Source organism: Lepidochelys kempii, chromosome 6 (genome assembly GCF_965140285.1).
Source record: "Lepidochelys kempii isolate rLepKem1 chromosome 6, rLepKem1.hap1, whole genome shotgun sequence".
Taxonomy (NCBI): Eukaryota; Metazoa; Chordata; order Testudines; family Cheloniidae; genus Lepidochelys; species Lepidochelys kempii.
In genome coordinates, this window is record NC_136385.1 from 16,011,586 (window position 1) to 16,250,748 (window position 239,163).

The window sequence follows — 239,163 nt, forward strand, 5'->3', positions numbered from 1 at the left end:
CTTGATGAGAACTGGGATATGGAGCTTTACGCCTCTAGGTAGTTTGGTCTGAATCTGAGCCCAGGTCAGCACAAAGAGCTAAAGTCAGTGGACTGGGAAATAGGATGTAGGGCATGCCACAGTCTGAGCGACTGTCTGACTCAGGAATTCGATATGGAGCCTTTCACCTCTAGGTTCTCGCTCACCCAGTTCAATAGCAAAAGTGTTTGTTGCCTGACAGTGCTTGGGTGAAATATGTTGGTGATCTCCATCCATCTCCTAGAGGGACAGTTGAGGGTAGGGAAGGATGGGGTGTGATTACTTGTTTGGGAGTGAGTGGGTAGAGGGATGGTGGGTGAGTGTGACATGACTACCTTCAATGTGTCTGAGGGCAAATTGTAAGTTGTGCTTTGGAATGACAGGTCTAAGGTATTGGTGGGCTATGGAGGCCACTGTTGAAGGGCAAGAAGGAAGCAGATGTCACGGAGGGTAAGGTCACCATGACTTAGACCTGAGGGGGAGAGAAAAAAAGGAGATCCTGGATGGCCCCCAACCTGGAGTCTGATTCCCTGGCCCTGGAACAGATGATAGGTTCAAGTCCAAACGGCCTGAATGGGTGGGGTGGCCTCACTTCTTAACCCTGAACTGCAGTCATCCTGTTCCTGGCAGGAGAATATCCACGGGAGTTGGATCTATGCCATACTCCAGGAGCAGCTGCTCTACCTGAAATAACCATAAGAATCCTATCAGAATTGACAACAATGTTTACTTGCCATTTAGCACTGCCAAGCTCCTGACAAGCAAACACATCATCAACCACGTTCCCCAACCCACTAATCAGGGCCTAATAATCATAAACCCTCCGCAAACCCGTGTGGTGGAATTTCTGGCTTGAAATAAAGATCCTTTTAAGAAGCATCACAACCAAGGTGACTGGCCATCTGACAAGTTCAGGAACAGAAGAGGGAGCTGTTTGCTTCTCATTGTGCCTCAGTCCAATCTGGCCACAAGCTGGGAAACCAGCTGGCTCAGGAGCATTAGGATTAGCATACAGAGCCTTCCACTTCTAGGCCTCTAGGTCTACTCTGAGCCCAAATCAAGGGGTGGATGTTTGGTGTCCCTATGTCTGATAAGTGGGGAGAGGGGGTGGGTCTCAGTCCCAGACCCTGGTGGGACAAGTGCCCACATTTCCAGACAAATTAATCATAAGGGGCACTAATTGGGCCTCTTTATCTCAGTAGATAAGCCAGAGATCAAATGGGTCATAGAAACCAATCCCCCTTCACTTCCCCCACCTTTCGAGGTCATCCTTCCTGTAAGGGCTGAAGCGGATTGAGGGACCTGGCGGTACCAGAGTTTTCTGTCCGGGACCTTTCCCCAGTGCTGAATTCACTGTGAGAGTTCTATCCCTGATGCCCCTTCCCTTCATCTCCCTGTCTGGGTGAAGCTGTGTGTGCCATATCGCCTCCCGCTGGTGGCCCTGTTAAGGCTGAAGGTCTAGAAATCATGGAGATTCTATTCCAGTGATTCAATGCCCTGATCTAAATATTTGATGAATATGCATGAGCTCACCTACAGAAACAGCAGAAAATGTCTCCATTACAAGAATTTAAACCTGACAAAGCTCCAGTGTGGAACAAGTTTTAGGAATACAAGAATTGCCACGCTCCTGGCTGGCTCTGGTTTGGTGCCCTGGTAGCTCTGAGAGCTTCTAGAGCCTCTGCCTCTGTTTGTTCCTTCTCCTGGTCTGCATGGAGGGCTGTGTGGTCTTCAGGAAACACTCTGGCCCAAGGGGCTTGAAAGAGCCCCTCTTCACTCAGTCACTGAGTTCCACCTGTCTCTGCTTCACAGGGCGTGGGCTTCTGCAGCGCTCTTCTCCCGGACTTCCTGTGTCTGGGAAGCTGAATGCTCTGAAATGTACAATTCCCAATGTCCATCCACAACGTAATAACAACAACATTTAACAAAACAACATTTATATATCTCGGTCCTCCAAACACTAACAACTGAACTACTAATGAACCTTCCTAATAACGTTCAGTTAATCTCTCAGGTGACCTGTGCTGGTCTCCCTGCCAAACTGTTGTCAGAAGGCAGTGAGTCCACTTTGTTCCAGAGATGGCATGTTTTGGGGCTTTGTTGTCTTGACCTGTTACCTGACTGAGACCGTCTTGAGCCAAACATCTGATCCAGTGACCCTCCTCCCTCTATTCTGAAAGTTGGAGAGGTGTCACCTATCCCTCATCAGTATGAGTCCATCGGGGTGACAGCCTTCTAGAACTGCAGGGCAGTCTTAAGTTACATGACCAGATAATACTTAGTCCTGCCATGAGTGCAGGGGACTGGACTAGATGACCTCTCGAGGTCCCTTCCAGTCCTGTGATTGCCTGATTCTATGACACCACCACTGTTAGTAACCATTGATTTCCATCAGAGATGTGGGGTGCATTATGTTCTCCACAGAGTGGAAGCCCCCGGGATCCCAAATCATCTGACTTTTTCTATTTAGCTTTCTCTTTCTCTTTTTATTCTTCCGCAAATCCCCAGTTCCTGGGACAGCAGCATCTATCATCACAGGCATTCTAGGTCTCATTATTCTGTTAAACTACATGTCTGCAGGTGACACCACGTTTCATTGGTACCATCCCGTAGCTGAACTGTGCTAAGCATGGGACAGTGTGACTCCAAAGCCCTTTTCAGTAGCCGCTTTATTATTTTAACACCATTTTCCACCAACACAAGCCATCTGCTCTTTTTGCTGAAATCTGACTTTGAAGCCTTTCTGCATCAGGTCTCTTATTGAGGTGTTTTGGATTCTCTACCATGCCCACAGTGTCAGAATGTTACTCTTCTGCTAGTTGGAGTGGGCAGCAAGAAGGGCCGGATTCAATATCTAGAGGCTCCTTTTCAACAACAGAACACAGAACCAGCTCCAGCCCCCATGCAGTAACCTGGGAAAATAACACGCCACCCCCGGATGCCTCTAAGAGGCAATACTTCCCCTCCCGCAAGGACAGAGTCTGAGTGTAGAGAGATTTTTTAATAAAAGAAACATAGCTTTGATTTGGGAAAACAGCACAAGCAGGATTCATAAACATAAAAGCATGAACAGAACACTCACCCTGGAATACGCTGGGCAGTGTCTTTTGCTTCAGGTTCTTCAATCCAACACCAACATTCCTGTAATGAGCCCCCCTTCATACTCCACTCACAGTTGTTGTCCTTGGTCAGTGAAGACCCAGCATGCATAGGTGTGTTAGGGAAAAAGGGTTCCCCTCCCGTCTAGGGTTAGGAGGGTAGCCTTCCCTGGACTTCTGTATTAGCCAAACAAAACACAGAGTCTTGGCTCTTTGATAAAGTGAGGCACTTTATTGCTAGCAAATACGACAGCTGAAGGGCTCACCAATTCCTTTTCAGAGGAAAATGGTGAAGCCCCGAACAAAGAACAGGGATGAGCTTTTATAGCTTGGTTCAACATACATTGTGATATCTCTTCCAGTTCGAACCGGTTAACCCAGTCTGTTTGAAGTTCTGGGGTAGGTACGAGCATGGAGGCTTATCTGTATAAGGAATTCTCTCCCCAAAAGCAGGGAGTGCAGGTTACACACAGTTCACATTCTTTCTATCCATAAACAAAGTAGAAAGGACAGATAAGCATAGAAAAAAGACAGCAGCGTAGTTTTACATGATTATAGGGTCGTTTTCTGGGTTTTTTTCCCTATCAGTTCCCCCCTTTGAGCCTGAAGATAATTATCTTACATGTCTCATTATTCATTGTTTAACATGTTCATATGTTTCTCATCTTGGTTAACACCACCCTTCTTTACATATAGTATCTTTGCTGGGCTCATGGTTTTGGTACATACCCGGTGGAAGAGGGCACAACAACTGGACGCACAGCAGAACAGCAGACCCACAATCATAAGGAATCCCACTCCATACACAAACAAGGCTTTTAGCCATCCAAAGTTAGGCAACCAGCTGGTGAGCCAGCCCCACAAGTCAAAGCCCACACTGGGAGAAATAGAGGCCTGCTTATGAAAGAAGGCTGACACGTTTGCAATTATGTTAGTATCTGTGACTATGCGTCCGCTTTGATTTACATAAAGGCAGCATGTGGCATTGAGAAATGTGCACACCCCTCCCTGTGCACTTAAAAGCTGATCCAGGGCCAACCTGTTTTGCATACTGTAGCGAGCTAGTGAGCTTATTTCTTCTTGCAAAGCTTGGATTGCATCTCGAGTGGCGTTAGTAAATATTTCCATTTCGGCTGACATATTTTTTAGCGCGTATTCAAGTTGGCCCACCCCCACCCACGGAAAAAGAATACGGAAGGCGCGCATGCCTGTACTGCCTTCCTCGACAATAGGATTATAACTGGTATCTCGATGGGTTCGTCGGGTTGTGTCTCTGATTTCTATTAAGTCTCTACGATGCATCCCTCCTGGCCAGGCAAAGGCCACCGTGCATCTTCCCAACCACTTTGGGGGCAAGGTCTTTCCTGCCCAAGTACCACATACCCACCATAAGTGATGATCTCCTAATACTATGCTATAGTTGCCTTTATTGCCCCCTGAGTTCTGAGATACTTCCTGCAATCGTCCCACCAGGGATGCAGCATCATCAGGATTGGGTCCTATTCCCCCCCATTTCCATAATGTAAGGCCGGCAAATTGAGTCGCATTTTCTCTGAGAATGTACCCCACATAGCCTCCAGCACGGGCATAGTTGGCTACCTCAGTACCATTGGGATACAGCAAAAGAGTAGTACTTGCATTGTTTCCCAAAATTAGAATTTTCTCACAGTGGGTTTTCGGGTATTTTCCCAGAGTAGTTTTGCCTCGGGTGCGTAGCGACCTTTTTTCTACGCACAAGGGGGCCTTAACGAGCAAGTCTGGGCGATGGTTCGGGATCCAGGTCCTAAAATCTATGGGTCCCCTTCCCCTTTTTCCCTTTTGGCCGTACCACGCCAAACCATTTTGCCAAGAATTGAGGAGCGCTGGAACCGGCAAAATGGGGAACCCTTGCAGTGAATGGGAAGAGAAGTGGGAACACACCCAACAGTCACTAACATTCCATGCGTTGGTTAAATTTTGGGCTAATTGTAGAAACGTATTTTTATCCCAACCCCCCAGGGCAGAGGTCCAGGTTAACGCCCATAGCCATACATACATTATAAACACTACCAGCTACTAACAACTCTAAAAAAAAATAAGATTAATACAATATTTGTAACAGTATACTAATACTCCAGAGTTCTGTAACTGCTTCTGATTCCGCTGATTGGCCGGTACCCAGTTCATGTAGAAGCGGCGGTCGTGATGGGAGTCGTTGGGGATGTTGGAGCAGGAACCTTTTTACAGTGGCTGCAGTGCACCCATCTATTGATGCCCTCGACCTTCACTGCAGTTGGAGTAGTCAGAAGGACTTGGGCCGGGGCCGACCACCTTGGTTCCAGGCAATGCTTCCTTCGATGGATTTTAACACAGACAAAGTCTCCTGGAAAAAGAGAGTGCGCACAAGTATCAAGCGGTAAAGGTTGGGCATCTTTTACTCTGGCCCATGCATCACTCAAGGCATCTTGCAACATGCAACAATAACCCGCCAACTTATCTTGCCCAGCCATTAATGAAGTTTTTGCTGGGGCAAACCCGTCTACACTGGTTAGAGGAATCGGCAAGGGTCAGCCAAATAGAATTTCGAACGGTGTCAACGAATGCTTCCTATGGGGTGTATTACGAAGATTGGTTAACACTATGGGTAACACTTCAGGCCACTTTAATCCAGTCTGCTCGCATAGCTTTGCCAATTGGGTTTTTATCAGCCCATTCACCCTTTCTACTTTTCCTGAACTTTGTGGATGATAGGGGGTATGCAAGGCTTGTTTTATGCCGAGGGCCTTTGCTAAGTGTTGAATAATTTGGGAAGTGAAATGGGGGCCTTGATCACTTTCCAAACGAGTCATTATCCCAAAGCGGGGCACTATCTCCTTGAGGAGACACTTCGCTATGGATACTGCATCTGCCCTTCGAGTGGGGAAAGCCTCAACCCACCCTGAAAAAAGATCAACCAGGACAAGCAAGTGTTTTAGTCCTGTCACTGGTGGTAAGTCCATGAAGTCCATCTGGACCACAGCAAATGGGTACTCAGGCAGTTTGCAATGTCCCATAGCTTGTGGTTTGACTGCTCCTTGGTGATTGTACCGTTGACACAATTCACACTGTGCAGTGACGGTCTTCGCAGCTGCATGGACCCCCGGAGCAAAAAACAACTTCTCCATTTGAGCCACTAATCCCCCCTTTCCCAGGTGCGAGGCCAGGTGGAGTGCCTGGGAAACCTGAGGGAGGAGTTGTCTTGGGAGAACCGGACGACCGTCCGGGCTGACGTAGAGGTTGTCCTCATTTAGGTGGCATCCAATGGATTTCCAACGGCTAACTTCGGCCGGGGGCGTCGTCTGCTGGGCAGAGAGCAAAACGGCTGGCGTCACTGGTTGCAGTAGCAGGGGTGCCAAAAAAGGAAAAGGGGCTGGAGCCCCACAGAGGGCAGCATGACGGGCCGCCGAATCGGCTGCAGCATTTCCCTTGGAAACCTCGTCCGAGGCGCGGGAGTGGCCCTTACAGTGTGTAACCGAAACAGCTGCAGGAAGTTGAATAGCCTCTAACAAGGCAGAAATCAAGGCAACATGGGAGATCTGAGAGCCACTGGAGGTAAGGAACCCACGATGCTTCCAAAGTTGTCCAGTAGAGTGGCATACCGAAAACGCATATTTGGAGTCAGTATAGATGGCCACAGTTTTGTTTTCAGCTAATTGACAGGCCCTAACAAGCGCCACGAGTTCTGCTGCTTGCGCTGACTTTTGTGTAGGTAAGGCATGCGCTTCAAGCGTTGCCATCAGGGTAACAATTGCATAGCCAACTCGTAAGGCCCCAAACTCGTCCCGACAGGCGGAACCATCACAAAATAATTGGAGGTCAGGATTCTGCAATGGAATATCAGAGAGGTCAGGACGAGGCGTGGAGATCAAATCCACCACGTGGAGGCAATTATGAGGTTCCCCATCCTCAGGCAGAGGCAAAAGGGTTGCAGGATTCAGGACTTCGCAGCGGCGTAGGGTAACAGCCTGATTGGCGAGCAAGGCCAATTCGTACCTGGTCAGTCTGGCTGCTGTGAGGTGCTGCGTGGATCCACGATTAAGAAGTGCTGCAACAGCATGAGGCACTTGAACTAGAAGAGGGTGGCCCAAGGTAAGCCCCGAAGCTTTCTCGACCAACACAGCGGCAGCCGCAACAGCGCGGAGACAGGGCGGAAGACCCTGAGCCACTGGGTCAAGAAGGACCGAAAAATAAGCCACCGGTCGCTGGCCAGGCCCAAAGGGCTGAGTTAGCACACCAGACGCCGTGCCAGATTGTTCATGGCAAAATAAGGTGAAAGGCTTTGCGTAATCCGGTCTGCCCAGGGCTGGTGCAGAAGTTAATGCTTGTTTGAGGGCGGTAAGGGCGTTGTTGTGTAGAGTCGTCCATGGTAAGGGTTCGGGAATGGAATCCAGCAGCAAATCGGTGAGGGGGTGCACTAACTCCGCATAAGCCAGAATCCAGGCTCTACAATAGCCACTTGCTCCCAGTAACTGGCGGAGTTGCTTTTTAGTGGTAGGCCTTGGCATACTCAGAACGCTTTCAATCCTGTCCTGAGTAAGTGCAGTAGAAGCATATGAAATACGATGCCCCAAATATTCCACCTCGGGTTGGGCAAACTGTAGCTTGGAGAGTGCCACCTTGTGACCTTTTTCGGCCAATGCAAAAAGAAGGATTCGAGTGTCCTGTACACAGGCAGCCTTGGCTGTAGAGCACAATAACAGATCATCAACGTATTGAATCAAAGTAGAACCCATAGTCAACGAAATAGAGTCCAGATCTCGCTTTAAATACTGGCTGAAGATGGTAGGGCTCTCCCTGTAGCCCTGAGGGAGGCGGGTCCATACGTATTGACATCCGTCAAAGGTAAAGGCAAATAGGAACTGTGAGTCTGGGTGCACAGGAATGCTGAAAAATGCTGAAGACAGATCAATCACAGTAAAATAAGTAGCCCCTGGGGGAATAGCAGTTAAAATAGTTGCTGGATTGGGAACAACCGGAGCTCTCGGGATCACAATAGCATTAATCAGTCGGAGGTCATGCACGAAACGGTAAACCGGTTTGCCATCGGGGCCAGGCTTGGGTTTCTTAACAGGAAGAATAGGTGTATTGCAAGGGCTGGTAGCCTCCTTAATGATTCCTTGAGTTAAAAGCTGTTGTAGGACTGGCCGAATGCTCTCTATGGCCTCTTTAGGCAATGAATATTGCATTTTTCGGGGCAGAGGGATATCTGTACGGTAATTGATATACACCGGTTCTGCTGACTTTAAAAGTCCAGTTTCAGTGGACGCCGAGGCCCACAATGCTTCAGGAATATCAGATAACTCAGCAGGGACAAAGGGGGCGGTGGGTGTAGTGGCTAACAATGCCATTACCGTAGCTTCAGGGACCGAAGTAGGGACTGAGAGATATAGCCCCTCCGGGCTGCAAGTTATAGTTGCTCGTAGTTTACATAACAGATCTCTACCTAATAAATTTGCAGGACAGGAAGTTGCAATTAAAAAGCTATGATCCTCTGATAACGGGCCAAGCTGGACCGTTTGCTCCGCAGTTAGAGGAAGGGCGCACACGGTGCCACCAACGCCTATAGCTTTTACGGTTGCAGAAGTGGTAGGAAGGGTGGGGTCCTGTAGAGTACTTCTATCTGCCCTGGTGTCAATTAACATTGAATAAGTTTTTCCTCCCACCACAACTGGAAGCTCTGGGTGGTTTGCATCCAACTGCACTGTCCAAGAAGCGGAGGGGGTTCCTGGCGAGGGGGACGAAGCATTGTGGGCGGCTAGCTTTCAATCAGTACTTCCTTTTTCTCCCCCCCTTTCCTGTACCCTCTGGTAGGCTTGCATAAGAGGGTCAGCTGGCTGGAGGGGGTAATTTGGGCACTGGGCAGCCCAGTGTCCTTTTTGTCGGCACCGCCGGCACTCATCTGGCCCTGCCCTCCCGGGCCGTGGCTGGAAGTTCTGACCTTGTGGTCCCCATCCCTGGGTAGAGCTGCCTCCTCTTCCGCCTCGTCCCCGAAAGCCTCCCCTCCTGCGGCTTGCATCCCGTCCCCGAGAGCTGTCTTGGAAACCTTGCAACTGCAGATTAAGGAGCTTTTCGGACCTCCTAGTGTCTAATTCCTTCCTATTCCTCCAGGCATGGGCTGCTAACCCCACCACCTCCTCCAGCGTTTTGTTTTCATAAGCTGGTTGACTACACACATACTTCCGAGCGAATGGTAATAAATTTTTTACATACTGGCCGATCACTTGTGTTTTCGCTACAGGGGAGGTTGGATCTAAGCCGCCGTAGTTTTTCAAAACCTTACAAAGGCGGTGGAAGAATTCCCCTGGGTGCTCATCGTGCTTTTGAACACATGCATCTACCTTTCCCCAATCATACACAGGCTTAGACATATTCTCTAATGCTTCTAAGATTCGCTTTCTCATTTTATCCCACTCTTGAACGGTCTCTGGAACATCCCAATCCATTTCAGGTTTCTCTTGCGGATAAGCCGCCCTGCCTTGCACCGTCTCTCTAGCTTTCTTATACACCGTTTCCTTCTGACCCTCGCTTAGCACTTGATTTAAAATCATTTCCACATCGTCATAATTACAATTATACATTGTGAAAATACCCTTTAACTTTTTAATAAATTCTTCCGGACACTGTCGAAATGAGGGAAAAGTAGATGACCAATTCATTAGATCCGTGCTGGTAAAAGGGACATACACCATCTGTGTCCCCCCCCTACCGCTCGGCAGTTGTCGCATAGGCATTTGGACTGCACTAGCTATTGCAGCTCCAAGAACTTTTGCCTTAGGGGTGCCTAGAGAACCATGAGACCGGGTCTTTGCAGGGGTTGCATCACTGGGGTGTCGCGGATCAGGACGTGTCAACCCCCTGGTAGAGGTGCCAGCCTCCGGATCGCCCCCCCCCCGCTCTGCGTTAATTGTGGGGGTATCGGTAGCTAGTGGGAGAGTGGGACCGCTCCTTTCCCCGGTTGGGGGCGTGGGTGCATCAGGGTCAGGCTGCGGTACCCCACCCCATAGCCAGCTACATTCTTCCAATGGTATAGGATCCCCCGCTTCTTTCAATGGGAGTTGGGGATAAATAGACTTTGACGTTTTTAGCTTCTGGTCAGCATGACTAGATTCTGGATTGTATGGTGGCGGCCGCATGGCTTTAAGTTTTTCTACCTCAGCACGTAAACTAGTAGTTACACTGGCACTTTTGCGCCGTTCGGCCTCCCTTATCCATACATCAGAATACTTAAGTTGCCGCGGTTGTAAATCATACAATACTTTTCGTAATTGAACAATGTTATGTAACTCAAATGTTCCTTCCCCCGGCCAGCGATTTCCTGGTTCCGGGTCGTCTTGCGTCATTCCCACCCAGGGACCTTGACACAAAAATATAAACTTATACAAAGCTTTGTTGCCATCCGATTGTAAGGCCTTGATATCCCTATCATAATGTTTTAACATATAGCCCAGAGGCGTAGAAGGATCAACAGTTCTACTGGACCCCCCCCCATCTTTTCCCAAAGACGGGACCCCCGGCTGTTGTCTAGACAATCACAAAGGAAAAATTCAGAACTCACCAAGTTCCCACCGGCCGGTGTTCACCAATAGGTCCGGACCCTAGTGCCTTCGGGATGCCTTATTTCGCCGAAGCGGCGGGTGGAAGCGAGACGGGAAGCCTTCAGGGTTAAAGCAACCCGGGTGCCGGCAAGAAGGATTCAGAGTCCCGACCGTCCACCGGTCCGGAGAAGAGGCGATCCCGGACGAGCCCCCAAATTGTTAGGGAAAAAGGGTTCCCCTCCCATCTAGGGTTAGGAGGGTAGCCTTCCCTGGACTTCTGTATTAGCCAAACAAAACACAGAGTCTTGGCTCTTTGATAAAGTGAGGCACTTTATTGCTAGCAAATACGACAGCTGAAGGGCTCACCAATTCCTTTTCAGAGAAAAATGGTGAAGCCCCAAACAAAGAACAGGGATGAGCTTTTATAGCTTGGTTCAACATACATTGTGATATCTCTTCCAGTTCGAACCGGTTAACCCAGTCTGTTTGAAGTTCTGGGGTAGGTACGAGCATGGAGGCTTATCTGTATAAGGAATTCTCTCCCCAAAAGCAGGGAGTGCAGGTTACACACAGTTCACATTCTTTCTATCCATAAACAAAGTAGAAAGGACAGATAAGCATAGAAAAAAGACAGCAGCGTAGCTTTACATGATTATAGGGTCGTTTTCTGGGTTTTTTTCCCTATCAGGTGCATCTGCGTGCATCTTTTACTCCCCGCATTGTGGTGGGGGGAGTAAAAGCCGCCTTCCTTGCTATGCTGCCTGGGCACTTGCTCCACACACCAGCCACCCTCACCGGCTGCCTGCTTGCCACTCCTCTGGCCACCTGCTCACACTCCGGTGGCCACCCTCACCAGCCGCCTGCTTGCCGCTCTGCCATCCACCGCCTCAAATTTACAAGTTCAGCTCTTCATCCTCAAACCAGTCACAAATTATTGCAGGCTGCAAGGAATTCTGCAATGGGAATGACACAATTGGTTATATCAGCCAACTTTCTGTAGAATAGGCTAAATTATAGAAAGCACAGGGAACTGCAGATCAGGATTGAGGGACATCAGAAGAGCTGTGTATGTGTCAGGCCTGAGGGCTGGAACAGCAGGCTGGCCTGTGGCACAGGAGTGAGGCTAGGGTTTCCATATGTCCGTATTTTCCCGGACATGTCCAGCTTTTTGGTTCTTAAATTGACATCCGGGAGGAATTTTTAAATATCTAAAAACATCCGGGACTTTGCCATTATTATTTTTCCCCAAAGAAGAGTTGATCATTCGAAAAAGAAAGTGAATGTTGATCACTCAGGAGAGTGCCTGCTTTTTCCCCCAGCTCCCAGTGCTTGCACTGTGAAACAGCTGATTCGCCCGGCTGGGAAGGAAGGGGAAGGAGGGGGAAAGCGGCGCGCTCAGGGGAGGAGGCGGGGCCGGGGCAGAGATTTGGGGAAGGGGTCCAATGGGGCAGGGAGGGGGCGGAGTTGGGGAGGGGACTTTGGGGAAGGGGTTGGAATGGGGGCAGAGAAGGGGTGGGGAAAGGGAGGAGTTGGGGCTGGGCTAGGGGCAAGGGACAAGAGCAAATACCTCCTCCCCCGTGTGGAGTCTCCTCTTTTTTGAATGTTCAGATATGGTAACCCTAAGAGAGGCGCTTTGGCAGCACTCTGTGTGTGTTTCATACCCCAGGGCTATAATAACCGGTCAAGATTGAGAGGCATTGGCAGAGCTGCGTGGAGCCCCAAGACTGGAAGAGCAGTGGGTGCTATAGGGCAGGATTAATCCTTACTGCTTCAGGGTGCTACGAGGTGCCTGTATTGTCTCTCTGGTGTCAGACGTCTCAAAGCAAACCTCTCTTCTCTAAATCTAAGATCTATTTTGCCTTGTTGTTGAAAAATGTGGAGCGGGGAATGGAAAATAGCTGCCCATTTGCAAGACTAACACCAGATGCCAGGACCTCATGGTGGGGCATCAGGGGATAAGCTGATTTTCAAGACCAGTTCCGCTCAGATAAACTTGTATGAACTGGTAAGATTTCATACACAATGTGGCAAAGTTAGGCCTGCCCAGTTCTAGGCCCCTTTGTTAGGGTTGTCGCTGGCCTAAGGCGACTTTACTCCTAGTCACGTGGAAACCTCATCCTTCCCCTGGTGTTTGCTTGTCCCCACAGGGTTAGGAGCGGACAGTGCTAAATGGAAAGTTAAATGCTGTTGTCTAATCTCATGGGATTCTCATTGTGATTTCAGGCAGAGCAGCTGCTTCTGGCACATGGGCACATGACCTGGTGCCCAAGTCCGTGGATGGTCTCCTACCAGGAATAGGATGGCTGCAGTATCAGGGCTAAGTAGCGAGGCCTCCCCACACGTCCCAGCCATGGAGATTTGAACCCATGATCTGCTCCTGGTGCAGATAATCACTCGCCAGTTTGGGGGCCAACCAGGATCTCCTTTTCTCTCCCGCTAAATCCTATGTCATGATGAACTTACACTCTACCCAAGGACATCTCTTCCCTCTTCTCCTCCACTGGTGGGCTCCATAGCCCATCAATGCCTTAGTCCTGTCATTCCCAACCACAACTTACCATTTGCCCAAGACCTATTGAGGTCATGTCACATTCATCTACCCACACCTAAACCAAGTCTTCACACCTAATCCTTCCCTACCCTGACATATGCCACTAGGAAACAGTGGAGAATACCAGCATATTTCACCTACATATTTCACCCAAGAGCTGACAGGTGACAAAGCCTTTCCCTGCAGAACTGGGTGAGCTAGAACCAGCCCCCTAGAAGTAACTGGCTCTCAAGCCCACTCCCCTGAGTCAGCCAGTCGCTCAAATTCATGCTGCCCATCCTATTTCCAGCCCACTAACTGCAGCTCCCTGTGCTGACCTGGGCTCCGAAACCTACCAATGACCTAGAGGTGTAAAGCTCCAAATCTGGTCTGTGCTCATCTTGTTTACCTATTTGGTTGGTAGATTATTCTCAAGCTCCCCCAGGAAAGGGGGTGAAGGGGCTTGGGGGGATATTTTGGGGAAACAGGAAATCCAAGAGGTCCTTTTCCTGAATCTTTGTCTAACTCACTTCGTGGTGGCATTTAAATGCTATAGATAGTTAACCGCTCCCAGGCACTCTTGGACTGTAAATGGCCCGTCCCATGACGCTTCCATCTTATGGGCCTGGAGTGCCTTCAAGACCATGACCTGGTCCCCTACTTTGAAGGAACACTCTCTGGCATATTTATCAAACCAGGCTTTTTGCTCTTCCTGAGCATCTTTCAGGTTTTCTCTAGCTAGGGCTAAAGAGTCTCGGAGGGTGTTTTGTAGGTTGTTTACAAAGTCCAGAATGCTAGTTCCTGGAGAAGGTGTAAACCTCTCCCATTGCTGCTTCACCCACAGTAATGGCCCCTTAACCTCACGGCCATACACAAGTTCAAACGGTGAAAACCCTAAAGTGGGATGTGGTACAGCTCTGTAGGCAAAAAGCAACTGCTGCAACACTAGGTCCCAATCATTGGAGTGCTCATTTATGAATTTACATATCATGGCCCCCAAAGTTCCATTAAACTTCTCCACCAGGCCATTTGTTTGATGATGACAAGGGGTGGCAACCAAGTAGTTCACCCCATGAGCTACCCACAGGCTTTTCATGGTCCCTGCCAGAAAATTAGTTCCCGAATCTGTAAGGATGTCGGAGGGCCAACCTACCCTGGCAAAAATGTCTGCTAATGCCTGGCACACACTTTTAGCCCCGGTGTTGCTTAGAGCTACTGCTTCCGGCCATTGGGTGGCAAAATCCATGAAAGTCAGTATGTACTGCTTTCCTGTGGGTGTCCTTTTCGGAAACGGACCCAGAATATCCACAGTTACTCGCTGAAATGGAGCCTCAATTATGGGAAGTGGCTGTAGAGGGGCTTTGCCCTGGTTTTGCGGTTTTCCCACTCTTTGGCACACCTCACAAGATCGGACATAAGTAGAAACGTCCTTGTCCATTCCCTCCCAGTAGAAGGACTTCCCCAAATGGTCTTTGGTCCTGTTCACCCCAGCATGGACACTAGGATGATCAAGAGCTTTACCCGGTACTTAGTTGGAACTACCAACTGTCTCTGAGGATGCCTGTGTTCCTGGTGCCCACCAGAAAGAGTTTCCTTGTATAAAAGTCCTCTTTCTACCACAAACCGGAATCGATTAGAAGAGCTGAGAAGCAGTGGGTTGCTCCGTGCCGCCGTCCAAACTCTCTGGAGGCCTTCATCTGCTTCCTGCTCAGCCTGGAACTGTTCCCTTGATGCTGGAGACATCAGTTCCTCACTGGATTGTGGACCTGGGCTTGGTCCCTTTGGAAGCGATGCAGGTGATGGGGCTGTTTCCGTTGATTGTGAACCGTTCTCCGCTGGTGCACTATGGGGTATTTCAGGCTCTGGCTGAGCCTCTTGTGCAGGGGCATCTGCTGCTGCTGCCAGTGCAGGCTCGGTGGTGCCCTCTGGTGTTGGAGCTGTGGATGGGGTTGCAAGCGCTGGATTCAGTGCTGGCTGCTCCACCCATTCCGGTTCTGGGACTGGTTCTGGTTGGGTCTCTGGGACTGGATCCACTACGGCTGTTGCAGTCGTTGGCAGGGGATCCAGTTCTACCACCTCAGCTTGCGTCTCTGGTAACACCGATGGGGCCCTTGTAGAAGGCTCAGGAACAGAGCTAGGTGTGAAGGCTTGCTTAGCCTGGCTGCGGGTGACCATTCCCACCCTCTTGGCTAGCTTCACACGGTTGGCCAAGTCTTCCCCCAGCAGCATGGGAATGGGATAATCATCATAGACTGCAAAAGTCCACATTCCTTACCAGCCCTTGTACTGGACAGGCAACTTGGCTGTAGGAAGTTTAAAGAGTTGGACATGAAGGGTTGAATCATCACTTGGGCCTCTGGGTAGATGAATTTGGGGTCCACTAAGGATTGGTGGATAGCTGACACCTGTGCTCCAGTGTCCCTCCACTCGATAACCTTCTTCCCGCCCATACTCACAGTTTCCCTTCACTCTGAGGGTATCTGGGAGGCATCTGGGCTGGGGGACCTTTGGTGTGATTCCGGTGTAATGTACTTTCTATTTTCTCAGGAATACCCTCTAAGAACTGCTCCATTTGCATTAGGAAAGTGTTAAGGAAAAGTTAGCACATGTGACTCCATTTTGGTTTGGGGCCCACCATTGTTTAAATGCCAGCACATCATACACCAGGAGGAGTAATCCTTAGATACTGAATCCCTGTGAAAATCCTCCTCCTTGTCTCCAGCCTGCCTTGACTCCCAGTATCTGGTTTTTGTCAGTCTCTAACTCCCTGTCTCTTGGCCTTGATGTGAGGCCTCCCATCCTGATAATAAAAGTTACTGATGCATGGCTTTAGGACCATGCTGTGTAATTAACATACTGGTATAGCACGAGGAATGCACCAAGCAGGGATAGGTGGTAGATAAGACAAGGGTTTGTTTATTGGCTAAGGTTTCCGATGCACGAGGGCAACATGCTTTGCTAAAAAGTATATAACCTTTGTATAATCTGCATTCAGGGTCCCCTCCTGGCTAGCAGGGGGGCACCACGCTCGAGCGTAATAAACTTAGTGTCTTTTGGGAACTCTGCAGTTGTGGACTTTGTTTCTGTGCCTCAGCCTAGATTCGAACTGTGCGTGACCTATCAGGTATAATTCGCAGCATTTGTGTGCGTGTCCTATCAGGTGTAATTCGTAGCACTTATGTGCGTGTCCTACCAGGTGTAATTCGTAGCACTTGTGTGCGTGTCCTACCAGGTGTAATTCGTAGCACTTGTGTGCGTGTCCTATCAGGTGTAATTTGTAGCACTTGTGTGCGTGTCCTACCAGGTGTAATTCGTAGCACTTGTGTGCGTGTCCTACCAGGTGTAATTCGTAACAGTTTTGGCGACCACGAAGGGACTCTAGGCTCGCCCCAACAAGTGAGACTACACTCCTCCTCTCGGACAGCTCCAGCCGGCACAGGGTGAGTTCACCTTTGAGAACTCCGAGGAGGGGGATTGTGAGCCGTCGCTTAGGCGATAAGGTGGCACATTTTGTGTTCTTTTGGTAGCCCATTGTAGGTTCTGGGCAGAGTGTAAGTAAGGGGACCCCTTTGGCTGAAATTCTCAAGAATTGGGAGAATATTTCTGGCACCCATGGGTTAGGCAGAAAAAAGCTGTTATTTTATGTAAGGTTGAGTGGCCAGCACTAACAACTGAAACATCTGTTGAATGGCCACCGGATGGGTCCTTTGCTGGGAATACATTAACAGTGCTTAAAAGGAGGCTGGAGGACAAAGCTCCAGCCCAGATGGATTATTGGTATGTATGGGACAACTGGGCTTATGTGCATGCAAAAGGACATCCTCTTTCCTCCTCCTTTTCTTATTCATCTCAGGGGTCTCCAGCCCTATTCTGTGCTATGCCTGCTTCTGCCCCTCCTCCGGCTTACCCTCGGCTTTCTGACTTATGCCTGTCACCTCCTTGCTTGCCAATTAGCCGTGCTTTCTGTCCAGGTGACAAGCCTCATGTGGGGAGGACTCGGGTAGCCCTTGTAAGTAAAAATATTTTTAAAAAGAGACCAGGAGGGCTGGGGGCTAGTTAAGAAGCCCACCCTCCTTGTTAATTTGGTAGTGAAACAAAGCTGGTGCTCATGGAAGGGACAGTTCAAAGAAAAAAAACAGGATCGGGCCCAAGCGGGCAGGCAACAGATAGAGAGATTGGAAAACAGGTTGAAAACTTAAAGGTCATAGTGAAAAAAGAAGAGTAAATAATTACAGGAATGAAAAACGTAAATCCCGGAATAATACTTAAAATGGTAAAATCTAAGTAATTGGGTGTCGTTTTGAAAAATAAGCAAGTAATTTAAAAAAAAGTAAAAAGTTAACTCTTTAGTTGCTGGAAAGAATTAAGCAGTTAAACTTTGTAAAATACTGAAAAGAAAAAAAAAATGCTTGGTTTCTTTGCTGCCATTTTAAAAAAAAATGGGCCCTTTTCCAAAGAAATGCAATTATACAGTGCTACTTAATTAATATCGTATTAGGTTCCAAGAGGCTACAATAGGTGGTGTCTTCCTTTTCAGGTCGCTGTGTGTTTGACAGCAGGAGTTAAAAGTAAAAGGCAATCAAAAGTCTGGTAAAGTTTATTGTGCCCTTTTTAAAGTAAGAATCTTTAACCTGTGGATCCAAAAGCAAGCCGGAAAGCATTTATTTTTTATGTAAATTACCTAACTAATAAGGTAGAGGCCACTGAAACCTGGGCTGCCTATAAAACAAATACAAAAAAAATATGGGTAATTCCTCTGTTTTGCCTGCAATTAACAAGGGTATTTGTATAAAAAGAAAATATTTTAAGCAATGACTGACTGCCCAAAAGGAGTAGATCTGTGTTTTATTTTTGTCTTTCAGAAACTCAGAGAAAACTGATGCCAGCTAAAAAGCAATTCAACATCTCATGAATTTACTGGCACAATAGAAATTCTGTTCTGTGTTCTATGTCCTGTCTTGTGGTGTTTGTCTTGTGGCCAGAATTGCTGTGTTTAATTTTTCATAGGACAGTTTAGTTTAAAACTAAATAGAAAAGTTAAATCAAAATGCAGATACTTGTTTTATTCAACTTGCAATACAAAGTGTTTGGATAATATCAAAAAATGTGATATACTAAAGTTTAATACATTTGCTTAAGTAAAAAAAAAAAAATTAATTGGCCAGATCTTTTAATTAAAAAAATTGTTGTTAAAATTTGCACACCAACAGTCTTTGGAAGCAAGGACATCAAAGGTTAACCCACTCCCCATATTATACATAAGATCCTTCTGGCTACCTCACATTTCTAGCCAAAGGGCTGGGGAGGGAAAAAAGCTATTGGACACCAGAAGTTGTACCAAGTGGACTCCTCAAAAGTGGGTGTGCTTGTCCTGGCTTGTTGTTCCAAAGCTCTGTAATAAAGTCATTTTCCTAGAAGGGTATATGTGGCATACATTATACAATAAGACTAAAGTGCTGTATAATGGGCAATGTACATGTGTTCCTTTTTAAACAAAAATGTATAAGTAAAAAGTAAAAGTTTCCTTTGCAGGTTAATAAAAGCCAAGAAGGAAAAAAAAAAATAAAACGAAGGACAAGCTAATTCAACACTGTAGCTGGCAGGCTTGGCAGGCTCGGTCCAAAGATAAGACACTGGCCTGCCCAAGGACACTACTCACAGCTAGGATTTGGCTAACAGCCAAGAAAGAGGGGGGCTTAAATGTGCCCAAACAGCTGTGAGATCTGCAACACACTGCCAGACATTAATGAAATGTGTTAGGTCTCTGTATTTACAGGTAAAAGAAGTCCTGCTTCAAGAATCCTGAGCAAACCTGCCATTTGTTAAAACCAGGTGACTGGGTCTACATAAAGGTCCCTCGACAAAATACTACTCTGGCCCCATGCTGAAAAGGCCCTTATTAAGTCCTGCTAACTACCAACACCACTGTGAAGTGCCAAGGACTGACTGCCTAGACCCATGCTTCTTACTGCAAAAAGACCCCTCCACCTCGAGGTGACTTCACTTCGACTACTGATCAGTCTGTCCCTCCTTCTGGGTTTTTTTTTTCCTTCCCTCCTTTTAAACAGCAAAAAAAAAAAAAAAAAAACAAGGTGAAGTGCTAGTAACCTCTCCCTTGTCCACTGACAAAGCTAACCTGCATTCAGTATTTGCTAAAGAAACCAAAGCACTACAGGGTGACGTGCTAGTAACCTCTCCCCTGTATAATGCAAAACCATGCCTGTTCCAAGAGAGAAGGAATGCCTGCTCTGCTAAAACCACCAAAATCCAAAGATTCCTAACTGCAAAAGACACTGAAAATTGGCCCTGATGGCAAAGACGGAGCATTGCACATTGGCAGGGAGAAAGTTGCGGAATGTATTCTTGGAAATGTGAAGTAAAGTGGTGGGGTGGGTTTATTCCAGAGGCTGGAACTGTGCTTGTAGGCAAGTATAAATACCAAAAACGCCTTACAGCAACGAACATTACTCCCACTATCTGCCACCACTCCTTTGCAGGTAAAGGTTCCTGGATCCATCATAGCTACGTTAAGTTGGCACTGGGAACCCCACCTGACCCTGACAAGCCATTGGATGAGCCACTTCACGAATGAACACCACGACCAACCCATGGACTAAGCTTTCCAGCTACTGGGACCTTCACAGCCCACCAGGACTTTTTGTGTTCCTGTTTATTGGACTTACATTGGGGGTAGTGTTTTTTGTATAGTACAGGGGAGGATGTCGACATTGGTATGGTTTGCCTGGGAGGGGTTCTCTCCCTATTCCCAAGTCCAGTACAAGGATGGGAGGGCAATAGCTTCTTGAATTTAACCCGTGCTATCAAACAGGGTGTAAATCGAACGCAGTGTTGGATTTGTATTCGTACCCCCACATATTTAGGTCAGGGCGTCCCATTGGTAGGAGTACCTATCCCCCTTAATCGAACACTCCAAGCTAAGCTATGGGCAAACACTATATTTAACTGGAATGTTACAATCCAAATATGGTTTATTGATATGGTGGCCCAGGGTAATTATGCTTTATGTGTGTCACGATGTAAGGGCATAGAAAATACAGTTTTTGTAGGGAATTTTGTAGGGTGCAAGGACACCACTCAAATCAGCTCTGGTGCGGGAGGCCCCTCTACCTACTCCAGAACCCCGTGGCCAGTCCCCGAGGGGTCTGGCTGGTATTGGTTATGCAATCACACAGCCTATAAGGTTCTCCCAGCAGGATGGTGTGGTCCATGTACCTTAGGGGCTATAGTACCCGCCGTGACAGTACACCAGAACCTGACCCGGGGAGAGATCTGCAATCTAGTATGGAGGGACCAACGAAGTATTCCTTTAAACCCCCTTTCTTATCGGCCCAAAGGCTTTCGCTCCTTTGTGCGTTGGTTTCTGCCATGGTAGGGAGTAAGCGAGCTAGAAAAAGCTATAGTTAACATTTCAGCTGCTTTGGAACTAATGGCAAATGCTACTGCAGATGCTCTCTCTGCCCTTCAAATTGAAGTCACCCAGCTATCCCAAACAACATTGCAAAACCACCTAGCCCTGGATTATCTCCTTGCAAATCAGGGCGGGGTTTGTGCTCTGGTCAATTCAAGCTGTTGTGTATTTGTAAATCAGCACCATAGGATGAAAACTGACATCCACATCCTCAAGCAACAGGCAGCCCTATTCCACCACCTCAGCCTCGACACTACCAAAGCCGGATTCCAGGAGGTCTGGGACTGGCTCACCTCATGACTACCGGATGTGGAGACTTGGGGACGGCGTATTTTGTATTTACTTTTTTTGACTGTTATTGTTTTTGTGTTATTTTTTGTATGCCTACAATGCTGCAGTATGTGCTGTCGGCAGTTGCTAACCCTGCAGCGCGGTTACTCAGCCCTGATATAGCTTACTGACGTACAAAAAAAAAAGGGAGGACTGTTAAGGAAAAGTTAGCACATGTGACTCCATTTTGGTTTGGGGCCCACCATTGTTTAAATGCCAGCACATCATACACCAGGAGGAGTAATCCTTAGATATTGAATCCCTGTGAAAATCCTCCTCCTTGTCTCCAGCCTGCCTTGACTCCCAGTATCTGGTTTTTGTCAGTCTCTAACTCCCTGTCTCTTGGCCTTGATGTGAGGCCTCCCATCCTGATAATAAAAGTTACTGATGCATGGCTTTAGGACCATGCTGTGTAATTAACATACTGGTATAGCACGAGGAATGCACCAAGCAGGGATAGGTGGTAGATAAGACAAGGGTTTGTTTATTGGCTAAGGTTTCCGATGCACGAGGGCAACATGCTTTGCTAAAAAGTATATAACCTTTGTATAATCTGCATTCAGGGTCCCCTCCTGGCTAGCAGGGGGGCACCACGCTCGAGCGTAATAAACTTAGTGTCTTTTGGGAACTCTGCAGTTGTGGACTTTGTTTCTGTGCCTCAGCCTAGATTCGAACTGTGCGTGACCTATCAGGTATAATTCGCAGCACTGGTGTGCGTGTCCTATCAGGTATAATTCGCAGCATTTGTGTGCGTGTCCTATCAGGTGTAATTCGTAGCACTTGTGTGCGTGTCCTACCAGGTGTAATTCGTAGCACTTGTGTGCATGTCCTACCAGGTGTAATTCGTAACAAAAGACAGATCTTCCAGCGATTTAACGCTTGCTCCTGATATCCAGGCATCCCACTGTGGTATGCGTGTTGGGAAAATGCCACGTCTGGTTTCCACCTGAGGGCTCTGAACCACCAACGGGCCTGCTTGGGTGTTAGCCCCATTCTAATTCTGGCCTTTTTAAAAAAAAGTTTGTAGCTTATCCCCTGATGCCCCACCGTGAGGTCCTGGCAATTACCAACCAAATAGGTAAACAAGATGAGCACAGACCAGATTTGGAGCTTTACACCTCTAGGTCATTGGTAGGTTTCGGAGCCCAGATCAGCACAGGGAGCTGCAGTTAGTGGGCTGGAAATAGGATGGGCAGCATGAATTTGAGCGACTGGCTGACTCAGGGGAGTGGGCTTGAGAGCCAGTTACTTCTAGGGGGCTGGTTCTAGCTCACCCAGTTCTGCAGGGAAAGGCTTTGTCACCTGTCAGCTCTTGGGTGAAATATGTAGGTGAAATATGCTGGTATTCTCCACTGTTTCCTAGTGGCATATGTCAGGGTTATTTTTAAATAACAACAAGGCAAAATAGATCTCAGATTTAGAGAAGAGAGGTTTGCTTTGAGACGTCTGACACCAGAGAGACAATACAGGCACCTCGTAGCACCCTGAAGCAGTAAGGATTAATCCTGCCCTATAGCACCCACTGCTCTTCCAGTCTTGGGGCTCCACGCAGCTCTGCCAATGCCTCTCAATCTTGACCGGTTATTATAGCCCTGGGGTATGAAACACACACAGAGTGCTGCCAAAGCGCCTCTCTTAGGGTTACCATATCTGAACATTCAAAAAAGAGGAGACTCCACACGGGGGAGGAGGTATTTGCTCTTGTCCTCCGCCCCTGGCCCCGCCCCAACTCCTCCCTTTCCCCGCCCCTTCTCTGCCCCCATTCCAACCCCTTCCCCAAAGTCCCCTCCCCAACTCCGCCCCCTCCCTGCCCAATTGGACCCCTTCTCCAAATCTCTGCCCCGGCCCCGCCTCCTCCCCTGAGCGCGCTGCGTTCCCCCTCCTTCCCCTTCCTTCCCAGCCAGGCGAATCAGCTGTTTCACAGTGCAAGCACTGGGAGCTGGGGGAAAAAGCAGGCACTCTCCTGAGTGATCAACATTCACTTTCTTTTTTGAATGATCAACTCTTCTTTGGGGAAAAATAATAATGGCAAAATCCCGGACGTTTTTAGATATTTAAAAATTCCTCCCGGACAGCGATTTAAGAACCAAAAAGCTGGACAAGTCCGGGAAAATACGGACATATGGAAACCCTAGCCTCACTCCTGTGCCACAGGCCAGCCTGCTGTTCCAGCCCTCAGGCCTGACACATACACAGCTCTTCTGATGTCCCTCAATCCTGATCTGCAGTTCCCTGTGCTTTCTATAATGTAGCCTATTCTACATAAAGTTGGCTGATATAACCAATTGTGTCATTCCCATTGCAGAATTCCTTGCAGCCTGCAATAATTTGTGACTGGTTTGAGGATGAAGAGCTGAACTTGTAAATTTGAGGCGGTGGATGGCAGAGCGGCGAGCAGGCAGCTGGTGAGGATGGCCACTGGAGTGTGAGCAGGTGGCCAGAGGAGTGGCAAGCAGGCAGCCGGTGAGGGTGGCTGGTGTGTGGAGCAAGTGCCAGTGCCAGCATAGCAAGGAAAGCGGCTTTTACTCCCCCACCACAATGAGGCGAGTAAAAGATGCACGCAGATGCACCTATGAATGCTGGGTCTTCACTGACCAAGGACAACAACTGTGAGTGGAATATGAAGGGGAGCACATTACAGGAACATTGGTGTTGGATTGAAGAACCTGAAGCAAAAGACACTGCCCAGCGTATTCCAGGGTGAGTGTTCTGTTCATGCTTTTATGTTTATGAATCCCACTTGTGCTGTTTTCCCAAATTAAAGCTACTTTACTTTTATTAAAAAATCTCTCTACACTCAGACTCTGTCCTTGTGGAAGGGGAAGTATTGCCTCTTAGAGGCATCCGGGGGTGGCGTGTTATTTTCCCAGGTTACTGCATGGGGGCTGGAGCTGGTTCTGTGTTCTGTTGTTGAAAAGGAGCCTCTAGATATTGAATCCGGCCCTTCTTGCTGCCCACTCCAACTAGCAGAAGGGTAACATTCTGACACTGTGGCATGGTAGAGAATCCAAAACACCTCAGTAAGAGACCTGAGGCAGAAAGACTTCAAAGTCAGATTTCAGCAAAAAGAGCAGATGGCTTGTGTTGGTGGAAAATGGTGTTAAAATAATAAAGCTGCTCCTGAAAAGGGCTTTGGAGTCACACTGTCCCATGCTTAGCACAGTTCAGCTACGGGATGGTACCAATGAAATGTGGTGTCACCTGCAGACATGCTGTTTAACAGAATAATGAGACCTAGAATGCCTGTGATGATAGATGCTGCTGTCCCAGGAACTGGGGATTTGCCGAAGAATAAAAAGAGAAAGAGAAAGCTAAACAGAAAAAGTCAGATGATTTGGGATCCCGGGGGCTTCCACCATGTGGAGAACATAATGCACCCCACATCTCTGATGGAAATCAATGGTTACTAACAGTGGTGGTGTCATAGAATCAGGCAATCACAGGACTGGAAGGGCACCAAACCAGAGCCAGCCAGGAGCATGGCAATTCTTGTATTCCTAAAACTTGTTCCACACTGGAGCTTTGTCAGGTTTAAATTCTTGTAGTGGAGACATTTTCTGCTGTTTCTGTAGGTGAGCTCATGCATATTCATCAAATATTTAGATCAGGGCATTGAATCACTGGAATAGAATCTCCATGATTTCTAGACCTTCAGCCTTAACAGGGCCACCAGCGGGAGGCGATATGGTACACACAGCTTCACCCAGACAGGGAGATGAAGGGAAGGGGCATCAGGGATAGAACTCTCACAGTGAATTCAGCACTGGGGAAAGGTCCCGGACACAAAACTCTGGTACCCCCAGGTCCCTCAATCCGCTTCAGCCCTTACAGGAAGGGTGACCTCGAAAGGTGGGGGAAATGAAGGGGGATTGGTTTCTATGACCCATTTGATCTCTGGCTTATCTACTGAGATAAAGAGACCCAATTAGTGCCCCTTATGATTAATTTGTCTGGAAATGTGGGCACCTGTCCCACCAGGGTCTGGGACTGAGACCCACCCCCTCTCCCCACTTATCAGACATAGGGACACCAAAGAGGCCATACACATAAGATAAACACATAAGGGAGGCAGGACTAACTGTTAAGGCTAAGAAGTGTCAAATAGGCCTAAATAGAGTGACTTACCTTGGACACCAGGTGGGTCAAGGAACTATCAACGCCCCACAGGCCAAAGTGAATGCTATCCAAAAGTGGCCTGTCCCAAAGTCAAAGAAACAGGTCCAATCCTTCTTAGGCTTGGCTGGATATTACAGGCGATTTGTACAGCACTACAGCCAAATCGCCACCCCACTGACAGCCTAACCAAAAAGAAACAGACAAATGCAGTTCAGAGGACTGAAGAGTGTCAGAAGGCCTTTAACCAGCTTAAAGCAACACTCATGTCTGACCCTGTGCTAAGTGCCCCAGATTTTGACAGACGTTTCCGAGTAACCACAGATGCTTCCAAGCGTGGTGTGGGAGCAGTTTTAATGCAGGAAGGACTGGATCAAGAATTCCATCTTGTCATGTTTCTCAGCAAAAATCTGCCTGAGAGGGAAAGCCACTGGTCAATCAGCAAAAAGGAATGTTATGCCATTGTGTATGCTCTGGAAAAGCTTCGCCCATACGTTTGGGGACGGCGTTTCCACCTGCAAACCAACCTGCAAACCAATCAAGTGGCTTCATACCGCCAAGGGAAATAACAAAAAAATTCTTCGGTGGAGTTTAGCTCGCCAAGATTTTGATTTTGAAATACAACACATTTCAGGAGCTTCTAACAAAGTGGCTGATGCACTCTCCCGTGAAAGTTTCCCAGAATCAACTGGTTAAAATTCATCCTTGAAAAATGGAAATTATTGTTAGTTTTTATATAATCAGTAGTATATTTAGAGGTGCATGTGTCTTAATAATTCTGTTTTCTTCTAGAGCTCCAGGAAGAAATCACAGCCAGTGTGGAGCAGGCTGTCCAGCACTGTCTATGATTTGGGGGGCGTCATAAATATAAATGGAAAGATAACAACCTTTATGTATGCAGTAATATAAAATCCCTCTTGGCCAGAGGTACAGAATCCTTTTACCTGTAAGGGGTTAATCAGTTCAATTAACCTAGTTGGCACCTGACCAGAAGGATCAATGGGGAAAGAAGATACTATCAAATCGGGGGGTGGGGAGGAGGCTTTGTTTTTGTGCTCTGTGTGTGTTCTCTCCGGAGACAAAGAGAGAGACCAAGCAAGTAATCCAGCTCCTACTGAATGATACATCTAAATTACAGGCATAGTAAGTAACCGCAAGGAAATGCATTAGAGTATCTTTTGTTTTCGCTTGTGAATTTTCCCTGTGCTTAGAGGGAGGTTTATCCCTGTTTTTTGTCACTTTAAAGTTTTGCCTAGAGGGGAATCCTCTGTGTTTTGAATCTGATTACCCTGTAAAATTACCTTCCATCCTGATTTTACAGAGGTGCTTCTTTTACTTTTTTTCTTTATAATAAAGTTCTGGTTTTTTTAAGAATCTGATTGGGTTTAGTGTCCTAAAAACCCAGGGATTTGGTCTGTGCTCACCTGTACCAATTGGTGAGGATATTATTCTCAAACCTACCCAGGAAAGGGGGTGAAGGGGCTTGGGGGGACATTTTGGGGAAACAGGAACTGCAAGTGGTCCTTTTCCTGAATCTTTGTCTAACTCACTTGGTGGTGGCAGCAATATTGTCCAAGGACAAGGAAGAATTTGTGCCTTGGGGAATTTTTTAACCTAAACTGGTAGAAATAAGCTCAGGGGGTCTTTCATGCGAATCCCAACATCTGTACCCCAGAGTTCAGAGTGGGGAGGGAAACCTGACAGGGTGTTTGGACAAAATTTCTTGTTAAATACAGGTGCCACTTATTCCCTAAGTAGTACCCAAAATAAAAACCTGTTTGGCCCTCCAGCTGGAATTAAGACCTTACAGGGGTTCAATAAGGCAAAAAGTACTGTTCCTTTTTGAAAAACATTTTGTATCAGTTCAACAAATTAATTAATAAATACATACATGCATAAAAGGCAATTTGGCTTTAAAAATCTAAAAAAGGGATTTTAAAAATTAACGTCTTTACAAAATTTAAAATGTTAATTAATTTTGCTATCAGTGTTCTATGAAAAATGCCTCCCAGCACATCCTAAAAGCCAGGAAAAATTTGGCAAGCTACTGAATAATGATCCTTAAGGCATCTAAAGAGCTAAAGTGGCCAATGTGAACTCCAAAAATTCTAGCAATTGCAAAAAAACCCGCCAGGAGATGCAGGCCAAAAATAAAATAAAATAGAATGTGGTAAAATTGAGACAAAGATCCTAGTTACAGATCCCGATCCCCCACGCCAGAAGCAGCACAGCTATCAAAAAAGGCAGAAGCCAGCCTAAAAAAACCCCCAGTTGATGGGCTTTTAAGCCAAGGGGTTTTAGTGGAACAGTCACATCCCAATAATGTTGCCCTCTGGCCAGTCCATAAAAGTGATAGCAAGACCTGAAGGCTGGTAGTTGATTTTTGCCCCCTTACTGAGGTGACACCCCGATGGCCCCCATAGTGGCTTTTTTCTGCACCAGTGTGTGCTCACGGCCCCCCCGCCTCTGGCCCCACCCCCACCCCAAAGTCCCCGCCCTAACTCCGCTCCACCCTGCCCCTATTGGACCCCTCCCCAAATCCCCACCCCGGCCCCACCTGCTCCGCCAAGCACGCCGCATTCCCGCTCCTCTCCCCTCCCTCCCAGGCTTGCCGTGCGAAACAGCTGTTTCGCGGTGCAAGCGCTGGGAATGAGTGGGGAGAACGATGACGTGGCGGTGCGCTCAGGGGCGGAGGTGGAGCGGAGCGGAGGCGGAGGTGAGCTGGGGTAGGGGGGTGGGGTGGGGAGCTGCCGGTGGGTGCAGCGCACCCACCATTTTTTCCCCATGGGTGCTCCAGCCCCGGAGCACACACGGAGTCGGCACCTATGGGTAATAGCTTCCAGCGTCGGAGGGGACTAGTGGCTTCCAGTTTTGAATTTGGCCGATGCTTCCTTTCCTATCCCTTTACATCGGGACAGCTATTACAAATTTGCTTTTACCTTTCCAGGGAAGCAGTTGTGTTTTGCCAGGGTCCCCATGGGCTGGAACAATGTCGTTCTTATTTGTCATGCCCATGTTGTTAAAATGTAAAATAAAATGCCTTAAAAAAACAGTATATTTTCTTATGTAAATATCCTAAGTTCCACTCAAACAAAAAAAAATTATTAAATAGGATATTACAAAAAATTCAGGAAACTGGGTTTATCAAAAAAAAAAAAAAATGAAAAAAGCCCAGTTGGGTTCCCAACAAGTAAATTATCTTGAAGTGACTTTGGGACAGGAAGGGTGCTCCCCTAATAAACAAAAAGTAGAGCTGATTCTTAAATTACCAGCTCCCACCGATGTCACCGCTCTTAAATCCTTTTTGGGAATGGTTAATTTTTCCCAAAATGTTATTAAGGGATTTTCAAAAAAGGCAGCCCCGCTGCATAAATTGTTAATGACGGGGGTGAAATGAAACAGGGGCCCTTTGCAGCAGGAAGCCATGATCCAGTTAATGCAGGCCTTAGTTCAGGCTCCAGTTTTAGCATAGTCCCCGGTGGGACAGCCGTTTGTGCTACAACTGGCAAACAAAAGTAGTTTGGGTGGTACCCATGGCATTAAAAACAGAAATAATTTCCCTAGCCCAGAGAGGGGGCATTTGAGAGTAAAAAAAATCTTTAGCTAAATTGCAAGCACTTGGCTGGTGCCAAATATAAGCAGTAATATAAAATAGTTTGTAAATAACTGTCTGTCCTGTACAGCCAATAATGTTAATTCTAATATAATCAAAAAGCCTCCAAAACAGCAGAGAATAGAGGGGCCTTGGGCTCATTTACTATTTAATTACATTGGCCCTTTAGCAACAAAAGCCAGGGTAGTCAGTGTTGTTGGGTAACTGTTAATCCACTTATAAAATGGAGTAAACCAATCCTCACCCATAACAACACAGCCCAAACAACAGCCCGTGTGCTGATTGAGCCGGTAATAACCAGGTGGGGTATGCCAAAAAAAAAACTGATTTGGACCAAGGACCTCATTTCATCAAGAATATTACTAAAAGGCCTTGTCAAGCAAGTCAAATCAAGCAAAAATTGCATCTAGCAGGACACCTCCAAGTTCAGGCCAGTTAGAATGGGCTAACCGCACTCTTAAAACAGCTTTTTAAAAAATAGTAAACCAGCAGGGAAAGGATTGGGATCAGCCACTACCATTTATTCTTATGGTCATAATGGACTCTGTGGTCTCTCATGGAGTTATCCCATTCAAGGCAACAACTGGCAAAGACATGTGCCTTTCAGAACAATGGTGGGTAGGTGGGGCACCGCTAATAAATTGCAACCCCGGGTCCTTACAGACCAGTGGATGCAACAGCTGCTAAAAATTGTTGCTAGTACTCATAGGCAGGTAGCTGTGGCCCTAAAAGCCAATGTTCAAAAAATGAATAAAAGATGGGTCCAATCCTAAACCGCATCAAAGAGAAACAATTCACTCAAATGCTCTTATATTCCTTTATTCTACTGGGGGTAAAATTATGGGATAGAGGGTGAGTGTGGGGTGATGTCACTTGATCGATAAGCGGTGGTGGGGCTCTAGAGAAACAGAGACTCTCCGGGGTCAGTGTTCCATGGCAGTGCCCCAGGGATAGTGCTGTGTTCATGCCATAGAGGCCAGGGCCACCTGGTTGTTGGCCCTGTCGAAGACAACGTAGTACTGGCGGATGAAGACGTCTCCGAGGATCCAGAGCCCTCCAACGTCGATGCTTTCAAAGCCGGACATACAAGAGCCTGACTCCTGCACCAGGGGAAAAGGGGACATGGTAATTATTGGGCTGGAACTTCAGTGAGTTACCATCCTGTAGGGCCTGCTGGTGCTTGTTACCATCTTGGGCTGGGATCTCAGAGCTCTCAAACCAAGTAGCATTAGACTGGGTAGGGCTTCCATAGGAGACCTCTGTGGGCTGCAGGGAGTGACACTGGTAAGTTGGGCCCCAATTTTTGATGCTTCTTAGATGCCTAACTCCCAGTGAGCTACCTTTGTGGATCTGGGCCTCAGAACAGCCCCAGTGCCTAAGCCAAGGCCTAAGGGATGCAGCCTGTCAACTGGGAAGAAAAGCAAGGTCCTGACAACTTCTGTTCATGACACATCCCTTGGGGAGGCAAAGCACGCTCTTTCCAGGCTCCTGGCCAGATTCCAAAGGGAGCGATTTCATTCTGCCACCAGAAATCATGCTGTGATTATAAGTGGATTTGGGCTTCCCCACTGCCTGTCCCACCTACCAGCTGGTGTTGCTGTGTGCTGTTAAAGCAGCTTGCTTGTTCCTTTACAGTGGGGAGCAAACTCTTATCATGGGGAAGGAACATCCTTCCTGATGCCCAGATGCCCATGCCCTGGAGAACAAGGCAGCGATCTCTCTTGATCTAGCCTCCCAGCTGGGGTAGCTGCTCATTTAATTCTCTCCTAGCCCTGTAAGGCCCCTGCCCTGGTGATCTCCTATGGTGGCCAGCTCCACAGGCTGCCTCGCTTCTCTTGCGGTGTGTCACTTTCACTGTGGGCCTGCCTTCATCTTGACCATCCCTCCCCCTTGATCCATTTGTGGGAAGAGTTCTCTGCCGCCCCACTCTCATACTGGGGACAGACTCTGAGCTGCATCTCAGTGACGCTCCTGCAGGCTCACGCTGGCTGTGCAGGGGCATTTTGCCAGCATGCTCAGTGCAATGGCCTAAGGCACAAGCCCTGGCTAAGAGGCCCCGAGGCGGCTTTCTCAGCAGGACACTCACATCAGTGATGTAGGCACTGGCGGGCAGAGGGAACTCGATGCCGTTGATGGTGAAGACGATGTTGGGCAGGCTGCTCATGGCACTGCAGCTGATCTGCAGGGAGGGAGGCAACACACGGAAGAAAGGTTAGACACGTCTCGGGCACTAGGTTCTCCAATGAGAGAGATGGAGCATCACATCCGTGTGTAGCAGACACCTCTAGAAGCATCTCTCCCTCTCCCTGCCCTTACCGTGCCATCGCTGGCGCCGATGTAGGAGTTGATGTTGGAGATGCCAGAAGAGGGCCCAGCCAGCAGAGAAGTACCAGTGTCAATGATAGCCTGGCAGCCACCAGAGCAAGCGATGATCTCTCCGTTCATGGTGACGCTGCAAGAGAGAGAGTCGGGGGGAACTTGTTGTTTGTTCCCACAAACACTTCCGATCTCATTCCCACTCAGCCCACGAGCCAGCAGTGAGAGGCCTGTAGGGTGATTCTTGCTGAATGCCAAAAAGTTTCCCCTGATGTTTCAGCCTCAATCTCTCCTTCCTTGGCTATTGCCCATCGCTCCTTGTCCTACAACCTTCTGGGACTGTGACCGATCTAGCCTGAGGGTCACAAACTGATGTCAAGGGTTTGCGACCACCCTGCCCTTTACTTTATTGCTAAACAGGGGAGAGAGGGGTCCTGGCACAGGGGACGCGGGGGTGGTGGTGCTGCCCTAACCCTGCCCCCCTACGAGTGGCAGACACAGGTCATCTCTGGGTCCTGTTATGGGCGAGGTGGAGATCCACTCATCTAACTGCCTTACTGGTGAGCCCCTTTCCTATAACTCCAAGTACAGTGTGATCCCAACTCCCTTGTCTTGTCTCTCATCTTGTCTGGACTCTAAGTTGAGCTTCTCCCGGCTCCCACATGCATCTCCTTTTTTCAAGGTAACATTGAAGGGGAAGGGCCAAGAGGTGGGCGATACCTGTCCATGGTGATTTCCCAGTAACTCTCAGAGGAGAGAGGGATCCAGTTGAGGCTCCCAGAGTAGTAAGAGGAGTCGATGCCGCCGAACATCACAAAGCTCCCAGTCTGGTCATTGCTGGAGAAGGGAGAGAGGAGAGTCAAGGAGAATGTATGAATGGTTGGCTAATGAGACAATAGCAATCGCTCCATCTGTTAGAGAAGGACGACAGCTGGGGAGTGCTGGGGTAGACTCAGAGCTGGGAATATCAGCATCTAGTAGCCAAGATAGGACAGGCTGGTTGGATGAGAGGAGCACCTCACCCCCTGCTTTGACATCACTTTGGGCTTTCTCTTCCTAGATCTCAAAAGCTAAGCACATTTGGGCCTGGCCACATGTGGACGGGAGACCACCAAGGAAAGGCCCAGGTGTGTGAGGCAGTTGTGTCAGTGACTCAGTAGGGGCTGCTCTTCCCTCAGAGTCAGGACTGAGAAGATGGTTCAGCCTGGTGCTAGAAGGTTTTGAGCCAGGAAATCATCTGGGTGAGGTATTAGGGGAAACTCTTCTCCCAGGAGTCAGTTTAATACCAATGCCCTAGTGTTCACTTCTGCTCCCAAAAACTTAAATCACTAGCATAGGACAGTTGCCATGTTCCACCGCAGAGGTGGCTGCTTTGGGGGAATTCTTATGCAAATGTTGCAGGGATCACTCATTGAGAGAGGCGCTATAGGAACGTGAATCTCACTGCAGCAGATGGGCTGTTTCCAGCCCTGACTTACGAGCTCAGGTAGACGGAGAAGAGGTCCTGAGACACCAAACCCTCGTTCATCATGTTGTCAAAGACGGGGGTGGCTCCAGAAGAGGAGATGCTGGGGAAGGCCAGACCCAGGATCCCATCAAAGGGGGCGTAGTAAAAGAAGGAGCCGGGCTCAGTTTCACTCAGACCAAAGATCTGGTTGGTGTCCACAATGCCTCCAACCTTGGGAGAGGGATGGGGACAATCAGACACACCCTACACCCTGGAGAAGCTGCCAAGTCTACCACAGGGTCCTGGTGGCCTGGGGAGTTCTCAGAGGCTGGCGTGCCCTGCACTGTGGTCTCTCCCCCATATGAGAATATTCTGTGATTAGTCTCATTGCCTCTTCTCTTCCCTTTTTCTATCCCCCCTCTCCCAGTTCATACCCATACTCTGCTTTAGCTTCCCAGATGCGTCCTGTCCTTCTAACGCCAAATCCTTCACCATGTCTTTTCCATGGGTTTTGATCCTTTCTTGTGATTTACCTGGACGGTGTCATAGCCCAGGATTCCAGTCATGCTGCCGGTGCCATACTGGATGGAGAGGCTCTGGCTGGTGGCCTGGTAGGTGGAGGAGTCTGAAGGGTTGAATTTTTTGTGGTTTGCTGCAAGTACAGATGAGTCAGATGGTCACAGGCTGACACTTGTAACTCTCCCCATGCATTGTACGGAGAGCTTGGGTGACTAGCGAGGCTCTGAATTCTTTGGTGAGGTCAGGATGCCTAAGAGTCACACATTGCAGGACTCAACATTGCCACACTCAAGTGCCTAGCTTCTTGTCTTACTAGGACCCATTCCACCTCTGACACTGTGTAGTATGTGGAAGGAAAATGGAGGGAGACCTGCTGCACTCTGTCTTCCCGGGTGAATAAAAATCAATGATAAAAAAAAAATCTGATTTTTTTAAGATGTCAGTATATTTTTTTTTAAAATAACCTATTTTCAATTAACTTTGAAATTATGACAACATACGGTAAGGTCTAAACTAAAATCTTACTAAATGTTACTAAAATCTACTAAAATAATTTAAATTAATTACAAAGGTTACTGTTAAGTAGTGCATGTTTTCTGGCTTCAAAGAAAGTCAACAGAACTGGAAGATTGGACTGACTCAGCACCTGGAACCAGAGTTTCCTTAGTTTCAAGCTAAACAAGCTTTTGACAGCAGTAGCCTCTTCTGTAGGTGCAGAGAGCATACTTTCTTCAGGTCAGTTTATTAACTAGTTCAGTTCACAGACTAGTTTATTCCAACTTAAGAAACCAATTGGGAATTGAAAAAATGGGAACACTTGTTTTCCTCTTCCAATCTCTGAATAAAAGCTAGGTGCGAGAGGATGAGCTCTACAAGTTCTAAAATCTTGAAGGACGTGTGGGTCAGAAACAATCAGTTCAATTCACTGACTACAAATAACACTTCCTTTGTTTCATAAAACTGTTATTTTTAAATGCAAAACATGTTTTGATAAATTTTTCTTTCTTGTATATACAGCCCATTGAAAGGAGTTCTAACTAATTTTTTTAAAAGCTGGATTTTGAATTTTAAAGTGAATTTTCCAATTTCCATCCAAATTGAGTCTGATAGAAACCAAAAATTAATCATAATGTAGTAAATAAGAAACACCTTCTTCACCATTTTCTAAAATAACGAAAAAATGAACAAAGTAAGAATTTGAATAAATGTGTATAAAGCTATGTTAATTGCTTAAATAAATGTGTATTGACATGTATATCCCCCTGATTTGCTAAAGGAAGTACGAAATATAATGTAAATATCTAGTTGCAAGTCAACCTGAGTATAGTGGTTACAAACCAGTGAGAATCAACTGCCTTTCGAAAAATAATTAAAATCAATTATTTCAATTAAGGTTCCTCCTTGCTAATGTAAATCTCTATGATTTCAGTCAACCACCCCAGCTGGAATGTCAAGGCAAGAGAGGTTGCAGGTGACTTACTGCAGGCTGCACTGGAGCAGTACACAGAGGGCACCCACAGGTTGGAGGAACCGGTGTCGAAAATGACAGTGAAATCCTGAGCAGGCGTACCAATTGAGATGGTTCCATAATACTCCATCTGCCAAAGCAGGACAAAAAACAATGGACAAAGAGGAAACCCTTCCCATCCAAGGACTAGATCATCACCAGGAGTAAACCGGCATAGTTCCACCAGCTGAGGGTCTGGGCTACAGTGTCCTTGCTAAAGGCTCAACCTGAGCTGGTGTTTCTCTGCCATCACTTTGCCCAGCATGGCTCCTAGCACCTCCTGGTCTCCAATAGCCACAGGTGATCAAACGCACATAATTATTTAGCCTCAGACCCCTGAATCTCAGTGTGTGGAAGAGCATGATTGGAAGAGGACAGCCAGCAAACCCTGGGAGTGCTCTTCCCAATGTTCTTCTGAATGCCATCCAATGACAATTGGGGGCTGGGTGGCCCAGCTCAGGTTCGTGGCTGCAGCAAGATGGGAGCTTGCTTGGAAGCACATGGGTGGGGGAGTGGGTTGGGGCACTTTTGGGAGGAGAGATCAGCTGTTGGCAGAGAAGTGGGAAGCTTTGATGAGGAGAGGGAGGCTACAAGACCGGCTCTCCTGCTATACTCACGTCCATGTAGTTTGTTAGGGGCTCACTGGCAAACTTGTTGGCCAGGCTGGGGAAATACTTGGAGGCTGGGTTGTAAGGGTGTTTCTTCAGGAAATCCTCCAGCAAGCCATGTTCCTTAAGGTTCTGCCTCAGGGATTTCCCCTTCTTCAGGGAGACCCTAATCAACAAGGGTAGGGAGAGAGACCGATCAATAGGAAATAAACAATAGACAAGCCTTGTGTTCAGCACCGACAGTGCAATCCAGTTTTACATTGCACTGAGACCCCTTAGTATACCTAGGATTATCAAAGGAGTGCAAAGGAGTTGAGTGCCCAGGGCACTGAAAGTCAGAGGGAGTTGGGCACAAATTTTCTGTAGGATTCTTGGAAAATCCCAGCCGATATGTATAGAAGAGAGATGGCTTAACATTCTGGGAGCTGTACTAATACATAGAAAGAGACAGTCCCTGTCCTGTAGAGGTTACTGTTGAAATAGACAAAATGGACAAAGGAACTATTATCTGCCACCTTGACTCCGTCAACCATTCCGTTCTGCTTGAAATCACTTTCTTCCTTGGCTTCCATGTCTCTCCTCTCATGGTTCTCCTCCTACATCTGTAATCACTCCTTTGATGCCTTCAGAGGATCTGCCCTCCAACTTTCTGTGGGAGTTCCACAGGGCTCTGTCCTTGGTCCCCTTCTATTCGCCTTCTACCCCTTATCTCTGTGTAATCTCATCCGCAAACACAAATTCCACTACAACCTCTATACCGATGACTCACAGATCTGCCTCCCTCCTCCAGGCCTGTCTCCTTCTGTCCAAATTCAAATCTCGACCTTCTAGGCCTGGCTTGATGGGACTAATTGAACATGAGGGAGGCCTCATTTTTTAGGAGGCAGGATTAGTAAGGTACTGTGAATAGATCAGCAGGCTGAACACAGAATGTCTATGGCTAACCAGGACAGGTAAGTGCATGGTAAGCCAAGAGACAGAATGGCTGAACTAGCCAAGATAAGGCAGGGAACATCAAAGGAATCATTTACAAAGGACAGGGTAACAGTGGACGAGATAAGATGGGAACATAAAGATGAATAAGTCACACATGGCGTGGGTAGAGCACGCTGTACAGGGATCGGTTCCTACAAAAAAAGCCAATCCCAAAACATGTGAAACAACTTTTGTCTAGCTCCTCACATCCAGGCTATGTCTAAATCTTGCCAAATCTTCTTGCATAAGCTCTCTGAGACGCAGCCTTTCCTATCCCTTCACGCAGCCATAGCTCTCGTTCCAGCTCTCCTCCTTTCATGTCTCAATTGCTGCAACTTCTTCTCCCTGGCCTTGACAAATGCCATTTTGCCACATTCATGTCCATTCAGAACGTTGCTGCAAATATAATCTTCCTAGCAAGTCACTTTGAACATGACACTCCTCTCTTTGGGTCCCTCCACTGGCTCCCCCTGGTCTATGATATCAGACATAAGCTGCTTGTCTTCACTTCCAAGGTCCTTCGCACTCAGTCCCACCCTGCCTCTTATCCCTCACTGGCTATCAAGCTATTGATGCCCATCTCCCATTGGCCCATGATGCCAGCCTCTACTGCCAACTTGATAAATTTTCAATCACGCACCTTCGTGCTTTCTCCCACCTGCCCCCTATGGTTGGGAGGTCCTCCCTATAAACATCTGCAAAGCTACCACACTGTCCTCCTTCAAATCCCTCCTTAGAAACTCTCCCTTGTCGTCGTGCCTATAAAAAAACCTTAACAACAGTTTGGCTGCTGGTGTGCAGAGATCACTGTCCATCAAGCTGACTGATTGTTTAGTTGTGCTCCCCTCTCAGTCTGTCTGCATGTCTCTGTTGTCTCTTATGTCTTATTGAGGTCGTTATCTACTTAGGGAAGGGACAGCCTTCCAGTGCCTAGTGCCATGGAGTTCTGGTCCATGACTTGTGGGTCCTACATGCTGTGATAATACAAATAATAAACACTAATATTATCACAGAGAACTGATCCCCAGAGAGAGACTCCATCACTTGCCCTTGGTCACACAGGGAGTCTGTGGTAGAGCCAGGCATTAACCCAGATCTCGCAAGTGCCACTCCAGTGCCTGAACCACAAGACCTGCCTTCCTCATTCCCCTGCTACAACACAAAGCTAAGGGGATGTTCCCAGCTGCTGCCTATATACGAAGGGAGAGTAGAGAAGAGAATGAGAGAGGTGCAGACATTCCCCTTGATAATCACACAGGGTTATGTAGAAAGCCGAGTTCAGCAGCCCAAAGTGGTGTATTCCCCCAGTACTCACTTTGTCACCCGGCACTGAGAGAGCGCCACCAAACTCAGGAGCAGAAGCCACTTCATGATGTTTTCTGACACACAAGCCAGTGGTGATGAGTGGTGAATGTAGAGAAACGCCTGGGTGCTGCTTCTTATAAACACACAGCCCAGAGCTTTTCTTATCGAATGAATAACCCTGATAAGAAATGTAAACCTTCCCGATAAGATCTTCCAAAATGTCCTTAAACGAAATTTTGGAGAACACTCAAAGTCCATAGATTTCCACCTTCACTTGGCTGTGACCTGAAAATGGGGCATTGTCTAGAGGGAAGGTGTGAGAGTTCAGGGACGTCTAAGCTTTGAAAAGCAATGCCTTGGGGTTGCTTTAAAGAATGGGACAGGAGGCATTGGAATGGGGTACGGAGACATTCACTGCTTGGTTCTTCATTCCAATCTAGCCCCATGCTGGGAGAGAGGGTAACTCAATGGGATTGGAGCCTTCCACATTTTTGGCACCACTTGCAATACAGCCATAGAATCACAGAAGTGTATGACAGGAAAGGGACTCAATAGGTCATCTAGTCCAGTCCCCTGCACCCAAGGCAGCCATGCAGTGGGGAATTGGTTTCTTTTTGGGAACCAGGATATGGAGCTTTACACCTCTGGGTCATTGGTAAGGATACAATTCTGTCACAGAGTTCACAGAATCTTCTTCCAGTGCGGGGCTGGAGCAGCTGTCAGCCCCAGGCCATCAGAGCAGTAGCCTCAGGCCTGAAGCAGCGAATGGGGTTGGCTCAGCTCCCTTGGGGCTGGAGCAGCTGCGGTCAGACCCTGACACAGGAGCAGCAGCAGGGCTGGACGAGCTGCTGGAGGTCAGCCCCTGGCAGCTCTCTCACTGTTAGACACTCCCCCACCCCCCGTTCCTACCCTCCCCGCCCCCAGCAGGGCTCAGATTCGTACCAGTGACTGTTTGTCTACACTGGCAAGTGAAAGACAAAACTTCTGGCATTCGTTTGAGGGCTTTCTCTCCCCCACCCCCCCCTTCCCTGGTTCTTGTCATGCAGACGGAAAGCGGAAGACCAGAAGTTTGAAGTGCAGGCGATGCGATGTTTATTGGGGTTAGTTCCAAGCAAACAAATTCCGAAGCCCTTCACACAAGTCAGGCTTATCACTCTATGCCGATAGAGTTTTCCCCTTCCCCTCCCCCAATTACAGTTCTCTACCCCAGTGGAACCCCTTCTTCTTCTAACCCCTAGCTCCGCACACCAATGGAGCTCCCTCTTCCCGGTGTTCTGCTTCTACCTCTGATGCTGCAGAGCATTTACTCTGTGTCCCCCTTCCCAGCTCTGACACTGCAGAGCATTGCCTGTGTCCCTGTTCCTCATTCCCCTATTCCCAGTCCCCTATTACCATGATCATTCCCCTTCCCACTCCCATTCCCCATTCCTACTCCCCCTCCTTCTTCTTAGCAGGCCCAAATATACCTGCAGTGCACACCCCTAGTCACACTCCTTATAACTTACGGTCATGTTCTGCTCGGGAGGCTTGTGAGCCTGGGTCTTCATCCCACTCCTTTTGTACTCCATGGAGGGGTAAGCAGTGAGGTTGTGCTCCAGTCAGGGGCAGTCATTTCTCTGGTCTTTTAGCATTTTACCGCCCCACACAATCCTCCCTTGCCCCTAAAAGCCCCATCTGGTTGTGGGAAATGCAACACACAGCATCTTTGTCCTTTGTTCTTCACACATATTTGTAAGGATGTAAGAGTATAGAACATCAAATCCAAAATTCTATCTCGAGCTAACAGGCTTATAAGCTAACAATATTCAGAGGTGTTAAAAAAACACACACCCACGAAAGACAAAAGATTTGCTGACGACAAGTGCCGGTGTGAACAGTGCTTTGTCTGCAGGAGCGCTTTGTCTGCAGGAGCACTCTCCTGCCAACAACGCTAACGCCGCTTGTGGGGGTGGAAGTTTTTTGTTGGCAGGAGACCTCTCTCCTGCCGACAAATAGTGGCTACACTGTGCACCTTTTAATGGCACGGCTGTAGCAGCACAGCCATGTCACTAAAAGCTGCGCAGTGTAGACATAGCCTAAGGTTAAGATTCTCTCACGGGTATTTTTAGTAAAAGCCAGGGACAGATCGTGGGCTTCTGTGAATTTTTGTTTATTGCCCCATAGAGGCCCCTGTTGATGGGCAAGAAGCAGATGTCCAGTCCTCCTTGGGAACAGGGTAAGGTCACCATGACTTAGACCTTATGGGGAGAGAAAAGGAGAAAATCCTGGATGGCCCCAAACCTGGAGACCGATTCCCTGGCTCAGGAGCAAATTATGGGTTCAAGTTCCAATGGCTTGGATGTGGGGGAGGTCTCACTTCTTAGCCCTGGTACTTCAGCCATCCTGTTCCTCTCAGGAGACTATCCACTGAACTTGGGTACCAGGCCATGCACCAGGAGCATCCGTTCTGCCTGAAAAAGAATGAGAATCCCAACAGATTTCACAACTTTTACTTTCCATTTAGCACTAGCAGATTCCTGACAAGCAAACACCTCATGAGCCACATTCCCCCACCCACTAACTAGGGCTTAATAATCATAAACATGTATGGTGGAGTTCCTGGCTTGAAATAAAGACCCTTTTAAGAAGCATCACAACCAAGGGGACTGACCGTCTGACAAGTTCAAGAATGGAAGATGGAGCCATTTGCTTCTCATTGTGCCTCAGTCCAATCTGGCCACAAACTGGGGAACAACTGGCTCAGGAGCATTAGGATTAGCATACAGAGCCTTCCACTTCTAGGACCCTAAGTACAGTCTGAGCCCAAATCAAGGGATGGATGTTTGGTGGCCCTGTGTCAGATGAGTGGGGAGGGGATGGGTCTCAGTCTCAGACCGTGGTGGGACAGGTGTCCACATTGCCAGATAAATTAATCATAAGGGGCACCAATTGGGCCCCTTTATCTCAGTATATAAGCCAGAGATCAAATGGGTCATAGAAACCAGTCCTCTCTTTTCTCCCACCTTTTGAGGTAACCCTTCCAGGTCAGAGCTGGAACAATTATTGAACTTGGGGATAGAGGTCTTCTCTGTCATAGGACCTTCAATTCACAATAAGAGATCTATACCTGATCCCCCTTCCCTTCAGCTTCCTGTTGGGGTGAAGCTGTGTGTGCCATATCACCTCCCGCTGGTGGCCCTGTTAAGGCTGAAGGTCTAGAAATCATGGAGATTCTATTCCAGTGATTCAATGCCCTGATCTAAATATTTGATGAATATGCACAAGCTCACCTACAGAAATAGCAGAAAATGTCTCCATTACAAGAATTTAAACCTGACAAAGCTCCAGAGTGGAAAAAGTTTGAGGAACACAAGAATTGCCATGCTACCTGGTTTGATGCCCAGGTAGCTCTGAGAGCTTCTAGAGCCTCTGCCTCTGTTTGTTCTTTCTCCTGGTCTGGGTGGAGGGCTGTGTGGTCTTCAGGAAACACTCTGGCCCAAGGGGCTTGAAAGAGCCCCTCTTCACTCAGTCACTGAGTTCCACCTGTCTCTGCTTCTGCAGCACTCCTTCCCCAGACTTCCTGTGCCTGGGAAGCTGAATGCTCTGAAAGGTCAATTCCCAATATCCAGCCACAACATAATAACAACAACACTTCACAAACAACATTTATATAACTCGCTCCTCCAAACACTTATAACCGTCCTACTGATAAACCTTGCTATCTCAGGAAAGTGAGAATAGTCTAGAATGAAGACAGAGATTTTTCCAGCCAATATAATAAATCTCTGCCTACTCTGCTCCAGGGGGCCAATTATTCCTGTGCCACCAACACTGGCCCTTTTCCTAGACTTGGCCTGAACTTTTGGCACATACGACAAGCCCTGATGGCTTCCTCAATGTTGCTGTTCATTTGAGCCCAGTGTAAAACTTTTCCAGCGCTTCTCTTAGATTTCTCAATTCCTAAATCACCTTCATTTCTCCTTCATTACACATTTTACTGTACCATCTTATGAAGCACCATCCTGATTCCTTTAAACATAGTCCCATCTGGTACTGACAGCTCCCTCTGAACTCAAAAATAGGGACTGGGAATATGCTCTCCATACCACTCTGTATTACTTGCCACAGGGTCTCACCCTGAGAAGTTGCTCCGGCAATCACAGTCAACATTTTGACTGGAAAGCTGTTGGGGGTTTTTTTAATGGTCCTTGCAAACTCTTGCAACATGATGGAATCCATTGCATTTCTTGCATCTTTTTCCCACATGCCGGGCATTATCTTGGAGCTGTACACACTGTGGCAACCAGCACAAGCCATGTGCTCTTTTTTCAGAACTCTGACTTGGAAGTCTCCATCCCTTTCTGCCTCAGGTCTCTTTTCTTGCAGGATTTTGGATTCTCTACCATGTCCACAGTATCAGAGCACTGCCCACCCTCCAAAATCTTCCGTCTCGACTGGGTGACTTCAATTGCTTGACAAATTCTGACATATTTGTCATGGGTTAATTATGGCTCTTCCAGTAGTCTCTGAGATATATGTTCCCGATCCCAGTCCCAATCTGGTCTCTTATCAGAGACTCAGTTTTAGCCTCCCCAAACTTACAAGTTCAGCTCTTCATCCTCAAATCAGTCACAAATTCTTGCAGGCTGCAAGGAATTCTGCAAAGGGAATTGCACAATTGGTTGTGATCAGCCAACTTTCTATAGAAGAGACTATATTATAAACTCACACAGGGAGCTGCAGGTCAGGACTGAGGGGCATCAGAAGAGCTGTAGATGTGTCAGACTAAGGGCTGGAATAGCAGGGCAGCCTGTCTCTCAGGAGGCGCTTTAGCAGTGCTGTGTGTGTGTTTCATCCCCAGGCCTATTATAACCAGGTCTAATTTGAGAGGCATTCGCAGAGCTGTGTGGAGACCCAAGACTGGAAAAGAAGGGCATGCTATAGGACAGGATTAATCCATACTGTTTCAGCGTGCAACGAGGTGCCTGTATTGTCTCTCTGGTGTCAGACGTCTCAAAGAAAACCTCTCTTCTCTAAATCTGAGATCTATTTCACTTCTTTGTTGAAAAATCTGGAGCAGGGAATGGAAAATATCTGCCCATTTGCGAGACTAACACCAGAGGCCAGGACCTCACTGTGGGGCAACAGGGGACATCGGATAAGCTGATTTTCAGGACCAGTTCTGCTCAGATAAACTTGTTTGAACTGATAAGTTTTTATACACAGAGTAGCAAGGTCAGACCTGCCCAGTTCTAGGCCCCTTTGTTAGGGTTGTCACTGGCCTAAGGTGACTTTACTCCTAGTCACATGAAAACCTCATCCCTCCCCTGGTGTTTGCTTTTCCCACAGGGTTAGGAGTGGATAGTGGTAAATGGAAAGTTAAATGCTGTTGTCTAATCTCATGGGATTCTCATTGTGATTTCAAGCACAGCAGCTGCTCCTAGCACGTGGGCACATGGCCTGGTGCCCAAGTCCGTGGATGGCCTCCTGCCAGGAATAGGATGGCTGCAGTGTCAGGGCTAAGCAGCGAGGCCTCCCCACACATCCCAGCCATGGGGACTTGAACCCATGATCTGCTCCCAGTGCAGGTAATCACACTCCAGTTTGGGGGCCATCCAGGATCTCCTTTTCTCTCCCCCTAAACCCTATGTAATGGTGAACTTACCCTCTACCCAACCAGGGCTGGACATCTCTTCCCTCTTCTCCTCCACTGGTGGGCTCCATAGCCCATCAATGCCTTAGTCCTGTCATTGCCAACCACAACTTACCATTTGCCCTCAGACTTGTTGAGGGCAGTCACATCACATTCATAGAATCATAGAATCATCGAAGATTAGGGTTGGAAGAGACCGCAGGAGGTGATCTAGTCCAACCCCCTACTCAAAGCAGGACCAACCCCAACTAAATCATACCAGCCAAGGCTTTGTCAAGCCAGGTCTTAAAAATCTCTATGGATGGAGATTCCGCCACCTCCCTAACGCAGTACTCAAGATGTGGCCTCACCCGTACTGAATAGAGGGGAATAGCACTTTCCTCGATATACTGGCAATGCTCCTACTAATGCAGCCCAATATGCCATTAGCTTTCTTGGCAACAAGGGCACACTGTTGACTTATATCCAACTTCTCATCCACTGTAATCCCCAGGTCCTTTTCTGCAGAACTGCCGGCTAGCCAGTCAGTCCCCAGCCTGTAGCAGTGCATGGGATTCTTCCGTCCTAAGTGCAGGACTCTGCACTTGTCCTTGTTGAACCTCATCAGATTTCTTTTGGCCCAATCCTCCAATTTGTCTAGGTCACTCTGGACCCTATTCCTACGCTCCAGCGTATCTACCTCTCCCCACAGTTTCGTGTAATCTTCAAACTTGCTGAGGGTGCAATCCATCCCATCATCCAAATAATTAATGAAGATGTTGAACAAAACTGACCCCAGGGGCACTCCACTTGATACCAGCTGCCAACTAGATTCAACCATTCATCTACCCATAGCCAAACCAAGTCCTCACACCTGATCCTTTCCTTCCCTGACATGTGTCACTAGGAAATTCACAAAGACCATCAGCATATTTCATCCACAGGGTTGACAAAGATTTTTTCTACTGAACTGAGTGAGCTGGACCAGTGCCATAGAGGTGAACGGCTCCATATCCTCTGAGTCAACCAGTTACTCAGACCGTAGCATGCCATGCATCCTATTTCCCTGTACACTAACTTCAGCTCCTTGCGCTGACCTGGGCTCAGATTCATACCAATGAGCTAGAGGAGTAAAGCTTCATATCTCAGTTCCCATAGAGACACCAGTTCCCACTACATGGCTGTTTTACAACTGGGGCCCAAACTGGAACCAGTGACCTGGAGGTGAATACCTCTATATCCCATTCCAATTCTTCTGTGCCTCCTGTTTGCTCTTTAAAACAACCCAGCATCATTTCTTTTCAAAGCTTAGCTGGGAAACCTCCCCTAACTCTCACCCCTTCCCTCTAGAAGATGCCCCCATTTTCAGGTGACTGCCAAGTGAAGGTGGAGATCTGTGAACTTGGAGTGTTCTCCAGACCTTTCTTTCAAGGACATCTTGGACAATCTTACGAGGAAGGTTTGCATTTCTTATCAGGGTTACTAATGGGATAGGAAAGGCTCTGCACTATGTGCATATAAGGAGCAGCATCCCGGCGTTGCGCTGCATTTAGCACTCACACTTTCCTTTCCCCACCAGTTTGGGTGTACAGGGACATCATGAAGTGGCTTCTGCTCCTCAGTCTGGTGGTGCTTTCTCAGTGCCAGGTGACAAAGTGAGTGCAGGGGGGAACAAGAAACATTGGGATTCTGAGCTCAGCTTTCTACAGAGCAATGTTCCCTTAGCAGCAGAGGCAGCTCCTACATCTCTCTCCTCAGTACTTCATTCTTTAATAGGCAGCAGGTGGGAACTACCCCTTGGCTGTATGGCATAGCAGAGGTATGAGGAAGGATGGGCTTATGGTTACAATACTGGAACAGGATTTGGAAAATCTAGGTTCATTTCCAGCTCTACCACAGACTCCCTGTGTGACCTAGTGACTGAGTCTCTCTGGGCCTCAGTTCTCTGGATAAAAATGAACATATGTCCTTTGTCCATCTTGTCTATTTCATTAGTAAGATCTACAGGACAGGGGGACTCTCTTATACAATGTATTAGTACAGCTCCCAGCATACTAGGCCCTCTCAGTGCTAGTTACACATGGGCCAGGAGTTTCCAAGCGTCCTACGGGAATTATATGCCCAACTCACACTGACTTTTAGTGCACTGGTCACCCAACTCACCTATACCCTGTGCTAATCCCAGCTATAAAAAGGGGTCTCCGTGCAATGTAAGAGCCGGACTGCATGGTATTCCCTGAACACAAGGTTTGTCTATTGTTTATTTCTTATTGAGCAGTCTCTCTCCCCACCCTTGTTGATTAGGGTCTCCCTGAAGAAGGGGAAATCCCTGAGGCAGAACCTTAAGGAACATGGCTTGCTGGAGAATTTCCTGAAGAAACACCCTTGCAACCTGGCCTCCAACTATTTCCCCAGCCTGGCCAACGAGGATGCCAGCGAGCCCCAAACAAACTACATGGACATGAGTATGGCAGGAGAGCAGGTCTTGAAGCCTCCCTCTCCTCATCAAAGCTTCCCATTCCTCTGCCAACAGCTGATCTCTCTCTCTTCCAAAAAGTGCCCCAACCCACTCCCCCCCCATGTGCTTCCAACCAAGCACTTCCCTTGCTGCTGCCAAGAACCTTCCCCAGCCCCCATGCTGGGCCATCCAGCCCCCAGCTGTGATTGGATGGCATTAAGAAGAGCACTGGGAATAGAACTCCCAGATCTGCTGGCTCTCTGTTTCCAATACACTGAGATTGATGGAAACTGGGGATAAACAACTCTGTGCATCAGATGCCAGCAGGTCCTAGGAGCCATGCTGGGCAAAGTGATGGCTGAGAAACAGCAGCTCAGGCTGAGCCTTTAGCAAGGCCACCGTAGCCCAGATCCTCAACTGTTATAAATCAGCTGGTGGAACTATGCCGGTTTACACCAGCTGAGGATCTAGCCCTTGCATGGCAATGGTTTCCTCTCTTTAGAATGATAGAATATCAAGGTTGGAAGGGACCTCAGGAGGTCATCTAGTCCAACCCCCTGCTCAAAGTAGGACCAATCCCCAATTTATGCCCCAGACCCCTAAATGGCCCCCTCAAGGATTGAACTCACAACCCTGGGTTTAGCACGCCAATGCTCAAACCACTGAGCTATCCCTCCGCAAAGTAGGCTGTTTGTTACCATGTCAGCTGATTGATGAGCTGCCAGCCCCAACCCAAGCACTAGCCTTTAACCTATCAGTCACCCATCCAGCTACAGACCAAGCCTTGCATTGCTTAGCTGCATGAAATCAGAGGCAATCACCTCCTGCACAGATACATCGTTCTTTGCCTTGCTTTGGCAGATCGAGTACTTTGGAACCATTTCCATCAGCATCCCAGCCCAGGATTTCTCTGTCCTCTTCGACACCGGCTCCTCCAACCTCTGGGTGCCCTCTGTGTACTGCTCCAGCCCAGCCTGAAGTAAGTTACCTGCAACACCTCTTGCCTTGACACGCCATCTGGGTGGTTTGATTGAAATCAGAGAGATTTAAATCAGCAATGAGGAAACCTTGACTGAAATCACGGATTTTAATCTTGCTTTGCATTTGTACTTTTTAGTTATTTTCCTGCAGGAAGTTGTTTTTTGTTGGTAACCATTAAAACACCTTGATTTGCAACTAATTATAGCTTTTACCCTAAAATTGATACTTCCCTCTTTCTAATCAGGAAGAGAAATAAATCTGTATATATTGAGTGTAACCACTTATAGACCTTAACATACATTTATTTGTACATTTTTTAATTATGAGAAAATGGTGAAGGATGCATTTTTCATTTTGCTAGCTGACTAATCTTGTTACTTGAAGTACGTGTTCACCTTTACATGGTAATTGGAATTTGATTGAAAATGAAAAAAAAAGCTTTTAAAAATTATTAGTAAAATAAAACGACCTTAAATGTGCTGGATAGCTAAGAAAAAAGTTTATTAAAACAATCTGCATTTAAAATTAACAGTGTATTAAACAAAGGAAGTGTTGTCAATAAGGCCATTGTGGAGAAACTAAATGAATTCTTTGCATCAGTCTTCACAGCTGAGGATGTGAGGGTGATTCCCAGACCTGAGCCACTCTTTTTAGGTGACAGATCTGAGGAACTGTCCCAGATTGAGGTATCATTAGAGGAGGTTTTAGAACAAATTGATAAATTAAACAGCAATAAGTCACCAGGACCAGATGGTATTCACCCAAGACTTCTGAAGGAGCTCAAATGTGAAATGCAGAACTAATAACTGTAGTCTATAACCTATCATTTAAATCAGCTTCTGTACCAGAGGACTGGAGGATAGCTAATGTGACACCAATTTTTAAAAAGGGCTCCAGAGGTGATCCTGACAATTACAGGCCTATAAGCCTGACTTCAGTACTGGGCAAACTGGTTGAAATGATAATAAAGAACAATATTGTCAGACATAGATGTACATAATTAACTGAGGAAGAGTCAACATGGTATTAGTAAAGGGAAACCATGCCTCACCAATCTACTAGAATTCTTTGAGGGGGTCAACAAGCATGTGGACCAAGGGGATCCAGTGGATATAGTGCACTTAGATTTTCAGAAAGCCTTTGACAAGGTTCCTCAGCAAAGGCTCTTACGCAAAGGAAGCTGCCACGGGATAAAAGGGAAGGTACTCTCATGAATTGGTAACTGGTTAAAAGATAGGAAACAAAGGGTAGGTATAAATGGTCAGTTTTCAGAATGGAGAGAGGTAAAAAGTGGTGTCCCCCAGGGGTCTGTTCTGGGACCAGTCCTATTCAACATATTCAAAAATGATCTGGAAAAAGGGGTGAACAGTGAGGTGGCAAAATTTGCAGATGATACAAAACTACTAAAGATAGTTAAGACCCAGGCAGACTGTGAAAGGATCTCTTAAAACTGGGTGACTGGGCAACAAAATGGCAGATGAAATTTAATGTTGATAAATGCAAAGTAATGGCACATTGGAAAGCATGATGCCAACTATACATATAAAATGATGGGATCTAAATTAGCTGTTACCACTCAAGAAAGAGATCTTGGAGTCATTGTGGATAGTTCTCTGAAAACATCCACTCAATGTGCAGTGGCAGTCAAAAAAGTGACCAGAATGCTGGGAATAATTAAGAAAGGGATAGATAATAGGACAGAAAATATCATGTTGCCGCTATATAAATCCATGGTACGCCCACATCTTGAATACTGTGTGCAGATGTGGTTGCCCCATCTCAAAAAAGATATATTGGAATTGCAAAAGGTTCAGAAAAGGGCAACAAAAATGATCAGGGGTATGGAACAGCTTCCGTATGAGGAGAGATTAATAAGACTGGGACTTTTCAGCTTGGAAAAGAGACAGCTATAGGGAGATATGATTGAGGTCTATAAAATCATGACTGGTGTAGAGAAAGGAGATAAGAGAGTGTTGTTTACTACTTCTCATAACACAAGAACTAGGGGTCACCAAATGGAATTAATAGGCAGCAGGTTTAAAACAAATAAAAGGAAGTATTTCTTCACACAATGTACAGTGAACCTGTGGAACTCCTTGCCAGAGGATGTTGTGAAGACCAAGACCATAACAGGGTTCAAAAAAGAACTAGATAAATTCATGGAGGATAGGTCCATCAATAGCTATAAGCCAGGATGGGCAGGAATGATGTCTCTAGCCTCTGTTGGCCAGAAGCTGAGAATGAGTGACAGAGGATGGATCATTTAAATTACCTGTTCTGTTCATTCCCTCTGGGGAACCTGGCACTGGCCACTGTCGGAATACAGGATACTGGGCTAGATGGACACTTGGTCTGACCCAGTAGGGCCATTCTTATGTTCTTATGTGTAGTCAGTGAATTGAACTGATTGTTTCTGGTCACCATGTCCTTCCAAGATTTTGGATTTCATCCTCTCACACTTACTTTTTAGTGGGAAAGGAAAACAAGCTATCTTGCTTTTACAACTCCCAGTCAATTTCTTAAGTTAAAATGAACTAGTCAGTGAACTGAACTAGCTGTATGAACTGACATGAAGAAAATATTCTCTCTGCACCTGCGGAAGAGGCTACTGCTGTGAAAAGCCGGTTTAGCACTTCAACCAAGTCTAGTTCCAGCTGCTGAGCCAGTGTAATCCACCAGTTCAGTGGTCTATCTTTAAAACTTCAGCAACAAATATGCACTACTTAATAGTAATTTTTATTTAATTTAACTGATTTTAATAGATTTTAGTAAGTTTAGGCTTGCACATATGTTGTCATAATTTAAACTTTAATTTTAAAGTATTATTTTTAAAAGAAAAATGTATTTACATTGTTTAAAATCAAATTTTTTTAAATTAAAAAAATCATCAGTTTCCAGCTACCGTGGAAGCCAGATATGAATAGGTTTCCTTCCATTGTCTGTGGATTGTCCAATTGTACAGTGTCAGAGGAGGGAATGGTTTCTAGGAAGCTCAGGAGCTAGATTCACAACGGGACCTAGGCATTGCAATGCTGAGCACTGCAGTGCATAAGCACCCTCCCCCCACCAAAGAATTCACAGCCTCACTAGTCTCCCATACAACACATGGGGAGAGTTACAAGAGTCAGTCTGTGACCATTTGACTCTTCTGTACTTGCAGAAGACCACAATCGCTTCAACCCATCAGACTCCTCCACCTATGAGGCCACCAGCTAGGACGTCTCCATCCAGTATGGAACCGGAATCCTGGGCTACGACACCATCCAGGTAAATCACAAGAAAGGATCAAAGCCCCTAGAGCAGAGAAGGGAAATGATTAGGAATTCGAAGGACAGGATGCATCTGCAAAGCTAAAGCAGGAACTCCACTGGCTGTGAACTGGGAGACAGGAATAGAGAAAGGGAAGAGAAAGAGACAACAAAGCCAATCATGGGGGAGAGAGCACAATTCACGGCATGGTAGCCTCTGAGAACTTGCACGCTGTAAAGACTCTCTGGCAGACTTGGCAGCTTCTCCCAGGGTGTAGGGTGTGTCTGATTGTCCCCATCCCTCTTCTAAGGTTGGAGGCATTGTGGACACCAATCAGATCTTTGGCCTGAGCGAGACCAAGCCCAGCTCCTTCCTCTACTACTTCCCCTTTGATGGGATCCTGGGTCTGGCCTTCCCCAGCAGCTCCTCCTCTGGAGCCACCCCCGTCTTTGACAACATGATGAACAAGGGTTTGGTGTCCCAGTACCTCTTCTCCGTCTACCTGAGCTCGTAAATCAGGGCTGGAAACAGCCCATCTGCTGCAGTGAGATTCAGCACCTCTCACATTCAGTGAGCCCTGCAATGTTTGCATCAGAATTCCCAAAACACAGCAATCTCGGGTGGAACAAGGCAGCCATTCCATGCTGATGATGTACATTTTGGGAGCAGAAGTGAACACTAGTGCCTCTAACGATTATATTAAAGCATCAGGGCCCTCTCTACACCCACTGACTCCTGGGGGGGAAGTGCCCCACGTCACCCACATGACTCCCTGGCTCATCACCTTCTAGCACCAGACTGCTCAGTACTGACTCAGAGGGAACAGCAGCACCTGCCACCACTGCCTCAAACACCTGGGCCTTTCCTTGGAGGTCTCTCATCCAATCTTAGGGCAGGCCCAGCCCTGCTTAGCTTTTGAGACCTGGCAAGAGACAGTTATCAAAGTAGGGGTAGAGGTGCCCCGCCCAGACAGCTGTCATGTCCTTTCTCTGCTACTAAACACTGATGTGCCCAGCTCTGACTGTATCCCAGCACTGCCCAGCTGTGGCTTTCTCTAATAGGGAAGGGTTCAAAAAGGAACTCGATAAGTTCATGGAGGATAGGTCCATCAATGGCTATTAGCCAGGATGGGCAGGGATGGTGTCCCTAGCCTCTGTTTGCCAGAAACTGGGAATGGCAACAGTGGATGGATGACTTGTTGATTCAGTTCTGTTCATTCCCCCTGGGGAACCTGGCATTGGCTACTGTCGGAAGACAGGATACTGGGCTAGATGGACCTTTGTAATGACCCAGTATGGCCATTATTATGTTCAGACAGAGCGTTTGCTATTGACTTGCCAGCCAGCCATTCATGCATCTGCTTTGACTCTCCCCTCTCCCTTCTCTAGGGACGACCAGAACGGGAGGTTTGTGATGTTCGGCGGCATCGACTCATCTTACTACTCTGGGAACCTTAACTAGATCCCTCTCTCTGCTGAGACTTACTGGCAAACCACCATGGACAGGTATCTCCTACCCCTTGGTCCTTCCCCTTCATCGGCCACCTTGAGGAGACAGGCAAAAGGAGATGCATGCGGGAGCCTGGGGAAGCTAAATCACAGAGTCTAGACAAGACAAGAGACAAGGGAGTCAGAATCACGCCTTCCTTGGAGCTATAGGAAAGGGGCTCACCAGTGAGAAGGTTAGATCAGTGGTTCTCCACCTCGTCCACACCAGGAACCCTCATCTGGCCCGCTCTGCTTAGCAATAAAGTACAGGGCAGGGTGGGCACAACCCCTTGACCTCTGTTTGTGACCCCCAGGCTAGATCGGTCACAGTCCCAGAAGGTTGTAGGACGATGAGCGATGGGCAATAGCCAAGGAGGTTGAGGCTGAAACATCAGGGGAAAGTTCTTGGCAGTTGGAGCAAGGGAGGTGGGTGGGCGGGGTGAGAGGCAGCTCCACCCTGCAGGCCTCTCGCTGCTGGCTCATGGGCTGAGTGGGAATGAAATTGGGAGTGTTACTGGGAACGTTCCCCCGACTCTCTCTCTCGCAGCGTCACCATGAACGGAGAGACCATCGCTTGCTCTGGTGGCTGCCGGGCTGTCATTGACACTGGCACTTCTCTGCTGGCTGGGCCCCCTTCTGGCATCTCCAACATCAACTCCTACATCGGCGCCAGCGATGGCACGGTAAGGGCAGGGAGAGGGAGAGATGCTTCTAGAGGTGTCTGCTACACACGGATGTGATGCTCCATCTCTCTCATTGGAGAACTTAGTGCCCGAGACGTGTCTAACCTTTCCTCCGTGTGTTGCCTCCCTCCCTGCAGATCAGCTGCAGTGCCATGAGCAGCCTGCCCAACATCGTCTTCACCATCAATGGCATCGAGTTCCCTCTGCCCGTCAGTGCCTACATCACTGATGTGAGTGTCCTGCTGAGAAAGCCGCCTCGGGGCCTCTTAGCCAGGGCTTGTGCCTGAGGCCATTGCACTGAGCATGCTGGCAATTGCCCCCTACACAGCCGGCATGGGCCTGCAGGAGCATCACTGAGATGCAGCTCAGAGTCTGTCCCCAATATGAGAGTGGGGCAGCAGAGAGCTCTTCCCACAAACGGATCCAGGGGGAGGGATGGTCAAGATCAAGGCAGGCCCACTGTGAAAGTGACACACCGCAAGAGCAGCGAGGCAGCCTGTAGAGCTGGCCACCGTAGGAGATCACCAGGGCCGGGGCCTAATGGGGCTAGGAGAGAATTAAATGAGCAGCTACCCAAGCTGGGAGGCTAGATCAAGAGAGATCACTGCCTCGTGCTCCAGGGTATGGGCATCAGGAAGAAGTTTTCCTTCCCCATGATAAAGGTTTGCTTCCCTCTGGGGAGGAACAGCTAAACTGCTTTAACAGCACACAGCAACACCAGCTGGTAGGTGGGACAAGCAGTGGGGAAGCCCAAATCCACTTATAATCACAGCAGGATTTCTGGTGGCAGAATGTAATCGCTCCCTTTGGAATCTGGCCAGGAGTCTGGAGAGAGCGCGCTTTGCCTCCTCAAGGGATGAAAAGAAGTGATCAGGGCCTTTCTTTTCTTCCCACTTCACAGGCTGCACCCCTTAGCCTCAGGCTGAAGCACTGGGACTGTACTGAGGCCCAGATCCACAAAGGTACCTCAATGGGAGTTATGCCCCTAAATACCTGTGAGCATCCAGGCCTCACTCACCAACCCCACTGCTTGCATCCCCAAGCTGTCCCTGACCCAGGCTAACGCTGCTTAGCTTGGGAGCAGGGGTGAGATCCCATCCCAAGATGGTGCAGGTGCAGGCATGTGCACTCCCTGCAGGATAATAACTCAAGGGGTCATTGAAGTTCCAGCCCAATAACCCATGTCCCATTTTACCCTGGTGCAGAACTCAGGCTCTTGATCTCCCAGTTTTGACGGCATTGACCTCCCCACCACCTCTGGAGAGCTCTGGATCCTCCGAGATGTCTTCATCCGCCAGTACTACGTTGTCTTCGACAGGGCCAACAACTAGGTGGGCCTGGCCCCCGTGGCATGAACACAGCGCCATCCCTGGGACACTGCCATGGAACCCTGACCCCGGAGAGTATCTGTTTCTCCAGAGCCCCAACAATGCGAGTCAGTCTAGTGACCCTTATTGCTGTTGGGACCTTAATGGACACACACTATTCCCCACCCCAAACTCACCCTCTCGTCTCTAATCATACCAACAGTAGAATAAAGGACTATAAGAGCACTGTAGTGAATTGTTTCTCTCTGATAGGCGGGTAGACCAACATTCCACTGATGAGGAGGCAGGAAGGGAACATTCTCATACCTTCTGCTATGGCCCCAATCTCAATCTGCAGCCTCCTGATATGCCAGCCCTGAGCTCCCTCCACATGCAGCTCTCCCAATGTCCCCTTACCCTGGCCTTCAGCTCCCACACTGCAATTCCATTCTTGTCCCACCCCACTATGCTAATGCCCCTCACTCCTGACCTGTTTGTTTTGTTACTTCCAACAGTATCTCATGAGATGGGCTTGGGGGCTGTCCATAAATTACATAACACAGCCATTTGGGGGTAAGGGCTGTGACAGGTACCACTGGAACTGGGGACCACTGCATCCTTTGACTCACCAGCCTGGCTTCCCTCTCACATTATGCTGTGACAAGCTGCAGACCCACTCCCAGTCCTACACTTCCACCAGCATTCACACAGGCGGGGACACACCCAGCTGCAGTTACATGCAGGCTTTCTGACCCGCCACTACATGAACCAACAGCTAGCATTTGCTGTGGGGCCAGGAGATGACCCAGTCCTTAGGCCAGCACAGAGGAAAGCCAGGGCCAGCATGAGGGCTGGGTCTATGAGGGGGCGGGATCACATTCCGAGGTGTTGTTAGAGATGGGGCCAGACCTAGGAGACAGCAGGGACAGATTTCACTTCACTGGAGAAACTCAGGAATAGCCAGACTGGATCAGAGGTGAGGTCCATTTGCCCAGTGTCCTGTCTTCTGGCACCAGCTGCTTGGAAGGAAACCCCAGAATGAAGAATTAGGGAATAACTACCCATGGTCTAAACCAGGGGCAGTCAGAGTCCCATTTCCCAGCCACCAAGCAAGGGGCAAGGAGAGGCTCAAGCAAGGCACCCAAGGAAGGGCCGCAGCCCAGGGATCTCACAAACCACAACGATCAATGTAACTCGCCTGGTCCAAGGACCTTCACCCAGCTCTGCACAGAGGAGTTTTCTAAGCACATGGCTTGGCAGAGAAGCCAGTTTGGGAAGGTGCAACATGGTTTAGACCAGAACTGGTTCCACTCACTAACAGGAAGAGACCTTGGGAAAAGACCATTGTGCATCTTTCTGGGCAAGTCTGTTTAGCCCCTTTGGAAAGAGTCATAGTCTCTGTGTTGTCCCCAGACATGTAAACTCAAGGAAATTGGCCAGTACTCAGATACAACAAACAAGGCTGGAGGGAGAGAGCGGGGGTTAAGGCTGAGTCCTTATGACAGTGACACAGAGGAAGGGGAAGGGTCTGGTTCCCAGCTGTTCTAACAGGGCAGGGCTCACAGGGAATAGTAACATTAGGTTCAAACGCCGACGGCCTGTTTTGGTTTATGGGGCCTTCTATGCTTAGAGGAGTAAATACAAACTGCAGCGTAAGAAAGACAATCCTCTGGCTTCTCCGACTCTGGCCTATGGCGAAGGCATTGGATTGAGACCTAGGTTCAATCCCAGTCTGTGCTACAGACCTTGGGCAAGTCACTTTCCCTCTTTGTGCCTCAGTTCCCCACCTGTACAATGGGGATAATGATCCTCTCTTTGTCTGTTCAGCTTGGAAGCTCTCCAGTGCAGGGGCTGTCTAGCACCTAGCAAAATGGGATCTTGACTATGGCCTCTGGCACTACTCCCATCCATGCAGAGCATTCCCCACTAGATGGCAGGAAGCAGCCAAATCTCCCTCCCAGACCGGGGAAGCCAGCATACCAGCCACAGCCCGCCACCCACACCAAGAGAAGGGGTAAATCAGGAAGCTGCCAGAGCTACCTGGACACCTAACAAGAGCCAGCCAGGAGCATGGCACTTCCTAAAGTTTGTTCCATGCTGTAGCCTTGTCAGGTTGCAGGTTTGATAATCATAATATTTGCTGCTGTTTCTGTAGATGAGCTCATGCATATTCATCAAATATTTAGATCAGGGCACTGAGTCACTGGAATAGAAGCTCCATGATTTCTAGACCTTCAGCCTGAACAGGGCCACCTGTGGGAGGCGATATGGTACACACAGCATCACCCAGACAGGGAGCTGAAGGGAAGGGGCATCAGGGATAGATTCCTTATTCTGAATTGAAGGTCCCAGGACAGAGAAGACCTCTATCCCCAGGTCCAATAATCTGTTCCAGCCCTGACCTGGAAGGGTTACCTCAAAAGCTGGGAGAAAAGAGAGGATTGGATCTCTGGTTTGTCTAATGAGATAAAGGGGCGCAATTATGATTAATTTGTCTGGCAATGTGGGCCCCTGTCCCACCAGGGTCTGGGCGTGAGACCTCTCCCCTCCCCACTCATCTGACATGGGGTCATCAAACATCCATCCCTTCACTTGGGCCCAGACTGTACCCAGGAGACTAGAGCTGGAAGCCTATGCTAATCCCAATAAAAAGCCCTGGTTGGTGGCCCAAGGAACGTGGCGTACAAGGCCATGGCAGCAAAAGCAGGAGGTTATCATGTCATTCTCTCACTGCTGGGGCCCTGCATTCAAATCCCATGCTATGCCACAAACCACACTGAGCTGGGGTTGGGTCATCACAGAGCTGCCATCCTCCACTTATACCACTAGTAGAATTCTTTGTAGAGTGCAACACTACTGGTTATGATCAGCTACCTTTGGTCAGAAGAGGTTACGGAATGGAACTGGAAGGGGAGCTGCAGGTCAGGAGTGAGGAGCAAATGTATGTGTGTCAGGCCCGAGGGCTGGAATAGCAGGGGGGCCTGTGAGTCAAGCTGAAGGGGCATCAGCAGAGCTGCTTGGAGACCCAAGACAGGAATAGCAGGGGGTTCTGTGGGGCAGGAGTCCCTGTGTATCCTGTGTGCTTGCCTTCTGGGTGGGACTCTTCATGCCAGCAGACTTGCTGGAGGCAGGCAGAGTGACTACGCTGGATAGGCTGGAATCACCCTGAAATTGGGCGTGGTGGCCACTAGGCGTGTGCATTAGCTGTTTGAAGGTACTTGGGAGATTTCCATTGTGGGCATGCAGCCTGGCCACCCAGAATCCCTCTCTGAGAGTGGAACCAATGGAAACGCAAGGGGAGGAGTTCAGCCACAGGAAGAATGGGAGCCAGACTGGAGGACTCAGTGGTGGAGCGGCACAAGCACTAGAAGGGTACACTGTCAGGATGGCGTTGCAGGAATTAAACCCATCCCACTCCCCCAAGCGGAGAAGAGGCAGAGGAGAAGGGCTGCAGGCTGTGCACATGGCAGAGGCTCACAGGGAGCTTGAAGAGACTGTGGGACACTAGCGTTTGTTTCCCAGGCTCTAAGGAGACAGCCAGTGGTGTAGTGGAGCTGGAATATGCTGGAACACCATTTCCGTACTATCCACCCTCCACAGCACACCCCTTTGACCCTCCTCACCCCTCAGCCCCTAGGTTAGGACTGCATTCAGCCCCCTGCATGTGAGGGCAGGAGCAGAGAGCAGCATGGGGGCAGGGGTAGAGAGCCAGGCCAGTGGGGATCTCTGGCATTCCAGTACCTTCCAGCTCCAGGACTACACTGCTGTCCATGGCCCGCCCTACAAAGGGTCCGGACACCATTCCACAGAGACTGAGCAGGGTAAACCCTCCCCCACAAGAGCCATTCGGGAGCCTACATATGTGTGTGCCCATAATTATATTGCAGTAGCGTGCTGTGGTAGTAACAAAGAGTAAAACTTGGGGGGAATCCCCTGAAAGGGTTGGCTTTAACAGTTGCTCTTGACAATAGTCACGGTTGTTCAAGACTTAAGTAAACATATGCATTCACAGAGAAAGAGAGAGAGATTTAGGCCACGTCTACACTTAAAACAGTACAGTGGCACAGCTACAGTGCTGCAGCTACATCACCTGTAGCGCTTTGGGGGAGACACTACCTACGGCCGACGGGAGGGGTTCTCCTGTCACTGTCATAAATCCACCTCCCCGACAGGCAGTAGCTAGGTCGACAGGAGAATTCTTCTGCCCACCTAGCACTGTCTAAATAGAACTTAGGTCGGCTTAACTACATTGCTCAGGGGTGTGGATTTAGCTGGGTCGATCTAATTTTCTAGTGTAGATCAGTGCTTAGTAAGCATTTGCTTTTAGAGACTGTCCCACTGTCCCAGCAGAGATTTAATTCTATGTAAAATAAAGCTCAATCCAAGTCTTGAGAAGACTAAACTCTGAACATTAAGCCGGGGTACAGAAATATGGGAAAGTCCCACCAGACCTTATATGAGCATGTTCTCTTCCCAAAACCAGCTACACCTCAATTGTCTCTGTGGCATCAGAGATCTCAAACCAAACCTCCCTTCTTAAAATTGGATTTCCATTTTGCCACTTTGTTGAAAGATCTGGAGTGGGGCATAAGAACGTAAGAGCTGCCGTACTAGGTCCGACCAATGGTCCATCGAACCCAGGGGGTCTCAAACACGCGGCCTACAGAGTTATTTCCTGGGGCCCGCCCTAGGCACTGACTCCACCAGCAGCCAAGCTGTTTGGCAGCACTTAGGACTTTCCAGGAGGGAGTGGGGAGGAGCAGGGACGTGGCATGCTCAGGGGAGGAGGCAGAGAAGAGGCAGGCCCCGGCCCCACCTCAGCAGAAGAGGAGAATAGCCACACCATGCCTGCAAGTCAGTCTCAGTTCTCTGCGAAGGGCAAAGGTACAATCCCTGGCTGTGGCTCCACCTCTGTGGCCACACAGCATGTCCCCTTGAGCCACCAAGGTCACCTGAAACCAGGCTGGCTGGAAAGCTCTGTGCGGTGCACGAGTGTTTACTCCACAGTACCCCAGCCAGCAAAGCTCTGTCTTTCATAACACTTTCATAATTGCTTCCCCAAAGGGACAGTGGGTGCCAGGCAGTTGGTGAGATAAATATTGAGGGACTGTGATCACTTTGGGGAGGCTGAGAGCTGTGGTTTAAGCACCAGGCCTGAGTTTTTAAAAAAAAAAAAAAAAAAATTGGTGGAATCTATGGACTTTATGAAACACTAGTTTGGGGAAGAGGGGAAGGCTATCGCTCAGGAAACTCTTTCTCGAGTGACCACAGATTTGGCTTACTATGTCTTCTCCAAGTCACAGTAAATTTCAAGACAATCTGAGTAAGTATGCGAATGTTCGAACTCTTGGAATAGTCAGCCTAGAAACAGAAATGTCATCTTAACCTAAACCATGCACTGTAAATACCCATTTGGGGGAAGGCAAAGTGCCCGGAATGGCAGCCTCTGGCATAATGCAGACTTGTAAGGTCCCTGGGGTAGGGCTGGTCAGCTTTTCCCAGGTGCAGCATGTACAGATATGTTTGTGGAAGAATATCATTTAGAGACGCTCCATCATAAGGGACAGTATTATGAATATAGAAATTTAAAGATGTACCCTGGAAGATGGGGTGGAGAACACTGTGTCGCTATGTACAGCAGTTCACGACAGAAGTTCCCTAGTTTGTTTTATTAAGTTTTATTCCTTTCTCATTCACTGCTTTGATGTTTAATGAACCCCAAGATCGTTACATGGTGTCAGAAGTACTGAGTGAGAAGGAGATAGCAGTCATTTCAAAGTCAATTCCTGTGTTTAAAACTGAAAGCAGAGGCAAGGGGAGTATGTGGAGGAGCAAACAGAGAACAAAGGCTTTTGTATGTATTTGGTGAGCACCATAGTAGCTTGACCAGCTTAAAGAGGAGGGGGAAAGCCAAAAATGGATGTATTGCAACCTCCATCCAGTCTGCAACTGTCAGGCAATGTTGCAGAGAACTGAGAAAAAAATTCAGATAGAGATTTGAATTGTATTTAGTAGCGATGGGGCAGAGGAGAAAATGATAAAGTGAATTTATCAATGTTTTTGCATGTTGTTGTGGAGGAAGCATTGGATATTTATAACAACTTTAAGTTTGAAGAAGGTGAAAGCATGAAGTTAAGTAAAATACAGTAACTCCTCACTTAAAGTCATCCCTTGTTTCATTGTTAGGTTGCTGATCAGTTAGGGAACATGCTCATTTAAAGTTGTGCAATGCTCCCTTCTAACATCGTTTGGCAGCTGCCTGCTTTGTCCACTGCTTGCAGGAAGAGCAGCCTGTTGCAGCTAGCTGGTGAGGGCTTGGAACCAGGGTGGACCGGCAGCCCCCCATCAGCTCCCCACTCCTCTAAGTTCCCTGTGCACCAGCTGCCCAGCAGGCTACCAATTGCCTGCAGTTCAGCTGTCCCTCCCCCCACTGCCATGTGGTGCTCCTGCCCTCTGCCTTGGAGCTGCTCCCCGAGACTCCTGCTTGCTGTGCGGGGCAGGGGCAGGGGAGGAAAAAGGGAGCTAATGTCAGGGTGTCCCCCTCCCCCCTGCTCCTGCAGCCCTCTTACCCCATCTTCCATAGAGCAGGGGAACACATGACAGGGCTCAGAACGGAAGGAGCTTGCAAGCTGATCTAATTAACAAGGCAGTGTACGTAAGAGTAGGGTCAGCTACTTAACGGGGCAATGCACATCTCTCTCTCACACACAGGGTGTGTGTCTCTGTCTCTGTCTGCGATGCTATCTCCCCTCCCTCCATTCCTGCTGCCTTGTAGAGTGTAAGAGTTAACCCTTGAGGGCTCAGCCAATTGCTAGTTCATCATTTAGCAGTAAGGCATTCCCTGGGAAATATCCCACCCTCTGACTCCTCCACCTCAACCAAGCTTCACAATCTTCATTGCTGTGTACCAGTATTAAATTGTTTGTTTAAAACTTATACTGTGTGTGTATATACATAGATAATATAGTCTTTTGTCTGGTGAAAATAATTTCCCTGGAACCTAACCCTCTCATTTACGTTAATTCTTATGGGGAAATTGGATTCGCTTAACATCGTTTCTCTTAAAGTCGCATTTTTCAGGAACATAACTGCAGGGTTAAGGGAGGAGCAACTGTACTGACTAAATTTGAGGAACACTGCATGCCAAAAAGGAATGAGACCTTTGAGAGACACAATTTTTTTACATGCCTGCAAAAAATCAATTATACCATAGAGCAATATGTCACATAATTAAGGAAACTCAGTAAAACCTGCAACTTTGGTGAGTTGACTGGTCAGAGATAGAATCATTTGTGGCATTAAAGACAAGGTGTTAAGAGAGAGACTGCTCTGTGAAGGAGACTTAACTTTAAAACAAGCTCTCCAGATATGCAGGGCAGCAGAAACTGTGAAAACACAAGCCAGAGAGCTGAATCCACCAGAGGGAGCTATCTGTGTGCTAAGTACAAAAGCATATAGCCAGAATAAGTCAAATCAAAGAGTGGAACCACTCACTATGAAAACCAGTGCAAGGGGGAAGGCTGAGTACAGACAGTCATGGGGAAGGTGTGGATCACAGCATGGCCCCAAACACTGTGTTGTCTTTGGGAAACTGTCATAAATGTGGGGGAAATAATGATTTTGCAAAATGCAGCAGATCTCAAATGCAGAAAAGTCAAGAACAATGAGGAGTACAGTGGCACCTTAAAGACTAACAGATTTATTTGGGCATAAGCTTTCGTGGGTAAAACACCACTTCTTGAGATGCAAGACTAACATAGTTAGTGCACACAGACTAACACAGCTACCCCTCTGATACTAGAAAACTCAAGCACATTCAGTTGAAGACTACCTGGTTGGGGAGTTTTTCATAGATGTACTGGAATCTAGAAAGCCTGATGAGAGGGACTGGATACTACTTGTGACAGTGAATGAAACAATTCTTCCACTGAAACTGGACACAGGAGCTCAGGTTAATATTCTGTCAGAACAAGATTATGAGAGACTGAAAATAAGACCAAACTGGGACCAACAAAAATAAGAGTAACTGGTTATTCTGGAACAAACATACCAGTGAAGGGGAGGTGCGTTGCTAGCATCAACCATAAAAACACTGTGTGCAGGCTCCTGTTCACTGAAGTGCCAAAGAAGGTGACACCAATTTTAGGCCTGGCTGCGAGTGAAAAACTCAATCTGGTAAACCGGGTGTTCTCACTAAATGATCATACTGAACCTGGCTATGAGGCACTGTTTTGGGAATATCATGATCGGTTTCAAAGGTTGAGTTGCTTGCTGGGTGAACATATAATCCGGATAAACAAGCAGGTCATAGAATCATAGAATATCAGGGTTGGAAGGGACCTTAGGAAGGGGTTTGAGCAGATTATGGAGCAAAGACATGAGGTATCTGAAGAGAAAAGCTCAGACTTGCAGATGGAAGCAGGACTAGGGAATTCTGAGGGGAGACTGGGTGAGGAAAGTGGTCAGTGGAAGCATGTGACTAAAAGAACTAGGCAGAGGAAAAGACGGGCTAGTGAAGGAGAAATAGAGCTTCAGAATAGGTTTGCAGAGTTGGAAAATGAAGAAGGGGCTCAGCAGGTAGTCACTGAAGGTGACAGGGCAAGGAAGAAGAGAAGAGCGGTTAGTCCTATAGGAAAAGGGGAAGAGTTAATGGAGATTACACCAAATATGAGCCCCAGGAGGATACAGGATGGGTTAAAAAGGATTACAAGGGAGAATGGGAATGGAAAGAACTTGCAGCCAGAGGGAACAGGGGATAGACTGGAGAATAGCACCGTCACTAGGAAAAGGCAGGTCTATGTGATTGGGGACTCTTTACTGAGAAGAATAGATAGGCCTGTAACCAGAGCTGATCCAGAAAATAGGAGGGTGTGCTGTCTTCCAGGTGCTAAGATACGGGATGTAGACCTGAGGTTGAAAAGGATTCTAAAGGGAGCGGGAAAGAATCCCCTAATTATCCTTCATGTGGGAACAAATGATACGGCTAGATTCTCGCTGGAAAGTATTAAGGGAGACTATGCTAGGCTGGGGAGGACGCTTAAGGAAATTGAGGCTCAGGTGATCTTTAGTGGGATTCTGCCTGTTCCTAGAGAAGGGCAACAAAGGTGTGACAAGATTATGACTATCAATAGATGGCTTAGGCAGTGGTGCTATAAGGAGGGCTTTGGGATGTATGGCCATTGGGAGGCATTCATGGATAGAGGACAGTTCTCTCGGGATGGACTTCATCTGAGTAGGGAAGGAAATAGACTTCTAGGATGGAGGCTGGCACAACTGATTAAGAGAGCTTTAAACTAGGAATTTGGGGGAGATGGTTGGGAGATGTCCAGGTAATCTCCACGCCAGAATTTAGCATAGAGTGGAAAGAAAATGAAGTAAGAGTGGATACAGCTGTAGGTAGGAGGAAGGGCAGTGTAGATACAAGTTTAATAGGTTATACTGGTAGTAAAATAACCGTGCCTAATAGGGTACAGAATGTGAGTGAGGCCAAACAGCAAAAATTAAGATGTTTGTACACTAATGCAAGGAGCCTAGGTAACAAAATGGAGGAACTAGAGTTACTGGTGCAGGAAGTGAAACCAGATATTATAGGTATAACAGAGACCTGGTGGAATAGTAGTCATGACTGGGCTACAGGTATTGAAGGGTCTGTGCTGTTTAGGAAAGACCGAAATAAAGGTAAAGGTGGTGGAGTAGCATTGTATATCAATGATGAGATAGAATGTAAAGAAATAAGAAGCGATGAAATGGATATGACTGAGTCTGTCTGGGCAACAATTAAATTGGGGAAGAAAACTATTAGAGCCTCCCCTGGGATAGTGCTTGGGGTGTGCTATAGACCGCCGGGATCTAATTTGGATATGGATAGAGCCCTTTTTAATGTTTTTAATAAAGTAAATACTAATGGAAACTGTGTGATCATGGGAGACTTTAACTTCCCAGATATAGACTGGAGGACGAGTGCTAGTAATAATAATAGGGCTCAGATTTTCCTAGATGCGATAGCTGATGGATTCCTTCAGCAAGTAGTTGCTGAACCGACTAGAGGGGATGCCATTTTAGATTTGGTCTTGGTGAGTAATGAGGACCTCATAGAGGAAATGGTTATAGGGGATAATCTTGGCTCAAGTGATCATGAGCTAATTCAGTTCAAACTGAATGGAAGGATTAACAAAAATAAATCTGCAACTAGGGTTTTTGATTTCAAAAGGGCTGACTTTCAAAAATTAAGGAAATTAGTTAGGGAAGTGGATTGGACTGAAGAATTTATGGGTTTAAAGGTAGAGGAGGCCTGGGATTATTTTAAATTAAAGCTGCAGAAGCTATCGGAAGCCTGCATCCCAAGAAAGGGGAAAAAATTCATAGGCAGGAGTTGTAGACCAAGCTGGATGAGCAAGCATCTTAGAGAGGTAATTAAGAAAAAGCAGAAAGCATATAGGGAGTGGAAGAAGGGAGGGATCAGTAAGGAAAGCTACCTTATTGAGGTCAGAATATGTAGGGATAAAGTGAGACAGGCTAAAAGTCAAGTAGAGTTGGACCTTGCAAAGGGAATTAAAACCAATAGTAAAAGGTTCTATAGTCATATAAATAGGAAGAAAACAAAGAAAGAAGAAGTGGGACCGCTAAAAACTGAGGATGGAGTGGAGGTCAAGGATAATCTAGGCATGGCCCAATATCTAAACAAATACTTTGCCTCAGTCTTTAATAAGACTAAAGAGGATCTTAGGGATAATGGTAGCATGATAAATGGGAATGAGGATATGGAGGTAGACATCACCATATCTGAGGTAGAAGCGAAACTCAAACAGCTTAATGGGACTAAATCGGGGGGCCCAGATAATCTTCATCCAAGAATATTAAAAGAATTGGCACAAGAAATTGCAAGCCCATTAGCAAGAATTTTTAATGAATCTGTAAACTCAGGGGTTGTACCGTATGATTGGAGAATTGCTAACATAGTTCCTATTTTTAAGAAAGGGAAAAAAAGTGATCCAAGTAATTATAGGCCTGTTAGTTTGACATCTGTAGTATGCAAGGTCTTGGAAAAAATTTTGAAGGAGAAGGTAGTTAAGGACATTGAAGTCAATGGTAAATGGGACAAAATACAACATGGTTTTACAAAAGGTAGATCGTGCCAAACCAACCTGATCTCCTTCTTTGAGAGAGTAACAGATTTTTTAGATAAAGGAAACGCAGTGGATCTAATTTACTTAGATTTTAGTAAGGCGTTTGATACTGTGCCACATGGGGAATTATTAGTTAAATTGGATAAGATGGGCATCAATAGGAAAATTGAAAGGTGGATAGGGAATTGGTTAAAGGGGAGACTACAACGGGTCCTACTGAAAGGTGAACTGTCAAGTTGGAGGGAGGTTACCAGTGGAGTTCCTCAAGGATCAGTTTTGGGACCAATCTTATTTAATCTTTTTATTACTGACCTGGGCACAAAAAGTGGGAGTGTGCTAATAAAGTTTGCAGATGATACAAAGCTGGGAGGTATTGCTAATTTAGAGAAGGACAGGGATACCCTACAGGAGGATCTGGATGACCTTGTAAACTGGAGTAATAGGAATAGGATGAAATTTAATAGTGAGAAGTGTAAGGTCATGCATTTAGGGATTAATAACAAGAATTTTAGTTATAAGCTAGGGACGCATCAACTAGAAGTAACAGAGGAGGAAAAGGACCTTGGAGTATTGGTTGATCATAGGATGACTATGAGCTGCCAATGTGATATGGCTGTGAAAAAAGCTAATGTCGTCTTGGGATGCATCAGGAGAGGTATTTCCAGTAGGGATAAGGAGGTTTTAGTACCGTTATATAAGGCACTGGTGAGACCTCACCTGGAATACTGTGTGCAGTTCTGGTCTCCCATGTTTAAGAAGGATGAATTCAAACTGGAACAGGTACAGAGAAGGGCTACTAGGATGATCCGAGGAATGGAAAACTTGTCTTATGAAAGGAGACTCAGGGAGCTTGGCTTGTTTAGCCTAACTAAAAGAAGGTTGAGGGGAGATATGATTGCTCTCTATAAATATATCAGAGGGATAAATACCAGAGAGGGAGAGGAATTATTTAAACTCAGTACCAATGTGGACACAAGAACAAATGGATATAAACTGGCCACTAGGAAATTTAGATTAGAAATTAGACGAAGGTTTCTAACCATCAGAGGAGTGAAGTTTTGGAATAGCCTTCCGAGGGAAGTAGTGGGGGCAAAAGATCTATCTTGCTTTAAGATTAAACTCGATAAGTTTATGGAGGAGATGGAAGATGGGATAACATGGTTTTGGTAATTAAATATTCATGGTAAATAGGCCCAATGGCCTGTGATGGGTTTTTAGATGGGGTAAGATCCAAGTTACCGGGAAAGAATTTTCTGTAGTATCTGGCTGATGAATCTTGCCCATATGCTCAGGGTTTAGCTGATCGCCATATTTGGGGTCAGGAAGGAATTTTCCTCCAGGGCAGATTGGAAGGCCCTGGAGGTTTTTCGCCTTCCTCTGTAGCATGGGGCACGGGTCACTTGCTGGAGGATTCTCTGCTCCTTGAGGTCTTCAAACTACAATTTGAGGACTTCAATAGCACAGATATAGGTGTGAGGTCTTTTTTAGGAGTGGTGGGTGAAATTCTGTGGCCTGCATTGTGCAGGAGGTCAGACTAGATGATCATAATGGTCCCTTCTGACCTAAATATCTATGAATCTATGAATCTAGTCCAACCCCCTGCTCAAAGCAGGACCAATCCCCAATTAAATCATCCCAGCCAGGGCTTTGTCAAGCCTGACCTTAAAAACTTCTAAGGAAGGAGATTCTACCACCTCCCTAGGTAATGCATTCCAGTGTTTCACCACCCTCCTAGTGAAGAAGTTTTTCCTAATATCCAACCTAAACCTCCCCCACTGCAATTTGAGACTATTACTCCTTGTCCTGTCCTCTTCTACCACTGAGAGTAGTCTAGAACCATCCTCTCTGGAACCACCTCTCAGGTAGTTGAAAGCAGCTATCAAATCCCCTCTCATTCTTCTCTTCTGCAGACTAAACAATCCCAGTTCCCTCAGCCTCTCCACATAAGTCATGTGTTCCAGACCCCTAATCATTTTTGTTGCCCTTCACAGGACTCTCTCCAATTTATCCACATCCTTCTTGTAGTGCGGGGCCCAAAACTGGACACAGTACTCCAGATGAGGCCTCACCAATGTTGAATAGAGGGGAACGATCACGTCCCTCGATCTGCTCGCTATGCCCCTACTTATACATCCCAAAATGCCATTGGCCTTCTTGGCAACAAGGGCACACTGCTGACTCATATCCAGCTTCTCGTCCACTGTCACCCCTAGGTCCTTTTCCGCAGAACTGCTGCCTAGCCATTCGGTCCCTAGTCTGTAGCTGTGCATTGGGTTCTTCCGTCCTAAGTGCAGGACCCTGCACTTATCCTTATTGAACCTCATCAGATTTCTTTTGGCCCAATTTGTCTAGGTCCCTCTGTATCCTATCCCTGCCCTCCAACGTATGAACCACTCCTCCCAGTTTAGTATCATCTGCAAATTTGCTGAGAGTGCAATCCACACCATCCTCCAGATCATTTATGAAGATATTGAACAAAACCGGCCCCAGGACCGACCCCTGGGGCACTCCACTTGACACCGGCTGCCAACTAGACATGGAGCCATTGATCACTACCGTTGAGACCGACAATCTAGCCAACTTTCTACCCACCTTATAGTGCATTCATCCAGCCCGTACTTCTTTAACTTGCTGACAAGAATACTGTGGGAGACCGTGTCAAAAGCTTTGCTAAAGTCAAGAAACAATACATCCACTGCTTTCCCTTCATCCACAGAACCAGTAATCTCATCATAGAAGGCGATTAAATTAGTCAGGCATGACCTTCCCTTGGTGAATCCATGCTGACTGTTCCTGATCACTTTCCTCTCATGTAAGTGCTTCAGGATTGATTCCTTGAGGACCTGCTCCATGATTTTTCCAGGAACTGAGGTGAGGCTGACTGGCCTGTAGTTCCCAGGGTCCTCCTTCTTCCCTTTTTTAAAGATTGGCACTACATTAGCCTTTTTCCAGTCATCTGGGACTTCCCCCGTTCGCCATGAGTTTTCAAAGATAATGGCCAATGGCTCTGCAATCACAGCCTCCAATTCCTTTAGCACTCTCGGATGCAACTTGTCCGGCCCCATGGATTTGTGCACGTCCAGCTTTTCTAAATAGTCCCTAACCACCTCTTTCTCCACAGAGGGCTGGCCATCTACTCCCCATGTTGTAATGCCCAGCGCAGCAGTCTGGGAGCTGTCCTTGTTAGTGAAGACAGAGGCAAAAAAAGCATTGAGCACATTAGCTTTTTCCACATCCTCTGTCACTAGGTTGCCTCCCTCATTCAGTAAGGGGCCCACACTTTCCTTGGCTTTCTTCTTGTTGTCAACATACCTGAAGAAACCCTTCTTGTTACTCTTGACATCTCTTGCTAGCTGCAGCTCCAGGTGCGATTTGGCCCTCCCGAATTCATTCCTACATGCCCGAGCAATATTTTTATACTCTTCCCTGGTCGTATGTCCAACCTTCCACTTCTTGTGAGCTTCTTTTTTATGTTTAAGATCCGCTAGGATTTCACCGTTAAGCCAAGCTGGTCGCCTGCCATATTTACTATTCTTTTGACTCATCAGGATGGTTTGTCCCTATAACCTCAACAGGGATTCCTTGAAATTGAGGAATTGAGGAATTGAGGTCCCTCCAGTTATCCATCCATTTCATAAACAAACTAGAGAAATACAACCTAGATGGAGCTACTATAAAGTGTGTCAAAACTGGTTGGAAAACAATTCCCAGAGAGTAGTTATCCATGGTTCACAGTCATGCTGGAAGGGTATAACAAGTGGGGATCAGTTCTGGGTCTGGTTCTGTTCAATATCTTCATTGATGAGTTAGATAATGGCATCATAGAGAGTACACTTATAAAGTTTGCAGATGATACCAAGCTGGGAGGGGTTGCAAGTGCTTTGGAGGATAGGATTAAAATTCAAAATGATCTGGACAAACTGGAGAAATGGACTGAAGGAAATAGGATGAAATTCAATAAGGACAAATGCAAAGTATTCCATTTAGGAAGGAAGAATCAGTTGCACACATACAAAATGGGAAATGACTGCCCAGGAACAAGTACTGCGGAAAGGGATCTGGAGGTCATCGTCGACCACAAGCTAAACATGAGTCAACAGTGTAACACTGTTGCAAAAAAAGTGAACGCCATTCTGGGATGTATAAGTATGAGAAGTAATTCTTCTGCTCTACTCGGTGCTGATTCAGCCTCAACTGGAGTATTGTGTCCAGTTCTGGGCACCACATTTCAGGAAAGATGTGGACAAATTGGAGAAAGTCCAGAGAAGAGCAACAGAAATGATTAAAGGTCTAGAAAACATGATCTATGAGGGAAGATTGAAAAAATTGGGTTTGTTTAGTCTGGAAAAGAGAAAACCAAGAGGGAACATGGTAACAGTTTTCAACTACAGAAAAGGTTCTTAGAAGGAGGAGGGAGAAGAATTGTTCTTCTTAATCTCTGAGGATTGGACAAGAAGCAATGGGCTTAAATTGCAGCAAGGGAGGCTTATGTTGGACATGAGGAAAAACTTCCTAACTGTCAGGATGGTTAAGCACTGGAATAAATTGCCGAGGGAGGTTGTGGAATCTCCATCATTGGAGATTTTTAAGAGCAGGTAGGCAAACATCAATTTTATAAATTCACTACATATATAGGATGAAAGATAAGATACGTTACCTTGACCTTCATTTCCATAATGTGCAATGTGATTTGCTAGAAATGGATCGAATTCTGCGACAACCTCAAGGGCTATCATGTAAGTGCCGTGGTGATCCAAATTTTTCAACCTTACCTCTAAATGCAAGTCCTCTGCTTGAAAGTTTCTTTACCATTGCTACAATCCTCTTCAACACATTTCTCCAATAAATAATGTCTTCTTTCATTTGAAATATTAAATTCGTTTCAATTCTTCCGGATATCTCGCCTCTCCTCACCACTGTCAGTGCACACGTTTTATGTTCAGTTGAATTTTCATGTTCACATAGTCGAGCTGATATGTTTTTCCAGTCATGGTATCCATTTGTCACCAGACTAGAGATCCCTCTGAATAATCGACATGGGGCCCAAAACACGGCTCCTTTGCTCTCCGAATATACAAGATATTGCCGTGGCTTTACTTCACCGTTTAAAAGATGTCGTTCAAACACATTTTTTGTTAGAACATGCATTTTATCAGTATATTGTCTTTTTGAGTTAGTACAATCACTATCAATATTGTGTTTAATACCATGTGTTGATAAATACTCAATTGTAGCATCATTCAATATCCATTGGGCCGGGTCGTCACTTATGGTAGATACTTCAATGTCAGATTGAATTTCTGATTGACATGATTCACAAGTCTCTGCAGTATTGTCAAAGATATCCAGATCAACATGATTCCTGGTAGTCTCTGATATGCTAGTATTTGGAGCATTTTCTTCAACACTAACCACAGCCGGAATTTCTTCCTTAGTTTCAATATGTACTTTAATCATACCAATATTTTCACTTTTTACTTCACTACTATTTTCAAGTATTTTTTCTGTCTCACTGTCGGCACTAACTGATACAATAAAGGAATCCATTTTGCGCATTTTTGCTATCATTTCATTTTCCCTTTCTTTCTTTTGTATAGAATTTTTTTTGAACTGAGAACCGCTTAATTTCTTCCTTCCGGTCATATTGTTAATGCTTAGGATTGTCGTGAGCATGTTCTTTACTAAAGGGCGTCGCACCGTCGTGGGTGGTTTCAATGCGCGCTGTGATTGATAGAATCGCGGCGCGCGGCGCTGATGTCACGATTACAAAAATGCTGCTATTAAAAATTTGCCGGCCCTGCAAATTTGCCGCCCTAGGCCTAGGCCTTGTCGGCCTAGGTGATACTATGCCGCTGACAGGGAGGAATGTGTTTTAAGGGTTACAGAACTGACTTTTGTTGGGGACATTATTTCCAACAAAGGTGTACAACCTGATTAGATATAGATTTCAGCCTCTGAAATGATGCCACGTCTGCAGTCAAAGAAAGATGTCCAACGGTTCCTGGGAATGGTTAATTATTTTGGAAAATTCATCCGTAATCTATCTACCAAAGCAGCGGCTTAGAGAACACTCCTAGAGAACAAAATCGAATGGTGTTGGGGTGCAGAACAGGAGGCATCATGGGAAGGTTTAAAACAACAACTGATAAAAGAGACAGTGTTGACGTTCTATGCACCAGAAAGGCCTATTTAAATCTCAGCAGAAGCTTCACAGTCTGGGGTAGGTGCAGTGATTTTACGGAAGCATGAGGATTGTTGGCAACCAATGGCATATGCATCCAAATCACTGTCTGAGGCAGAAACCAGATATGCACAGATTGAGGAGGAGCTTTTAGGAATATTGTTGGCCTGTGACAGGCTCAATCAGTATATTTCTGGCCAGACAGTGGAAGTTGAAATGGACCACAAGCCCCTGATAGCGTTATTTAACAAACCGTTAAATGACTGTACCTTAAGGCTTCAAAGAATGATGATAAAGCTGTAAAAGCATGATGTGGTTGTGACCTACACACCCGGTAAATTCATATTCACTGCAGATGCACTTTCCAGAATGGTGACTCCCACTACAAAACCAGAGCATAGGCGCCGACTTCCCCTCTTTCCCATGGGTGCTCGGCCCCCCCACCCCGCCCCCTGAAAGACCTGAGACTTGCTAACCTGCCTGGAGACAGGCTATTGAGGAAAGTGAATGGTAAAGATTCACTCCAGAGTGATGTGCCGGTAACCTCTCCTCTCTAGATTGTTGACACACTGGGTTTATGGGAACACGCTAGATGGGTTGAGAATTTAATGTGTGTATTATTAGATAGTTGTTAGCTGTTTATATATTCGTATACAAGAACTACTAGGTTTTTGTTGTTGTTTTTTAAGGGGGAAGATGTAGAGATATGTTTGTGGAAGATTGTCATTTAGAGAGGCTCCCCCATAAGGGACAGTATTATAAACACAGGAATTTAGAGATGTGCCCTGGTAACTGGGGTGGAGAACACTGTGTCGCTGTGTACAGCAGTTCACCACAGAAGCTCCCTAGTTTGTTTTATCAAAGATTTTATACTTTCTCATTCACTGGTTTGTTGTTTAATGAACCCCAATATTATTACATAGGATGCATCTGATTCTCCCCATCCCTCCCCCTAGGTCAGAGGCATTGTGGACACCAACCAGATCTTTAGTCTGAGCAAGACCGAACCCAGCTACTTAAGCTACTTTGCCTCCTACGATGGGATCCTGGGTCTGGCCTTCTCCAGCATCTCCTCCTCTGGAGCCAAACCTGTCTTTGACAACATGATGAATGAGGATTTGGTGTCCCAGGACCTCTTCTCTCTCTACCTGAGCTCATAAGTCAGGGCTGGAAGCAGCCCATCTGTCTACAGCAAGATTCACATTCCTATACCGCCTCTCACAGAGCGATCCCTGCGATGTTTGCATCAGAATTCCCAAACACAGCCACCTCTGGGGTGGAACGTGGCAGCCATTCTGTGCTTGTGCCATATGTTTTGGGGAGCAGAAGTGAATGATGATATCTCTAATAACAACTGCAGGGGAAATTAACATTAGGAAGAATCTAGTTACGAGCTATGACTGGAAAATGGGTGTGTCCCCCCCAAGAAAATTTCTATTTTCCAGCAAAAAATCAAAAACGGAAATAATTCAGTTTGGAAATATTGCCCTTGTGCTTGGTGGGAGTTTGAATGGGGGTGTCTCCTGCTCCCAGTCTCCTGTATAGGCTGGAGTCCCTGGTCAGACTACACTGCTCATGGTGCCCCACTGTCCGACCTCATGGTGGAGGAAGGGTGTTGCGTGATGTGAAATGCACCAGTCTGACTCTCTCCTCCATTGAAGTGTTTGTTATTCTCTCTTTAGCCAATAATTCATGCATCTTCCCTGACTCTCCTCTCTCCCTTCTCGTGATGTTCAGTGGCATCAACTCATCTTACTACTCTGGGAGCCTGAACTGGATCCCTCTCTCCTACTGGGAAATCACCATGGACAGGTATCGCCCACCCCTTGGCCATTCCACTTGGGGGCTATTGGAAGACAGGTCAAATGTTAATGAATTGTACATCGGAGCCAGGGGAAGCTCAGCTTTCAGAGTCTAGACAAAATGAGAGACAAGGGAGCCACAAAAACACCTTCCGTGGAGCCATAGGAATGGGACTCCCCTGCTAGGTTAGGTCAGGTCAGTGATTCTCAACTTTGTTCATACCAGCACCCCCTCCCATCTGTCCCGCTCTGCTTCGCAGTATGGGAAGGGCAGGGTAGCTGGGACCGTCAGTCCCAGAAGGCTGTAGCATAAGGAGTGATGGGCAGTAGCCACGGAAGAAAAAGTCTAGGATGAGACATCAGAGCAAAGTTCTTGGTAGTCATAGCAAAGGGGCAGTGGGGCAGCTCCACCCCGCAGGTTTGTCCCTGGCTGCTTGTGGGCCGAGTGGGGATGAGATCGGGAGTGTTCCTGAGGACATTCCCCTGACTCTCTCTCTCTTCCAGCATCACCATGAATGGCCACCTGATCTCTTGTGCTAATGGCTGGCAGGCTATTGTCGACATCGGCACCTCTGTGCTGGCGGGGGCCCTCACGGCCATCTCCAAAATCCTGCACTGCGTTGGTGCCCGCGGGGACTCCAGCAACCTGGTCAGGTCAGGGAGGAGGGATGGGTGTTTCTAGGGGCATCTGCTACACACGCGTGTGGCCGAACCCCTGATTCCACTGCCACTGCCCACAGGCTGCACCCAGCCAGCATAGGGATCAGCTGGGTCACTCTGCAGATTCCCTGGTGCTTCCACCCACTGGTAACCCACAGGAACACAGGGGAGATCACCGTCCCCAGCATGTGGCCAGGCCAAATATAGAATCCGGGACCGTCTGAGCTGACAGCACTGGTCCTTTGGTTCAATCTGCAGAGCCTCAGGCTTTCAGAGCCAGAGGTTCAATCCCTGGAGAGGACCCAGTCAGGCAGTGACCCAGCTCTTTCAGACCCCATTGCTAATCACATGCAGCTTCCCTTTGCCCACCTCCCTTGTTGGAGAGTTGAGTGCTGAAGCCATGACTAACCTGGCTCCTGGATGTTGTCTTTCTCCCTACAGATCAGCTGCAGCGCCAAGCACACCCTGCCCGACATCATCTTCACTATCAATGGCATCAGGTTCCCTCTGCTCACCACCACCAATTAAGTATCTGCGTCGGGGCCTCTCAGCAAGGGCTTGTGCCTGAGGCTGCACGACCATCACTGAAATGCAGCACAGAGTCTGGCCTTAGCATCGGGGGAGGGCAAAGAGCTCTTCCCCAGAGGACTGCACAGGCAGCCTGTAGAGCTGGCTGCCCCAGGAAATCACCATGCCAGGGGGCTTACTGGGGTAGGAGAGGGGTTAAATGAGCAGCTACCCCAGCTCGGAGGCTAGCTCAAGAGAGTTCACTGCCTCGCGCTCCAGGGCTTGGGCAAGTGGGATTCAAGAATGAGTCGTCTTCCCCCCCGGACAGAACTTTTCCCCTCTCTGGTGTGGAACTGGTGAGCTCTTTCAGAAGGCGAGGAAAGGCAGAGAAGAAGCCCCAGTCCAATCATAATCACAGGGGGGTTAGGGGAGCAGAATATAATTGCTCCCATTAGAATTTGCCTAGGCCAGTGGGGAGAGCACCTTCTGTCTTACCAAGGGATTTCGAAGGAGGAGAAGTGGTTGGTGTGGAGCTGGGAACTATATCTCCAAGTGGTTTAGTTTCCTAGACAGAACGGCTGACGGAGGAGCACTGCTGATTCCCTCATGCTCTGTTAGGCAGAGACAGTTGGAATGGGGTCGCTCAACAAAGAGGATCTCCCTTAAGCACCTGGAGCCCAGAGTGATTCCTGAATGCCCTGTGGTACCAGGATTAAATAGCAATTCAAGAAAATACCTTGAGTGGAGAAATGGAGCAGCTCAAAATTCCACCAGAGCTGAAGATGGCTGGAAATACGGAAGACAAGTGGAAGAGATTTAAACAGAGCCTTGCATTGAGTCTGCAAGCAATGGGTGCCAGTGAAAAGGGAGGCAATCAGATGTAGCCTTATTTCTGACCAGAGCAGGTTCTGGTGCACGTGTCTCTAAAATTTCAGTTAAGTCAGACTAACTATGAAACTGTTTTACAAAAATGTAAGGAGTACTGCACTCTGCATAAAACTGAAACTTATGAGACTTTAACCTGAGGTTCCAAAAGGAAAGTGAAACTAGAGTAGAATTTGTGCCTGATCCAGGGCTGGCAAGCCAATTTTGCAGGGTTTTTTAGGGGGCAGAGCGGGGACTAACCAAGTCCCTGAGAAGAGACCACACTGTGACTGGAATGCGGAACAGAGCGAGGAGACCCAGAATCAACCCTTCACGAAGCGCTCCAAGTCCAAGCACTCATGGAGAATGGACAGCTCTGACGCTGCAGGCATGATTGAGAATCCAAAATGCTGTAGGAAACCCGAAGAAGAGCTCTGTGTAGCTCGAAAGTTTCTCTCTTTCCCCAGCAGAAGCTGGTCCAATAAAAGATATTATCTCCCCCACCCTGTCTCTCTAATAGGAAACCTAAGGCAGAAACAACAAGGAGTCTGGTGGCACCTTAAAGACTAACAGATTTATTTAGACATAAGCTTTCATGGGTAAAAAACCACTTCTTCAATTTTTGTGGATGCAGACTAACATGGCTACTCCCAGATACTAAAGCAGAAAGGCACACGAGCTCAGGCAGAATTAGGGAAGAACAGCACCAGCAGAAGTTCAGGCAATGCCTGGCATATCAGAAGAGACACAAGAACCGCCATTAATTCCATCGCTTTGCAAGAGTTTTCCAGCACCGGCAGAGTGCGCGCAGCCTGGACAAAGAGGACGACGACAGTACCACGAGCTCAGCTGTATGTTTCATAGGAGCAATGGCTACCAGTGCAGCAAAAGATGACCTGGCTGTCACAGATGGAAAGCAAATGGGAGGTTTATTAATGTTACGTTGGACACTGGTGCACAAGCCGATGAGTTGCCACAAATAGTGTTATCGACACTAAAAGAAAAGCCACAGGTAAACTCAGGGCTTATAGCCGTGAGCTTATCCCCAACAAGGAGTATGTGAACGAGACATATGGGTAAACTGGGAAAGCTACAATGTGGAATCGTACCAGGGAAAAGCACACCCATTACTGGGTTAAGTGTGTCAAGCCCCTGGTCTCATCAAGAGGGTGCAAAGGGTTTGAGGACATCTTCCAGGGGATGGAGAAGCTTTCAGCAGAGTACAGAATAGAGCTGAAAGAGCCCAACCACCCCACAATTCATACGCCAAGGAAAGCTCCCCTCACACTAAGGCAGAGGCTGAGAGAGGAGCTGGACAGACTCATTGATCTGGGAATCACAGAGCAGGGAGAGGAACTAACAGAGTGGGTATAATCATTGGTCGTTGTAGAAAACACAGACAGAACCCTTCGCTTATGCATAACCTCAAAAGAATTAAATCTATTTAAAAAGTGGACGTTTTTCACTACCACAGGGAAAGATATTTTGGGGGAGATGGCGGGTGCCAAGTGTTTCTCTACGCGAGATGTGTCACAGCAGGATTCTGGTTGGTGCCCTGAGAAGGACAGAGTACATGTTTGATCTCCCATCCCCTGTGGGAGACACCATTTCCACAGATGGACACCTGGCTTGTGTTCAGCACCCGCGGTGCTTCACTGGAAAATACAACATGCTGTTGATGGTACAGAGGGTGCCATGGTTTACGCAGGCGATGTTCTGATCTGGAGAAAACCAGCAGAACCAGAGGCTCCAAGCAGCTGGGAAAGAGCCAGAGCTGCTGAGCTAAAGCTAAAATAGAATCATAGAATATCAGCGTTGGAAGGGACCTCAGGAGGTCATCTAGTCCAACCCCCTGCTCAAAGCAGGACCAATCCCCAAAACAAGCACCAAAGTTCTGTGTAATGGAAACAATGTCACTGGGCAAGAAGTTAGTCTATCAAGGGACACAGGTGGATCACGGTGAGGGTGAGACCATCACCAACATGCCTGCCCCAACGTACAAGGAAGGGTACAATGATTCCTTGGAACAGTGAACTGTCTATGGAAATTTGTGCCCAAGCTAACAGCTCAAACAAGCCAGCTTAGAGCATTACTGTGCAAAGACATGCAATGCACCTGGGGTGCAAATCTTCATAGAGAGTTTGAGACAATGAAGGGGTTAAAAAGGCCCCAGTCCTGTGAAACTCTGACAGTAAGCTCAAAACTCAGTTGTCCATGGACATCTCTGAAGAAGATATTGGCACAGTCGTCCTACAGCAGGATCATAGAATATCAGGGTTGGAAGGGACCTCAGGAGGTCATCTAGTCCAACCCCCTGCTCAAAGCAGGACCAATCCCCAACTAAATCATCCCAGCCAGGGCTTTGTCAAGCCTGACCTTAAAAACTTCTAAGGAAGGAGATTCTACCACCTCCCTAGGTAACGCATTCCAGTGTTTCACCACCCTCCTAGTGAAAAAGTTTTTCCTAATATCCAACCTAAACCTCCCCCACTGCAACTTGAGACCATTACTCCTTGTCCTGTCATCTTCTACCACTGAGAATAATCTAGAACCATCCTCTTTGGAACCACCTCTCAGGTAGTTGAAAGCAGCTATCAAATCCCCCCTCATTCTTCTCTTCTGCAGACTAAACAATCCCAGTTCCCTCAGCCTCTCCGCATAAATCATGAGTCATAAGTCAGACCCCTAATCATTTTTGTTGCCCTTCGCTGGACTCTCTCCAATTTTTCCACATCCTTCTTGTAGTGTGGGGCCCAAAACTGGACACAGTACTCCAGATGAGGCCTCACCAATGTCGAATAGAGGGGAATGATCAAAATCTCGATCTGCTCGCTATGCCCCTACTTATACATCCCAAAATGCCATTGGCCTTCTTGGCAACAAGGGCACACTGTTGACTCATATCCAGCTTCTCATCCACTGTCACCCCTAGGTCCTGCTCTGCAGAACTGCTGCCTAGCCATTCGGTCCCTAGTCTGTAGCGGTGCATTGGATTCTTCCATCCTAAGTGCAGGAGGAGATTTTGGATTTTTGTCCACTGGTGTAAAGAGTTTCATGTCTTTATTTATGGAGGCCAGTGTTCCCTGAAACGGACGAGAAACCACTTATTGCCATTGCCAAAAGGGGCCTGGGAACCATCCCACCACCTCCATGAATACAAAGATTACTTTTTCAGCTGCAAAGATAGGATTTGCAAATCCAATACGAACCTTGGGGAGATTTGGCAGTCTCAAACATGCTCCCTACAGCATTTGACAAGACAGCCATGGAGCAAAGTCCAGAGCTGTTCTACATGTCAGTTTGATTAAAAAGCCAGTCCAGCCGCAGACAAAATGTGGGTTGTGATTGCCAGAGTTACTGCTTAGGATGACATGCTGCAGAAAGTGCTTAAGGCTATTAGCACCAAGTGACCGTGACCATGCGTTCCCAGCCCCTCTCACCAGTTCAGGGGGAAGCTCTCAGTCCTAGATGGGATTTTGTTTAAAGGCACCAGGACGGTGATCTCTGAGCTACTGCAGAAACACATGTAAAAAAGGAGACATGAAGGTCATTTCATGATTGAAAAATCTAAGCGAAGGGTCAGAGACATTTTACACTGGCCTCAAACGAACAGCAACATTGAGGAACTGTCAAAGCTTGTTGTATATGCCAAAAATACAGGCGTAGTCAAGCAAAATCCTATGTTAGGGGCAGAGGAAAAATTTTCCCCCTGGAGTAGAAATTCATCTACATTGGCTGGAAAAAAAAGACTATGTATTTGTCCTAAACTACTAGTCTCACTTCCCTCAGGCAGCCACACTAAAAGGTACTACAGCTAAACAGTTGATTGCGCATCTCTATTTTCACGAGTCATAACTCTGAGCCACACCTGCCATTGTGATGTCTGACAACGGGCGTCAGTTGAGCAGGCATGAGTTTCAGCAGTTTGCGGTGAAGTTTGGGTTTACACATGTGGAGAATATGGAAATGTCTGTAATATTTATAGGAAAAATATGCATGACTCAGTTTCCCCTACTTACTTTTTATTGCTAGGCACTGGGCCTGGAGGAGTTAATTTCTTCTTGGAAACAGGGGGAATAAGAGATGGCTGCTGGTCACAGAAGCCTGCCCAGGTTGGCATGAATGAACTCTCAGGAACTGACCGCATAGCAATGGAGTGCCCTGCGGAGATCATGGAAGACCAACAACTGGACACTGACTGGCAGCCAAGAGAAGCGGAACATGTGACCACAGTGGAACTGCACCTGGAGGCGGGGGCAGACTGCTAAGCAGGCTGCTCCGAGTTCGCAGAGATTACATCCACGAGGCTATGGAAGAGGGGGCAGGTGATTCCACCAACACAGATTTAGAGTTAAATTGTGCTGTCCTAGGCTAATCTATGAACTCCTCAGCCCTGGATTCCAGGTGACTAATGAATGCTGGATTGTTTTGAAAAGGCAGCGCAGCAAATCTCTAATGGTCACATTGCTCCCAAAGGGGTAAAATCTCACTCATTTGGACTCACCGGAGAACCCTGCTGAGAATCACACCAAATCGTGGACATGATGCAGCACGCATCTGTAATAGAAATCAATGGCCATCAACACTTGCATGAGAGGAAAGTGATCAGGAACAGCCAGCATGGATTCACCAAGGGAAGGTCATGCCTGACTAATCTAATCGCCTTTTATGATGAGATTACTGGTTCTGTGGATGAAGGGAAAGCAGTGGATGTATTGTTTCTTGACTTTAGCAAAGCTTTTGACACGGTCTCCCATAGTATTCTTGTCAGCAAGTTAAGGAAGTATGGGCTGGATGAATGCACTATAAGGTGGGTAGAAAGCTGGCTAGATTGTCGGGCTCAACGGGTAGTGATCAATGGCTCCATGTCTAGTTGGCAGCCGGTATCAAGTGGAGTGCCCCAAGGGTCGGTCCTGGGGCCGGTTTTATTCAATATCTTCATAAATGATCTGGAGGATGGTGTGGATTGCACTCTCAGCAAATTTGCGGATGATACTAAACTGGGAGGAGTGGTAGATACGCTGGAGGGGAGGGATAGGATACAGAAGGACCTAGACCAATTGGAAGATTGGGCCAAAAGGAATCTGATGAGGTTCAATAAGGATAAGTGCAGGGTCCTGCACTTAGGACGGAAGAACCCAATGCACAGCTACAGACTAGGGACCGAATGGCTAGGCAGCAGTTCTGCGGAAAAGGACCTAGGGGTGACAGTGGACGAGAAGCTGGATATGAGTCAGCAGTGTGCCCTTGTTGCCAAGAAGGCCAATGGCATTTTGGGATGTATAAGTAGGGGCATAGCGAGCAGATCGAGGGACGTGATCGTTCCCCTCTATTCGACATTGGTGAGGCCTCATCTGGAGTACTGTGTCCAGTTTTGGGCCCCACACTTCAAGAAGGATGTGGATAAATTGGAGAGAGTCCAGCGAAGGGCAACAAAAATGATTAGGGGACTGGAACACATGACTTATGAGGAGAGGCTGAGGGAGCTGGGATTGTTTAGCCTGCAGAAGAGAAGAATGAGGGGGGATTTGATAGCTGCTTTCAACTACCTGAAAGGGGGTTCCAAAGAGGATGGCTCTAGACTGTTCTCAATGGTAGCAGATGACAGAACGAGGAGTAATGGTCTCAAGTTGCAGTGGGGGAGGTTTAGATTGGATATTAGGAAAAACTTTTTCACTAAGAGGGTGGTGAAACACTGGAATGCGTTACCTAGGGAGGTGGTAGAATCTCCTTCCTTAGAGGTTTTTAAGGTCAGGCTTGACAAAGCCCTGGCTGGGATGATTTAACTGGGAATTGGTCCTGCTTTGAGCAGGGGGTTGGACTAGATGACCTTCTGGGGTCCCTTCCAACCCTGATATTCTATGATTCTATGATTCTATGATTCTATGAACAGCGGTGAGGTCACGTGAGGCTGCCCTGAGGTTGTATGAGGCGGTCACCCAAGACGGACACATACTGAGGAGGAAGAACAGAGGAGGAACATCCAGAAGGGAGGGAGGAGGAGCGCTGGGTTGGCCGCTTGGCCTGAGACAGTCTCAGTTAGGCAACAAATACAGCAGGTGGAGACAAGCGAGCCCCAGGACGTACCACCATGGAGCAAATGGACTGACTGCCTCCTGACAGCAGTAGCACTGATGCATCCAGGGAGATCGGCAGGGTCCTAGCTAGAAAGAAGGGCACCTCGGAAATCAGTTGAGCGTTACTAGTGGTTGGTTATAAGTATATGGAATGGAGAATCCCGTGGGTGCTGTTTAAGTGGTGTTGTGATTGAGTACTGGCTGGGAAAGGAGGAGGTTAGCAACCCGGACAGGAAGTCTAGGGGAGGGGCTGCAGAGGTCCATGTGCTGTTCTGCAGAAGCAGTTAGAACTGAGCACCGGGCAATTCCTTCAAGCACCTTGGGCCCAGAGTGATCACTGTATATCCCATCTGAAGGGCAGCTACCCCTAGCAGCTGGCTGAGGCATTGGGTCGGTACTGACACCTAAACTCGACTCACTGCCTGTCTCCGATCCATGCCTGCCCCAGCCTCATGCAGCTTAGTTTGGGAGCTCCGAGATTCCAGCCCAACATACAGGGAGTCAGTGGAGTTCCAGCCCAACAACCCCTGTCCCATTTTTCCTGGTGCAGAACTCAGGCTCTTGCTCTCCCGGCTTTGAAGGCATTGACGTCCCCACCTCCTCCGGAGAGCTCTGGATCCTCGGAGACGTCTTCATCCACCAGTACTACGTTGTCTTTGACAGGGCCTATAAATCATTGTTGCAAGCAGGGTCCTATGGTTGTACCACGTCTTGTACAGAAGAGGTCAAGTGGGGTATCTATGGAAAGGTTGTAGTTTGCTGCTCATGATTATGCTGTCTGTATGTGTGGATCATTTTTGTATTTGAAGTTATGAATATTGGCTATGTACCTGTATCTCTGACAGGTTTCAGAGTAGCAGCCGTGTTAGTCTGTATCCGCAAAAAGAAAAGGAGGACTTGTGGCACCTTAGAGAATAACAAATTTATTTGAGCATAAGCATCTAATGAAGTGAGCTGTAGCTCACGAAAGCTTATGCTCAAATAAATTTATTAGTCTCTAAGGTGCCACAAGTCCTCCTTTTCCTTTTGTATCTCAATGTGTTTGATTCTAAGTAGCCTCAGTGAAGCATTTTGTCAGCTTCTTGAGAAAGAACTATTCTCAGTAAGTGCCCAATGAAGAAACACTTAACTGACAATGGACTTAGGGAGATGCCAAGCCACATCTGAGCTTTCCTGGGAATGTTCAAACTAACATGTAAACAATGGCGTCGGCCTGCAAAAAGCTGAATCATTCATAGACATGGGACTTGCCCAGATGGCTACAAACATTTTGTTGATGTGACTTTGCACAGAAGGACAAAGGGGTTTCCACTCACAAGAGAGAGAGAATATAAAAGACCCTGGAAGCCTCTCCATTTTCTCTTCAACTGTCTTAAGAGATGGCCTCTCCACCCCCAAGAGATGCCTCAAAGAAACTGGAATAAAGGACAGTAACTACGGGGGTATGAGTGATTGCTAGACCCAGACTAGGAAGGAGTCCAGTCTGTGAAAGAAGCATATTGGAACATCTCTGAGAGTGAGATTTTATCTGTAATCAGGGGATGAAAGGACAAGATAAAGGATAGGAAGGACAATTTAAGAAAACAAGCACTGGTCAAACAATAATTGATTACAGCATGATGATGCAAAACTCATTGGTCCCAATGAAGAAAAATCACTATATGAACAGGGTGCCTTGCCATGAAACTTTGGGTTCGTCCTGCCAAGACTTCCCCAGATACTTCCGCAGAGCATCGTGTCGTGACCGACAGAACCCGGCTCCTCCCTACCCGTGATCAACCTAGCTGGCCTCTAGATTGATCTGGACTGGTAACTATAACATCGATTGGCAGGACAGTGTGTGTGTGGTGTGATTGAATGCATATGCTAATTATTGTATTTCCAATAAATGCAGCATATTGCCTTTTCCACTGAAAAAGATCCCGTGTGCTTCTTATAAGCAGAACACTTGGGACACGTGACCCACGTAATTCACTGGTGTTCTGCAGAACTTGCACTTATCAATGGAAAGCTTCAGTCCATAGGCCTCCAACCTGTGAATTACTTTAAGAAGTCTTTCTTCGTGCTCCTCTAAGGTTCTTCCAAATACAATCAGATCATCCAAATAAACCAAGACTTGCAGTAAGTTCATGTCTCCCACAGCTTTCTCCGTAAGATGTTGAAATGTGGCAGGTGCCCCAGAAATCGCTTGAGGCATGCGTTCAAACTGATAAAACCCTAAAGGCTGTCTTCTCCTTATCTTAGGTTGACAGGGTTGGTGCTTCAGGAGATGGAGTTGCAGCTGGCCCTGTTGGCATATGCCGACGATGTGCTTCTCGTGGTCCAGATGTGACACTCTGTACCTCAGGGGGACACCCTACACCCCATGTCCATCTTTATAAAATGTTTGTGTGGTAGCCAATGCAAAGTTTGTCATGTTGGGTGTCTTCAGAAGACTCATGATGCACTGAGCATGTTTGTTTGTTTATTCTACCTGAAGCAGTGTGTTTGGTTTGCGGTGTGTCAAAGGCTCCCCTTGGGATAACAAGCCTGACACATATCAATTTGTTTGTTAAATTGACAAACTTATATGAGCTTGCAGTGTCGAGCAGGTATAACTGGACACTGCAAGACAGAGGTTCCAAGGGTTGTGTCTGGGACTGGAGATATTGGCTAGTGTCATTCGCTTGCAAGTAGCTGGGAGCAGCTGACATGCCAGAGGCTGTGCGTGAACAGCCCAGGAGTGGGGGTTCTCACAGCAGATCTGGGTAAGGCTGGCTCCCAGAGGCAAGGTTTGGAGTGGCCTAGAAGATCACTGGTCTGGATAACACCAGAGGGGAACATCACAGTGGTGCAGCAAGCAAGGGCGTGTGTATGGCTTGTTACTCCAAGTGAAGATCACACTTTAAGCACTGATATTTGTGATTCTAGGTGAGTCTTAAGTGCAGTGGCTAAGAAAAGCCAGGAGGAGGTCTCAGTTTTGTCATTTTCTGTTTGCTTATTTCAGGAAAGGGAAGTAGGAAAATGAATGAAAGCAGTGAAGCCATTGCGAAGTTGGAGCTTTTTAGGCTTCAGTCTACAGAAAAGGAGAGAGAGCACCAGCGATGACTGCGACTGAAAGACCTGGAGCTAAAAGAAAAAGAAAAAGAGGCAGCCAGGGAGGAGGCTGCGCACAGAAGGGCCATGGAAGAAAAAGAGAGAGAGAGAGAAGAAAGAGAGAGAGAGCGAAAACACCAGCTGGACCTGCTAGAAAAGCAGAACCAGAACCCCCCCTGACCCCAACGAGTCCCATCACTCCAAAAATTCACAAATGGGAGCACTTATGTCCAGCATACAGTGAGGACAATGATGTTGCTGAATATCTGGCTGCCTTTGAAAGGCTGTGTGTAATACATGAAATCCCTGATGATAAGAGAGTTCCTAACCTGCTTGCAAAATTAACAGGTAAAGCTTGAAATGTATTCAATGGAATGCCAATTGAAGATGCTTTAGACTATTGTAAATTTAAAAATACTGTTTTGGAAAGTTTTCAGATTACCCCTGAAAAGATTAGAGTTAAATTTAGAAATCTTAAGAGGGATATTGGTATGAGTAATGGGGAATATGTAAACAAAATGAAAGATTTGTTGGGAAAATGGGTGAGGGGTGAGAAGGTGGCAAGTTTTGAGGGAATGTTGGATCTTGTTGCTCAAGAGCATTTCCTAGGCATAGGTAAGGCTGAGCTGAAGCAGTGTCTATGGGACACAGATGTAAAGTCTGCGGATGAGATGGCTTTTTTAGCTGATGCCTTCAAACAGAATCAGGCGTCTATTGAGGGCAGGCCACAGAAAGAGGGGTTTAAAACTATCGGGAAGGGAGGATCCCACTTTGCCCCTGGGAAGAGAGAAGGGGGTTGGGACCGAAACATTCTCTTACCCAAAAACATTCCTCTCCTGGTAACTCCTACCCCAAATCTCCCAGCAAAACAGAGGATCCCAGAAGATGCTACAACTGTAATTCCATGGAGCACCTGAGGTACAGGTGCCCCAAGCTGAGAGAAACCAAGCTCCCACCAGCCCATGTTAGTGCAGTTGTCCTCAGTACAGAGGCCCCAGAGGGAAACCAGGCAGGAACACTCACAACTTACCAAGCAAGTTTTGTGGGGACTGGCCTCAGTGAACCAGATATGGAGCACATTAAAGCTGTCAAAATTAATGGCAGGGAATACTTGGGGTGAAAGGATACAGGGGCCCAGATCTCTCTGATTAAGCAGAGTGTGGTCCCAAAGGCTAGTATATTACCTGGCCAAATGGCAGAAATTGTGGGGGTGAGTGAAACCTGGTTCCCCGTACAAGTAGCGAAAATCCATGTGATGTGGGAAGGTTTGGAAAGCGATCTGGTTGTGGGGGTGATGGAAGGCATCCCAGCTGACATGTTAGTGGGTAATGATTTCTTCCACAAGGCTATGACCATTCGTGTGGTGACCCGTAGCAGGAAGGAATATTGTATTGAGTCCCTGGAGGGAGGCGTTGAAGCCCCAGAAACTGCTGAGGGGAAAGTCTCCTTGATTGCCCTGCGGCAGAAAGCAGCATTCAGCTCTCAGATAGGGGAGGGGCTGGGACGTGCTCTCCCATGCCCAAGGAGGACATCATGCCTCCCTCAGGGCCAAGGGTGGGGGAAATGTTCCCTGTGACTGAGGACGCTGTCCCAGTTGCTAGCTGCCAGGATTTTGCAGCTGAGCAAAAGATTGATCCCACTCTAGAAAGCATCAGGAAGTATGTTCTCGAGGGAATCCCAGGGAGGGAGAATGGGGAGACTTTTTTGAAGAGGGGGGGAAGTTATCTAGAGAGGCTCCTGTGGGGAAAAACAAAAGCCCTGGGCAGCCCTTTAAACAGGTGGTTGTACCCAGCCAATGCCATGTGGACTTACTGCAGATGGCGCATGATGGTCCCTTGGCGGGTCACTTAAGGATACAAAGAATCTATGACAGGCTGAAGAAGAATTTCTACTGGCCAGGAATACGAAATGACGTAAAAGATTGCAGAACTTGTGTATTATATCAGGCAAAGAAAAGGCCTGTAGGACCCTAGAAAGTTCTTCTACGTCCCTTGCCTGTGATACAGGAGGCATTCCTAAGGGTAGCGATGGACATCATGGGTCCTATGCAGCATCCCACCCAGAGAGGGAACAGGTATATCTTAGTAGTAGTGGATTTTGCCACCAGGTACCCTGAGGCAGTTGCTCTGACTAATATTGAAGCTGAGACTGTGGCAAGGACCCTTCTCACTATATTCAGCAGAGTGGGTCTCCCTAAAGAGATTTTATCTGATCGAGGGTCAAATTTCATGTCACAAATTTTCTACAAACTATGGAAGTTGTGTGGAACAAAACAACTTAAAACTGCCCCATATCACCCACAGGCCAATGGTTCAGTGGAAAGTTTCAATGGGACTCTAAAATCCATGCTAGGGATGTACACTAAGAAGAGGGGCCAAAACTGGGATGAGTTATTACCATTTCTGTTGTGTGTATACAGGGAGGTACCCCAGGAATCCACAGGGTTTTCCCCATTTTATCTTTTGTATGGAAGAAAAATGAGGGGACCCCTCAGTCTCATTAAAGATTCCTGGGAGGGAAACACTGAGGTAAAAGAAGAACCAGTGACTGAATATGTTCAGAGGTTTAGAAAAGAGTTAAAAGACATGATGGAAATAGTTCAAACCAATCTTCAAGAGCGTCAATCCAGGCAAAAGGCGTGGTATGATAAAAAATACTTGTAAGCATACTTTTGTAATAGGGGATTTGGAAATGGTATTAAGCCCTGCAAAAAAGTATAAAGTGCAAAACTCTTAGGAGGGGCCCTTCGAGGGAATATAAGTGGCAAATGAGGACACGTATCAAGTTAAAAAGCCCCTTGATGATGCTGTCCCACAGCTTGTGCATGTGAACAGGCTGAAAGTCTATCACGACAGAGAGGCCATAGTAAACGTGATCTGTTGTATGGAAGGGGAAACTGTGGCACATCCATTCATTGATTTGATGGCTGAATGCCAAGAGGGTTCAACTATGGGAAGCCTTGAGATCTGCAACGACTTGACACCAACTGAAAGGGGGGAGGTGTTATCAGTGCTGCAAGGATACAGTGAGGTGTTTTCCAAGAAGCCAGGAAAAACACACATGCTAACCCACAAAATCCTTACAGTAGGGTCACAACTGCCACCTTCCAGGCCTTAGAGGCCCACTGGCAAGGTACAAGAACAAAATTCGTACAGAGATACACAATATGTTGGACCTGGGAGTGATTAAAGAGTCTGACAGCTCTTGGGCATCCCCTGTAGTCTTGGTCCCTAAAAAGGACAATTCTGTAAGCTTTTGTGCTGACTATAGAAAGCTTAATGCTGTTACAGTACCAGATGCATACCCTTTCCCTAGGATTGATGACATGCTGGATATACTGAGCAAAGCCAAATAGCTCAGCACCTTTGATCTAAGATGGGGTTTCTGACAAATCTCTCTGGTGAGGATGCCCAGAAAAAATCTGCTTTTATCACTGACGTTGGCCTCTATGAATTCACAGTGTTACCTTTTGGTTTGGTCAATGCTGGTGCGACCTTCTAGAGGCTGTTCAACAAAGTGTTAAATGGTTTACAAAATTTTGCAAGGGCATACATAGATGACATAACGGTGTTCAGTGACTCATGGGACAATCATAAACAACACCTGGGAATTGTGCTGTCCAAACTCAAGGAGGCTGGTCTAACTGTAAAGCCCTCTAAGTGCAAAATAGGAGCAGCCAGAGTCCCTTATTTGGGACATTGGGTAAGGGGGGAGGACAGATAACCCCTGATCTCCTTAAAGTGGAAGCCATTGTAAATTGGCCTGTGCCCCAAACTAAAAGACAGGTCCAATCATTCATTGGTCTGGCAAACTACTACAGAAGGTTTGCGTGTGAGTTCAGCAACATTGTATCCCCAATCACAAACTTGTGTAAAAAGCACTAACCCAATAAGGTGGTTTGGTCAGAGGCATGCCAAAAGGGTTTTGATAAGATAAAGACAATCTTCTCTGGAAAACCTGTACTACCCAGTCCTGACTTTGAAAAAACTTTGAGCTCTGTACAGATGCCTCTGACATTGGTGTGGGTGCTGTACTGATGCAGCCAGAGGAAGGTAACAAAAAGCCTTAAGTGCCTTCTTGAGTAAAAAGCTGTCACCAACGGAAAAAAATTTCTCTGTCATTGAAAAGGAATGTTATCCTATGGTGTGGGCAGTTAAACAGTTGAGGCCCTATCTCTTTAATAGAAACTTAGAATACTGACAGACCAGTCACCTTTGGTATGACTAAACAGAACCAAAGTTCACAAACTCCAAACTTCTGTGCTGGAGCCTGAGCCTGCAGGAGTCTGACATGGAAATTATACACGTAAAGGGAAGGGAAAACCTGGTAGCAGACGCCCTGTCCAGGAAAGAGGACCCCGGGTGCACTGCCTTTGAGATAGTCAGTGACTAACCCTCTTGCAGTAAACTAAGAGGAGAGGTGTGACACTCTGTACCTCGGGGGAACACCCTACACCCCCATGTTCATCTTTATAAAATGATTGTGTGGTATCCAATGCAAAGTTTGTCATGTCATGTCAGGTGTCTTCGGAAGGCTCATGATGCACTGAGCACGGTTGTTATAGTGATGTTATGGTAATTGTTACAGTAACGTTATAGTAATGTCATAGGTTATAATTTCATGTATATAGTTATGAGGCTGAAAATGTATCCTCATGGCTTAAAGCAAGCCCATGCAAAAACTCTCCAGGAGCAGAGAGGCAGTTCACACCTCGTCAGGGCATGGATGGGACAAACCCAGCCCAACCTCACAGCAACAATGGACACTGGCTTAGGAAGCAACAAAAGAATCTGTTAGACCCTCGAGGGAGTCACCCCCCTTCCTTTGGGCAGTTTGGGACTGCAATGAGGTAATGCTCACCTGACTCTGAAGGGGTGGGGGCAAAGACAAGAGGGAAGAAAGAACAGGATAAAAGCAGGGGATGTGCTTTGAGCAGGGGGTTGGACTAGATGACCTCCTGAGGTCTCTTCCAACCCTAATATTCTATGATTCTATAAAAGGGAGAGACATTTTGCCATGATCCCTCTTCTTCCACCTACACCTTCAGACACCACCACCACCAAGCGACTGAAATGCTGATCAAAGGGGAGAGCCTGACTGAAAAGTAACCAGACAGCCTGTGATGAGAAGCATCTAAGTTTGTAAGAACATTGAAAGTGTTAAGATCAGCTTAGAATGTGTTTTGCTTTTATTTCATTTGACCAAAGCTGACTTGCTATGCTTTGACTTACAATCACTTAAAATGGATCTTTATAGTTAATAAATCTGTTCGTTTATTCTACCTGAAGCAGTGTGTTTGGTCTGCAGTGTGTCAGAGGCTCCCCTTGGGATAACAAGCCTGATACGTATCAATTTCTTTGTTAACAAAGAAGGTTTAACAAGGTTCTTTCAGTTGAGGGTGGCCCCCTCATTTGGGACAGGTTGAACACAGTCCTGATTTCCTGTATTTCTACAATAATTACAACATTGGCAACCATATTTCACTACCCCTGCATTCAGTACTAAGGTGATTTGTACCCAACACCAACCAAAGTTGATCACCTTGACACCGCTGTGTCTGTTAAATATTTAAGCAGATCAGGAGCCAAACTGTATTTACATAAACACACCCAAAGTTTCTCCTCCTCCCAGCTAGCTGTCAGGGAAGCATTCATTCAGACCCTGCTTACATAGGCGTCAGACATCTCTACCCAACCTTCTTTCTTGAAACCTGTGATCCATTTTGCTTCTTTGTTGAAAGTTTTCGAGGGGGGCATGGAAAATAAATTCTGCCCATTAACGAGACTAGCACCAAATTCCTGGTGCCAGTGACGTGTGGCACCAAGAGAGACCTGAATAGAGTGGTTTCCAGGGGCACTCTTTCATTCCAGGCCAGCTCTGCTCAACCAAACTCTAAGGAAAAGAGACTTTTCCATATGCAATGTAGCACGGTCAGATCTGGCCAGTACCAAGGCCTTTTGTTGGGGCTGTTGCTCAGCGTAGACAGCTTCATTCCCAGCCACGTCAAAAAACTCATCCTTCCCCTGGTGTTAATTGCCTATCCCAGCAAGCCCCATATATAGCACACTGAGCCAGGAGTGCAGCCAGGTCTGCCCAGTAGCCTAATGACTTTAGCTCTGTGCTCCCCTGCTATTTCCTAATGAGCTTCCTGTGCTGTAGCTCCCAGCCTGAAGATGCTCATGGACTTTACTGATTCACACTCCCTACCCTACCTGGAGGGTAGGGATAGGATCCAGAGGGCCCTAGACAAATTAGAGGATTGGGCCAAAAGAAATCTGATGAGGTTCAACAAGGACAAGTGCAGAGTCCTGCACTTAGGACGGAAGAATCCCATGCACCGCTACAGACTAGGGACCAAGTGGCTAGGCAGCAGTTCGGCAGAAAAGGACCTAGGGGTTACAGTGGCTGAGAAGCTGGGTATGAGTCAACAGTGTGCCCTTGTTGCCAAGAAGGCTAATGGCATTTTGGGCTGTATAAGTAGGAGTATTGCCAGTAGATTGAAGGACTTGATCGTTCCCCTCTATTTGGCATTGGTGAGGCCTCATCTGGAGTACTGTGTCCAGTTTTGGGCCCCACACTACAAGAAGGATGTGGATAAATTGGAGAGAGTCCAGCGAAGGGCAACAAAAATGATTAGGGGGCTGGAGCACATGATTTATGAGGACAGGCTGAGGGAATTGGGATTATTTAGTCTGCAGAAGAGAAGAATGAGGGGGGATTTGATAGCTGCTTTCAACTACCTGAAAGGGGGTTCCAAAGAGGATGAACCTAGACTGTTCTCAGTGATGGCAGATGACAGAATAAGGAGCAATGGTCTCAGTTTCCAGTGGGGGAGGTCTAGCTTGGATATTAGGAAACACTATTTCATTAGGTGGGTGGTGAAGCATTGGAATGCGTTACCTAGGGAGGTGGTGGAATCTCCTTCCTTAGAGGTTTTTAAGGTCAGGCTTGACAAAGCCCTGGCTGGGATGATTTAGTTGGGGTTGGTCCTGCTTTGAATAGGGGGTTGGACGAGATGACTTCCTGAGGTCCCTTCCAACCCTGATATTTTATGATTCTATGACACATGCCTGTCCTGCTATCTAGCACCCTGGAGCTGAATGGGAGCTGCTTGGTTGCCCAGTAGTCAGGGGTGGTTTCAGTTTTGGCACCTGTTATATGTCAGGTTTAACTTTCTTGAAACTGGTAGGTATAACCACCACCCTTCATTTAAGATAATAGAAACCGTTAAGCTCCTTTATAAAAATAGCAGTGGTCTCCAGCCAAAACAAAGGCACAGGAGAGTCTGCGCATGGGCAGAGGAGTTTTGCTGGGTATTGGTTGGTGGAGGACACTGTGTGAGAGAGAAGCGACAAACACACCAGAGAAGCAAGAAGAAGGCAGCAAGAAAGCTTCAGACACAGGCTGAACAAGCACTGAGCATGACCCTTTGCAAAGCCTAGAAAGAGAGGTTTTGGGCAGAGTGCTGGCTGAAAGGGCCTCAGAGCTGGGAGTACAGAAACTGTCTCCTGTTGTTTGATTTCTCCTGTACATTCTGTGTAAATAGGCAGGCTTGCATCAAAGATATCTGATTCCATCACCAATGGCTCCTCCTAATGGAAACAACCCAGACATTGACTTGCCACTCAGGTCAAAAGAGGGTAGCACCATTAGTAAGTTTTGGCTGGAGAAGGAAGATGTGGTCTTGGGACCTATATTCAGTTTTCCTCCCCCACCAGGAAGTTTGGGAGAGGGGCACTGCAGAATACCATGTTCTGTTCACCAGAGGCAATTGGAAGTGGGTCACTGAAGAAACAGGATCTCATTCAGAGTTCAGCGTGCAGCCCATTGTCCATCTTGCCCAGTGTCCTGTCTCATACAATAGCCAGTACCAGCAGAAATCCCACGCCTGCCCATGGCACAAGTCTCTTCCTGGCCTCTATTCAAGGTTGCCTTTACACCTTGAAATCACGAGGGTGTTTAGCCCTTCAACACTTTTTTAAACCCCTACTAACATCTCTCTCAGTATCCAGGTAAATGTCTGATGGACCCTTTTGGGGATCCTGCTAAACACTTGGACTCAAAGATTTACTGTGCCAGTGAGTTCCACAGGCTCCTTGTGCATGGCGCAAAAAAACCCCACATTTCACGGACACACAAATATCTCCGTGTGTGGGTCCAACGCCTGGCTACTTTCACATCAGGGACACTCACATTCTAAAACTTCCTGCTTCTTGTCCAAAGTTGATTTCTGCCTGAAAGAAACACTGAAATTCTGACCTTAAATGGATTTCATTTTCAAAATGTTGCATTTTTGCTTCAAAAATACTTTGTCAAAAAAAAGTGAAAATGTGCCCAATTTTGCTCTCTAAGAGTCTTATTTTTGAACCAAAGCAAATATTCACACTAGCTGGGATTTTTCACTCACCTGGGGTGTAATTAAACATTCACAATGTTTGTGTTAAGGCCTTGCGTTTGGGATGTTATTGGAATTTTTTCACACACCACCAGCTGGGGGCTGATATTCACCAAGGGTAAATATTGAGGGGAGTGGCTGGGAAAGGGATGCTGGCAATGCTGTGCACTGGAATGAGGCTAGTACAGTGCAGGGTAAGATGTCAAGGTTGGGTACAGTAGTAAATCTAAATCCTAGCCCAACTATAACCTTATAGCGAACCCTAACCCTAGCTCTGGCCCCAACGGATTCCAGTGTTAACCATAGAATAGCCCCAATGGACTCTAATCCTAACCCCAATCCCAACTCTGCTTCATAACCCTACAAAGAATTTGGCGATGACCAGGCTGCTGTGATGCTGACAGCACAGCCTATCATGCTGAGCTGTATTGTCTCTGTGTGTTTCCCAGTCGGTCAGTCTGTCAGTCTCTTTGTTTATAGCTTATCCGCTCATGGGGGACAGGGTCCGCCTTTCTGTTCTGTGTTTGTACAGCTCCTAGCCAAATGGGGGCTTGGCCTGTGACTGGGGCTCCTAGATACCACACAATACAAATAAACAAATAATAAATTACTCCATCCTGTGACCTGGGGTCCTGCTGGGATTGGAGTTGGAACTAGGCTGGAGATAGGGTCTAGAAGGGGAGATTGAGGTGTGGCAAGTCCAGTGAGGGTTCAGATCTCCATGTGCAGCTGATTAGTTCTTTGGGCCCAAAGTTCAGATGTGTGAGCCCAAATCCTACGTTTGTGCAGGCAGAGGGAAGACACAGGTGCCTGAGGGTGGCAGCCGCAGCCCCAGTTGCCCATCTACATAGGTGAAGAAGAGGGGACTTGCCTGTTCCACTCAGAACATCAGCAGCTGCTACGGGAAGTCAGGGGTCAATGGTCAGGTTGGATTCTGTCTGATGGTCATTCCCGAGGAAATATTTCAGACTGTGTTGACACCCAGGGGTGACAGCTGGCATTACACACTCAGTGAAATGACTTTAGTCTGGGGCGCTGGCTTGACAGGCCTGGGATCTGGAATCCTTCACCCATCGCAGAGGAATGAGCAAAGTCTATGTGAGCTGCCCATGCACGGGGGAAAAACCCTGTATAGGGCTGAGATCGTTCCTCCCAGACCACATAGAAGACACCTGCTCCCAGACATGGGGTCCCGCAAGGATCCCTCCTCTCTCCCCTCCTAGCCAGGAGCTAAGTGAAGTTGCTTGGGGAGACCAAGCCAGCAGTAGGCTCCCCGCTCTACATCCCCTTCACATCAGACACCTGCAGCCCCTCCCCTAGTGAGATCAGCCACTGCACGAAGAGCCAGATCCAGGACTGGCTGAGGAGATGGTGGTAGGAGAGGAAGAAGCTGCCACCTCCAGGCCATCACCCCACCATTAAGGGTATCAACTCTGGGGTTGCTGAGCCCACCCAGTTAGCACTCGTCCCCATGGCCAGAGCCAGCTGTAGGTGGCAGCAGGGAACACTTGGATTAGAAGGGAAAACTTTATTACTATTCACCATAGAAATGGGAGGCTGGCCCTGATGACTGATCAGATACCTGTCCATCAGGGGTAGCTTGGGAAAACCTCCCAGCAGCCCTAAGGAATCTAGGGTGGGAATTGCAAAGCAGCCCAGGGGATCCGGATGCCCAGTTGGGAACTGGGTGTTCAAATTCCTTAGGAAGTTTTGAAATCTCAGCTCTCAGATTTAAACACGAGTCTGCAAGAAGTGGCGGGAGATTTTGGGGCTGGAGCCAGGGGCTCTGGGCTTGGCTGAGGCAGGGACCACCCCAGAGGGTGGGGAGATTCACCTGTCTCAGGAGCCCTGCACAGGGATCGTCCCTTGGGACCAGGTGGGCACGTCCCACCCGATGCAGGGAGCTGCAGCATGCTCTCAGCCCTTCCCCATCTCCTCCCGCACTTTGGCTGTAAGGAGGCTGGCAGCTCACACATGCCTGGAAAATCTTGAGTCATGGTACCTCAGCTAGGCACCATGTCCTCCCAGAGCATCATGGCACCCCTCATCTCCTGAGATTGCTCAGGCAGCTGGGCCAGGGCCAAGCCGCCTCCTCTCCACCAGCATGGTGTGGAGCCTCCCACACGTTGCTCCTTCTGAGGCATCTGCTGTCCAGCGGGATCCAGGGAGGGAGCGGGCAGGGCACTGGCAGGGGAAGTGGCAGTGGTTCTTCCCATTCATGTTGCTCAGAACAACGTGACAGCTCCTTTCCCTCCCCTACCCTGCTCGATCAAGCTCATCACTCCTGCCGGCTTCCTCCTCCTCCTCACGCTGCTGTGACGGGCTGGGCACTCCCCATCCCCTCGGCAAGGGGTACTACACAGCTGGCTGGGTAGGAGTGCTTTTCTCACGCGGGGGTGGCTCCGCTCCCTCTGATGGGACCGTAGAATGCTTCTGAGGAGCAGGGACCAAGGGGGTGAGGGTCAGGAGGGCAGTTCTGGGCCCTGCAGGGGTGAGTGAAGGGGGCTGATCGGGGCTTGGAACTGCAGTCCCCGGCCCAGAGGTTTCCATCAGAACGATGGGGTGCAGAGAAGAACCCAAGGGAGCCGTACGGTATCCAAAGGACCTTGGCCCAGCTGGAGGGGGCCCAGCCGTGTTCACAGGCCCAGCATCCCAGTGGAGCGTTTTCCTTCCTGCAAGGAGCTGGCGCTCTGGGCTGGGAGAAGCAGGAGCCGGGGTACTGGGGCAGAGGCGGCAGTCACTGGCCCTGGGCTGGGCCATGGAGTTCTCTCTGGGATTGCGGGATGCGGATTTCCCAACCTCTGCGTCGTCCATGTGGACAGGGCCAAAGCTGCTCTCCCGAGGGACTGGGGTGTCTGAGGTTAATGGAGACAGGGACAACGTTAGCGCCTTCCCCGATGGCTGTGGTCCACCTGTTTGGGGCCATGGGGCCCATGGGCGGGCCAGAGTGCTGTACGGCAAGGGCCTGAGGTTAGGGAGCCCCAAGAGCCCAGGCACAAAGCCTGGATGCCCGCTCCACAGCCTGGCACTGAGCTCCCCTACACATGCCCCTCAGGCAAGGTTGGGGAGCTTGTCCTACAGGGCTACCTTAACCCCGGGGGCTCTCCCACCCCAGACAGTGGCACCCAGTTACAGCCTCACCTGGAGGCGCTGCAGTGACTGACCCCAGGGCCCCTACGGGCTGGAGGTGCCAAGGGACCCCACACATCAGGCCTGCTCTCCATGCCCCTCTAGTGGCCTTGCCACACACAGAGGTTCTGAGTCAGCTCTTGTTGATGCTGCGCGAAGGGGCCTGCTCCATAGCTCATGCAGCGGAGGATCACATTTCCGCTCCAGCCCTCCTGGCTTCGGTCCATGACAGCAACCTGTTCAGGGTCATCACCACAAGGGCAAAGCTCCCTCTGTAGGCGGGGCCGGGGGGAATGGCCCATGCCAACCTCAAGGGCACAGGGGTGGGGAGGCCAGGCATGCGGGGCTATTACCTTGGCAGGCAGGGCAGCAGGCGGCAGGAAGCGCCGAGGGTTCAGTGCAGGACTGGGCGCAGGGCCTCCTCTTGCAGCTCACCTCCCCCAACTGAGAGAGGGAGAAAAGGAAGGGGTGAGACACGACACCCCGTGAGCACCCACATTGCCCATCTCTCTGCCCGGCCAGGACAAACTACCCCAATCTGTGGGGACAGCAGGGAGCCTGCCAGCGCCTCCACACCCCCAGCAACCCGCTGGCTTTTCCTTCAGTCATGCCCAGGCCCACTGGACCCTTGTCCAAAGCAAAGGCCTGCCGCACTACAGGAGCCAAAGGGGAACTCCCAGCATCCCCTCAGCCCATATCACACCAGCCCCAGACCCCCTCCCGCTCCCCCTGTAGTGCAGCTCCCAGCGTCCCCTCAGCCCATATCACACCAGCCCTCCAAAGGGCAGCTTCCAGCACCCCCTTGGCCCATATCACACCAGCCTCCGAGAGTGCAGTTCCCAGCGTCCCCTCGGCCCATATCACACCAGCCCCCCGAGAGTGCAGTTCCCAGCAGGGCCCAGTGTCCCCTCACACCAGCCCCTGGAGGCCTCACAGGATAGACACTCATGGCAACAAAGTCCACGGGACTCTTGGATGATGCTGAGTAATGCCCATTCCCATCCTTCATCCAGTCCCCACAGAACAATCCCCAACAGCTCCCTCCCCTGAGAGGGGCACAGCTCACCTGGCAAGTGCAGTGAATGCAGGGCTCACCCTCTGGTATGAACGTCTGTCCATTCACCACCTTCCTGCCTTCGTAGTTACAATCTGCAGGGGACAGATACCCGGCCAGGGTGAGAGACAAGCTTTAACATTACAGTAACTATATAGAGATCGGATGTGAGAGTAACACACACACAGAGAGACAGAATGGAAGAAGGGGAGAGGTGGTATGGCCAAGTAGATAGCGCACAAGGCTGGGAGTCAGGACACCTGAGTTCTATTCTTGTCTCTTCTGGGTGACCTTGGGCAAGTCACTTCCCCACTCCGTGCCTCAGTTTCTCTTCTTGCCCTTTACTTGCCTTGCCTTTTTAGGGACAGTCCCTGCCCTGAAGAGGTTGTTGTGTGTATGTACAGTGCCTAGCACAATGGGGTCTGATCTCAGCTAGGGTCTCCAGGCACTGTTGTAAGCCAAACAACAACAGAAGAATCACTTCACCCAACACTGACCTGCAGCCACCTCTGAGACGAGGATGCGGCAGGTGTTTAGCAGCCTACGGCAACACTGCACAAGAGAGTATAGGACAGGAAGTGAAGCTGAATGTTGTACCTAATTCACACTGCTTGGGGAATTACCCAAAGGCAACACCCTGAACCTCACTAAAGTACAAAGGGAGTTTTCATGACCACAAGTGGTTAGGGCCTTCATTTTACAACTCACTCACAAGAAAGCACATCAGACTGCACAGTCCCCCTGGCTCTGCACTGGGACACTGGGGTCAGCGCTGACTGTAAGAGGAGAACACCCCTATCAAGCCTCCCTGATGCACTGGGAAAGCCTTCTACTGAGTAACCTACCCCACTCCCTGCAGCACAACACCCCACGTTGCTCCCTGCAGCACAGCTCCTGGCACCCTGGGGTCAGTCCTGACTGTGAGAAGAAAGCACCCTCTACTGAGCCCCCATGCCTCCCTCAGCAGCACAGCACCCCTAGTACTGCACAGGGGCATTGGGGTTAGCAATGACTCACAGAGGAGCTCTCTGGACTGAGCCCCCCAATGCAGGGCTGGCGATGACCCACCAGCATGTGAGATCTCCCATCCCAGTACTGACCACACCAGACCCCCTTCCCCTGGTGGTGAGATCAGAGGTGGTCGAAGCCCACGGTGGTATGGAAGCAGCCAGGGTAGAACTCCGGTGCTCGCCAAGGCTGTGGCGCTTACCATAACAGACAGGGCAGCATTCTCCCTCCGGGTGGAATGGATACATACAGAAGATGATACAGTCCACAGGGGAGCAAGCCACAGAGCCCAGCTGTAGGACACAGAATAGTAACACTAGGACTCTGCCTTAGCAGCAACACAAGGTAGGCAGATGACTCGGAGACTACGACTGGCAGGAGACACAGTGGGTTCCGCCTACGGCTGGTGGGAAATTCTCCTTTGAAACAAGCTTTTAAATGGGAAATTGAGTTTTCAACAAAATTAAACTTTTTGCAAGAAGCGTCCATTTTTCATCCAAAAAAATGAATATCCAAAAACCGTAATATTCTGATTAGAAACTGCTCTTGCATTGACCATAGGAGTGTTAGTTCAATTGCCTCATGTCCCCATTCTTCTCTTTGGGCTGGACTCCCTGCCTAGACTACATCTCTCATGATGCAACTGCCTCCCCTGATGCATGGGAGATGTAGTCCAACCAGGGAGCCCAACCCACAGAGGAGACTGGGAGTATGAAGCAACCGAACTACAACTCCCATGATGCACAGCGACTTCATTTTTAATTGAAATATTTCTGCTTTCCAGTTTCCATTGAAAAATTGAAATTTTCTGCATAAAACTTAGAAGAAAACAATTTTTTTCCATTTTTGTTGAAATTTTCTGCTGAGGAAAATCCCCCATTTGACAACCTAGGGAGGGCAAGCCAGACTCCCTCTGCTCTAGACCCACAGCATCCAGCCAGCCACCCTCTCCCCACCCTGAGCCATCTAGGGAGGACAATCAGCAGGACTCTCCGTGGACAGCAACAGCAAAAGTAGAATGTTTGAGTTCAAAGACAGTGCCTGACCTCAAACCTGTGTTCACCTCATTTTCCCCACAGAAGACAACCCCCATGGACCCTTTTCTGTTCCCCATGGCATCTTTCACTCACAGCCTCACCCCACTGGACTCTTCTTTCCTGGTCCAGGGACCTTGGTGCCTGCCTCCATGCTCTGCACATCTGGAGCAGCCCCAGGCCTGAAGTTGAATGTGCAGCCTTAGGCTGGACAAAGCCCCTTGGCTTAGACCCTTTGATCTAATGGACCTGAGAGACCTTTCCTAAAGACATGCTTGGAGAGAAGGTGAAGCCCTTACCAGGCAGATGCAGCTGAGGCAGGGGTCTAGGGCAGAAGGGAAGATTTCGTTGTTGTAGAAGATCCTTCCCATGTAGGTGCAGCCTTCAGGGAGGAGAGAGAAGGAAAGGCATGATCATGACACCTCTCACCAGAAAGTCAACCGCCTCCCAGGGGGCCAGGGCACACCTGGCAGAGTGGAGAGACCAGGAGCAGGGACAGAACCTGTGTGGGACACACCCAGAGCCCTCTCCACCAGAAAGGCTCAAGGGATGGAGAGAGAGCCATTCACAGCTGGGTCGCTGGTTCAAAGTCAGCCCCACACTGGTGATGACCAAAAGCTGTTCCCATCTGAGGGCTGCTTGGCCTGTAGGAGGTGGTTGGGTCTTCATGTCCCCAACAGCACTCAGTGGCCTGGCTGATGTCTGTCTGAGCAGAGAGGATGAGGGCTGGCTGGACCGTGGAGGGGGGAGCTACCCTGTCCCTGGGTTTTCAGTGATTAGTGGCTCCTCATTCCCTGGGGGTACCCTGCTGCGAGGTGCTCTTGGTGGGTTATGCTTCTCACTACAGATGGTGGCTCCCTGGGAGGGGACCCCAGGCCCCGTTACCTGCTGAGCAGTCCGGGCAGCACTGGCCAGGGATTTGAATGGGGTGAGGACATGTCTCCAAACAGTCTGTCCTCTTGCAGCTCACCGAGCCGTCTGCCTGCAAGAGAGAAGCACTTGACAGAAACTCACGGCACACACGGCCTGGCTGAGTGCCCTGCACAGCCAGCCCTGGCCCACCGATGCTGTGTGCTGGCACAGTCCACCCGATGGGGGGCTGCGCTTCAGTGCCAGGTGAGCACACACCAGGAGAGAGCTGTGGGATCCTTCTGAAGGGTTCAATGTCCATAAGGTACAGCGCTCGGCTGCCAGCCCAAGCCAGGAAAGTCTAGCGCAGGGCAGAGGGCAGAGAGGGTGGGCTGCATACTGCGAGGACAGGTAAGGAGAGTGAAGTAGAGCAGGTTCTCATTCACCTGGCAGATGCATAACTCACAGGGATCACCCGGAGACCAGATCTGTCCAATCGGAAACTCTACCCCATTGTCATCCACGAAGCAACCTGGCCAGGGAGAGAGAGTGAGAGCTTCAGAGCTGGGCTGGGGCCGATGGGAGAGATGGGGAATAGAGAGGAGGGGCAGGGAGCCCAGTGGGCAAAGCCTGAGAGGTGGCAGGCCCTGGGCAGATGAGAAGGCCTGGCACAGTAGATAATAGACACACACTCTGCCTGTGACACACACACACAGAGCCCTAGTCCTACCCACCCATGATACACACACCTTGCCCATCCCCCTGCCCATGACAAAAACACCCTGCCCGTCACACACACAGGCCCCTGCCCCTCGCTCACACATGCGCACGGCCCTGCGCAAGCTTTCACCTGATACTGATGCAGGCTCCTGGCAGGAGAAGCAGCACTGCCCCGGGGCCAGCAGCCAGTCCTGGCGGGGACATGCCAGCTCAGGACAGGGCGCGAAGGAGCACTCCACCTCGCCACCCTGGGGAAGAGACATGTCGCACACGAGCTGGAGGAAAAAGGGGGCAGGGCGGTGCCCCACGTCTCCTTCCTCTCCCTCCTCATTGTCACTGCACCCCAGGCCCTGCCAGAGCTTTCACGCAGAAGGCTCCAACCAGTGATGAGCTGCCAAAATCTTAACAACGGGTTCCCTTTTCACCCCACGAGGGGGTTGTTGCCCACCCCCGCCCCCCGGGACTCCTGCCCCATCCAACCCCCCTCTAAAGGGCTTCTAAATTTAACAACCAGTTCTAGCAAACCGGTGCGAACCAGCTCCAGCTCACCACTGGCTCCAACCAAAGCAGCCTGGCTTCAGCCCAAACTCCCTTTCCACATCCCCCCCACCGGCTCCTAGGAGAAAAGGCCCTCTTCCTGCCAGCCCCACACATTCCTACCCTGGCGTGGGCATCCCCACAGGCCGTGCCTTTCCCTGGCACCTAGGTCTAGGGTGGAGCGGCCCTTTCCCCCTGCGATGCGTGAGCAGGCACTGACCCCAGGTGGTGAGGACCCCCCTGCACTGTGCTAGGGAGCCCTGGGGGGCGGGGGAGGGCTAAGGCCTACCCGGCAGATGCAGGTGGTGCAGTTGTCTCCATCCAAGCCGAATTCGGCGCCGTGCATATATGTGCGCCCGTGGAAATCGCACGTGGCTGCAGGGGGAAAGGGATGGTTGGTACCGGGATGGCAGGAAACACGGCCAGCCGGAGCCGTCACACAATGGGACCCTGGCTTCCCAAACAGGCCCCGTGGGTGCAAGTCTCCAACTGCCTCAAACCAACCCCCAACCCGCCCACCCCAGGGTTCACACTCCCCATTTCTAGGCAGGGAAACTGAGGCACGGTGAGCTTAAGCAACTTGCCCAAGTTCCCCCAGCTGGGTAGAGACCTCAGGAGGCCAGACTTATCATCCCATGCTCTGACCAGTAGGCCATGCTGCCTTATCACTGACCACACACTCTCTGTGTAGTCATTGTTGCCCCATCACTGAAGCAGTCACTGGGCTCCACCTCCCCAAATCCTCCTCCTCCCTGATATACAAGACCCATTGGCCCAGCCGATGGGGCACCCCTCTCGCACCAGGAACTCCGCATAGCCTCCAGAACTGGGGGGTCAGAGGGACCAGTGCAGCTGCTGAGGGACCCACCTGGCTGGCAGGAGCAGCAGTCGGCCTGGGCAGGGCTGGGGCAGGGGCCCGGGCCCGGAGGGCACTCAGGGGAGATGCAGGACACATTGCCGGCCTGGAAGAGAGAGAAACCAAAGGGAATGCCAGGGACGGATCCAGGGCCCCGTGCCGACGTGGTACTGAGCAGCTCTCCCCTCCTCTGGGTGTTCATTTAAACTCATGTCCAACCCCGCACGGAGGGGGCCATGTCGCCATGTCTGATCCCCCCGCCAAGGGGCCACATCTCCGCCCCTGCCCACCAGCTAAGGGGCCATGTCTCTGTCCCTAAACCCAGCTGAGAGGCCACGTCACCTTGGCCACTATCTCTAATCAGTCAACTGGACAGTGACCTCACTAAGCCTCTGGCTCCCCGCTTCCCTGGGCACCGATGTCACAAGCTCCTTGGGGGACAAGCTCCTTGGGGAATCCCCTCCAGCCGAGTCTGGGTAACAAGCTCACATCATTCCCCAGAGACCCCAGAGGTGCCTGGATCCCCTAGCCAGTGCCACGCTCACCAGGCACATGCAGACTGTGCAATTCCCGTCAGCCACAGAGAACACATCCCCCTCGGCCCGGGCGACCCCCTCGTGCCAACAGCCTGCGAGAGACGGGAAAGCAAGGGCAGCGTGAGGCTATGGGGCATGGGCCTGGGCTCGCCGCTCCACTTGCGGGAGATATCATGAGTCTGCCCACCATGCCCTCAGGGCCACAGCTCAGCTGGGCACCCACACAGACCGCCAAGAAGCGGCCGTACAGCCCAGCCAGCTGGGCACCACCCACACCTGGGACAGGAACCAGCAGGGACTGAACCATCCAGGCTCCGGTGACCCCAACAGACCCCGTGGGCCTGAACCAGAGAGGCTAGGGGGTGCGAGTCTCACCTGTGCAGCTGGGGCAGCAACCCCTGTCCTTTGGGGGCAGCGGGTGAGAACAGGCAATCCAGCAGCTCTCCGCCTCACACACCACTTGGCCCCCCTGCAATGGGACAGGCTAGTTAGCAGGGGACTGTCCAGAGCGCAGCCGGGGGAGCCGGGGGAGCCGGGGAGCCGGAGGGAGGGTACGTACCTCGCAGGCACACTGCAGGCACCCAGGTTCCATCCAATGGCTGCTGTGCTCCCGCAGTGCCCCCTGGTGCCAGCAAGGGGGAGGCGAGGTGGTGAGGGCGGGCGGCAGAGAAGCAGAAGGACGAGGCGAGGGCACCAGGACTGCCCCTTGGAACAGCGATGGTGGCAATGGCGAGAACGCACCAGGGGCAGCAGTGACAGCCGGGAGCAAGGGGGATATGTGTGGTGGGGCAGTCAGAAAGGAAGGGGGCCGGGGGCTGGGGGCAGGAGCTTGGGAAGGAGGGGAGGCCCTGGGGGCCAGCAGGGGTCCCCCAGAGTCGGGAGGGAGCAGCAGCAGAGTTGGGGGGTGCTGCAGGGACTGCAGGATGGGAGACGGGGCCGGGATGGTTTTCAGGAAACCTGGAAGGAAACACAACACGGAGCTCTTTGGGGAGAGCCAGGGCAGCTGGGCGGGGCCCAGGGACTGGTGCGGGACATGTCGAGAAGACACTACTAGGCCCAGGGATGCCAGCTCTGCCTGTGCTGCAGGGCACAGAGTCCAGCTCTCCGGACCCACAGCCCCTGTCATGGACAACCTCCCCGTGCCACGAATCGTGACCATAGCTGGAACACAGGGCCCGACCCTCGCTCCCTCTCCACTCTGCCAATGGGAAGAGCCCCCTCCCCACAACAGGGGACCGTGGGCAAGCTTGCGCCCCTCCCCCCCGACAGGCATGGGAGTGGGGCCCATCCTTACCTTCACAGGACACCCTGTCCCCGCTGAGCCGGTAGCCAGGGTGGCAGGTGCACAGGAAGCTGCCTGGCGTGTTGTGGCAGGCGTGCTGGCAGGGGCGCCTCTCACTGGGCCGTCGGCACTCATTGACATCTGGGAGTGGCAGAGCCAGGCGTCAGTGCCTGGCAGCAGCACCAGCTGCGAGGGAGAGCAGGGGACCCGGGGGCTGTCCTTGCTCACTGGGTCTGGGCAGGAGCCAGGTGGAGCCCTTCCCCACACAGGCTGGGACTGGGGAGATGGCCAGGCCTGGGCATTCACCACCAGCCCAGCCTGTCTGCCCACTCACCAGGAGCCCCCAAAGCCGGGCACCCCAGCGCCACGCGCTGATATCTCAGGCCCGTCTGGAGATGGCCCTCAGCCAGGCCAAGGGGCAGAGTCAGCCTGGGGTGACCCCAGAGACTGACAGTGGGGGGCACCTCACACTGGACCTCGGGGGAAAGCAAGGCCTTTTCTGGTCCTTTTCGGAGCTACCCTGGCTCTGAAAAGGCACCATGAAGGGATTCAGACTGTGAGCTCCATGGGGCAGAGCCCATCTCCTTGCTCTGGGTCTGTCCTGCCCCCAGCCCCACGGAAGCCTGGTCTAGGAGTTAGACTGCTGGCTGCTACCACAACACAAATCGTCAATAATAGATGACCCCAAGGCCTCATTCCCTCTCCTCCCGCAGCAGGGTGAGCTGGGTGGGACAACGCTCAAGTCACTGCAGTGACACAGGGCCGTATGGCGGGGAACGGGACAGGAATAGGCCAGGGAGGACGCCTGCTCGGTTCACTAAAGAGGGAGACAGCGGAACCTTAACTGCCAGGATTCCCCCTTCTGTATCAGGGAGAAGCCAGAACAATCTCAGCCAAAGGGGCCATTTTCCCCGTTCCTCCTGAATGCTCCCACCTCATGGGGCTGGGCTGAACATCTGCTCGGCTGCTACCTAGTGGCTCCAATGCACCGAGGGCCTGATCTTTGCTCTGGCCACTGAGCCCTCCCACTCCTAGGTACTTTGCCATGGCCATGAGGAAACCCCTTCACCCCTCAGTGTCTCTGCTGCCCCACTGGTGGTAGTGTGGGGATACCAGCATGCAGCTCTTCCCCAACCTGGGGGAGTATCACTGACTGGGCAGCACTCTGGAACCAAAGCCTTACTGGAGGTGGGGGTCTGAGAAGGGGCAGGGCTGGGTGGGGAGGGAGGAGGGGCTTCTCAGGAGGGATGGGGAGGGCCAGATCAGCAGGAGGAGGAGGAGGCACTCACCCAGGCAGGAGTGCTGGTTGCTGTGCAGGTGGTAGCCGGGGCGACAGAAGCACCGATAGCTGCCGATGCTGTTCTTGCACCGGTGCTGGCACGGGGTGGCCAGACACTCGTCTGTATCTGGAAGAGGAAAGGATGAGACAGCCGCTCCCCACAACTCCCCAGAGCTCCCACCACCCTCCCTACACACACCAGTACCAGCCACTCGGCCCAGTCCCCACCTTTCTCTCTGATCCCTCGTTCTGCGCCCTGAAGCCCAGGGACTCACCCTGGCAGCTGTGCCGGTTGGCGGAGAGCCGCATGCCTGGGCCACACTCACACACAAAGCCTCCCTCGGTGTTGACGCACAGTCCCTCACAGGAGGCGCTCAGGCACTCGTCGATGTCTAGGAGAGAGACAGGGCCACCTGGCAGAGGGGTCTAGAGAGGAGAGGGCACCTGGCCACTCCCATGGACACACCCAGTCCCATGGGTGGACACTCCCATGGACTCCCAGTCCTGTGTACGGCTGAGGGAACATGGCACTCCAGCGGGGATGCTAAGGGAGCCCATAGATCAGCTGTAAGGAGAAAGTGGCACTCCTGTCCCAGCCAGCAGATCCAGCCTTTCCTGGGGAGAATCAGGCAGGGATGGGGGAGCTCTCTGGGCGAGGAGCTCATGCCCTGACTGGGTCATCGTCAGCGGGGATTGAACTTGGGACCAATGGATGGGACAAGCCTCTAATGCCAGAGGGAAAATACCCAGCTCTGCTAGCCGAGACTAAAGCAGGCTCATCCACCTCTGTCTGTGGCCCGGTCACTACACCCCAGGTGGGTGCAGGTCGCCCTCTGCCACCCTGGCATGCCGTGCGTGGCTGCATTGCTGCTCATGCCAGCTGGCACTCAGACCCCTCCGCTCACAGTCCTCCTGGGCTCTGATCGGGGCTCAGCCCGACAGTGGGTGGCCTGGCGAGTGCTCACCCGTACAGCGCACGCCGTTGGCCGTCTCCGCCATGGAGAAACCCAGCGGGCAGACACGGGCCACCTCCTGGCAGCCACCATGGTTACAGGCAAGGTCACAGCCGTACTCCCCGCAGGCACTGGGCGGATCTGAAACACACACGGCAGCAGGCTGAGGGTCCAGTCAGGATCGCGGGGGGCAGCAGAGACCCAGGGAGGCGAGATCAATGCTGCAGCATGAGGGTCACTGGGCACAGGGAGCTCCAGTGTCACCCTGCCCATGGAGAAGATGGGCTCAGGCCTACCCTGGCCTCAGCTGCAGTTAATAGAAAGTGGAAGCTGCTGGATCTGGACAGTCCTCTGGTCCCCACTGGCTCTCCATGAGCATGCTGCATGGTGGCACCACCCGGAGACCGGGCCTGGGCTTCACAGGTGACTCTCTTCTAGGACCTCCTCTGGGTGAGCGGGTGTCCTCTGCACACCCAGCTCTCTGTCCCCGAGCTACGAGCCAGCTCCGGCTCCCCAGCCACTCCCCACCACCCCACCCACGTTCTTCCTTAGACTCCCAGTCAGCTGGGTCCTCCCCTGGCAGATGGCCCCTCACTGTACCTGCCCGCACCTCTGTTTGTCTTGGCTCGTTGAGACAGGCACCGCGATTGGAGCAGGGTTTGGCAACTGCCCTGGGAGCCCGCTGCCTGCACTACGTACTGACAACACCGGCGCAGAAACCCACTGACAGCCACGCCGCTGCCTGCAGCCCCTTGCCGGGTCACAGCTTCCCAGCGCCACTCTGAGGCCCCCCGCTACTCCCAGCACATAGTGCTTTGTGGAGTCTCCAGCCATTGGGACCCAGCCCTCACTCCCTCACTGGAGATGGGCAGCCCTGGGCTCTGATTCCAAAGGGGAGCTGGGAACTGCAGCCTGGCAGCAGGGCCGCCGCTTGTGGCTCTCTGCCCTGGGGACAGGCCAGTCTATGCCATCATTGCTGCAGCCCCTCACACAGGCACCATGTTACCACTCAACTGCATGGATGGCTCAGCCTCACAAGGCCTCCCAGCCCCCCGGTTTTAGCCCTAGACAGTGCCCTTCTCCTATGAATGGCTCTGGCTGCAGATAAAGGGCCACAAGCATTCAGCGAGGGGATCTGGTTACCTGGGCAGGTGATGCCCTGCTCTCCGTCCCGGCAGGAGCAGACGTTGGGGGCGATGCACCAGCCACTGCCACAGCCAAAGGAGCAGAGTGCTGTGGGAGAGGGTCCAGGAGAGATGCCAGTCAGGACAGAGGGACCCCACTGTGACATCTCCACCCTGGGCAGCAGCTTACACACCCAGCCTGGCATGGGCCAATGGGGAAAGCAGGCACTGCCTGGAAAGAGCCCCTCAACCCCCTGCTGGACAGACAGACTGCAGATCCCATGGGAGAGCATTGGCCGCTGGCGACAGGGAATGGTGGGGACACATGAAGGAAGCAGTCGGGGGACGGGGAATGGATCTCTTGTGGAAGCGGGTGAATACGGCCCCCTCTCGGTGATGGGAGGAGGGATAGGAGCCATGATGGGCGTTTCTCCCATGGGTGGCCTGGTCAGTGGTTGCTATTACCGCCCCCCACCCTTCCCCAGGGTGCCATTCTGCCATGGAGAGGCAGAGTACCGGGCACCTGGGGGCCGATAGGGGAAGCGCAGTCTGTGCTGCAGGTACCAGGTGGGGGTGGTGGGTCATGGAGGGCACAGGATACTCACGCAGAGTGCACTGCCCGCTGGCTGGGGATGGCATCCACCCGGGGCAGCATCCACTCCCGAAGCCCGAGAGGCAAACATGCGGCCCCACACGGTGCCTGGGAAGGAGAGAAACATGAGATTCTCTGGGTCAGGACTTCAGGATGGTGAGAGTGGCCCCAGAACAAAGGTTCAGGGAGTATATACGGCAGCGTGGGAAGGACCAGCTGCCCCCACCTCTCCTCCTGCTGCAGATGCAGGGATGGCCCCTCTGGGCAGAGACCCAACTAAGGCCCCATGGGGGTTAGCACCAGTCAGCAGGATGCAGGCCTGGGGCTGCTTGGCTTTCCATGTTCCCTGGAGCCCTTGCTTTCCTGAGGCTGTGACTCCACCAGGGCCCCACTGGGAGCTGCCTCTAGGAGACCAAGAGTGTGAGCTCTATGCTGGGGAACAGGGTCCTGGGACTGACATCCCCTCTGCTCCCAACAGGAACTGCTGGGGGAAGGGCAGCCCAGGATTCCCTCATCCTTCTCCCTGCCCTGGCAGGAAGCAACAGTGCAGCGACACACATCACAGAGCAAAAACCTGGAGTGTGACCCAGACCCAAACACATGCAGGCAGACAGATGGTGGGTAACACACACACACACACAGAGCGAAGGCCTGGTGTGTGACCTAGACAGACAAGCAAAGGGGAAAGGCACAGACAGACCCACAGGGAGACAAGACACTGAGAGGGACAGACAGACACACACAGGACGCAGTGAGGCATGGCGATCACACATGGGCAGACAGACGCAGGAAGATTGAGCTTTCTACACACACACCCGGCGCAAAGGCCAGGAGTGTGCCCCGGACAGACAGACGGATGGGAAGGGCAGAGCCCGCCCCTGGCCAGACACACACAGAGAGAAAAAGGGCCCGAGCCTTGCACACACAGGACAGTCCTGTGGACAGCAGGGGGTCCTGCTTCGAGCAGGGGGTTGGACTAGATGACCTTCAGGGGTCCCTTCCAACCCTGATATTCTATGATTCTATGACAGGCGCCGGGCAGCGAGATAGAGCCAGGCGCAGCGCTCCCACGCTGACACGCCCCGCGCACGGACACACGCCCAGGGGGCAGCCGGACACGAGGCACGGGGCTCACACAGCGGCGTGCGGAACAGACGGACCCCGAGATCCCCCCTCCCGCGGGGGTGGTGGCACAGCCAGACCCAGGCGTTGGGGCCACGCTCCGCTGCCTGGCTTGACCTCCGCGGCACCGGGCGGCTCCCGCCGCCTTGCCGGGTGCCTGGGACTTGGCTGCCCCCGGCATGGGGGCTGGGGTCGGTACCTGTCCGCGGCAAAGCTGGGCGCCTTCTTCCTGCCGGGATAGGCTCTGCCCGGGCTGCCCGGGAGGACCAGGGACACACAGGCAGCCCCCAGGAGCAGCCCGGCCAACATGACAGGCGTCTCCCGTCCGGAGCCCCTTCCTTCCTCCCGCCCAGGGCTACCGCATGCTGGCCGCCCCGGGCCCTCTCCTCCTCCCCGGCGGGCTGGGGACGCTCCACGAGCTGGGGAAGGGGGGGACCCCCGCGCACCGATGCGCCACCCGCAGGGCGCAGCTCTCCGGTCCCCCCAGCAGCGGGCGTGTGAGAGCGAGCGCCGGAGCGAGCTTCCCCCTCCCCACGGCGGGCAGAGGCACCGCACCGGGGGAGCAGCAGGAGTGGGAGGGTCCAAGCACAGCCGCCCTGTCGCTGGCAGGCGTGGCGGGGGGAGGCGCAGCACCCCCTCGTCCCCTTTCCCACATCTGGCAAGGCTGGCTCCGGCTTCCCTTCCCCTCCCCTCCCCCTGGGCCGCTTGCCCAGCCCTGCCTGCACGAGATACTCGGCTCCAGGCCAGGCGCCCGTCGGGGCTGAGCCAGCTAGGTGTGGGCTGCGGGCGGAGCGGGCACTGATCGGGCCCCAGGCAGGCACGGGCCAGGGTTTCCCCCCCCACCCCCCAGTCTGGCAGCATGTGGCCTGACTTACACCTGTGTAAACGGGGGCTGCTGCAGTAAAACGAGGGGAGGGACCGCTTCACCTGACCCTCCTCTTCCTCTCGTAGGCACTCCCCCACCCCACCAGCAGCCTGAACCTCTGGGCCCAGGAGCCCCAACACACCCATCTCCGCAGCTGTGAGACTGGTGTTAATGGAGCCTGGCACTTGGGGTCACAGCACCACTTGAGTTTGGCCCAGCCAGGTCCCCAGCTCCTCTGCCTGTGATAAAGCAGGCACACAATGTTTCCAGCTCAGGCAGCCAGGATTGTTATTAGTGTAAGGGGAGGGTTGGGATCAGGGACCCACTGTGCCAGGCACTGCCCAGACACACACCAAGAGACAGGCCCTGCTCGGCTGAGATCAGGGCCCTTTTGTGTGGGGAGCTACCCCCAAGAACTTGCAGTCCAGTGTTGCAAACTCTTTGGGTTATTTCTACCTCCAAGCCTCTTTCTTCAAGACATTTACTCTCTCTCATCTGTGCTTTTAGTCCTGCTTTTATCTGCACTGTTTCTTTTCCTGCCTCTGACCTACTCTATCTCCATTCCTTACCTCTTTTTGCTTGCCTTTTTCCCCTCCCCACGATGCAGGGAAGGTCACTTGATTTGTATTATTGGAGCAAAGTTCTCAGCTGTGATCATGTCCTTGTGGTGCTGGGCACTGTACAGACAGTGAAAGACAGTCCCTGCAGCACTAACATCCGAAACAGACCAGACAGCGGGTGAGAGGGGAAACAGGCAGACACAAGTGACTGGGGCAAGGGGCTACAGTTGATCAGTGCCAAAGGCGGGATTAGAACCCAGATCGCCTGAGTCCTTCCCCCCTGCCTTGCAGTGAGTGGGTGATGGAATTTAAGATCTCCTCCTAAACACTGGGTCCAACAGTCTTGTTTCTATAACTAATCCCTGCCTGGGATTCCAGCTAGGGAAATTAGGCCCATAGTACAATAGGTGATTACACCTAGCTCTGGGGAGAGATTTGGAAGGACCTAGAGAGCTCTGCAAGGGGATACATTGAAACCAGAGCCCTGCTAGCATTCTGCACTGGGATGAAGGATTCTGCAGCATTTGAGTGTGCATGACTGCACAGCTGCCCTGCGAGACCCCCGAGCTGGCCCCCTCTCCTCCGCATGGGTCAGAGAGCAGGTCAGCCCCAGTGAGCTATAAATAGAAACTGACATTGTCCATTGAACTGCTCAGCTAGAGATCACACAACTACATAGGGGGAAATGCTGCACCCACCTCTGAAATGCAGCCACCTCTGGAGTGAAATGGGGCAGCTGTTTAACAGCAACACTGCACAACAGGTTGGGACAAGAAGTGAAGGATCTTGGAACCTGTTGACACAGCAGAGAAAATTTAGGGAGCAGCCCAACTGGAAAATGGCCAGAGAACTGGGATTAACACACCCCTGACCATGCAAACCGCACAGCAGGACTGTCAGCAAGCACAAGCAGATGGACGGTCAGTGTTCTCCTGTTTATATTCCAGTAGCACCTCGAGACCCAACTGAGATTTGGACCGCATTGCACTAGACACTGTACGCATCATACAGAATAGTGCCTGCCTGGCAGCCCTTGCAGCCTAAACTGACCAGGCGGATAAGCTCAGTGGTTTGAGCATTGGCCTGCTAAACCCAGGGTTGTGAGTTCAATTCTTGAGGGGGCCATTTAGGGATCTAGGGCAAAAATTAGGTATTGGCCCTGCTTTGAGCAGGGGGTTGGACTAGATGATAGTCCTGAGGTCCCTTCCAACCCTGGTATTCTATGATTCTATGACAAGACACAGGGTGGGAGGAGAGGAAGGGTTATTACTCCCATAAAGATGGGGAACTGAGGCACAGTGACTTGCCCAAGCTCACACAGGGAATAAATGGCAGAGCTGGGAACTGACCCCACATCTTGCGAGTCTCAGTCCACTGCCCTATCCACTGGGACCCCCTAAAATGGCACCCCCTGTTCCCCCTAAGCTGTGTGCAGGTGTGTGCGCACACAGATCTTAAACCCCGCATGCGCTTCAGGGACAGCTTTCTTTTTTTTTTTTTTTTGCTTTGGTGGCAGCATCTGGATTTTGCTGGACTGTCTCCCATCCAAGTGCTGACTGGCCTTGACCCTGCTTAGCTTATAAGAGCCAACAGAACACACAGGAGCCTAAGAGTTCAGTCCAATACAGGCCCTGAACAGCATGTCAGGGAGATGCAGCATCCACACAAGAACCCATTCTTGTTTTGAATGGTGCTTTCTACAGTTAGTCGTTGCTCAGCTGTGCAGAATCTCTCTCTCTCTATAACAGGTGTGGCCAGCACAATGGGGCTTGGTCCCTAAGTGCCACTGCAATAAAACTGTTACTAAGGATAAACACTACTTAGCAAGCAAGCTGCTGAGTTCCTCCAGAATTCATTCCTACAAGTGACCTGTCAAGGAAACTCTTAATGGGGCTTTTGCCCTTTTCTAGCTTGTTTGCGATGGATAAAGGCCTGAAATTCTTCCTCATTGCCACTGGGTTTTGCACTAGAAATTCACATCTTGTCTCCCCTGGAAGACTCTATGGATCACTGAATAACAGGGTGGTTGGACAACATCACAGGTACAAAGGATGTGACAATTGTGTAAGGGGTTTTTTATTTATTTATTCAGGCTGTTTAAAGCTCTATTTAATTCAATTGCCCTGCAAATATCTGGGCGAAAAGATAATTCAGTCCAATAAGAATTCAAAACAAACAGGCAACACAAAACTCCTTTCAGGCCCTCTTCTCACCATAAAACATAAAGGGCAAAAGCCCGAGTTTTATTACCCCTCCCCCTTTAATGAGTAATACATGGAGGATTTGGGGCCTGATCCAAAGCCCAGTGGTTGAGTTCTATTGAGTACAATGTCTCATAGAGAGCAGCATTTTGCAGCGTAAGGCACATCGCCTCATTTGTGTGCACATAAAAATCTGTCAAAAGAAAAGGAGTACTTGTGGCACGTTAGAGACTAACACATTTATTTGAGCTTAAGCTTTCGTGAGCTACAGCTCACTTTATCGGATGCATGCCATCTGATGAAGTGAGGTGTAGCTCACGAAAGCTTATGCTCAAATAAATTTGTTAGTCTCTAAGGTGCCACAAGTACTCCTTTTCTTTTTGTGGATACAGACTAACACGGCTGCTACTCTGAAAGATCTGTCAGTTATCCTTCAGTGACTCAGTTTTCATTAAAATAAAGGGGAAGTGACCAGCTATTGTTGCAAAGAAAACCTCCAAACAATGATCTGTGCATAACTGATGCAGCCATAAGTGCCTGAGTTTGCAGAGAGCCTGAAACAAGTGCTCTGAGATGTGACTGCTTCCGTCATTTCAAAAGGCACTCACTCAGATGCTACTAATGATGCTTTAAATGTCAATATCACTAATTCACTGCTTAAAGCACTTAAGGAAGGAAAGGAAGCATCACATTAACATCAACAGCAATGTTTCACAATGCACAGAGAGTGCATGCATTGAAGATGCATGCATTAAGATGTGTAGCTAAGATGTATGGCAGAGCTGAAGTGGGGCCACAACTGGTTTTATTTTCCTAACGGGGTGGAGGGCCTCAGTTCCAGTCATTTAAGAAACTACAGAAATGATCTTACCCCAAGCAACATGCATAGCAACCATGAAGAAAACAGGTCAAAAGCCACCATGGGGAGGGAAATGTAATGATCAAAAGCCAGAGATAATAAAACAAAAACAAAAAAAACAAGCTGAGAGCAACCTGACTGTCTAGGCACAGAATCCAGACTCAGACTTTTCAAAGGGTCATGGTCCACTTTTTTCTGTCCCTAAACATAGTTTTTCTAAATAAAGACATTTCCCAATATGGGCTTTTTAATAGTAGATTCTTCAAAGACACAGTGGCAGGGCAGATCTGGCTGAACATTTCAGATTTGTAAAACCAAACCTGCAAGCTTTTATAGAAACTTGTGTTTCAGAAACACCACCTATGTCTGTGTCTGCTCATCAATCGTGGTTAGGTGATATGCACATGGGCTTTTTAAATGGAGATTCTATTTTGAGGGGCCTATTCGGGGGGTTACTCATTCATATTAGAGTAGAGCCCAAAGGCCTCAGCCAAGATCAGTACCCCATTGTGCTACGAAGCAGTAATTGTATAGCTACACTAGATAGGGCCTGGTCTCTGGGCAAACACTATGCACGTGGCTCACTGTTCAGAGGCACAAGAATCTGCTGACCTAACAGATCTAGGGGAGTGGTTCCTTTCTGCCCACTGCTGCAGAGCCAAGAAACTGCACCTTGTTCCTCCAGGCTCAAGCGCCTCTGTTGGGTAACTGGGGACAGCTCCTGCTATGTAATCAACTCTTTGTGAGTGTATAAGTGATCAGGAATGGTTAATCCCACTCTCAGACAGCCTGGATCCCAGCCAAGGTGCATTAAAGGGGGCAAGTGGAGTGAGGTAGCAGGTTCTAAACCACTGCAGGAGATGGACTATCAGAATAGACAGGAACAAAGATCTGATGAGTTTGCCATCACTTATAGCCACCAGAGTAGATAGGACCAAGAGTCTGATGCAGTGTGGCACCAGATCGGATACCAGACTAGAAAGGATCGCTGGTCTAATCCAGAGTGGTGAGAGCCAGAATACCAACCTGGAGGGGATAAGCAGGTTGAACTAGCATGGAGGACTCCTGTGTTCCAAAGAGTCACTTTATAATATTAGAGATACCAGGTGGGTGAGGTAACATCTTTTATTGGACCATCTTCTGTTGGTGAAAGAGAAACTTTTGAGCTTCTTCAGGGCTGGGAAAGGTACTCAGTGTCACAGCTAAATACAAGGTGGGACAGATTGTTTAGCACAAGGACATGGGCGGCGGGTATTGTAGGCAAGGGTTAGCTGTGCCTTCCCAAACAGCCTAGCGTGGCCCTGCCCACACTCTGCCCCCAAGCCAGGCCCCCTCCTGCAGTTCCCGCTCTGCCTTGGCTGACCTGCCTCCAGCAGGGAGTCAGGAGGGCTGGTGCTATTGTGGCTGCGCTGCCTGGCCTCCCGGAGCTGGCCGTGGCGCCCGGAGCACCGGGGCTGGAGGTGGTGCCACCTGGAGAACCAGGCCTGGCGCCTCACCTCCCCAGCAGCCCGGCACTGGGGCTGCCGTGGGGGTTCTCTTGGCTCCTGGGGAGGGGGGGAGGGAGGCAGAAGAGGAGGGGCCAAGGGCTAGCCTCCCCAAACAGCCGGGTCACTGGCCACCCACGCACAAGAAGTTATTACAAAGGACCATTCAAGGTGAAGTCAGCAGTTAACACCTCTGCAGTTATAGGACAAAAATGGGAGATAGTGAGTTACAGATTGTCGTAATGAGCCATAAAGCCAGTGTCTTTATTGAGTCCATGATTTTTAGCATCTAGCAAAGTTATAAATGTATGCTCCCAGGCTCATCCTTCAAAGGCGTCGTGAAAATTTCCTTTGAGGGTGAGAACAGAGGGGTCAGCTATGGAGAGACCACTTTATGAAAAGCGTTCACCGAGGGGAGAGATAGTGTTTGCCAAAGGGAGAGATTGTGTTTTTGTCTTTTATCGTTTTTCTGTGGAGTTCACGCGTGAGAGAGTTATATGGATTAGGATAACATCTATAGTGCCAGAAGAGATCACGGTCCCAAAGTACAGAGTGCTGCACGTACTCATAGTAAGAGAGTCCCTGCCCACACTCTAATAGCAAAGACAGACAAATGGAGAAAGGAAAGATCATTATCCCCATTTTACAGGCAGGGAATGAAGACCCAGAGAGACTAAGTAAGTGGGCTGTGGTTACATGGGCAGTCAGTGAAGTGGAACCCAGAGCTGCCAAGCCCCAGCTAGTGCTGTAACCACTAGACAATCCTGCCCTCTGCAGAATCACTTTTGCCCAGTGGATTGTTTCATTAGCTCAGGGAAGAAACACTGGCTACTCTGCTGCCTGACACACATGCCTCCAGAACTGCTGTCACCCATTTCCCATGGGAGATGCTAACAGCAGGGTCCCTGGCCTCACACTCCTGCCAGTGTGCAGAAAGGTACTGGAGCATAATAGGCCAGCTGAGCTGCTCAGAGTTTATTCTTTATTTTATTCACAAGCAAAGAGACTGGAGGGAGATGGGCTGCTGTGAAATCAGTTCAGTTTGATAGATAAAGCTATTATCTCAGCCACATGGGGACCTAGACGAAGGTACTGGGGTGAATCCATAGAGGAGACAATGCAAAGTGAGCCAGGACTATGTTAGGGCAGGAGTTCTGGCACCTTCTCTGAAGCATCTGCTGCTGGCCAATGTCAGAGAGAGGAACACTGGTCTCGATGGACCACAGGTCTGAGCCAATCTGATGATCTCAGTGTTCCTAATCGCAGAGATATTTACACTTGCTCATGCTACTGGGAATTGTTGGCAGAGCTTCCAACCTGGAGGGGACAGCCTTTTCAGGCATCTCATCATGGGAACACACTGCTCCTCTGCCCCACTGGCAGCAGACTGAACCCAAGAAATTCATCCCACACAGCTTGGCATGAGACAGCCAGAACAGCAAACCAAGAAGCAGGGCAAGGTGGGAAGCCCCTTAATAGGTACAAAAAGGTAATTGTGAAGCTGTCCTTTTAATTCTATAAAAAATCCAGGGATTCATTGTCAAGATCATTCCCATAGTAACTTTAACACTGCTCTACAGAGGGGATGGACACATTCTAGAAAGGTCTCCAAGTCTTACCTTTTCCTTGAGTATTTGGGTAACGTTGGAGCACCATATGCTTAGGTACATGCCTAGATCTGTAAGAGGAGCATGCCTCTTCAGTAATGCCTTCAAAAACACTCTGCAAGAGGCAAAGCCCACAATCATCAGTACAGAGACAAGTCTTTAAAGTGTGCACACAGAAGAATGCATCTGGGAAAGGTTCTCTCCTCCTCCCCCAGAAACTGATCGATCCACTCAGCTGTTCAGCTCTGTCCAACTCCCCCTGCAGACTGTGTGTGAGCTGAGACAAGCAGGGGAAAGTTTAAGCCCAAAGGATTGTTTCTGGACAACGGTCAAAGCAATGGAGAACAGGGATGTGGAGTGAGAGTTCCCTGTGGAGCATAGCAGGGACATGGCTCCTGTAGCAATGGCCCACAGCCCTATAAATCAGCCCCATGGCAGAACAAAGGGACAAGGAGAAGGCAGGAGCCAGACCTTTCCTCTTGGACTCTTACTTTATTTGGTAAAACTCAGAAACCAAACCACAGATATTTCACTTTCCCGACCTTTCCTCCCTGAGCACACCACAAATCCTGTGGAGAGAGAGAGAGACCTTCTCTACCCTTTGAGCTTCACCACCCAGACAAACAGGCATCTCCCCAAGCCAGCAAGGTATCTCCCCCATCTTCCCAGCACCAGAGAAGAGCCTCCAGCCCATCCTCATTACAGAGGCAGAAGGGGGTGCAGGAGACTTCCACTTCAAAACACACTGAATCAAAGAAAAATCAAATAAAAAGATACTAAAGACAACAGTGAACAAGTGAGTCAAGGGGGAAGTCCAGGCAAGGGGTGACCCTTCAGCCAAGCGCTGGCAGTTACCCAATAGGAGCAATCGGCCATGACCAGTCCTGGGTTGGGAGCCAAGGTCCACAGGATTGGTGAACCCAAGCAGGAAACAACAGGATGCCCAGCCAAAAATCACATCCCCGAGTCCCTAGCGAGATGGCTTCAGTTCAGAGGTTCTCCCCTTCCACCCGGAAAGATAACAGCAGCCTCTGGTGTCATAGTGCAACTGGCTAGGGGACCCCCTGGCTGCAGGTGAGAAGAGACTCCATATTCTACCATGGAGGAAAATGCTAGGAGATGAGTCCGAATCCTATTAATGGATCCGGGTCAGCTCCTCCACGATCTTTATCAGGTCGTCCACGGTGGCCTCTCTCTTCATGCCACTGCCATCGTCAATCTGCAACAAGGGACAGATGTGTTACAGCAGCATGACTTGGGGGGAGAGGAGGAACAGAGCTCCTACAGAAGCACCCCTGCATGAACCACGGTTAAGAAGTGCCATTCAAAAGATTAGTGCCAGAGATCAGTTTCCCAAGATCCTCTGCTGCTCACCGATTCTCACACCCAAACCCCATCTCACCTGTAGGTTTGCTACCACCTCCTGCATTTTGGGCCGGCTGATGTCCAGGAAGCTTTCAATCAAGTCACCGTCAATGAACCCTGTGGCTGGCTCCGTCTTGCGCTCAGTGTGAAATGATCTCCAGGTGGAAGCAAGAATCAAGGAGCAAAACCCACTTAAACTGCACCATCCTCAAACTCCCTTAAACACCACTCAGAACAGAACTCCACCCCCAGGCATGCAGAGCAGCTTCGTAGGACACACACTGCCCCATTTCCCACACATACATGCGACATCCACGACCAGTGCAGCATTTGATTTACATCATGGCCCAGTATTTCAGAGAGACAGACAGACAGTGAGCTTTCTGGGGCAAGGACTGTGTGCCAAGCCCAATGGAGTCCCTGACCCCGACTGCAATACAACAGAGTGCCCGATTCATCCTGCTACTCTGCAAAGCAGCTCAAAAAATTCCCCCTACCCACTGGTAGAGTCCCCTAGGGCAGTAGCCTCCAACCGTTTTTACACACAAGATCACTTTTTGAACTTAAGATCAACCCAGGATCTACCTCGCCCCTTCCCTGAGGCCCCTTCCCTTCCCCGAGGCCCCTTCCCTTCCCCGAGGCTCCGCCCTGCTCACTCCATTCCCCCTACCCTCACTCACTTTCACTTGGCTGGGGCAGGGGCTGCGGGCTCTGGGCTGGGGCTGAGGGGCTCAGAGTGTGGGAGAGGGCTCTGGGCTGAGCCTGGGGCAGGGAGCTGGGGTGCAGGAGTGAGGGGTCCAAGCTCTGAGAGGGTGTTTGGGTGCAGGGGTCATGTGATCCCACTGCACCTAGTCTCATAGAATCCACTGAACATTTCATGAGTTTTACTTATTATTAGTGTCGTTTGTGGTTTATAGATCGAAAATTCTTCAGGGATTGTCACAAATCAGTGCAACATTCTCAACTGTGGGGTGTGCATTGGCTGAGCCTGGGGCAGTGGGTTTGGATGCAGGAGGGGGTGGGGGAGTGGGCTCTTGGGGGGATTTGGGTGCAGGAGGGAGCTCCAGGCTGGGGCAGGGGGTTGGGGTCTCTTGTGGGGAGTTTAGGTGCAGGAGGGAGCTCTGGGCTGGGGTGCGGGGTCTGGGAGGGAGCTCTGGGCTGGGGTGCAGGCGGGGGTGTGAGGTGCAGGGTCTGGCCCGGAGCCGCTTATCACAGACAGCTCCCAGTTAGCAGTGTATCAGGGCTCAGGCAGGCTGCCCGCCCGCAGTAGCCCCATGCTGCTCCCAGAAGCAGCTGGCTGCTGGGACATCTCTGCATGCAGCCCCTGGGGGGGAGGGGGGCAGTGGATCTCCATGCGCTACCTGCGCCTGCAAGTACCACCCCCGCAGCTCCCATTGGCCGGGAACAGGGACGATGCTGGGGGTGGGGACAGCGCGCAAAGCCACCTCCCCACACCCCTTCCCCCAGGGGCCGCAGAGACATGCCAGCAGCCAGCTGCTTCCGGGAGCAGCATGGGACCATAGCAGGCAGGCAGCCTCTAAGCCCCACTGCACCGCTGGACTTTTAGCAGCCTGGAGGTCGCAAATGACTGGCTAAGGCTCCAGGATCAACCAGTCGATCGCAATCGATGGGTTGGTGACCACTGCCCTAGCGTATAGGTGCCAAAGCTCTGCCTGCCTACTATACATGTGAAGTGCCAGAGACACCATGTCCAAGTGATCAGAGCTCACCACAGTGGGTCACAGTAACACAAAGATCTGGTGAACTTCCATAAATTCTCCCACCACCCAGGCTCCTGAAAGTCACTCTAGGCTTTGGCTCATCAATTCATGTGTCAGCGTTCTAGCATTCGCTGTGTCAGCCTCTATCCCACTCATGGCACAGCCTAACAGTCACGGTTTAGGTGACTGCCACTGTAAAAGGCACCTTCATTGCTAAGCTCCTAGATCTGCTAGAGAAGGCGGCACAGAACGGGAGGACGGGGAAGGATATAAGGAGTGCTCGATCTTGCCCACACTCTTGATGACTTTATTGAGTCTGTTCTGCATATCCAGCAGGAGGTTGTACCAGCTTTCCGACAGCGATGTCACCAGCCCTGCAAGAAAGGAGAGGGCAATGAGGGGCAGGGCTGGATGAAGCAGTTTCCTGGCAACCTTTGGGCCACACTGTTGCAGATTCCAGCAGGCTGGGAATGGCAGGCTCTTGCCTGGCAGTTAATGGGTAGAGATGGTCACAAGTGATCCCCCCACCCAGGAAATTTAAATGGAAGTGAAAAAAAAAATCACTTTCTTTCATATTTTCCACAGAAAACTTCATTTTTCAGCAAAAATTCAAAAGTGAAAAGATTAAAATCCAGAAAAGCTGGTGTCTCTCAGGAGCTGTGGTTCAGGTACCTTATGCTCCCATTCCACGTAGGCTGGGCTCCCTGATGGGACTACATCTCCCATGATGCACCACAGTGTCCCCCTCTTGGAGAGGGATGGCAGCACATCCTGGGACATGTAGGCAGGCTGGGGAGCCCAGCCAAGGAAAGCGAGTTGGAACAACTACATCTCACATGAAGCACCGCAGCAGCATTTCTAAATATATATATATATATTTTTAGCAGAAGTATTTTGATTGCCCCCAAAAAATCAAAGTTTGCTGATGAAAGCAGACACTGTGCAAATATTTTAAATTTTTCAGCAAAAACCAATCTGCCCAGCCCAACTAATAGCTCCAGGAGGGCTCTGCTATTGAATCCACTTTGGCAGCTTCTTTTCAAGGCCCATGTTAGTGCTCCTCCAGGATCTGAGATCCCCACACAACAGGCCCTAGCAGCAGGGTGAGAGGCAGCCAAGGAGCTCTCCCCTTACCGATCATTCCGTTGACCGTGCCAAAGAGCACCGAGCCCTGCGTCGGTGTGGACGTCTCGCCCAGGTTCTGCATGACCAGGGAGCCGTGGCAGAACACGTTGACAAACTCCCCCAGGTGGAACAGCCCCACTTCCTGCAAGTGCTGGCGCTCCTCATCGGTCGTGGCAGCACTGAAATACAAGGACCCTGGTAGGCAATGGGGTAAGAACACAGACCAGAGGCACCACAGAGACATGTCCCCCTGCACACAAGCACACTCCCCATCCCAGTACTCTGAGCTAACAAATGCACCTCCCCACAGCCACATTCCACACACAGAAGAGAGGCAGGTCCTGCCAGCTAACACCCACCTGTAAAGGGAGGGAATGATAGGATGTACCACACCACCACCACCAGACAATGCATCATGCCCAGAGCCAGCTTACCTGTCCTTCTGGCACACAAACAGGTTAAAAGCATTCTCTGCTCCCAGGAAGTTGTCATCATCCAAGATCTCCACGGCACTCATCCAGTTTGGGTTGAAGTCTCGAGCAATCTTAAAGAGCATGACACACACCAAGGGAGATCAGGCCCTGCTGTGAGCCCCCAAGGTGATATCCGCATGGAGCCACCCTGCCCCACCCAACGCCAAGGTTACAATGGCATGGAGGGATCCCACCCAGCCCTCTGAGCCCAGGAATGAAGTCAGGTGGAAGGAGGAAGCGCCAGCCCATGTCAGAGCTAGAGGAAGGAGGTTTGCATGTTCACAAGGCCACTTGGCAGAGCAGCAGCACAGCACAAACTCCAGTTGATGGGATCACAATCCCATCTCCCCAGGAGAGGGACTCTGTGCCAGTTTCATGCAGAAGTGGCTCTTTCTGGAGGAGCCTAGGAAGGTGGGGCCTTTGGATGGAAAAGCAGGCTGATCCCTGGAAGGACTACACCAGAGAGCCAGCTACTCCACCAGTACATTCCCTACCCCGAGAACGTAACAAGGATCCTGGCAGGACTACCCATGTTGCTTGTGAGGGGGGCTGGTCTCTCATCAGGACACCTTGTACTACCCATCCTGGATCTCACCACAGGAAGCCAGGACAACCCACCTCCCAGCCCCATGGCAGGCACCAGATATCACACAAAGCATCCTTTCCTCAAGGCTTGTGACACTGAACCAGATCCCCCAGCAGCCTGTCCCACAGGAGCTATCTGCCACAGGCTAGCTTCAAGAAGAAATGGAGTACTTGTGGCACCTTAGAGACTAAGTACTCCTTTTCTTTTTGCGAATACAGATTAACACGGCAGCTACTCTGAGGGCTGGCTTCAGTAGATCCTTTTTGAGGCGCAGTGTCCATAAGAATGGGAAGCCCAGCTCTGTTGGCTCTCCTCTGGCCAAACTGCCCTCTCCTCACCCCACAAGCTGCTCTCCCTTTCCTGAAAGCTCCTTGCTGTACCACAGGATCGAGACCTCTCCCACCACCCTAGGATCACCCTGGGTAAAAGAGTATTGATACCTCCTCAAAGTTACCCTCCATGGGCTTGTAGGCAAGAAGCAGAACGGAGCGCATCAGATCCCCAACCAGGATGAAGTCCCCCTTGGTCTTCACGTAGAGAGCCATGATGTTATTGTAATGGTTACACTCTGTGCGCAATTCCTTCTCTGCCGTCCACTCATACAGACGCACCTGAGGGAACAGACATGTGAGCCAGGGCCAGCACAGAAAAACTAGAGGGACATAGCAGCCCAGCGCACCAGAGCACAGTAGCTCTTTCAATCTTGTGGCTGAGCCGCCTCCCAACTCTGGAGAAAACTCTTCCCTGGGATATCCAGCGCCTTGCAAGAGCCTTACCGTGCTGTTGATGCTGGCTAGGAGCTTGCCGTTGAACTCCACCATGGAATACACAGCCCCTTTCACTTCCTTCTCGGCCAGACTCTGCAGTTTCCCTGGAACGCACCAACAGACTCTTTGGTTACCCTCTGTGCCCCCCAAGAGCAGCTACAAGACCCTCTGTGGAACCCAAACAAGATGCTCTACTCAAGTCTGTTCTCTCCCTAGAAAGGCTAAGTCCATTTCTCAGCCAGTCGGTGGGCAGCTGCTGGCCCAGTGACAGTAGCAGAAGGATGTGAGAGGTAAAACTGGAAAGACCATGGGATTCAGACTCCAGCTCTGGAAGGAAGTTAGGGTGAAGGATTATGGTATCCTAATGGGAGATGGGGAGAAGTACCATAATTTGGAGGTTGGTTCACAGCAGAGCAAAAGCTCCCAAGCAGCAGAAGAGCCTGGGGGCACAAGCTTTCTCATGGACAGCTGGCAACCATCTGTCAGCAGGTCTGTGAGGGAAGCCAAGGTGCCTGTTGCAGTGATGTCCATTCCCAATCATCTGGATTTAGTGGGTGACCTCCCTTGGATGATTGGAGTTCTGCCAGGAGAGGGACCCCGTACAGGAATTCAGCCTTCTCCCTCTTACCATCTGAGTAGTGGAAGACTACAATGCGACCCTGTTTGGGCTCAGCCTCCTCGGGATACACCATGGCCGTGCCCACAATGAAGTAAGTGTTGGGGTCCTTGCCCAGCTTGCAGGAGACCAGGCTTAGGGCGTATTCATTCTGCAGGAACTGGTGAGCGTGGAGCACTGGGTGTAGAAAAGAGAAAAGCAATTGGATTGTGGCTAAGAGCCCTCTCCCCTCCCACGCTACTGGACCAGCTTATCAAAAAGAACTAAGAGCCTGCTCCATGTGCCCAAGTCACAGAGCCAAGAACTTCCCTAGAGACCCCCTCTTTGCCAGTCTGTGCTTCCGCTCAGTATAACCCCCTCGGCCTTACACCCAACCCTCCTCCAGGAGTCCCCATCCCTTTGCCTTTCCTTCTTATAAAGCCTCTTTTTCACAGAGCTGCTGGTCTCATCCATGCCCATTTGCTGCATGTGCATTGCAAGGGAAAGTGTTCAGCAGGTAAGCTGAGCCCCCTCCTGGGGCAGGAAGAAGGGAGTGGTTGGGGTCGGTACCTTCAAAGGTGTGCTGGTCTATGATGAGTAGATTGTGCACCTCCACCTCCTCTCCGAAGGATGTCTCGTGTGGGGCAGTACTGCTGGAAAACAGCTTGCTGGAGCTGACGCTGCTGGACAGGGCCTGGGACAGAGAGAGTGATCACACCCTCAAGCTACTCGCAGTGGCCTAGCACACTGGGAGAGCAGAAAGGCTGAACGAGAAAGAAAGCTGGAAATGCAGAGTAGGGGTAAGAAGATGAATGAGATCCCAGACAAGCCCCTTGGCCAAATGGGTCACTGATGTGGGGGGAACATTTCTTCCCATGGGAAAATCCAGACGCAGCTGCTCAGGGGCACATGAGCACATTGGACTCCCCCTCAGAGATCTTTCAGAAAGGCACAGAATGATGAGACAGAAGTTTCCATGGCAGCTTCTGAGAGGACTTTTGTCTCAGCCATGGAGAGAAGGAAACAGCCTAGGATGGATCAGCAATCCCATCTAATGAGCAATCTGAATGGTAAGACTCAGGGAAACAAAGGAGATCTGGGGCTCTGGGATGAGAGAAAAGGGGAACATGTGACAGGGGAAGCCGCAGAGTCTGCTAGAGATAAAAAGATTCAAGAGAGTCTAAAACTAGAGTCCCACCCTCCCTCTTTCCCACCGTCCCTCCTGCCCAGACTGCCATGGGGTAAGGCAGTGGAGTCCACATACTCAACCTTGGGATGACAAGATGGTCAAGGAAAATATGTATCACCATTTGGCTCGAAGAGTCATGTTTCCAACAGCCGCTAATCCAGTGGCCCAGCTCCCGAGCCCACATGCCTTCCCAGAGCTTCCTCTCACCTGGGTGCTGGCACTGGGTCTCAGTGCAGTGGTGCCCCCACTGGCATCCTGCACCTCAATGCGACTCGAAAGTACGCCAAAGCACTGAGACACCTCCTGGTAGCAGATTTTCCTGCAGGATAAACAGAACAAGCCGTGTGAGCAAGGACTCCTCAGCGGGAGGGGAGAGAGCATGTCTGAGGCTAAGGAAAACATAGAGGCTCCTGGGACACTAGGCTGTTAAACTGCTCAATTCCCAGACATCTCCTTACTACAGCCCCCAGGCTGCTCTCAGAATGCCAGCCACCAATCTCATTGATTCGTCCATCTCACCACTTCCACACACCAGTGGAAAGGTGGGGCGGCTCCTCTTTGAAGAGTGATGAGCCATGCCATCGTCCTTCCCCAATCACACACATGGTGCAGACCCAGAAACCCTAACACCCCACTGCTCACCTGGGCGACTCGTAGAGGGGAACCGTGCGGATGTGCAGCTTCTGGATCTCGTCGATGGTGCCGATTGTCAGAGTGCTGTTGTTGGCCAATGCCAGACTGTAAAGAAAGGAGACTGTCATTGATCAGGCTTGTAAACCAGGTGCCCAGAGAGGAAGCCACTGACTCCAGGGCTCTGCATAGCTAGGATGCTGGGAGAACAGCTAGACTAACACAGCACTGATCTCCTGACTAAGGGTTACTGGGACCCAGCCTGGGCGGAAGAACCCAGTGCTGGTATATAGGGAGGGACAAAGTAAGCAATGGCAAGTGTCTTCTCATTCAACACCATCAGGGCAGCAAAAGAGCTGGACTGTTATGTGTGAGGAAAAGGAGCGTGTCTGATCGCATTTGGAGGAGGGTTTCCCTTCCCCATTCTCCATACAGCTGCAAGCTGGCCTGTGAGTATACTGCTCACTGAACATGCCGTCACCTTCCACCTTCTTGTCAGCCAGGCCTGAGCAGGGAATGCACGTGGGGGTGTTGTGCCCTTTCAACAATAGATCAGGTAGAAGAATGCAGCTGGGAACCCTCCAGCCATGCTGCTCCTTACCTCACTTGGGCCAGTGCAGAGTCCAGAAGCCCCTCCCCTCTGACATGGGGTGAGCGTGCTCACCTGTCGGGGTAGCCATCTGAGTTGAGGGGGCACATGTAGTTCACCTCCTTGAGGTTGACATTGGAGAAGACCAGCTTGTGGTTACTGCTGTAGATCACAGTGGGGCGGTCAGAGCAGGCAAAGACATTGGTGGTGGAGAGCGAACGGAACGTTCTCAGGACGGTGGGCTGGGTGCCCAGCGTCACTTTCTTACGGTCGCTCAGCAAACCTATAGTAAGGGAGCAGCAGTGTTAGGAGCTGCCCAACCAAAGGAGATGGGAGCTTTTGGAAGAGTGGAATCAAGCCGCGAGGCACACTGGCTGGAAGGGGCCCACATGGAGGCCAGAGACACCATGCAGTTAGCAGAGGGTGGCTGTCAAAGCGTTTCACACAAAGAGCCACCTCATGTCCCCTCCAGGAGAGGGAAGAGTAGCCCTTCCTTGAAAAGCAGGCAAGGGGTGATCCCCCTCCTGTAGCAGGAATCCTGATTATATTGAGTATCTGAACAGAAGCTGCCTGTCAGATTCCCAAGGGATGTCAGGGTTATTACAAATGGGTGAGATCCCTGTCCTGTCGGGGTGTGGCCTGACCAGGATGGAGCAGGGAGGGGCCATCATCATCACAGGCCAGCCCACTTGGGATCAAAGAGAGGATTCGGAAGGGCATCTTATCAGTCTCGTCCCCCTCAAAAGCCAGACTAGGAAGGGCCATGCACTCACCTGTCTCAATGCTGAGCCCAAAGTAGAAGAGAGCCCCGTCTCCAAGGGCACAGAGAAGATAGTGGCTGCTCTCAAAGGTGGTCATCAGAATGGAGCGGGGAATGATCTCTGCAGGGGGTTGGGAAAAAAGAGAAGGCCTCATTAAGTGACACACATAGCTTTGTTCACTGCTCCCAGTACAGAATGCCCCACAAACAGTGCCTACCTCCTCCCAGCATCTCCTTGTGCAGCAGCTCAAACGAGGGCAGCTTTAGGATGCGGGCCGAAATGTCAGTCCAGAGGCCAATGGCACACAGAGGGGACATGCCATTAGAGTCCCCCAGTGGGGTGATGTCCAGGCAGGCCACCTCATGCTCCATCTCTGTGCAGCTAGCAGGCAGGCAGGAAGGAAATGGACAGGTCAGTAACCAGGCTGGGGGCCAGAGGAACGACACAAGGGCAAGGGGATCACACTCACCTTATTTGCCTGAGCTCCTGGGGCTGGATCTCCAGGTAGTAGAGTGCTCGCCCCACAGCCACTACCACCTGGCTGCTGTTACAGGAAGCCACGCTGATGTTCTTCCCCTTGGGCTCTTTCCATTCACTCACCAGGGCTTTGGGCTCCTGAGTGACCAGCCGCACGGAGGCAGAGGTGATCTGGAGGAGCGGGAAACACTTCAGCTCAGATGCAGGGCACACTCACCGTCAATGACACTCAGCCCAGGTGAAACGCTGCCACCATCCCTGTTACTGGGAGCACATTCTCTAGGCCTCCTCCCATGATACCTCACAGCCCTTTCCATTCCAGCCAGAAGTCCCCTCCTCTCCCACTGGCCTCACCAGTACCTGGATCAGTTGCTGATGGGCCACATTGCCACAGAAGAAGGTTTGCTGATCATCTACGAATCCTGTCAACTCAGTTTCCTCCACTTCCTCCCCGTTTAACATCAGAACCCTACAAGAGGGAAAGAACTCATTAACTGGGTGCAGAGCGCAAAGCCCAGAGCCTGCCCCAGCATTAACCCCAGAGCCTTACCTGGTCTGACCCACAAAGGATAGCACCAAGGTGTTGTCAGTTTCACGGTGTGAATCGGACCTCAGGGGCCATAGGCCTGCACAAGGAAAGAGCCCAATATTACTCAGAGTAAACATCTCAGCAAAAAGCTTAGGGAGATGCCCCTTGACACACCCCACACCCTGCCCAGCCAGCATGCAGGACACGTCTCCCAGTCCCCTCTGAAGCTGTGGGTCACAACCACATGGATTTGTAGAACAGGCTGACAGAGCTGAAGGCTGTCATGTATGCTCTACTCTCCCGATGGATTTATGTACCTTTAATCCCTGGCAGGTCGATGCTGGCGTGTTCGTGAATCCCAATCCCATTCCGGATGATCCTCAGGGAGCCCTCCTTAAAGGCGCCAGAGCACGTGACCAGCTAGAAAGAGGAGGTACCCATTAACTTTCCTCTAATCTTCCCTTGTGAGAAGGGATCCCTGGGAAGCAGCCACCCTAAGACTCCTGCTATGCACTCACAGCTCCTTCCCGCAATGGATCTCAAAGCACCACCATTCGCTGCTCCTAACACAGAATACCCCACAAGCACTACCTATCCTCCCTTCCAGCATCTCCTTGCGTAGTAGCTCAGATGAGGGCAGCTTGGATGCCCAGCATGGAGCACAGTCTATCCCTCCTTTGCACTGGGCACGCCCCATCTGGAGTAGACGCACTCAGCACCGACAAAGGGAAGGCAGAGCCAATATTACCTGCCCTTGACCCTGTCTCTCCAGATCCACCACACACATGTCCACGATGGGGCCCAGGTTGGTGAAGGTTTCCATGGCCACTACGTAGGAGCCTTGTTCATTGCTGTCCACGCTGAGCTGTGAACACAAAGTCATTAGCTCCCAAAGTAAATGCAGGGAGCACCCAGAGTTGCTAGCAGATATGAAACTCCCATAATGCTTTGTACGTAAGTCCCAGAACACTGTGGGGCATGAATCAAAGTGCTGGTGTTCTGTATCTATACACCTAAATGTACTCTGTACACAGGCTGAACCTTAGTGTGTGACCAAGTGATGGAATGTGTGTAATCTCCTGCTGTGATCCTGTCAACCCACAGAAAAAGTCATCAGATGTCTAGGAAACCAAGAAAAGAGACCACTTGTGACTGACGAGGGATACTTGCAGATGTGTTTTGTGATTGATAAGATAATAAACTACTGAGATGTTTTTAATTCATCAAGATTTGCTTGTTGTCAGAGATGTTTTCTGTAATAACAACTTGGTTCAAAATGCCTATGGACTTATCAAATCATGTACACTGAAATACCATAAAGGATATTTCACAAGTAATTAGGCTGTTGAAAAAGAAATTCCTTTCTCTCTCTTTGTAAAGACCCAAGGCACATAAGGAGCTGAGGTTTTGAGAGTTAGTTGGGAGTGAATCAAGAACATTTCTGCAGATCAGTTTGGTAATATACAGTCTTCCTTTCTGTATTCTGTACTGTGCTGTATCAATATGTAATAATCTGATTCATAAATACTGACTGAGCCTGTTTATTCAACCTGTTTCAGAGTGGTACCCGTGTTAGTCTGTATCAGCAAAAAAAACGAGGAGTACTCGTGGCACCTCAGAGATTAACAAACTTAATTTGTTAGTCTCTAAATTGCCACAAGTACTCCTCTTTTTTTTTTCCGACCTGTTGTCAATAACAGAACCAAACTTCCAGCAAACAGAGCAGAGAGGCCTGGGCGAGGCAATGGGAAGCAAGGCAGAGGCTCCCCTGACCCATCCACGCCTCTTGGGATCCAGCAGGGAGGGGAAAGGTGAACAAATGTGGCTTCAGATAGAACTAGATCAGGAGAGGACTTCTTCTCACCTTCACAAGCTGGGAGTCCCCAAGCCGAGAGCCGACAAAGACAACACCATTATCTAGGTAGGTCAGGCACTCTGCAATGGATGTCTAGGCGAGGAGACAGATGGACCAGCAGGTTAGGGGGAAAAAAGCCTGTAGCAGATATACAATTCAAGCCCACTGGAAAGCCCCCGGCCAGAGCAGGGCCCCTACCCTGCAAACACCAATCCCAAACTCCAGCTCCATGGGAAAGCCCCTGGAAGGAGGTTAAGATCCATAGCCTGAAATAAAATCCTTTTAGAGAACCACCAAAGAGAGTACATTCTCCCCTCAATGACTGACCGAAGCACCAGCCACAATGCAAACCCTGAAGGTGGGGACGCTAGCAAAGGACCCACACTTGGTCACTCCCCATAAATCCTGGTGCCTCAGGGGGTTCAGAGCTGTGAAAATAGCAGAGAATTAAACCCCACCCCATCCCAGTGGAGACTCGCTTCTCTCCATTTAAGTCCTTGAGCTGTGCTTGCAGCTCATGAATTCCCTAGGCAGAGACAACACATAGCACAGCAGCAAGGGGGAAGAGCGCTACCTCTCCAAGCAGCTCCACACGCAGGTCCTTCAGGCTGACTGTGCCATCCATCTGCTCTTCCTTCTCCAGAAGCAGCATGAAGAGACGGCCCTCCATATCCCCCAGGAGGTAACGGGATCCGTTGGGATCCACACGGTTGTGGCACACGATTGTACTTTGCTGCAGGCAGAGAAAGTGGTTGGAGTTACTGGGCTCCCTAGCTTGGTATCCAGCTCCCAGCAGCCGCCAATGCCAGATGTAGCAGAGAAGAGTGAATACGCCCACAACGCACATGGCCAACAGTACAATCCTGCGTGAGGTGGTGAATTCCCCTGACCATTGTGGCAATCTGCTCGCTCCTTGGGACAGTGATTTGACTCCACACTGATTATATTGTGCCAGTGCTTATATGTGAGTCTGAGGTGGAACTTCCCCATTATCAACTACTCAGAACTGTCTCAGGAATTACAGGTCAGGCTGAAACGCCTTAGGCCCATTCTCAGCTCAGGAGTGACCCCCTTAGAAACTCCCATTCCGCTGACTGAGCGCTTTCAGCAGATGAACTGTCCCGATGCTGTTTTGGGCCCAGACAGCTGCATGCCAGCTTTGTCTCAGGACTCTGAGCAAGTGGTTTTCTGAGTGACAGCATGACCAGAAGCTGGGCATCATCTGTTTGGGTTGGGATTTAATGGCATGCTCCTGCAGCCCTTATCCAAGCAAAATCTCCCATCGACTTTAAGGGCAGATGTGCCTGTGCTAGGTCGGCAGGACACGGCCCAGAGAAACTCCCAGGCAGCATGTTACTTTTCTTACTAATGCAGCACACATCAAAGCATGGGCCTCCAAAGAGCCTGAGCTGACAGCCTGTCAGCCACTCAAGCCATGATGCCTGTATCCATTTCCACAATTCTAGCCCATTGTTGTCTCAGCCTTCAAATGATCTTCTGATCATAGCTCTGCTTTTCTTTCAGTCTAACACACACACTCACTCCCCTTGTTGCCTCTGTGATCTAGTTGATGCTTCCTGTATAATTTGCACCCAGGAATCATACCCCTCTGACTAGGATCACACCCGCTGGCTCAGACACCCCACCTGGGCTCCCCTCTTGCCAAACCAAGCATTCTCTCACACTCAGTGTTGTATTCAAGCTTCAGATCTTTCACTGCTACAGGTCCTACCTTTGCTGTGAGCCTTTCAGCTGCATCTCTGCTTTGGCTTGGGCCAATGCCCGAACCTCACTCTGCTACCTAATGTATTTCTTTCTCTGCAGCCCCAGAGCCCCAACAGACTTTTGGCTTTACAGCATTCTCCCTGGCACTCAAAGCAAAGAGCAGCCCCACCCATATTTGGCTATAAGGGGACCAGGCACACGCCTTCTTCAACACAGAACACATCCCTCAAGTGCCCGAAGACAGGGATCAACAACTGTACCAGACACCCATTCATGCACCCAAAGGGCACATCTCTACTCCCAAGTGACAGTGTAGGGGAGTCCCATCCCACAGATATGCAAGGGTGAGAGAGCAGTTTAAAATCCCAGCCTGGAGATCCCTTAGTACAGGTGAGCCTTAGAACTTACTACATGCAGCACCTAGGCACAAGGTGGAAACTGAAGTGCAAGGGATCCAGGCCCCAGGAGCAGCCGTATCCAAGGCCCTAGGGAACAGCATTCTAGAAAGAAACTCTCTCACCTTGATGATGGGTGGAGCTATAGCCAGATATTTATCGCCATTGTGGTAGGTGATTGACTCTTGCCCAATGATGATAGCTCCTCCAAAGGGCTCGGGCACTGCAGAAAGGGAGAACGCAGACAGACTTGTTAGAGAGTACCTGTAACAAGGTGAAGCATCACCACTGAAGCAAGATGTGGTAGGTAAGATCTTCTATAAGGAAGAACCGACCTGCAATTACCATGGACGCTTCGGCCTCTACATTCTCCTGTTTCCAGGGACCCTTGTTGAATTCCTTCTCTCGCAGGGATACCTCGTACGTTTTGACATGGCGGCCCTGGGGATCCTGCAGAAAGAGAAGCAACAGAAATCACTGCAGCAGGCAAGCAGAAGTGTGTGTTTGATCATGAACACAATGAGATTACTTGCAGAGTAATAAGGAGGCTGCAGGGCTGCAATGTCTGATTAGGGGCTGCAAAACAGCAGGAGGATAGAGTCTGACCCTCTACAATCAATACCATGTTAGAGTGGAAATGCTTAAGCAATGCCCTAGTCATATTATCCAATTCTCTCAAATACAATATAATAGTCTACAGCCTTAGCTGCATGTGCATGCAGAACCTTCTAGAGCTGTAATACTTGACATGCCCAGAAGGCAATGATAATACAGACTGTCTTGTTATAGTTCACAATTTTCTTTGTCACAGCTTCTCTTTATAGACAGCCTTTTTAAAAAAGTCGCCTTTTCTCTCATGATATTTATGACCCATTATTTGTACTGCAGTAGTGTCTGGGGCCCCAATCATGGAACGGTCTATCGTGCTAGGTGCTGTACAAACACACAAGACAGCTCCTGTCCCAAAGAGTTACGGTATATCAATCTGAGAGACAACAGGTGGATACAACAAATGGAAGAGCACACAGTAACGATGAGACGATACTGGCTAGCATAAAAAGCAGTGGTCTCAGCAGACCCACTCTCTGACCATTATCCAGTTTACCCATGGACTCTGCTGCAAACATGCAAGCTAGTGTGACAGCCAGCATGTTGACCGACACACCAAGCAGACTGAACCAGGGACCTCCAAAGCTACAATTGACCCAGAGATTCATGCTCTGTAGCTGGAGCTGTAACAAACTCATATCCCCTGCCGATCAGGCACAGAGAGGGTCATGTAACACACTGAGTAGGTTACATAAACTCTTGCTATTACTTAAAGCTATTATTCTGCAGTATATTGTGTAAGCACAGTATACTAATACTTTTCACAGAAATGATTCTTCTGAACTGATGTTTGTCTGAGACACAGAATAGTGCTCTGTACTACCAGCTTACAGAAAACCCATACAGCACTATTATTTTAGGAACCGTATGGGATCCAGGAACTACAGACTGTATTGTAATGATGCAGGTGCCCAAAAGAGCAGAATTAAGGTTGCGAGCATGGTTCTATTATGAAAAATTACTTTTTTTTGTTAAAGGACACTGTTAGGCTCTGTGTGTACTGTGTCTTGGCAATTTTCAGATCCAATCAACAGTTTCTAAGTAAAAGATTTTTACTAACTGCCTGCTCTGCAAAGTCAAAGTTAAGCTGGGTTCTTTCCAGCTCACACTTAAACAAAGATTATGCAGTTGGAACTTAAATCGCTTGGTTAGCAATGTTCTAACTCAAGGAGCGTGAGCTTAACATTCCTGTGGTGGAAAGAACACCTTAACAGCCCAACACTGTGGCATTTAATTTCAGAAAGGCAAACTATGCAAAAATGAGGAGGTTAGTTAAACAGAAATTAAAAAGGTACAGTGACTAGAGTGAAATCCCTGCAAGCTGAATGGACACTTTTCAAAGACACCATAATAGAGGGTCAACTTAAAATGTATACCCCAAATTAAAAAACACAGTAAAAGGACAAAAAAAGAGCCACTGTGGCTTAACCACCATGTAAAAGAAGCAGTGAGATAAAAAGGCATCTTTTAAAAAGTGGAAGTCAAATCCTAGTGAGGTAAATAGAAAGGAGCATTAGCACTGCCAAATTAAATGTAAAAATGTAATAAGAAAAGCCAAAAAGGAGTTTGAAGAACAGCTAGCCAAAAACTCAAAAGGTAATAACAAAATGTTTAAGTACATCAGAAACAGGAAGCCTGCTGAACAACCAGTGGGGTCCCTGGACGATCGAGATACAAAAGGAGCACTTAAAGATGATAAAGTAATCACAGAGAAACTAAATGAATTCTTTGCTTCAGTCTTCACGGCTGAGGATATTAGGGAGATTCCCAAACCTGAGCCGTCTTTTGTAGGTGACAAATCTGAGGAATTGTCACAGATTGAAGTGTCACTAGAGGAGGTTTTGGAATTAATTGAGGAACTTAAGAGTAACAAGTCACCAGGACCAAATGGCATTCACCCAAGAGTCCTGAAAGAACTCAAATGTGAAATTGCGGAACTATTAACTATGGTTTGTAACCTGTCCTTTAAATCAGTTACTGTACCCAATGACTGGAAGATAGCTAGTGTAACGCCCATATTTAAGAAGGGCTCTAGAGGTGATCCTGGCAATTACAGACCAGTAAGTCTAACATCAGTACCGGGCAAATTAGCTGAAACAACAGTAAAGAATAAAATGGTCAGACACATAGAAGAACATAAATTCTTGCACAAAAGTCAACATGGTTTCTGTAAAGGGAGATCATGTCTTACTAATCTGTTAGAGTTCTTTGAGGGGGTCAACAAACATGTGGACAAGGGAGATCCTGTGGACATAGCGTACTTAGATTTCCAGAAAGCCTTTGACAAGGTCCCTCACCAAAGGCTCTTACATATATTAAGTTGTCATGGGATAAGAGGGAAGATCCTTTCATGGATTGAGAACTGGTTAAAAGACAGGGAACAAAGGGTAGGAATAAATGATAAATTTTCAGAATGGAGAGGGGTAACTAGTGGTGTTCCCCAAGGGTCAGTCTAGGACCAATCCTATTCAACTTATTCATAAATGATCTGGAGAAAGTGTAAACAGCGAAGTGGCAAAGTTTGCAGATGATACTAAACTGCTCAAGATAGTTAAAACCAAAGCAGACTGTGAAGAACTTCAAAAAGATCTCACAAAACTAAGTGATTGGGCAACAAAATGGCAAATGAATTTTAATGTGGATAAATGTAAAGTAATGCACATTGGAAAAAATAACTCCAACTATACATACAATATGATGCGGGCTAATTTAGCTACAACTAATCAGAAGAAAGATCTTGGAGTCATCGCGGATAGTCCTCTGAAGATACCCACGCAGTGTGCAGCAGCAGTCAAAAAAGCAAATAGGATATTAGGAATTATTAAAAAAGGGAGAGAGAATAAGACGGAGACTATCTTATTGCCCTTACATAAATCCATGGTGCACCCACATCTTGAATACTGCGTACAGATGTGGTCCCCTCATCTCAAAAAAGATATACTGGCATTAGAAAAGGTTCAGAAAAGGGCAACTAAAATGATTAGGGGTTTGGAATGGGTCCCATATGAGGAGAGATTAAAGAGGCAGGACTTTTCAGCGTGGAAAAAGGAGACTAAGGGGGGATATGATGGAGGTATATAAAAACATGAGTGGTGGGAGAAAGTGAATAAGGAAAAGTTATTTACTTGTTCCCATAATATAAGACCTAGGGGCCTCCAAATGAAATTAATGGGTAGCAGATTTAAAACAAATAAAAGGAAGTTCTTCGTCACTCAGTGCACAGTCAACCTGTGGAACTCCTTGCCTGACGAGGTTGTGAAGGCTAGGACGATAACAGGGTTTAAAAGGGAACTGGATAAATTAATGGAGTTAAGTCCATTAATGGCTATTAGCCAGGATGGGTAAGGAATGGTGTCCCTAGCCTCTGTCAGAGGGTGGAGATGGATGGCAGGAGAGAGACCACTTGATCACCACCTGTTAGGTTCACTCCCTCTGGGGCACCTGGCATTGGCCACTGTCGGTAGACAGGATACTGGGCTGGATGGACCTTTGGTCTGACCCAGTATGGCCATTCTTATGTTCTTATGAGCTGGATTCTCTTCTGATTGTGCTGGCAAACCAGTGTTAATCAGAGTAAAGAGCAGTAAAAACTTAAGTTTATCAGTAAAGCAAGAAGCAGTTACAAGGAATAGAAATGGGGAATAGATCTGAGTGTAAAGCTGCTGTTTTTACAGTAGCTTTTCAGAGTAAAATTGCATTTTAACTCTGGGATTTCTGGACCAATTTAGAGTCCTTTCAACTGGTATGTTTTCTCAACAGTCTTTTGTATGGAATTTTATTCATATTTGTGGTATCTGCCTTTGGCATTTAAAAACAAAAAAAAAAAAAGGCCACCCACCAACATCTAAGAACATGCACTGCAATTCTGATCAGTCCAAATTGTCTGATCAGGATTAATAACTTTAGAGAGAATTAGACATGAAAAAAACTCCGAAACCTCTCCCTGCCTACACGCACACAATTCAGAGCGACAGCAACCAAAACAAACCAAATGTTTTATGTAAGAATTAATGAGTCAGACAGAATGCGCATCTCACTCTGCTGCAAGGGCAAAATTTACTGCGCTGCATTAAGTGTTTGTTGGCAGACACAAATCAAATCAACCCTTCCTTCTTATACCAGGACTGTTTGATTATTATAAACAAGGCATTAATAGCTTCACTGTTAAATAGAAATGTTTACAACCCTTAGATCTGTGGAAACAAAGCCCTGTTTTCCTACTGACTATATGAATAGCCAAAGTCCCCTTGTGCCTCTGTCTACCAAAGCAGCAGAGACGTTCTGAGTACAACCCTGGAATTCCTGAGTTCTTACCAAGGCTCTGACATGGACTCTATGACCTGGATCAAATCACTGCCACTCTCTGCCTCAGTTTCCCCACCAGCACGGGGGTAATGCTTTCCTATCTCACGGGGTAAGTTGCGTTTCAGAGAGTGTTGTGTAAAAGCCATTATTTATACTTATTAGCTTTAAGGAAGCCACAAACATCTCAAACTGGGTGCAATGGTTACACAAACCCCATTGCTGTAGCATGTGTAAATGTTATGGAACACAGATATAATAAAAGTATTACAGGCAAATGTCATGATGGAAGGGGCTCAGCTCCCTGGTCTGTTCAGACCTTGGCCCCTCTGCTCAGACTGCCAACAATTATTACAGTGTGGCCTAGCGGATAGACCACTGGACTAGGAGTCAGGGGACATGAGTTCCATTCCCAGTTCTGACACAGACAGGGAGTCTATGTCACACAGAATATCAGGGTTGGAAGGGACCTCAGGAGGTCATCTAGTCCAACCCCCTGCTCAAAGCAGGACCAATCCCCAATTAAATCATCCCAGCCAGGGCTTTGTCAAGCCTGACCTTAAAAACTTCTAAGGAAGGAGATTCTACCACCTCCCTAGATAACGCATTCCAGTGTTTCACCACCCTCATAGCGAAAAAGTTTTTCCTAATATCCAACTTAAACCTCCCCACTGCAACTTGAGACCATTACTCCTTGTCCTGTCCTCTTTTACCACTGAGAATAGTCTAGAACCATCCTCTCTGGAACCACCTCTCAGGTAGTTGAAAGCAGCTATCAAATCCCCTCTCATTCTTCTCTTCTGCAGACTGAACAATCCCAGTTCCCTCAGCCTCTCCTCATAAGTCATGTGTTCCAGACCCCTAATCATTTTTGTTGCCCTTCGCTGGACTCTCTCCAATTTATCCACATCCTTCTTGTAGTGTGGGGCCCAAAACTGGGCACAGTACTCCAGATGGGGCCTCACCAATGTCGAATAGAGGGGGCCGATCACGTCCCTCGATCTGCTCGCTATGCCCCTACTTATACATCCCAAAATGCCATTGGCCTTCTTGGCAACAAGGGCACACTGTTGACTCATATCCAGCTTCTCGTCCACTATCACCCCTAGGTCCTTTTCCGCAGAACTGCTGCCTAGCCTTTCAGTCCCTAGTCTGTAGCTGTGCATTGGGTTCTTCCGTCCTGAGTGCAGGACTCTGCACTTATCCTTATTGAACCTCATCAGATTTCTTTTGGCCCAATCCTCTAATTTGTCTAGGTCCCTCTGTATCCTATCCCTGCCCTCCAACGTATGAACCACTCCTCCCAGTTTAGTATCATCTGCAAATTTGCTGAGAGTGCAATCCACACCATCCTCCAGATCATTTATGAAGATATTGAACAAAACCGGCCCCAGGACCGACCCCTGGGGCACTCCACTTGACACCTGCTGCCAACTAGACATGGAGCCATTGATCACTACCCGTTAAGCCCGACAATCTAGCCAACTTTCTACCCACCTTATAGTGCATTCATCCAGCCCATACTTCTTTAACTTGACACATCTCTCCTATGTGTCTCAGATTTGCCATCTGTAAAATGGGAATAATGTTACTGACCTCCTCTGACCTCCTTTGTAAAGTGCGGAGCTCTACTGATGAAATGCACATTATAAAAGCTAGATTATTACTTGTGCTCATGACTTGTATGTGATCAAGCCATTAAGAACTAAACTGAAGCCACCAAACTCATTTCACACAGGCACCAAAAAGCCATCAGACAGCAATTACTTTCAGTCAGTGTCTATCTGCCTGGGCTAGATTTGCACTGGCAATGTAAAGACGAAGGACTCCATGTCCTCTCACCAATTTTCTGAGCCAGCCAGCTAGCCCACAGAGTTTGTTTTGAGATGTGTAAGTAGAGATGTAACAGTGCTCAGAAATGTTGCCTTTGGGAGACTATCCCAACAGTAAGACAGACTTGAGGCACCTACAGAAATTAAAAGTAGCCTTAACCTATAGCTGAACAGGATTTACTGACTCTTCACAACCACTGAGAAGGAGGCAGATCAGGGCCCAACATCACCTTTTATAAAGAAATAGCCAGAGCCTGTAAACCCAATCTGAGCTCTCCGCAACCTATCCAATGCATGCTGAGACACATTTCTGCTAACCATTTAATAAGAAATAGGCACATCTAAAGCACCAGTCATCCAAGAATCTCAATGCTCCTAAAGAGGGAAGCTTTGACCTCCCATGGAGTGCTAATACCCATGTGGCATAGACAGAAAAAGTGAGACAGAGAGAGGTGAGGTGGCTTTTCCTAAGTTGGTCGGTCAGTCGAGTCCTGATTCCCAGCCTCTTGCTCTAACCACTAGACCACAGTGCTGCTTAGCATAGGTTCCAGGACAGCATAAATGACTTGGACAATTACAAGGACATTCAGGGACTCCAACTCACACCAGCCCTGCCCAATGATTTCCAACACCCTCTATTCAGGAACAACTCAAGGAAGCCACCCAGGGTACCTGGTAAACAAAGCAGATGGTAGGAGCCTGGCAGCCATAGAGGAACTTGACATCGATGACCTGCAGCTCCTCCAGGCGGATGTTAAAGGCCTTTAACTCCTTGTTGTCCCGGTCCAGAGGAATGACCTTGAAGAGGCCATCATAGAGCCGCAATCCAATCATCCGACACTCAGGGTCAATGATGCCAATTATACCCGTCTCTGAGGGCCGACCAATGCGATCCTGGGAGAGAAGAGACTACCATCAAAAAGAGACCCAAACAAAGAACCAAGAGAACACTCAGTGAGGTCAAAAGACAAAGACAATTTCCTGCAATCCATTTAATAGGCTTTAGCATATTGTCCAGCAAGCAAATGGTGACTTGGGTATCCCATGTCCAAAATGGATGTCCTTTTCACCAATGAGCCATGACATTCTCCAAAGATAAAACAGCCGGCCTCAATAACTTGACTCTCAGTTTCCTGTAGCATAAACACTCTGCAGTCTCTTTTCTAGAGAGGCAACATGGCTTTGTAGATAGAGCACCGAACAGGGACACACAAGACCTGTGTTCTATTCCCATGTCTGCCTGGGTGACTCAGACAAGTCACCACCCTGTGCCTCAGTTTCCGCATCAGTAAAATGAGAATAATGATAAAGCACTTTGAAATCTATAGATAAAAAACACTGAGACCTAGGTATTATCTGTAGAGCTCTTAGCACATTACAGATGGCAAAACTGTGGCACAGAAAAGCATCTTGGCTAAGGACACGCTCAGCGACTTACTGGCAGACCAAATTTACTGATATCCAGTCTTGTGCTCAATCCATTGCATCACAGCTGCCAATTATACCTCAATATTTGAAAACAGATGAAAGGTGCTTTGGCTTGACAACTGGTGAGGAGGGTTTTGTCTGAATACTAGTGTAAGAGACCAGGCACAGTCAGTTGCAGGATCAGGAGCTTAGGTTGCGAGCTCCACAAGGCAGAGACTTGTAATTATAGTTTGTCTATTCCAACACCAAAATAAAACCAGCATTCACAAAGGGAACTCACCAGCCTTTACTGCATTGCCCACCCAATTTACCTGCACGTTGCCATGCGCTCGGGTGATGATATCAATGCTCTCACCACTTTGCTTGTACTCAAGGATACAGGCATTATATTTGGCTGTCAGGATGAACAGCAGGTCCTTGCTCTCCCCCTAGAAAGAGGGAACATCAACATTCTTTCAGGAAAACTCCGTACAAAGGAAACCCACCCAAACTCCTGGCACTGAATCAGAACAAATTTCACCCCTTATTCCACAATCTCATCCCTTCGGCACCCCAGCCAGCACCATACCCCACCCCCACCACCAGGCAGCACACTCACCTTTGGGTGGAAGAGCTCCATGACCGCAATCTTGCCATACATGCCCACCTCCTTGACGGGCCGCAGCCCCTCTGCCGTGACCACATAGATCTCGAGGCGGGTGTTCTTCGCTATCAGCAGGTTCAGGTCCTCCGAGGACGTGAAGTGCCCTGCGAGACAAAGCATCACAAGGCTGCAAACCAAGGGAGCAATCCAGCAGCTCTGCCTCCACAGGGGGGCTCACACTACACCTCAAGCACCCAGCTTAGCACCTCAGCACCCTGCTCACCCCCTGCACCCCACTTGTCCCCACCCACCCGCTTGCTCCCCTAGCACCCTGATTGCACTCCACCTCCTGGCACCCCCAGAACCCTGTTCACTCGCCCCCCACACACCGACTGCCCCCCATCCACCCACTGCCTGCCCACTCCCCAGCCCCTGCCACTCTGCTCACCACCCACCGGCCCCCCACAGCCCACGCGCCCTCACCCCCCGCGCGGCGCCCCAGCCCCTTGGGCAACAGCCGCACTAAGCCCCGCTGCCCACGAACAGAGACCAAGGCCCAGCTGTCACCCCTCGGGCTGCAGGGACTGACACCGCCCCCCACCGGGCCCTTCCCAGCCCCCGCCCCACAGCCCTGCCCCCGCAGACACTCCTCGCCTCAGCCCCCGCCAACTCATAGGGCCCCCCCGCCAGGCCCCGCCCCTCACCCCCCCGCACGGCCGGTACCGGTGACGCAGCCGTTCACGGCCGTTGGCTTCTGCGCCGTCACCACGTAGTTGTAGGACATGGCGGGGGAGGGGCGGCCGAAGAGACACAGAGAACGAGACCCGCGCAGCTCTCACTGCCGCCTCCCGCACCAGCGAGATACCGCTGCCAGAGCGCCGCCGCCGCCGCCGCCGCGCGGGGCATCACGGGACGGCTGCCGGGAGGACCCGCGCGTGCGCGCACGGTAAAGGGGAGGTGCGCGCGCGCAGAGCGGGGGCCGGATGAAGACGAAGAGGACACTCTGCCCCTCCCGGCGGACCCGCTAGGAGCAGAAGAGTCGGCGGGCGGGCGGGTGAGGAGGAAGGTGGGGGCTGTGCTGCAGACACGCCCCCCGTTTGTGGATGGCACCATGCCCCCGCTACTCCCCAGTGGGTGGCCCCGTGCTCCTGTCCTCGCCCCCGGCGTCCCCTGTGGGGGGCACCGTGCCCCTCGCGCTGCCCCACATCTGCCCGACACCCGCTGTGGGTGGCTCCCTGCCTCATCCCTCCCGCCATGCCCATGCTGGCAGCATCCTGGCTGCTATCTCCGCTGCATTGCCCCGTGATGCCCCTGATGGAAGGGGTCGTGCCCGCTCTGTCAGCCCCGTGGCCGCCTGCCTCAGTTTCCCCACCACCGTGCCCTCTCGCGTTCCCCTCCTGCTGCCTCTCCCTGTGTCCCTGCCCTATAGGGACCTGACCCTGCCGGCCCAGGGAGCAGGGTTGCGGTGTCACCCAACTGTGTTTTACACCAAGTGCCAGGCTTGGCCTTTGGGTTGGGAGCATGGCAGGCAATAGGGACGCCCGTCTCACTGGAGCACTGAGCAGGGTCAGGTGGGTGTATCCTGGGATCACCCTTCCCTGCCCCTCTGCAACATCCTCTTCCTGTTGCCAGGCAGAGTTTGGACTTAGGTTGAAGTCCGTGGCCCCGGAGCCAGGATTCAGGCTGTTTTGAGTACCACAGGGCTGCTTTGCTGTTCTGTCCAGCATCCCACTCCCTTCCTGTCCGTCTGGAGCAAAACAGAAGTCCCCCCGACTCATCCCCAGAGCTACTTCTCCTATCTGACCCCCGATCTCTTGCCCCAGGTGAGGGCAGCTTTGCTAGGCGGAATCGGGCCTCTTCTCCTTGCTGGGATTTGCTCTGCCTATGCGGGTGCCTCAATCCTGCCCCCATGCAGGTGAGTCTCAGCCTCAAAGGAGGTTTTAATAGGCAGGGGGACTATAGCTGGGGCCCCATTCACACTGCAATGGGGGTGTAAATCCTCTGCCCTGCATGGGCTGACTTGGATCTCTGCCCCTCCAGCAGCATGAGGAGTACTGGTACCCTGCTATGATCGGCATCCCAGAGTAGTTGTGCTGGCTGCATTTGACTGGTCTCTGGTCCCAGGTCCTGTTCCTGAGGCCTCTGGGTCACTGGGAGATTTTCTTGAGTAAATGCCTCACAAGGACCTCTGACTTTGGTCCCTAACTGGCAGCAGCATAGCCATGCCCCAGATGCATGGCACAGTGGGGCTCTATGAGCAGAGGCTGGCCAGGTGGGGGCCAGTCCCCATGCAGAGCAGGGCTGGCATCTATTGGGGAGGCCCAGGGTTGTGCAAGGGAGGGGAGTGTCAGCATAGAGCAATAAGATATGAGGGTGTGGAGTTAGGGATGGTGCGGTAATAGGGACCTATGAGGAGCCATGCCTCTGCTTCCCTTGTAACAAGGAACTCCCAGTGTCCTGCAGGGGAAAGGCACCGTATCCCATTTCTCAGCCCCCTGAGCCAGCCAGTCCCGCTGCCCTGGGTTGAATGGGAGCCAGGGCAGGGGAAAGGTCCATTTCTTTCTCCCCCACCAGCCAGCCAGTCCTCCCAACAGAGCAGTGTTGTTTGAGCCCCTGCAATTGTGTATTCAAAGCATATCTGTTTCCAGTAACTCATCTACCCCTAACTACCCAGGTAACACCCTCCCAGGCCAGCCCCCTGCCAGCAGCAGTGCAGTCAGGAGCTGCATGACTTCCTTCTCTCACTGCCTCCCAGGTCTCCAAGAAGCTGGTGAACTCTGTGCCAGGCTGTGCGGACGATGCGCTGGCTGGGCTGGTGGCCTGTAACCCGGCCATCCAGCTCCTGCAAGGGCACCAGGTGGCACTGCGATCTGACCTGGAGAACATTCGGGGACGGGTGGCGCTGCTATCTGGAGGAGGGTCGGGACATGAGCCCGCACATGCAGGTATGTGGTGCCAGGAACAGGGAGTTGGGCCAGGCTGGAGGTGTGGTTGGGGAGCGCGGGAGCCTGAGGGTGGGTTACCAGCCCAGTGCCCAGGAGACAATCTCATTGTCCAGCATGGTGAGTCACTAATGCAGCGTGGAGGTACAGCTGCAGGCCTTTGAATGTGGGTGGCAGGGCCCTGCTATACGGGAGCATGCCGGGGTTGGCGGTAGTGGAGGATCCTATTGCTGAAGACATGACAGGAAGCAGTGCATGCTGGAAGTGAGGCTCTCCCACTGTGGCCCCTAACAGGACACACTCTCTCTTCCCCTGCACAGGGTACATCGGGAAGGGGATGCTCACCGGAGTGGTGGCTGGCGCCGTCTTCACCTCTCCTGCAGTGGGCAGCATACTGGCAGCAATCCGGGCAGTGACGCAGGCTGGCTCAGGTACAGAAGTGCAGTGTCAGGTGGGAGGTCCCTCCTAAGAGTGGCAGAGAGCAACTGGGGCACCTCGCTTCCTTCTGTCTCCCTCAGCCGGGACGCTGCTGATCGTGAAGAACTACACTGGGGACCGGCTGAACTTCGGGCTGGCACTGGAGCGGGCGCGGGCGGAGGGGGCCGATGTGCAGATGGTGGTGGTAGGTGACGACAGCGCTTTCACCACGCAGAAGAAAGCGGGGAGAAGAGGGCTGTGTGGCACGGTGCTCATACACAAGGTGAGTGGGATGGGGCAGCCCCCCAGTGGCCATTCACTGTGCAGGGCCTACTGCAGATCAAAACCACCAACCCTCAATTACTTTCCCAGCAGCCTTGGATCCAGCTCTGCCTGCTGGAGTCAAATCTCCTGGATAGCCTGAAGGGGTCTGATCAGCTGTTCCTGTCCAGGGGATTTAGCTGTCCACATCCAGGGCCCTGGTTGCAGTGCCAGGGACTCTGGTGGGGTTGTAACTGACCCCATCTTTGCTTTCCCAGGACAGTCAGCCTGGTCACTTTCACTTGTGCATCTAGTCGGGGTCCGGCAGAGGCTTTGGGGCCAGCAGGAAGCTGTGATGTTTGGGTTACAGGCTCCGCCCACCCAACCAGGAGTCTTTGAATCCAGGCACAGAGCTGTCTGCATTGAGTTTGTTGCTTTAAGTTGTGGGGGAATGGTTCTCTGTGATGATTAGCTCTAGGCAGTCACTACTGCAGTGACTTATTTGTATCTCCTAGCAAGTAGAGGCCAGAAAGATCAGGGCTCCATTGTACCTGGTGCTGCCCAGACACAAGGAGAGTCAGTCCATGCCCTGAAGGACACGTGATGGAAATGCACAAGACGGGCCAAAGAAATGTCTTTTTTTTTTTTGCGGAAGGGACCTGGAGCAGGCAGTCTGTGGCAGAGGCAGATATTGAACCCAGGTTTCCTGAGTCCCAGCCCAGTGCTGTAGCCACAAGACACTGTCTGTTTGCATCCACTTTGTCTCATCCATGTATTGGGAGCTCTCAGAGGGCGGACCATCTCTTTGCTGTGTGTGTGTGTGTGTGTGTGTGTGGTGCCCAGCATAGTTGGCCTGGTCCAACGTTGGGGCCCGTGGGTGCTACAGTAGCACGCATGCTAATCAGATGCCTTGCTCCGTGTTGGGTTTTACCCCTGACTGCAGCCCTGCATCATGGGCTCAGGGCTGGCTACAGGGAGGAGCAGCATCCTGAGTTGGCTCTGACACAGCCTTTCTCCTGGCAGGTGGCTGGAGCACTGGCAGAGGCAGGGGCGAGCCTGGAGAAGGTTGTTCACAGGGTGAAGGCTGCTGCAGGAGCCATGGGTGAGTGCTTCGGGACTCCTGGCATGGGCTGGGGTGGGCACCACCTCCCACCATAGTGCCCAGGAGCTGCTGATGGGTGAGGGAGGGGGTCTGGAAGGGACGTGTGGCCCCACAGCAATAGGGAGCTCCCCCCGGGGATGTCTCAGCCAGGAGATCTCAAGTCCCAACCTAGATGGTGCCCCCATGCCTAGATGTTCTTCTAGACCTGGTACCTGCCCCTGCTCAGCCCCAGCCCTGCCAGGTAACCTCTGCCTTCCTCCCTCTAGAGGGCTCGGCACTGATTACAGCCTGGAGTCGTTCTCCCTGAAAACATGGAAAGATCCTTCTGGCCCAGCATCCCTGTGCCTGTCACCAGCGAAGGTGAAGTTACTCTTTCATTCCCTCCCCATGCAGGTACCTTGGGTGTGAGCCTGTCCCCCTGCAGTGTCCCTGGCTCAGGGCCTACCTTTCAGCTGGCTCAGGACGAGCTGGAGCTGGGCCTGGGTAAGGAATTGCCTCCACATCTGTGTGTCTGTTGCCTTGTGCCTGTCCTGCGTTTGGCTGCATCCCTCTGCCCTTGTCTCCCTTCTGTCTGTGGCTGTCTCTCTGGGGGTGGGGACTGGGTGTTTGGGTCCAAAGGCGGTCCAGGTACCCATCACCTACTGGGCCCAGGTGCCCATGGGCCTGAGATGTTCATTGTCAATGGTGCCTAAGAATCCACTGTTTAGGGTCCCGGGTACGGGCCGGGCGGCCGTGCTGCCCGAAGGGGGTTAGGGGCCAGGGCCAGGCAGCTCCCACTGGTCACTGTTGTGGGTGCCCATGGCCCAGGCCCCATCTCTGGTTTGGAATCAGGTGCTGGCAATAGGGGTAGGAAGCAGTCGGAGGCCTTGGTGACCCCTCCTGTCTCCGCAGGGATTCATGGTGAGGCGGGCGTGCGCAGGATGAAGGTAGGTTGGCTCCCCCCTCGCCAGTCCTCAAGTCTTTGGCTGCCCCACTCCCATCCATCTCCTCCTCTCCCTGCAGATGGTGCCGGCGGACGAAATCGTCAAGACGATGCTCGATCACATGAGCAGCTCTTCCAACGCCTCGCGCGTGGCCTTGGAGCCCGGTGAGTGACCCCTTCCCCTGACCTGCCTCCGCCTGTGCAGGGCAGGGATCATACTCACTCTCCTCTGCCTTCCAGGGGCCTCTGTGGTGCTGGTGGTGAACAACCTGGGCGGCTTGTCCTTCCTGGAGCTGGGTGTGGTGGCCGGTGCGGCTGTACACTGCCTTGGTGAGTACCTGGCCTGGCCTGGCCTGGCCCTGAGCTAGTGGGGTGGGACAGGCACAGGACAGTGCAGGAGGAGGGGCTCAGATGGGAGGGGATGCAGGGGGGTCTCTCTCCTCCTCCCCATGGGTAGAGGCTGTGCCTGGATTGTGTGTATAATGCTCCCCAGGTGTGTGCCTAGGGCCCCTCGGCACTGCACCCTGGACCTCTCTGCCCTGGATTTCTGGCCTTGGATCATCCCACGAGGTCCTTTAGCTTCCATTACCCACCCCCTGATCTCCCTGCCTGGTCCTGTTCTTTGCCATCCCACTGGGAGAGAGCGGGGGGAAGAAGAGAAGGGACTGCTTTCTTCTCCTTCCCTCCCTCCCCTGCTCCAACCCCTCCTCCAACACCTCTGCGATCCCCTTGCTGGGTCCCCACTGAGCTCTGGTTCCTGTTCTGCTCGACACAGTCTCCCTTCCCTCTCACCCCAGAGGACCGAGGTGTTTGCGTTGCCCGAGCCCTGGTCGGCACCTTCATGACAGCACTGGAAATGGCTGGTGTGTCCCTCACCCTCCTGCTGGCAGATGATGACCTCTTGGGACTAATCGGTGAGGCCCTGGGGCATCGATTTCCCCCTGGCATTGGGCTAGGGGTTATACAGGGAATGGGGGCAGGGGAGGTACCCCCCAGTGCCGAATGACTTTGCTGTGGGGAAGGTGAGGCTTTCCCTCCTGGTGTCAGGGCTGGGGATGAAACGGGGATTGATGGCCCTGGGTGAGGTGCCAAGGGGCCATCTTTCCCCCACGAGAGGGATGGGAGGGAAGCGATGCTCTTGGGGTGCCAGAGGCTGGCAGCAGTGGGACCCCTTCTGGCACACATGGGCAGAGTAGCTGATGCCCAGCTCCTCGGGCCCTTGGCCTCAGTGCCTACGGTGGTGGCATCTCCTGGGGCTGGGCCATGAGCCTGGACTGGGCCCAGCAGTGGGTGGGCTGTGATTGGCCACAGGCAGAGAGGACCCTGTGTTTCCTGGCCTGCCCTGCTCTAATCCTTCAGCCCTCCTAACCAGACGGCTGGGAGCCAGACCCTACAAGGGGCTAGGGTTCTGGGCCTGACCCTGCCGTCTGTCTTCCCCCTAGATGCTGAGACCACAGCTGTGGCCTGGCCCAACCTGGCTCGAGTACCTGTGACAGGCCGGAGCAGAGTGCTGGCTGCACCTGAGGAGGGACCTAAGGTGGAGGAGCCCATCCCAGCTGGAGGTACCGGGTGGGGCTTCTGCTCCTGGTCATCGCTGGACAGGGCTCTAGGGACACTGGCTGAGGCCCTGCTATTGCCCTGCCTGCTGAGGGCAGAGGGAGTGGGCACAGTCCTGAGACGGGTAGGGGGACAGAGAGACTGAGCAGCCCTGTTATGCCTGCTGCAGGGAGGGAGCGTGGGGCTGAGGAAGGGCTGGCCATCAGGACTCCTGAGTTATCTCTTCAGATGAGGGGGGGTCGGGGGGGGGGTTGAGTCCAGTGGGTAGAGTGTGGGGCTGGAGGCAGGATTCCTGGGTTCTATCTCAGCACTGGGAAGGGAGTATGGTCTAGTAGTTAGAGCATGGGAGTTGGTGTTCCCATCTAAGCTGCTGACCATCTGTGATCATAGGCAATTTACTTCTCCCCTGTGCCTCAGTTTCGCCATCTGTAGGACAGGGTGCTGTTGGTTCCTTTCTGCCTGGCTGGGGGGAAATGGGGGTCTGTGCTCCTGGACTCGCTGACATTTGTAGTGTGCTGTAGGATGCCAGGGCAGAGGGCACTGGGCTGAGATGGGGGCAAGGCTGAGTGGGACACACAGGCATGGGCATGCGCGTGTCACAGGATCTAATGCCCGGGCAGTGAGTGTGCGAGGGCACAGCCATGAGTGTTGCAGGATCAGCCCCACATGCCGAGCCAGGCACCTCCTCCCACATCTAACCAGCCCCCTCTCTCCCTCAGCCCCAGCCTCCCAGCGGGTGCAGCTGGTTCTGGAGCGGGTGTGCAGTACTCTGCTGGGCCTGCAGGAGGAGCTCAATGAGCTGGACCGCGCGGCGGGGGATGGCGATTGCGGCAGCACCCATGCCCGGGCTGCCAGGGGTCAGTGCTGGGAGCCAGTGTCTATCCCACAATCCATAGCAGCTCCCCCAGGCTGGGGCTCACAACAGGCACAGGGATCCCAGCTCGCTGGCTTCTGGGGGTGGCCTCCTTCCCTCTGTGGGAGGGCAGAGGAGCTGGCGAGCTTACGGAGGGTTGGGGAGCATCTCAGTCCAAAGTGGACAGTTCTGATCCAGCCCTGGCCAGGAAGGACCAAACCAGCCCCCTCTGGTAGAGGAGTCTCCATCCGCTTCCTGGCTACCCCTCAGTGCCCATAGCCACGTGAACTGGGCAACTTGGGGCTCAGGCACCCTCTTTGGGGGAGGGGTGGTCACCCTGGCGCTGCCTGTGGTGCACCCATTGAGAGCACTCTGCCTGCTCACTTCCAGGAACCAGCTTCATTATCCCCTGGGCATGGGGCTCCCTTCCCCTCCATCTGGCACATCCCCCCTGGAGGGCATGGGGCTCCCCTCCCCCACATCACTCCTCCAGGGTACAGGGACCCAGGCTGGCTCCCCAAAGGCCCCCATAGAGCAGGGGTCCCAGGTTGGCTCCCCATAGGACTTTGGATCTCAGGATCCCTCCTGTGCCCCAGGAGCATCCTGTGAGCTCTGCCCGGTGCCCCTCTGCTCCCGAAGCCCTTGCTATTCCTGGGGTGGGACCGGTTGGAGGGAGCCAGCTCTCAAGCCCAGCCCCTTCGCCTCTCACCCGAGGTGCCATGTGTCTCCAGCCATACAGGAGTGGTTGAACTCGACGCCCCTGCCTGCCCGACCGTCCCAGCTCCTCTCCACCCTGGCCAGGCTGCTGCTGGAGAAGATGGGGGGGTCCTCAGGGGCGGTGAGTGCCACAGATGGGGACTTGGGTAGGTTTGTCCCTGCTGAGCTGATCCCTGCCCCCCCTTTTGGCAGGGGGTGCATTATGGCCCTTGTGGGAAGATATGAGGCCTGCGGGAAGGTTGGGGGTGGTATATGGATTCTGTGTCCGATCGCCCCGTGGGAGGGATGGTATTTCATCACCTCGGGGGAGTAGGAGCCCTGCCATCTCTGTGCCCATTGCCCTGCGTCAGGGCGGCACTGCTACTGAGCAGCCTGGCGTTTCCCTTGTAGCTGTACGGGCTGTTCCTGACGGCGGCTGCGCAGCCCCTGCAGAGCCACAGTGACCCCGCGGCCTGGGCTGCTGCCATGGAGGCCGGCATCGAAGCCATGCAGCGGTGAGTAGAGCCCACAAGGCGGGTGGAGGGTCATGTGGGTCCAGGGGGAAATTGCAGCAGTGCCTGGCCCTGCCAGGAGAGGGGGGACCCTGAGTGGGAAGGGCAATGGGGCATTCCCACCCCTACCAGCAGCCTGTGACCCCTCCGCGGTGGGTCCATGGCACTTCTCTGTGCTCGCTACTGATCCCTTTGCTTTCTGTGCCAGGTATGGGGGAGCCGCACCCGGGGACAGGACCATGGTGAGTGACAAGCAGCTGCCCTGCCTCCTGGGCACATGATGTGATGGGGACTAAGCAAAGCTCTGCCCGTGCCCGTTACACTGCCACTGGGGACCCTCTTGGTGCTATGCCTGCTCCCATCTACAGGCAACACTGAAGGCAAGGGAGGCCATTCAGTGCGGACACAGGGGTATTCCCCATCTAGCACTGCCCCCTGCTGGCTCAGGCTGGCACTGCCCCCCAGTGAGCCCCAGAGGGATCCAGGGGCAACCTCTGCTCAGTAACCCTGACCCCAGCCACTTGCCCCGTCTCCCAGGAGCCCTGCCCTCACTACTCCTTCCACTTGTGTCTTGGGCAGCTGGATTCGCTCTGTGCTGCTGCTGAGGAGCTGCGTGCCCTGCAGGCCCCTGGCGCCGACCTGCTGCCAGTTTTGGCCAAGGCAGTTCAGGTATTAGAGCTCACTTCCCACCAGGCCCCACCCTTCAGTGGGACAGGGAGGAGCTAGTGAAGGGGTGGAGCCTGCAGCTGAATGGGCCCCTGAGCGGATTCCAAAGCCGCATGAAAGGAGTTGAATGTGGGGCTGTCACCCTGTTGGTCTCATGAGCAGAGTCGGGGCAGGCAAGCCCTTGGGCACCTTGAGAAAGCTACAGGAAGGGGGGTGAATGGCTCTTAGCAAGAACTGAGCCAAAGCCTAGCGTGAGACATGGGGGTGCTGTGCCAGTGGACTGCTGTCTTTGATGGAAATGTAAAACACAGGCCCTGGCTATGTCCAGACAGGAAAATTCCTATGGTGCAATTTGCAAAAGCAGGGGGTGATGGGTATCAGCAGAGCTCTGGAGATGCTGAGATAGCAGGGGAGCTGTGGATCAGCATTGAGGAGCATTGGCACAGCTCAGGGGGGCAGGATGGAGGGGCATCGGGAGAGTTGTAGAGGGAAGCCCCTCTCCCCCAACTACTGGCTGCATGCCCGACCCAGTTGTGTTCCCATGTCCCTTGGAGACACTCCCGCCCATAACCTGCTCCCTTGCGTGGTCTCTTGGCAGAGCGCAGAGGCTGCGGCTGAATCTACCAAGAACATGGAAGCGGGCGCTGGCAGGGCCAGTTACATCAGCTCGGCCTGCCTGGAGCTACCAGACCCAGGGGCCGTGGCAGCAGCAGCCGTTCTGCGCGCTGTGCTGGAAGGGTTACAGAGCCAGAGCGGGTGACTCTGCCACCTCCCCCTGCTCCTGAGCACCTCCCCCACTTTACCCTCCTCCCCCTGCAAGTCCCTGGGGCCCTTCTGCGCTGACTTGCACACCCTTTGTAGGCAAGACAAGCAGAAGTGATGTTAATGGGAGTCCTGCCAAGAGCTGGCTCAATGCTCCTGGATCTGCCCAGAGCAGGATCTCATCGGTGGGAATGGGGGCCAGCAGGGAGACTGTGGTCATCCCTGTGCCCACTGCTCACTGGCCCCCCCAGTTCATCCCTGTTACTGGGTGCTGTGAGTGCGGTGGCTGTAATAAAGAGTCCTGCCCCAGAGATGATGGCCTGTTCCCTTCTGTATGTTAAGGAAAAGTTAGCACATGTGACTCCATTTTGGTTTGGGGCCCACCATTGTCTAAAAGGAAGCACATCGTGTAGCAGGAGAAGTGTTCCTTAGATACTGCATTCCTGTGAAAACCCTCCTCCTTGTCTCCAGCCTGCCTTGACTCCCGATATCTGTTCTTTGTCTGTCCCTAACTCCCTATCTCCTGGCCTTTGATGTAAGGCCTCCCATCCTGATAATAAAAGTTACTGATGCATGGCTTTAGTACCATGCTGTGTAATTAACATACTAGTTTAGCACGAGGAATGCACCAAGCAGGGATAGGTGGTAGATAAGAAAAGGGTTTGTTTATTGGCTAAGGTTTCCGATGCACAAGGGCAGTATGCTTTGCTAAGAGGTATATAACCTTTGTATAATCTGTATTCTGGCTAGCAAGGGGGCACCACGCTCGAGCGTAATAAACTTGGTGGTTTTTTGGGAACTCTGCAGTTGTGGACTTTGATCATGTGCCTCAGCCTAGATTCAAACTGTGCGTGACCTATCGGGTATAATTCGCAGCAGTTGTGGGCGTGACCTATCGGGTATAATTCATAACATGTAGCAGCAGCGCTTGCCCACCCGCCTCGTTCTCACAGCACAGAACAGACTGGAAAAAGGCTCATGTAGTGCCCATCTTTAAAACAGGGAAGAAGGAGGATCCTGGGAACTACAGGCCAGTCAGCCTCACCTCAGTCCTTGGAAAAATCATGGAGCAGGTCCTCAAGGAATCCATTCTGAAGCACTTAGAGGAGAGGAAAGTGATCAGGAACAGTCAGCATGGATTCACCAAGGGCAAGTCATGCCTGACTAATCTAATTGCCTTCTATGATAACTGGCTCTGTGGATGAAGGGAAAGCGGTGAACATGTTGTTCCTTGACTTTAGCAAAGCTTTTGACACGGTCTCCCACAGTATTCTTGCCAGTACGTTAAAGAAGTATGGGCTGGATGAATGGATGATAAGGTGGATAGAAAGTTGGCTAGATTGTCGGGCTCAACGGGTAGTGATCAATGGCTCCATGTCTAGTTGGCAGCTGGTATCAAGTGGAGTGCCCCAAGGGTTGGTCCTCGGGCCAGTTTTGTTCAATATCTTCATAAATGATCTGGACGATGGTGTGGATTGCACCCTCAGGACGTTTGCAGATGACACTAAACTGGGAGGAGAGGTAGATACGCTGGAGAGTAGGGATAGGATCCAGAGGGCCCTAGACAAATTAGAGGATTGGGCCAAAAGAAATCTGATGAGGTTCAACAAGGACAAGTGCAGAGTCTTGCACTTAGGACGGAAGAATCCCATGCACCGCTACAGACTAGGGACCGAATGGCTAGGCAGCAGTTCGGCAGAAAAGGACCTAGGGGTTACAGTGGACGAGAAGATGGATATGAGTCAACAGTGTGCCCTTGTTGCCAAGAAGGCCAATGGCATTTTGGGCTATATAAGTAGGGGCATTGCCAGCAGATCGAGGGACGTGATCATTCCCCTCTATTTGACATTGGTGAGACCTCATCTGGAGTACTGTGTCCAGTTTTGGGACCCACACTACAAGAAGGATGTGGAAAAATTGGAAAACGTCCAGCAGAGGGCAGCAAAAATGATTAGGGGACTGGAGCACATGACTTATGAGGAGAGGCTGAGGGAACTGGGATTGTTTAGTTTGCAGAAGAGAAGAAGGAGGGGGGATTTGATAGCTGCTTTCAACTACCTGAGGGGGGGTTCCAAAGAGGATGGGTCTAGACTGTTCTCAGTGGTAGCTGATGACAGAACAAGGAGTAATGGTCTCAAGTTGCAGTGGGGGAGGTTTAGGTTGGATATTAGGAAAAAAATTTTTCACTAGGAGGGTGGTGAAACACTGGAATGCGTTACCTAGGGAGGTGGTGGAATCTCCTTCCTTAGATATTTTTAAGATCAGGCTTGACAAAGCCCTGGCTGGGATGATTTAGCTGGGGATTGGTCCTGCTTTGAGCAGGGGGTTGGACTGGATGACCTCCTGAGGTCCCTTCCAACCCTAATATTCTGTGAACAGCTTCTTCCCCCTTCACTCCCCCCCCCCCCCACCCGGGGGTGTTTCTGACTTCGGGGTTACTCTAAAAGCAGCCCTGCTCTGATGCTGAACGGCGCCTCCTACTGCTGGGGCTCAACTCCCTTAGGCATGGACAGCAATAAATTGCACCAGCTGAGCAGGGAGTGTACAGGCTGTGCCTGGCTGTAGCCTCTCCCCCTTCCCCCACCCCCAGAGGATTTCCAAGCACCTCCTTCCAGCCGTTGGTGAATGAATTGTTCCCTCCCCAGGAAGCGGGGTCAAGTGGTGTCCAGAGTCCCTATTGCATGGAGGAGAAAACTGAGGCAACCAGCGCGGACGGTCACATGGTGAGTCAGTTCAGAGCTGGCACTAGTTCTGAGCTCCAGAGCTGAGGTTTCAGCCCTGGCCATGCCTCCTCATACGGTGCACCTGGGTGTGCCTGTCAGGGTTCCCTCACCACTCTGAAAGACCCCCTGAGCTTATTTCTACCAGCTTAGGTTAAAAACTTCCCGAAGGCACAAATCCTTCCTTGGCCTTGGATGGGTACTGCTGCCACCACCAAGTGAGTTAGACAAAGATTCAGGAAAAGGACCACTTGGAATTCCTGTTTCCCTAAAATATCCCCCCAAGCCCCTTCACCCCCTTTCCTGGGCAGGCTTGAGAATAATCTACCAACCAAATAGGTAAACCAGAGTCTTAATAAACAGAACTTTATTATAAGGAAAAAAAAGTAAAAGAAGCACCTCTGTAAAATCAAGATGGAAGGTAACTTTACAGGGTAATCAGATTCAAAACACAGAGGATTGCCCTCTAGGCAAAACTTTAAAGTTACAAAAACACCAAGGATAAACCTCCCTCTTAGCACAGGGAAAATTCACAAGCTAAAAACAAAAGATAACCTAACGAGCCTTGCCTTATTTACTTACTCTTTTTGCAATATTGAGACTCATTTTAGGAGAAGGAGTTTTCTGACCTGATGCTGCTCTGCTTCCCCAGGGAACACACAAACAAAGCCTCCCCCACCCCGCCCCCTTTGAAAGAATCTTCTTTACCCATTGGTCCTTTTGGTCAGGTGCCAACCAGGTTATTTGAGCTTCTTAACCCCTTACAGGTAAGGAGGAATTCTAGGCTACCCTTAGCTGTATAGTTATGACAGTGCCCAATTACCAGGGCCCTGTGCTACAGCAAGAGGGGACAGGGCAACCACTGAACTGAGCAGCAGAGTTTCCAGTGGAGCACAGGAAAGCCATTGGTTGTGGGGCTGTGCTCATCTGCCTCCCCTACCGTGGCACAGAGAGCCATAGCTGAGCTGTGGCAAGACCCTGCCTAGGGCGCACAGGTCCTCTTGTTACCAGGAAGCTGGTGACAGATGGGAGGAAGGGGGTGGCACATGAAAAGATTTACATCTGTCTGAGCTTGGCTAAGGGTTGCTGGGGCCACATGCACATGCTTCAGCAGCTGTAACGGCTACTTCACTGTAAGCACAGCACAGGCTTCTGCCACCTGATGGTGAACGGGCTTGAGCTCTTCCTGCTCTCCCCCTGCAGCTTTTGCGTGAGGCAGTACTGAGAAGGGATCTTTGTGTGTTCTCCACCTCCTCCTAGCAGGGGTCTCCTCTCTCTGTGCCTTCAGACTGCTCCTGGGGTGGGGACCCTGCCCCACTCTTCAGTTCCCCCTTCCTGTCGGGCAGAGAGCCAGGCTCCCCTGTGTATTTGTTCAGCACTGCCTGGGCCGTGCGGGAGTTCCCCTGGCATGTCAGGGCTATGAATTCTCAAGACAGCAACTCAGCAGGTTTGGGGAGGGATGTGGAGGGGGGCAAGGTATGGGGGGGGGGGTCTCTGCATATCCTGGGGCTGGGTAGAGAGGAGGGGGCAGGGGCTGCGAGTGGGAAGCACTGGGATGAAAGAGCAGAATGAGGCCGTGTCTCAGCTTTGTAGGGAGATCCAATGGGCTGTGGAGGCCAACTCCCTACACTAGCTGAGTGCAGTCCCTGCAGAGGAGCACACAGGGTCAGTCTTGCCCTGGCAGGGGTAGGTGACTGGGGAGCTCATTGCTCCCCACCATGACATGTGTTGTGCAGGAGGTCAGACTAGATGATCATAATGGTCCCTTCTGACTTAATCTATGAATCTGTCTCCACTCCCTGTTGACCCTTCATGGCTACTATGCAAACATTTTATGCTTCATAACAGCTCTTTTGCTGGGGTTTTGTTTATTCCTCAGCCCCAGCCTGTTACACCATGTGTTTCAGGCTTTGCACCTCCTCAAAAATAGTTACCACCTGCCCTCTCTTCAGGCTTATGGTTACTTTAACTCCATGCCTCTGCCCTCCCTAGCCTTACCCTGCTGAAGGGATCACACTGCTCCCCACAGCTCGGTACTGTTTATTCCCGCCCTGCAGGGCCTAGCTTTGTGCAGAGGGGCCCTTATCCTCCCTAGATATAGTCCTGAGCAGGTGTTGCTCCATCCCTCAGCAGGCTGCACCTGTTTAGTCTTCAGGGATATTGGACCTTCATTTAAGGGGCCAGCCCCCTGAGATAGGGAAGTCCCCTGCTCCAGGCCCTCTATCTCTGTCACGTGAATCAAGGGCAAGGGGGAAGAAGTACTGAGGCCAGGCATAGGTCTCATTCCACAGATCTTGAGCTGGTTATTCCAGCCCAATGTACCACCGTGAAACCTGCCATAGGAGAAACCTGCTCAGCCAATGTGCCCTGGGAGAGCAGGAGCTGGCATCAGCCCAGCTGCACAGGCCACATAGCGCTTCTGGAGGATTGCCCCATTACAAGGGCTATCTCCCCTCCACCACACCTATACACCCACCCAGCAGGCAAGGCTTGCAGGCTGCTAGGGGATCATGAAACAGGGCGAAGTGCTGCCAGTGTGTGGTGTGCATTGTTGTGAATCCAACCAGGCAAGGGCTGCTTCCTGGACCATGGACCAGCAAGGGCCCAGCACATGGAGGGACCAGCTGGATGATGCCACAGGCAAACACTGCACCAGCTGGGGGAAGGGTTGGAGCTGACTAGAGTCCAGAACTAGGCTGAAAGGGAGTGGCAGGGAGATTATCCTTTTCCTGGGTCAGCACAGAAGGGAGACTAGCTTTTACCTGCCAGAAGCAGTTCTTCTGGCTGCTGGCACAATTCATAGCTCCAGCTAAGCCATGACATGGCAGCATTGCTGGGGGTGGGAAGGGGTTTGAGACATGAGCCCAGGTAACTAGCACAGGGGAAAGTGAGCAACCAATGTGCTGGAATTAAAGCAACAAGGAAATCCAGCTCTGAGCAGGGCTGCAATACACACACACACCCTTCCTCTCTCCTGGAACAAAGTTTGCAGATGAGCGCAGGGCATATGAGGCAAAGGGCTAATTCATCAAGCCAACAGATCAGAGCACCCTGCTGGCGGCACCAGCCAGTTTATGGAGTTGAATGGCTAAAAGGGGTATCTTTACCCTGGCAGCCTGCACCGCTAGGCTCTTTGTCTTGCCTCGCTCTGATGAGCCGGATCAGTAAGGGTGTCCTTGCTCCTAGACTGCTCGAGCTCGCTGGGGGAAATGTACCTGAAAGGCCAACCTCCCTCTTGCCTTTGCTGCACTCCAGCTGGTTACTCCCAGCACTAAGCAAATTGAGCAACAGCTGGTTTTTAGGAGGCTGTTTCCACCTCTCCCCCGAGTAGACACCCCCTTGACTCCAATTCCAAAAGGATACCATTTATTAAACAAAGGATAGTACCGCCACCGAGGCCTCAACATTTCAGAATAGCCTATTCAGGTTCCCAGCAAGACATCAGAAGTACCCCAGCTATTAATATGGCTAATGCTAGAGATAGGAAACAAAACCCTGGAGAAGCCACACACTTCAGCCAAGCTTATGAGAGAGACACACATACACAGCAGGCTGGAAATACACGTCCCAGCTTGGAGCTTTAAGTTATGAACTCTATTAGCAAGGACCCAGCAGCCAGCTCCCCTCCCTGGAGTTAGGTAGATGTCCTGGCTACATCCCATGAGCTATCTTTGCAACGGTCACTCTAGTTCATTCCCGTAAGCCCCAGTACTCAATGGGATGATGCTGGATTGCACTCTGCCTCTCCTGGGTACAGGAATAGCTGCTCCAATTGCTCCCACTGTCTGCTTTGGCCTCCTTTTTTCCCCTTCTGCCCAGGGCCACCAGATTTTTTCAAGGTTGTCTACAGAGCTGGTTGGACATTTTCCACAAACCATGTCAATCAGCTCTTTCTGATGGAAAAAATTCAAAGCATTTTGGGGAATGCCTGGAGTTAGCTGGACATCTGGGAGAAATCATCCCTGTCAGACGTTTCACTATTCTAGGTAACAAGCCAAATTGAAGCATTGCCCCATTGAAACAAAAGGTGTTGAGAGAGTCAAACTGAAATCCTCACTGTGCTGTGTGTCACACAGGGTCCCGCCGCCAATTTAGCATCCCAGCTCAGGACAAAACCAGAGATTTGGAAGTCTGAGAATTTCCCTGGGGACAGAAAACTCAAATTCCAACCAGCTGTAGCTGCATTCCACCTCTCCAGCAGGGTGTACTGAGCCTCTGTCTGAATGCTATCAAACCCCCTGGGCTGGGAAGGCAGCTTCTCACATACAACAAATACATTTAATTACCTCTCTCTGGAAACACTTCTAATGAAGCCTCTAGTATCTTCCTACAATCTCAGCTTGAGCCACGTGGGCTCACTCCCAATTTATCACAAGAGCACACGCCCCAAGAAGAACTCATAGCCATAGAGGACAGGAAGGGCCACCTGTCCCGCTCCCCTGCAATCAGTCATGGGGAAATATTCCCCATTGAGTCATCCATACTCCCTGTCTGCCTTCTCTTGGGCACTGAACCCTTCCCACAATGTCCCTACCTGTTACACCATGTGGGGATGGGAGGGATTAATACCTGGCTCTAGACCTGGTGAACAATTTAGCCCTAATCCTGTACATGAATCCTTAAACCAGAGTGAAGTATCTGCTTCGTGGGGACCCCTCAGCACCCCTGACAGATTCAGTGCCCAGAATGGACAGTATCTTGTCTCAAAGCTTCTGAGCAGCTAGTGGCAGATGCCTCCAAAGGATGCATAAGCTACGAGTCCATTGTCATAAGTGCTGGCTGGGTCAGGCAACAGAGCAGTGAGTGTCCATTGTGCAGTCCCCAAATCACACCATGCCAATGGTAGCACCTAGGCACTGGGAGGAGATACAGCTCGTGGTACCTGCCCATGCTGAGCTGGGACCTGGGAGAGTCCAGCCATGAAGACTGTGAATGGGCCAGGCATTAGAGAGCCTCCAGGCCCAAGCACTTAGAAATTCTTGCTGGGGTAGCTCTCAGTGCTACTGAGGCCAGAGCCAGACACCCCAGGTGAGGTAGGAAAGGCAGCCTGGGTGTAGGACCATGCACGGCGGAGCTGTGCTACAGCCCCACAGACGGCAATACAGCCTAGATCCAAACGGAGAGCTGCACGTGAGTGGATTCTGAGCCTGGGCTGTTCTACTAGTCAGAGAAGCTCAGTACAGAGTTTATCTGTGGATCCTGAGCAAAGGAGGGGCAGAGGAGTGAACAGCATGGTCCCAGACAGCTCCTCCCACCTTAGCATCCCCAGGGCAGTCAGGGGCACTGCAGCCAGACTCCCTGGCCCACCCGAACATCACAGCAATGCACGGACAACAGCTTCCTGCTCTGAAGCCCTCTCCTGGCAGGAGGAAATGTAACTACTTTCTTCACTCAAAGAGCTGGGACAACAGCTCGCCAGGAAGGGAGAGGGAGTATGACCAGGGCTGGAAGCAAACCTCATGGAGAGCAAATGCTCTGAGCTCTAGCAGAGGCTCTCCCAGACTTGCAGGGCACAGCATCAGAGAGCAGAAGTGGGTGGCAGAGCTAGGCAGGCATTGGGAAAGGGAAGCTGGCTGGAGCTTGGCACATTAATGCCCCGGGCACATGCACGCTGCTACAGCTGAGCGGCCAACACAGGCTCCTTACACACAACCCGCCTCCCTCCTGCAGAGCCGGTGCCAGGGCAAGCGCCACGAAGCAGGCTTTTATTTTAGTTCAGGCCACTTGATCTAGGCCAGAGCGTCAGCCAGGGCCCCTAAGGCACAGCAGCACAATGGCAAGAGGGGCCAGGGCTGCCTGGTGAATCCCAGGAAGCAGCAGCACGTGCAGGAACCCAGAGCAGAACGCAGGGGAGTGACGAGAGCAGCCGGGTGGAAAGGGAGCACGGAGAGTGCCTCCTCCCCTCCGTTCCGCACTGGCCAGGCTCCAGAGACGGCTTAGTGCCAACAGCAGGAGCACCGAGCTGCCCTTCTCGCCGGAGAGTCTGGGCAGCAGCTCCTCTTCCGGGCGGCTGCTTCACTTGTCCTAATGGAGCAGGGGTTGTGGAGAAAGAGGCCGTGAGCAAGGCACCCTCCTTGCCCAGAACTGAGTCGCTCTCAGCACCACAGCCCACCCCCATCTTGCTGCACCACCAGAATGGCTCCAGAACCACACTGGCCTTCAGTGCCACCATCCTGCACTGGACATTCATAGAATCATAGAATATCAGGGTTGGAAGGGACCCCAGAAGGTCATCTAGTCCAACCCCCTGCTCAAAGCAGGACCAATTCCCAGTTAAATCATCCCAGCCAGGGCTTTGTCAAGCCTGACCTTAAAAACCTCTAAGGAAGGAGATTCTACCACCTCCCTAGGTAACGCATTCCAGTGTTTCACCACCCTCTTAGTGAAAAAGGGTTTCCTAATATCCAATCTAAACCTCCCCCACTGCAACTTGAGAACATTACTCCTCGTTCTGTCATCTGCTACCATTGAGAACAGTCTAGAGCCATCCTCTTTGGAACCCCCTTTCAGGTAGTTGAAAGCAGCTATCAAATCCCCCCTCATTCTTCTCTTCTGCAGGCTAAACAATCCCAGCTCCCTCAGCCTCTCCTCATAACTCATGTGTTCCAGTCCCCTAATCATTTTTGTTGCCCTTCGCTGGACTCTCTCCAATTTATCCACATCCTTCTTGAAGTGTGGGGCCCAAAACTGGACACAGTACTCCAGATGAGGCCTCACCAATGTCGAATAGAGGGGAACGATCACGTCCCTCGATCTGCTCGCTATGCCCCTACTTATACATCCCAAAATGCCATTGGCCTTCTTGGCAACAAGGGCACACTGCTGACTCATATCCAGCTTCTCGTCCACTGTCACCCCTAGGTCCTTTTCCGCAGAACTGCTGCCTAGCCATTCGGTCCCTAGTCTGTAGCTGTGCATTGGGTTCTTCCGTCCTAAGTGCAGGACCCTGCACTTATCCTTATTGAACCTCATCAGATTCCTTTTGGCCCAATCTTCCAATTGGTCTAGGTCCTTCTGTATCCTATCCCTCCCCTCCAGCGTATCTACCACTCCTCCCAGTTTAGTATCATCCGCAAATTTGCGGAGAGTGCAATCCACACCATCCTCCAGATCATTTATGAAGATATTGAATAAAACCGGCCCCAGGACCGACCCTTGGGGCACTCCACTTGATACCGGCTGCCAACTAGACATGGAGCCATTGATCACTACCCGTTGAGCCCGACAATCTAGCCAGCTTTCTACCCACCTTATAGTGCATTCATCCAGCCCATACTTCCTTAACTTGCTGACAAGAATACTATGGGAGACCGTGTCAAAAGCTTTGCTAAAGTCAAGAAACAATACATCCACTTGTTTCCCTTCATCCACAGAACCAGTAATCTCATCATAAAAGGCGATTAGATTAGTCAGGCATGACCTTTCCTTGGTGAATCCATGCTGGCTGTTCCTGATCACTTTCCTCTCATGCAAGTGCTTCAGGATTGATTCTTTGAGGACCTGCTCCATGATTTTTCCAGGGACTGAGGTGAGGCTGACTGGCCTGTAGTTCCCAGGATCTTCCTTCTTCCCTTTTTTAAAGATTGGCACTACATTAGCCTTTTTCCAGTCATCCGGGACTTCCCCGGTTCGCCACGAGTTTTCAAAGATAATGGCCAGTGGCTCTGCAATCACAGCCGCCAATTCCTTCAGCACTCTCGGATGCAACTCGTCCGGCCCCATGGACTTGTGCACGTCCAGCTTTTCTAAATAGTCCCTAACCGCCTCTATCTCCACAGAGGGCTGGCCATCTCTTCCGCATTTTGTGATGCCCAGCGCAGCAGTCTGAGAGCTGACCTTGTTAGTGAAAACAGAGGCAAAAAAAGCATTGAGTACATTAGCTTTTTCCACATCCTCTGTCACTAGGTTGCCTCCCTCCTTCAGTAAGGGGCCCACACATTCCTTGGCTTTCTTCTTGTTGCCAACATACCTGAAGAAACCCTTCTTGTTACTCTTGACATCTCTGGCTAGCTGCAGCTCCAGGTGCGATTTGGCCCTCCTGATAACATTCCTACATGCCCGAGCAATATTTTTATACTCTTCCCTGGTCATATGTCCAACCTTCCACTTCTTGTAAGCTTCTTTTTTATGTTTAAGATCCGCTAGGATTTCACCATTAAGCCAAGCTGGTCGCCTGCCATATTTACTATTCTTTCGACTCATCGGGATGGTTTGTCCCTGTAACCTCAACAGGGATTCCTTGAAATACAGCCAGCTCTCCTGGACTCCTTTCCCCTTCAAGTTAGTCCCCCAGCAGATCCTGGCCATCCGTTCCCTGAGGGAGTCGAAGTCTGCTTTCCTGAAGTCCAGGGTCCTTATCCTGCTGCTTACCTTTCTTCCCTGCGTCAGGATCCTGAACTCAACCAACTCATGGTCACTGCCTCCCAGATTCCCATCCACTTTTGCTTCCCCCACTAATTCTACCCAGTTTGTGAGCAGCAGGTCAAGAAAAGTGCCCCCCCTAGTTGGCTCCTCTAGCACTTGCGCCAGGAAATTGTCCCCTACGCTTTCCAAAAACTTCCTGGATTGTCTATGCACCGCTGTATTGCTCTCCCAGCAGATATCAGGAAAATTAAAGTCACCCATGAGAATCAGGGCATGCGATCTAGTAGCTTCCGTGAGCTGCCGGAAGAAAGCCTCATCCACCTCATCCCCCTGGTCCGGTGGTCTATAGCAGACTCCCACCACTACATCACTCTTGTTGCACACACTTCTAAACTTAATCCAGAGACACTCAGGTTTTTCTGCAGTTTCGTACCGGAGCTCTGAGCAGTCATACTGCTCCCTTACATACAGTGCTACTCCCCCACCTTTTCTGCCCTGCCTGTCCTTCCTGAACAGTTTATAACCATCCATGACAGTACTCCAGTCATGTGAGTTATCCCACCAAGTCTCTGTTATTCCGATCACGTCATAGTTCCTTGACATCACCAGGACCTCCAGTTCTCCCTGCTTGTTTCCAAGGCTTTTTTTTCAGATTCCTGTCTGATCTCTGCCCCTGGCTGAGCCGCCGGTTTCCTGGCTCTTGTCACATTAGCAGGTGTCTTCCCACGCAGATCACTGGCGAGTTGACTCGTTATTTCTTGCCCATGTTTCTAATCTCATCTCCCAGCCTTCCCCTACCACCCCTCCCCTGACTCCGAACCCCTCAGCCCCACCCCCGCCACACATCACCTCCATATTGGTGCACATAAAGTTAATTCCGGATGTAAAAAATTCGAGGAAATGTTGCACCCACTCTTTTCCTCCCACATCCACCCTAAACCTGGCCTTACTGCAACACCCCACATGCCCAACTCCTCCCTGATCCCCAATCCCACGGCAACCCCTCCTGCCCATGCTGCTACTCATCCACACAGCCCATGGCCTGGGCCACCAGCAACGTGGACTCGGTACCTGTTGGGCCTCCAGCGACTCTGACTCTGGGCGCTTCCAGGCCGGCGTGGCGAGAGCCCACAGCACCAGCAACCCAAAGACCAAGATCAGCATCCCCAGAAAATTGGCAAACCAGGCCTCAGGGGGGAGTCTGGCGTAGGGAACCGTCTTGTTCGTCCTGAAAGGGAAGAGATGGAGCCACCGCCTTCATTTGGAGCCAGTACCAGTGCAAGCAGCCTTGCCCCTTACAATCCCAGCTCCCCCTGGAGAGCCTCTGGGTGGGGAAACCCTGCCAGCACCCCCCTCAGATAGGTGGGGAGGGATCTCTCCCACATCCTGGAGCAACCATTGGATCCTGTGAGATCCAGCCATGCCTCAACCCATCTCCAAAGCAGGAAGTTCTAGCCCCTTCCCTGGGCACCTTGCCCAGTCATCTTCACCACCCACTCCTGCCCGTAACAGCAGCTCCCAAGGTCTCGAACAGCTACCTAAAGCTGGGTATGCTTCCCAAGTCTCCCCGTAGTAGTCCTCTCTGCACCAAGCCTGCCCAACCCTTAGATCTTCCCTTCTGGGGCTGTCACCATTCAGCCGCTTGCTGGCATCTCTCAGTCACACAGCGGGTATGTGTGGTGGGAGGAAGTGACCCTACCCATGCTTGGGGTGACCCCAGACTAACGTAAGCCAAGAATGGAAGACGGGTGGGTTACTGCCCTGTTCTGTGCACTCCCCCGAAGCTCTGGTATGGGCCACTGTCAGAAACAAGACACTGGGCAAGAAGGACCCTGGTCTGGCCCAGCTCTTAGGAGTGATGGAGGAAGCTCTAGGCTGAATGGAGACCCACACACCTCACACCAGCTCTGGCACTCACAGACTGAAGAAGAGCTTCTCGTTGATGCCGGAGATGGATGCTGCCATGGCCAGCGCGAGGATGGTGGAGCCAAAGAAGACATGAATGGGCTTGTAGATGATCCGCAGCCAGGCAGGGGACCAGGGTAACAGGAAGGCAGCGAACCCCATGAGCCACTAGGATGGGGGAACAAGGAAGAGTTCGGAGCACAGCGGATCAAGCCACGGCACAGGTAGCCAACAGCAAGAGGGAGAGCGGGGGCAGAGCTGGGCATCAGAGGGGGAGGCTGGGCACCCACCTGGCAAGAGAAGAACAGCACAGCCGTCAGCCCCAGCCAGCTGTGCAGCGAGTACATGTTGGGGGTGCCCGTGGCATTGTGGAACCTGAAGACGGCGACGAGCCCCAGCACGACCAGGACAAAGGCTGTCAGGGTCAGCGCCGCGTGCAGCAGCTTCCACGGGAGCTTCCTGCCCTCCCAGGAGCTGGGCACCCGGTACACCAGCACTGCTGCAGGGGAGAGAGACTGGCACACTCAGAGCAACTCCTGTATCCACGTCCCAGCCCCCGACGCGCCACCCAGGGACAGCACCCACTTACCTGCCCCATACAGCACCAGCATGCCTGTCACCATGAAGACCGGGTGCCAGTTAAACATCTTGGTGGAGCCATCCCAGGCGAAGCCTCCGCGCCAATGGTGGGACCAGAACCCTGTGAACACCACACACAGGAACCCCAGGGTGCCCAGCAGGGCCGCGAAGGGCAAGAACTGGAAGGTGGGCATCACTCCAGCAGCAGGGACTGCACGTGATGGGGAAAATACCACACCAGCTGATTGTACTGCCCAGCCTGTGCCCTGCTGCACGCCGAGCAAATCGCTGCCCCCCACACCAGACCCTGCACAGCCCACTAGGCTCTGCTGCCTCTCCCCCACCCTCCCTTCCGCTGGGCTCCGTCCACCCCTCACCTGCCCACCCTCCTCTTCCTCCGCCCGGCTCCATCCGCCCCTCGCCCTCTGCCGGGCTCTGGCCACCCCTCGCCCTCCCCTCCGTCCATCCCTCCCTCTCCACCAGACTCCAGCTGCCTCTCCACTGGGCTCCACCACCCACTTTCCCTCCTTCGCTCTCCAGCAACCCCTTGCCCGCCCGCCCGCCCACCAGCCATCCCTCCCTCCCGGCTCCGGCTGCTGCTCCTCATCTACCCTCCCTCACCTCCACCAGCCTCTGCCAGCTGCTGTCAGCCAGTGCCCTCGTGTCTCAGAAGGCTGGTTATAGAACCAGGAGCGGGCGGAGCCCCAGAGTTCATCAAGCTGGATCAACAGCTGCTTTAAGCGCAGCCTTAAGTAACAAGCTACAGGTGGGTGGGGAGGAGTAGCCGACTGCCCTGAGCCCAAACAGAACGGATCCTGCTGGTTGGGAGCCAGCAGGGAAAGTCCCCAGAGACAGAGATGATCAAACCCCTGCAGCCAGAGCTCAGAGGGCAAGAGAGGCCTCTGCCCATCCTGCAGCCTTCACTCCCCTTCCCCTGGAGGACAGCAGGGATCCCAGGTTCTCAAGTAGAGAAGAGCTCTGTTCTCCCCCCTCCACCCCGAGGAGTCCCTGCCCTGCAGCACTCACAGACTGAGGACCTGTGCTGAGCCAGTCAAACCCAACAGCCAGGAGCTGGGCTTTGGGGATGCTGTGCCCATGCACCAGCCACCAGCCTGACATGGACCCAGCCCCCACAGCACCGAAGGCGCTCCCACCAGTTGCCACGAGTATCCACAGACCGTGGGCTGACCAGATCGCCGGGACCCAGCTGGCACCGGAAGCACGAGCAGTGCCCAGCAGCCTTCCCAGGTGGAAAACACAACCTGATCAGCCACAGAGAGGGAGCTACATCCAGCCCAGGGGTTTCAGATGCTCCAAAACACCACCCACTCCCCCAGCGCCCAGAGAGAAAAGAAGGGCCCTCGTCACAGTCACCGAGCCCCCGGCCTGCCACCCCAGCGGCTGCACCTGTGTTTGGCACTTCCTGTGGGGAGGCAGCAGGTCATGAGACCCTCCCAACTTCTGCTTTCAGATTAGCACTGCACAGCCGCTGGGAGGGGGGAGAGCACAGAGCTAAAGGCACCTGAGACCAACAGTGGAAAGCTCACTGTGGGGTGGGCCAGGGGAGGGACAGCATACATGGGAGTGGGGCTGATCCCCCTGCCTAGCTCAGCCAATGCTCAATCCTGCCCCTCAGTACCCCCTGCTGTTCCAGTCACAAGGCCCCTCCCAGCTCTGTACCCCATTCCTGACAGTACCCCACTATACTTTTCCTGCCCTGTCCCCCTGCACTGGAGATTGAGTCTTTAAAGCCAGAAGGGATTATTAGATCATTTAGTCCAGTGGTTCTCAAACTTTTGCACTGGTGACCCCTTTACATAGCAAGCATCCGAGTGTGACCCCCTTATAAATTAAAAACACTTTAAAATATATTAAACACCATTATAAATGCAGGAGGCAAAGTGGGATTTGGGGTGGAGGCTGACAGCTTGCAACCCCCCATGTAATAACCTTGCGACTCCCTGAGGGGTCCCGACTCCCAGTTTGAGAACCCCTGATCTAGTCTGACTTCCTGTGGAACACTGGGTAGAGTTCTTGGTGCGCCCAGGACTGAGTCACCTCCAGCCGCCAGCCAGAAGGAGCCTCGCTTGTGCTTAACAGGGTGACAGCTCCCTGACACCGCCAGCCTGTTAGCCACCCAAACCATCTCCACTGGGCTAGGCCAGCCCTCACTTTGTCTTGCAGGTTAACAATCGGTGCCCCCCAGTCCCCGGGCCCCTTCGAAGTTTCCCCTGAGATATCCAGCCTCTTCTGCACTGAACACCCACAGTAATACCAGCTCTGCTGTCCCCATGGGTTCAGAGCTCACACCAGCTCCAGATCAGCTCCTGGTCTAATACCACAGCACTGAGATACATTTATAGTGGAAATAAGGATGATAAACTACCAGAGGTTCAAGATTCAAGAGATTGTGAGTAAGGATGATGGAAACAAAAGGGTTACATATAAAATAAAATTATAACACGATTCCTAGAGACTAAACTGAGCAAGCTAACCTTCCATCTAAAGACGTTTTATCTCACTCAAACATCCTTCGCAGAGTTTCAGGCAAGGCTGTGATCCCATTTTCATGAAAGTAACCACACTGCCCAATTACTTTCTAAGTGCAGGACAAAGGGGTGTCTTCCTTGCCTTCCCCCAGAGTTCACTGTTTGTACCCCAAGTCAGCTTGTACCCCAGGGGCTTATTGTCCTGTGGTTTGCTATCCTGTTGTTGTCGCATCCCCCTGTTGACTTTGTGACTGTGGGTTTCCACTGTCAGCTTACACTGCTTGATTTAGACGTCAGCAGACAGGTGACTCGACATCCTGCGTCCAACAGAAAACCCAGACCTGAAGAAGAGCTCGGTACAGCTCGAAAGCTTGTCTCTTTCGCCAACAGAAATTAATCTTATAAACAGGGGTGAAAGTAAGCTGGTACAGGCCGGGATGGCATACTGGTAAAAAGTGACCGCTGGTACCGGCTCATACCAGCCGATGTCAAAGCGCTGCTGTGGCAACACTTTAAGCAGGGTCCTTTGCCGCAGCAGCACTTTAACATCATTACCCCTTTTGCCCCCCCGGGCCACCAACGTGGGGGGCAAAAGGAGCAGCTGCCCCGGGGCCAGCGACTTAAAAGGGCCCGGGGCTCTAGATACTTCTGCCACTGCCACAGCAGTCCTTTAAATTGCTGCTGGAGCCCCGGGCAGCGCAGGCCAGGCAGCGCAGATGGGTTGGCTGGGGGATGCTGACCCCCAGCCCCGCCCCTTCTGCCCGAGGTCCGGCCCCATACCGGTAAGTGTTGAGTGTTACTTTCACCCCTGCTAATAACAGATATTACCTTGCCCACCTTGTCTCTCATATCCTGGGACCAAATAGCTAGGACATTGCCAAACACCTGTTTGTCACTTCTGCCTTGACACTTCAGAAACATTTTCAATATACACGCTATGTAAAAAGCAGTCTGTGAAATGTACATACAATTCTATGAATGACCAGCATGATCCCAGCTTTCCTTTAAGACCTCACACAATATTCTTTGGTGAAACAGAATATACGCATCAGGATATTCTTGTAACCCCGTGCTAAGTGGTGCTGAAGGGTTCTTAGGGTCACACGTAGGCCATTATATCTCTCCCTCGTACCCGCATGTGGAACAGAGTAACTTGTAACACTGCCCTACCCTACAGCACTCCCCGTCTGGCCTTGTGCTGCGATGGGACTTGTCTCTCTGCGATGGGACCGACTCTTCACACAGGGTTACGCTAACCCTGGGACTAAGTGCACACTAGCAAGTTCGCAAGAACTGGTGGGTGGCACCTCATTTGCTTAGAGATCTGCATCCTCCACCAAAAATACACCCAGCCACCTCAAGGGAGGAAAAGAGCTGCTCGTGGGTGAGATTACCAGCAGTAAACACTACAGCCTCCCAATGATCTCTGGGAGTGGGTGGCTGCAAAATCCGAAAGGCCCTGGGCTTCACTTTGTGTAGCCCAGTCTAGTGTCATTCCTCTCACATGTCTGCAAATGCAGGGACCTTCAGTCCCATCCACTGTGGTTTATGCAGATGAGCACACATGGCCTAACCATGTGGTGATACAGGGTTTAATGTATGCAGCCACAGGAATCCTGCTGGCTGGATGGTCAGCAGTTAAAATGGCTGGAGGTCAGGAAAGAGGTCTAGGAGTTGAAAGCTCTTTAGCACAAGTTTTATGCCCTCTTACTTGCATCCAGCGCCCAGCACAATAGGACACCAGATTCAGATTGGAGCTTCTGCAATAATGGTCTTCAGCATGTATGTGAAGAGAACCATTTCCTAGTCAGGATCTCAATGTGTTTGTGCATTGAGAGGTTAGATGAGATTGCTAAGCAAGCGGACAAAACAGCAAGTACCTCTCGGCAGGGACCAATTAGTTTTAATCATGCATAAATGTAGACTCATGATCATTTGCACCGACACCTCTGCCCCTGACTCACTCTGTAGCCCCTCACTCAGCCTCAGCTTCCGCACCAGAAAAACGGGGATCATGATGCTTGCCTGTTGCCCAGGGAGGGCTGGGATGCATAAAGCACTTTGAGAGAGCTGGAGGGAAGGTGCTGTACAAACATATTGCCTGTTACACCCATGCAGCAAGGCAGTGCTGGGAACAGCACCCAGGACCTGCTGGTTCCCAGCCCCCTGCTAAACCCACAAAGCCTGAGGGAGAATTGGCAGGACCCCTGCTGCCCCCCCATCCCCCAGATGGTGCAATTCCAACCCAAACCCTTTGGGAGAGGATGCTCCAGAGATGCTGGGAGGATTTCAAAGGACAGAAAGCCCAATCCCATGCCCAGTCTGACACAATAGCACCAACTCCAAGCATCCAAAAGTTACAGGTCCAGTCCTGAAAAATCATGAGACTGGCTTAAAAAAATCATAAGGCCTTTTTTTAAAAAATACATTTCGGGAGAACAAGCTAGTGGGAAAAATCTGAAGTGCAAAAGAAACAAAAAAGAATGAATGACTCAAAAGAGCTTAAGGGAGCAGGTCATGATAATGAGACCATCAAAAAATGCACACAAACTGGCCAAAGAAGGCTACAAAGGCAGTTGCTAAGGCAAGAATGGAGGCTGAAGAGGAATTAAACAGAAAACTGCAGGAAGATGATGGCAGGAAATCGGTTTTTGGGTTGGCAAAAAAAGAGGAACACTAACGCACAAGAAATTAAAAGGAGTACTTGTGGCACCTTAGAGACTAACCAATTTATTTGAGCATGAGCTTTCGTGAGCTACAGCTCACTTCATCGGATGCATACCGTGGAAACTGCAGCAGACTTTATATATACACAGAGAATATGAAACAATACCTCCTCCCACCCCACTGTCCTGCTGGTAATAGCTTATCTAAAGTGATCATCAGGTGGGCCATTTCCAGCACAAATCCAGGTTCTCTCACCCTCCACCCCCCCCACACAAATTCACTCTCCTGCTGGTGATAGCCCATCCAAAGTGACAACTCTTTACACAATGTGCATGATAATCAAGTCTGGCTATTTCCTGCACAAATCCAGGTTCTCTCACCCCCTCACCCCCATACACACACAAACTCACTCTCCTGCTGGTAATAGCTCATCCAAACTGACCACTCTCCAAGTTTAAATCCAAGTTAAACCAGAACATCTGGGGGGGGGGGGGGTAGGAAAAAACAAGAGGAAACAGGCTACCTTGCATAATGACTTAGCCACTCCCAGTCTCTATTTAAGCCTAAATTAATAGTATCCAATTTGCAAATGAATTCCAATTCAGCAGTTTCTCGCTGGAGTCTGGATTTGAAGTTTTTTTGTTTTAAGATAGCGACCTTCATGTCTGTGATTGTGTGACCAGAGAGATTGAAGTGTTCTCCGACTGGTTTATGAATGTTATAATTCTTGACATCTGATTTGTGTCCATTTATTCTTTTACGTAGAGACTGTCCAGTTTGACCAATGTACATGGCAGAGGGGCATTGCTGGCACATGATGGCATATATCACATTGGTGGATGTGCAGGTGAACGAGCCTCTGATAGTGTGGCTGATGTTATTAGGCTCTGTGATGGTGTCCCCTGAATAGATATGTGGGTGGGCACAATTGGCAACGGGCTTTGTTGCAAGGATAAGTTCCTGGGTTAGTGGTTCTGTTGTGTGGTATGTGATTGTTGGTGAGTATTTGCTTCAGGTTGCGGGGCTATCTGTAGGCAAGGACTGGCCTGTCTCCCAAGATTTGTGAGAGTGTTGGGTCATCCTTTAGGATAGGTTGTAGATCCTTAATAATGCGTTGGAGGGGTTTTAGTTGGGGACTGAAGGTGACGGCTAGTGGCGTTCTGTTATTTTCTTTGTTAGGCCTGTCCTGTAGTAGGTAACTTCTGGGAACTCTTCTGGCTCTATCAATCTGTTTCTTTACTTCTGCAGGTGGGTATTGTAGTTGTAAGAAAGCTTGACAGAGATCTTGTAGGTGTTTGTCTCTGTCTGAGGGGTTGGAGCAAATGCGGTTGTATCGCAGAGCTTGGCTGTAGACGATGGATCGTGTGGTGTGGTCAGGGTGAAAGCTGGAGGCATGCAGGTAGGAATAGCGGTCAGTAGGTTTCCGGTATAGGGTGGTGTTTATGTGACCATTGTTTATTAGCACTGTAGTGTCCAGGAAGTGGATCTCTTGTGTGGACTGGACCAGGCTGAGGTTGGTGGTGGGATGGAAATTGTTGAAATCATGGTGGAATTCCTCAAGGGCTTCTTTTCCATGGGTCCAGATGATGGACCCATAAACCAGTCGGAGAACACTTCAATCTCTCTGGTCACACAATCACAGACATGAAGGTCGCTATCTTAAAACAAAAAAACTTCAAATCCAGACTCCAGCGAGAAACTGCTGAATTGGAATTCATTTGCAAATTGGATACTATTAATTTAGGCTTAAATAGAGACTGGGAGTGGCTAAGTCATTATGCAAAGTAGCCTGTTTCCTCTTGTTTTTTCCTACCCCCCCACCCCCCCAGATGTTCTGGTTTAACTTGGATTTAAACTTGGAGAGTGGTCAGTTTGGATGAGCTATTACCAGCAGGAGAGTGAGTTTGTGTGTGTATGGGGGTGGGGGGGATGTGAGAAAACCTGGATTTGTGCAGGAAATAGCCAGACTTGATTATCATGCACATTGTGTAAAGAGTTGTCACTTTGGATGGGCTATCACCAGCAGGAGAGTGAATTTGTGTAGGGGGGTGGAGGGTGAGAAAACCTGGATTTGTGCTGGAAATGGCCCACCTGATGATCACTTTAGATAAGCTATTACCAGCAGGACAGTGGGGTGGGAGGAGGTATTGTTTCATATTCTCTGTGTATATATAAAGTCTGCTGCAGTTTCCACGGTATGCATCCGATGAAGTGAGCTGTAGCTCACGAAAGCTCATGCTCAAATAAATTGGTTAGTCTCTAAGGTGCCACAAGTACTCCTTTTCTTTTTGCGAATACAGACTAACACGGCTGTTACTCTGAAACCTGGCACAAGAAATTAAGAAATCTTCATATGTGAAGGATAGGTACTGTGTGGTGCCTAACCCCAAACAGGTGGTAGGAGCTATGGAAAAAATATTTCTAAGGCTGTTAAATGAGAAGAGAGTTGCAAGTGCAAGCACTGCTGATAATTTTGGGGAAGCCTCCAAAGGTATCGGTTGCTGTAGAAGAGGCAGAAGCAGCACTGAATAGGATGAAGAATGTTAAGGCATTTGGAGAGGATGAGATAACTGTTGGTATGATCAAGGTAGCTGGAGATACTGGAGTAAAGTGGCATCATAGATTACTCAGAGTTTGCTGGGATCAAGCTAGGATACCAGATGGCTGGAGAATAGCGTTGACTGTGCCTCTCTGGAAAGGTAAGCCTGATGCAAATGATTGATCTGAACAGCTATTACAGCATCACCTTGTTAAGTCAGCCTCAAAGTCCTGGAGAGAATTTTGAAGGCAAAGATGAGGTGCAAGATGGAGAAGAATATAGGAGAGGAGCAACATGGCTTTAGGAAGGGAAGGAGTCAATAGACACAATATTTGCAATGAGACAGAAGTTTAGAAGAATGATAAATGGAGGGCATAACTGCTATGTAGCATTTATTGATCTTGAGAAAGCGTTTGCAGTATTGAGATAGATGGGCAGGGGTGTTCAAGAAGTGATGATTGAGGAGCTGTATCAAGGGTCAACAGCGAAGGTGGAAACAATACATGCAATTTGAGAATTTTGAGGTGACAATCAGATTAAGACAAGGTGATATGCTGAGTCCACCTCTCTTCATCCTAGTTATGGAGTTAATTAGTAGGAGATCCAAGTCCGTGGAGAGAGAGAGAAAGCTAACGTATGCTGGTGACCTGGCCCTTTTGGTTGATAGCAAAGAGGGATTAGTAAATATCATAGACTGGGCCTCTGTTTGAAGGTAAACATAAAGATAACTGAAGTTGTGCAAGAAGGCAAGGCTGAAGAAGAGCTGTTGACAGAAGTTTCAGGAGAGAAGCTGAATCAGAAGAATTTGTATACTTGAGAAATACACTTAGTACCACTGGAGAGAGGTGGGGGGAGGGGGAGAAACCAATGTGCGTGGGCGGCAGTGAAAAAAGTGGCAGGAGTACTGTGGGACTGGCAATTAACAAACAAGCTGAAAGAAAAAGTGTATGCTGCCTGCATTTGTCCCTGCCTGCTCTACAGTTTGGAAACAATAGGTCTTACAGAGATGGAAGAGAAAAAAAACATACAGGTAGCAGAAAATACTATACTGAGGAGAATGGCAGGCAAGCAGAGAGTAGACAGAGCACAACAGGAAGAAGTTAGGGGGAAGTTGAACTTGGGACTCTCAATGATAGATAGGCAGGAGAGCACCAGAGCACTTTTGAGATGGGTTGGGCGTGTGATAAGAATGGGAGAAGGACCAGTGAAGAAAGCACAGGAGGAAGAGGACAGCAAGAACGGCCATGGAAGACCAACGATACAACAGAGTCAGTCAAGAGAAGTTTGAGAAAAGGGCTGGAACTCCAAGTCCTAGATCTACGAACCCAAGTCATGGACCCAAAGGAGTGGCAAAGAATCATGGGCACCTCTGGCTCTGTGTAAATGGAAACGGGGTCAAGAAATGAAGTGAATGAATGCGAGGCTCACTGTATTTGCCTCGTGCTGTATGAGTCTTTGGGTGCATGCAGCGTCACGATTTCAAGATTTTCTTTGCAACCATGATGGCTAGAAACTTACTTAACTCAAAAGGGCTGATTCTTGTGCAATCTTCAGCAGCTGAGGCCTTACAAGTGAACACTAAGAATCATGAGCCTCACAATAAAGTGGTGAGCTGGCACCATTGAACAGGGCAGGATTCAGGGCAAGGCACTGGTGATTTGGGGGTGCCTATCCCCCAGCCTGTAACTTGCCCCTTGTGAGCAACCCCTTTAGCCTGCCAGGTCCCTAGGATCCGCACAGTCTCCTGGGGGCAGGCCTGAGGCCAACACACTGAAAACTGGGGCGCCAGTGAGCTGGGGTTTCCTGCAGCCAGGCCAGCCCCTGTGCCTCCACTAGTGCTTGGTTTACAATGGCACCAAGGAGCCTGGCCCATGCTCAGAAGGGGCCCCAGCCTGCTCTGTTGCTGGCTGCTCCCCACCCACCACTTGCTCCTCTCAGCCTCCAGGGTTGTGCAGGGTGTTCTGCACTTGTGGGGGGGTCTTGGGGAGGCTCTGGCTGTAGGGAGTTGGGGGCGGGGTGTTGCAGAGGTGCTGAATTTCTGATTTCCCCCTGGGTGCTTGACCCCAGCTCTGTCCCAACCCCACCCCCACTCCACCCTTTCCCCCAAGGGCCTGCCCCCCACCTCTTCCTGCCCCCGCTCCACTCCCGCCCCACCTCTTCCTGCTCCATTCCACCCCCTCCCCAGAGTGCCCCCGCCTCTTCCTGCCCCTGCTCCCACCCAGTGCCTCCTGCCCGCTGCAGGATACCTGATCAGCGGTGGGCGGGAGGCTCGGTGGACCAGGGGGAGGATCTGATCAGCAGGGCTACCGATGGGTGCTGAGCACACACTATGGGGTGTTGGGCAGGGGGGCTCTTTGGCATGGCATGGCATGGGCCTGCCCCCGAGGGGATGGGGCATGCTGGCACCACAGGGCCACTGTGCGTCTGGCAACAGCCGGTTTGTAAATAGTGGCCTCGCACTGGGCTGGGCGGAGCGGGGCCGCCCCTGCCATGCCATGCGCCTGGCGGGCCCCTCGCCCTGGGGACTGGCCTCGCCGCGCCATGCTCCATTGCCCCTGTGGGGGCGCACAAAATGCTAATCTGGCCCTGGCCTCCACCCCATGGGTCAAAGCCAGGCCCGGCTGGGGAACTGGGCCCGTGCCAAGGGAGTGCTGCTGGGGCCATGACACTGCGCAGGGGGAGGGGTCACGAAGTCATCTGCTGCCCCTCAGCAGCCCCCCACCCCCCTTTGCCCCTTTTGGACTGGTCCGCTGACCCCTCCCCGGCGTCCACCCCACCCCCGTCCAGCTCGCACCTGTCGTCCGGCCTGGCGCGGTGCACGCTGGGAGCGGTAGTTCCAAGGGTCCGCGGACCCCTTACGGCTCACTATGAGGGACAGCGGAGTCCGCTCGCCTTCCGCCCTGCAGGCCCGCCCCGCGCGCAGGCACTTCCGGGTCGCGCCCTCCCCGCGGCACTATGGGAAATGGAGTCTTCGCCGTCCAGCAGCCGCCGCGGCTCACAGAGACGGGCAGAAGGGAAGAACTCAGCGCCACTCTATGATCCTATTGGGATCCGGAGGTGCCCCGGCTTCTCTCTGAGCGCTTCCGGTTCCGCCGGCCGGACCGGTCGCCAATGGCTGTGCGGTCTCCATGGGGATGGAAGATGGCGGCCCGAGGTGCGTGCGGGGCCCGGCCCGGGCCGGCGGGGGGAAGGCAGCTGCGCCCAGGGGAATTGCAGGGGGCGCGCTTGGGCCGTTGCCCCCTGGTTGTGCAACCGGGGGTCCCTGGCTCGGGGGCCGGTGACCGGGGGGTTCCCTGGGCGGAACCCCGGGAGGGGGCCCTAGGAGTGGAGGCGTCAGAAAGCTCCTGGGTCCCGAATCCCCGGAGGCGCTGAATTAAGAGGGATTCAATTGCGATGTCCCAGAATCGCCCCCCCCAGCCCCCGTAAATGTTGGCAGGGGTTCGCCCTGATCTTCCTGCCCCCACCTATGTGTGATCCCCTAGTATTGTAGCCCCTCCTACTGGGGGTGACCCAATTTGTTACCCCCCCACGTTGTTGCAATCAGAGAAGGGGGTGCGGGGGCTGGCTCTGAAGTGCATTTCCTCTTTTCTTCTATGGACAGACCCATATCCCCTCCCCACGGGTGGGTAAAACCTCATCCCTGGTGTGGCAACCTGCCCCAGCTCCTATTCCTTGTCTCCTCCTCCCTGCTCTGGGGTGATCCCGAATCTCCAGGAAGGATCCCTCTGCTGCAGTCTCAGGCTGTGCGTGAGTTGCCCTAAACAAGATCACCCCATCGCTCTCTGCTCAACCCTGTGTCCCTTCACACCACTACCACTGTGGCTGTGCCCCCGCTGGGTCCCAACCCCAAATGTATTTATGATCCTCCTCCCTTATGGGCATCTGTAACCCACCAAGATTCTGTCTCCTCTCATTCTTCTTCCAGGGTCATGTCCTCCCCACCCCCCTCCAAATGCATTCTCTGCCATAACCCTCAAGTAGCCTGATCAGACAGAACAAGAGCTCTTGAGCTCTCTGACTATGACCCACAGGGTAGAGAGCACCCTGGTTAGGGCATGGCTCTGCATGGAGCCCCTGAGATCCTCTCCCTGGTATGCCTGCAGCCTCTAGGTAGGAGAGCACCTGTCTTCTGGGTGAAGGGAGTCCAAGGTTACTGCTATGACTCTTAAGGGTGTCCTTTTGTAAACATCTTTGCTCTCTAGCCCGGAGCTTGGTGCTGGGTAGCTGAAACTGAGAAGGTGCCATGGATTTGGGCCCACTGTTTGGGGGCATGTGAAGCAGTTTGTGGGAAACCCCTGGCCAAGCTGGGCTCTTGGTTGAGCTGCAGCTTCACTCCTAGGCCAGGTAGGCATTTGCCACAGGCCCTGCTGGAGATAGACCCCTTCTGACTTTCTCTTCCAGACTCCAGAGCTCAGCTGTAGGGAGAGGCTGTGGTGCAGGGGGGGATCCTAAGCCCCTCTGGCCCTGAGGATGAGCTGGCTCTGTTCTCTGGAATGCACACGCTGAGGGCCCGCAGCCCTGGGAAAGGAAGATGCTCCGGACTAGTAACTACAGCCTGGTGCTCTCCCTGCAGTTCCTGCTGCTCGTCTATGACCTCTTCGTCAACTCCTTCTCGGAGCTGCTCCGCACGGCCCCCGTCATCCAGCTCGTGCTCTTCATGTGAGGCGGCAGGGACTAGCGGTTGGAACTGGGAGAGCTGGGTTCACTTCTCAGTTGTGGGAGGGAGTGCGGGCTAGTGGTTAGAGCAGGGGACTGGGAGTCAGGAGCCCTGGGTTCTCTTCTGGCTCGCCGCCACTGTGGTCAAGTAAATGGGGAGAAGGGGGAAGAGAGGACAAACTGAGGCAATGGAGTGCAGGGGGAGGACTTGGAGAAGGTTTTGTCCTCCTTCCCCTGCAGTGCAGCAGTACCTGACTGCCTTCCTCTGAAGCATCAGTTACTAGCTGCCAGGGGGGAAGTGGGGCATAGCTGCAGGGAGAGTCTGGTCTGTGGACAGTGGCTCCATTCCCAGAGACAGCCTGTGTTCTTGGCACTAAGCCAAGTGTCTGTTACATAAAGATCTGGGGAGGAACATCTGTGTCTGCCCAGATCAATTATCAAAGCAGCAAATTACTGCACTAGGAGGGGCTGCTTCGGCTGGAGGAACCACCCAGAGCTGGCTGCCTCTCGTCCCAGGGGCCTGGTGCATGGTGTTGTTCCAGCACAGGCTTTGTGTTTTGCTGTGTAGGCCAGGACAGCTGGGACACCCCCTGGGGCAGAGGGCAAGGCTTGTGTTGACCACTGTGTCCAGCACATGGCCCCAGGGAGGGCTGTGGTCTCTGGAAGTGCTGTGTGCTCATGGCATCTATCTCCCCGCAGCATCCAGGATATTGCCATCCTCTTCAACATCATCATCATCTTCCTCATGTTTTTCAACACCTTCGTCTTCCAAGCCGGCCTGGTCACCCTCCTCTTCCACAAGTTTAAAGGGACCATTGTCCTGTCGGCGGCTTACCTGGTTCTGAGCATCGCCTTCCATGTCTGGGTCATGGTAAGGCAGGGCTGGGCTCTGGAGTCTCAGGGGGCATAGGAACAGCTGTACACATCTGTCTAGATGGGTAGCTCACCCTCTTCCGGAGCACCTGGGACCCTGGTGCATCTGGTATGATACCCATTCTTGTAGTCTCAGAACCACCACTGGCCTGATGTCCTGCCCCAGCTAGACTCCAGCCCATCTGCTCTGCTAGCCCCCCTTTGGCATGAAGGTTTAGAGAGGGCCAAAATCCCCTCGCACACCAAGCCAGTCCTGCCACACTCTGTAAGTGGTGTGTTGTCTTGGCCTCCTTCTGGAGAGCAGCTTATCCTGAGGGAAGAGCCTGGAGAGGTCAGAGCTTCACTCAGGGCCCCTCTCGCCTTGCAGCTCGAGAGAGGGAGGATTGCTGCTCTGTGGAATGTTTCTGTCTCCCAAAGAGGCAGCAGTGCATCGCTGGAGAGAGTGGGGCACTCTAAGGAGAGGAGTGAGGTACCGGGAGCTGCCGCAAAGCACCCTTACACCCAGCCCCTCCCTGATTGTGGGATTCACCCATGTTTGAAGCAGGGGGATTGGGCCTGGAGTGGAGGGGGAGGAGGGACAGAAGCCCCACTTCCACTCCTCTCCCTTGGAGGGAGCTCAGCTGGGCTCCGTGCAGACCTTCCCCAGCCCCTTCCTCCCAGCTTGTTCTTCAAAGCATTGTTCTTCCCCAACTCAGATCCTTTCTTTGGGGGCACGTGTGCCTCCCCAGCCTCCCCCTCTCTTCTTGGATATCGGCCATGGGGCCGGGCAGAAGCCCACCCCATCTGCCAGATTTGGGGAGATGCTTCTCCCACTAGGCAGCATAGTCAGCTACGGCTCTTCGGGGACCTGACTGACGTGGGTCTGCGAGCAGCCCTCCCAACCACTTCAAGCAGAGTCCCCACTGCCAAGAGCAGGATCGGGGCCTCACACAGCAGCCTGTTTCATGGCCATCGGCAGGTGCTGGTGTCCTGGGCCTTATGCTCTCTTGATGCCATGGTGGGAAACGTGGCCGGGGGAGGCAACTCCATAGAGTTTATTTGGAGCGGGGATAGTTTGGGGTTCAAAAATACATTTGACTCCAACTCCTCCCTTGGCGGCTGGGGCCAGAGGATGGCGGAGGCATCAGTTCTGCCCTCAGGAGCTGTCTTGGGAGTGATCACAATACTCATAGTGGGGAAATCAGAGGTGTTCACTCCTTAAGGGGTGGTGGAGTGGCGACACAGATCCATCTAGTGGGGTAGCCCACCCTCTCCTGGCACAGCTCAGGCCATTGGTCAGTCTGTTGATATCCCATCACTTCCTCCCAAAAGGATTTTGCTCCATCTGAAACTGCTCAGCAGAAGCCAAGCCCCAGAGAACACTGTCTGGCAGGGGACTGCTGGAGCTAGGGTGGAAACTGACCTGTGTCCTCAACTGTGGTACCCATGAAAGGGCAGTACACCAAGAGCCTTTCCCTTTGAAATCCCCCTCCTTCCCTTTTCTCCTGGTCTCACCGGTTCTGATCAGGGTCTAACAGATGAACAAGTGCATCCTGGGTTGGATCCTGTGCGGGAGCCCTAGGGAGTTGCATTTTCAGGGATGCCTGGCCTGGTCGGTACTTGCCCTGGAAAGCTCCGAAGCCTGCTTTAGAGTCTTGCTGGAATGGCTTCCCCACCAACAAGGCTAATCCTTGGGTGAGCAGTGCCAATGTCCATGCAAGGCATTACATGGGATAAATCCCCACCAGGAGCCAGCGCTCAGGGGTGCAGCTGGTCGCAGGAGCCACAGGCTGCGAGTGTCCGTCCCAGATTGGGTTGGAGCGAGCACAGCTGCTGGCAGCTCTGCTTGTACCCTGCCCTCCTCGGAGAAGGGTAGGGAGGGTTGCTCTCCGCGCATCCTCAGGACACCCACCATCCCCCCCTTACCACTCCTGTTAACTCTTTTCTGCCCTCTTTCTTAGGCACTGAACCCCCCCTCACCCCCACCCCCCCACACACACCTTTGATCTCACCTGCTGTGACATTCCCAGTCTCTTAAAGGGCTAGCCCCACAAATCCCATTTCTCTGCTGGGGCTGCTGCTTGGCTCTGAGACGCTGGGGTGACCAGCTGGATGGGTCTAGTACCTGGCCCAAAGCCACTGGATAATAAACTAGCCACTTGTATTTGACCATTTGGGGCTGCAGAATGTCAGTATTAAGAACCACTGATGCGCGTAACCCGATGGAGCAGGGCATCATGGTGAGGCACTGCCAGCCAGATACCAGCTGCCTTTGCTGCCATGAATGCAGCACAGCAGCCACCGTGGTCCCCCTCTGCCCTGCCCCCCCCCATGAAACAGAGAGCCACAAGCATCATCTCCCCCCTGCCTCCCTGCACAGAGGGTGACACCCAGGCACAGAGAGGGGCTAAGGGTCAAATCCTCAAAGGTATTTAGGTGCCTAACTCCCATTGAAATCAGTGGGAGTTAGGCCCAGCTCCTCAGAAGTATATAGGTGCCTAGGTGACTTGCCCAAAGCCACCAAGTTAGTGAGCAGCTGAGCTGGGAACCCAACCCAGATGTCCTGACTCCTAGTCCTGTGCTCAGACCGCCAGACCCTATCCCTCTGAGGTGCCAATGCAAGTAACTGGGAGGGCGTCTGCCTGGCAGCTTCTCCTGGCTGGTGCTGCCCATGGGCCATAGCTGGGCAGTGGGATTTAAGAGGATTTTCTGGGATCTGTGTTGGGAACCTCGACTAGGTCTTGGTGTTCTGTATAAATCCGCTGATCTGATTAACCTTTGTGTGCTCCCTGAGTTGCTCCCTGGCACTCACACCCCCGCTCATAGGGAAGAGGAGGGAGATCTCTAGACAGCTGGGCCCCAGAGACAGGCTCAGAGAGGGGGATGGTTCTTGTTGGGAAAGGGTTGCTTTGGAAAGTGGATCAGTACAGTGATGATGCATTTCTCCCTCTGCTGAGGGGCTCAGCCACTAGGGGGAGTCCTCTAACCCTGGGGAGATAGAGAGCTGCTTCTCACTGGGGGTCTGGAGTAAGTGACAAGGGGAGGTGACTGAATGGAGCAGCCCGGAGAAGAGAGGAGCAAGGAAGTGAGTTAAGGGACCCAGCGTCTGAGCTCTGTGGTGGGCCGGGCAGGTGCTTGCGTGGCCATTTCCTGCCCCTGATGTCCCTTGTGCCTCTCTTTCCTTCAGAACCTGCGCTGGAAAAACGCCACCCACTTTGTGTGGACGGACGGGCTGCAGGCCCTCTTTGTGTTCCAGCGGCTGGGTAAGAGCCAAGCTCCATCATGGACCCCAACACACAAACACAGACAACAGCCCCAAAGCAGAGCTACCAGAGCTGGAAGTGGGCTGACCCCATCTGCCTTCCCTGCAGTTTCTCCAGGCTGGACTTGGGGTGGGTTTGTTAGGGAATGGCAGCTCTACGTTCCCATGAGCCGTACCAACCCCTTCCCATGGGGGCTGGATCTCAGTGAGGCTCTATCTGTCCTGGAGGTCCCCAGGGCACACTGGGGTGATCCAGCAGATGGAGGATGGGGTGGGGGAGAGGACATTCCCCAGCCGGCTGTATTGTCTCACCTTCCTCTCGCTGTCCCCAGCGGCCGTGCTGTACTGCTACTTCTACAAGAGGACGGCCTTGCACCTGGGTGACCCCCGCTTCTACCAGGACTCCCTATGGCTGCGCAAGGAGTTTGCTCAGGTCCGCAGCTGATGGCTTCCTCCAGGACCCAGAGCTATGGCCGGTCCATGGCTGCTCCCAGCTGGCTGGCATGGTGCCCGCCGTTCCACCTGTGCTCTCTATCGGCTGTCTGAGAAGCCAGTGTCTCTCAAGCCTGGTCTCGCGCTCCATCCCACGAACTAAACAGGCTGGAGAGGTCCCATCAAGAGACGTGTCATCCTCGCACCTGCTGCTTTCCTGGTTGCCCGCTCAGGCTCTCCCTCATCTCCGATACCTCATTCCACTCCCCTCTTCCAGATCAGCGAGCTACTCCTGCCCCTTTCTCTCTGGACCCAGCTGCAGCCTCTCTGAGGAGAGATCCGAAGTGCCAACCAGGTTTGGCTGAGGACTCCTGTCCTGTAACTGCAGCGTGGCTCCTCTTCATCCAGAACAATCCTTCCTCCAGCCCTACGCACAGCTCACTCGCCGCCTGACCAATGGGATCCTGTCCGGTATTGGCTCCATTTGGCCTCCGCTTTGCATATCTGGTGGGATGAGATGCCAGGACTCAGCCTGTCCTAGCCGCTCAACGTTAGGCCTGTCCTGGTGGTAGACCCTCCTTTTGTACCTGTGTATTTTTGTAAATTATGAGACAATAAATTGGCTTCATTTTCCAGAAACCTCCTTGTGTGTGCATGTTTTGGGTGCACCCTCCTTACCCCAGGCCCTGGTCTATCCTATGTGTCCCCCGCCCCAAACACTGTTCTGTTCTAGCCCACATTGCAGCTAATTCCCATACTGGAGGCAGGAGTCCAATGGCCAGGACACACGCATGTTATAATTCTTGACATCTGATTTGTGTCCATTTATTCTTTTACGTAGAGGCTGTCCAGTCTGACCAATGTACATGGCAGAGGGGCATTGCTGGCACATGATGGCATATATCACATTGGTGGATGTGCAGGTGAACGAGCCTCTGATAGTGTGGCTGATGTGATTAGGCCCTATGATGGTGTCCCCTGAATAGATATGTGGGCACAGTTGGCAATGGGCTTTGTTGCAAGGACAGGTTCCTGGGTTAGTGGTTCTGTTGTGTGGTATGTGGTTACTGGTGAGTATTTGCTTCAGGTTGGGGGGCTGTCTGTAGGCAAGGACTGGCCTGTCTCCCAAGATTTGTGAGAGTGTTGGGTCATCCTTCAGGATAGGTTGTAGATCCTTAATAATGCGTTGGAGGGGTTTTAGTTGGGGGCTGAAGGTGACGGCTAGTGGCGTTCTGTTATTTTCTTTGTTAGGCCTGTCCTGTAGTAGGTAACTTCTGGGGACTCTTCTGGCTCTATCAATCTGTTTCTTCACTTCCGCAGGTGGGTATTGTAGTTGTAAGAATGCTTGATAGAGATCTTGTAGGTGTTTGTCTCTGTCTGAGGGGTTGGAGCAAATGCGGTTGTATTGCAGAGCTTGGCTGTAGACAATGGACCCCTCTGCCATGTACATTGGTCAAACTGGACAGTCTCTACGTAAAAGAATAAATGGACACAAACCAGATGTCAAGAATTATAACATTCATAAACCAGTCGGAGAACACTTCAATCTCTCTGGTCACGCGATTACAGACATGAAAGTTGCGATATTACAACAAAAAAACTTCAAAACCAGACTCCAGCGAGAGACTGTTGAATTGGAATTCATTTGCAAATTGGATACAATTAACTTAGGCTTGAATAGAGACCGGGAGTGGCTAAGTCATTATGCAAGGTAACCTATTTCCCCTTGTTTTTTCCTACCCCTCTCCCCCCCAGACGTTCTTGTTAAACCCTGGATTTGTGCTGGCAATGGCCCACCTTGATTATCATACACATTGTAAGGAGAGTGATCACTTTAGATAAGCTATTACCAGCAGGAGAGTGGGGTGGGGGGAGAGAAAACCTTTTATAGTGGTAAACACCCATTTTTTCATGCTTTGTGTGTATAAAAAGATCTTCTACACTTTCCACAGTATGTATCCGATGAAGTGAGCTGTAGCTCACGAAAGCTTATGCTCAAATAAATTGGTTAGTCTCTAAGGTGCCACAAGTACTCCTTTTCTTTCTGTGGTGTTTAGTCGTTCCCCAGTCATGGATCACGGCCCTGCTGAGCTAGGCACTTCAGAAACACAGAACAGAGATGGCTGCCACCCTAAAGAGCTGACAATCTAAGCAGTAGGCAGGAGACAATAAGATAATACCGGTTAGGGTGACCAGATGGCAAATGTGAAAAATCAGGATGGGGTGGGGGTAATTGTTGCCTATATAAGAAAAAGCCCCAAATATCAGGACTGTCCCTATAAAATGGGGACATCTGGTCACCTTGACTGGCGCTGGAAGCAGTAGGGTCTGCATTCCTACCGCACAGTAGGCATTACTGCATGGACTGAATAGGCAACTGCTGAATTCCTCCATCAGCCTGTGTTGGAGGGCTGGGCAGGGTGCAGAGTCTTGGTAAAGACCAGGGTAGAAGTTTGTATGGGGAATAGTGCCATAACATAGGGCAGGCAGAGTTACATATAGACCCACATAACACAGCCCTTGTTTCCCATGCCACCCCAATCTTGGAGGGGCGAGAACATGAAGCACTTGCTAGCCTAATGTTCTCAGCTGAATGGAGAAACCCTTCAGCTTGCCAGTAAGCTGTGTTTTCAGAATTGGTTTATTTCCAAGCTGCCTGCTCCAGAGGAGGGGATCTGGATGGTGTCTGGTGGTGATCAGAGCTGAGGGAGTACAGCTCGGGAGTTACTCAGAAATAAATTCCATGATTCAGAACCACAGTATTTCCTTTTTCCAGACAGGCTGCAGGCCTGCACTGCTGAGCGGACGAGGTCGGACAGTGAACCAGCTATTCTGCTTAGGGGAAGGGAATGCGGGGGTCACTGGTGAGCAATGGGGACTACACCAATGCAGAGGGAGGGATATCTCCAAATCACCTGTATGGTCTGTGGGTCAGGGTGCTGAAGGCAGATGCAGGGCATCATTGGGAAGCGGTGCCAGGGGTCGTTTGGGGACTATGAGGCCCCCAATATTAACCATCAGCCCCTGGACAGGAGGAGGAGCCAATGGCAGCGTTGCCAAGTCTCGCCATAAACCCCCAGCTCCTGGAGGCAAGAGCCGGGGGAGCATCGCAATGTCGCCAGCTGCGGGTGGGCAAAGGGAACGAGCCGTGCAGACAGGAGACGGGCGTCGAACCCAGGTGTTAAGCCAATAATCAATGGGGGGGCGTCTGAGCCTGCAGGCCCCCCGGGGGCCGCCCACGGCTCGGGGGGCCCTGGGCTGGCTGGAGAGCAAGGCGAGCAGAGATGTCGGGACTCCGGGAGCTGGAGCTTTACGCAGAGCCCCAGCCCGGGGTACCTGCCTCCGCCACCCAACGTAGCCCTCGCTGCTCAGGCCCGGCGGGTCCTCCCGCACCATCGAGCCGCGGGGCTGAGCCGGATGGAGCGGCGCGAGCCGCTCTGGCCCCGCACTTCCGCTTCCCCCTCCCGCGTTCCCGGAAGCGATGGCGCTGGATGGCAGTTTCCATGGAGATGGAAGATGGCGCCCAGAAGTAAGTGCGGGACTGGGGGAGGGGATCCCGGATTTCCCTCCTCCCCCCTCCAGCCCAGTGCGTGGGACACCCTCCCCAGGAGCCTTCACCGAGCACGGGGCGGCAGCATCCCTGGGGGGCAATTCCGGGGGGGGGCTGTGCCACGTGACTCCTAATCCTTGCGGGAAAGACACGTGACCTCCTCCCTATCCCCACCTTCGGGGGCGCACGTCCCCCTGCCCCACCTTCTACATGGGGTGCCACGTGACCCCCCACTTCCCTGACCACCCTGGGGCTGCCACGTGACCCCGTTCTCGCGGGAAGGGTCCTTGACCTTCCCCTCCACGGGGGGGGGGCACGTCCCTTCCCCCACTCCATCCCAGGGGGGCCACCTGCCTCCCCTTCCCCCACCCCATGGACGGAACTGTGCCTTCCCCCCCAGCCCTGTTTCCCCCTGATTGCCTCCAAGCCTATCTCCCCAGGTGGTGATGGAGAGGGTGTCCCTGCCCAATCGCCCCCTCCTGGACCTTCAGGAGCTGGCTTAAAAACAAAATGAGCAGATTTTATCTCTCAGGAAAGCACCGGGCACCTCCCCACCCAGATCCACTGCCCCCAGCTGGCTCAAAGGGTGCTGAAAAGCAGCTTGCCCTCAGAGCCCAGGCCTGGAAGCCTCAATGCAAAGTACAGAGCTACAGCCAGCAGGGGCTGGGATGAAAACAGTCAAGAGTCAGGCAGCGTTAGCTTTGGCACTAAGATCCATTCTCATCACAAACCTGATTACCATCGATCGGTACCTTGAAAACACCGCTTACTACAGGGTTCTGTCATCTTATAGACTTTAAGGTCCGAAGGGACCATCATGATCATCTAGTCCAGGATGGGCCAAGTTTCACACCCCGCTCCCTGGCGGAAGCTCGAGGGCCAGATTAAAACATTTGAAGGGCCTCATATGGCCTCTGGCCCGTAGTTTCCCCACCCCTGATCTAGTCTGACCCCCTGCACATTGCAGGCCACAGAACCTCACCCACCCACCCACCCACTCCTGAAATAGACCCCTAACCTCTGGCTGAGTTACTGAAGTCCTCAAATTGTGGTTTAAATACTTAAAGTCACAGAGAATCCACCCTTTACAGACATATTCCTGGGAACTTTATTTCACCCCAGTCAGAACAGAAGACAACAGCCATGGGTCTCTGGCTTGTTACTTCCAAAACATCATGTTCTGCTGCTGAAAGACCAGCCCACACAGCTGACAGCTTGTCTGTCACATCACTGCTGTTGGAGTCAGTGTTTCACTTTGGCCTGAAGCACCAAGCAACTAGGAACAGCCGGCTTGGAGAGTCTGCAAAACCAGCTCCTGCTGCTGAATTTCACTCCTTGCTGCCTGACACCCAGCTGTAAAGTGGGGCAGGTGGCACCCTACTGTGCAGCTGGGCATGTGCAGGAGCTCTTTGATCTTAGCTGGACCTGCTGCCCTGCCAGGTTTTCTTTTTAAATACCACTGTCCTGTTCTCAGAAATCCTCTTCCTGCCAAGAGTGGCTCCAAGCAGAGGGAGAAAAACCAAAATATAGTGGGGAAAGCTCCTGCCTGCAGACAGAAAGTGGAGAGGCTTAGAGACCCACACTGCCTGCTTCTAGCAGAGAAGAGCTGACCACGAACCAACGGCTGGAAGCTGAAGCTGGACAAATTAAAATTAGACAGTAGGCCCATGTTCCCAACAGTGAGGGGACAGACCACGGGCAAAAATGACCCAGGGAAAAGGGGGATTCACATCACCTCTATGGAAGATGCTTTAGTCAAACACGTTACTGGACTCATGCCAGAAGTGAGGTCAGCTCCAAGTGGCAGCTCACCCAGCCTCTGGGGTAACTTGGCAACCTGTGCTATACAGGAGGTCAGACTCAGTGATCCTTTCTGGCCTTAGACGCTATGAAATCACAATAGCACCCAGCAGCCCCAGCTGAGACCAGGGCTCCATTGTGCTGCACTAATGCATTGCGAGAACCAGCCCCTGTCCCCGTGAAACAAACTAGACAAAAGCTGGGAGAAAGGAAGGATTCTTATCCTCATTTTACAGATGGGAAACTGAGGCCCAGAGAGACTCGGGATCAGATTTTGAGGTGCCTAAAGAGGCAGGTGGGCACCTGTCTACATCTTTAGGTGCCTACATCTCTTTGTAAGTCTGTGTTTAGTGGCTTGACCAGGGTCATGCAAGGAGCCTGTTGCAGAGCTGGGAAGGGATCCAGGCCAGTACCTTGACCACCTATCCTCTGAGTCAGTCCCTTGTGTTCATCCTATCTCAGAGAGACAGACAATCCCTCATCCTACGAGGACGGGGCTCCCATGGGGAGTTAGGGGTTAATGCAGCTCAGGCCCTTCTGGCTTCCTCTGCCCCCTTTGTGGGGAAGAATGAGGGCGGCAGGCCTGCATGGGGAGCAGCACCTCGCCCATTCATGCTGTTCATCTGCCCATCCCCTAGGCCGCCAGCTCTCCTCTACACCCCTGGAAATCCTGCTCTTCCTCAATGGATGGTATTATGCCACTTACTTCCTCCTGGAGATCTTCATATTCATCTATAAAGGTGAGTTCCCTCCGCTGCCATTCCAGCCTCCATTTCAGATCACTAGGGCTGCCCGCTGTGCTGTGCCATCAAGTGCCACTTGACTGAGGGCAAGGCAGGCAGGACAAGTCCAGTGGAGTGCCAGCTGACTTATTCTACCGAAGACCCTCATGCCTCTCAGCCCATGCATGCGTTTCAGCCACTCCCAGCCCGTTGCAGGGCTGCGTCTGGTGGGAGGAGGAGTAAGAGGAAGCCATTAGCATTTGGCTCTGATGCTGAGCAAAGGCCAGGACCTGTTAGATGAGCCTCTCTCTGCACTGCATTTCTGTGGTCCTGCTGGCACCTCTCTAGGGCTCTCCACCAGACTTGCCGTCCCTAGAGGAAGGCCTTCAGGCTGAGAACCACTAGCTGTTCACGGCCATCTCCTCTTCCTTAGGAGCCTGTCCTGGGTGAGGGACAGTGACATGCCAGAAAGAGGGTTTGGGGGCCTTGCACTCCTCCTGAAACAGGGCTTGTGTTCACAGGGCTGCTATTACCATACCCCTCTGCCAACCTGGCCCTGGATCTTGTCATGCTCTTCCTCTACCTCGGCATTGAAGTCACTCGGATATTTTTTGGTGAGTGCCTAAGATGAACAACAGGGCAAGCAGCCCCTTGCAGGCAAACACCTCTGAGAGGGCTGGACTGGTGTCTGATTTCACTGGGCCGCCAAGCAGCCAGCACATGACTGACTTTTGCTCACTCAGCTTGGAGATGGATCAGTGCCTTGAGCTGAAGAGCTCTTTGCCTGAGCCATCCAGGTCCCTGGACCGGGGCCAGATTGGAGCCAGAGCCCTAGAGAGGAAAGGCTCCATGTCCCATTCCCTGCCCTTGGGCTGGATTGGAGCCTGTGTCCTAGAGGGGATAGGCTCCATATCCCAATCCCCCAGCAATCTGTCCCCACAGTCGTGCCCCTCCAGGAAGCTGCGTGCGTGACTGGCTGCAGGGTAGGGATCAGTTGCCTTACTAACTGTGCCACGTGGCAGGCTCCAAGGGGAACCTGTGCCAGCGGAAGGTGCCGCTCTCCATCAGCCTGGCCTTGACATTCCCAGCGGCAGTGATGGCGGCCTATTACCTGCTGCTGCAGACCTACGCCCTGCGGCTGGAGGCCATTCTCAATGCCATCCTGCTGCTCTTCTACGCTGTCGAGCTGCTCCTGGGCATCCTCACCCTGGCCTCCTTTTCCAGGTACCCAACCCCCGCCACTTCCTGCCCTGAGAAGCAGCAGCACTGGGAGGCAGTGGGAGACTGAGCAGGTGTGGGCAGGGTCTGGAGGGGTAACACGGGGCAGGGGAGGAGCTGGGATGGGGAGGGAGACAGGATCCAAGGGGTGAAAAAGCACTGGGACAGGGGGAGACTGGACCTTCTGGGCTAGTGGAAATGAGGGAATAACTAGGTAATGGGCAAAGAGGGAGGCTGTGGTGGAGACAGGGTGAGGGAGGGAAAGTGGGGAGAGAAAACGCTGATGATACAAACAGGAAAGGCTGGGCAAGCGGCTCATGCACATGCCTGGGGATCAGGACTCCTGGGTGCCATTCCTGACTGCCCTGCCTCGGTTTCCTCATCTGCACTCCTCTCCTCTGATTGGCTGCCTCTCCCCACTACGAGGACAGATTCACGGGAGGGTGGGGAAGCAGTTGGGGTGACAGGGTTGCCCAGGGATGTGAGGGAAGCTCCCCCCAGCCAGAGCCCTGTGCAGGGTGGGGTTGGAGAGGCTGCTATTGACGGCCAGGCTCTCTCCTGTTTATCTCCCTCTAGGGTGGATTCGTACTAAGGCTCCATCCAGGTTGTTCTGGGCCAGACAAGGCTACGCATTGCCCCAGTGCCTGGGACCGAGGCCACGCATTCCCTCCCTCCACAGCTGGTCTGATGGCAGCGTCCCAGCCCCTTGGAGCAGAGCTAGACCCAGCCACAGCCACATTCCACATCAGCCCCTTCTGGGCAGGAAGCCACCGCTGGTGTGCCCAGTGACTTGGAGAGAGACTGTAACTCGCATCCTGGACCTGGCGCCTCATGAAGCAGCCATTCCATGTGCCCAGGCATCACTCACCCGCTGCAGGCACCGCCCTCCCCCACCTGCCAGGCATTGGGGGGGAAAGGGGGGAAAGAGGCTGCTGGGAGCTGTCATGGATCCCATTCTGGCCCCTACAGCCAGGGCTTAGAGTTTGTTCGAGCCCACGCACACAAGGCCAGGTGGCCCCTGGCCCAGACCACACCCCCAGGGATCATGCCTGCACCTGCTGTGTCCTCCCATTTCAGCATGGGGGCGGAGGGGCAGACGCCCAGGGCCCCCCGTAAGTATTAATAAGCTCCTGTCTATCGCATGTGTGCAGTGACTGATGGGGAGGTGTTTGCGCCCACTCCCCCAGATTCAGTGTTGTTTGCTGTAGCAGTGACTGTGGCACTTTTTCCCCTCCTCTCGCACCCTCCGAATCAATACTATTTTCCAATAAATATTTATTTTTCTGCTACTGCTGCTGCCTGGAGCCTTTTCATTAGAGTAGGGCTTCCCCCAGGGGGCAGCAAGAAGGCACCTCCCTCCCTGGTCCACTAGAGGGCAGCAACAGCCACCTGCTCCCACTTCAGAGCACATGAATGCTCTCTGCTCCACATAGCACTGCTCTGGCTTGGAGAAGCCCCATTAACTCGCCTCCCTCCCCATGGGCCACATCTCCTCCCAGCAGCCGGCTCCAGGTGGCAGGCCAGGCCCATGCCAGCCTGCACTGTTTGCCCCAGCCCGGACCCACTCTCCGGTTAGCAGGAGGGATACTGATAGTGAGGAGAGATGGGCAATGACTGGGTGGCAGCAAGAGGGGAGGGGTCCCAGCAATAGGCTGGCAACGGCTGAGACAGTGGAAGAGAAGTTTATTTCAGGGGCTAGCAACCCTCAGTAGCGGAAGGGTGTGGCAGAGGCTGCGTCTGAGGCCCCTGCCCACAGGCGGCCCCCTGCCTCCACCACCAGGTACTTCTTGTTGGGAGCCTTGAGCACGAGGCAGCTGGAGGAGACGAACTGGAGGGAGAAGTTGCTGGGGTGGTCTTCACTCGCCATGACCAGCCCGTCCTTGTCCAGGCTCCAGTACTTGTTGGCTGCAGGCCAAAGGGGGCAGTTAGGGCCAGGTGACATGAGGATCATGGCGGAGGGGGCAGCCACCGTGAAAGGCACACTTGGGTTCATGTTAACCTAGGGAGGCTTCCGCAGGATGTTACGTGTGGAATCACTCCAGGAGATGCACACCAGAACCTTGCTGCAGAGCGGACACTAGCTGGGGCCAGCGTGGACTCTGCTCCTCGAAGGATTATGGGAGAGGCAGGAGGCGCTTCCCCCTTTCCTTTGGAGTGCTGGCTACTGCACCAGATGGGAAGAGGAGGAGCTGGGGGCCTTCAGCAATTCATTGACTGTGTCCCCAGTGACAGAGGAGGGCATTTCCAGCCTGGGCAGGGGTACCCTGGGCAACCCCACTTCCTAAGACGTGGCCAGGGGCCCCTTCTCCCACCTCCAGTGGGGATCCCCTAGCACCCCCATCCCCAGGGATACCCCAGTGCCTGCACAGCCTCATCACCCTGTACCCCCACAGTCCAGCCCCTGGCATGGATACCCTGGTACCCCCCCCATGCCTAGTACTCCCCAGCCCATTGTATCCCCAGCCTCCTGGCGTCTCCACGCCCAAGCCCCTGGCAGGAACCCCATGCCGCACCGACTCTGAAGTGGCAGAAGCCGTCCTCGCTGAGCGCCAGGGTGCTGGCGTCGTAGGCTGGCCGGTTCCCGTCCAGGCGCTGCGTCCCGGGGAACAGCCCCACGAAGCCAGCCTCGCTCTGCAGGATCAGCAGGGGCCGGTTCACCAGAAGCAGCAGGAACTCCTCCTTCTTGCCTGAGGGCACAGATCCCAGCAGGCAGCGTTAGCTCCAGCTGGCCCCACATGGGGCTCGGGATGGAGGCTACCGGCCCTGCAGAGGTGCTGTGCGGGGGCAGAAAGGGCCAAAGCTCAGTCAAGTCAGGTCAAGAGGGGCTGCTGCTGAGAACCATCCCTTTGGTATATGGGGGGGATAGGGGGAATGGGGGTAGGTGACGCTTCAGAGTAGGGCCCTGGACCCTCCTTCTGTCCCACCCCTCCAGGGCAGGGATCGAGTGGAGAAACCAAAGCTTCTGTGCACCCAAAATCACCATTGCTGCTGAAGAGCAAGCCCTGGAAATGGACACTCTCCTTGCAGGGCAGGCTTGGACCCTGCTCCTGGACCCTGCTCCAGGACCCTGCTCCAAGGCCAGGGCGAACCCTGGCTGCAGCCAAGGGGGGCAGTTAGCCCAGTTTCCACCTCCCCAGATCACTGGCACTGAGATACCCTGGCCTCATGTCACGTGAGTCCCAGAACAGCCACTGCATGGGAGGGATTTATCAGCACCGCCGCAGGGCTGGATGGGAAGCGTGGGGCAGTGAGGAGAAAGGGCCTCTATCGCATTGCCAACCCCCCTCCCTGATTAGGGGTATCGGCTGCACCCTGCCCCTACCTGCTGCCTCGGGCACCAGCAGCAGCTGCCCGTTGGGCCTGGTGGCCACTTGTCTGCCGTCAGCCATTCGCAGCGTCACCCTCTGCTCCCGGTACTGGAGTGAGAACCAGACCCCCTTGTCGTGGGTGCTGGTGCTCACCACAGAGTCATTGGGGCCCTGCAAGGAGGCAGCATTACGGGGCAGGGCGGGTGCTCAGCTCTCACGCTCCCCCTTTGGGGGGATCAGGAGCTGCTCCAGCTCCCAGCGGGAGTCTGGCCACAGGCCCAGTCCTTGGAGTAGGGTGACCAGATGTCCTGATTTTTGGGTCTTTTTCTTATATAGGCTCCTATTACCCCCCACCCCCGTCCCGATTTTTCATATTTGCTGTCTGTCACCCTACCCTGGAGCCATATTCCCCTGTCACCACCTGACGCCCCGCTAGGAGAGGGGCAAACATAGCTCTGGGGCAGGGCTAAGGAGGGCACCAGCTAGGCACAGGGCTGGGCAGAGGAGGGACAGAGGGACCAAGATTCAAAGCCCTCCTGCCCAGACCCCTAAGGAAGGGGGTTTAACCCCTAACCTGCTGGCACCCTCTCAATTGGCCACTCCTGGAATGGGGCACACTCTAGCAGCTGGGATTGGATAGCAGGGCAGGGGAGAGCCAGGGCCAGCCTGCCCTGTGCTGGCAGTTGCCTACATCCCTCAGTCCCAGGGATGTGTTCACCCCTGCTGGTGGATCGCAGAGCTGCACCGTGGCAGGCAACGCGCTGCAGGACAAAGTCGGTGGTTCTGTCGATCTCCCCTCATTGGGGGATCTGTGCCAATCCCCTGGCTCCGGCCACACTCACCACGGCGAGGTAGGTGCCGGAGGAGCTGCGAAAGCAGGCCTGCTTGGTGACATCATTCAGCAGCAGCTGGAAAATCTCCGTGTTGCCAACGGACATGGCGTTGGCATAGATGTCAGCCCCTGTGGGCAGCAAGAGATGCATGGTAACAGGATGGGCAGCATGGTGCCAGCCCGGAGAGTCAATAACGCCCTCCCCCATGGCCCAGAAGGGCTAGTATGTGTATCGCTGCTGCCCTCTGCTGGCTGCAGCCGGACCTACTCCAGTCACGGCAACTTCCATCCACCACAGCACATGGGGATATGTTGGCTCTGTGAAGAGATCCCAAGGGCTAACTGGCATGCTGTGGCTGCCCACATAATGCAGAGCCCCCTTTAAAATATGAATGGAGGGTAATTAACAAAGGGACACCTGCCTGAGGCTACAGGCAGACAGCCTGAAACAACAGCTAGGAAAGGAGGTGCCAGCATATCCGACAGCTAGACGGACTGTTAACCACAAAACTTACTGACTATCTGTTAATGCCAAACCCCATGGGCCCGTGTTCAACATGTGGGGGCAGCCCGGTGTACAATGCTTTACACAAAAGAAACAACACAATGCAGATTTCTGTATTCACTGGGTACAATATTGCAAATGACTTGCATCTTTGTCAGAGACCACCGGATTTAGCTGCAGAATTCAGATCACTCCGTAGTGTAATACAGATAACAATAGGGGCCTGAACCAATTTCATAAATATAAAGGGAAGGGTAAACACCTTTAAATCCCTCCTGGCCAGAGGAAAAACCCTTTCACCTGTAAAGGGTTAAGAAGCTAAGATAACCTCGCTGGCACCTGACCAAAATGACTAATGAGGAGACAAGATACTTTCAAAGCTGGGGGGGGGAGAACAAAGTGTTCTCTCTGTCTGTGTTGTCTTTTGCTGGGACCAGAGCAGGAATGCAGGTCAGAACTCCTGTAAAGGGACAATAAGCAATCTAGTTAGATATGCGTTAGATTCTGTTTTGTTTAAATGGCTGATAAAATAAGCTGTGCTGAATGGAATGTATATTCCTGTTTTTGTGTCTTTTTGTAACTTAAGGTTTAGCCTAGAGGGATTCTCTATGTTTTGAATCTGATTATCCTGTAAGGTATTTACCATCCTGATTTTACAGAGGTGATTCTTTTACTTTTTCTTTAATTAAAATTCTTCTTTTAAGAACCTGATTGATTTTTCATTGTTCTTAAGATCCAAGGGTTTGCGTCTGTGTTCACCTACGCAAATTGGTGAGGATTTTTATCAAGCTTTCCCCAGGAAAGGGGGTGTAGGGCTTGGGGGGATTTTGGGGGAAAGACGTTTCCAAGTGGGCACTTTCCCTGTTATTTTTGTTAGACGCTTGGTGGTGGCAGCAATAAGGTCCAGGGACAAAAGGCAAAATAGTTTGTACCTTGGGGAAGTTTTAATCTAAGCTGGTAAAAATAAGCTTAGGGGTTTTTTCATGCAGGTCCCCACATCTGTACGCTGGAGTTCAGAGTGGGGAACGAACCTTGACAACAGATAACAATAGGGGCCTGAACCAAGATCAGACCCCATTGTGCTAGGGGCTGTACAGACACAGTGACAGTCCCTGCCCTGCAGATCTGACTGTTTCACTACACAAACGGAGGACAAAGGACAGAACATTATCTCCATTTTGCAAATAGGGAACAAAGGCCTAGAGAGACGCAGTGACTTGAGCTAGGTCCCACAGGGAGCCAGGAAATGAACCCAGATCTAGTCCCAGTCCAGTGCTGCAACTACTAGGCTTTCTATGTGCCGCATGCCCCAGAGTACATGGAGCCTGGCTGCCAGGTCCTCTCCTGCTGCAGCATGTGCTGCCCGTCCGGAGAGCAGCCCAGAGGGGGGGCGGGTCTGGAGTGGCAATAGCAGCAGGGCAGGTGGTGCCATCTGGGTGCAGCACTGGGTTCCCCATCCTGCCCCACTCACCCGGCCTGCAGCAGACAAAGTGGCCCCCGGTGAAGGTGCGCAGCGAGACCTGTGCAGCGCTGGGCTCCAGAGCAAAGAACTCGTCGCACCCTGGCTTGTCCGTCTTGAAGGTCTTGACGGTGTTCTCCCTCCCGGTCAGGTACCTGCCATCTGCGTCCCGCAGGGCCAGCAGGCCACCCCGCAGCTCCAGGGAGTAAAGTGTTTGAGGGGACAGCTCGGCCTGTAGTGAGCCGTCGGCAGCCAGCAGGCTCCCAGCCCCGCTCCACAGCCCATACTTCCTCTCTAGAGACAGGGCAGGAAGGCAACATTAGAGAAAGAGTCACCCTGGCACTGGGGCACCACGGCCCAGTGCCGCTGGGCTAACAGCTCTCCCAGCTGTATGGTATCTGAGCCACTGGCAATCCCAGTGATGCTGTGGGGCACATGCAACAGGCCAGCATGCACCCCACCTCATCCACACCTACATTCCCCATCCCACCCCAGTACCCTGGCTTCCCACATCCTTCCTTGCACCCTCAGATCCTTACCCACCCACCCCAGTGCCCAATGCCCCACTCCCCTGCTCACATCTTCCCCCTCCTCTGTGATCTGCTCCCACATGGCACCCACCCCACACCCAACACCTCCCCCCCCCACCTGCTCCCTATCCCCTTTACTCTCCAGTACCTCCCCTCAGCTCCCCCACCCCAGCAGGGCAGAGCGCCCCTGAGGCAGCAAGGAGGGGCTGCCCACCTTTGAGGTCGAAGTGGAGGGTGATGACGGCCTCGGGCCCCCAGGGCAGATCGCGGTCGCAGCGCATGTGCCCGGTCTGCTGGTCACAGCGCATGTAGCGCTGCTTGCCGAGGTTCAGCATGTGCCCGTTGGGGTGCTGGGCCAGGTGCAGGCTCCACTTCTCGCCCTCACTCACCGTCTGGGCAAAGCAGGTGACGTTGGCCTCGGCCCCACCCAGGTAGCGCTGGGAGAGCTCGCACTGCAGGGACACCTGCCGGGAGGGGCAGCCAGTCAGTGCCAGGGTGGGGGCGGGCACAGGCGGCTCTTCCCTGTGGGCAGGGCACACGCCCAAGCAAGGAGGGGCCGGTGCCAGCATGCCTCAGGGGGCAGAGCTGGCTCCTCCTGTGCAGCCCCCAGCACAGCAATCCAGGGCCCCGGTGTGCATGTGGGAGCCTGGCAGGAGCCAGAGGAAAACCTGGGTGTGTCGGCACATGGAGGAGAGAAGCCAGCATTGCCACATGAGCCACGCTCAGGAGCCAGAGGGGCCGGGCCAGCTGGAAGAGGGCCCAGGAGAGGGGTACGTAGACCTCTCCCACCTGGGCTGCAGTGGGACCAGGGAGCTGTGGGATCCCCCATTTCCTTGGTAAAGTGAAGGTGGGAAATCCGCAGGGCCCCTATGTCTGAGGAGAGGATGTCTGGGCCGTAGAGCACAGCAGCGCCCCCAGCTGGGTCCCTCTGTCGGTGCTGACACGTGAGCTTTGACGGCTTGTCGTCTGCCTGCTCTTCAGCCCCTGGCTCCGCCCGACCCATGGGCAGGACCCTCTTGACCCCAGGATCCCTGAGCCATCATTGTCCCTGGCTCTGCTTCAGCCCACATCCAAAGCGACTCAGTCAGTCCCAGCTCAGGAGCTCCACCCCCCGCCAGCCTCGTGGCTTGTTCCGAGGCTCCCAGCCACGGCATCTGAGCCATGGGCGCCTGCCCCACTGGGCCACCAGGTTGAGATGTGTACCCCTTATCTGCCCCAGACCCCTCAGCAGCCAGCCCGGGGGAAGGCTTTTGGTCACTACCAACCCCAGCCAGACTCCAGCCACTGGCCTGGAGGCAAAAAGTTCCTCCCCCTCCCCGGAGCTTACAGTGGGACCAGCACCCTAAGAGCAGGCCCCGAGCCGACCGGCCCCCAGGGAGCACCCAGTCACCTCCAACCAGGGATTTGCACTATAGGGACATAGTAACTCTGCCCCCGGAAAGGGGGGATTTCTTGGGGGATGTGTGGCCCCCTGGTGGCTGCAGGGTAGAGGATCTGAGCAGGCACAGGACAAACTTCCTTCCCAACTCACTAATGGTGGGGGGACTGGGATGACCCCACCCCTCCTGTGTTGTAGAGACCCACTACTGGTGGGCTGAGGCCATGGCCACTCTCCAATATAGTGTGGTGCCCCTAAGGCCTTGGCCAGAGCACAGAGATTGCTTGGTGGGAGAGCGAATTCTGACTTGACATGGCACCCAAGCTCATCTGCACTCCCTCATGTCCCGGCTCAGTGCAAGGACCCCCACTGAGCCACGGGGAGGCCCTTGGCTTGGATGATATTTGCCAGCTGAGCCCCACCCAGCTTTGCTCCTCCCACAGCTGTCAGGTCCCCCGAGGTGGTGTGCTGGGGGATTGCCCATAGGGAGGGCAGGGAGCTGCAGGCTCTACCTTGAGATGGGCTGCAAGGTGCGGGAGCAGTTGGGGGCTCACACCTTGCCCTCCAGGTGCTGCTGCAGTAGGAGGGAGGCCCAGGCTCAATGGAGCTGGTGCCTGGGGTGGGGGGCAATGGGGAGTTCGGGTGTGTGTGTGGAGTTTGCACACCTTGCCATCTGGGTACTGCCGCAGCAGGAAGAGGGCACCCGGGCCCGGGCTCTCCTGGTCACAGGTGACTTTGCCGTTGGGATCGGCTGCCAGGAAGCGCTGCAGGGAGCTGAGCAGATGCACCCTCTGCCCGCTCTCCTGGGCCTGCCCGGCAGCCCCGGCTCCCTGTGAGGGCATGAAGCGCAGCACCCAGACCTGGCGGAGCCGCAGCACCGAGCCTGTGGCCACCACCTGGAAGCGGAAGGGTTCGGCGCTCAGGTACCGGTTGGCAGCATTGATAAGGCCACAGGGCAGTGAGGGGGGTAGAGTGGAGTCAGCCATGGGGCTCTGATCTCTCCCACTCCTCCCACCTGGGCCACTTTATGCTGCTGATTGTGCTCAGACACGCCCACAACAATGGACACCAGGCAACTGGGCAGTCATTGCACAGGCCCCACCCACTCCCCAGCCCCACCCACACCATGGCTCCACCCCCACATTATGAGCCCCCCCCCAGGCTCCCATGGCTCCACCCCCAACTTGGACATGTCACTAAGGGAGCAGCATCCACAATGGAGGGGCCCTACCAGTGCTCCATCCCTACAACCTTTGGGGATGTTACACTTGCTGGTAAGGGCTTTGGCCCCAGCCCTCACAGGGACCACAGCCCAACCCCCACCCTGCAATAGGAGCAGAACCTCATCCCCTCCCCGGCCCTCCAGCTGCAGTCTTCGACTCCAACCCCAAGCACTGCCAAGCCAAGTTGGTGGCAGGTAAGGACACCCTGCCCCAGCAGGACGGAACAGGAGGCAGTGAAGCCATTGAGAATGAGAGTGCACATGCCACCCCAAGGAGAGCGTCTCACCCAGCTCTCCTCTTCCTGCAGGCTCCAGAGCATCTCTGTGACAACCACGATTACTGGGGGGATGGAAAGCTGGGGGGCCAATAGCTGACATCAGAGCTGCAGCATCTCATGGCCCCACAGAAGTGCTGGAAGAGGACAAGATTGAGCCTTGCAAGACTTTATGAGGGCCTTAAGGTACCAGCTGCAGCTGCTCAGCCCCCTGCAATCCCCAGAATGAAGTGAGCTGTAGCTCACAAAAGCTTATGCTCAAATAAATTTCTTAGTCTCTAAGGTGCCACAAGTACTCCTTTTCTTTTTGTGGATACAGACTAACATAGAATCATAGAATATCAGGGTTGGAAGGGACCCCAGAAGGTCATCTAGTCCACATGGCTGCTACTCTGAAACCAGAATGACCAGAGTCAGTCAGTTCAGTGGCTGCCCCAGCCACTCTGGCCTGCGCTAGTAGGCAGGACTTTACTCACCAGGGTGAAAGGCAGCAGACTGAGCAGTGTGAGTACAGACTCCTGACTATGGCCTAAAGCTCCGTGCTACCACACCTGGGCTGAAGGGTGCAGGGGTTAGTGGATACAGTCTGATGGTTGCTGGCATTTGAGCCATACCTGGAAAAGAGTAGCCTGAAAGGGCAGCAGCTTGCAAGATTGGGACCATACAGGGCTGCTTTCTTAATCGCTGCCAGCAGGATGCCTCTAGGAGGCAGGCAGGCTGTTTCTCTGCAGGAGCCACCAGCCAGCCCTTGTCATCCCTGGTGGGACCCATTTCACATGTGACCTGAATGTCCCTCAGCTTCGCAGGACCTCAGTTATTAGTCCAAACTCAAAGAAGGTATTGTACCATGGGACCCAGCCCAGCACGCTACTGGGTGCCACTTTTTCTCAGCAGGGTGGCAGAGGATTCACATTCAGTTTCTACCTATCACTCTAGGGGGCTCTCAGTGGACTTCATATGTAGCTGGTCAATGTAGGTGCAAAATCACAGCTAGGCAGGGGACCTGACTCCTGTCATAGCATATACTTCCCTCCTTGCATCTTCCTCCCCCAAATCCTGCTGAGGGCCACAGCTCCTTCAGCATGGGGAAGGGGACCACCCCCACCAATAGAGTCATTGAGTCAGAGTTCAAGGCCAGAAGGGGCCACCAGATCATCAAGCCTGACCTGTAATCCCCAGGCCATCACCACCAGCCTAACTGGATGTGCTCCACTCTCTCCTTCCCCTCTAGCTTGGGTCTCCCTCCCTCCCCACACAAACGCACACCACAACACGGTGCTTAACTAACCAAGAACCAGTTCATAACTGACACCAAGTCCCAACCCCTTGTGCAGGACTGCCAGAAGCCTGTATTTGCCAAGCGTCTTCCTTTTACAAGGAACCACCCCAGAAATGCAACTTGGAAGGGGCCAATCAGGTCCCACTTAGTCCATCAGGATTGGTCCCAACAAGACGTCGTCTAGGAATTTGTCCCTAGTCTAGTTTTAGGTGTCTTCAGGGCTGGGGTTTCCCCCACTTCCCCTGGGAGATTGTTCTGCAGATCTCACCTCTGCGTGGTCCTCTCCATAGGGAAGTCTACAACTAACCTGCTGCCATACCTCGCTTGAGAGCTACCTCCAGCTCCACCAACACTCCTCCAGTCCACCCCACAGCTCATGTTAGCTGCTTTTGCCAGAGAGCTGCCTCAGGGAGGGATCAGAAGAGACGTTCTTGAGGGAGAAGAGTTTCGGGGAGCCTCAAAAGGGTTTTTAGGTTACCTGGTATTTTGCATGGCCCTTCTAAATTTGATGAGGTCTCTTGCACCCATTGTAACAGCAGGGTTCCAGCCCTTGCCAAAGGCCCTGAGCAGCAGTCAGGAGAGGAGGATTTTGACTAGGACCAGGCATGGCAGAGATGTAGGAACCTGTATGCAGTTTCGAATGGCGCAGGCTGCGCCTATGAACTCCACAGCAGTCACAGCCTGGGGGGGGGGGGGGGGGGGGGGCTCTGCTCCCGTCAGCTGCAACTCCATCTACAGAAAGTTCCATACATTATAAAAAGCCGTTGCCAAAAACTTAATTTCCCAACCAAAACAAAAAACAAAAACAACCCAGTAAGTTTGTAAAGGAACCATGCAGCTGACCACTGGCAATGAAATCATTAAGCACTTGAAAGCCAAAGAACATGGAGATATGTTTAAAAGGTTTGAATAGCACAATTTTAGTTCAAAGAAACAAAACCCAGCTGTTCTGGGAATTCTATAAAGTACAGTCACCAACCTTAACAGTGTCCCCAACCACTATCTACTTCTCAACTATGGACCACAGACCATCCCACGCTACAGAAAACAGCCACTACACTGCCAACCCCCATGCTGGCAGTATGAAACATTACCCCCATTACCCTACACATGATCTATCCAATATCCTGTCCTCATCCACCACAAAGAGCTCTGTCCCAGTCACCCTCCTAAAAAGACCCAAGGTGCCCCAACAATCCAGATCCAAGCCACCGCCAACTTTCCCTACATTCATCATGGACATACAGGCCACCATCCCTTGATACAGAGGGCTAGACCATCAACAGAAGTCTGTACTACTGTAATGCGAGCACTCAACAGAGAAGACAGCTAACAGTGGGTAGGTGGCCAGGGGAGGGTAACGGAAGGCGAAGGGGACAGTTTGCGTTATTTCCAGACTCGAGCATTTAGGGTTTCATTCTAAACCTGACCTTCCTACTTCTGATTATTTTAACCTTAACTTAGGCCTACCCGAATGGCGCAGTTTCCACCCACCCCTAAGCACCATGACTTTCAGATCCTCTTGGATAGCAAGGACTGACGTACAGCCTGAACCACGGTCTGTTGGAAAGCACGCAAAACTTTGCCTCTGTCCCTTTTGAAGAGTGGATCTCAAAGCATCCCACAGGCACTGATCTGACCTCCTGGGGTGGGGGCAGTATTCCTTACACTTCACAGGGCATGGGACTGACCTGCTGAGGTCAATGGTGCTGCCTACGGTCAGTGCTGGAAGGTGGTGCTTTTAAAGCACTACAGCCCTGAATGCTGTCCTGGCTGAGAGGCAGAGATCCACAACTTCCAAACAGGTGTGCCCTTAAAGGGTCAGAAACCCCTGAAATCTCCCCTACCTGGGGAGGGGATAGCCAGAGAGAAGCCATGGCCGAGCAGTTGCTTTCAGTCCCAGCCACTGCTGCAGGGCAGGAAGCTGCAGGCTGGGCTGGAGGCATACTTTAGAAGCACTGGCAGCAGCCTTGGCTGGGGGTGGGTGTAGCTGGCCTAGTGTCCTTGGCAGCCTCCTATACGTCTGACCATTAAATGCTGGTTCTGGTTCTGAGGACTCAGCGCCTCTGAAAATCAGATCACAAGCAAGGTCAAGAATCCAGGAGTCCAGAGTCCCAAACCCTAGATCCCCATTTACAGTACCAATACCACCATGGCCCCAGAGAGAGAATCTTATGCAATGCAGGTTCCGTAAAACAGCTCACACCCCATTTATTATTTAAAATATTTTGTTACAAAAGGAAAAAAAAAACATACAATGCAGTATAAAAGATTGACAACGTCATCAAGTTTATTACACAATTTCCAACCTATCAGAAAGAGACAAAAATCAAATCACCGAGAACTGGGGGAGGGGAATTGGGGAGTTGCTTTTTATTTTATTTTTTATCATCCCCCCTCCCCCCACTATTCTGAAATAAACTAAAAATTTGTGTCATTACGTAAAAAAACAGAACACTCTCCTGTCAAAGGGTTTTCTGGTATTTTACACTTTTTTTTTTTAATGTCACCTCACTTTAAGTTTCTGTTTTTTGTCATTTTCTTTTAAAAAAAGACATCCAGAGCTGGCCTTTGCTCACTGATCACAGTTCTTATGGAGGTGTCACTTCACTTCACCAGCCTCCAGGCAGGCTGTGCACTCTCAGTCCCTGCCACCCTCTCTGATGTGCCCAGCTGGAGCGCGAGACCTCTGCTGTGGGGGATGGTGCCCAGGTTTTGCCCAGCTGTGTCCACAACTTGCCAGGAGGGCCACACTGAATGTCATAAAATGCAGCAGGTGGTTGCTGACCTCAGTCTTACATAAAGGTGCAGGCTCTGGAGACTACAGGTCCCAGCATGCAATGTGTTATAGCTTGAGCTAAGTGACTGGAGAACTGCATGCTGGGATGTGTAGTCTCCACAGGCTGCTGCTCAGATGCCATTGTGGTGCGACACATGCAGGCTGCTCTCTGGCCACCTGTACCCTACAGCATCCTTTGCTCAAGGGAACATGTCTCCTTCCACACCACCTATCCCACCAGCCTTCGAGAATCACCAGCTGAAGGCTGTGGTGGAAATGGTGGTTATGTTTCCCCCGGCCCTTCAGGCATCGCACCGTTGGACACAATCAGCCCCATGTGCTGGAAGAGGCACCAAGGTGCCTTAGCTAGATGCAGACCAACTCTCAGCCACCCCAAACCCTTTGCTCACCATCACGCACCATAGAGCAATAGCAAGCAGCGGTGCAGTCTAAAGAAACCCCCCACGCAGCACTCGAATGGGAGCTCCCATTCCTAGAGTGTTTATGAAGGGGCAGGATTCCCTAGCAGAGTTCTCCATCCCTGGAATCAATGCACCTCCCACCACCCAAAAAGGCTAAGCAACTCACAAGGTTATCAGTGGTTGGGCTCATCCAGCCAGCCCCCAGCCCACCCCATCTCCATCCACCGATATCACAACACTCAAGTCTCTGCCCATGCCGCTTCCTCTAAAACAAGGAAGGCAGCCTCTCTGGGAGGAGGCTGGCTCTGGAGAAACAGGTGGCTGGGGCTTGCGGTAGGGGAAAACGTGAACTGGAACAGTTATTGCATGAGATCAGCATGGCGAGCCAGAGGTGTTGAGTCCAGCCGAGAGTGGCCACCTCTGTTCCGGACAAGCCCCCTAGAGGAGCCAGGGCAGAACACAGAGGACTCAGAGGCGCCTACAGGAACGACAACAGGGAGCAGAAAGACGTGATGGGAAGCAGCAGCCAGCCTGCTCTCCATGAGGCAGGGGAAAGAAGAAATGCTGTTATCTAAGCTGAGTATAATGGGCCAGACAAGCCAGACCTAGAACTGGTTGGGAGAAGGGATCACACTCCTCAGGAGAGCTCCCCAACACAGGACGAGAAGACAGTGCACCATGGGAGGGCATGGATACTGGCCCCAGTGAGCCAAGCAGGCCAGGCGGCAGACACCACGCAGGGATATCTGCGTCCCCACCTCCAACCCTCCCCAGCACACATGAGGGTGATGGATTCCCTTCCAGCTGTCCCCGGAAGGGCCACGGAGAGGAAGGAGCTCACAAGCTTCCATGGAAAAGCACCATTTCTCTTTGGGTCCGAGTATCCGTGGACTGGAGCACTCCCTGCTCACAGTGGCCCCGATGCTATCCCTCCCTAACTCCACGTCTTCCAGCATTTCCCCAGGAAGCAGCAGCAGCGAGTGTGGGTCCCGAGGCCACCATGTGCCAGCTGGAGTCCCGCAGGCGACGTGGCTTTCCCTGGGTGCCTGGAAGGAGCTGGGGGCAGTGGGGAGGAGAGGGGTGGAGCGGCCTCCGTCCTTCAGTCCTGATCGAGGTGAGGAGATACAAGTCCATTAAAAACACTTACTGCCAACCAAACTCCTGGAAGGGACAGAACAAGACAATAGGTCACACAGTCTCCCTGCTGCGCTGACCAGGCACTGATTTGCCGCCGATGCCAACTGCTCAGCAAGGGTCAGCCTGGGGCCCAGTCAGCCTCCCCCACTGGAGGCAAAGGCCCCCCACGGACCTGCCTTTTAACATTTGTCTTTGTGCAAGTTTGGTGTTGACAGGATCAAGGTGCAGCATCCACGGCCTTGGAGAGGGAAGTCCTCCACCCCCAGGGCAGGCTCCACCAGGTGAGGTGCCTTGTCCCGAGACAGGCACTCCACCTCCCCGGCCCATTCTGGCCTCGGCTGAACAGCTGGGAATGCCAAGGAGGCCAATTCATGTCTAACAGATCGTGGGCTCTCCAGCGAGGACTCTTGTGCACTAGGAACCCGACTGAGATCAGCCAAACCTGCACAGGTCAAATCGCCAGAAGGTCATGACCAACCCAGGCTGGATTGGAACCAGTGACCTAGAGGGCAGTCATTTCACCTGGAATATTTAATGTACATTCCGGAATAAATCCTGCAAACCACACGGGTTCTGCTGAGAGGGGACTTGCCCCAGGCAGTTCTCTACACCAAAGGACGTGCTAACAAGACCAGGTTACACTGGGCAATTCTAGAATGTCTTTCAGCCAAGGATCTGAGCGCTTCACATGGGTAATGGATTAAGCCCCTGTCCAGTGGCAGGTAGACAAATACTACGGCCACTGGAGAGGGGCAGGGGGGACTGAGGCACAGAAAAGGGAAGTAACTTGCCAGAGTTCACTGTTAATCAGTGGCAAAGAAAGCTTGGCTCCATTCCCAATACCCCCTTTCTTTGCTTTAACTACCAGGCCCCCATCATGCCTGGACAATACTCACACTGGAAACATTTTGGGGTGGGGGATGAATGTTTAAAAGTATAAGGCAATCATGGGTTTGAAACCCAGGGCTCCCCTGGATACCAATGTTTTGATCTGGGTAAGAAACTCTCAGCAGCTGATCCAGTTGCAGTGGGGGGCCTCTCGGTCTTACCCTAGTACAAATCAGTAGTGTGTCGGGGTGCGGCAGTGCTCAGAGGAGAAGGCACTCCAGCAGTAGGCAGATCATTTAAGAGGCACCAGCCTATTGCCAAATAAAATCCTCACAGCTGCACAAAGAATGCAGAGCACTCCCCCTGCAACAGACTAAGGACACCGCCATCCTATGTCTCACCCAGAGGCAGCCCAACCAATGCACTGAGTCCCGGAAAGAGAACTTTCCCACACAGCAGGAACGAGACCAAAACACCGTGGTTCTCGAGAGGATACTGGAGGCTGGTCTGTAGTTCTAACGCTGCCCACCTCAGTACGGCTAGAGGTAGGGGAGGCAGCAGAAATCCTGGCATTATCCCAGCTGCCCAGGCAGGATTGGGAGAGCTCCCATGGGATGTTATGTTTGCAGGGTTGATGCTTTGTAATTTCTTAGTCAGCTTGTTCCTTAGTGGTGTCCTCTCTCAGAGGAGAGCAGGGGCAGCATATGGGTCACGCTGCTGGGCTTTAGTCAAGACCTTCAAAGGCAATTCTAGTGGGTAGCTGTTTTTAATTCTTTAGGACTAAGTGCTGTACAAAAGCCCCGACAGAAAGCAGGAAAGGCTGTACATCTGGGTAGACACAGGGGAAACTGTGCAGTGCCCTCCATTCCCCGCACCCACCAAGTGATTCTGAAATAGTGGACTGAAAGGAGCTCATGGTCTGAAACTGGAAGCCCTGACCCATCAGCCCTAAGTTAAAAGGTTGCATGGCCCTCTCCAGTAGAGCTATAATAGAACCAGAGGGTTAGAAGGGACCGCAAGGGTCACCTAGTTCTAGTCTGACCCCCTGCCAAGATGCAGATTTGTTGTGTCTAAGCCATCCAAGACAGCCTCTTTCGAAAACCTCCAGTGAAGGAGCTTCCACAACCTCCCTAGACAGTCTGTTCCATTGCCCTACGGTTCTCAGAATTAGGAAGCAGATTTAATCTAAATCTGTAGTGCCATAGCTTGAACCCATTGCCTCTTGTCCTGCCCTCTGTAGCAAGAGGGAACAACTTTTCTTCTTTTTTTTATGGCAGCCTTTCAAGTATTTGAAGACCACTGTCATGTCCCCCCACTACTGGGGGGAGGGGGGACACACACATGCTATTGACACTTCCATCCTAAAAATCCAAGAAGCCACTTCTCCCCAGCCAAGCCACCCAAAACAGCAGAGCTCAATGTCCCGTGGCTCTGCAGATGGTTAACAGGATATTGCAGGGTGCTGTAATCAGCCAGTGAGGGACTCCGGCAGGCTAACCCCAGAAGGGAATTCCATAGCTGGAGGATACCTGACCAAGGAAAGCCCTGTCCTCACACTGCCCGCACTGAACCTAGAAACGAGGACAGAGTGCAAAGGGCAAGGAGCTCGCTCTCTGCTGTTCAGTGCGGGCAATGTGGGTTCACAGCCTACTACAGTTCAATCATGTGAAGACACAGGAAGGAGAGGAACGGAGCTGGAAATGACTCTGCTGATGCACATGAATAAGTAGCAGCACCAAGCTGGTTGCAGTTGCAGCGGAAAACCACCAATGGGGGACTTCAGTGCTGGTTATTCAGCAGCCATCAGAGGAGATATGGGAACATTCCCTTCTCTTCTCCCCTGGGGCTTTCCCTCTTGGAACACACGCTGCAGGCAATGAAAGATCATTTGTTGCTTGAGATCCAGAAGGCGGCCACTGTGTAGTTATGACACTAACTGGAGGGGCTGCCATGTTAGCCACGGAGAGTCAACTGCTAAAAGCCAGGGGAAATAGACTACGTAATGTCCAGTCTGCACCCCCAGGAGTTTGCCACGTCCCTCTAGGGGAAGGTGTGCCCCATTGGCAGCAGGTAGATGGCCCTGCGGAACAAGGGGGATAGAAGGAGCAGGGCCTCGGGCCAGCTCACCTTTCTCAGTGGTGCCGGTCCCTTTCTCTGTCCCTGTCCCGATGTCTCTCATGCTCCCGGTTCCTTTCTTGGAAATAGTCCTCGTGCCGATCCTCATTATGGAGTGGGTCCCGGTGCCTCCTGCTGCTCTCGCGGGACCGACTGGGCGACCTCTCCCGAGACCGGTGTCTTTTTCTGGAAGACAAGGCCAGGCGCTAAGTGTCTCCCAGGCCGTGCTCCCCTCCAGATCTTCAGACAAAGGGGCTGCTGCCTTCCACTCAGGTCTCCCCAAAGGGTAGTGAGCTGTGCCCCTCCCCAAACTCCACCAGAGGCCCAAGATGAGAACAAGGAGTTCTCCCCTCCTGCTCTGGTTGGCAAGGATTTACCTGGAGGAGCTGCTGCTGGCACCCATGCTGTAGGACTTGGCTTCGATCCCATGAAGACAATCCTTGAGGGAGGAGATGAGGACACGGCACCGCTCGTCGTTGGCTACGCGGGACTGTTTGATAACAGCGATGGCCGTGAGCAGGGTCTCTATGGCATCACTGTAATCCCCTGCAGGAGATGAGGAGAGGGGTGAGGAAAGGGACTGGGCAGGGAATGGAGGACGGCAGGTGGCAGGGGGCTGCTGTTACCTGCGCTGGCTCCGGACACCGCTTTGGAAATGGCACTGCTGGAAATCGCTCGGTTCCTGTTCATAATCTCCTCAAACTCGGCTTCGCTCACCGGGGGAGGCAGTGGGCCTAGCTCTCGACTGCACAGAACAGAGCACACGCCTATCAGCTGGGCATGGAGAGACAGCTCCCACCCGCTGGAACGGACTCAAAAGGCGCTGAGGGTCAATGCCCACCTGGCAGAGCTTCCCAGGGGCAACCACCTGGCACCCCATAGCAACACCTTTTGCCCTCTTGGGGCTCAGTAGGCCAGATCTGGCTGACACACGGTTATGACGGTGCTGCTGTCTCCTGCCCCCACAATTCCAAGTCCAGCAGAGGCTAGAGTTGCTCTCACCTGCTGTGGTTATATGCTGCAGAGGCCTTGTAGGTGTCCAGCGGCGGGGCCAGCGTTGCATTTGGCGGGGGGAAGAAGGCAGGGTTAAGGTGCAGGGCAGGAGGGACTGCCCCTGGAGGTGGCACGGCCAGGTGGGGGGGCAGTCGAGGAGGAGGGGGCATTAGATGCTGGTAGTGGATTCCTGGCGGGGGAGGTGGCACTCCAAAGCTGGAGGAGAGAGGTGGTGGGGGAGGCATCGGGGGAGGGGGCAGGGCCATGAGGGGCATGGCAGCAGGGGGGCGGTTAAAGAAAGGCAGCACGGAAGGGGGCTTCTCCACACGAGGGGGCGGCACGGCATTCTCTGTCGGCGTGGCTCGGCCATCCATCGAATCCCAGGAGTCCCGGGAGTGAGCCCTCGGCGGCACCCCTGTTAGCCAGCAAAGAAGAGGAACGGCCTGTGAGCACAGGGGTGACTTTATCCATAGGAAAGCCACCTGAAGGGAGTTAGCTGGTGCGGCAGCCCCCACAAGCCCAGGGAAGGGGGAAGAAGGCAGGGCATGGAATGACCCAGTGACCGAGGGAGGGACATATCGTCCCCTTGACCCTGCACCAGCCCCTACCACACCTCCCCGCCTCGAGATTGGGGCACCTGTCTCCCACAGCCACACGCCTGATTTCAGAGGAGCCTGAGGTACCAAGAGAAAGATCCAGCCAGCCAAACGTAGCCTCCACTTCCACGGGCCTCAGCCAGGGCATGATTGCTCTCCACCAAGACATCAGGAAAGCTTCCAAGGCAGCGCCCCGGTGGTGAACACAGGGGATGGAAGATGCAATGCAAATTGATTACCCGGGCAGAAGCCAAAAGCCTTGACAAATTGCAAGAGGCCGCAGCGGAGCACTGCATGAGTGAGAGCTTGCCTGTTTGTTGGTTAATACAACTGGTTTGGGCCTGCACAGCGGCAGAGACTGAAATCCTGCCAATACTTTAAGTGACCGTGACCCACAGAGTCTGCAATCCCCTAGGGGAGTGGATCTGGAAAGGGTTAACGGGATTATAAGGTGAACAAACTTAGAGGGACACAGCTTGGATCCAGAACTCTCATGGCTACCAAGTACTGGAGAGCAAGTAACCAGATGCGGACCATGAGGGAGTCTGAGTCTGAGGAGGTTAAATCAGCAGCAGACATGCAGATGTTGCTCATCTGCAGCTGTGGGGACAGACAGGACCTGAGGCTATGTCTGAAGAGCTTTGGGAACAAGCCAAGGGAGATTACTACTACAAGAAAACTTTCCCTTCTCTAGCCCCTTTCAGCCCAGAATCAAAGGGCTGGAGACACACTGAGGCCTTGCCTGCCCTGGTGAGCGGTCCTGTAACAGCCACTGATGCAAACCCCCTAGTGTACATGGTAAACTGCTATGAGCTGGCCCGGTTTCATTCAGGTAGAAGCTCCATTCATACCAGGCGTTGGTCAGCTCCATCAGGGTGAGCACAGCTACACCAATGGCTATAGCCAGGGCAATTCCCCAGTGCAGACAAAGCCAATAGCCTCACAACAGCCCTGTGAGGTAAGGGACAGAACAGAGGAACCTCTCACCTGCCACTGAAATGCAGCCACCTCCATGGCAGAAGGTGGCAGTGGTCTGACAGAGCAGAACACTCCTTTTTGACAATTCAGGGTGGGCAATGGAAAATTTGGTGTTCCACTGCAACTGCCTGGGGCGTGTGAAGGCTACAGGACAGTCACTCAGTTGGAATTTGTCCAGAGCACTAGGGGGCAGTAATTCTCCTCTTACGAAACGTGCCATGGGATTGACTATGACCACAGGTGGCCAGTTTCATCATGTGTGTCCCTGGAAAGATGGCACCTCCAGCTGCACAGCGCCCCCTAGCCGGGGCGGGGCTGGGACACTGGGCCAGGCCATCAGACTGAGGAAAAAGGCCATTGTACAAGGCCCATGGTGAGGCCCCAGCTGGAGTACTGCGTCCAGTGTTGGGCACCTTACCTCCGCAGGGATGTACAAATTCTGGAGAAGGTCCAGAGAAGAGCTACTAATAGATATGGAGGGTCTTAGCTATGATGATAGGCTGAAGAGCTTAAGCCCATTCAGTTTGGAGAGGAGGAGGAGGAGGAGGAGGCTACGAGGGATCTTCGCAGTCTATGAGCACCTAAAATGGGATCATAAAGACTCGGGTCAGGATCTGGTCAGACTTGGCAGCAACAGGAAAAACACGCAGAGACTCCTGGGAATTCAGCCCCCACCCCAGGGTTTTCGTTGGTTCAGGCCGCTGAAGCTCTGCTCAGGATCTCTAGGGCCCAATGGGAGTCTCCCCTTCCTCATGCACCCTGCGCCCCGCCCTGGTGGCGGGCCTGTCCCACTTACGTTTCCGAGCCTGTGCCTCGAACTGCGACAGGTTCTGCCGGGTGGCCAGTCTCACCTCCACCTTATCCCCATTGAGGATCTTGCCAGGCAGCAGCTCCAGGAGCTTGTGGACTGAGTTCTCAGAGGCAACTACCACCTCTGCATACCTGGGGGGAGCCAGAGAAAAGCAGATGATGGCAGACCAGTACCCCATCACATCAAGGGACCAAGCCTGCCCTCCTCCCCCCGACCACAATCTGTGGGGACAACCCAATGGGCAACCATGGATGCTTCAATCTACACCTCTCCCCATGGCCCAGGCAGCATAGAAAGCAGCAATCCTCACCTCTCGCTATGGACGTCCATCTGCAGCTGAACCCAACCCACCACTGCAGGATAACCGGCATTCCTACGTGCCTCCCATCAGCTCCCCATCACCTCTTCACTACCTCATCCTCTGTGCTTCAACACACTAGCTCCATTCACACAAGCACCTTTCAAGCCTCCACACAGCTCCACAAGAAGGCCTCTTGACACCCTGCCCAAGGGGAACAGGAAGGACGATCACGGTGACAAACCCATAGGAGAAAAGGTCCAGGGTCTCCCCCAACAGTGTTCACTCTTTGGACTGGCCCACCGCCGGAAGACCCTGGGAATTCTCCCTCTGCGGACTGGCCCCATGCCAGAAGGCCTTGGGTCCCCCCCAGTGCTCTCACCCTTTGGATTGGCCATTGGCTCGGTTCTCCGCGAATTTCAGCTCCACCACATCGTAGACCCCCACTGAGCGAATAATCTGGATCAGCTGCTGGTCAGTTGTCCACTGAGTGAGAACAGGTAGAAAAGGACAGGGTTAGCTGCTGAGGCCCTATGGCAGGATCTCTGGGCCACACACTCTTGTTCCAGGACTAGCATTATCGATCATTCACCACCACCAAGGCTCGCCCTGCTCAATCTCCCCCTAGGATCTTTAGCATAGGCTCTGGTTTCTGACGCCACAAATGCTTTCAGTGGGAAGGCGATACAGCCCAGCCTAGTAACCCTAGTGTCTGGGAGCCACCAATCCCCAGGGAGGCAGCTGTAAATGACAGTCGTAAGATCTGGGGAAAGGCACCATGGAGAGCTGTGGTGATTGAAGGGCTCTGTCTACAGAGTTTGAGCAGCAGGGTAAGATTCCCCCACGAGCCACTCCAACTAACAGGCCTGGAGCAAAAAGGATCACAGGGGTTGTGGGGCAGAGCTCTGTCTCCAGGCCCATTCAGTCCTTGGCTTCTCTCAGGGACTACCAACAAAGGGGACAATTAGTCCCAACTGTGTCAGTGGCTTGTGTAGTGGGGACATCTGTTCTTCAGAGAGCCACCACCTCATGTCATATAAGCCAGCCCACAGCCACAAGAGCACATAAGCTGGCGCAGAGCCATCGTTCTCCCACTGCACTAGCTCCGAAGCTGGAAAGGCTCTATATCCCAGTCCCATGCAGACCGCACCATGAGATCTCCATTGGCTACAGGTGGTCCAGGTCTCTGTTCTACCACACCTCACTAACTGTTTGATAGCACAGCCCCTGCAAGCCCAGGATGGGGCACTGGTTCAGTATTGACACAAAGGGAAGAGAGCCCCCTACACCACATCCCTTTCTATAGAACATGGGTTTCCTTAGAGGACCCCTATCCACGTACAGACCAACCTTGATTTCACTTCACTTGACAGTTACAATTGCAGCCCAGACTGCAAGCACTGAAGACACCGCATCTGTCCCCAGTAAGTGGAGGACAGTCATTACTAGGCCATGTGCTTCCAGTAGGCATCAGTGACCCGACTCACCCAGGAGAAGCTGCCCACATACACGGCAGCCCGTTTGTTGCGCAGGCCACTGTAGGTATACAGAATGGCAGGCGATTTGCTGTTTGGCTTGGGGGATTGCTCCTGGCGGATCTCGGTCGGTGCCTCTGAGCTGCTGGTGCGGCTTTCGGGTGGCTGCGAACTTGCTGCTAGCACGTCGTCGTACAGATCCATCTGGTCAGCATTACTGAATTCGGAGTCCTAGGACACACAAGAGATCAGTGAGCATTTCTGTGACAAGCCCACAGGGCCGGTTTACCAGCTCGGCAACAATCAATCACTAGCCAGTCACGTCAAGGGAGAGGTTCCAGCAGGCTAGAGGTTTGTCCTGTCCAGTGCTTCTGATCTGCTGGGAGACAGCCCGTGCACCCAAGAGATTAAACGCCAAGGACAAAACAATCCTGAGAAGGAATCATTCTCTCCTGCCCAGACCGAGTTTCACTAGAACACCCACTCTCAGAAGCCAAAGGGAAGGAATGCTACTGGGCTGAGGTACCATGTAACAGGGACACTCCTGGTTCTTCAGCCTCTCTGTGTCTTCCACATCCTAAATCTGAATGATTATCTTGGGTATAACATTTTTCCTGCCTGGTTCAGACTCTAAGTGGCCTTGGGAAGGACTCGTTTCTCTACGTGTCTGCAAAGCTCCTGCCATAAATTTCAGACAACAAAGGAGTTCAATGACAGAGAGGACTTTTCTCATTGCCACCAACTCTCCCTCAGAACCTCAAATCCAGATTGGTTCTCACTAGCCCCACCTCCTCTGCCATGGAACAGAGACCACGATTCGGCCAACACAGGAGGCACGGTGGAATGTGGCTCACTCTCCTGTAGCTGTGTGGGCTCTGCAGCCTCATGGGAGCAGCTTGTGTGTCAGTGTGCAGATGTGACTCATTTGGGGGTCACAAAAAGGACAACAGTTTAGGACAGGAAGTGAAGAACGCTGCATCCAAATGAAACTATGGGGAGAACTTCCAAACGCAGAACAGAATCTGGCTAGGGCGACTCTTCTGATCACAAGTGGCCAGGGCCTCCGTTTTACATCTGATCCCAGGGGCACTGATTCAGCACTCAGAGGAAAGAGCACTGCCTACTGCAGCATCTGGGCTTTCCTCTGCAGTCTCCTGGCCAGGCTTAACTTAGGAGACTTGAACCCAAGGTGGCATGAGGCTTTTGAGGAAGCAGTGCAATTAAGTGGGGGGCAATTTCCTCCTACTGCTCTTATTAGACTGTAAGCATTAGAGCCCTTAGCTTATCATTTTATCCCAGTTACTGTTACAACAAATGCTACGGTCCTTTCAAAACTCTTATAAAGCTATTTGCTTTACTGACACCCCGCAGCAGCAAGTGCCACAGGTTAATTATGCATTAGAAGACATTTCATATGCTTGAAGTTAATTATCTTAATTCATCAAGTGCACTCTTGTTCTTGCACTGAGACAATATAAGCAGGAGTGTACATCGAGGATAGGCCAGAGACATGAGATCAGGCGGACAATTCCTTCAAGAAAGAGAGCCATTTTAAAGCTATTACACACATCTAAGGGCCTGCTCCTGCTCCTAATGAAATCAAGGATAAAACAGCCAATGAGTTCAGTTGGGCGGGATCTGACTTGATGCATCATTTCCAGGCTACAGTTCCTGGAAGTCCAGGAAGGTACATGCCTTAGTCCAGGGGATGGAATAGATGATCCCTAGTGCCTGGACCAGTCCAGCTCTCCAAGGAGGGGTGACCATCCTCCTGCCTTGGAACACTAACCCCACATTCCTATAGAAAGAAGTCTCCAGTGGGACCTTTTTGGATACTTGGTCTAAAACTGGTCTAAAAATGCCCTCTTTCAATCTCCTTCCATTAGTCCTAGCTAGACCTTCCACCACTAATTCATCTTCAGATCCATGGCTCCTTGCAAACGGTTCTGACTCCCCATAGTCATCACTTAGCCAAGGTTCAAACATTTTTTAATCTTTCCTCACAAGTCAATCTCCCCAGCTCCTGGGCGTTTCTCCTGCCCTTTTCTGAACTCCTCCTCCCCCAATATATTGCCAGTTTTTCTATAACAAAGTGCCTAGAACTGAACTCTGTAGCTGGCATTCCACCACTGGAGTTGTACAGAGATTGTCTCTCTGCTTTGTAATGGGCTGTGCCTGTAAATGCCGTGCTGCAACCGCTGCTGGAATACTGTGTCCAGTTCTGGTGCTCACAGTTCAAGAGGAAGTTGATAAATTGGAGATGCTTCAGAGAAGAGCCACGAGAGTGATTAAAGGATTAGAAAACATGCCTTACAGTGACAGACTCCAGGAGCTCAATCTGCTTAGTTTAACAAAGAGAAGGTTAAGGGATGACTTGATCACAGTCTATAAGCATCTACATCAAGAATGACGACTGGCAAGTAATCGAGATTCACCCCTAGAAAGGGCTTTGAATGCAATCCACTGATTGGATCATCAGTACCCACACTATTAACCAGGTAATCCTGTGGCACGCAATGAGAATGCTGATCCATTCCTGCCGCAAACCGCTTTGGCAAGCTCCACATTTGATAAGAAGAGTAGTGACACAAGGAACAAATATTTAATAATGGGCTCTTCAGTCTAGCAGAGAAAGGCAGAACGTGATCCACTGCCTGGAAGCTGAATCTAAGACTAGAAATAAGCCATAGATTTTTAACAGAGTAATTAATCATTGGAACAATTTACCAAGGATCGTGGTGGATTCTCCATCACTGAAAATTTTTAAATCAAGATTGGATGTTTTCTGAAAGATCAGCTCTAGGAATTATTTTGGGGAAGTTCTCTGGCCTGTGTTGTACACCTGGTCAGACTAGATCACCACAATAGTCCTTTCTGGACTTCAAATCTCTGAATCAACAGCCAGAACCCTACATTTGCTACAATTCTTCAGTTGTGGAATCCACCACAGAACGTGTTTTCTCCCCAGCTGACACAGAAATCCCCTTCCTTTGCATTTATCCATGTCCAACTGCCTTTTACACTGCCAGTGTCTCCCCATCCTTGTCAAAACACCTGCCCTCCAACCAGTCAATCATTAGCATACTTCCTAAAGTGAGGACTCAAGTCTCTTTTCTTTTTGGCTACTGTTATAACAGGAGGAGGATTGCAGCTAGCATCCCAAAGCAGAGCCTATCTTATAAAGCCAGCCTCTTCCTTTCTTTATCTTTCAGTCACATAGGGGGAGATATTCATAGGTACAGATGGTGTTGGTTGCCTAACATCAGCAGAAAATGGGAATTAGATGCCCGCCTTTGAAAACCTCCCCCATGGGTTTTCCTCTTTAGTTTCTGCCTAATATGTTGCTCTTTTCTATTAACCCCCTCTCCAATTTAATTTAATTTAACCAGGTGCTACTGTGTGCCACGCAAACCCCAGTTAATGGAATGCTAAGATGGTCTGGTTGCGCTTTCAACATCTGCCAGGAGACCAGAGCCAGGCCAAACTTGGTATTTCTAAGGTAAAAAGCAATCAGAACACTCTGACCTTTATAAAGCAACACCAAAGAGCAGGGGCTCAATGAAAGAAAACACCTCTGCAGATCAAACATCCTAAGGTCATCCCTGTGCCACTGCTCACCTCTCTCACAACACAATCCAAGCACAGGGCTGCAGGCTGCTTCTCAAATGCAGCATCTGGCAGGCAATTCTCTTCTACAACCTCAGACACACAGGTGTAGCATTTTGTCATTTGTTTTCATTGCCATCAAAGTCCAGTGTATCATTACTGAGTTAGATCTACCTATGTTGTATGCAGTGCTGTTATAGTCATGTTGGTCCTGGGATATTAGAGAGAGAAAGTGGGGGAGGTACTATCTTTTATTGGCCCAGCTTCTGTTGGTGAGAGAGAGAAGATTTCGAGCTTGAACAGAGCTCTTCTTCAGGGCTGGGAAACGTAATCAGTGTCACAGATAAATACAAGGTAGAACAGATTGTTAAGCATAAGTAGTTAACATGTATTTCAAGGGACTATTCAAGGTGAAGTGGCTTGTTAACATCCTGCCAGTAACAGGGAGGAAAGGAAAGGGCTGGGGGGGGGGGGGGGAAGCTGGGGTGCAGATAGTGGGTTACAGATTGTTGTAATAAGCCATAGTAAGTCCAGTGTTTCTATTGAGCCCATGATTTTCAGTATCTAGCAAAGTTATACATTTAAGCTCCCAGGCTCATCTTTTGAAGGCGTTGTGCAGTTTTCCTTTCAGGATGAGGACTCATATTTTGATCATCAGGGTAGTCCCTACATAGGGCATACATTTTTGGGTGAGAAAAAAAACAGCATCACCACTTTCATGGGTAATTGAAGAAGTTTCTTAGACACAAAACTGAACAGTCCTAGATCTGCCTTCAAATTCTTGCTCTAGGCTAGATTTCATTATGAAATATTTATGAGATATATATAGATATATAAATATATTACTCTAGGCTATATTTAACCTGGGGTATATGTGGAGTTCCACTTAATGTATATTTTTCATACTTATGACTTGCCTGGAATCCTAAAGTACTAAGACAGGTTTCAGAGTAACAGCCGTGAAAAGGAGTACTTGTGGCACCTTAGAGACTAACCAATTTATTTGAGCATAAGCTCTAAGAGTATTTCTCAGTACTATAAACAGATACCTTATTTATATTGCAGTAGTGCCTAATAGTTCCAGGCCTGGACCAGGACCCCATTGTGCAAGGCACAGTGCATATACAGAACAAAAAGACAGTCCCTGCCTCCAAAGATCTGACAATCAAAGTAAGGAGTTGAGGCAGCTATGGCAATTTCCTGGAATAGCCTTGTGTAAAAGTTCATGTATTATTGTGTGCCCAGGGGGGTGATGTGACAGATAAGAGACCTGGGCGTTTAAAAGACTATATTGAAAATGTGCCAGACGCATATGGACTTTGGGGACAATAAGTGTGAAGTCGATTTCCTGGGGAATCCTTAGGGAGAGGTTAATGCAAATTCTCCACCTCCAGTTATGCAAAACCCCAGCCTTTTGAAGCTCCATCCTGAACAGATTTCAGAGTGGTAGTTTGTGTTAGTCTGTATCAGCAAAAACAACAAGGAGTCCTTGTGGCATCTTAGAGACTAACACATTTATTTGGGCATAAGCTTTCGTGGGCTAAAACCCACTTCACCAGATGCATGGAGTGGAAAATACAGTAGCAGGTATATATACACAGTACATGAAAAGATGGGCGTTCTAAGGTGCCACAAGGATTCCTCGTTGTTTTTACCCTGAACAGAGGGTCAGTGTCTGCTGATTACCCATTACAGCAGGCCAAGATCAAAGGGCCGAGCTGTATAAAGAAACAGCTGATCTGCCAGCACCCAGTTCTGGATTTTTAAGGACTAAAATCTATCAGAGCCCTGGGTGGGAGTTGGGGGTGCCCTCTGGTAAGCTTCTGAGCAGTCATGTAAGGTTTTCTTATTGTTTTAATAGGTTTTCTCTGTAATACTTTTTAAGAATAAATGTAGAAGGAGCTGCATGGTAACTTATAACTGCTGGCTATACACCGGCCACAGGTCTTCAGAGAGACAGCAGAGCACAGGTGCTGTTCTTCTTAGGCAGTCTGGCTTGCTGTGGATATCACAGTGCAAGGCGGGGCACTCTGCAAATTAAACTGGGTGCCCCACAAAGGGGAAATACAGATACAGTTGCCCTGACCCTTTGACATGTGTCTCTAAGGTTGCAGCAAAGAGCAGTAAGATACACTGCATTCCGTACAAAAGGAAGTACCAAGATTGCAAGGTTAGACAATGTGAAGTTGGGAAATGCCAGTTAAGGTTCTACACAAGCCCTTCTCAAAAGCAAGAGCTATTTCCAAGCCAAATTTCCATTTTCGGCCCCCAGCTATTTCAGTTGCAGAGGTGATTAAAAAGGTTACAAGAATTTTAACAGGGAAAATATTTTTGTACTCATTCTCAAAAACTGCTCAGCTGTTTCTGTTTAAACTCCTCCTCCACCCCCAACAAAGTCACCTTTGTACACAGACCAAGCCTGAAAGGTGAGTTTCAGAAAGTTACAAGTGCATAAGAATAGGGGGTTGGAATGGAAACCATTCTGAAGCCTTAATTATGCTATTTGCTGCTGCTCCAGCTATAAATAATCAAAGATCTTCCCAAGGTTTGTTCATTTTTCCATCTCACCCCAATATTGTCTTTGCCATGAAGAGAACTGGCTTTTCAGGGCCTTTCCCCACATTGCCATGCGCTGGCTGTAAAAGACTACCTTTGTCACCTCATTCAGTAAGACAAAGAGAGCACTTTACAGCCCATCCCCACCTGGAAAGTATGGCAACAATGTTCTGCAGCTAAGATCTCCCTGCTGCAACTCAAATCCCCGTGTCTATTTGAACCTTGCAAGGACTGAGCCCTTGACTAATCGTATATTGATTAAGTGGTGCATTTTTAGATTTAATTACAATCTTGTGCTCTGGAATTATTTTGTGAACAAATAGCTGCAGTAGAATTTTTACTTTGTCACAGGATGTAAAACTAATCACAGGAATCAGGAGTAGGGGTGTCCTGCCAAAGAATTGAGCTCCACCATGCAGCAGGATACAGAAGGCCCAACTCACTAGCCACTATTAGGGCTTGTCTACACTTGCATTTTATAGCACTCTAATTTGCTGGCTCAGGGGTGTGAAAAATCAGTGATTGTGCTGCAAATTTGAGTGCTTTAAAGCGCTAGTGTGGACAGGCTCCGAGTGCTGGGAGAGCGCACACACACACTTCAAAGTGAAGTGCTTTGAAGTTTCTAGTGTAGACATAACCTTAGAGACAGAAGGTGAACGAGGTAATGTCTTCTAGTGGCAAACACTTGTCTCTTTCACCAACAGAAGTCAGTCCAATAAAAGACATTATCTCACCCACCTTATCTCTCAAGATCTGTGGACCAAAACAACCACAACACTGCAAACTACCCACAATCACGCCACAGCCTCTTTCTCTTAGCACTGTTGCTTTCTAGGTGTCTTCCTCCCATTGAAAATGAAATTCCATGGCCTTGGTTATGCAGGTGGTTAGACTAGATGGATCATAATGATCACTTCTAGACTTAAAAACTACAGCTATTCATGTATGTGGGAGATGTTTTATCCGTGAATGTTTTTATCATGCGGTTTACTTCCAGAGAACCACTGAAGATGTTGAGTAAGACCATGTCCAATACAGATTTTTTTCTGCATCCAGTAAACATCTTCCTCCCAACTCAATACATTGCCTTTTATTACCATTCTTGGTTTCTGCTTTTCCAGCCACTTCTGAAGCCATGTGAAAATACTCAGAGCCAACCCAAACCTGGATAATTACTGTGGCACAGTAAGTGCTTTAAAGTTAAAACAACAGAAAGCCAACAAATGAGAGGGGCTTGATTTTTTTTCTTTATAATTCCATGATGCTTACACTGCTCATATCTCTGCTATCCTTCAAGATGTTTACAGACTTTTATTTTAGTTAGGAACTGATAGACCTTCCAAACAGTAATTGCCAGGGTCACTCTTTCTCCCTTTTCTGAAGATTGGTAGCATATCTCCTTCCCCAGGGCTTTTCAAAATAATCACCAATGACTCAAGAAATTTGTTAGTCATTTTCCATTACTCTAGAATGCCTGTAATCCTGATAGACTAATTTGCATATGTTCATATTTTCCAAGTTCTCTCATACCTACTCTTTAACAATAGCTACTCAGTTCTCATACTACTCAACGGTCCAAAGCTACTTTCTTGATTTTGCTTGTTAAAGGTTAACTGCAAGGAAAATAAATTAAGTATATTTCTGCACTGAACTGTTTCAATGGCCACATCCCAGAATGTAATTCTGACCTATCATTATAGCATGGGATCCAGTGAGACTTGGATAACCATGCTGTACTCTAGGATGCTTTCAGTCAATCAGAAAGTCCCAAGCGGATTCCAAAAAAAGGTAAATGGTTATTTTAAAGTTAAAACTGCTTTCAGTGGGGGATGAAGCCAGGCTATATTGGGGGTCATGCAGCTCAGAAATACCATAATTTTTATGCAGTTCTTTTAAAGGTAAGATTTCAGAAAGGCGTTCAAGATATCACCCATTTAGAACCATCCTCAATTTCATCCTCATTTAATGCATCTACTTCCAATCAAGCACTACTATTTCTCTCAGGATACCTGTAAAAGTCTCTCACATTTCCCTTAACACCCATGTCATGGTTAACATTCTTTTTTGCCAGTGTTAACTTTTCCCTCACGGCTCAACTTCTGGTATAGTCTCATTTGGTAACCTTCCACCTTTTCAGAACAGGAGTTTATTGCCTTCAAATTTCTGTTCAACCCCTCATGAGACCACACTGGCAGTCTCTTGTTCTTTGCATTTTGCTCCTGAAAAGTAATCAAGATTGATTGCAGTTTCCTGTCTAAAAATCTCTAACCTTCTTCCATGATCTCATACTTAGCACTTCCATAGCATTTTCATCTTCAAGGAGCTGAACTTGCTTCCATTATACCCACCTGTCCAGATTTTTTAACTCTCCAAAATTTGCTTCCATGAAATCTAATACATTTGGAACACTGCATTCACGTTCCTTACTACATAAGCTACCTTATTATTCACACATTCACAATAATTTTCTTCTTGTAAATCCAGGACAGATTTTCAATTCCTGGTATCATCAGGATAATTTCTTTGTAATTTAGGCACCTCTCTGATAATACCCAGTTATTCAAGCAGCTACAATTCCTTAAGAGCTCAGCATCCTGAAGTCCTGAGTACCCTAAATCAGATTGTGTTCATGTGTCTACGGTCGCAGAGAGATCTCTAATAGGTGCCCCATCTAGCTCTCTTCTGGTTTCATTTCCTGTCTCTTACCCTCATGTTTTGCAGAAGAGGATGGCTAAATTCCCAATCTGTTGTATCCATCTCTTCTCCAACAACACAGATCTCCCTGTCTTAAAGGACATTTCAGTCCAATAGGTACTGCCCACTTCTTTCTCCCTATTGCCCACAGATTGTAATCAAACAAGCACTCGCTCCAGCTGAAAAAAAACATCCCAGCAGATTCCAGTCATGGACCCAGATAATGACTTAACAACAGTCCCCCTCTTTGCAGGCTTCCCATGCTCTGTGGGGATTTTCAGAGCCACCCTTCAGCACCATAATGCTCCTCTGCTGGCACACAAGCCCCATCACGTGCCTTTACCAGACGGGTAGGAACCAGATTCCACCTGTGGTCCCTTGCAGCCTACTTCACAGCCTCCGAGTCTCAGGAGTTTAATATCCACCGCAAGGGGGGGGTGGGGAAGCCCCACCTTCTCCAAATAGCCCCCCCCAACTCCATGAGACTTCCCAGCAACTCTCTGCAAATCCCCGCCGTGATGGGGGTGGGGCTTTCACTCGCCGCTCACCTGGTTGAACTCTTCGTCGGCGTAGATATCGATCAGATCCACCCCCTCCGACATATTTCCAGCCGCGGCGGGAGCCAGAGCCCGGGGGCACAGGAAGGAAGGAGGTGCGGTGCACTGCGGGGAGAGGCGGCTCAGTAAGACGGGCCGGCCATGTGCGCCCGGCCTGAGTCTACACCCCCGCCCTCCGGACCTACCCGCCCCGGCTCCCCCACATCTGCCCACCCGGCTCCCCCTCCCCCGCTTAGATCTACCGCCCTCCCCACGATCGCCCCGCCAGCTTCACCCAACCCCCCCGGGAGAGCGGGGGCCCGTCCAGCGCTCCCACCGCCTCAGGGCCCGGCCGGCCGGCCGCCCCCCCGCCCCGCGGCCCCGATCCCCCCCCGCGCCGGCCCCACTGCGTCGAGTCACCGGGGGGGGCCCCGCCGCCCCGTTACCGCGCAGGGGCCCAGCGTCCCGAGCAGGCCCGAAGCGCGCGAACCGCTCACCGCCACAGCCAGCGCCGTCACGCCCCGCCCCTTCCGCCGCAGGCCACGCCCCTTCCGCCCCCGCCCGCCGGGACCGGGGGTACCATAGAGAGGCCGGAGTAGAGCGGCTGGGCCCAGGCAGCGGGATGGCGGCGGCGGCAGCGGTGATGGGGCTTCGGGTGAGCGGGGCGAGGTTCTGCGGGGGAGGGGCAGAGCCTGGGGCACAACCCCCGCCCCGGGTGGGCGCCCTGCGGGGTGTCGGGCTGGGGGCGGGTCACTGCGAGGCAGCCCCGCCCCCGCCCCCGCCTGGGCCCCGGCTCCCCTCACGCGCCCGCTCTCTCGGCAGCTCCTGTCTCTCTCCGGGCGGGCTCTCCGCGCCCCCCGCCCGAGCTCGCTCCCCGCCCGGCGCGGCTGTCGGGGCGGCTCCCCGGCCGACTCGCGGAAGGACCTGCTGGAGATCCCCTTGCCCCCCTGGCAGGAGCGCCCCAGCGAGCCGCTGCCGGCCAAGAGAGCCCGGCTCCTGTACGAGAGCAGGAAGCGAGGCATGCTGGAGAACTGCCTGCTGCTCAGGTAAGGGGGGGCCCCGCGCGGGGATGCCCGGATCGGGGTCTCCCTCTGGCTGGCTACGTTCCCTGGGTGGATTCGCTTCCTGCCCCCTTCTTTGGGGAAGGCATGAGGGTCTCCGTCTCCCCAGCAGCTCTCCTGGCCCTCCTTGGCTCTGCCAGGCTTCCCCATTTCCCCACGGCGGGGAGCCGAGTTCGCCTTTAGGTTCCGTGCCGGGTCCCGTGCCGTTCAGTGTAAGTAGCGACCTGCAGGGCGAGGTCACAGACACACAGAGGCCACGAAGTGACTGAGATTAGTCAGGCTACAGGGGGCTGCGTGGAACTTCAGCGAGCCCGAGCCCAGCTAGGGGAATGGGCAGCACCATGGCAGGTGAAATTCAGTGCTGCTAAAATATTCTAATGCTGTCCTGTACATCAGTAGTGCAGCCTCAGCTGGCTAAGGCATGCTGTATTGTTACCCCATCTCCAAAAGGGTATTGCCGAAAAGAGATGTTTGAGAATGATCAAGGACCTGGAAAAACTCTCCTACAGAGAGAGAAAGAAAAGACTGAGATTATTGTCTGAAAGCAGACCAATAAGAGGAAACATAAGTTGATAAAACAATGACTGGTCTAGACAAGCAAGTTGGGAGCTTCTGTTCTCCCTGTCGCATAACAAGCACAACGGGACAGTCAATTAAATAGAAGGATGGGAAGTTCAGAAATAATAAAGGCGAATCCTTTTCACACGGTGCCTAATTAGCTTGTGGGACTCCCTACCACAAGAAGTTAGCGAAGTCAGGAACGTAGTAAGATTCCCAAGTGACCTGACATTTCTATGCATAATTAAAATATCCAGAGTTATAATTAAGAATAACCAATGTTGTTAGGGATATTAAATCTCATCTACAGTGTTAAGAAGATCTTTAACTACTAGAGACCTGGATGAGCCCTGCTTGGGGGTAGATTATCCCACATCTGCCTGCTGCTGGCACTGGCCAGTGTCATACAGGATGCTGGGCTGGACGGACCCTGGCTGTGAGTGTGACAGTTCCTGTGTTCCTCATGCTTCCTGGTTTCTCTCTCACCTCACTTAGCCTCTTTGCAAAGGAGAATCTGAACAGCATGACCGAGCGGCAGCTGAACCTCTATGACCGTCTGATCAACGAGCCCAGCAACGACTGGGATATTTACTACTGGGCAACAGGTACTGATTGCAACAGGGCACTCTTCAGGGGAGGCAGTGTGGCCTAGAGGATAGATCAGTGGGCTAGGGCTCAGGAGATTTGGGCTCTATTCCCAGACCTGCCACAGGTCTGCTGGGTGACTTTGGACAAGTCACTTCCCCTTCCCCATGCCTCAGTTTTCCCATCCACAAAATAAGGTGATGATACTGACCTTTGTAAAGTCTACAAGAGCTAGGTATTATAACTGGTCCCTGGCCCCTGTCTCCTATGATGAGATGGAGCAGGAAGCTTTCTGGGATGATGAGTGTGTCTCAGCTCACCTGGGCTTCACATGCAGCAATATACAGTATGGGGATCAGAATAGCAACTGCAGTGACTCTTGCTCAGAAAATGTATGCAGCTTCCAATGCTCATGCTTCAAGGCACAAGATGATCATAAACTGGGGGCAGGAAGGAATTCCCCTATACTGCACTAATTGAATGGGTGTAGAGTTTTACTCCCTCCATATCATAGAGCTGTTTGCTGACAGCTGAGATGCGTCTCACTAGGAGGAGTGGTTAGCTGCTCTGACCTGAGTTCCCATGGTATTTAGTGAAGCAGACTTGAAAGAGGCACTACAACTTTAGAGGGATATGAGACGGGGGTCAGGGTGACTCCTGATTGGCTGCACAAAGATGTGAAGCTGATGACTCTGAGAAATGGGGTTGGGAGTGCTGTGTCTCAACCTGTGTCCTTTCTCCCTGAAGAAGCAAAGCCCACTCCGGAGGTGTTTGAGAATGATGTCATGGTGATGCTGAGAGAGTTTACGAAGAACAAGAACAAGGAGCAGAGGCTGCGGCAGCCGGACCTGGAGTACCTCTTCGAGCCCTCACGCTGAGGCACCCTGTCTGCTCCAGGATCATCTTCTCATCCCTGGCAGCAGAGGCTGAGGTGCCTAGACCTATTTGGCAGCCTGCAATGCTGAGGTCCTGGCTCCTGGAATCCTCCACCCGGCGGTTGCTTCTACCCAGGTTTCCAAACCCCACCGAATAAAGTTTCAAGCACTATCCCTGACTAGGAATTTCTACGTGGATTTGTCCCACTGTCGTACGGGTTCAGCAGTCCACCTCAGAAGTGGCTGCATTTCAGTAGCACTGTATGTATATAGCTTGTAGAGCATCTTGGTGCAAGAGAAATAGAAGGTGATAGTATTATGACAGTGTGCTTTGATTCCTTGTGAAATTCCTCTTGTTGTTTGACTGTGGAGGCCTCTCTGATGGCTACAGCCTCTCCATTAACCATTCCTTGTAAATCCTTGTGGCCAGGGCCCACCAATGGGTAAAGGGTGGGGCGGGGGGGGGGGGGGAAGATAGACCCATCCAGCAGGAAGGGTATCCACCACACACTCTTCCCCAGCCTCCTGTTTAAAAACACTTGCTCCAGAAGGAGAACAGCAATGCTCAATCCCATGTGATGACTGATTACGTGCCCAACCAACGCCACAGGCTGAAAACGATTTGCTTAAACTGAGCACACTCCAACCTTTTCCAGCAGTGAATCCTGTGTGATTATTTTTTGTTGCAGAAGCACCTAGGAGTTGCAGTCATGCTCCAGGCCCCCATTGTGCTAGGGAATGTGCAAACACAGACCAAGTGGGCAGTTCCTGCCCCAAAGAGCTGCCATTCTAGACAGTGTCTCTTAGCTTCTCCCCTCCCGCTGGTGTTCAGATTGCATCCCTACAGCAATTGCTGCTGTGGGAAAGATGCTACGAGTGGGTTTGAAGAGTTTAGCTTCATTTATTGCCATGTACCATAGAATATTAGGGTTGGAAGGGACCTCAGGAGGCCATCTAGTCCAACCCCCTGCTCATTGCAAGACCAATCCCCAATTTTTGGCCCAGTAACCCTAAATGGCAAGGATTGAACCCACAACCCTGGGTTTAGCAGGCCAATGCTCAAACCACTGAGCTATCCCTCCCCTGAAAGGGGAGCAAAGGAGCTGGAAAGGAGGAGGGAGGGGTCTCAGGATGCACTTGGCCAGGCTGCCATCTCTCTCTTGTGTTATCGGTAAGGCCCTGTTAAATCACGGTTTCAGGGATTGCATTGAAATTAACCCAATATTGTGATTTTTCCAGTAGAGGGGGGAGACTGAACGGGGGATGAAACAACTCACAGTAATGGATGCAGGCTGGGCTGATTTCACCAAATGACACTGACCATCCAGCCCAGGCTGTTGTTACAGCTGCCCACCTGGCCAGCAGGGAGAGGGGGGCAGTGCTGACAATGCTGCAGTTAGGAGTCCTGGCTCAGCAGCAGGCCCAGGGGAGACATGGCAAGGGCTGAGCCCAGGATCTGCCACTGGGTGCATGAGATGGTGTGTGAGGAAGTGGGGTGAAAAGATGGATTCCAGACTCCCCTCCACCTCTTTGCAAGGGTACGGCCCCCTTACACACTTGGTTGTGTGCCAAGTGCAGATCCTAGTCTCAGCTCCTGCAGTGTTTCCCTGGGCCTGCCAGGGGCTGCTGTAGGTTTAGAGAGCCCAGGGCTCCTAATCGCCATGTGGTGTTGATGCCGTCCCCTTCTCCCCACCAGCAAGGCAGGGAGCAGCAGCTGCAGCCTGGACCGAGATGGGCTTGGACAGCTGGTGCCATGTGGTGAAACAGCTGCACTGGCTCACCACCCTACCTTGCTTCCCAGGGTAGGACTGACCTGTCGCCAGCCCCCATGAGTAGCTGTGGCTTCAGGCGGGAGGTTGAAGCCAGGATGCCTGCTTCTACCATCCCATGGGGAAAATTGCAGCAGTTTGGGGCAGGGAAAGGGGAGTCTTGGCAGTCGTGCCTGTCCCATGAAATTCAAACATTGAGCTGTGACAAACACCCTGCAATTTATGCAGGGCTTTAGCTACAGTGGCCAGGCCTTCATTCCTCCTTTCTTCTTCTCTCTTCCTCCTTTCCTGAGAGCAGCTTCTGCAATGGGGAGACCTAAGGTGCTGGCCAGGCTTTCAGAGCCCTGGGGTGGTGAAGGGAAGAGGTGGGGGCTGACTCTGGATAGCTGGAAACAGTAGGTTTTTAGGTATCTCATTGTTACAGGGAGGGGGATGGGTCCTGTCATTTCATTGCAGGGCAGAGAAGTGGGCAGAAGACAGGACCTGTGGCTGGTAGGAAGGGTGAAGCAGGGACACATAGCAACTGATCTGTTCCCTTGAAAGATTCCCAGCTCCGTGTCTTTGAGACTCAGCAGGAGCTGTACCAGAATCAAGGGAGATTAACCTGAGCTGAAGTATCAAGGAAAGGCCATGTGGTGTTGCTGCCTCCTGAATGCTGAAGGGCTGGGAGCTAAGCAAGGTGAAGGCTCCCCTGGGTTTGCTACCTGATGACCTGGCCAATCCCTCCACTCTCAGCCAAGCGTCCTGTGGCTGTATCTCCTTGCCCCTTGCTTTCTGTCTGCCTAATGCAGTCGCCTCTTACTTTGGCCACAACCACACTGGCTGCTCTCCGTGCCTCTGGTAATGCTGGGACATGTGTGCAGTGGGTGCTTGTGTACTCTGGGCACCTGTGCCTCTGTAGTGCCCTCTGTGTGGCTCAGGAGCATCTGGGCTGGGTGGGCCTTATCAGCCTGCGCTGCGATCAGGCAGCAGGGCTGGAAATCCCTGCAGCCCTGGTCTGGGATGTTGGCTCGCATTGTAAGTGCTTGTAGAGTGCTTGTAAATTGCTTTGAGGTCCCTGGGGGCCTCAGCTCCTTCCTGCTGGAAGCTGTCCTGTTTCTCCAGCCAGTTGCTAGGCGCTGGTCGCTAGGATACCAGCTGTGACTGGGCAGGCCTGCACATTCCTCCAGTGAGCTCCTAACCCTGCCCAGCGCCTGCCAGGACCTTGCCAGAGCCTCGCCTGGGGCAGGTAAGGGGGCAGTGCCCCAGGAGGGCGGTGGGAGCAGGGCGGGGGGTGGGCAGAGCTGGGAGGTGGCAGAGCAAGTGGGGGAAGCTGCCCATATGATCCCTCTGTCCCCAGCCCAGATAAGTGCGGCTCAGCCTGTCCCTGCGGGATTGACCCTCAGCGCTGAGAGGGGACGGCTGGCTCCATGGTGTCTCTGCTGAGCGTTCCAACAGAAGGGGCAGCCAGTGGCAATACCCATGATGGGTTTATACTGCTCACTGAGACCCCCCACCGTCCCCCAAGGATCTGAACAGCTATCTACCAAGGTCTGCCTATGTGCAGCCTGGGGTAAGATGGGAGCCAGTGGAGGTGAAAGACCCTGAATTCCCTCTGTTGGGCCAGCCAGTGTCCCTTTTTATGGCCATTGGACTTGGCTGACGGTGGAAGAGCAGGGGCTGCTGGCCCATCCACACGTGCTGGAGCTGGGCTGGATTCAGTGGTATGGCAGGGCCCAAACTGGCCTAGGGCTCTCCCCTCGGATCTGCCTCTCTTGCTCCGCGATTTGCCCTATCGCTGAACAGAGGTGGAGCTTGGGTTGTGGGCAGAGCCTGGAAAAGTACCAACACACCTTATTCCTGTGCTGACCCCTGGAACTCAGAGGTGGGTAGAAGCCCCTGAGATACTCAGGCAGCAGCAGAAAGGCCAGGTGCCATGAAGTAGCTTGGAGGAGCCTTCTCTGGTGCGTCTAGAGTCCATAAGGATAGCTCCTCGGGCAGAGCACAGCAAGAAGATGCTCAGCATTTGCCACTTCTTTATGGGTGTGGGGGATCCACACGTGCTCCTGCCATCTGAGCCTCTAGTTGTGCTGGACCTGACCCTCTCCGGTAAGTTCCTGGACTGTCTGCACACTCCAGTCTGCAGGGCCAGATCGTCCTCTCTGTAGAGACAGAGCCTCTTGCTAATCCCTAGTCTGCACTGGGTAAAACCGCAGAGATGGGATGGATAGCCAGGCTTGGGGAGCTCCATCAACAGGTGCAGAGAGTTCTGTGCTGGGGAGCCAGAGCAGAAGGGCTCAGGGAGGGGGGAAGAGAAGCCGAAAGAGGAGCCTGGGGGGCGGGAGAGGAGGGAAAGAAAAATCCCCTTTAGGGCTATCACCTGGTAACTCTCTGGGTGACACTCTTAGTATGTGACCCTCTGAACCCCTCAGTGCCAACTGACAAAGGGTTCCCTGTCCTGTAACAGCAACATCTAACAGGACTGACAAACTCACTACACCTAGCACCACACTGTCATGGTATGTATCCAGAAATAGCGTAGTGTAAGGTATCAAATGAAAGCTGGCATCACGCTGGTCACTAATACCATTGTGAAATGTACGTACTGAGTGTTAGGAGGCTTATTCTTTCACCCACTTACTTCCCTGGTCCTTCTCGCATGAACAGAGAACAACAATACCCAAAGTCCAAAGGTGCAAACAATTGGATGTTTATTGGGGTGAACTTCCAGCAAGCATGATTCCAGTTCCCTTCCTTAGTGTCCCCCTTCCCAGCTCTGACACCACAGAGCCTTACACCTATGTCCCTGTTCCCATTCCTGCCCTTAGCAAAACATGATTCCAATTTCCCCACCCCCATTCCCTGTTCCCATTCCCCCCCCCCCCACACGCTTCATGGTTGACTGCAGACTATATAGTAAAACTTGAGTTTTGCTTAGCTATACTTTAACCAATCATTTTCCTTAAATTTAACTAACCAATCCTAACATATTGTAACATGATTATGTAAGCAATTATATCCCACCACCTTAATTGGTTTACACCCAGCAAAATTAATTATACAGCAGACAGAAACAATCACAGAACCAGACAGAGATTATACAGACAAACAATAGGGAAATGGGGACTACAGTGACAGAACAACAAAGAAATGAGGAGTACTTGTGGCACCAAGTACTCCTTTTCTTTTTGCGAATACAGACTAACACGGCTGTTACTCTGAAAGAAATGAGGATTTCACATCCCAGCTATTGATAAGTGAATTCTTGCCAGACAGGATGCTATCAAACTAAGTTTCCTTTTACATCTTCTAGGCACTTCCCTTTCTCTGGAGGCGATAGGCACAATCAGGACAGGATTGTATTCCTAACAGCCCAATAGCACCTTATTTCAATGTGACTAGTTTGGAATGTGAGGAGGTGACCGGTCGCTTCCCAGCTTATGGCTGCCTCTGCTGCTTCACTAAAGGCCTTAGTCTAAGCACAGGGCCTCAGACTGTCACAGTAAGAGAAGGCCCTTACACCGGCAGACAGTGATTTGATTCTTTCTTTTATACCTCTATAACTAGCTTAGTGAGAAGAATACACCTAAATTCTTAGAGTATAGGCCTTTACAGACAGGCCTGAATATCTATATTCTAACACTGAGGATATCATTTAAAAGTGATGTGTGCATCCTGGCACTGTGTCTTTAAATCTGTAACCAGGCAGAGCTGACCCACAGGTTTCTGCCAGACAGGAGAGAAGATATGTCTCTGTATCATGTAAATTAAGCCAAATCTGTCTACGACATACCCAGGAGGATGGGAAGACACTGTAGACTAGACTGCAGGGGCTGTCCTGTCTGGGGGGTGCAAAGACAATGAACTTTGGGGGGGCATAAGGGGAAGGCAAAAGGACACCTTCAGCGAGGCAGCAAAAAGATCAGCACTTTTCCCATTAATTAAAGTTGTCTCCTGGGCTAGTGATGCTGGAAGGTTTGCCTTAGATGAGATTTTCACCTGTTAAAAGTTGTTTAGACTCTAAGACACATGTTGAACCTTTGGTTTTATGTGTAACCGGCTGCTCTTACTACCCTTGCTCGGCAGCTCTTAAATCTTAACCTTTGTTAATAAACTCCGATTCGTTGTCCCTGTAAAGAGATGCCAGTGCTCTGTTGTTTGAGTCAATCGAGTATCCGTTCCAGTATAACAAGTTGGTGGGTGTATTGTTCCCTTGAGAGTAGAGAACATAGTAGTTACTAAAAAGAAAAGGAGTACTTGTGGCACCTTAGAGACTAACCAATTTATTGATCTATGCAGGAAATAGCCCGACTTGATTATGTAAAGAGTTGTCACTTTGGATGGGCTAGCACCAGCAGGAGAGTGAATTTGTGTGAGGGGGTGGAGGGTGAGAAAACCTGGATTTGTGCTGGAAATGGCCCACCTGTTGATCACTTTAGATAAGCTATTACCAGCAGGACAGTGGGGTGGGAGGAGGTATTGTTTCATGATTTCTGTGTGTATATAAAGTCTGCTGCAGTTTCCACGGTAAACATCTGATGAAGTGAGCTGTAGCTCACGAAAGCTCATGCTCAAATAAATTGGTTAGTCTCTAAGGTGCCACAAGTACTCCTTTTCTTTTTGCGAATACAGACTAACACGGCTGTTCCTCTGAAACCTGTCATAGTAGTTACTGTGAGGGTTCAGTGTCAGGGGCTGGACACTACGGGGGGATGATTTTGAGGAGTTTGTGGTGCACCAAGTGTTGCCCTTCAAGGCAAAGTAGGGGCTGGCACAGCCCTAGGAGAGTGCTTGAGTGGCTGGGAGAGTCCTTGAGTGGCTGAAGGGCTGGCGGGGTCAGGACACCAGCTACCACCAAAAGTCTCCTTCACTGAGGCAGGCGGGTAACACAATGACTCGCGGCCCCAGGGTGTCCAAGAAAGTATCCCATAGCCCCTGGGCTCAGCATGGTTCCCTGTCACTTCCAGGCCCCGGCAGGATCACCTGGCTTCAGAACTGTGATGCTGGGTCTCAGGGCTCTGGGCCCTTCCGTTCCTAGGAGATCCAGGCCTCTGTGGTCCTTTCCTGCCTCTGGCTCTGGGATCCGCTGGCTTGCTACCCCGGAAGGGCAATGGGCTCAGAGCTGGGCTTTGTCCTTGCCCCTGCTCTGACATCACAGTGCCACAGGTATGACCTCACACTCCATCGCCAGGGAGACACCGGAGGAGCAGTTGAGCCAGGCAGGGTGGGTGGCGATCTTGCCCCCATGCTCAGCTGTACCACGTCCTCTGTCTCTATAGCCACTGGGCACCCTGCCCCCCAGAGATCCAGCTCTCCCTCTGCCATGGGGCGCCTCCCCCTAGGTGGCGTCTCACCCTATGTGAGGACGAGTGCTGGTGGGAGCGTGGACCCTCTGAAGTTCTACGCCACGAGCTACGGCACGGCTTACGGTAAGGGCCCCACAGCAAGCGGTGCCCGACGGGGCATGTGTGGCCATGAAGGATCAGGGGAGGGGATGGTGAAGCCCATGCCAGCCCTGGAGCTGGTGCCCCAGCAGGCCATGTGAATGGCCTTCCCTGCATCCCTGTGTGCCGGCCATCACCCCCTGGGGAGCCACCGACCCAGTGGGCTCAGGGAGCCAGTCAGCAGCGCTTCCCTCCCACTGTGCTCTACTTATCCACTGCTGGCCTGACCCCAGCCTCAGTGTCCCAGCAGGGCCAAGGCCTAGGGCAGCTTCCCTAGCAAGGCCCCTGTGTCCCCAGCGCTAACCCACTAAGGACTGAATCTCTCTCACAGCTCCCCACCAGCCTTGGCCCTGTCCCTGTCTCATCCACGGCCACATCGTCTTGAACTGACTATCTGTGCCCTCTGGTCCCCTCTGGTGGCCAAAGCCTGTATAGCCATGTATGAGTCCTGCCCTGGTGCCAGTCTAATGGACCTGCTGCTTCAGCTCAGTCTCCCAAGTTTAATCCCTGGTGATGCCAACTGCTGAGGCGCCATTGCAATTTGGTGCTTGGGGATTGTCCTGGAAGAGCAAGTCCTTTCAAAGGCTCTAACAGTATTAGAGGAACAGGAAGCGTCTCCCTCCCTGAACAAGTGTCTCTCTCTCTATGGGCCCCCACATTGCCTGCGTGGCTGATATCTGCGATTCCCCTGCTCTGTTCGGCAGGGCAGGAGAGGTTCCATCCTCGTGTTGGCCATCACTCCGGAGCCGGGTACAAATCCAATTACCGGCCTGTCGTCTCTTACAAGGCCAGCCTGGATGAAGTGGATAATCCAGCCATGGGGTAGGCTGTCCTTGTGGAGATGAGGGGCCTGGGTACAGCTGGGATTGTGTGCGGGGTAGGGACCGTCCCATGGACTATAGACCCCTCTCCCACCCTGGGGCGTTCATCCCCAGGTTGGCGGGTCTCCCTCACTACTCCCCTCTCACCCCTTGAGGAGGTGGGTGTATCAGTGCAGAGCTGGGATCTGTCCTGCAGTGTGGCCTAGCGGATGGAGCACTTGCCTGGGCCTCAGGAGAGCTGTCACTGGCCTGGTTTGCCACCTTGGGCAAGTCACTTCCCCTGCCTGTGCCTCAGTTTCCCCATCTGTAATGACCCTGACCTCCTTTCTAGAGCACTGTGAGATCTACAGAAGACCTAGCTATCATTATCCCACACTTGTTCTCTTCCTCCTGCTTCAGACAGCTCCTCCAGGATAACTACGACACGGTGACCACCAAGCATTTCCGACCCCTCCAGCTGCCCGATGGCAAGTACCCCTTGCCCTGGAGCGTCTACCAGCCGGGGAGCGGGTTTGTTCGAGACAAGCCTATTTCCTTCCCTACCACCAAAGCCGTAAGTGTCCAGTAAGCCCCGACGCTGGGCCTGGCCAGCTCATGGATCAAGATCCTGTCTGCCATGGGTTTGCCATTGGGAATGCAGCCTGGTGACATTGTGGCTAGAGGATTGTGTAGATGGTACGTTCCATCCCAGAGCTAGTGCTAGATTGTAGGGCTGGGGACAGAGAGGGCCCTAACCCTTTAATAACTATACACAAAACGACCCTTTTATTTTATTAACTACGTGCAACAAGGAAAATGGAACTTACAAAATTAGGTTTGGTTGTATCCATCTGTTGTCTCTTGACTTAGATCATCAGGTCTTTGGGACAGAGCTCATCCTGGTTTTGTGTCTGTACAGCACCTAGCACCTCTGGGTATGTCTACACTGCACGCAAAGCCCAGGTTCTGACTCAGGTTTGAACCCAATTCCCCCTTCCATCCACACATACATCGGTTTGACTCAGGTCAGCAAGCACCCAAGAGCCAGGTCATAGGACCCTGCTAGACTTTGACTTGGGGCCAAGCCCTGGCATTTTGCAGTGTGGACACAACTTAAGCTGCAGACCCGAGTCAGGAGGTCTGCGTAGTGTAGTATGGACATGTTAGCACAGCTGTGAGACCCTGGTCCAGCACTTGTAAGCTCAGGATTACAATGCAGTGTGGGCACTCCAGTGTAGGCTTGGAAACAGAGTCCATAAGCCTGGGTCCTGCAAACCCAGGTTTACAATGCAGTGTAAATGTACCCACGGGGCCTGGTCAGTGACTGCAGCTCCTACATGCTACTACAACACAAATAATAAACAATAGCACACATTGGTTCTGTTCGGATGGGAGTACAAATAACCCGACAGTGTTCATGAGTGCCCACAGGCCTAGAAAGCGCTGTGGTCTGCTCCTCAGCGCGGGCTCCGTGGGGGGGTGGGTGCCATTGGCATGATGTGACCCCAGAGGTGGGGTTACCCACTGACTGCTTGGTGGCCTGTGTGAAATGAGGAGTTTGCGGGGAGGTCTCAGTCTGGATTGGGCAGGTGGCCCTGATACATGTAGTGCCTGCACAGCTGGGGTGGGTTGGCAGTTTTAGCAGAGAGGCCAAGGACTGAATGGGCATGGACTCTCCCCCTTAGAGCTGGCAGCAGCGGTAGGGCGTGGGGGCTTGCACTGCAGCTGGGGACATCCAGAGGCAGTCAGCGTCTGGAAGCGCTGATTTAACACACGTACAGGGGTGTGTACACTTGCGACGTTCCTCCCCCCCTTGGACACTCCCCTTCACCTCCTGCAGCAAAGGTCCATATAAACCATCCCTTGGCTCTGATCGCACTCCTGTGGGGATATAGAGGCTCAGCAGTGCCCTGTGCAGCCTTGCCCATCCTGGCTGTGTGGGGACCTGGCGCTTCGCTGCCACGGGACTCACCAAAGGGGCTCACTCTGCAGGTTAAGAAAGTCCACTTCGATACGCGGGACCAGGGGCCACGAGCCATCACAGGGCTGGAGCCCAGACAGCTCCCCGACCTGCACAAGCCACAGGGGAAAGGCTCCGTCGAGGGGGAGAATGCCAGACACGTGAGTACAGGACCGGCTCTCCCTGGGCCTTGATCCACTGCCGGCACCAGAACAAAGGAGATGGAAAGGGGAGCCACCAGACATTTGTCCTGGGCATTGCAGCAAAGCAAGGGGGACAGCCCTGGTGTGTCTGCGTGCAGGAGTGAAGGGGAGATACCCTGGCACCAGAGTGGAGGGCTCCTGTCAGGGGAGGTGGGTGAGGGTCTTCTGGCAGGGTGTGTGTGAGCCCTGGGTGGGTGGCAGGATGGGTACTAGGCTGGGGAGGTGGGTAGGGGTCTACTGGCAGGCCGGGTGCAAGACTGTTTTCCCCCCGTTCACTCGCTCTCTCCTGCTCCTTGCAGGGCCCTCTGTACATGTCCACAGAGTATAACTCCAAGTTCCGCTTCGACATTCCTGGCCAGCCAGGTACGGTCCTTCCTGGAGCCCCTCGCACCCTCCTGAGCCATGTCCTGGGGCAGCTAACCAGGCCTCTGCCATAGGCTAACCCATAGGAGCTACACCTGTACTCTTCCAATTCCTAGCCATCCCCTCCTTGTCTAAGCAGCACTGGGCCTAGCCATGGCTTGGAAAGGCACACCGGGTATTCTGTAATGAGCCAATGCCCCATCCTGGGGCCAGGGGCCATTGCACTGCTGGAGGACGCTGTCTTTTGGCTGAGACAGGAAGCCGAGATCCTGAAACCTGACTGCTTGTGGTTATTAAAGATCCCCTGGAACTTTTGCTAAGAGCAGGACTTGTAAATGGTTTCCCAATCAAACTCCCATTCAGGCGCTTACCTTCTGCCTCCCTAAATTCCCCCAGCAGTTTCAATTGGCTGTGCTCTTAGTTTCCCCTGCCTGTCCTATCACTGTGTCGTGTCGCTGTGAGCTGGTAAGCACATTCCAGCTCACAGGTGGCTGCATTGCAGTGATGGGGAAATGATCCCTAGTCTTACTGGAAACCCCTTTATGGTCTGTTGGATGGAAAGCGCTGTGTGCAAGATGCTATCCTCACCCGGCAGCCCTCTCTGTCCTCTGCCTGGGAGCACAACCCCCTGTCCCTCTAGCCTTAAAGGGTGGGGTCTCCCTGCTGACGAGCTTACTGACGCTGGGGAAGTAGAGAGGGGGTGTTACTGGAACTCCTATCACGAAGGGAACCCTAGGTGAACCATGCTTTCTACTGGCTAGAACTGTCTGGGAATGGTAAGGGGTGTGGGGTTCCTAGGGTGGGGGGAGCGTGGGGAGCTCTCTGAATTGTCCCGTGGGCATGAGGCATTCTGGGGTTCCCAGTTCCTGTCTCCTGTGCAGACTATGCCGGCTGCACAACCTCACCCCTGTCATTCGCGTGGTTCTTTGTCCTTATGATCGCTCTCACCTCCATGCAGCCACCTACGCTGAGGTCACCCTTCAGGCCAGGAGCGTCAGAGGCAGGATTCCACATGCAGCCCCCATCCACTTGCACCGCTATGCCACGGCCCAAGCCCAGGCTCCCTTGCTATTTCTCCCAAACAGCCTGGGGCCCTCCCTGTGATCTTAGCTACCCACGGGCCACCTCGAGATCTTTCCTCCCACGCCTGTTTGGGCTGGTCCCACAGTTGTCACGGTCCAGCTTATCTAAATCCATTGGCTTGTCCAGCGATCGTTTCCTCTCTGGTGCTCTCAGCTCCCATGTGCGCCTCATTTTGCATTCAATCAGCAGCCCAGTTAAGTGTGAGGCTAATGCAGACACAAGTCGGGCTTGCCCTGTGGGAGGCCCTGTCTCCCTCTAGTGGTTAGACCAAATGGAGGTTGATGAGCCAGCTCCAGCCTTCATTGACGGAGCTGATCTTTCTGCTCTGGCTGGAGAGGCTGGTGGTTTTAGAGCCAGAGGTCGGAGGTTCGAACCCCGAGGTGCGGCGTTACGTGACTTTAGGTGGCTTAGATATGTTGGTTGTTGCCCAGGGTTGGGAATGTGGATTACTGTGTATTCCCCTGCCTCATCTCCCATTACAGATTTCCTACAGCGAAAGACGATAGGAGCCAAGGAGGAGACGGGATTCACTGAGGGCACCCAGCAGAACCCCATTGCCTTCCTGCCACCTCCTCCGGGAGAGCCAGTAGGTGCTGGGCCCTGGCCCGCCCCCCTGGTGGTCGTCTCTGAATGGAGCACAGCGTCCCCTTTGGACCTGGGGGTGACCCAGCTGTGCATGCCCAGACTTACCCAGGACCCTGTGCAGCTTGCCAGCCCCCGGTTTCCCAGCCTCTCCAGTGGGTTTCTCTTCCCCCCGCCCGTTTTGTTCAGAACCGTCTCTGAGCGGCAGCTGGGGTGAGGCTGAAGGATCCTGTGCCCCATCAGGGCTGCCCTGGAACACATGCCAAAGCTGTTTGGGGCCCAGCATCCCAAACACCTTCCCCCCCACTTACACACACACACAACACACACAGATCCGCTACATGGGGAATGTCGCCCACAGCCTGGCCTCATCCCTACCAGCCTGGGGACCCCATGTCATGGGCCAGCCCCATACACCGGCAGATTCCTTAGTAAGATCTCAAGGGATCCCCCTTAGATCCCAAGGGGAGGAGTTGACCAGGCCTGGCCCAGCCTGTCAGGGGAATCCTGCATGGGGAAGGGGCCTCACTGCCCAGCGTTTCCCTTGCAGAGGAGCCAGCCTGGCATCAGCATCACCAAGACGGACTTCCTGCCCAGCGCTCTCCCCCATGTAAGAGGGGCCGGGGGGAGGGGGGAGAGAAGGAGGAGCAGAGGGAGGATGGCAAAGGGTAGGCTAAAGGGTGGGAGGGGTAGGAGGGTCACCCAGACATGGGGGGCAGGATGGGCAGAGTGGGGGAGTCACGCAGAGACTAAGTGGGGAGGGCAGAATTAGGATCTTTTCTGGGCCATAGCTCCATGCTGGGAAAGCCATTTGGAGTGCCCTCTCCCAGGGTCCTGTAATAGGTGGCCAAGCCCCTGTGCTTGGGTGGCTTCCAGTGCGATCAGGGCCTGTGACCCCGCAGAGGCTGGGCTGTGACGCCCTTTGCCCTGCTCCCCCTGTGCAGGTGAACTGGGTGGCTGCAAAGTCCTTGGAATGGGGGAGGTGACACTTTGCCCCAGGCTGCATCACTTTGTCCCTCTCCTGACAGGGCGATGAGTTCCTGCCCGTGCTGTCGAAGGGCTCCGAGCGAGAGACGGGATTCAGCCGGGACAAAGACAACGGCCTCAGTGCCATGGTGAGCGACCCGCCTCCCCTCCTCCAACCTGCCTGCCCCCACCATTCCACTGGCATCCCCCATCCTGCCTTCAGTCCTCCCTGTCTGCCTGCATCCTCCTCTCCACCTGTAACCTGTCTGTGTGCTGGCCTCTCAGTCTCCTCCCTCCCCGTCTGTGACTGTCCCCCCATTCACTGGTCTCCTCCTGCCCCCCAGGGCCTGCCGCACGCAGCACCCCAGCCTGGGGCCGGGGGGTCAGGGCCCCTGAGCCACACTCAGTTCCGAGGGTTCCAGAGGCCCCCGCAGACCCAGACCAACCTGCTGGGCCGGGAGTACGTGGGGAACAAGGTGAGTGTGAGCACGGCCTGTGCTGCTTGCCCAGGGTCCTGCAGGTCCCCTCGGGCCTGGCCAGCTCAGCCCTGTGTCCCTCCCCCAGGAACTCTCCGGATTCAGCATCAACAACAAGAAGTATGTGACGCCCCCCTATGACCCGGACTTGCCCAACAAGTACCTGAGCAGCTACAACTCCAAGTGAGTCTGAAATACTGCCACCGCCTGCCCCTGGGGGAGCTCTAGCCAGCCCACCCTGCCCCTGGGGGAGCTCTACCCTGCCTCCCCCAGCGCTCTCCCCTCTCTTCATGTGCATGCCCTGTGTCTCTCTTGGTCTGAGTGGGGGTGCCCTGCCCGGGTGTGTGTGGGCAGGGAAAGGGAAGGGGGTCGCCCGGCCTATGGGGAGGGGGCTGAGCAGCTGATGGACCCAGCAGGATGCAGCGCTCTTTGACTCTGTTTCCTCCCCTCTGGCAGGTTTTATGACAACACCCTCAAGGGGGTGGACCGCGAAGGATGGACCCGCGGAGGGATCCAGCCCCAACAGCCGGGTGGCTTCGCCACCAACAACCACATCACTGAACTGGGCACAGATCCCAATGCCACGGAGACCCTGAGACGGGTCCACCCCCATGTCGGCCGGTGAGGCTGGCTGGTTCCCACTGCCCTCCACCCTGTCCCTGACGCCCTCCTGCCCCTCCTCTTCCCTCTGTGATGCTCTCCCCCTCCACTCCCAGGACGATCACAACGGTGGACCCGTTTTATCGCGACACCCCTCACAACAGCCGCTTCTCTGCTCTCTACCAAACCGCCGTACCTGAGTAGGTAAGGGGCCTGCGTGAGCTCACTGAGCACCTCCCAGGGCAGGGGGGTTGGGATTGTGCTGCCTCCCAGCTATGCAGTGGAGCACCAGGGCACGCACTCATCAGAGACCTGGCCAGTCAGCTGTGAGCACTTGGCCCTGGTGCTGGAGCCAATGAGGCCAGGTGTCAGGATCTGCTAGGCCTGGATCAGGCTTTCTGCTCCACAGCGAGGACTTCCTCCAGGGCACAGCTCATGGCATTTCCTTTCAGGGGACGCTGGGAAGGGAGTCCCAGGCCCTTATGAAGAGTGGAGAGCATGACGGCTGCCAATCCTCATCCCTGTCCTTTCCCCAGCCTTTGAGGAGGTGATATGAGTTCCACAGAGCCACTCCACCTTCTCCATTCCTCTCTTGGGGTCCCTCTCCCCACTTTGCCAGATTTCTAGGACCGCTTTGCCTTTTCTTTGCTTTCTTGCAGATCTGTGTCTCCACCCTGCAGGAGCTGGTCTCCCCTGGCGAGGCAGGGACTCCGGGGCTGGTCTCCCCTGACGAGGCAGTAGCTTCAGCATCTCCTAAAGGGCTTTACTTTTCCAATGATGTAAAGAGAAATCACCACCCAGTGAAGGCTCATTGGTTCTCATTGGCCTAGCTGCCAGCCCTCCTCCCCTTAGATCCCATAGACCTCTCCTCTTCTTCCCCATGGCCCCCATAAACTTCTCCTTCTCCTCTTCCCCGGGGACCCCAGCATGCCCTTCCACCCCGTCCGCTGCTGTTTTCATCGGGGAGCCCTCTGCTGTGCGAGCTGACCCCAGCTCTCATCCCATGGGTCGTGGCACCCATGTGCTGCCATGGGAGCTGGATGGAGTCTTTGCACCTGAAGGATCAGCTGGTGCCTCCTGGCAGAAAGGGGAGTGCAGCCCCTCCCCATCACCTTGGCTGCTCTGGCTGGGGGTGTCCTGGGCCCTGAAGTTCCGTTCTCTTGGCATTCGGGCCCCATCCCGCTCGGCGCTGAGCAGTTGGAAAGGAGGGTGCCTGGCACCACACAGGATCAGGCCCTTTGACTTGAGAAGGGAAGCTGGGCCCTGTGTGTGCAGCAGTGAATGGAGTTAACCATTAGATATGTGCTGCAGCCAGCTGGGCTACCCCAGCTCACCACAGGGTCCCTGCAGGGCCTGGCACTGTCCCTGCAGGGCCTGGGGGCTGTTCCCATGGGGCCTAGGGCTGTTCTCGCCTGCCCTGGGGGACTTGTAGCGTTCACCGGCACCAGGGTTGCCTCGATTTGACCATTAAATCATTACCATCAATGGAACAAGGCTCTTTTACAGCAGTGGAGGATCTGGTGGTTTGTTCTTCAAATGTAGCCCTGTTGCTAAGGCCACCCGAGACCCAGTGGAGGCTGCTGAGCTCTGGAGATGGGTGACTGAACCTGCCCTGCAGATGCATGCTCAGAACCAGTAAGGCTAGGTCACACTGTAATGTCCCCCTGCCCTTCGCCTGCTCGGAGGAGTCTTCACCCAGCGGCTGCTCTCCAGACCTTAATCCAGGTCCCTGCACTGACTCCAGCTGAGTAACTCTGGGTTTGCCTGGTGCAATCCCCGCTCTGCCTGACT

General features: G+C 51.5%; 11 protein-coding genes, 2 long non-coding RNA genes and 2 pseudogenes across 32 annotated transcripts; 8 read left to right on the top strand and 7 right to left on the bottom strand.

Moving 5' to 3' along the window:
• Window positions 1-15,807: 15,807 nt before the first annotated feature.
• LOC140912468 (uncharacterized) lies at window positions 15,808-21,589 on the top strand. Its single transcript, XR_012159289.2, has 2 exons — window positions 15,808-16,323; window positions 18,976-21,589. It is a non-coding gene; the product is annotated as an uncharacterized LOC140912468 (long non-coding RNA).
• A 7,949-nt stretch (window positions 21,590-29,538) lies between these two features.
• Window positions 29,539-37,427, bottom strand: LOC140912469 (pepsin A). The gene is made up of 9 exons (XM_073346908.1): window positions 37,372-37,427; window positions 35,091-35,247; window positions 34,447-34,564; window positions 32,981-33,099; window positions 32,479-32,678; window positions 31,721-31,837; window positions 31,001-31,136; window positions 30,771-30,863; window positions 29,539-29,784 (listed from the first exon to the last, which is right to left on the bottom strand). Exons 1-9 carry the CDS (start codon window positions 37,425-37,427, stop codon window positions 29,647-29,649), a joined length of 1,134 nt encoding a protein of 377 aa, XP_073203009.1. The 3' UTR covers window positions 29,539-29,646.
• Window positions 37,428-44,325: 6,898 nt separating this feature from the next.
• LOC140912470 (pepsin A-like) lies at window positions 44,326-53,364 on the top strand (annotated as a pseudogene). Its single transcript, XR_013636007.1, has 10 exons — window positions 44,326-44,431; window positions 44,552-44,619; window positions 45,251-45,454; window positions 46,292-46,409; window positions 49,572-49,678; window positions 49,971-50,170; window positions 51,049-51,165; window positions 51,695-51,830; window positions 51,968-52,060; window positions 53,036-53,364. The product of XR_013636007.1 is annotated as a pepsin A-like (transcript).
• A 2,670-nt stretch (window positions 53,365-56,034) lies between these two features.
• LOC140913275 (pepsin A-like) lies at window positions 56,035-82,686 on the top strand (annotated as a pseudogene).
• A 10,651-nt stretch (window positions 82,687-93,337) lies between these two features.
• VWCE (von Willebrand factor C and EGF domains) lies at window positions 93,338-115,859 on the bottom strand. Of its 5 annotated transcripts, XM_073346912.2 has the most exons (22): window positions 115,488-115,859; window positions 113,411-113,524; window positions 110,023-110,117; window positions 106,791-106,885; window positions 106,205-106,294; window positions 105,074-105,202; window positions 104,384-104,500; window positions 104,119-104,235; window positions 102,842-102,970; window positions 102,107-102,504; window positions 101,923-102,016; window positions 101,557-101,639; window positions 101,024-101,117; window positions 100,445-100,530; window positions 99,749-99,866; window positions 99,345-99,430; window positions 98,935-99,031; window positions 98,349-98,431; window positions 97,218-97,308; window positions 96,020-96,102; window positions 95,307-95,397; window positions 93,338-94,679 (listed from the first exon to the last, which is right to left on the bottom strand). In XM_073346912.2, exons 2-22 carry the CDS (start codon window positions 113,438-113,440, stop codon window positions 94,180-94,182), a joined length of 2,706 nt encoding a protein of 901 aa, XP_073203013.2. In that variant the 5' UTR covers window positions 113,441-113,524; window positions 115,488-115,859; the 3' UTR covers window positions 93,338-94,179. The 5 variants fall into 5 exon arrangements, with proteins under 5 accessions (XP_073203013.2, XP_073203012.2, XP_073203011.2 ...); XM_073346911.2 differs by lacking the exon at window positions 113,411-113,524 and having other exon boundaries at window positions 98,935-99,027; window positions 99,365-99,430; XM_073346910.2 differs by lacking the exon at window positions 113,411-113,524.
• An 88-nt stretch (window positions 115,860-115,947) lies between these two features.
• On the bottom strand, window positions 115,948-139,930 carry DDB1 (damage specific DNA binding protein 1). Its single transcript, XM_073346924.2, has 27 exons — window positions 139,735-139,930; window positions 139,027-139,175; window positions 138,740-138,856; window positions 137,673-137,894; window positions 130,593-130,707; window positions 130,383-130,480; window positions 128,712-128,870; window positions 128,147-128,230; window positions 127,031-127,147; window positions 126,600-126,702; window positions 126,304-126,379; window positions 126,114-126,222; window positions 125,746-125,924; window positions 125,494-125,657; window positions 125,289-125,396; window positions 124,591-124,798; window positions 123,939-124,034; window positions 123,504-123,615; window positions 122,678-122,801; window positions 122,141-122,305; window positions 121,522-121,616; window positions 121,186-121,356; window positions 120,121-120,230; window positions 119,696-119,865; window positions 118,833-118,935; window positions 116,878-117,001; window positions 115,948-116,694 (listed from the first exon to the last, which is right to left on the bottom strand). Exons 1-27 carry the CDS (start codon window positions 139,793-139,795, stop codon window positions 116,611-116,613), a joined length of 3,423 nt encoding a protein of 1,140 aa, XP_073203025.1. The 5' UTR covers window positions 139,796-139,930; the 3' UTR covers window positions 115,948-116,610.
• On the top strand, window positions 139,822-150,855 carry TKFC (triokinase and FMN cyclase). Of its 5 annotated transcripts, none has more exons than XM_078853133.1 (18): window positions 139,822-140,077; window positions 140,835-140,926; window positions 141,767-141,956; window positions 142,274-142,384; window positions 142,472-142,653; window positions 143,655-143,733; window positions 144,127-144,216; window positions 144,625-144,659; window positions 144,736-144,820; window positions 144,896-144,985; window positions 145,453-145,569; window positions 146,098-146,217; window positions 146,932-147,069; window positions 147,797-147,903; window positions 148,173-148,276; window positions 148,482-148,515; window positions 148,853-148,942; window positions 149,538-150,500. In XM_078853133.1, the coding sequence occupies exons 2-18, from the start codon at window positions 140,921-140,923 to the stop codon at window positions 149,697-149,699; spliced, it is 1,740 nt and encodes a 579-aa protein (XP_078709259.1). In that variant the 5' UTR covers window positions 139,822-140,077; window positions 140,835-140,920; the 3' UTR covers window positions 149,700-150,500. The 5 variants fall into 5 exon arrangements, with proteins under 5 accessions (XP_078709259.1, XP_078709260.1, XP_078709258.1 ...); XM_078853134.1 differs by having other exon boundaries at window positions 139,822-140,065; window positions 140,644-140,926; XM_078853132.1 differs by having other exon boundaries at window positions 139,822-140,065.
• Window positions 150,856-157,581: 6,726 nt separating this feature from the next.
• On the bottom strand, window positions 157,582-163,530 carry CYB561A3 (cytochrome b561 family member A3). The gene is made up of 6 exons (XM_078853434.1): window positions 163,280-163,530; window positions 162,981-163,189; window positions 162,704-162,858; window positions 161,857-162,013; window positions 160,096-160,257; window positions 157,582-157,620 (listed from the first exon to the last, which is right to left on the bottom strand). Exons 1-6 carry the CDS (start codon window positions 163,461-163,463, stop codon window positions 157,582-157,584), a joined length of 906 nt encoding a protein of 301 aa, XP_078709560.1. The 5' UTR covers window positions 163,464-163,530.
• A 9,827-nt stretch (window positions 163,531-173,357) lies between these two features.
• TMEM138 (transmembrane protein 138) lies at window positions 173,358-180,805 on the top strand. Of its 4 annotated transcripts, none has more exons than XM_073346921.2 (5): window positions 173,386-174,118; window positions 175,366-175,623; window positions 176,320-176,491; window positions 179,660-179,864; window positions 180,067-180,805. In XM_073346921.2, exons 2-5 carry the CDS (start codon window positions 175,496-175,498, stop codon window positions 180,177-180,179), a joined length of 618 nt encoding a protein of 205 aa, XP_073203022.2. In that variant the 5' UTR covers window positions 173,386-174,118; window positions 175,366-175,495; the 3' UTR covers window positions 180,180-180,805. The 4 variants fall into 4 exon arrangements, with proteins under 4 accessions (XP_078709261.1, XP_078709262.1, XP_073203022.2 ...); XM_073346922.2 differs by having other exon boundaries at window positions 173,789-174,118; window positions 179,660-179,735; XM_078853135.1 differs by lacking the exons at window positions 175,366-175,623; window positions 176,320-176,491 and having other exon boundaries at window positions 173,358-174,118.
• Window positions 180,806-183,621: 2,816 nt separating this feature from the next.
• On the top strand, window positions 183,622-188,745 carry TMEM216 (transmembrane protein 216). Of its 2 annotated transcripts, XM_073346926.2 has the most exons (5): window positions 183,622-183,695; window positions 186,155-186,256; window positions 186,760-186,852; window positions 187,261-187,462; window positions 188,033-188,745. In XM_073346926.2, the coding sequence occupies exons 1-5, from the start codon at window positions 183,683-183,685 to the stop codon at window positions 188,046-188,048; spliced, it is 426 nt and encodes a 141-aa protein (XP_073203027.1). In that variant the 5' UTR covers window positions 183,622-183,682; the 3' UTR covers window positions 188,049-188,745. The 2 variants fall into 2 exon arrangements, with proteins under 2 accessions (XP_073203027.1, XP_073203026.1); XM_073346925.2 differs by lacking the exon at window positions 183,622-183,695 and having other exon boundaries at window positions 185,603-186,256.
• A 134-nt stretch (window positions 188,746-188,879) lies between these two features.
• LOC144930643 (uncharacterized) lies at window positions 188,880-191,115 on the bottom strand. Its single transcript, XR_013635904.1, has 3 exons — window positions 190,779-191,115; window positions 189,970-190,230; window positions 188,880-189,361 (listed from the first exon to the last, which is right to left on the bottom strand). It is a non-coding gene; the product is annotated as an uncharacterized LOC144930643 (long non-coding RNA).
• Window positions 191,116-191,122: 7 nt separating this feature from the next.
• LOC140913283 (fascin) lies at window positions 191,123-196,454 on the bottom strand. The gene is made up of 4 exons (XM_073349375.2): window positions 196,134-196,454; window positions 194,305-194,554; window positions 193,573-193,854; window positions 191,123-191,725 (listed from the first exon to the last, which is right to left on the bottom strand). The coding sequence occupies exons 1-4, from the start codon at window positions 196,452-196,454 to the stop codon at window positions 191,562-191,564; spliced, it is 1,017 nt and encodes a 338-aa protein (XP_073205476.2). The 3' UTR covers window positions 191,123-191,561.
• Window positions 196,455-200,430: 3,976 nt separating this feature from the next.
• On the bottom strand, window positions 200,431-220,666 carry CPSF7 (cleavage and polyadenylation specific factor 7). 4 transcript variants are annotated; one of them, XM_073346928.2, is made up of 10 exons: window positions 220,566-220,666; window positions 220,081-220,194; window positions 210,689-210,907; window positions 209,584-209,687; window positions 208,889-209,034; window positions 206,528-206,933; window positions 206,152-206,270; window positions 205,903-206,071; window positions 205,538-205,711; window positions 200,431-202,550 (listed from the first exon to the last, which is right to left on the bottom strand). In XM_073346928.2, the coding sequence occupies exons 2-9, from the start codon at window positions 220,132-220,134 to the stop codon at window positions 205,543-205,545; spliced, it is 1,386 nt and encodes a 461-aa protein (XP_073203029.1). In that variant the 5' UTR covers window positions 220,135-220,194; window positions 220,566-220,666; the 3' UTR covers window positions 200,431-202,550; window positions 205,538-205,542. The 4 variants fall into 4 exon arrangements, with proteins under 4 accessions (XP_073203029.1, XP_073203028.1, XP_073203031.1 ...); XM_073346927.2 differs by having other exon boundaries at window positions 200,431-202,606; XM_073346930.2 differs by having other exon boundaries at window positions 200,431-202,606; window positions 220,515-220,588.
• SDHAF2 (succinate dehydrogenase complex assembly factor 2) lies at window positions 220,615-223,466 on the top strand. Its single transcript, XM_073346931.2, has 4 exons — window positions 220,615-220,723; window positions 220,891-221,114; window positions 222,183-222,292; window positions 223,020-223,466. Exons 1-4 carry the CDS (start codon window positions 220,691-220,693, stop codon window positions 223,148-223,150), a joined length of 498 nt encoding a protein of 165 aa, XP_073203032.1. The 5' UTR covers window positions 220,615-220,690; the 3' UTR covers window positions 223,151-223,466.
• Window positions 223,467-226,077: 2,611 nt separating this feature from the next.
• SAXO4 (stabilizer of axonemal microtubules 4) lies at window positions 226,078-238,831 on the top strand. Of its 4 annotated transcripts, XM_073350605.2 has the most exons (15): window positions 226,088-226,144; window positions 229,863-230,061; window positions 230,175-230,324; window positions 231,044-231,161; window positions 231,560-231,713; window positions 233,132-233,260; window positions 233,602-233,665; window positions 235,231-235,334; window positions 235,881-235,940; window positions 236,359-236,445; window positions 236,641-236,772; window positions 236,861-236,955; window positions 237,229-237,393; window positions 237,489-237,572; window positions 238,032-238,831. In XM_073350605.2, exons 3-15 carry the CDS (start codon window positions 230,219-230,221, stop codon window positions 238,111-238,113), a joined length of 1,380 nt encoding a protein of 459 aa, XP_073206706.1. In that variant the 5' UTR covers window positions 226,088-226,144; window positions 229,863-230,061; window positions 230,175-230,218; the 3' UTR covers window positions 238,114-238,831. The 4 variants fall into 4 exon arrangements, 3 of the variants coding, with proteins under 3 accessions (XP_073206707.1, XP_073206706.1, XP_073206705.1); XM_073350606.2 differs by lacking the exon at window positions 229,863-230,061 and having other exon boundaries at window positions 226,078-226,144; XM_073350604.2 differs by lacking the exons at window positions 226,088-226,144; window positions 229,863-230,061 and adding an exon at window positions 226,754-227,004.
• Window positions 238,832-239,163: the final 332 nt, after the last annotated feature.

Bases quoted from the DNA above. Each gene is read 5' to 3' on its own strand.
- CYB561A3 (XM_078853434.1), bottom strand. From the start codon at position 163,463: ATGCCCACCTTCCAGTTCTTGCCCTTCGCGGCCCTGCTGGGCACCCTG. The intron at 163,190-163,279 runs GTAAGTGGGTGC...TCTCCCCTGCAG, and splicing joins GCTGGTGCTGTATGGGGCAG to CAGTGCTGGTGTACCGGGTG. The intron at 162,859-162,980 runs GTGGGTGCCCAG...CCCCCATCCTAG, and splicing joins TGCTGTTCTTCTCTTGCCAG to TGGCTCATGGGGTTCGCTGC.
- LOC140912469 (XM_073346908.1), bottom strand. From the start codon at position 37,427: ATGAAGTGGCTTCTGCTCCTGAGTTTGGTGGCGCTCTCTCAGTGCCGG. The intron at 31,137-31,720 runs GTATCGCCCACC...TCTCTCTTGCAG, and splicing joins TGGGAAATCACCATGGACAG to CGTCACCATGAACGGAGAGA. The intron at 30,864-31,000 runs GTAAGGGCAGGG...CCCTCCCTGCAG, and splicing joins TCGGCGCCAGCGATGGCACG to ATCAGCTGCAGTGCCATGAG.
- SDHAF2 (XM_073346931.2), top strand. From the start codon at position 220,691: ATGGCGGCGGCGGCAGCGGTGATGGGGCTTCGG. The intron at 220,724-220,890 runs GTGAGCGGGGCG...CTCTCTCGGCAG, and splicing joins CAGCGGTGATGGGGCTTCGG to CTCCTGTCTCTCTCCGGGCG. The intron at 221,115-222,182 runs GTAAGGGGGGGC...CACCTCACTTAG, and splicing joins GAGAACTGCCTGCTGCTCAG to CCTCTTTGCAAAGGAGAATC.
- DDB1 (XM_073346924.2), bottom strand. From the start codon at position 139,795: ATGTCCTACAACTACGTGGTGACGGCGCAGAAGCCAACGGCCGTGAAC. The intron at 128,231-128,711 runs GTAGCGCTCTTC...CTCCTCGCCTAG, and splicing joins GTGTGGAGCTGCTTGGAGAG to ACATCCATTGCAGAGTGCCT. The intron at 126,223-126,303 runs GTAAGGCTCTGG...TCCCTCTTGTAG, and splicing joins TCCTTTGTGGGTCAGACCAG to GGTTCTGATGTTAAACGGGG.
- CPSF7 (XM_073346928.2), bottom strand. From the start codon at position 220,134: ATGTCGGAGGGGGTGGATCTGATCGATATCTACGCCGACGAAGAGTTC. The intron at 209,688-210,688 runs GTGAGTCGGGTC...GTTCTCACTCAG, and splicing joins ATGTGGGCAGCTTCTCCTGG to TGGACAACTGACCAGCAGCT. The intron at 206,072-206,151 runs GTAACAGCAGCC...CATCTCCTGCAG, and splicing joins GGTGTCCGGAGCCAGCGCAG to GGGATTACAGTGATGCCATA.
- LOC140913283 (XM_073349375.2), bottom strand. From the start codon at position 196,454: ATGGCTGACTCCACTCTACCCCCCTCACTGCCCTGTGGCCTTATCAAT. The intron at 194,555-196,133 runs GTGTGCAAACTC...CCCTCCCGGCAG, and splicing joins GGCAGTACCCAGATGGCAAG to GTGTCCCTGCAGTGCGAGCT. The intron at 191,726-193,572 runs GTGAGTGGGGCA...TGCTGCCCACAG, and splicing joins CTTTGTCTGCTGCAGGCCGG to GGGCTGACATCTATGCCAAC.
- TMEM138 (XM_078853135.1), top strand. From the start codon at position 173,537: ATGCTAATCTGGCCCTGGCCTCCACCCCATGGGTCAAAGCCAGGCCCG. The intron at 174,119-179,659 runs GTGCGTGCGGGG...TCTTTCCTTCAG, and splicing joins ATGGAAGATGGCGGCCCGAG to AACCTGCGCTGGAAAAACGC. The intron at 179,865-180,066 runs GTGGGTTTGTTA...CGCTGTCCCCAG, and splicing joins TTCTCCAGGCTGGACTTGGG to CGGCCGTGCTGTACTGCTAC.
- SAXO4 (XM_073350604.2), top strand. From the start codon at position 226,911: ATGCTCAGCATTTGCCACTTCTTTATGGGTGTGGGGGATCCACACGTG. The intron at 231,714-233,131 runs GTAAGTGTCCAG...CTCACTCTGCAG, and splicing joins CCTTCCCTACCACCAAAGCC to GTTAAGAAAGTCCACTTCGA. The intron at 235,941-236,358 runs GTAAGAGGGGCC...CTCTCCTGACAG, and splicing joins TGCCCAGCGCTCTCCCCCAT to GGCGATGAGTTCCTGCCCGT.
- TKFC (XM_073346919.2), top strand. The intron at 146,218-146,931 runs GTACCGGGTGGG...TCTCTCCCTCAG, and splicing joins GGAGCCCATCCCAGCTGGAG to CCCCAGCCTCCCAGCGGGTG. The intron at 148,516-148,852 runs GTGAGTGACAAG...TGTCTTGGGCAG, and splicing joins CACCCGGGGACAGGACCATG to CTGGATTCGCTCTGTGCTGC.
- VWCE (XM_073346910.2), bottom strand. From the start codon at position 115,616: ATGATTGTGGGCTTTGCCTCTTGCAGAGTGTTTTTGAAGGCATTACTG. The intron at 102,505-102,841 runs GTAAGGATGGGC...GTTTCCTTCCAG, and splicing joins GGACAGGGTGTCCTGTGAAG to GTTTCCTGAAAACCATCCCG. The intron at 99,867-100,444 runs GTAGGCCTTAGC...TCTCTTCCCCAG, and splicing joins GCACCACCTGCATCTGCCGG to GGTGGCGAGGTGGAGTGCTC.
- TMEM216 (XM_073346925.2), top strand. From the start codon at position 186,037: ATGCAGCTCAGGCCCTTCTGGCTTCCTCTGCCCCCTTTGTGGGGAAGA. The intron at 186,257-186,759 runs GTGAGTTCCCTC...TTGTGTTCACAG, and splicing joins CTTCATATTCATCTATAAAG to GGCTGCTATTACCATACCCC. The intron at 186,853-187,260 runs GTGAGTGCCTAA...GCCACGTGGCAG, and splicing joins AGTCACTCGGATATTTTTTG to GCTCCAAGGGGAACCTGTGC.